This window comes from Podarcis gaigeae (assembly GCF_964106915.1).
Source record: "Podarcis gaigeae genome assembly, chromosome: 1".
Taxonomy (NCBI): domain Eukaryota; kingdom Metazoa; phylum Chordata; class Lepidosauria; order Squamata; family Lacertidae; genus Podarcis; species Podarcis gaigeae.
This window is the reverse complement of record NC_139678.1, coordinates 43,988,141-44,226,886: the sequence shown is the minus strand read 5'-3', so window position 1 is coordinate 44,226,886 and position 238,746 is coordinate 43,988,141. Positions and strand designations below refer to the sequence as shown.

General features: G+C 43.2%; 5 protein-coding genes and 1 long non-coding RNA gene across 30 annotated transcripts; 1 reads left to right on the top strand and 5 right to left on the bottom strand.

Moving 5' to 3' along the window:
• Positions 1–16,186: 16,186 nt before the first annotated feature.
• LOC310848185 (cytosolic phospholipase A2 delta-like) lies at positions 16,187–47,298 on the bottom strand. Of its 6 annotated transcripts, XM_083746916.1 has the most exons (21): positions 47,099–47,298; positions 38,130–38,202; positions 37,739–37,875; positions 37,283–37,414; positions 36,390–36,430; positions 35,507–35,549; positions 32,689–32,752; positions 31,909–32,036; positions 31,235–31,348; positions 30,711–30,748; positions 30,140–30,275; positions 28,792–28,928; positions 27,888–28,110; positions 26,696–26,813; positions 25,719–25,856; positions 24,689–24,784; positions 23,209–23,355; positions 22,551–22,720; positions 21,180–21,366; positions 19,526–19,765; positions 16,187–18,639 (listed from the first exon to the last, which is right to left on the bottom strand). In XM_083746916.1, exons 1-20 carry the CDS (start codon positions 47,117–47,119, stop codon positions 19,536–19,538), a joined length of 2,373 nt encoding a protein of 790 aa, XP_083603042.1. In that variant the 5' UTR covers positions 47,120–47,298; the 3' UTR covers positions 16,187–18,639; positions 19,526–19,535. The 6 variants fall into 6 exon arrangements, with proteins under 6 accessions (XP_083603042.1, XP_083603041.1, XP_083603044.1 ...); XM_083746915.1 differs by lacking the exon at positions 16,187–18,639 and having other exon boundaries at positions 19,315–19,765; XM_083746918.1 differs by lacking the exons at positions 16,187–18,639; positions 47,099–47,298 and adding an exon at positions 46,999–47,064 and having other exon boundaries at positions 19,315–19,765.
• A 1,093-nt stretch (positions 47,299–48,391) lies between these two features.
• Positions 48,392–51,810, bottom strand: LOC310847859 (acyl-coenzyme A thioesterase 1-like). Its single transcript, XM_083745992.1, has 3 exons — positions 51,205–51,810; positions 50,195–50,397; positions 48,392–49,682 (listed from the first exon to the last, which is right to left on the bottom strand). Exons 1-3 carry the CDS (start codon positions 51,665–51,667, stop codon positions 49,083–49,085), a joined length of 1,266 nt encoding a protein of 421 aa, XP_083602118.1. The 5' UTR covers positions 51,668–51,810; the 3' UTR covers positions 48,392–49,082.
• Positions 51,811–52,641: 831 nt separating this feature from the next.
• On the bottom strand, positions 52,642–63,583 carry JMJD7 (jumonji domain containing 7). Of its 4 annotated transcripts, none has more exons than XM_083745089.1 (8): positions 62,876–63,583; positions 60,687–60,840; positions 59,849–60,102; positions 58,822–58,878; positions 58,251–58,346; positions 57,264–57,361; positions 55,650–55,809; positions 52,642–53,550 (listed from the first exon to the last, which is right to left on the bottom strand). In XM_083745089.1, the coding sequence occupies exons 1-8, from the start codon at positions 63,138–63,140 to the stop codon at positions 53,459–53,461; spliced, it is 1,176 nt and encodes a 391-aa protein (XP_083601215.1). In that variant the 5' UTR covers positions 63,141–63,583; the 3' UTR covers positions 52,642–53,458. The 4 variants fall into 4 exon arrangements, with proteins under 4 accessions (XP_083601215.1, XP_083601216.1, XP_083601217.1 ...); XM_083745090.1 differs by having other exon boundaries at positions 57,264–57,340; XM_083745091.1 differs by lacking the exon at positions 58,822–58,878.
• On the top strand, positions 60,847–64,649 carry LOC310847852. Its single transcript, XR_014566056.1, has 2 exons — positions 60,847–62,663; positions 63,581–64,649. It is a non-coding gene; the product is annotated as an uncharacterized lncRNA (long non-coding RNA).
• On the bottom strand, positions 64,091–182,879 carry MAPKBP1 (mitogen-activated protein kinase binding protein 1). Of its 12 annotated transcripts, none has more exons than XM_083744065.1 (32): positions 182,269–182,850; positions 180,932–181,295; positions 139,568–139,659; positions 114,980–115,042; positions 113,578–113,635; positions 110,083–110,253; positions 107,512–107,649; positions 106,557–106,739; positions 105,135–105,152; positions 104,559–104,719; positions 100,850–101,039; positions 98,996–99,142; positions 98,448–98,632; positions 98,265–98,356; positions 97,006–97,131; positions 95,745–95,815; positions 95,308–95,429; positions 93,990–94,065; positions 92,768–92,879; positions 92,037–92,100; positions 91,513–91,638; positions 83,853–84,001; positions 83,186–83,235; positions 81,586–81,822; positions 80,999–81,168; positions 79,406–79,542; positions 77,426–77,605; positions 76,774–76,849; positions 75,313–75,614; positions 73,411–74,475; positions 69,956–70,044; positions 64,091–68,575 (listed from the first exon to the last, which is right to left on the bottom strand). In XM_083744065.1, the coding sequence occupies exons 2-32, from the start codon at positions 181,046–181,048 to the stop codon at positions 68,279–68,281; spliced, it is 5,064 nt and encodes a 1,687-aa protein (XP_083600191.1). In that variant the 5' UTR covers positions 181,049–181,295; positions 182,269–182,850; the 3' UTR covers positions 64,091–68,278. The 12 variants fall into 12 exon arrangements, with proteins under 12 accessions (XP_083600191.1, XP_083600198.1, XP_083600196.1 ...); XM_083744072.1 differs by having other exon boundaries at positions 73,564–74,475; XM_083744070.1 differs by having other exon boundaries at positions 81,643–81,822.
• Positions 182,880–192,845: 9,966 nt separating this feature from the next.
• LOC310846788 (MAX gene-associated protein-like) lies at positions 192,846–234,353 on the bottom strand (the record flags this gene model as incomplete). Of its 6 annotated transcripts, none has more annotated exons than XM_083743888.1 (25): positions 192,846–196,301; positions 197,950–198,102; positions 198,495–198,665; positions 199,110–199,349; positions 199,626–199,737; positions 200,701–200,886; positions 201,868–201,916; positions 202,359–202,483; positions 204,354–206,365; positions 207,142–207,420; positions 208,211–208,750; positions 209,074–209,371; positions 210,874–211,376; positions 212,569–212,623; positions 213,245–213,388; positions 214,102–214,343; positions 214,852–215,203; positions 216,601–217,250; positions 217,850–217,948; positions 218,366–218,497; positions 218,583–218,675; positions 219,588–219,729; positions 220,558–221,509; positions 229,588–230,702; positions 233,314–234,353. In XM_083743888.1, the coding sequence occupies 24 exons, from the start codon at positions 230,637–230,639 to the stop codon at positions 195,082–195,084; spliced, it is 9,801 nt and encodes a 3,266-aa protein (XP_083600014.1). In that variant the 3' UTR covers positions 192,846–195,081. The 6 variants fall into 6 exon arrangements, with proteins under 6 accessions (XP_083600014.1, XP_083600013.1, XP_083600011.1 ...); XM_083743887.1 differs by having other exon boundaries at positions 232,332–233,346; XM_083743885.1 differs by having other exon boundaries at positions 233,212–233,338.
• Between the last annotated feature and the right edge of the window lie 4,393 nt (positions 234,354–238,746).

Below are 238,746 nucleotides of genomic sequence, written 5' to 3'. Positions count from 1 at the left end.
ATTGCAAAATGTGTATTCATTTTCAAATTCTCTATAGCAAGCTGTATGGTGTTTTTCACATGATGAAGTGTTCTTGGCAATGTAACAGATAAAGCGTGTTCTCCAATAAATGAGAGCACGTGTTGCGGTGTGGGCCACCGGGCCAGGCCTCTTGTTGCCAGGCAGGTTAATAGTTGTTGCCTGGCATTGTGATTGGATAATCGGGTTGCTGGGGCAAATTGTATGTTGCAAACCATGTGGAGGACCTTCTCGGTAGTTGCACCCGCCCTGTGGTACGCCCTCCCATCAGATGTCTACTACCAGACTTTTAGAAGACATCTAATGCAGCCCTGTTTAGGGAAGCCTTTAATGTTTGCTGCATTTCTGTATTTAATCTTTTGTTGGAAGCTGCCCAGAGTGGCTGGGGATGTCCAGCCAGATGGGCGGGGTACAAATAGATGATGATGATGATGATGATGATGATTATATTGTGGGAGAGTGGACTAGATGATCCTCAGGGTCCCTTCCACCCCACTATTCTTTAAGTTGCAATTCACTATGGGTATGTTAGATGCAGGGCTGCCATCATCCCCTCAGCTTGCCAGGATCGCAGGGACGGGGACATGTGGACCACTTGCACAGCTCCACATTTCAATTGGAAATTCCCTGAGCCATAGAACCTTAAGCTGGTATGCAGGAAGCTGGCCTGGCAGCAGCTTTGTTGGGACTTTTTAGGGTTTCTGGCCAGCGTTGGCCCTGTAAATTTACACTTCATGGTGGCAACTCAAGGCAGGGCATTCTGCCCACGTGGGGGCTGGGGGCTAGCAAGCAATAACTCAATACCTGCAGTAATTGGCCTACCTGCTGCAGATCGGATGCACTGTTAAATCTACCAGAATTCAGTAAACTGCAATGTCTGCTAGAGTAAAGGTTTAATTTTTCAGAAACCCTTCTAAAAGTGTGTCGTGCGCAGGGTCTCGGAAGGTTGGAAAAGACTCCAGCCTTCACAGGACTGCAGGCAGGAAGCCGGTTAATCTTGACCTATGCAGTATCAGCAACAAGTTAAGACTTGTCTCCTGGTTCTAGATCTAGACGAGACTTCTTTCAGTATTCCATTGTAATTTTGGTGTACTGAGGGTTGGGGAAATTGTGTTGGAGCCAGCACGGAGCTGAGAGTTTGGAGGCTTATTTCCTCAGGATTTTTCCTTATCTGCTTTGGAGCCTGTCATAAGTGTCGGGAGCTCTAAGTCAGACCTAGTGAGCAGGGTTACCATCATCAGGCTTCCAGTCACAGGTAAGGTGAGCCCTTGCCCTGTTATTGGATACCAGAAATATTTGGCTTTTCGTTCCCCTGGGGGGCTGGCTCGATCCTAGAAGTTGCTGGTTCTCGTGGGTTGCTCCTTCGGGATATGCGTTCCCCTTTTGGAGTTGAGACTTGTAGTGCACAACTCCAAAACTGACCAGCTGGGTCGGGGGGAGGTTGTCCGCCTCCCAGCGGCTGGGGAGGTGGGCCCGTGCCCGGTCAAGGATGTAAGGAAGTACTTGGCCTTGAGACCTCCTGGGGACGGCCCCCTACTCATGCATGATAATGGCCACCCTTTGGCGCGACACTAGTTCACAAAAGTCATGCGTAAGGCCATCTCTGCTTGTGGGATCTCGGCCTCTGGTTTCGCCCCTCATTCCTTTCGCATAGGTGCAGCGACTATGGCGGCCCATTGGGGCTTCTAAGCCGCTAGGATCAAGGATTTGGGACATGGAAATCAGATGCTTTCAAGGGTAATGTGTGAAACAAATGCTGAGTTTGGTACTAATGTTTGTTTGTTTCAACCCTTGTAGATCCCACGCTGGTCCGCATCTGGATAGTGGGACACAGCATCGTTCATTGGGCTGGCAGCAGAGCGAGGCAGTCTGCAAGGGGAGCGTGTCTCGGCCTCCCACGGCACGTGCAAGTGTCATGGTTTTCCAGACGCGGAATGTCATGGGGAGAGTTTATGCCACTGATTGGTCGCCGGCTGCTCTCGGACCACCCCACCCTATGGCCATAGTGGTGCAGCTGGGGGGAAATGATGTGGCAGCTATTGATTGCCTTGCTTTGCGCACCTCAATCCAAAAAGGGATTTGGAGGCATTGACAGCCTTATTACCTTCAGTGAGAATAATTTGGTCTCACCTGTTGCAGAGGCAAACTTGGCGCGGTGTTTCCCGCCCAGAGGCTGCTGAAAGGGCCAGGAAGTGCATTAACTCTGCTGTTTGCGGGAAGGTATTGGAGCTGGGTGGTTTGGTGATTTCGCACCCAGACATTAATTTTAAGGCTGAGGCCCTTTACCGGGCAGATGGAGTGCACCTCTCTGATTTGGGGAATGATGTTTGGCTGGATGCGGTGGCTACTAAATTGGGTTCATGGTTGGGTTTGTGAGTGGTTGGCGGCGAGCGTTAGAGCTTGTGTGGCAGTTAGGCATTGGTTATAATATGCTGGTGGTGGAGGGGTCAGGATAGGCTGTGCCTGCCCCTCCTATTGCGCTGAAGGGAATTCCGTTAAAGGAATCCTGGGGCTTGCCACGATTTCGTCCAATCCCTGTCATGGGACCAGGGCCGCCCAATCCCTGTCATGGGAATCCTTGTCATAGGACCAGGGCCGACAAGCTTTCGGGGAGCTGCTGGGGTGAGTGGCGTGGGTCCGACGCTTAGCTCAAATGACCCCCAAGTTTGACTTTCCCTTCTACTGGCTACCGATCGGACCTCGGGATGTCAGTTCTGTCCCAGGCGGGGGGACAGATAGTCATAACCAATGTCTAAACAACCACTCACTGATTTTGTATTTTAATAAAGTTGTGGCCAAAATAGTGCCCAAAAAACCTAAACTAAATTACGTGTTATGTGTGAAGTTATTTGAGGGGTGGCCTGGGGACCTACACACGCAAAGGCGTAATATGTATGTGCTCCAGCAAAACTCCCAGTGAACTCTGTCACGTGGCTGGGTTGTTTCACATTTTCCTTTGGCATCTCTGCTCAACAGAAACATAACGGTTTAGAATACGTCTCTGTGTTATTCTCAGTATCACAGTAAATCGGATTATTTTACAATGATTCCCCTGGTCTACTCTATTAATAACATGCACATGTATCGTTCTTGGAGGCTTTTTTGTCTTCACATTTGGTATATCTCCACCTTTAAAAATAATAATTCTATATGTATCTTAGCTGCCAGTTACCTCAAGCCTTTTCCTGATGTGTATTAGTGAGAACATACTGGGGAGGGGAGAGCAAGTTCCATATGCACATACACACATGGGTCACATGAGAGCCTGATTTGCATGGGCTACGTGATTTGCATAGCTGAGTAGCTGAAGCTGGGCAAAAAAAAGCTCCTTTTGCTTGCATTCTTCTCAGGCCCTCTTTTTCTCTCTTATCCCTGGTATACACCTGAGACTGAGCAATGCCTGCATTCCATTCAGTGTAACCTCCTTCCCCATAGGCCATGTTCCATTTCCCTGTATCCCACACCACTCTCAGTTGCCTTGGCTCACTTCCAAAATCCTCACATTATCCAGGGTGTTCGCAGAAAGACACTTAATACAGTAAGCAGTCCTGAAAGCTTCCATGCATAAGGTGCAGTGATCCCACTGGAAACGCTAGCATGGAAATGCCCACAATTATTTTTCCTTGTTAGGCTTTAAAAAAAAACCTTTTTCTTCTTCAGATATTCACTGTTCTGCAGCATGTATTGTAGTTAAGTTGGCATTTTTGGTCCTTAAATTGGACTTTGCCCCTGGATTTCCATAGAGATCAGCTACTTTTCTTATGTAGTTGTGCCAATTTGCTGTCATTATTAGACATACGTAATTCTTTTGTGAAGAAGACAAGCTTTCTCTGCCTTTGGAGCAAAGTGGACATTTTTCTGGTCCCCAGGCACTTCCACCAATGTTTCTATGTACAGTCATTTCCCCTGCCAAACTTTCCTGGGCGCACCATTTGAATGGCAGTGCCTTTCAACTAGGGGCAGGCCCCTCTAATATTTTATTGGAGGGGCCGGAGGAACCTCAGCCCCTAGGAGCTGGCTCCTATGGAGAGGTTGCAGGAGCAAGGAAGGCAAAGGAAGGAAGGCATTAGGAAGCCAACACAAGGAAAAAGCAAAGACTAGGATGGAAGAGAGAGGCTGTGAGACAGGGAATCATGTGACAAGGAGGAGAGGAAATCAGGAAGTAAAATGCAGAAATAGAGCAGGACTTTAATTGCAGGTCCAGGGCTATAGAAAAGCTGAACCAAGCAAGCAAGCCTGGCTACACTGCAGAGAACATTCCAGAAGGATTATTGCAAACAAGCTGTAAACAGCATTTCCAGTCCTCATTCATCATACAAGTATATCCAAATTGGCTGACTGAAAGCCACCCAAAACAAGCAACACAGGTGAATGGAAAGAGGTTCCACAGAGTCTGCTTTCTAATACATGAACTCTGTTTGTGACTGAGTCATGAAGGAAGAGCCATAGCTCAGGGGTAGAGACCTGCTCTGCCCATGAAAGGTTCTTGGTTCAAGCCCTGGCACCTTCAGCTGAGAAAGCAGAGCCCTGTCTGAAACCCTGGAGAGATGCTACAACCCAATACGGACAGTACTGAGCTAGATGAAGCAATGGTCTGACTCAGTAGAAGGCAGTTTCCTATGTGCCTCTGAGGGTATTGCTCAAGATGAAGATAGGGGAGGGTGCAGTGGTAATTCAGGTTCCTAGCCACATCTGTCACAAGTTTCCTTCCTGGAATAGCACCAACTTTTATAACAACCTGAATTCTAATTAGTAAAGCTCTTAGGTCTGCAGTTAAGGTGTATATTTCATAGTGCAATCTAGGTGAGAATTGTCATCATGTGCTCATTAAGGAATGTTCTTCCACAGAAAATGCAAACATAAAAAGCGCCATTATATCCTTATAACAATTTACATCAATGGAAATATAGTCATACTCAGTGTGGACACACTGAACTTGATGGACTTAAGTCAACTATATGCACTGATTTCAACAAGTCTACCTGGGTATGATTTAGTCAGATACAACTCAGCATGTGTAGTGCTGTGCATTTATTCCTATACTAACTGCAAATTATACACAATCCTATGTAACTGAACTTTAACTGTCCTCACGCCAATCCAGAAAAGGAGAGGATACTTGGAGTGAAAGTGCTTAACTCCCCCCCCCCCCAAAAAAAGTCTGTTGTACACTCCAAATGGCTTACTATTTATACCCCCTTTCCCCTAGTTGGCTTCTTACTCAGTACAGTATGTATTTGGGAGGGAAACTAATGAGTGAAACAGGGTGGAGGAGGGAAATTTGGAGCAGAGAAGTCAACAGGTTAAACACAGAGAGGAGGAGGAGAGAGAGCTGCTGCTTTTCTGTTCCCAGGACCAACCAAGTAATTTTTTGCAGGATATGTCAATTACCCAAGGCCAGCTAATTTATTTTGGGCCTGGAGCAGAAAATCTCATGAGCAGCTCTTCCCTGCATTCTTGACCGTCAAAATACAATAAAAAGCAACAACCTAAACATCTAACAATTTGCTGCCTTCCCAATAAACTCCACATTAGCTCGTTGAGGTAACCACTTCACTTTGCCTAATCTACTTGCTCCTCATTGCCCTACCTTGGCCATAGGGAGGCAACCAGGGGTTCAGTATTCATTTGATTCTGCTGCTTGGACTCCATATCCTATCACACAAATAGCCTCCTTCAAAATCTCAGCTTTATTTTTCAGTTTCATAACTGCAGATGGAAAAAGGAAATGAGAGTGAACGTTACTGCATAGAGTCTGACTTTTGGCACAACATTTGGTTTCCTAAGAATCATGGCTTTTCCCCCTCAGAAAATTTAAATACTTCCAAGTCCCACTGATTTCAAACAAGGAGTTAAGCACATACCTTACTATCTCCAGCTAAGGACTTTAGTTGGATTGTTATGGTTTACTACACTCAAGCACTTGCCATGTGGGTTTCAAGAAAGGTCTGAAAGCATGCCAACAATGTCTGCTAAAATCTCACCCAAGATGGGCTTGAAAAGGGTTTCCTGCAGAAAGGGAAGATTCCCCATTCTCCCCACAGGGCTGTACCATATCTTATCTGTTGCCAGGGCTGTTGCCCAGCCTTACCAATTTCACTATTGTAATTTGAGCAAGAAGGTTATGAACATACAGAACGGATCACAACACAGAATATGTGGCATCTTTGCGTATCAAACCTTGTTTTTTGTGGAGATTCAACCTCCTCTTTTCCTCTGAAAATGCTCTCCCTCCATGCTCTTTTTCCAGATTCTTGTAGGAAGTGCTGGCCTTCGAAGTACAGCGTGCAAAGAGGATTCCAAGGGCCTGTGCTGGAGCAGAACTATCTAGATCCCTAAGGATTTGTTAGGATCCCCTTTTAAATATTTAGTATCAAAAATAGAAATCTAGGTTGCATCTCAGCAGGATATAAAACATTTGGTGATGATTACGTAAAAAATAAAACCAAATGAAATGACTCCTGAAGAAGATCCTAGAAACTGCTGTTTTAAATGTGCATTTAATGCTTTCTTTTTAAATGTTAATATTTGCTATGTTAAATGTGCCTTCTGTACTTGACCTTCTTTGTAATGTTCTATTTTGAAGTCTTTAAGAAATATTTTCATTTCCTGTTAATTATGACGCTTTGAATGTATTTGACTTTCTTCAGCAACATTTTATTCTGGATTGTTTTGTTTGATGTTTTAATGTAGGTTGTAATCCGCTTTGAGACATTTAGTCAGCTGTTGTAGCGGGAATGCTCCATCTTTATTCATGTTTCTTGGATTATGGAATATGATACAACAGGTTCCTTAAGAACATACTGTAATCCAGCAATTATCCTTTTATGCTGTCAAAAGATTGTTAACCTTAATTATCATCAGGAAAAAGCCAGCATTATCTTAGATATTATACAGACACCCTGATTCTAAACACTGTTCAAAGAAATGGGAGGGGGCTCAATTTTCTCAGACTGCTTTGAGAATTAAGACATAAATGCCTGTCAGAGCAATGCTATACTACAGTGATACCTCAGGTTGCATACGCTTCAGGTTACAGACTCTGCCACCCCAGAAATAGTGCTTCAGGTTAAGAACTTTGCTTCAGGATGAGAACAGAAATCGTGCTCCGGCGGCATGGTGGCAGCGGGAGGCCCCATTAGCTAAAGTGGTGCTTCAGGTTAAGAACAGTTTCCGGTTAAGAATCGACCTCCGGAACAAATTAAGTACTTAACGCGAGGTACCCCTGTATATACAAATGCCCAGGCAAGTGAGTATAGAACTGCAGCCTGTAACACTCGGTTCACTCCATGATAAGAAAAAGCATCATGTTACTTTCTGGGGGGAAATACTTCAGCTGTCATTAAGAAGGCAAGTTATCTGAACTGCCAAGCTAATGTTCCCCAAAACTAGTGAGCTTCCAAGTGCAGATGAGGCTGGAATCTGGACAACTGCATGTTCTGGGAGTTATGCACTTTATCACACATTTGTTTTATTTGCGAACTTGAATCAGATCACCGTATTGGGATTTCGTCTTTGCAGAATTTGTGCTATTATGTGGCAGAATCTGAATTTATTTTAACATAGGGGATGCCTGACCCTGCCAGCAGTTCCTGTACTAATTTTAAAATTGTCATTCCTGGAGACATACACTTGTTTTCTCCACAGACTCCTAAAGCTATCACTTTTATTTGACTTTGTTTATTCATTATTAAGCTAATTGGCTGGCGTTCTTTGTGCCAAATGCCTTTCTCCTTCATCTGCTTTCAAATGAAATCTCGCGCTTCATCCTACCACTGTGAAAAATCATCAAAACCAGAACAAGATGATGTCAGAAACAAACAGAAAAGAAAACACATTACTGGGACAAGAAAAACAAATAACCATAATCTTCAAAAACAGTTCAGCCAGTCATAGGGCTGCCATTTTCCCTGATGTTACTGGGATTTCAAAGGCGGAATTGGAATCTGGGGGAATTTCTGAAAGGTGGAGCTTTGTCCTGGATCTTAGGCAAGTCAGTCAAAAAATTGTACGTTTTATGGGTCTTCCTAAAAAAGCTCACAACTTTCTGGGTGTCCTGGTTTTTACTTTTTGAGATATGGCAACCCTAGTCATGTTTTGAGAAGAGTAAGTGTTCAAACACGTATGTCAGACGTACTAATGACTTATAGCTCCCTATTTGATGGCTCAACTAGTATGGAAATATCTTCTGTATTAGAGTTGTCAGCTTATAGCCAGAAGGGATTGGCAAATATTTATGAATGCATGGAACCTGTTGATGCAATTACAGGCAAGACAGCCTAGTATTCCTTTCACTAATTATTGGAACTGGAAGCATCTGGCATATCAGCAGTACTGTATTAAAAAAAAAATGGGTCAAAGGGATTATTACTAAAGATAATTGTCTTGCCAAGGAGGAAGTATGATGCTGGATTTGAGAAACACAACTGGAAGTTATACACATTTCTAGATTCGGTGATGGAATTGCTCTGGCAGAGATGAGTGGCCAGTGTCATGCGTAAGAGAGCAGGAATTAGGAACTCTGCACAAGCAGCACAAGATCCAGTGTGGTGTAGTGGTTAAGAGCGGTAGTCTCGTAATCTGGTGAACCGGGTTCGCTTCCCCGCTCCTCCACATGCAGCTGCTGGGTGACCTTGGGCCAGTCACACTTCTTTGAAGTCTCTCAGCCTCACTCACCTCACAGAGTGTTTGTTGTGGGGGAGGAAGGGAAAGGAGATTGTTAGCCGCTTTGAGACTCCTTCGGGTAGTGATAAAGCGGGATATCAAATCCAAACTCTTCTTCTTCTTCTTCACCCAGTTTGGGGTGACTCCTCTCCTCCCACAGAAACCCTGTAAGAGACAGCCTGCAGTGTTCAGTGAGTCCCCCTGACCCTCTGGAGATGCTTTTCTTTCTTTTATATATAAGATATTTATTAAAGATTTTCTTAATACAATAGAAAAAAAAAACAGACAAAATAACATATAACTTTACAATAGCCATATTTTCTTCGCTTCTTTGGACTTCCTCACATCTCTCGTTCCTGCGTTCCAAGTTTATCAAACTTTACCCAGCAATTTATCACCTTGTTTCAATTCTTATTTTATAATTTTCCAATATTGTGTCCCTAATTTTAGATACTTTTACCCAAACCTTAAAAGCTTAATTTTAGCATAATATTTATCCAAAATTTATCTTTTCTTATATTTTCACTTATCTTCATATTCCTTTCAACTAACTTAATGGTGCCATATTATTTATAATCTTACATCTTTCTTAACACTCATACAATTTACAATATTTTTGTAAATAGTCCTTAAATTTCTTCCAGTCCTCCTCCACAGCCTCTTCTCCCAGGTCTCGGATTCTGCCAGGCATTTCTGCTAGCTCCATATAGTCTATCAGTTGCATCTGCCATTCTTCCAGTGTGGGCAAATCTTGGGTTTTCCAGTATTTAGCGACAAGTATCCTTGCTGCTGGGACGCAGGTGGCGCTGTGGGTTAAAGCCTCAGCGCCTAGGACTTGCCGATTGAAAGGTCGGCGGTTCGAATCCCTGCGGCGGGGTGCGCTCCCGCTGCTCGGTCCCAGCGCCTGCCAACCTAGCAGTTCGAAAGCACCTCCGGGTGCAAGTAGATAAATAGGGACCGCTTACCAGCGGGAAGGTAAACGGCGTTTCCGTGTGCAGCTCTGGCTCGCCAGATGCAGCTTTGTCACGCTGGCCACGTGACCCGGAAGTGTCTCTGGACAGCGCTGGCCCCTGGCCTCTTAAGTGAGATGGGCGCACAACCCCAGAGTCTGTCAAGACTGGCCTGTACGGGCAGGGGTACCTTTACCTTTACCTTTATCCTTGCTGCTGTTGTTGCATACATAAAAAATGTTCGGTCCTTCTTTAACACCCTCTGGCCGACGATGCCCAAAAGAAAGGCCTCTGGTTTCTTAGGGAAGGTATACTTAAATACCTTTTTCAACTCGTTATATATCATTTCCCAGAAAGCCTTAACTCTAGGGCAGGTCCACCAGAGGTGAAAGAACGTTCCTTCAGTTTCCTGGAGATGCTTTTCAGGGAGGTATGAGGGCAACAGTGGAGAGGGATACTTCAGTGTGCAGTTGCAAGTCTTCCACTCGCAGAACTTCGGATACACTCCCATGACAATTAGCAAGCTGATGACTAGAAAGGTATACAAATGTGAAATGGTGCTTGTTGTTGACTGGCTGGTTATTATGAGTTACTTTGAGGTCATTCACATAGAACAATAGGATGAGTTGGCGGGTGTGCTATATGCCTGAGTTCCTCTGAATTCCTGGATCCAGCAAGGATTCAATTGTTGGAATAGCCAGGCCAACTTCTTGCTAGTGGGTTGTTAGGATAACAAAGGAAGTGGTTCTGCACCAGAGGGCAAATGTGTGGGCCCCCTCCCTCCACTGGCTGGTAGTAGTCTGTGAGAGCTATAAGTTGAGGTGTGTGAGCTAGAAGCTAGAAACAGGCTGGGCAGCTGACAGACAGAGTCATGCCTGATTTCTGCTGGGATTCAAGGCTGTGGGCCATGAGAGAAGCAATAACTTAAAGGTAAAGGGACCCCTGACCATTAGGTCCAGTCATGACCGACTCTGGGGTTGCGGCGCTCATCTTGCTTTATTGGCCGAGGGAGCCGGCCTACAGGTTCTGGGTCATGTGGCCAGCATGACTAAGCCGCTTCTGGCAAACCAGAGCAGTGCACAGAAACACCAAAAAAAATTTCTTCCAGTAGCACCTTAAAGACCAACTAAGTTAGTTCTTGGTACGAGCTTTCGTGTGCATGCACACTTCTTCAACACGGCTACCTATCTGTAACTGGAAGCACAGAAACACCGTTTACCTTCCCGCCGGAGCGGTACCTATTTATCTACTTGCACTTTGAGGTGCTTTCAAACTGCTAGGTTGGCAGGAGCAGGGACCGAGCAACAGGAGCTCACCCCGTCGCGGGGATTCAAACCACCAACAAGAAGAAGAAGAGTTTGGATTTGATATCCCGCCTTTCACTCCCTTTAAGGAGTCTCAAAGTGGCTAACAATCTCCTTTCCCTTCCTCCCCCACAACAAACACTCTGTGAGGTGAGTGGGGCTGAGAGACTTCACAGAAGTGTGACTGGCCCAGCAGCTGCATGTGGAGGAGCAGGGACAAGAACCCGGTTCCCCAGATTACGAGACTACTGCTCTTAATCACTACACCACACTGGCTCTCAGCCAACAAGGCAAGTCCTGGGCTCTATGGTTTAACCCACAGCGCCACCCGCGTCCCTAAGCAATAATTTAGTGGGCTGTTAATGCTATGAGCTCCTCCATCATACGCTCAGGTTGCAAATAAACCATATATTATAAAGACACCAGTTTCTACCTTCCTTCATTCCAAGGGAATCGAAGCAGCTGGGACCCCTGGAATCTTGCACCACTCAGAGATTGGGGTGGCGTGTAACAATACTGTAAATAAATAAATGTCATGTAAATAAATAAATGTCATGTGTAAGCACATGCTAATTTATTCAAAGGCATCCCTGGAATTTACTTGTAATAAATGCCAATATGTTTAGTTCTTTCCACATACTGATTATTGTTAGAAATAGCTGAACTAAGTATACATGCAACTAAATATATGCCCAGGGCACCAAACCTCTGTACTTAACGAAACCATAAATATTATTTGAGCCATGTAGATATATCACATTGTAATTATGAGGCATCAAAAACCAATCACAAAAAAATGCTCTTAAAATGGGGATGGGGAACCTGTGGCTCTCCAAACGTTGTTGGACTCCAAACTCCAGCAACCAATGGTCATGGATGATGGGAACTGTAGTCCAACAAGATCTGGAGGACCACAGTTTCCAGTCCAGTCTTAAAATATACTGAGGGGTTGTCTGGGAGGGGTTATATACCGTATTTTTCGCTCTATAAGACGCACCAGACCACAAGACGCACATAGTTTTTGGAGGAGGAAAACAAGAAAAAAAATATTCTGAATCTCAGAAGTCAGAACAGCAAGAGGGATCGCTGCGCAGTGAAAGCAGCAATCCCTCTTGCTGTTCAGGCTTCTGGGATAGCTGTGCAGCCTACATTCGCTCCACAAGACGCACACACATTTCCCCTTACTTTTTAGGAGGGAAAAAGTGAGTCTTATAGAGCAAAAAATACGGTAATTTAACATTGAACATATCCAAGAGCAGGCTTTTAAACCTTGTTGAGAATCTTGCTTTTTCTGAAATCCCTTTGCTCACCTCATCTGAAATGGTGCCCACATGTATCCCTAAGATCTCCCCCAAAGGTTAAATAGAGATTTACCAGACCAGAGGGGCAGAGACAGTCCTCTGTAACTATGGAGCACTGTTGTGCATGCAATGCCAAACTGAAAGGAAGGAGGCTGCCCTTACACTCCCTGAAACAGAGGCTCATCCCAAAATTGCACCATAAACACAGCTGCCTCTTTTTTGCTGTGAGCCCTGATTTGGCATAGTCAGCATTATGTTCCTGTTACCAGACATGCAGCAAAGGTTATATGCTTGTGGAAGACAGAAGCATAAGCAGCTGTCCTTTTTCATCAAACACATCTCTACATGATGCAGCATTCATATATGTCAGTGATGATGTCATCCCTGGATGAACTGAGGTTAAAGGAAACTTATATGGATTCCTCTCCCTTCCACAGATGCACAGCTAAGAATATCTTAACTGCACCCAGGGCTTTGGCTCATTAACTCTCAAAATAACTTACGGCCTGAACCTGTTTCACTTAAAACTTACTCTGAAGGGACGGCCGCCACTAACTGAAAGGCAGCCCAGCCATGCTGTTCAGATTTCAGTCAGAAGCGTCAATGGCTGCTCCGTTTAGCAAAGAAAAATCTATATTCAACAAGCATGGAATTCAGAGGCTGAGAATGAATAAGCTGGTAGAATTTCTGAGGAAGGGGAATAGACTATACCACTTCAGACTTCAGAGGTGTATGCCACATTTCAGAATACATATACTACATTGCAAGTTAAAGAGGAAGGGAGGAAACAACACCTTTATAGCACTTATAGAACCTAGACTGTTACACTGGCCATTCCCATCCTTCCTGCAGACAGAGTAACCCTAGCGGCATAGCAACCCTGCCCTAATTTATTTAGTTTTCCACTACACTCCAAAGCATTCATAATAATTCCAAAATCCCTCCTGAGTGAAGGTTAAGAAGGCATGCAAAGATCAGAAGTCCAGGACAGAGCGATGAAGCAGCCAAAGGCAGATAATAGGGAATCTCCAATTGCATACCTAGTTTTTCATACTGACACGCCTTTACTTACTAAACCACCCAAACCCAATGCTTCTTTCTCCCGCCCACATTCTACTGCCATCCTGCTCTGACCCACCAAGAGTCTGTCAAGCAGCAGCCAGGAAGGCAGTGCCCCACCTCAAAAGCCACAACTGATTAATATACGATTAGGATAATCATTATTTAAATGTTTATTAATATTTGCAGCCTACTGGGGGGAAAACCCCTGTGTTAAGTGGCATAAGAAGCGATACATATTTAATAAATGTCAGATTCCCTTTAATAATATGTAAGTGTCACACTTCCAATTTATCCCAAAGTTTTAAAGTTGGCCCTGTACGGTATATAATGGGGAAACCATCTCTGATGGCAGCAACCAGCCTCTGACTCTTTGTCTATATCCATTTCCCTGTTCTAAAAAAGAATTGGCTCTTCTCCATAACTTTATATGGTAACTTTGCTAATTGAGGCTGGGAGGAGAGATGGACACCACTCTTCCCATTTATGTCCGTGGCCACTGTTTCCTCCTCTGTGTAATATTAGTGTTGGACATATTTTCTACTTGAGTGCCTGCTTACAAGCTCCTGTGGTCACTCTCTAGAATGCTTTTGTCCCATTTGATCAGGCTCTGAAACAGGGTCTCCCTAAGTTCACAGGTCTGCTTGAAGACTTATTTAATTCACCAGAGCTTAATTGGAGCCATGGATTGGTTCTGAAAACTATGTTCAGTGCCAGGACTCAGCCCCAGAACATAACAGTGAAATAATAATGAGAGGAAGAGTTCCATGTAGAATGCCCCCCACTCTCAGATGAATAAATGGCCAATCCACAGGGCTAGAGCCTAGGGGGTGCACCTTTCTAATAAGATTCTAAGCAGCTGGGCTGAAATGGTTGGGAGTGGGACTCCTGATCAAGACCACACACCAGCAAAAAAGCCCACCAGTAACTAAAGCCTCCTGTTCATCTCCATGACTCTTGGACATGCCCACATCAGAGGTCATCATTGCTAGTGATCACGTCACACTTCCTATTGGTCAGTCAATAAGGGCTACAGAGACTGCAAGGAGCAGATAGAACAGGGCAAGCCAGGATGTAGCACTACCTACAAAGTATTCCCGACCTGATGCCTGAGGGGGAAGTGGGCATCCAAGGGGCTAAACTCTGAACCTATAGGAAACCATTTACTCTCAACCTCAAGAGCAATGGAGCAACTTCAGGGAGGGGCAGAGGTGCTCAAGCCAGAGAGGGAAAGCCAAATTCTGAGTCCAGTGTGAGTGTATTTTTAGGCTGGGGTGTAAGTGAAGCTTTTTGCTTCGAAGCTTTTCCTTCATGTTTCTTCTTACCTGCCTAAAGGCATCTGCAGATGCTGTGATTCTTGCATGGCACTGTAACTGCATGAGGCAACCATTGTTGCCACACTGAGAGTTTCTATCATGGGAGGTTTACCCATCACGCAAACTGATAAATCCAGTTGCTGAGAAGCTGATTCATTTCCCAGAAAGACTGTGGAGATAGGACTTTGTACTAGTGTCATAGGTGCTGATGATCCAATGCCATTTTCAGCACCATGTCATTGCAGATTATTATTTTTCCTCCCTCCCATTTTTGCAACACCCCACACCAAGATTAGCCCCATCCTGTGCATGAATAGGTTCTGGATGCAGCATCAGTATCCACTGTTTGTACAGGTGAACTATTTCCTCCTCAACCTCTGGACAAACCCCTGCATTCCTTCTGACCTTGGAGTCCCTATATTATCCCCACTGCCCATCTGAGCTACTCCTAGTCCCTTGGAAGCACAGTTCAACAAACACGGGCCCTCCTTTTGAACATGGAGCTGGAGAGGGGCTGGAGACGGCTCCAAACACTTCTTTGTGTATCAGAAGAGTTTCAGAGGGCCTCAGAATGACAGTGCCACTCTCTCACTCTCTTCCCCCAGCTCCAAAATCAAGAGGACCACTTCCTGCTGTACTTCCAAGGCACCCCATGTATAGCGGACCCTCTAGTTATGTACCGCTCTGAATACGTAACTTCCGGGTTATGAACGTGGCATTTTTGCCATGTGCAAATGCACAGAGGCGCTCTGCCTACAGACTCTTTGGGTTGCGGACGGACCCCCGGAATGTACTTAATTCATATCTGGAGGGTCCACTGTACAATGTCCCCATCCTCGCCATACTTCCAAGCTTGAGAGATAAGCAAGATATTATTACACTGAATTTCAGGGGTGCAAAACATAATGAGGTACAACACTTCCATTGAGAGGATGGACAGAGCCCTGCCACCACAAATTTCTGCTTCATTACCAACAGGCAACCCTGTTTATGGATGTTTTTAATGTTTGATGTTTTATTGTGTTTTTAATATTCTGTTTGGAGCCGCCCAGAGTGGCTGGTGAAACGCAGCCAGATGGGCAGAGTATTATTATTATTATTATTATTATTAATAATAATAATAATAATAATAATAATAATAATTAGTGTGGCACCATCTGCATATGCATCTATTGTGCCACGCATTAGTGGCAGTAAATCATACCTTTGCTTGCACAAGTCACACCCATCCACTATACTGTCAGTGCTGCTAAGCAGGAGAAAAACCACCTGGCACAGTATATGCTAGTAAAACCTGTCCTCTTGCATCCCTGTGGGCCTCTGCCATTCAGATATTATTTATGACCCTGCATTGCCTCACCAAGCCACGTTAGCTAGTCATTTCTTAATGTGGGGTATGGTGCCCTTAAAGGAACTCCAGTAAAATTACATTTGAAGCACTAACTTTGCTTAACTCATGCACCTTCACACCTGAAGCATGCATAAATAGGCTCTGGAAGCAGTATCGATTTCCTCAGTTCCTTTTGACAGTCCAGAGTTGCATACACAATGATTACACCCAGCACTGATGACAGTAAATTACACATATACCTTTTATTTATTTACTACGCTTATATCCTGTTCTTTCTCCCAAAGAATCCCAGGGCAATGAGCAATGATAAAATAATAAAAAACATTTTCAAAACATTTCTAATACATATTTTATATTCATTCATTCACACCCAGATCCATATCTTCCCATTTCCTGATGGCCTAATTTAGAAATAATAATAATAATTTTTATTTATACCCCGCCCTCCCCAGCCAAGACCGGGCTCAGGGCGGCTAACAACCAACAATAAAAACAAGTTGATTAAAATACAATTTAAAAAACAACATTAAAATACAAGATTAAAACATTAAGATGCAGCCTCTTCACAGGAGGAAAAAGGAAAAAGAAAGAGGGGGAGGGAATCAAACTGATTCTAAGCCAAAGGCCAGGTGGAATAACTCTGTCTTACAGGCCCTGCAGAAAGAAATCAGATCCCGCAGGGCCCTAATCTCATGAGACAGAGCGTTCCACCAGGCTGGAGCCAGTGTTGAAAAGGCCCTGGCTCTGGTTGAGGCTAATCTAACTTCCTTAGGGCCCGGGACTTCTAGGGTGTTGCTATTTATGGACCTTAAGGTCCTCCGTGGGGCATACCAGGAGAGGTGGTCCCGTAGGTACAAGGGTACTTCCATTTCCTCTTCTTCCATTATTTTTTCAATAGTGTTGCCAGCGCTTGGTAGCTCTTTCCTCTAAATTCATTCCAAATTGTACACAGTCCTTTCTTTCTCAACTCTGTCTCTGCCAACTCAGAATATTTCTTAATCTCTTGGTCTGTGATTTCATTCCACTCCTCCATCACCATAACTCCACCATTTGGCTTCATTCCTCCAGGTACCTGTATGGAGGTCCTCTCCATTTCATCATCTACTGTCTCCAACTTTACCATTGCACTCTCCTGTTCTGGCAATCCTTCATCAATGCTGTTTTCCAAAGGCTCTATGTCTAGTTCATTTTTATTCACCATTTAATACATCTCAGCTCTTTCAGTTGCTCATCCAGTAGTTACTGCATGATGCCAACAGTCAGTGGGGGTGTTCAACAGTATTTTTGCCATACTGAGTGCCTGAACCCAGACTGAAATGGGTCAAGGTAATCTGTTTCATCCAAGAGTATTTGCAGTTGTGCCACAACCCTCTCAATCACCTTCCCTAAAGAGGTCCAGGTCCATGATGGAGTTTTTCAGGAGTAATTCAACCACTACCTCTTTCAGGGTGGTTGATCATCCCCAGATCCACTCAGTCTTACCCCGCAGAGTAAGCCAAGAGGAACAAGGGTCCAAGAGGCGTATGGCTGACCCATTATTGCAAGAACTTTAAATCTCTAACTGCATTATAAAATAACAGCAACAATAACATCTCATCAGGTGTCTTAGGGTTTAACAAGACATTACCCAGCTGTCCTTCAATGGTTAAAATGAGGTTCTAAGCAGCTGCACGGCAAAGGAAATCAGGTCAGCAAAGCAGTGCCATGGGAGGAAGTGTTTAGCCATTTTCCCAGTCTAATCCCTCCTCAAAACTGCTATTTGCCTGGTGGAGAAAGATATGCAGGTACCATGGTACAATCTAAACTGGATGCTCTTTCATTTCTGAGCTATTTCTGCGCCATAATTCCTCTGGAAAATAACTGCCTGCAAGACGGAGTTGTTCCGCCAGGCCTTTGGTCAGGGCTCACCCTGACTCCCCTTTTCTTTTTGTATTAAAACTTATATGAAAGAGGCCTCCCAGTATTCTCACAGGCCCATATAAGATCAGCATAAACAGTTGGGCCGAAGAGCACTTACTGTTCCTAACCCTGCGGAAAGCCATCTAATTATACTTTAATTTGATTTGGACCTGTTTTAGGAGGTAATTTAATTATTGTTTGATTTTATACTAATATTATATATCTGATGTTAGCCGCCCTGAGCCCGACTTCGGCCAGGGAGGGTGGAATATAAATAAAAGGTGATGGTGTTGATGATGATGATGATGATGATGATGATGATTAGTGGTTTCACTCCAGTCTCTCCTGGTGATCAATCTGCCTTTACTATCAGGATGGAAGGATGGATAAATGACAGGTAGAAGGGGTGATAGGCAGATCACAAGAGGGTGGATATGTAACAAAAACATTACAGGTGCAGAGTCTTCATCTAACATTGCAAGCTGTTATTACTACAAACGTGAAAGCTCTCCAGTACCAAAGATTTTTAAATGATTATGATTTAATTCCTTAATTTATACTGCCATCTTGTGTTCACCAAATGAAAGCCCAGTTGCAAGACGCGGTTCCATGTATGGCTTCATCCACACTTACCTTTTGCCCTGCACTTTCCAGGCACAGGTCTACACTTTAAAGCACTGCGTCCAAGCACTTTTTATTTGCTCAGCAAAATCCCACTATTTAACACTGTATTGGAACAAATGATAATTCGGATTTTCCATGGATTGCTGTTTGCGCCTGTTCAGAGGTAAAGAGCAATTTTACAGGGCACTTTAAAATCCTAGAAACACGGCACAAAAGGAAGTCTGGATGAACCCTGAGCCAGGGGTGAGGAACCTGCGGCCCTCCAAACATCATTGGACTCCAAATCCCACCAGCCACAACCAGCAAAGGCAATAGTCAGGGATGATGGGAGTTGTAGTACATCAAAGCCTCAAAGGTTTAAAGTTTTCCATACTTGATGTAAGTACAGTGGTACCTCAGGTTAAGTACTTAATTCGTTCCGGAGGTCTGCTCTTAACCTGAAACTGTTCTTAACCTGAAGCACCACTTTAGCTAATGGGACCTCCTGCTGCCGCCGCACCGCCGGAGCACAATTTCTGTTCTCATCCTGAAGCAAAGTTCTTAACCCAAGGTACTATTTCTGGGTTAGTGGAGTCTGTAACCTGAAGCGTATGTAACCCGAGGTACCACTGTAACTGGAATACAATATGTTAAGCAAAAACAGTGCAATGACACAGAAAATGTTGTCATTGCAGGAAATTACATTGGCTGGTCCAGCTGACATTCCCTCTTTCTGTGCTGGAGGAACCGACTTCCCCATGCCCTTCACTTAAGGGGAAGCAGACACTTCATCCAAAGACAAGCACGTATGCGTGGAAGTTCAGAATAAGAATAATGAAGCAATTTTAATTTTCTTGCTGTTGTTATTTTAATTTCTTGCCCACCCTTCACCCTGAGATCTCCAGGGCAGATTACAACAATTTGTAATACAATATTAAAAGCAGTTTAAAACTGCTTACAATCACAGAATTAGGGCGGGTCCTGATAATATACATCTCAAAGTGTGAAAGGCCATGGTTCACCTTTCACTGAAAATGGGGACTGAATTGAAAAATCCCACCTGATTTGATTCATGTTGATTGTAGTTGTTTTTGTTTCCTGTTGGCTTTTCTCCTTTCTACTGCTGTCTGCAGAGCTTGCAAAATCAGTTCCCTGTTATTTTGAATGTTATAGTCACTCAGGTTTATAAGTTTGTTGAATTCCTCCTCGGTGTAAGTCAAATTTGTCATTCTGTATGGTGAGTTTAAACTAGTAAAATCCACCTCTCCCTTAGCCGTGTCTGCAGAAGTTCGCCTAATTCCTGCACAAAGGTTGCCAAAAATGGATAGTACGGGGGGGCGCGGGGGGGGGGAGGAAGAGATTGGGTTAACACTGTGTCTGTAAAACAGTATCCCTCTATGACGAGGATGCCCAAATTCTGTATTGTTGAGAGTCACTCTATTCTCCAGGTAGCTGTCTGTCTATTATAGAACAGAACCTGGAGTCTATTACATATGATATATTCAGCACAATCTAGCAATAGAGACTTTGCAGAGCACAAGTTGGCCATATTTTGGACATTCCAAATGCATGACCAAACATGGACTCTCTCTTATGGATGCACACAAAAACATGTTTTTCTATCTTGATTGATATTTCATCAGAGGGGTGGGGTGAAGGATAAAATAGTTTAATGGGCTATATGTGCTTTTGGGTTGTCAGTGACATTATTTATAACAGCAGCAGTGCAATCTATGCATGTTTACTTGGAATTAAGTCTCCCTATAATCCTGTACACACTCACCCAGGCTGTAACACTCTACACACTTACCACAGAGTAAGCCCTATTGAACTCAGTGGGACTTACTTCTGAGTAGACATGCATAGGATTGTGATGCAAGGCTTGCTGCACGTCTTACAGGACTAATTGTTACATGTTTGCACACTGTGGCACATAACCTAATGTATTCTCTTTTTTACATGTGAGAGCCCAGCTTGTTATTTTATTGACTGTCTGATCACACAGTTCAAAACTGACAGACCTGTTTCTTATATATGCTACCTGAAGGTAGATTTGAAAAGGACTATGTGCCAAACAAAAAAGGGACTATAGAATGTTCCCACTTGTAGAGCTATGGTTTAAGTCTGACATGTGAAAAGACACTGGCTGCAATCTAACAGAATGTTTTTAGCATGCTGAACCCCATGGATTTCTGTAGCCTTAAATATACTTAAATTCTCTGTTTGGGCTATCAAATTCTTCCATTTAAAGACCAGTATATTTGTCCTTCTCTTTTCCCTGTTTGTAATATAACAATGGAGACAAGCTGCTAACACTCTGACTTGAAAACAGTTATTGTGGCAAGAATCCTCAATGAAAAGCTGGAGGAACATCAGAGAGGGAAAGCATTGCTTGAAGCTCTTGTATGGTATTGACAGGTATAGGTCTTGTGGGAGGCAGTGATGAATGTCCTGTCCTTTGGAAATACTATTCCTACACCATGTACCAAGAGGGCCTGGGTAGCTCATTTGGTTGGAGCATGGTGCTAACAATGACAAGATTGCAGGTTTGATCCCCATACGAGACACCTGCACATTAATCCCTGCATTGTGGGGGGTTGGACTAGATGATCCTCAGGGTCCCTTCCAACTCTACAATTTTATGATTAGGCAGTGGCTTCTTTGCTACTTGGTCCCCAGTCTCATAGAACGTGACTGAAAAGTTCAATACTAACCAGGTTTTTTATACTCCCTAAAAGAGTTGTTCACTAGTGGGAAGTGAAGTATGATTGGAGCTTCCGGGTTCTCTTTGTCCTCAAAAATGTAGCATTCCTTTGGATTCTCCCTGTCTTCTTCAGTCAGTGCAATTTCAGGAAAAGGAATATCCTGGTCCAAACAGTATTTGCCCATCTGTTCTATAGACTGCAGAACGAAGAGGAAAACTAGAGCTTAAATAGCAAAACTAAGGCCATTTCCCCCCAAACAGTCCTCATCTACTATTGTCAAACCTAACTAAAGCTGTAGAGGAGAAAGTGACTGTTTTGCTGTTCAGGTAAGTTTAGTCATTCAGAGAGAACAAAATGCAGGAAGGAAAACAGACAATTTCTCCCCTTCTCAGTCAGGTACATCTAGGAATCCATGGTGCTGACATGAACTCCCTATGGATGGATGCACATTATATAGGTGCTTATATATTGTAGGTAATTGGCAGAGGATCTGCTTTGCATGCATAAAACTGGGTCAGCTGCAGCAGCGGAGGAAAAGAGGAGGAGCCTCGGCTGCGGCAGGTTTAAATCGCCGAGGCCCCGCCCCCGGGATATGACACGGGCAGGGATTCCCTTAGGTATTGCAGGGGCTGGAGCCAGCCCCGCGAATGTGGGGACGGGGCGTGCCGCCTGCAACCCCACCTCCTTGTTTATTGGCTTTGTAGGTCATTGGCAGAGGATCTGCTTTGCATGCATAAAGTCCCAGATTCCATCCTTGACATCCCTGGGTAGGGCTGGGGGAGATCCCAGTTTGAAAGTCAGTGAAGACAATATTCAGCTAGATCAGGGGTCAGCAAACTTTTTCAGCAGGGGGCCGGTCCACTGTCCCTCAGACCTTTGGGGGGGGGCAGACTATATTTTGGGGGGAAATGAATGAATTCCTATGCCCCACAAAAAACCCAGAGATGCATTTTAAATAAAAGGACACATTCTACTCATGTAAAAACATTCTGATTCCCGGTCCGTCCGCAGGCTGGATTTATAAGGCGATTGGGCCAGATTCGGCCCCCTGGGCCTTAGTTTGCCTACCTATGAGCTAGATGAACCAATGGCCTGACTCAGTATAAGGCAGCTTCCTATGTTTAAACGCAGAAACTGGTTTCATGCAACTCGCATCACCATATACAGAATGAAACTCACTTTATAATTGGATCATAGGAAGACTTCCATGTTTAACTTGGGCTCTACTCTACAGCATGCTTAGCTTGATATTTAATCTAACCCTCTTAGGCTAGCATACAGGAATAAGGATTTCTTTATAAACAATTTGTATGCCCCAAAACATTGCAATAAATGGCAAAGTTATTCTCTAGTCCAAAGATAAAATAAGAATAATCTTACATTAAACCTGGTCTCCAACAGGTTGTAGTCAAGTGATAAGATAACATCCACATTCCTTTCCTTTCTCATCAATGGAGGGCAACTGGTATTGATGAAATATCCAGCATCAACCAAGAATAGCTCTTTTTCCTGAGGTGTAAGAGAGTTGGGGCACTGGTCCAATTTACTGTCTGCAAGGCAAGTATTTCTTGCTATTGTGACATGCTTATCTAATATACACCAATGAAATACTGAAAAAAACAAAACTTATGTTCGTTTTTGATGGGCTGCTTTATGTCTTGTTAGTCTTAGCATTAATCAGAAAACAAGCACCTTCAGTGGTCTATCCAAACTAAACTGTACTGCGTACTGTGTCAAGGCTTTATTTGACTGATTAATCACTAGTACTAATGCTGAGAAAACAAGTATTTCATCTAGCATGACCGTATTTGTACATAATTTGGTTGTAAGTTACTTTGGGTTGCCTTGGGCAAGATAAAGAGACTAAGAAATTTAATAAGTATAATACATACATACATACATACATACATACATACATACGTTTCCTACAAGAGTATTGTAGCAAGGTGGTGACTTGCATGACAAAATCTGGTGAACATCTATAGTGCAGGAAGGGTTTGGCTGGGTTCCTCCCAATTTCATGTGCTGATTTATTTACCTTGCCACATGGAGAATGTTTTATGTTGGTAATAGTCCTTGTGTAGCTGGAGACCTCTCAGAAAGTTAGGTTTCTTTTCTCCTATTGGCCGACTGGTCAGAATTCCATTGAAGATGCTGGATCTGTTCATTGGTGGAATGAAACAAGCTGTGTGACATAGAGAGAGCTGATTTATAGAAGCCCTGTTGCCTTTATCTGGAAGAACAGCAAAAAGCACATACAGTGGTACCTCGGGTTAAGAACTTAATTCATTCCGGAGGTCCGTTCTTAACCTGAAACTGTTCTTAACCTGAGGTACCACTTTAGCTAATGGGGCCTCCCGCTGCCACTGTGCCACCAGAGCACGATTTCTGTTCTCATCCTGAAGCAAAGTTCTTAACCCGAGGTACTATTTCTGGGTTAGCAGTGTCTGTAACCTGAAGCGGCTGTAACCCGAGGTACCACTGTACTATGAAAAATTCTAAACTCTGGTGCTCAAAAACTAACAACAACACTATGTGCACTGGCTGTTTACTGGTCAAAGTAGTCATTTGTGGGGTTTGGACATCTTTTATGTGCAATCAAACATCCCTTCTTTATACTGCCACACAGAACATGGGCAGATGGCATAGTTTCTGAAGAAGGCGGATTCTGAGCTTTAAAATAAATAAATAAATGGTTAGAATAGAAATTATGAGCTCTGTATGCCTTCGTGGTTCTTATCTACTCTTATATCCAATCCAGATAGTCCATTTGTTTGCATTCAATGTATTTCACACTTGCAGCAATGCTTTGTGCATTAGATGTGACATGCACATCTGCACAATCACACTAACACGCACATTTCTATGGATTGCTGCCAAAGACTTTAAATGTAATCAAAACCATTTAAAGTAGCATGTGCTTTCCTAGTAAGTCAGGGAGAGAAATCAGGTATATGTGTGAAAAACAACCCCACAGAGATGGATGGGTAAAACCCACAAATTAGCTACAATGTTCAGATTATGATCATCTGCTTTGCAGATTCTCTGCTGTATCTGCACAATGATGCATTTTATTCTTTAGTTCCTTCTCTGTTGAAAAAATGCCATTGAACTAATAGAAATTACCCAGGCCACTTCTTAAGGTAAAGGTAAAGGTACCCCTGCCCGTTCGGGCCAGTCTTGACAGACTCTGGGGTTGTGCGCCCATCTCACTCAAGAGGCCAGGGGCCAGCGCTGTCCGGAGACACTTCCGGGTCACGTGGCCAGCGTGACATCGCTGCTCTGGCGAGCCAGAGCTGCACACGGAAACGCCGTTTACCTTCCCGCTAGAAAGAGGTCCCTATTTATCTACTTGCACCCGGAGGTGCTTTCGAACTGCTAGGTTGGCAGGCGCTGGGACCGAGCAGCGGGAGCGCACCCCGCCGCAGGGATTCGAACCGCCGACCTTTCGATCGGCAAGTCCTAGGGGCTGAGGCTTTAACCCACAGCGCCACCTGCGTCCCTAGGCCACTTCTTACCTTCATCCTTTTCTTGGTCTGGGAAAGGCCACTGCCAGGATTTGTATAAGTGATGAACATCCTTCAAATTCAAGGAAAATATGTTACTCCAAAGGCCTGTAAATGTAAACATATTCAAAAATGAAGACTTTCAGCACCTCTCTTTGTCATTCTCAATCAATCAACTTGTCCTTTTTGGTGCAGCTAAGGCTTTGCTACGCTGCAATCAGCTGGAAGCAGCATTTACGGTAGCTGAGAAATTAAGGGATTGAGCTTCCAAAGGATCAATTTTTGAAAGGCTGATGATTTTCTGCATCACTCGTAAGTTGGACCAGATGGGCTTTGAGAACTCTTACAATGCTATGATTCTGTGGGACTTTGTAACAGCTAATCTGGAGGTCTCCTGCTTCATTTAGAGCAGAGCTTTCCAAACTTTTCATATTGGTGACACACTTTTTAGACATGCATCATTTCATGACACAGTCATTCAGTTTTACTAGCAAACCAGAGGTTAAACTAATCCCCTTCCAGCTCTGGGAAGAGCATGGGGAGCATTCGCGCAACACAACTACACACTGCAGCCAACACACTAACGTGTTGCGACACACAGTTTGGAAAGCTCTGATTTAGAGGATGGTTCAGGCAGGCAGCTGTCTTGCAGAGGCAGCCCATTAACTGGCAGGAAAAGAATGAAGAAACATCTACTGTCATATATAGACTCTGTGGAGGATGGAGAGCAGGGCTCTCTGTGTGTGTGGTGTGTGTGTGGTGTGGTGTGTGTGTGTGTGTGTGTGTGATTGCCAAACATAGTTAGATAGACATGGAAGGAGAATACAGGGGAGGGTCTGAGGTGTTTTTTCTTCTTGCATGTTTTAGAATTTCCCACATTTGCGGTACTGTATCAGCTCAATGCTCAAGAGAGAGTTACAGATTTTTGATAACAAGCTACACTTACTATGGTAATACCAATATTGAATTTGGCAAAATTGGGACTCAGTTTGGCAATTTTTCTCACCAAAAGATAACTTTCCTCAAATCAAAATTAAGTCACCTTCCAAATAGCAGATCCGAGACTCTGGTCTCTTGTTTATTAGTCGTCCCATGAAGAAATCACTTCCAAAATCCTCTGGACAAATGAAGGCCCCGTACTTAGAAAATCCAACCTCATATGGGGAGAATTCACACCATTCTATAAGCAGAATGAGAGAAGAGAAGTGGAGAAAAATATACCCCAATGCCTAAAATCAGGAGGAAGTTTGAGAGGAGAATGATGAAGACAGAATTGCTCTCTTTGGGTGAAATTCAGGAAAGATTTGTACAGAGCAGAACCATTGAAATGAATGGACCTAACTTAGTCACAATCATTCATTTCAGTGGGCCTACTTTGAGTAAGTCTTGATTTTGGCTGCAGTTCTGAACTACTTACACACTGAAGCCCCCTGACATGGTTTCAAGACTGCAGGTGGTTCTACTAAAAGACACCATACCATTGTCGAGTTGTTGTTGTTTAGTCGTGTCCGACTCTTCGTGACCCCATGGACCAGAGCACGCCAGGCACTCCTGTCTTCCACTGCCTCCCGCACTTTGGTCAAACTCATGCTGGTTGCTTTGAGAACACTGTCCAACCATCTCGTCCTTTGTTGTCCCCTTCTCCTTGTGCCCTCCATCTTTCCCAACATCAGGTTCTTTTCCAGGGAGTCTTCTCTTCTCATGAGGTGGCCTCAGCCAGTATTGGAGCCTCAGCTTCAGGATCTGTCCTTCCAGTGAGCACTCAGGGCTGATTTCCTTAAGAATGGATACATTTGATCTTCTTGCAGTCCATGGGACTCTCAAGAGTCTCCTCCAGCACCATAATTCAAAAGCATCAATTCTTCGGCGATCAGCCTTCTTTATGGTCCAGCTCTCACTTCCATACAGCACTACTGGGAAAACCATGGCTTTAACTATACGGACCTTTTTGGCTGCAGTTCTGAACTACTTACACACTGAAGCCCCCTGACATGGTTTCAAGATTGTTGAGTTACTTACCTTTAAATTCACAAGTGCTCTGGGTGTCGTTCTTGACATTGAGGGCCAGGTAGATAGGCAATGGATTCTGCCCCTGAGTCACAGCCTGTTGCTGACTAGAAAGTTTGCTATCACTTTGCTAAGAGGAAACAAGAAGAAATTCAAAGGCAGAAAATAAATTATGAAGCAACAGATACTTCCAAACCAAGCAGCAGATGGCATGGTTGGGTTGTGGCCCTCACCTGACCTCTGTTGAGTCATGTTGCGGCTGCTTACCGAGCGGTAAAGAGGGAGCGGCCAGGTGGTGGCAAGGTCAACATAGTGCAAATACACCGGCAGGAGTGGTGGATTGGCTCCACTGGTGCATTTGCACCTCAGCAACCACCATAACAACAGCCCCGCTGGATCGGGTCAATGGCCCATCTAGTCCAGCATCCTGTTCTCACAGTGGCCAACCAGATGCCTCTGAGAAACCCACAAGCAGGACCCAAGCACAAGCGCACTCTCCGCTCCTCTGGTTTCTAGCATCTGGTATTCAAAAGCATACTGCCTCTGACTGGGAGCACAGCCTCCTCACCCTCTAGTTCCCAGTAGGAAACAACAACGCAATTAACTGGAGGTCAGGTGAGTGCTGCCACCTCACCAGGCCATCTGCTACTGCCCAAGAGCTAGAATGACCGCTCCCTGCATTAACTGGGGGACGGCTTTTGCGTGGTCGTGCGCAACCCCCTCCAGGGACTACTAGATCCCCAGCAAGGTAGTTGGCTTCGCCGCCCCCCCCCCAAGCTGGATACCTGGAGGTTCCCACCTAGCTTCATCAATCAGCCAATCCTGGCTGGGGGGGGCGTTGCCAAGGGAATTGGCCAGGTAGAGTTAGGACCACCCACACTCACAATAGAGGGCTCTATGCTTGAACAGACATTCTCCAGAGTCAGCCCAATCCCCCCACACTTTGGATAAACCTGATGTTCCCCAGATCCCTGGCTGGGGACTGGGAGGGATAAATGCCCAATGCCTAAGCCAAGGTTTTCCTACAACTGAGAATTTAATAAAGTTGTGGCCAATTTCAATCCTATAACACGTTGTCAGGTGTCATTATACCTCCTGGGGGTTGCCTGGGCCTTGGGGGGTCTCCGTCTGTCTAAGCAATGTCTGGAAGGAAAGATGAAGACACTTAACATCCTTAGGGTAAGAGGGTCTTTGGAACACATACCTCATCGTGGAACATGCGGTCAATTATAAGGGACCATACATCAGTGAAATAAACTGAGTGCCCCTCTCGAGCTCTCTGCCTTAGCTCCACATCATAGCGCTGTAGGGCCTCCAAGGAGAAAGCACTTGACTTGCTCCTAGCAATATATTCCTGTGCTCTGTGGATTGGACCCATCAGGTCCTTTTGAGACCAGTCAGCATCTTCATACAAACTTCTCATTGTCCTACAGAAAAAATAACACCTTCAGAACAAGGCAACACTATAATTTAAACTGCCTTGTAAATTACACTCACAAAAGCTACCCTCATATGTATAGGGCCCAAAAGTATATTGTAGATTACATGAGTGTAGATTACATGTTCGATTTGGAAGGGATGCTTTAAAAAGAAACCGGGGGAGGGCCTAGTCAGGTGCGGGACTATGGCACACAGGGAGAGGGATGAACGCTTTCCCCAACCCTGCACCATGGTGCCTAATACAGGCGTACGTTGGTTCTCAAACGCCTTGGTACTCGGATTTTTTGGCTCCTGAATGCCGCAAACCTGGAAGTGAGCATTCCACTTTGCAAACTTTTTTGGAAGCCAAACATCTGGTGAGGCTTCTGTGGCTTCTGATTGAGTGCAGGAAGCTCCTGCAGCCAATCGGAATCCACAGCTTGCTTTTTGAACTGTTTCAGGAGTGGAACGGACTCCCAGAACGGTTTAAGTTCGAGAACCAAGGTACCACTGTATTGTACAATTGTTTCTCTCCCTGAAGCTGACATTTGCCATCAGACAGAAGTTGTTATTGAAGCTACTGTTGGCGATAAATATTTTTTTTAAAACCCTTCCACATGTGCAGCAACCTCAAATCTGACCGGGCCTCTCCAGCAGCTGCTATTTTTCACAATGCTAATTCACATTACCATGTTGCGCCAGATGCTCCAGAGAGGTATGTCACGCAGTCTAGAAGATTCAGCTTCTGAAGGGCAGAGAGGTGTCCATAAAAAGCTGACATTGCTCTGGCTCCTCCTCCTGTTGCCATGACAGCGATCACTGGGACCTGTGGCACAAACAGGATGGAGTAAACAGGAAGTAACTGCCTAACTTGTTCGGGACTATCAGTCAAATATCTAAATATTAGTAAGTCTAGGGGTAAGCGACCACAGAGCTGTATTGCTAGATAGGCAGGTCCATATCATAGGAATATACAGTCATACCTCAGGTTACAGATGCTTCAGGTTGAGCGTTTTCGGGATACGGACGCACCAAAACCCGGAAGTACCAGAACGGGTATCTTCCGGGTTTTGCTGCTTTGCGCATGCGCAGAAGCACTGAATTGCAACCCGCGCATGCGCAAACACAGTGCTGCAGGCTGCCGATGCTGCGGGTTGCAAACGTGCCTCCCACACGGATCACATTCGCGACCCGAGCATCCACTGTAAATGGTGCAGAGAGAGCTCTGTGTGATGTCATTTCCCCTGTTTCCTGCGATGGGATGAAACAATAGATTTTTAATTCTTTCTCCTTCCTACCGCCTCTCTCTCACTCCCTTCCTCACCTTCGATGCAGATGCATGTCTGTGTGCGCTAATCAACCATATATTTTGAAACCTAGAAGAATTTTGTCCTGCATAGTTTTCCTATTATCGTTGCCGTGATCCAGTGAAAGAATGTCAAGTAAACAGTATATTTTAAGCTTACTTTGTAAGCTGTTTGTTGCCGGTCTCTTCTATAGAGAGGGAAACCAAGGGGAATTGCTCAGAAAAGGAAAGGCTCCTCAACCTTGTTCCAAAGCTTCTATTTTCGTTATGAAGGATGTGATTTTAATGCTCTGCTTAACCCACATGCGTGGGAAACTGGAGAGATAAATTGTAATTAATATTTTCTTTCTTAGCCCTCAATAAGCCCACATAACCTGTATCCAATGTCAGTAGGCTGTAATACTTTCTTTCCGGGGGTGGAGGGGGAGAGAGAATACCAGTTCGAAGAATAAAAGGATATTTATTACAAAAAGTACACATTTGAAGCTTACTGGTTTTTTTTCTCCTCAGGGGATGTCTATCAGAGAAAATGCATTTAAGAGCATCTGATTTTTTGTGCGTCCTTTTTGTCTGTTGACTCTATTTTCCTTCAACAATGCGTTGCTGCAGTTGATTTCTCTCAACAAAGCAGCTTCTCTGCAATACCCACACTAAATAAACTGCTTTAGTTCTATTTATATATTTTTGCACTGGCATGAGTAGCTTTGGGTCACAAAATGAAGCACATGTACCTCATGTCCTTGCAGCTCCTGCTCCAGCAGAAGAACCTTTTTTAGAGCACTGGCAACCACATTCTTGCGCTTAGACAGGAAGTCCTGCTCAGCCCCACAGAGGTCACATCCCAAACGCACATCTAAATCTCCTAAACTGGAATAAAAAGAAAGAAATGCACCTCCCTTTGTCACCTGATATACGGAGGTAGAAAGCAGTGTTGTGCAGCTATGTAATTTGAAACTGAGAACTTAGTGTGGTAGATTTTTGTGTGTGTGTTTTGTCATTGTTGTGAGATTTTAAAACATGAAGGTGGCCTGGTACTAAAATGTGCCAAAAATGAAGGTAAGAAAGGAACAGACTCTGCATCTCTCATCATCATCCTTGGTAGGCTATAACACTGGATAGTCTCTGACAGATGTAGAAGGCGATGATACGAATAGTATTTGTTCCAACTAAATATTGGGCTTTCTTAAAGTGAAGTGCATGAGTATGTGATTTGCTGGACTGAGCTGGACAGAGCCAAGCTGAACAGACAAGAATTTCTTATTTGATTTGATTTTAATATAATAATAAATAATAATTTCTCACCAGTCATTGACCTGGAGCTGCAGCTCCAATTCTGCATCCTGAAAATGAAGATGTTGAGTTTACCTATGTTAAGGTGCTAAGCAAATGCACTGTGTAATGTTCATAAATATAACACAATAGACTGTTTATTACCAATCCCAGGGCTTCATTTTCATAAACATTTCCAAGCATGGCACTTGTGGGTCTCTTAAGAGCAGTGGAAGAGGCATACACCATCCATCCCAAAAAAACAAACAAACAATTAAATCCTGATATGGACACAAGGATAACATTCTTTGAAAGGAACAATGAATTTACAAATCCCCTGTTAAATTTCAGAACTAATGTGTGGTTTTATTGGCAAAGAGCTACTTCCTTCTTCTCTTCTGTGCCAAAAAATTGCTCAGTTGGTAGATTATGAAACTCTTAAACTCAAGGTCGTGGGTTGGGCAAAAGATTTCTGCATTGCAGAGGGTTGAATTAGAGGACTGGTCTCTTCCAACTCTACAATTAAATGATTCTATGATAAAGATGAAGCCACCTACCTTTGATAAAGACAAGGCTACTTTTGTTTCCTCTCCTGCAGGGAGGGATTTCAGCAACACACTTGGACATTCAGTAGCAGCGTCTCCAAGCCATTTCCCCACAAAGGAATTACTCTAAAACAAATCACAAGAATGTAGACACACTCTAGAACACATCGCAAAGGAAAAGGAAGCAAAATGAGACACATTTGAGGCTCTAGATACTGACTGCTTTCAACACTGCTGCCTGTTCTACATATGAATCCCTCACTGTTTGGCCCTTACTATATAGGAGAACAAGAAAAGCACACTGCCAGCAAGGACATTAAAAAAATGTTTTTATTAAAAGATAGTCATGTATAACAAAAGTACATATAACATCTCCATTTCAATTCATAGAGTCCTTTCTACAGGTAAATTACATTCTGTGTGAAACACTGCTGTCATGAGCATTGTGAGGTTGGCGGGGGAGAGAGGAGGAAGAGAAAAGGGGGAGAATAATGATATTTAATTCTTTTGCATAGTGTATGCAGAGTTTTTGAGTCAGCATTATGTGGATAGGTTCTTTATTTATTAAAGCACACCAAGGGTCCAATTTCTCAGCAAGCTACTCTGTAATACTCCTTTAGTGCATTAGTTAATCTGTCCCCCGCAGGTACACTGAGGAAAGCTGTCCTTGGTGAGTAAAGTGTTACCTTTGTACTGGCCTCCAGTTTTGGCTCCCAGTTCTTCACACAGTGAAATGTGAAGCTTTCTGACTCCTGGGTGATCGCCTGTGCTTCTTCAAAGGATTCCTTCACCACAAGTTCAATATTTTTATTGTCTAGGAGAAAGAATTATTTTAGCTAACATATTTCTTTACCTCCTTTCTTCGTTACAAAAGTCTGAATAAAATTATTTATTTACTATTTTACTGTATATTCTTTCCCCCCTATAGCTCAAAGCAGTGTACATGGTTTGCCCCTGCCTGCAACCCCAATTTGTCCTCACAACAAGACTAAGAGATAATGAATGGCACAAGTTCACTCAGTGAGCTTCTTGGCTCAGTGCAGATTTGAACCCTGGTCTCTCAGGTCCTAGTTCGACACTCTTAACTGCTATACCACACTGGCTTTCATATGAAAATAATTTTAAATGATGTAACAAAAAGGTACAAGACAGGCTGAAAACAAATGGTGGAATTCACTGTCATGCTTTTCTAGTAATTTTGTTTTTGAACAAGTGTTCCTGCTTTACAGACAGACAAACTGATACCCTCTGTCCTCCCTCCCTCCCTCCACACACACACACAGCCAGTTGCCCATCCCACTTTTACTGCACTTTGCAGTTGCGTTCAGCATGTCATGGCATTATAAGCAAGAGAGATACAGCAGCAATTGCATTTACAAAAACTACCAGTACAGTCCTGCAATTGAAAAGAGGCCTCAATGGCTCTTTGGCTGCCTACTTAACAAAGTCACAAGAATGGGACTCACTTTTCAAACACTCCTCGTTCTTCCACTTGTCCATCTTAATGTCTAAACGTGAAATCTCACAGGCCTGGGAAGAAAACATAACAATCAAAGAAGGTTGAATTCACTAGGCCTGCTGTAGTCTGAAACTGAGGGGTGGAATCTACACACATATTTAAAAAAACGATATGAAAATGCTTTGTTTTCAAACATTTTGAAAATTACATTGAATTTTGCATAGCTCACTGTCGTCATCTAGTGTCACATGTGTATATTGCACTTTACAACACATCTTTTGTTGGAAGCCACCTGGAGTGGCTGGGGAAACCCAGCCAGATGGGCAGGGTATAAATAATAAATTATTGTTTAAAACGTTTTATTTGCAGCTGTGTAGCTGAGTCCTGGGTGTGTGGGGTGTGCAGAGTTATTTCTGAAGAGGACACAGCTGTGGGCAACCTGAGGAAACTCCATCAGATCTTGGTGCCTGACCATAAACACAAGAGTGCTCAGTGGACCTGCTTTGTTCTGAGAGATTTCAGGGTTCCATTTGTTTGGTCCCTGAGTCAGAGCCAAGGTGGAATTCTGGGTGAGAGCTAAGAGGTGTTCAGGAGGCATGCTAGAAGGAGAAGGGGTTACCATTAGTACTCAGTTTCAGTACTAACATCAGTATATATTTATTGGTGCATTCCATTGGTGACTTTATTGCCTATCTTTGTAATATGCATGGGTTCTTTTAATTGGTTGCATACTGCTTAAACATACCTTATACAGTAATTCCTTTTAAGGGGAGTCTTAAGGAGTAGGTGGCGGATGGAAGGTAGGTAAAAGGTAAAAAGGTATATCTCTAAATGCTTTGCAGCACATAACCAAGGGTTTCTGATTCCCAATCATTTAACAATTACAGCAACGAAAAGGCTTTTCTCCACTTCTAAATTAGGTTGCCAAGATGAATAATGTCCAATAATGATTATTGTGTGACTCGGATGTTTGTGCTCAGTTCTGGTCCTGAAAACAAATTCCTGGGCTGAACCTATGCTCAGGGACAGTTTGTTCCTTAATTCTATGTTGCCTCCCCCCACACACACACGCACCATGTCCACTGTCTTGCACTTGCATCTTGTTAGTAGACCTTAATGTTCTAGTAAAAAACAAAACAGAACTTCAAAACATGGAGTTTGCCATCCAAACGTAACCTATAATGTTCCTTTTGCCTGTTCTGATCCTGGAAGATTACAGTATTTTTCTTTTAAATTTTAACCTAGAATCAAACATGACAGGTTATAAGCAACTACATTGGTTAATGTTTTCCGTATTATTTCTGTTTGGCTCTATTCTGTGTGGCACTGTTCATTAATAATCTCCATGCTCTTTCTGCTTGGCTTACAATGTGAGGCGCACTTAGCAAAACAAAGTCCAAAGTTTCAGGTTTTCCTTTAAAAAAAAAAGCTCAACAAGTTTCTGGTTGTCCTGATTTTTATGGCAACCGTAGAATTCAGGCCGACTCTACTCCATAGCTAGGCCTGCAAATCTTCCTGCTCTTGTTCAAAACTTCCATCATCACCTGCAGTCTGCTCCAAAACCTGCCCTCCCACAGTTTCTTTAAGGTGTACTTTCATTAAAAAATAATCATAAGACTTTATATAAGTCACAGCATTTTTAATGCGCAAAATTCCTTTTCATCACTGAACTTGGAAAAGGTATGTGTCATACATAATTCCTACTTTATAAAGACATGTAATGGAGGTTGAAAAGACTGTGATCTGCCCAGGACTATTTTTTCCTGATCTTCAAAGGCTCTGTTGCTCTGCTAAAGTATTTCTATTTATTCTACAGTGCAGGACCATTTCACAATTAATTATTTGCTTGGAATGACTATCTCAGGATTCAGCTACATTAGTAAAGAAACAATGATTTGAATGCACAATAAACATGCAACACCAGATGGCGCCAGAGAGCAGGAAATTTTAAAACACGGCTTTCCATAGAATTTTTTTTTCCTTTTGTTAAAATGATCTAATTTCTGACTTATTTATAGCGGGTTTTTTGCGCTGTGTTTAGATTCACCCTCAGACATTTGACAAAGACCAGTATATCATACAGATTGTTTCTCTTTTGCAACTACGTTGCTCATATAGGACCCTCCTTATTTCTGTAATTTTAAGTTGTGGTTGTTGGTTGTTGTTGTTGTTGTTGTTGTTTCTATACCACCCTTCATGTGAAGATTACAGGGAAGTTACAAAACACAAAAATACATACCATAATGGCAAATAAAAACAATACAGTTGAGGTATATACAGTAAGCCTTCCACAGCCCATGCCACTGAAGCAACCTGAGTCTCTAGCGACAGCAATGGATCCAAAAGTATCTCTCCCCCCCCCCCCATTACCTGCCCTTTCAGGGACAAATGAAAGATGTAAAGTAAAAGTGGAGCTGTGTGTCATCAGCATACTGCTGACAAAGTACAGTGGTACCTCGGGTTACAGACACTTCGGGTTACAGACTCCGCTAACCTGGAAGTAGTACCCCAGGTTAAGAACTTTACCTCAGGTTGAGAACAGAAATTGTGCTGCCACAGCGCAGCAGCGGTGGGAGGCCCCATTAGCTAAAGTGGTACCTCAGGTTAAGAACGGTTTCAGGTTAAGAACGGACCTCCAGAACGAATTAAGTACTTAACCCGAGGTACCACTGTAATCCAAACCCCACTCAGTGGTTTCATGCTTCAGTTGTTTTATTTGTTGCAACCTGCCCTGGGACCTTGAGGTGAAGGGGCAGGTAATAAATTACAATATTAAGAAGAAGAATATAAAAAAGATGCTGATTGTAGTTAATAATAGGTCTTACTGTAAGGATGCCATTAGTAGCAATGTTCTCAAAGCCACCACATCTGGGGAAAATATAAAAACATTCAGCAACAAAATGCATGTTACATTTTTAACACATAGTGAAATATCCTGAAACCTAATTTTGAATCATCCTTCCAATACATTCATCCGTTGAGTTTTATTCGTCCCTCGGGAGAATCAGCATTTACTGTTTAACGTAATAGACTAGGCCTTCATAACTTGCAATCCAACCAGGCGTACACAACACCTCAGCAAGAACCTAAAAATTATACTTTGTGAGTGGTTTTGACACTGTGACAGAAGCTGAAGAAAAAAATACTGTGTAGACAAGCTGTGTGTGTGTGTGTGTGTGTGTGTGTGTGTGTTGGCAGGTGGAATCGGTATCAGTCCTGGAGAGCCACTGATCTAGCTGGACTTGGTATTAGGTGGCTCCCTGTGTTTCTGCGTTCTAATAGTATGTCAAAATGCAAACACATAGAAATTTATATATATATATATATATATATATATATATATATATATATATATATGCTTTCGTAGATTTTCACGGGTACAGGAATGCAGGTTTTGGTGTCCTCGGGTGTCTTCCCGTGTAAAAGTTGGGGTGTCTAGGCGACGTTTCGACGAGGTCTCACTCGTCATCTTCAGGCTGGTGCTTTCGGCTTCTTGTTACTGGAACAGAGCGGGATCTCAATGTTTGAGTTCCTATAAATACTGTAGAGGGGGTGTGGTGTCTAGCTTATATATATATTACATATATATAATATATATATTGGAAGGGTGGATGAGCCCAGCTATTGATTGATTGATTGATTGATTGATTGTTTCCAATTGTGATGATGTCTATTAACTCCATTTTATAATCAGAACAATTCACTCACATGCTCTCCATCTTGAATTCTACTTCAAGGCTCTCTGGTCCCTATAGGGGAAAGAACAAAAAAGAAACAATGGCATTGTTAGCTCTGAGCCCAGCCCACACAGAGTTTACCACTTGTTACCTGAGGGAACAACTGTTTTAATTGTACGCTAGCCTGAATAAATTATACTTGCTCACTGCATCAGCCCCTTTTTCCCACGGGATGCTTCTGTCTGTCAAATAGGCCAGGTGATACAACCCTCCAAGGCAAACCCTCACAGAAAGCTCCACTTGAACATCTGTTCCCAGAACTAAGGTGGAAGAGTAGCCAAAGACGGCTTTTCAGCAACTCAAAACAAAGCAGCCTGTGAAATGCATTTTTGGAAAGGGAAGAAAATTATCATGATTGACACTAGCTGCATGTGTCATAGCAGTGTCATAAAACTGTACCGTTTTCCTAATTACTGCCCTTTAATTGAGTAAGGAAGGGTTGTAACCCATTTTTTTTGCATGCAAAAGTGAAGATAATGCTGAGCTAGATGGATCTGACTCTGTATAAGGTAGCTTCCTATGTGCCTAGAATAAGCTATCAATTCAGATTAATCTCCCTCACTGCAGGCCACCCACAAAATGAATCAGGTAAATTAAAACGAACAGAAGGATAAAGATGATGCAATTTCAGCTGTCTTCCTAATTAATACAAAAAAAAATTCCTTCCAGTAGCACCTTAAAGACCAACTAAGTCAGTTCTTGGTATGAGCTTTCGTGTGCATGCACACTTCTTCAGATACCTGATTAATATTATTCATACATTGCACTATTTTTTTTATTTTATTTTTACTATTGTGTAACTGGCTCTTTTGGTGATAAAGGCCCCAAATACATAAATAAAGGATATGTTGTGTCAATTCTCACCTGACGGTTCAAAAGTAGGTCTTCACGAATACTTTCCCCGGGTCTCACTTTAGCAATATCGTAGGCAACCATGAAGATGAGATCATCTTTGGTGACCATGTCTTCATCGTAGAGCTTCAGTTCCAGCACATTCTGTGGAAAGGCATGAGAGAAGGCATATAACTCCATTCCACAGCATGCTGTTGAGGATAGGGCAGACTTTCTGATTGTATGTTATTTTAAGGAGTGGCCATTTCTTCCAGAACATGCCAGTCCCACAGAACATAACGGATATCTCTTAAGCCAGAAAGCACATCTCCAGAATGTTCTCCGCTTTTGAAATGCTGCCCTTAAAACCTTAAATGTGTGAGGCCTCAGCACTGAATGCTTGCACTTCCTCTCTGCTTTCCATTTACCACACACTTCAAATTCACAGAAACCAATCACCAAGAGTATTCTAGTTTAATAGCTGCCTACCTTGACCTCAGGTTGGATAAAGAAATGGAAGCTTTCATTCCAAACAGGATTACAGGCGTTTGAGATGACTTTCGTGATCATTTGTTTATTTGAAGCTGATGGCAGCCGAAGGCTCACATAACAATCAGAAGAAGCCCCTAGAGCAAAACAAAACCGCATCAATAATCATTATTTGGTGCTTTATTATCATTAGGTAATAATAGGGCTTTGTAGGCTTTTCTGCAGAGGGCAAAATACAGACTTCCCAGTTTTCTATCCAACACTTTGAAGAACCTTCAAAAGACAACATACTGAAAGAGATGCAGGACAGTGTACATTCTTGTTAAAGAGGTTCTGGACTCCCAAAAAACTCAAGATAAATGCAATGCAACGGATTTAACAACTCACTCACATAGGTCTCTTGAAGGTATGTGTCGAGCCTGGATGACCTTCACAGAGAGCAGGTAGAATGGAGAGGTTTCAACCTTTACAGAAAACAAATGTTGCTGAATTAATAGTGCAACTTGGGTACTTACATCAAAAAACAAAATATTAGTCATTTCAGTAGAAGGATAGATTGACCATTCTCCCTAGTTAAAAATAAAGATATCTGAAATTCCTATCATTGTACAGGGGGGGGAAATACAGAACTATGACTGAGTCTTCCTTACTCTGGTGCAGAAACATTACTATTGTAAAAATATTTGGATACTCCCCCCCCCCCAAGCTGTGATTATTAAAATCACCTATAAAAATATTTAATTACACACTTCTCTCTCATAGCTTCCATTCCCATCTTCCTTTGTCATTTCAATATTAGCTGTTATTGATCATGTTCCTTAATTGAGAATTCTCTTCAAAAGCACTTAATCTAATTAGCATTGAGTTCTTTAAGTCACAGCGATTCCTTCCATCAGTGGCTTTCTTGTGTTGGTCACTAATTATATAGTATGGATTTTGTTATATTCTCCATTGAAGTATTAATTTCAGAACAAGCACCCATGTGACCCGTAACAAATACCTCATTTCTGTCATGCCACTAGACCTGATCACTTTCTCGTCACTGGTTTCAAATTCTTCATCCGTTCTTATTCTTTTGATTTTCTCGAAGGAGCGCCCAGCTCAAGGTTTATCAGATGACATGTGATCCATTTTCAAATGATTTGTAGGCACCTGAACGTGTTTCTGCAAGTTTGCTCATGGTCTGAATACATATACGTGACTCAGGATAGTACTGTGACCAAAGGCAGCAATGGGACAGCGTCTATGAGGCTGAATTGATTTGTAGCTTCCATCATTCCATTGGTTTGGCCTTTATAAAGAGCATTGGTAAGGACTTCCGGGTCGGCGCCATCGCCGAATGGCGGACTCCCTCCGAGCTCCGGAGGGAGCCGGCTTGGCAGGGGCTGGGTCCTACCGCACCGGCGATGCGGGGACCCTTAAAAACCACGGCCAGAGGAGGCCGTGGACATGGAGACTCGGCTGGCACCGTTAGCGCTCTCCCGACTCGTGAAGGAGCCTTTTTAAAGGCTACAGATCGGGTGCCGGGGAGAAGCGTGGTGCTTTGAGTTCTCTGCTATCCCTGCCGAGCGCAGCCGCATGCCATCCGGCGGAGAGCGCTGACTTCTTCTATTGAAAATTCGGCTCTAAAGAAGAACCCGTGAGTAATTGGAATATGGACTGTCAGGGAACTGCCATCGGAGTTAGAGGTGCTGGACAGGCTCCAGCAGAGTAGGAGAGACTCTGCAGCAGAAGCAGGAACCAGCAGGGGGAGTGCAGGAGTTACAGCGGAGGGGAGGCTCTCAGACGCTTCTAGTGAGAATAGTGAAGAGGTAACTAGACCCCCTTTAGGAATTCCCTCCCTTCGCCGGAAACTGTCACGCAGAGAGTCACGAAAGCGCATGTCCGTCAAACAGCTTTTATGTTGGCGTAAGTTCCGTAGACGCCCACTGTCAGATTCTACCAGCGACTGACGGAGTCATGCTTTTGGGGGCTCCGTTAGTGCCTGGGTTTGGATGACCGGCCAAACCCCAGCGGGATCAAGCTTTTACGCACAAGCAGCTCATTATCCCATCACAGCAATCTGACAGTCTCCGAAAGCTGTTTGTGCAAGCAGAGGGCATCATGAGTGAACCAGCAGGAACCGGGGCAGCTGGAGCTGGAGCAGATCCAAGCCTGGAAGAAAGGTACAGGGCGTTGGAGGTCCAGCTCGCACTGCAAACGGCGAGGCTGGAGGAGAGGAGGGCTCAAGATGCAGATAAGGGGAAAACCACCCCACTTGCCAGAAGGGTGCCTGGATTGGTGCAGAAATTTGGGGGGAATCCCAGGAACTATCAAGCCTTTAGAACAGAGATGCAATATGCTCTCAATCTACTGTTTGATGACTTCCCCGATGAGAACTCTAGAGTGGCGTACGTGATTGGCCATCTAGAGGGAGGGGCGAGGGACTGGGTTCGCCCCCTGATGGCAGCCAATAATGAAATCTTAAAGGACACAATGAAGTTTTTTCGCGCCATGGACTTGATGTTTTCCAGCGAGATTGAGCAGGGGATGGTGCGCAGGGAGTTGATGGCTTGTAAACAGGGGAGCCGATCTGTACGTGAGTACTGGACTGAGTTCACCATGCTGATTCATAGACTGGGGTGGAACCTTGCTAGTGAACCTATTCAAATGCTATTTGAAGAAGGTCTCTCTCCGGCAGTGAAAGATGAACTTTCCCGGGCGCCTAGGGCGGAGTCTATGGACCAGCTGACTAAATCAGCGCTGTCCATAGGAGCACGCCAGGAGGCTAGAGCTTTGGAAAAGCGGGAAGGAAAGGGGGAACGTTGGAAGGACTTCCGCATTCCAGAGATTCCGGAGCAGCCTTTCCCGCCAGCAGAGCCGATGGAACTTGGAGCAGCGCGCGCGCGCACAGTTTCAAACACCAGTGAAGGGCGGAAGAAGGAGGGAAAGAGCGGCAAGAGATGCTATCTCTGCCAACAGCCAGGTCACTTTGCCAGAGTCTGTCCGCAAAGGAAGGAATGGCAAGGGATGGCAGGAACTGTTGGGGGGAAGGAGGAGGATGAAATGAAGGAGCAAGTAAAAGCCAACGCCTGGTTGCCAACATCAGGGCACAGCAGCCAGGCCAGGGAGTAGTGAATGTGCCCACGCCGGAACCCCCAAGACCAGCACTTGTGATAGAGGTGTTGCTGGAACTGGCAAACGGACACCCACTAAAGATAAGAGCGCTATTGGACTCAGGTAGCTCATGTAATTTCATGAGTAAGGAGTTTGCAGCTGAGCACCAGATACAGACTATCCCATTAAGTAAGCCTTTGCAGGTTACCACGATTGATGGGAGGGAGCTGTTGGGAGGAGAAGTGAGCCAACAGACTGTACCAATGATAATGAGGGTGGCACGGCACACAGAACTGATAGCGTTTAACGTAGCCACCCTGGGAGGAGCCCCTATTATCTTGGGAATGAGCTGGCTGGCACTACATGATCCGCTAGTAGGCTGGCATCAGCGCGTGGTTTCCTTTGGATCAGCACATTGCCTAGAACACTGCAAGGAGGGAGAGGCCCAGGCAGGCAGCAGGGCCACTCTAGCAGGGGTGGAAGTGATGGACAAGGGGAAGGTGCCACCACAATACGCTGACTTGATTGACGTATTCAGCGAAAAGGAAGCGGATAAATTGCCCCCGCACAGACCCTTTGACTGTCAAATTACCTTACTCCCAGGAGCACAATTGCCAGTGGGGAAGCTGTATGCAATGTCAGACAGTGAGATGCAGGAGTTAAGGGAGTTCATTGACAAGAATCTCAAGAGAGGTTTCATCAGAGAGTCACGAGCGGTGGGGGGCAGTCCAGTGTTCTTTGTGGACAAAAAACACACGGGCAAGCCCAGACTTGTGTGTGATTTCAGGTCCCTGAATGCAGTGTCAGAACCAGTGACTTTCCCTATGCCTAGAATTGATGACATTCTGACACAGGTGAGAAAAGGGAAGATTTTTACCAAGCTGGACCTTAGGGGGGCATATAACTTGATACGTGTGAGGAAGGGGGATGAGTGGAAGACCACTATGTTCACCCCCTTGGGGGCGTTTGAGTACCTCGTTATGCCTTTCGGATTACAAGGAGGCTCCGCCTGTTTTCAATCATTCATGAATCACGTCCTGGGGCCATTGCTCTACAAGAACTGCGTAGCGTTCTTAGATGACGTCCTGGTGTACTCAGAGAATGAGGAGCAGCATGTGCGAGATGTAAGAGAGGTACTGAGCAAACTGCGAGAAAACCGGCTGTGGGTGAAACTGGAGAAGTGTCAGTTTCATACTAGGGAGGTGGAATTCCTGGGGTACCGGTTGTCTGACAAGGGATTGGCCATGGATCCCAGCAAGGTTCAAGCGGTACTGGAATGGAAAACACCAAAGACCAAGAAGGACGTGCAAAGGTTCCTGGGGTTCGGAAACTTCTATAGGAAGTTCATCAAAAACTTTGCCCATTTGACCGCGCCCATCACAGATTGTCTTAGTAGCAAAAAGAAATTTGTTTGGACGGAAGAAGCGCAGCGGGCGTTCGAACGCCTAAAGCAGGCGTTTGCGTCGGAAGAACAGCTTCTGCACGTGGATCTACAACAACCAATGAGAGTGGAGACTGACGCGTCAGACCGAGCAGTGGGGGCCGTGCTTCTCCAGCCGGGAAAGGATACGTCGGAATGGAGACCGTGTGCATTCTTTTCGCGGAAATTGAACAAATCCGAGAGGAACTACACAGTGTACGACAGAGAACTGCTCGCCATTCATGAAGCATTTCGGAAATGGCGGCACTTGCTGATTGGGGCGCAACACAAGGTTCAAGTCCGAACTGACCACAAAAATCTGGAATATTGGAGAACAGCCCGTGTCCTGAACCAGAGACAAGTGCGATGGGCCCAGGAGTTCTCCAAATTCCACTTTGAGATTCGTTACGTGCCAGGTTCAGAGAACGTGAGAGCGGATGCCCTTTCCAGGAAACCTGAGTACTTAGAGGGGGAGGGAGCGCCTGAGGCAAGGCATGTAATCTCCGAAGACCGCTGGGTGTGTGGGGCGGCATTGGTGGGGCAAAGGGAACTGATGGAAGGTACGGAGAACGATGAATACGCCCAAGAGAAACTCAGAGAACTCAGGAGGACAGAAGAGAACACAGGGGGATTTGAAGAAAAGAACGGGGCGTTGTATTACAAAGGGGCACTGTACATACCAGATGGGGAACTGAGGGGCAGAGTACTCAAGCAGTTGCATGACAGCCCCACAGCGGGACATTTTGGACAGCACAAAACCATGTGGTTGGTTACCAGGGAGTTTTGGTGGCCCAAGGTGAGGGAGGACGTGCGGGAATATGTTAGGGGTTGCGACAGGTGTCAGCGAGCAAAAGGAGAGAGGGTGGCGCCAGCGGGGCTATTACAACCCTTACCCACGCCAGAAAGGCCTTGGGAGGCAGTATCCATAGATTTTATGACGGACCTGCCAAAATCCAAAGGCAAAACAGCTGTTATGGTGGTGGTAGATCTATTAACCAAAATGTGTCATTTTATAGCCTGTTCACATGCGGTTACAGCGGAGGAGACCGCCAAGTTGTTTGTAGAGCATATTTTCAGGTTGCATGGCGCCCCCTTGAGGGTGGTCAGTGACAGAGGCAAACAATTTACTTCCAGGTTCTGGAGGAAACTTATGAGCTTACTGCAAGTAGAACTCAATTTCTCCACTGCCCGACACCCAGAAACTAATGGGCAAGCGGAAAGGGCAAACGGCATTTTGCAACAATACCTGAGGTGTTATGTAAAGGACAGAGAAAATGATTGGGTAGATAAGCTACCGCTGGCCGAATTTGCCTACAACAACGCGGAGAATGTGTCCACAGGGATGAGTCCTTTCCTGGCAAACTATGGGTGCCATCCCCGGGCATTCCCAGGAGAGGGGGGGGAGAGATGGAGCGTGCCGGCAGCGGAACATTTTTTTGAAGAGATGGAAGCGATCCACCGTCAGCTTCAACTTAACTTAGAGAGAGCCAAGGAAGAATATAAGAAGCAAGCAGACAGAAATAGGAGGGAAGGTGAAATCATAAGGGTGGGAGACCGAGTGTGGTTGTCCACCCAAGGACTACCGTTCAAGGGTGGGAGTAAGAAATTGAGACCCAAGAAATTGGGACCCTTTGAGGTCATACAGCAGGTCAACCCAGTAGCATTCAAACTCAGACTGCCCAGTCACATGAAATTACACCCAGTATTTCACAGGTCATTACTGTCGCCGTACCGAGAGGGACGTGAGTGGGGGGAGCGTGAGAGAGAGGCCACCCAAACGCTCGTGATAGAAGAGAGAGAGCGCGACATGAACGTGGCAGGAATCATTGATTCCAGGTGGAAGGGGAATCAGGTGGAATATCTGGTAGAATGGGAGGGGGAAGTAGAGTCGGAAAACACTTGGGTGCCAGCAGAGGTAGTGAATGACGAGATCTTAATAGAAACATTTCATCAGCGTTTCCCAAGAAAACCGCAACCCGTGGCACGATTTAGAAGGGAACACTTTGGGACCACCGATGAGGAGGGAGAGTTTGAAGGGTTCCCAGAGTCAGGGGTGGGTGAGGAAGCTGCCTCCGACGAAGAAGAAGAAGACGGGGAGAGAGATGGGACGCCGTGGCTAGAAGTGTTTGAATCCTCTGATGACGAGGATTGCTCTTTCAGGGGCTTTCCGCCCTCACCGCCAGTGGGAGAGGAGGCGGGAGGGGGTGAAGGGGGGCCTGGGGGGGAGGTGGATGTCAGGGAACTGCCATCGGAGTTAGAGGTGCTGGACAGGCTCCAGCAGAGTAGGAGAGACTCTGCAGCAGAAGCAGGAACCAGCAGGGGGAGTGCAGGAGTTACAGCGGAGGGGAGGCTCTCAGACGCTTCTAGTGAGAATAGTGAAGAGGTAACTAGACCCCCTTTAGGAATTCCCTCCCTTCGCCGGAAACTGTCACGCAGAGAGTCACGAAAGCGCATGTCCGTCAAACAGCTTTTATGTTGGCGTAAGTTCCGTAGACGCCCACTGTCAGATTCTACCAGCGACTGACGGAGTCATGCTTTTGGGGGCTCCGTTAGTGCCTGGGTTTGGATGACCGGCCAAACCCCAGCGGGATCAAGCTTTTACGCACAAGCAGCTCATTATCCCATCACATGGACTAAAAAAAAAAAGGGATAAATTTTTAAAATTCGGAGCGAACGGGGGAGGCGGAAAAAAGGAAGTCAGCCCACCCCTAAATTGTAGAAGAGCCAAAACAAAGGACTGGACAACTAAGATCGAGTGTAACCTTATCTTGCCGAATCAGCAACTTCGCGAGGGAAAATTATAAGATTGAGCTGGAGGAGAAAAGTGGAATTGTTTTTTTTTAAAAAAAGCAATCCCCCCCGGAATCCCTGGAGCGATTCGTGAAACTGCCTGGAGAAAAGCGATGGAGGTTTTGACAGCTGTCAAAGAGCTGTCAAAAAGGAAGATTAAAATAGAGATTTTGTTATGAGGACTTTGCCGGTTATATTTGTTATAAATTGAACATAAATTGTTTTAAATATCGGTTAACAAGCTACTTGGACTGGTGGATGTGATTCTGGAAGGGAACTTTGCTACTGTAATCCACCTAGAGGAGCCAAGGGATATTGCATGTGTTTTTGACAGGAAACTTGAACAGTTGAATGGAACTTTTAATCTCCTGGGAAACTGCAGGAATGGAACATTATTTTGTCTACAGAGGTCTACACACTACAGGAAACAATGGAACTATTTGTTGGAAAATGAAAGGAACATGATGCAATGCTTTGCTCCATGAGTAACAAGCCTCTGCAGAGACACTAGAAACTTTTGGAAAAAGAACATTTCTGTGGGAGAACAGAGAAATAAAAAGGAGGAGAATGATTGACAAGAACAAGGAAATAACAAGAACTGGACAGAACTGGGGGAACATTTGGGATATTCAGGTTTGACAAGCTTATGGATACAAAATTGGAGTTTTTACTCCTGGATATAAAAACCTGGATAGAAGAAATGGGCCCCTTTTTTGATAGACTCCTTCTACGATTGGACATCCGTAATCAAAGACTGGCAAAGAACCTGAGGGACATAGTGTAATGTGGGAACTCCAGGAAGATATTAGAAGTAGAGGGATAGGTGAAACGCAAAGGGGAAAGAGGGGAGGGAAAATTGGAATCCAAAGGCTGTAAAATCACTATTCATATTTATCTTATTTCCATCTGTACCATGTTTGAAAGGGGGAAACTCGTGGAAGGGTATAGATCGATCTTAGGGGATGGGAATTTGGATAAATTGGGTTATTGATGATGAGTGTAATTTGGGGATAAGAACTTGTTGAATTTAATTGCTTATTTGGAAGATTTGGAACACAAGAGGGGGTAGGGAGGGGAAGTCCTAGTTATTGGCAAAAAGTTTATAGATTGGATTTAATTTGTTTTGATTTGTCTTAATTTGGAAAACCTTAATAAAAATTATTATAAAAAAAAAAATAAAGAGCATTGGTAAGAAGATTGCCGTCCATATGGTCTTGCTGTTCTACATTTCACTAAATTTGGACTTTTGATCATGAGAAATATTTTGTGACTTCATTAATACTGGGCAGCGTTTGATGGCATTTAGATCAACAATTATATATTCTAATATCACTCTCTTGAAAATATATTTAAATTAATTCATCTCTTCTAAAGTCAGGTGCCCTTACTTGTTTCTGAATCTTCTTTTTCTTTAGTTTTTTATTTATACATTTCATTAGTTTTACAATCCATTTAAAATTTCAAAACTTGACTTCCTTTCCCCTCTTTCTGTGGTTCCTTAATATCTTCTACATATTCAAATTCATTTAACTTTCTCATTTAATTATCTACTGTAAATATATACTCTTATAAAACTGCAGGTTGTTACAATAATCCTGCTAATGTTTTCATCTATTTACAATTTATCTGTAAATATTCAATAAACATTTTCCATTCCTTTATAAAAAGTTTGTTATCTTGATTTCTTATTCTTCCGGCAAGTTTTGCCATTTCTGCATATTCCATAAGTTTTTGTATCCATTCTTCATTTGCTGGGACTTCTGCTTCTTTCCATTTTGGGGCAAGTAACATTCTTGCTGCTGTAGTAGCATACGTAAATAAATTTCCATACAATTTAGGTAGTTCTTTCCCTATAATTCCCAAAAGAAAAGCTTCTGGGGTGGTTTTTTTTTTGGGGGGGGGGTTATACACACCCCTCAATCTGCTACACTAAAAATCTTACATGGCCACTTACGTGTTGTGGAAATTCAGCTTGTCAAGTACTGTGTTTCCTCTGCAGTAAGGAAAATCATGTCCAGCACTAGTAAAGAGTTAAAATATTTGAATAATCTTACCTTAGGCATTAGAATGTCCATTGCACAGATGAGAGGCGGTAGCGATGGGCAGGAATCCAAGTATTCTGCTGTGTTAGTTACCCTCCTAACTTCCTTCTTTTTTTGATTAAAGAAAATGACTGGTGCCAAAGAGCTAGTGAGATATTATATGCACATCCCAAGCTCCACCTTATTTGTGACTCTTCAGAGTAAGAAATGCCATTCTTTTTCTCACATCTTATTTTTTTTGAATGGGTGCTCATTTCCCTTAAGATACATGTATTGACATTAAGGTGTGGTTGACACAAGCAGAGTCCTATGCTGGGAGAGTAGACTGTACCACTACAGTTCTTCAATCTTTTCCCACAAAAGTCTTTATGAATATACAAAATGTAGCACACTATGGAGAAAAATCCATTCTCTGCTTTGCTAGTTTTATACTTGAACAGATTTTAAACACACGCACCCTGTGAACATCCAGCAATTTAACAACTCACTCCTACTGTGTGTTTGGGGCAAGCCTAGATTTTAGCTTAAAATACATGAGAGAACATCAGTTTGCAAGTGGAAGTGTTTTTAGTTCATTCACTTAAGGGAAAGGGCAAATGGCATAAACTGGCCATTTCATACATTGCCACTTCCTTGAACGGCCCAAGCTGATGATCAGTTCAAAACTTTGAGTGGAATGAATGGCCCAGATCTGGTTAAAATACATAGCAGGATCCTCTAAGGATGTTGTACTCATGTCAAAAGCAGGTGCTATGTCAGCTTTTGACATATAAAATGTGTGAGTTTAAAGAGAATAAGAATAATGCACTTTAATACTCCTACATATAACTGGAACAGGAAGGGGGTGTTAGTTTAATAACTGATCCTGATGGTTTTGTTTTAAGCAAGCAAACTTCTTGGCGGAACTCAGTTTCAAGTTAATGTTTAATCTGCAATTTCCCATACGCTTCGGAGGAATCAGAAAAGAAGGGTTCAACATTTATACAGTGTTAAAAACATTCACAGGGGTAATGCATGCTATATATATAAAAAAGCTCTCTGAACATAGTTTTAGATTCTTTATTTATACTCTGTCATTATACACACACCCCAACTCTAGGGGATTTACAAAAATCTTTCAGAAGCAGCAATATCACATTAAACTTCACAAAATACCTGTGGAGACAGCTCTTTCCACTTTTAATTACATATAAAGAAATGTTATCATTACAAATTGCTTAATGAATAGAGCTATACAAAGCAAAGGAAGAACAGTGACATAATTTAAGAGTGCGGCAATTTTCATGTACTACTTGATTGATTGATTGATTGATTGATTAAGGCTGATCTTAAATATAATAAATGTATTAAGATGTAAGGAAAGCAACAGGTGTGTAAATTTAACAGGCTTTCTCAAAATTTTACTAAGTGGTAGGGTTCACAAGAAGGTCTGGCTTGATATGAGTAACGAGATTGATTCCTTTAAAAGACCTTTTGGATGGCATGAGACAGGAGGAAATGAAGTGGCCAGGTGAAGGGAGGATACACCCCTGCAGGTGTGCTAGGTATGACCTTTCTCTGCCACATGACCAGGGCACTAGTGCGCTGGTAAACTTGTCATGCCTTTGTTTGGCTGCAAAATGACATGTTATTTCAAATCTGAGTTCCAAGATGAAGCCGAATAGAGAACACTCATTACACTTATATCCTGACAAAGTGCTCATAGTATCGCTATGTGGTAATGAAGAAGAAAGCACTCCCCCTGCTCTTAAGAGAATCGGAAACTGAAAGGGGCATATAACTGCCACTGTCAGTTTCTGGAAGAGCCATTGAGGGAAATGTGCTTTCACCAATTGCCTTGGCTGAGGTCTGTAGCGCATTACTAGCGTACCTGGTCGTGGCTGAACAGGTAGGCGTCGCACCTGTTCTCGACATCTCAAGTGGGATGCGCACATCAAGTGGGATCGCGTCAAGTGGGATGCGAACCAGCTCCTTCACACATGTACAAAACCACAATCTACAGATTACTTTTAACGGTGGAATCCAGCAGGTGTTGTCTGAAAAAAGCCAGTATCCTCTGCCAGGCATCTTCCTGTGCTTTTGCATGTTCTCTCCATTTTCCTCCCCAGACCACGAGAAATCCCAGTGGCCTGTGAAATGAGGTATAGCACAGAGGCAGATAGGGGGGCTCTAAGAGGTGCCCTGCCCCGGGGTAGCAATAGAACTCCACACGGCGCCCACTCCGCCTGAGGTGTCTAACGGCTTCTAGACAAAACGACTCACTCGGCCAGTTTTTGTCATCCTGCCCTGACAGAAAAAGGAAGTTGGCTAGGGACATCTCCACAGGGATGCGGCAATGCCAGGTAGCTGGGTCTTTGGGATCGGCCATGATTTCTGAGAAATCCACAACTGCGGGATCACCGGTGTTCTTAATCTTCTCCATGTCCCATGGAAAGGCAGGAATAGTGAGCCCCTTCACTCGCAGGGGGGTAAAAGCATTAACACCTGAGCCAGAAATGCTGACTGCCGCTCTGATACCTGGCCAAAACGTAGCTAGAGCAAGGGCAAGATCTGCCCCTTTGGAAAGTCCTAGGACTCCAATCGCTGTAGCTCTCACCTGAAACAACAGTTGGATAAGGACTGCCGTCAGCTCCATGTTTGTCAGTTTTATCCCCCTTTTAAAAAGCCTGCTGGTTAGAAAGATTTAGCGCTACATGGTAATGAAGAAAAAAGCACTCCCCCTGCTCTTAAGAGAATTGGAAACTGAAAGGGGCATATAACTGCCAACCATAATCTAGCCAACCATAATCTAACCATAATCTAGCCAACCATAATCTGCATAGGCAAGCATCTACTGAAGACAGTATATTAAGTGTTGAAATAAATAAATGTGTCGTAAGAACTATAACTTGCGAGAACTTCTGCTTGAGCTGGATTCTACCTCTTCCCTCCTGCTCCCTTTTCCTCATGTGTCTTGTCTTTTTAAATGGTGCACTTGAGGGCATGGAGCCCTCTTAGTACTTGATCTCTTTTAAGCCTCTCTGGGAGCCTTTTGGCATAAATGCATTAAATTAAATAAAACAGGCAGCACACAGCACCAAAGAACTGCGATTCTAGCGAGCCTCTTACCTGCTGCTGTTTCCGCAAGAACTCTACAGCCTCACCAAAATAGTCCACTTCAAAGAACTCTGGGAAAGTTGGCAAATCCTCAAAGTGCATGTAAGCAACAGCCAGTGTAGCAAAACCTCGGCTTGCCAGAAGACTGGCTCTGTATTCCACAAGACCTCCTCCACTTCCATACAAATCAATGAGTCCTGGGAATGGTCCAGGGCCTAAAAAAAGAATTTAATCATCAAAAATGGGCTTATGATCAGAGTATGGTATTGTGCATCTCAAGAATCCCCTCTTCCCAAGGGATCTACTCTCCTCGCTGTCCCACTGCCATTATTAGTGTCACTGGTGGGGGCAATTATTCTTGCCATAACTTGTTTTTAGTGAAGGCTTTTAGACTGCTGCTGTTGACAGCGATGCAATTTTCATGGTGATTTGTTTATGGCACTATTGGTTTGTTCAGCTCCATTTTATTTTTCTGCTGTGAGTTCTTCTTCTTTATAAGCTGCCTTGAACTTATCATAGAGCTGTGGGCTATAAATGCCCAAATAAAATTTAATAAATCTATTGGGTAGAACAGAGATTAGGAACCCTGGAACTTGGCAGTCAGCCAGCTCCCATCACCCCTTTTCCATTGGCTAATGAGACTGGGTCTGATGGGAGTCACCCGGAAGGAGAAAAAGCCCTCCCCACCACCCTCGCAACAACTGGGAAAGAAGTTCAAAGCCACAAGATAGGGTGGCACAGTGGGTTAGTGCATCTGACTGTTAACCAGAAGGTTGTTGGTTCGAGCCCACCTAGAGGCGGCTGTGGGCAGAATTAGTGTATTGCAGGGGGTTGGACTGCATGACCTTTGGGATCCAACTCAACCATCCTATGAACTCCCGAAGCTGGTCGAGGCTCTCTCCGTCGATTATGTATGGGCAGGAAGGGCAGTGCCCGCGCTTCCGAGGTGAGCCATTCAATGCTCATCCGAGGAGCGTGGCAACCTCTTGACCCTGGGGGGGCGGGGGATGAATGAAGCTCACCGGGTGGCAGGAAGAGCGTGGCTCGGAGCCTGCCTTCTCGCACCGGGATCCTCTCCACGCCGTCGGCCAGAAAGCTCCTCTCGCTGCAGCACTCGCCGAGGAGCCGCCCGGAGACTCCGCGCCCGTCGAGCACCTCGTAGGTGACGCGGAAAGGGCTGAGGACGTCCCTCTTGGCCAGGCGCTTGAAGGGCGTCTGGGATGCCAGCGACCACAGCAACCCCATGGGCTCCACTCCGGAGTAGCTGCCGCCCAGCGACGCCGAGCGGCTGAGGTCCAGCTCGCCGCTGCTGCCCGCCCGGTAGTAGGCGAGCGATTGGAAAAGCTCGCAGCTCTCGTCCACCAAGGATGCTCGCAGCGTCACCTCCTGCAGCGGCCCCAGACCCTCGACTTTCACTTGGACCGGCTCGTCCCACAGGCAGCGGGGAGAGGGCAAGACCAGGATCCTCGCCGCCGCCGCCGCCATCGGGTCTGCCTTGTCGGAGGGAGTAGCCTCTTCCCCAACGCGCCGGCAGTTGTCCTTCGAGCAATGCTTTTAGAAAAAGGAAAAACCCGCGCGCCCGGTAACTTTTGCTCCCAGCCTAAAGTCAAGCGGGTCTTTGCAAGCTGCCCACAAAAGGAAGCGGTGTCGCTAGGGCTTCTGGGAAATGTATTTCCTAACTCGCTGGCGGGGGACACACTTTGAGAGGGAGCTGCCCGTCTCCTGAGAACCGATACTGCCTGCCAGCTCCATGTGAAAGAAAACGAGTTTGGGCAGGGGATTAGCCCTTGTTTGCTTGCGAGGTGCTTGAACCTGTTTGCCCTTCCAAATTGTAACGTAATAATTTGTCTTCTTGAGTTCATGGACACAATAGTCGTACCTCAGGTTACAGACTCCGCTGACCCAGAAACAGTACCTCAGGTTAAGAACTTTACTTCAGGATGAGAACAGAAATCGTGCCCCGGCGGCAGGAGGCCCCATTAGCTAAAGTGGTACCTCAGGTTAAGAACAGTTTCAGGGTAAGAACGGACCTCCAGAACGAATGGAGTTCTTAACCCAATGTTCCACTGTAGTGAGCTCTGCAGCTGTCAGAATTTGGCCGAATAGGCGATTCCTTAGCCCAAAGCTTTATATGCCTTGTTAATTAAAGCTAAGGTTTGCTTTTCACATCCTTCACTCACTTCAAGATACAAGGACTAAACATCAGGAAGAATTTCCTGGTGGTAAGAGCTATTCAACAGTGGAGCAGACTTCAGAAGGTGGTGGACTCTCCTTCCTTTGGACGTTTTTAAGCAGAGGTTGGATGGCCATCTGTCATGGATGCTTTAGTTAAGATTCCTGCATTGCAGGGAGTTGGACTAGATGACCCTCAGGGTCCCTTCCAGCTGCATTCTATTTTAGTTGAAGCTTTCAAACAGTTGTAAAGGACAGATTTACACTGAAAACATGGCAGTCGTCGATCCATGAGGTCACCAGTATTTATTTCCGGGAAGGAGTATAGCCAACAGAATCTTGGTTATGTAAGTGATGAGAGGATAAAAACACTCCTGGTGGCTGCTGCAAACAATTGTGACCACAGGAGTTGACCACATCCTTAACAGGCAAAAAAACCCTATTAAATAGCAGCCTGCTATCATAGTTTCGCTCTTGTATTGATTCAACTTCAGGTTATTAATGCCCAACCAGACCACTAATAATAATAATGATTTTATTTGTACCCTGCCCATATAGCATATACAGAAACGGAATAAAACATCAAAAACTTCCCTATACAGGGCTGCCTTCAGATGTCTTCTAAAGGTTGTATAGTTACTTTTCTGCTTGACATCTGATGGGAGGGTGTTCCACAGGGTGGGTGCCACTACCAAGAAGGCCCTCTGCCTGGTTCCCTGTAATATTCCTCCAGAATATTCATACAGATGATCTAATGTACTGAGGACAAGTTAGGGCCCTGTCGATCTCCAGAAATGGACTTTTCACCATAGGAACTACATTATTGTGAAGCCTGACTGAAACAGATCCAGAAAATGTGCTTCATCCATGCAGGTGATATTCATCTCATGTGCTTGATTTCAACGGTTACTTAAGGTAAACCACCATATAAGGTGCCATTTTGTCCACAATGCCATGAACATCCACATGATGTTAAGCTTCAGTGACAGCAAAACAATTGTCAACAGCAAAACAGTTGCCTTTTGTCTTGATTTAATAGGCCATAATTAAATTGTTCACATTCCAGCCGTAGTTCCACATCAGTAGGTTAGCTGTTCCAAGACCTTAAGATTTACGTGCCATAGCTTTTGTGAGAGAATCCAGCAGCTGATAATAAGAGTATTTTAGATCATATTCCATGTCATACCAATAATTCACTGAGGGGGAGAAAAAAGAAAATGACATAATTTATCATCTGTCTTTGGAAAAACTCATTTTGGTAGTTTTCAGCTCAACACAAAAGCTACAAATCTTTCCATTGTTTGCCCCAATCTCAATAAGAAATAGAACTTCAGACCTGATTAATACATTACACAGTAGCAATATGATAGCCATTGGAAAATGAAATTATTCAGCCAATTTTAACTATGTTATTGTGACCAGCTGAAAAACGGGAATTTTTCTGGCATGGCTGAAATCACCTCAATGGCTACTGCACTGCTAGTACAGTGGTACCTCGGGTTACATACGCTTCAGGTTACAGATGCTTCAGGTTACAGACTCCGCTAACCCAGAAATAGTACCTTGGGTTATGAACTCTGCTTCAGGATGAGAACAGATATTGTTCTCCGGCGGTGCAGCAGCAGCAGGAGGCCCCATTAGATAAGGGGGTGCTTCAGGTTAAGAACAGTTTCAGGTTAAGAACGGACCTCCGGAACGAATTAAGTACTTAACCCGAGGTACCACTGTATAACATAGAAATTTATCCTCATAAAGGGTGTTATTCAGGATTAGTCCTACTCACAGTAGGCCCATTGAAGTTAATGGACATGACTTAGGTTTATTCATTTCAATGGGTCTACAGAATACAACCGAAAAGATTTTAAGACATCCAAGGGGCTTGGTAGTAGACATGGATTCAAATCACTGAGCAGCTATGCTGTTGCTGGGTAGCCTTGGGCTATTATTTTAGCCTCAATTTACCATCTGATGACCTTCCACATCGGTGTTCAATTGCATTCCTGGTTGTCCTGGAGCCAAGGTGGAGTGCTGGCTACCTCAAATGAACTGAGTATATGCCCTACAATGTATCCTGAAATCTTCTGTAAATGTGCAGGAGTTGTTAATAAGCAGATTAATGTGTAAAAATCGGCAAAGGATAGGACATTTTAAAAGCCTCTGACCTAACATGTCAGGTTTGTATAACAGACACTTTAAATGCTTTTGCATTTAAAACCCCTTTATAGTAATAAATGAATAAGTAATCCACTTTATTCTCATGTATTTGAATTTTGTTTAGTGGTCCTGGTCTATTAATTAGTGACAGTTACCTTCAGTTGATCAGGGTAAGACTGAACACATTTAACAGTCACTTTGATTTTATTTATTCAGTATCCTAAAAAATATACCTATGGAGGTTTTGGTGAAGTGCAAATTTATGTAATGGCTCTGTTAATAAATTAAAAAGCAGGATAATAATCTTTTTTTTCCCTACATCAACAACTGGCCCTATTAGTACAATTAATTATTGCCGGGATGCTCTTCTCAGCTCAACACCACAAGGTGGTGCTGAGGCTTTTTATAGTAACAATTTTGTAAGGAAACAGAAAGTAAAACAAAGGCACATATTTGATCCACAGTACAGAATCTGCACAAGCCCCATTTGAAATGAATATGCCCTTGTGCAACTTCTACCTGAGTTCACACAAAAGTTGTTGAATTGTGGCCCATGTTGATTAGTAAAAAGAAAAAGGAGGGAGAGATTTGAATTTTCCAGCTGAGGTCCCAAATTATCTTGACACTCTTTAAGTTTCATCTAATCAAACACTACAGCTCGGGTCCCGATTTGCCGTTCCACAAATGCAAAGACTCATTCCATTTGCAGAACAATCTTTGATCCAGATGGGAGGTCTTTCTGATGGGAGGCAATTTTGGCTGACTCTCCTTTCCCCTTGCACCTTCCTGCATCATCTCCTGCATCATGGCAGCCCATGTAGACAGTGCAGTTTTTGCTGATTTTCCATTTTAAAAATTCAGAAACATAATATTTTTTGGCTCAAAAAGAAAAGGGGGGGCTCTGTCCAGATTTTCACTGTTTGAAATATGACACCCTTCCACTAGCAGAAGTGTCCTCTAAGCAGAATTTTGCCCACAAGATCTCCAGATCCAGGCCTACATGTAAAGATAGCAAATTCTGGCTGGAAATGGGATAAATAAATCCAACTGATAGTAGACTGAGGGAACCACAAAACCTATCTTGAAGAAGAAACATGACATGTGAAATATGGTGTGCTTGTGCATGCCACACTCCTCTCACCTGCTATGCAGCCATGTGACTGCTGAACATGATGGAACCAGAGAGAAGGAAGATACAACATCTCTCCAGACTTCACAGTGCACTGCAAAGGCTTTGCCTGGGCATATTCTGGAAATCGTTCTAGATCTGGATTTAAAGGATCCAATGGAATCCAGGGCACCTATGAGTATGAAAGGTCATGGAACAAAAGAAATGCTCTATTTAACAAGAGAAATTGCTGTATTACTTCAGAAATTTCCTTATTTGGTAATAAATACTTGAAAAACATCTAGCAGTGTATTCCCTTCTAACTATTAGGTAACCCAACATTCCATTTTTTTCCATCTCCCTGGAGAGCACCCATCTGTTGCCTAAAGCAAAATTTAAAGATTGGGTGGTGGTGGTGGTGGTGGTGGGTTAGTGACAGGAATACTGGCATGTAAAAATGGATTTGCTAGGGTTGCCATACATCCGGAATTTCCCGGACATATCTGGAATACTGCAGTTGGCAGCAGCGTCCAGGCAGGAATCCCTCAAATGTCCAGGAAAATCTGGACGTATGGCAGCCCATGTAGACAGTGCAGTTTTTGCTGATTTTCCATTTTAAAAATTCAGAAACATAATATTTTTTGGCTCAAAAAGAAAAGGGGGGGCTCTGTCCAGATTTTCACTGTTTGAAATATGACAAACCTAGATTTGCATATGTACTACATATGTTTAAATTACTTTTTTCCCCTTTTTATTTGGGAGAGGAAATTTTGGCTGACTATTGACACACACATTCACTATGCATTAAAACCACCTCCCCTATGATAATAAACCCTGTGATCTTCCCATGTTTGTCAACCTGGGAAGGTAGCCCATCTAGGAAAAGGAAAACTCTGATCCTAAGCCTCTGCTTAGAAGAAAAGGCTAAGGAGTAATCCCTACACAAATCTAGAGTGGAGTCCCTAAGATGGTTGGATGGTGCCTTGTACACCTCCTCCCAGCAATTCCTGCAGCCAAGCTGGTGCGAAACGTATTGTTCTGCTTTCCTTTGGACCACATCAGCAAGGCTGGGGGGGGGGGAGGGTGTCTTGTTGTCTGGGCAGCCCAGATACTGCCCAGGCTTGTGCCTTGGGGAGGTCACTTTGATGCTGCAAACACAGCAGTTTGACTTCACCCTTGGAGGAGCACTCCATTGTCTATCAAGACAGATGATTGCCAACAAGATTGCTATATATTGCTTATTGTTATGAATTCTGTTTATATAACATGTAATGTTTTGTATTGCATGGATATTATGTTATATATTTTTATATATTGTGTATTCTGTGCTGTCCTGTAAACTACCCTGTGGGCCTTTTGACAAGGGATGCATATGAAAAATAGAAAAATAAAATAAACAATTATTTGAACATGAGTGTCTACCCATATTTGCCAACAGCATTCTTACCCTTTTCAACCAGATTTAATAAAGGGGGTAAATAAATATTCAAAAAAATCAAATAGAGGTGTGCTGTGAAGAAGCCCGACCCAAAAAACAAAGCAGGCCTCAACACTTCATTCATTCATTCATTCCTTCATTCATTCATTCATTCATTCATTCCCTCTTAGCAGCTACCCTCAGACAGTACTTAACACAAAAACTATTACCTTCTCTGCAGCTTTGTCATCCACAACTTCAAATGACCCATTTTCTGCTATGTGGTAGGTTGCTGATGGATACAATTCTGAAATGTGAAGCATGAAAACTGTTGGAAGAGGACATAAAACAGAGGCAAAGAGAATGTCAATGTTAAGCATTAAATATAGACTAAAATTATAGGGGTAGAATTTAGTTTAGCCAGGCACTTGTTGGGAACTGGCTTTGAGCATAGTATCTGTTATAAAACCTGAAGACAATCCAGATGTTAACATGACTAGACCTCCTTACGTTTTTACTTTCCTAAAAATGCCCACATATTTGTTGCTGCTACTAGCCACAATGTAGAAAAATTAAACAAGCATTTAAAAAAAAATCCTCCCGTGGTTAGTAGCAACGTCATGGGCAGGGGGTTTAAATGGTGAACTAACCTGAGTGCAAAATATTAGAACCACTTCATCCTGGATGACAGTGATTTTAATTGTTACCCCCACCTCAGCTGCTTTTCAAGAAAGGGGCAAAGGCATGGAATCCTCAGGCCCAGGGACCAAATGTGGCTCTCAGAGCTCTCTATCCGGCCATTGGGACTCTTTAGGCCATGCCCCCTCCCCAGTCAAACTCTCTCTCCTCAGGCCACTTCTTTTACTGGTCTTGCTTCACACCCAGCTTTTTTCCTGGCTGGAATGTGTCCTTGAACTCTGATAATGCCTCTTGCTTGCCGGGATAGTGGATAGAGATTGGTGTGTGAAGAAACTAGCCTACTGTACAAAGTGAAAATTTATATTCATTGCTCTGCCCACTTTTGTTTCTGACCCCATCCTCCACCCACTGTCATGAGCTGCTGGAAGGGGATGCAGTCCTCTCCAGTTATAAAGTAAATCTGACCCCCTGCTGCATATTAAAATGTTGCCTAAATTCATCCTCCTAATTCTAATTTCTCTCAAAATAACAATAGTATGCATCTTACTTCACCACCCTCTGCTTCTCAGAATACGTACCATATGGGATGAAGGGACGATCACTTGGCGGATGCAGCAGAAAATGTTTCTCTCCAGAGATCACACAGTACAAGTTTTCATAATGGTCTTTATGTACTAAGATTGGAGGGGGAAAATGAAAGGTTGGGGGAAAAGAAGGATAGTTTCTTTATCCTTAATATAGTCAGTGCTAAAAATACTCACAGCAGTATGAAAGCTGTAAGAATCTGCATTTATACCAGCACTAGGTGCGATTGCTTTTCTCTACACACTAAGCACCAAATTTTAGGCATTCGATTTTCCAAACTCTGCTTAAAATCTCCCAAATTGACAGATTGGCACTGAAGCTAGTGGTATGAAGCTCCGTGTGGGGAGGAAACATGTGATATGCAGTGATTATAGAGTGCAAAAAGCCCTAGACCTCAGTCTACACTAACTTCAAGGAAAGCCAACTTCAGTATAGCTAGATGTTCAGAAGACACATACAAGTTTTCTAAAGGAATATCTTTGCCCATCCTTGACCTCAAAGCCAATAATAATAATAATAATAATAATAATAATAATAATAATACATTTATTTCATGGTACATACAAGATGTCACTGCAGCAGATTCTCCCAGCCAGAAATTAACAGCGTCAGGCTTCTTTCCTATATGAAAAAGAAAGAAGTAATAAATCTGAGAAAAATAATTTCTGTTGTCTTGTGCTGAAAGATCCCCAGATTAAGACCTTTCTGCTAGATCAGTTTATTATCATCCTTTATTAAGAAACATGGAAGGACAGGCTACTAAAGGCCCACCTACACAATAAAGAACAAGTTTATAATGACAATGAAAGCAGCAGGGGACAATTATATTAATTCAACACTGGCTTCAGTTTTTCCATCCTAGATAGGAAGCTTAGTCTGAAGCAAAGTTCCCATGTATATAGTGATCACCCTTAAAGAGCAGACATTTGTTTTTTTAAAAAAATAATTTAAATGCTCATTTACTTTTATCAGTAAAGAACAGGCCTGAAAATTTTGAGATATTTGTGTTTCCATCCTGATTTTGCATTTCCTTGCCATATGAATATCCCTGTACCCTATCCAAGGATACCCTATTCTTGGATAGGGGTACCCTAACCAAGAATCTGGTATCTACATAAGCAGAAACCTTCTAGTCTTGTCTCAAAAAGGACCCACTGCTCCCAGAGAAATCTTCTTATCTTAAGGAGGATTGCTGTTGCTGTGGTGACAACTGCTGGTGGGGGATGGAAAGTATTCTTCCCTTTGCCTCGTCCTTCCTCCATCCAGCACAAATGATCAGAGACCTCCAAGTCTATTAATCTACAAGTACTGTACATCACAATTTGTACAGCTTAGCATTTGAATGGAAATTGCATGCACAATTACAAAGCCATCAATTCATCTCTCTCTCCAAATTCATGAATTATGCAATGTTTCAGAGTATTTCAAGCCAGAATGTGAATTTTTGCTGCAGCATTCATCTTCTTTTCGGGTGGGCAGGCGGCCAATAACAGCAGAAAAGTGCATAACTTGAAACTGCTGGATCAGTTGTAAGCACTGCATTTAAATGGACCGTGCAACACATAGATAAAATTAAGCTTTTGATATTTACCAACAGCCTCACTCATCCATGGTATGTCAGGCTCCACATCTCCCATAAGTTCAGGGAATTCTTCAGTTAAGTTCGAGCACTGCTTTTGCACATAGAACACCCCTGGAGAAGTTACTTTTTTCTCTACAATGTCCAAGAAAGCACTGAAAGGCATGTGTCGTTCCTCTGGCATAACAAACCAGTCCTGATAAACTGCATCAGCATAACCATTTGGAGTTACTGCCACACTCACCAGCTTGGAGTTCATTATTTCCCTGCACCAAAATACATCAGACGTTCACCACTATGCAATAAATTGCAATCTAAATGCAGACCTCATGGCTACAACATGCAGCCTAATTTTTGGACTTTAATTTTTTGCCCCTCACATCCCGCCTTCAAACCCCTTGCTTTGTGTAACATCAAGTCTAACGAAGAGCTATGTAGAACTTGAAAGCTTGCTCACTCTATTGTGATATTTTGGTTGGTCCTAATGAACACAAGTGTCCAGCTGTAGATTTTGAATTATTTTCTTTTTTTCTTTGCCTTTTATTGGTCATCCTGGTGTCTAATGACTTAATATTGGTGCCCAGAAATTCCCTCAGGTACAACAGCCTCCCCAAGATCCTTCAAGAGGAAGACTAGGATACTAATTCAATAAATAAATAAAAATCATAAATAGTAAAACAGCCACAACGGTTCTGACTAAATTTTCCCCTGTGAAGCTGATGACTTCATGGAAGGATTTGTTTTTGCTGGCAACTCTCTTATTAAGAAACATCACCAATAAATTTATTTCCAGTATTTCCATGTTGTGCACTTTATATTTGAAGCTAGGGCCTGCCAGGCAGATTCCTACCTCAGGTAAGCTAATGTCCACTTCTTCAGAGCTGGCCAATGGTTGACTGCATTCCGAATTATACATGGCTTGTTTGGGCAAATCCATTCCCGATAGAACTCCAAGGGGGATGGAAGGCTATCAAGATATGGCACAGAATCTGTGAAACTCATCTCTGTTCAGGCAAAAGAAAAAAACGCTTCCATGAATGATCGTGTTACCATTTCAAGGACTGGCCTCATTCACATGTCACAGTTAATCTTAACTATGGTTTAAAGGTGAATGCACAACAAGCTGATGCACAGAGCTAAAATTGTGGACACTTCACTCCTCCCCTACTCCTGTTGCTGCCGTGCTGTTGACAGCTAAGCCATGGGTTTGGCTTAAGAGTTACATCTGAATCCAGACTCATGGTTTTGTTTCCTACACAAACAAACCATGAGTCATAAGCCGAAAACAATAACAACAATAATAACAATAAGTTCTTGGTTAGAACTTATTATTTGCTTGGAGCGAAGATCCTGGGCTCTTAAGTTCTCTTAGCCTGCAGCTTATTTTAAGTCACAAAAATGAGACTTTCTCAACAAGCTTCACTTTTCAAAATGTTGGGTTGGGCAAGGTTTGTTGATTATGTCCATGCAGATACCTGTTCAGCTTAGTTTCAGTTTATTTGTTTTGGCAATTAGAGGTAGCATGTGTTTATATGATATATACAGCAATTAGGAACCTGGCATCTAGGACTTACTTAAAATATCGGTACAGACATTCAAAGAACAGATACAAGAATCCGTGGACATGCTTAGCCACAAACTTAAAGGCTGCTGCACATGATACACAATATACAAATTCCATACGGATACACACAACATATCCTGTGGTTTAATGTACTGTGCACACAAGGCCGGCATCAAATACTCGCATCACTGGGCGCTTGCTGAGGTCCGTGCCCCAGTAGGGGACCTACTGCCAATCTCCGATGCCTGCTGTCTGAAGAAGAAGTGGTAGGAGCAAGAATACCTAGCAGTCTCCTTTCTCTGGATGTCTTGTGCAGATCTGAGGAAGAGGCAAGCAGTAGCAATAGCAGCATGCTCAGCCACAAAGCCCCACTGAGGGCATCTTGCCCCAAAGCCAGCCACATTCTGACATGTGTGCATTCAGCAAGGACCTGTGGCTAGTTATTTGAAATTATCCAAGGGGCTGGGGGTTGGGAGAGGAACTTCAAGTTGACATATGTGCTCAGTGCCGGATTTATGTATAAGCTAAACAAGCTATAGTTTAGGGTCCCACTCTCTTGGGGGCTCCCCAATAAATTAAAAGGAAAATAAAACCCTGGATGTACATTTCCAAAACAGAAGATAAAAAGCAAATAAAATAAAACCTACATACAGCAACAGTGTTTTGTGTTGTGTAGGCTCCTATGATGTAAGTAATGGGCCCTCAATCATTTTAAGTTAGAGCTTAATAATTATTTCACTATTAATATACTTCTCCTTAATTGTATTTCAGTTCAACAATTACTTTGATAAAATACAGTACATATTTTGTTATGTGCAAATGGCTTTAGATACCTATTAGGTCCATATAGCATATATTCAACACACAAAAATAGCGACAATTTGTTGTTGACAAAGGACAGCTGGACGTATAATGTTTTAATGTATTATTAATTTCTTGTTATTATCCTTATCATGGGCCCCTATTACCTTCAGTAGCTTAGGGTCTCATAAACCTAACTCCGGCCCTGTATGTGCTCTAACACACGTGCAAAACATGTGCTCGACCACTTATGGTCCTTTCCAGACTACTGAAGGCTTGCCCCTGCAACGGGAAGGGGATGCCCGGGATAAGCTCCCGCTTTCCTCACAATCCCAAAAACGGTAAGAAGAAGGGTGGTCGAGTGGGTGCATTTTTCCGGGTCCAGAATATTTCACTTTTGAGAGCTGGGGTAGGAAAATACAGACACCTCGAAGGGAGCCGTGCGGTTTGAACCTCTGCGAGGTATGGTAAATCAACGCGCTCTCCCCCCCCCCCCGGGCAAACACCTAAACGGCCGCGGATAACCCGATTGCACTCCGAGATAGAAATCCTGTCAGGGAAGCAACATTAATGCTGCCCGCGAGGAGGGCGATTAACCTCGCCCGCACATTTGGCCCTCCCCGCTCTCTCCCTGCGAAGGGCCATTCAAAGGTCCTCCCTTCCGCCTGGCTCACCCCTTGCCTCGGCCGGGAAAGCCTCCAGGCAGCGCCTCACCGCCCGCAGCGCCTCCCCTTCCGCTTCGCCCTGCGCCATGGCGGGAGCTGCTGCTCCTTCAGCAGCAGCGGCTGCGTCTCGCGCCGCCTGAGCCGCGTTTGGGTCCGGCTCGCGTTTGGGTCCGCCCTTCTCCGGCTGCCCAAGGAGAGGGCCGGCCTCGCCGGGCGCGGGAGAAACGAGGCCCGCCTCCCTACGGGCGAGCGAGAGGAGAGCTCCGCCTGCCATGCCAAGATAATAAGCTCTCCTGGTTCGGGTTTATGTCAATTCGCTGCTGTCAGTGGCGGTTCTGGCTCTCTTTTCTCATCTAAATTCTACTATAACAAAACACTTCATTGATGCATGAGGAGATTTAGCTGTTTCTTGTGGGGTGGTGGTCCAAACTTGGCCAGTCAAGATTGAGGCCAAAGTTTTTTTATTTTCAAATTTGGCATGAACCTTGGGACATTTTGGTGCTGAAACACCCAGTCAATTATTATTATTTATTGAATTTATATACTGCCCTATACCCGGGGGTCTCGGGGTGGTTCACAGAATAAAATCAAGATATAAAACACCAAAATACCTAATAAAAATTAAAATAACCCAATAGCCCCCTCAATCCTCAATCTTCAATCACTTATAAAGGAGGAGCAGGTTAATGGAAATATTTTTTTGTTAAATAATAGAGCACCTATTACTACTGGCCACTGTGTGACTAGAATTTGTGTAAACAAAGCAACGAAAACTGGAGAAAATGGTATTTGTGCCTATGCATACTCCTGCCCATGGAAGTTGGTTGTGGTTCAGCATTTGTTCTATAGAAAGGCAAGTAATTTTTGCTCTAAAGGCTCTTATAAACTAGTTGGTAGTGAATGCTGAAAGGTTTGTTTTGGAAATATAGAATCTGGCCAATCCAGCATGGTCCCGCCCCCTGCAAAAAACAACAACCCCATGTTAGCAAAAACTCCAACACAGTGTTTGCTTAGCTGGATCCTGAATGCAGCATCTTACTTGAACACTGCAACATGAATCTGAACAATGCAATGTGTTAAAAGAAATGAAAATGCTATTACTACAAAGGGCAAGGGAGGGAAGGTCAGGAGAAGGAAGGGACAGAATTGTTTTGCTATAAGAACCCTAATAAACTATAAAAATGAAAGAAGGCTATAGCCACTGAGCAACAGCATGAAGACAGCTTAGTAACAAAGGTTCACACCTTTTTTTATTGAAACTACTTAAGACGCAGAGTACAAATGAATACAGAATTAAAAATAGCCCCAGAAAGGTGGCTCACAGTGCAAAACCCCCACAAACATAAAACAATTGTTTCAAATAATTAAAAAAGAAGACATTTTAAAAGTTTTTTCTCCCCTCTTAAAGCCAAGGTAGAAAACACACATTTATAAATAAAAGTTTCAGGGTTGTTATCTCCTTTTAAACAAGCGGAGAATAGGAAGGGAGTGTTGAAATAACACAGGTAAAAGGGATGTTTATCTGGTGCCTAGACTTAACTTAGACATGCTGAGTAGACATGGCTTATTCCTTAAATTGCTGCTCCATGCATCACAGTCTGTGATCTACAGCAGATTAACTCAATATGTAAGCAGCCCAGCTCCAGAATATAATATACAAACAATACAGGATTCTGGATGCTCTAGTTATTATCTATGGAAAGAGCAATCTAGTCACAACAGTACCTGCCTGAAGGTCCACAAGGCAGCTATTCACCCCTCCAACTGATTTATTTATCTATTTTTTAAAAAATAAAATTAAAAATACTGGATGCTACTGGAGGTCCAGTGGCTTAACTTCTGTGATGATATGCAACAACATAGTTTAAAATGCGTACACTGGCCATAACAGTAACTCTTTTTGCAGAAAGAAATGTATTCTGGATCAGTTGAGCAAAAGAGGACGCTAATCCTTTCTAACAGGCCCAACTATTAGAGGTGTCACTGAAAAGGATTGGATTTAAAAGAGGGGAGGGGTTAATAATAAAATGGCCATATATTGTAGCACCAGTTGCATATACCAATAGCTGGTGTAAACACAATTTTGGCTTTCAAATGTCTCCTGTGTTTCTGTAGAAACAACGAGAGGCCATTTTGTCCCATTCAAGTGTACAGGTATTTGTTCTCTTTTCTAAGGATTCTCCTTGAAAAAAGGAAACAGCATACACAAAGAATAAAATGCAAATTGCACTGTACAGAAACATTTCAGAAAGCATGGATATAATATGTCAGCATGGCATCAGTGATGAGTTCATGGTACATACTTTCTCCATTTACCTTAATACATTAATTTGCATGCAAACATTAAAAATCAGTAGAAGTGGGCCAGGTTCAGATACTACATGCATTTCTGTTTCCACAACCCTTAGATTATCTGTTGAAGTTTCCTAATAGGGCCAGCGAACATCTATAATAAAGCCAAATAATTTACATGCAGTTCAAAACTAAAAGTAAAGCAGGCTGACATTTAACTATCAAAGTGTTTTCCTTAAGAGGAAACAGTCTTTCCTCCCATTTCTTCTCAGCAACAAATCCTTGGGACAGAAAACAAGATAGCTAAGAAGCTAACACGCACCAAATGGTTTCAGACAACTGGCTGGCTGAGGATAGTCACTCCTAAAACCTCCCCAATTCATGGATATAATAGTGGAAATGAAGGGCCCATTAAACTACTTCCTTTTTTTAAAAAAAAAAAGGAAACACCTAACAATTATCATCTTTTAATTTACCTAAAATTCATTCTCAGTTCTACTTAACTATGTTCTGCCTCTTTCCTGTAAAAGCACCATTTCAAAGGAACCATACTCTCCGCTTTGAACCAAAAAGATTCCTTTCCCTACTACTACTTTTCTAGAAATCTTGGCCGTTCTATTCCATGTAATATTAAAAACAACAGGCCTGCCCATACATTCTTGCATACCTACTTACTCAAGACCACAGTGCTAGTTCGTTTCTACACCCATTTTCCACCTTGATCCCTGAATACAGACAGTGCTCAAGTAATTTGAAGAAAATTATTTTGCAGAAACGTTTTGACAGTAACATTGAATTTGTTTGATATTGCCTTTCTCCCAAGAGAAACCCAGAAGAATCACCTACTAGGTAACTGTATCAATAAGCATTGAGGTATTTGTCTATCAACATCTTGATTCTGCTGTCACACTAATGCATTTGACAACTTTAGAGGTTAAATCAACACAAATAACTTCAATATCTCCCTTTCTCATACAAGATGTCTGTGTTGTAAGTATGGCTCTTCTACCCTGAGTATATGTGTGTCTCAGAACAGGAAAATTTCCTGAGTATTGAACACTTTTCACAGCCTAATGTGAACAGGGAAATAAAAGTTATTTTGCCTAAGACCTTTCCTGGCATGTACACTCCGAAACCAAAAAAGCCATCTCAGTTTTCATTTAATAGATGTTCAATGAGTATCATGTGACCCATCCTATTCCTTTGCCACAGACATTGCTCTATTTCATGCTCACTCATGGACGGAAAACAGTAGCAGAATATCAGTTCTGATGAATGTATCTTAACTACCATTCAGAAGAGTGTATGAGAGAGCAAGACTGCCAGGAAGTTCTGGGAGGGACATACTAAAAAGCACAAACAACATTCCAGGTCCCTAATCTTGCAATTAATTTATGGATGGTTGGCTGTCCAGCCAGCCAAAAAGAGGGCTGCTCTATAATATATTATGAGAGCCAACCAGTCCCAGAAAAGATGCTACGCTGCAAGGTTCTCAGTCCTACAGTGCAGTGAATGAAAAATCCCACATGAGAAGTGCAAGGGGGAAAGCTGATAAAAAAGACCCAGGTCACCAAAGCAATTTAGTCAGATGATCAGATGGACAATAGTGGATGCAGAACTGATTTTTGACCAGAAAGAATAGCTCAAAAAATTCGGTAGGATAGCCATTTCTGAAATACTTTTATCAACTAGTACTCTGGGAATATGGTTTGATAATTCAGTAAACAGGAAGGGGGATTTTTAATCTGAGAGCACGGTAAATGAAAGAACAACCTTCTAGGATAAGCAATTTGAGAGCCAAAGCCGTGGACTAATGAGTTTGGGAAAATATGGCAAGTTTTCATTGAACACAATAAAACACCATGCAGTCTCATTCCCACCCCACTGACCTGCTTTGTTTTTAATCACAAAAAAGGAAATGAAAATAGTTACATCACAACTGTCTAAATGTTCTGTCCAGTCACATTTAATTGGTAGTTTTCTGGTTTTAGCAATGGAGAGGAGACATAAAATGGGTCTCCCTCTTGGGATGCTAGGTACATCTCATGCTTCACTTGAGCAGTACTTAAAAACGGGTGTCAGGCTCTCTTCACTGACAAATTTCTTTAACTTTATGCTAGAATTAAACTAAAACTTTTTATCTAATAAATGCTATAGCAACCCTGTGTTTCTCCCCCCCCTCCCACCGCCCAAAAACATCATCTGAAGAGCCCAGTATACAACACCAGTTGAACACCACTTCTAATTATAACTTTATAAATAGAATTTAACAATTCTTCAATTTAAAAAAACTCCTTAGTGTAGAGGTCAAGTTTTATATAAAATGTTGTACAGTTCTTGCAAAAGCATTCATGTTTGCAAACAGTCTTGTAACAAATCTCCGTAGCTTGGTCCAAAGGGTGTGCTGTCCTCTGGAAGCAAGTGCAGGTGTAGGTATATAGCATAGGTTTTTCTTTAAAACAGAAGGCAAAACAGGGAGAACAAGACTGTATTTTTTATAGAAAAGAAAAGAAAAAAACCTATGAGTAAAATTCAGCAAGGCAGGCTGCAGCAAAAAGTAGTTCAGAAATTCCGCCTGCCAATCTACTAGTATAGTTATGTTTACTGCAACAAAATGTGTGGGAAAGACATGGAAACAATCACAGCTACAAAATGCATGTGAAAAGTTTAGAGCAATAGTCACAAAAATAAATTAATAAATAAAATTTTAACACTGTACATAGATCGAGACAGCCCTGCAGAGGGAGTGACTGGTGCCATCTCACTATCTTTCCACCAAGTCAGCAATTTCAGGCTGAGCCACAGTCAACTGAGTCTGTAGGAATTTTCGTTTTAAATGTTTTGGCTGGAATAAAGTTTCGAATAAGTTTTTCTTAACACCACCAAAAAAGAAAAGGAAAAGAGAGAGAAGTGGGCACAGAAAGATTAGTACTGTGGCCAGCACATTTCTGGAAGCCATAAAATGACCCCCTCTTAACAGAACTGCATGAGAAAAAACATATTTCACCATTGGATAAAAGTCAACAATAGCAGTCATTCCAGGTTTTCACTATGTTAGTTTTCCCTGTGTTGCTGTCAGTTTCTTCATTAGATGTTTATGCCCCTTAGAACTACTCTTCTTTACAGTTTTTTATCCATTCGTCGTTCAACAGCTTGCAGCAACAGCTCTGAATATTGTTCCAACAAAGCAAGAGTTTGCTCATCTCCAAAATGCCGAGGACTGGATAAGGTGGAACCACTTCCCTCACTGACTGGCATTACAGCTGGGTCGTGTGGCTTCGCCAACACTTCTTTCTCCCTTTGAAGTTCTTTCCCATCCTTCAGGGAATCTAGTTCTTTTTTCATCACAGAGAAGGTATCAGTCAAGAGGCCAGCAATCTCATTTCTATCAGCTGAAGACTCCATGTCAGCAGACACCTGCAAAAAAAGTGGGGGGGGGGAGTGAGCAATATTTTTTCTTTATTTTAGAAACACAGCCTGTTTTGTGTTGAATGCTTCTGGTTGGTAGCAATGAAAACAACAAAGTCCAGTGCTGTGAGATCATCAGTGTAGAGTCTGAGGGTCTCTAACTTCAATCTCTGTAATCCCTCCTCTTTCTCGTATGGGAAAGTACCTGGGAGAAGCATGGACTTCTCACTTCAAGCAGCAGTGACCACAATCATATCAGCTACTCCTCACACCTGACCCATTGCCCCTCCTGTTGCTTTTCTTCCTCCCATTCCACCTACTCTCCTGCAAGAAACTAAAAATATCAACACAAAACTTTCAGCCTTTCAAGTACATTCTCCCAATCAGTCTCAAGCATTGAAAATTGCTAAACATGTTGTCTGCTTGTTTCTCCATTAGATTTATATCCTACACTTCCTACCTGGGCAGCCAACACCAAAATGATAAAAGGTGTGATAAAACAATACATGTTAAATACATATTTAACTGCAATCACATGCCCTCCCAGCAGATAATTTCAGGGCTGCCAGGAACCTTCCAGGCATCAAGCACCTGGGTAAATGATTTTATATTCCCCCTGAATGTTAAAAATGAGGGAGGCAGAGACACCTCACCCGAGAGGGCATTCCACAAATGAGGAACCACTACTGAGAAGGCCGTACCATGTTGAATTAATGCTGTGCACCAAGTGAGTCTGAATTATCATATATTTGTGTATGAAGTGTGCAAAAGGTCTTGTGCCTCATAGGGATTCTCATACATGCATGAGAATACCTTCTTGTCTGGCAACCCCAATCAAAATCAGTTTAAAACAGTAAGATTCAATCATCATCATCACGCTTTTGCTGACTCAGCTATTGAAAGCCAACCATTGAAATCTCTGTCTCTCTTTAACGTCTGAACTGGGAATGGCCATGCTGGGTCAGCATCTCACTTAAGTTTTGCGCTGAGTTTAAACCCTGGCAAGACAAAGGTTCTGCAGGTGTACAATGGGTTGTTTTTACTTATCAGATTTTCTACAAAAATGAAAATATGGATTAAAATGTATAAAGGGCTGGGGGGCGGGGCCTGGCATTTTGGCAACAACGTTGTGTAACCACTGCAAAAAACACCCGTGTGCATGAGAAACACTATTCTACAATAAACTCCCATCTGGAAGCATTCCTTGCCACAGAATGGTGATCCACACAACAACCCAAGGGCTTGTAAGTACACAGGTATCTACTCCGGAACGAAAATTTAGAGGACCTTTGCTTGCAGTCTTAACCATGTTTCCAATTTGTCTAATATAGATAATCACATAAAAGTATTAAGATCCAAGTGACCAGCTGGAATGAAAGTGTGACTTACCATATGGTATAGATGGATGGCCTTGCGCATACTGTCTTGGAGCTCAGACACAACGTGCTTGCATTGCTCAATGCTGACCAAAGAGCCTCCTGTTGGGGGGGGGGGCGGGCGGAGAGACAGAATACAAAGGCACTAAGTAGGACACAAGTACCATTCCAGCCATGCCCACTGTCCTGAGATGGTGGGAAACCCTGCAGAGAATCTAGCCATTTCATACATTGGCCTCCCCCACCCATCTCAATAATTCTTTAAATCCTTGCCTGAGACTGTTCATTATACACTATGCACTTACATGAATAGAGAGCAACTTCTCTCCTAGGAGAAGTTGTTAAGCCTTTCAAGGGAGCAAGTCTTAGTGGTGCTGTGGCCTGCATTGCTGCACCTAGTGGCAACCAGGAAGAGGGCATTCTCTATAGCTCCACCTGAATATCTCTTCCCCCAGAGATATAATGAGCATTTCAGTGGCACATTTTCTCTGGCTTTTAAAAACATGCGCTGTGAGAAATTAGCTTCATAGTTTTAAAGTTCCGGTGAAGCCAAAGCAGCCATCCCAAAGGGAGGCTGCTCACTCCACCATTCACTGTGCTGTTGACCTAGCCTCCTTCCAAATAATCCTCCAATGTTAACAGGAATTTCTGCCACAACTCATATGTGATTAAATCATTCAAACCATTCCATATTTAGAGATACAGATGATTTCCTGCCATCATGAGAGGCTGCACATTGCATTTCTGCTGCCAACCATCACTCCAGACTTGCCTCTTTCCAATCAGGAAACAGATCCCAAGCGTGATACAAGCAGAAAACACATAGTAGATTCCTCTGAGGACGGAAATACTTACTCTCCAAAATTAAACTGAAGTGCAAGTGTAAAAGTCTACCTCCAAATTTAATTAAGAAACCAGTGTGCCAGTGTTATTAGAAGTCTGAGAAATACTTGCCTAAACAAAGAACTTAACTATACATTAGGAAACATAATTCAAACAGGCAACAAAGAAGCATATTTCTTTTATAATCATTCTAAGGGTGAGAAACAACATGGGGTAGAGGGATGATTGAGGGAAGCACATTTCAGCAATACATTGCTATCCTGCCCTTATTTAAAAGGCGGGCAACTTTGTCTGCTTGGTTGCCAACTCATTAACCAAGCAGGGTCAGACATCTGAAGGCATGTAGTGAGACAAAGATGATAGACATACAAGTGGGATACACATACACAGGCATGATTCAACCTTTATTCTGTCCTCCCGCATCATAACTCACATGAGAGCCACTTAAAAATCCTCCTAGTAAATAACAAGTTAAAACAAAAGGTCTGTGGGTTTCTGAATTGGGGGGCGGGGGAAACACACAAGGAGAGGGGTTGGTTCACTAAAGGTTAATGGTGCCAGCTAACGCCTCAGATCCACATGGTCTTCATCTTCTTGTTAATTTACAGTGTGAATACATTGTCTTCCATTATCTTGTCTATTACTCTTGCTAAATCAGAACACGAATTGTTCTCTTCTTATTGTCTGCGGATTTCTCCCATTGATTATTATGCATTTATATTCTGTTGAAATCAAAGAATGTCAACATGTGTGCACAAACACACACAGGCAGGTTGGTAAAATTGTTTAAATAGATGAATGAGAGCTATAAAACTTCTGAAGCAGTGAGAATGAACCTTCAGACATGAATTTCATATGGCTGTTTTATGTAACCATACTTCAAATCCCACAGCATTTTCCTCCATAGATCTCAACGTACTGCTATCAGTGAGAAGTATGTGCACATCCAGCAGATGGGGAAAGACTGAGAGCAGATGTTTAGGTAACTTTGTACCAAAGTTACATGCAAGTTAATAGCAGAACAGAATATTAGAACTCAGTTTACCATCCATCCCTCCTATTGCCCAGAGCCCTGTGTTTTATTCATCTGGTTGCAGCACTTTTTATATTAGCCACAATACAAAATTTATGGAATTGCACAGCATTAACTGCACAGCCTGACACAGGAAAAACAGTCACTCAGGTGGACTTATTAAATGCTGCTTTATGTTGATGATACTTTATGGGAAGGGGTTTGGGGTTTTTTACACTGAGCTTACATTTATCTTCTTTAGGGATGTTGTGATGTTTTATTAATTACTTGATGCCTTTTATGATGTCTTGTAGATTTATTGGTTGTTAGCTGCCTTCATTGCTCTGAGATGGCAGAATATTAACAAAAATCAAACTTCCTTTTAACATACTCTAGTGAGCGTCTCTCTTTTCATGTTTCACATCTCACCCATTTGCAGGGGTGTGCCAGTAAAGAAACATGCTACACCTTAGGAAAACGTTAATTGCCTCTTCCTGTTAAAGTGATTCCATTTCAGGTGATCTTCAATATAGGTAAAGGTAAAGGGACCCCTGACCATTAGGTCCAGTCGTGGCCGACTCTGGGGTTGTGGCGCTCATCTCACTTTAGTGGCCGAGGGAGCCGGGTTGCAGCTTCCGGGTCATGTGGCCAGTATGACAAAGCCGCTTCTGGCGAACCAGAGCAGCGTACAGAAACGCCATTTACCTTCCCGCCGGAGCAGTACCTATTTATCTACTTGCACTCTGACGTGCTTTTGAACTGCTAGGTGGGCAGGAGCAGGGACCAAGCAACGGGAGCTCACCCCGTCACGGGGATTCAAACCGCTGACCTTCTGATTGGCAAGTCCTAGGCTCTGTGGTTTAACCCACAGCACCACCCGCGTCCCCGATCTTCAATATAAACCAAGTCAAAAAACATTCAGAGTGGCTTGTGGTACATGACCATGCATTGTATGGCATACAACCATCAAATGCAACTGAGAAAAGGCCTGTGTTGCTGTTAGCTTACTAACCAAACATGCTGCAGGCATATCTTTCCAAGAGAGAACTGGACTCCAAAACGTCACTCTGGAGCAGCTTGGAAAACCTGAGAACAGTGGGAATTTACTTCCACAAGCTCCAAACATGGTTTTCCCCACACCTCAGCAGCAATGGCTGCACATTTAAAATAAGCAAGGGTACCTTGAATAAAACTTGCCATTTTTAACTCAACTAATATACCCACATAGGATATTAATGGTAGCAAAGCAACTACACATTGGTCAGCTTTGTTTGCCAGCCATGTTCTCTATATATAATAAATGAGTTCCTTCTGTCATTAGTGTCAGTCCAGGATTTCACTTTTTACAAGTGAGCACTGTTGGCAATGATCAATGGAAGATTATGAAACAAATGATAAGTAACCTTACCACTGAAAGTCAGGCAAAGGTTTTCTTTCACCCAGTCTACAGCTTTACTTTAAAACTATATATTCACTCTTGTGCTAGTCCTACCAAGTGGATCATCGCTTGAGCCACAACATTTGCTAGAGCTAACACAGAACACAAGACAAACTGGAAGCAGAAACTGAGGACAGAAAGGGGGGAAAATGAATGCCAGATTGAAATGTCTCACCATTGAAAGGATGGCTTATGGAACGAGACAGGTGCAGACAGGACGAGACAGGCCAGAAGCTGGACGTAAAGAAATGTGATGGAAGTGTGAAGCGATTCACAAAGACAGGAGACAGAAGGGGGAAGAAGATTAGAGATGGGTATCCGTGCACACCTGAGTCCTCTGCCAGGGCTGCCACAGTTGTGGGAGACCTTGGCCTGCTTGCTTCACGTGAGCAAAGTTCAAGCTGATTCTCCGGCACACAACCAGTGCTGCCAATTATCTCTTTGCATCTCAGTGGCCTGTATTCTGGAGATTTTGGGTGCAGACCATCTGAAAACTCTTTCAGTTTGGGGTTAGTAGCCCCCGGTTCAAGCTGGACTTGGACTTGGGTCCTCAACAACGTACGGTTCTCTTTTAGAGTCTCTGTAAAGGGACCTGCTGGGCTACTTTTACCAAGGCTTAGTGGCACAGCTGCTTGGTTTTCCAGCTTGGAGGCCCACCCTTCAGGAAACGAGTGCTTCTTTATACCAGTGCCAGCAGGTGACTGGGGAGATTCCAGAGGTGGTTTTGATTTGGCAGTCGGTGAGAAAGAAGCCAAAGTCGGTCTGTCAGGCAGAGATTTGGGGATGTCAAGGATCAAATGAGCCCGGTTAGAAGCTAGCTTGCTGTGAAAGGATTTGGGTGATGAAGAACTTGTAGCTTGCTGAAGAGGAGGTTTCACGAGGCCATTCTCCTTCACAAGCGGCTTGTTCTTCTCAGTGTCCCCTAAAGGATTCAACTGTGTCTTCTCTGGTACTTGTGGGATGACCTTCACATCAGCCAGGTGTTCTGCAGAGTCGCCAAGGCATAGATTCTCTCCCACAGATACGCTGCGGGACATCTTGGCCATGAAGCTAGTGGTGGGGCTCATGTAGGACTTTGGTTTTGCAGCTTTGCTGTCTTTGGCTTGCAGAGAGCTGGAGCCATCTGTCTTCAATAGAGTTGCAGACAGAACCCGACAGCTATTGGACCTTGGATCTTTCTCACCTACCATTAGGGTCTGAGGACGTTGCCTAGCAGAAGGCATCCCTCCTGGAACCTTATCTGTGGAAATGGAAGAAATAAGTGCACAAAACTGGTCTGGAGACAATCAAAATAGCTCCAGCTTTTAAATGTCATTACTATTTCATTTCAGCTCCTGGATGAAGCACTAGACAAAACAACTATGTTCAGGGAATCATTTTGAGCAACTGCCCCGTGTTCCAGACACCCTGTTGTCTCAATTTCTGACTCAATATGTGACCAGAGATAGCACTGCATGTACTGTTTTAACCTTTGTTCTGTGTGATGGGGATTACTGCAAACGCCACCTTGTATTTGCAAAAAAAATGTGTTTCCTTTACAGCTAAAAGCAGTCAGAGGGCTACGAATGATGGCTTGGGAATCATAGGAGTATTAATAAAAGTAGGTGTGGAATGCTCCTTTGATTGATGCAGAGCATCACACAAAGTAAAAGTAGCCCCAATTATACATGCAAAACCACACTAAGGCTGTAAGTGGGAGAGTTTCACTAGGAGTGTTATCTGCACAAGCTGCACTAAAATAAATGGTGATTCCATGACTTTCGCTTGAGTTCCCATAAAAGAATTTCCAGGTGAACTGCTCCTAGTATCTCTAACACCTTTAAACAATTTGTGCTTTCCAGAGGAAGCAGGTTAAGTCCTCCTCTTGCCATCACCAGTGACAGCAATTTCTGCATTTCTCCAACTCAGGCCACCCGCAAGGCATAGAGGAGGGACCTGTGGTGCTGACAGGGACTATCTCCCCAGCCCACCTCCAAAGCCGGTAGATAATTGGCTCTCATCTCCAATGCTGGGCAGGTTTCTATTTTGGAGGCCTTTAGCTTTTAACGATTTCCACAATAGCCAGCCACTTCCTTACCATTATGAACAAGGTCATGAACTGACTGGGATTTCCTCATCACCCCTGCCCCATCACTATCGGGGAAAGGCCCAGGTGGTCTTCCAGGACCCCTGTTGATCTCTAGCGCAGGTTTCCTCTTTCTCTGCATATAGAGTGATCTAAATGAATTAACATCATTTTGGAAGATGCCATTCTCCAGGGCCATGTTCTGGTGGTCAAGCCCATTTTTCAGCGGATCAGCAGAAACTTGCTTCTGAAAGTCAGGGAACTCAGTGGGCTTCCGATCCAATACCAGATTTGATGAAGAAAGTGACAGTTGCCTATAGAGACAAAGACAGGGCAGGATATATAAAGTCACAATACCATCACCATTTGAAATAAAAATAAAACAGTGCTATGTAGCTAATTTGGGGCTGTGGTTCCTGCATTTAAGGGGGTTGGACTAGATGACCCTAGGGGCCCCTTCCAACCCTACATTTCTATGATTCTACATGGCAACAAGACAAGCTCTTACTGCCAAAATCCTCATACAAACACATTTTCCCCTTGGATGTATGGTGAACATAGACTAATCATAGACAAGACTACTATATAGGAGGGTTAAGTGAAAGGGGGGAAACGGAGAGGTTTCAGCAAGGGAAGATAAGCCATAGTTATAATCAGGGTTAAGGTTTTCTCAGCTCAGCATGCTACTGGATTCAGGCCCTCACTTTAGTCCACTTAAACTCTCTAGAGAAAGAGACCTGTACTCGTGGGATATCTGTGCCTGCTTTTCCATCTCCCCTTCTACCTGAAAAGCAGGATGTTAGCACTAACCTAAAGGCCTCAGCATACAGTTGTACGCAATCAGGATAGACGGCTCTTCTGTTTGCTACTTTAGCAAAAAACCAGAACCATGTGTTCAGTAAACCCTAACATTCATAGACGCCCTTTTCTAATACACAAGATCACAATTTCCCCATCAGATTTAACAGGCTTCCTGAAATAATATTTTTTTAAAAAAAACTAATGCAGTGTCTGGAGCTTAGTCAGCAAAGCAAGGAGTTTGCTAATGGAAGAAAACCAGATTAAAGCTCATTGGTAAAGCAAGACTGAATAAGATTTTTTCACTGTCCAAGCTGAATGAAATGCAAAATCATTTTATAGCGCATAAATGGTGAAGAGTAAACCACGTAGCAAAATTTAGTTCTTATATCAGCTAAAATGGATTCATTGACACAGCTGTGAAGTTCATTGGAAGACTGAAGAAAGAGAAGCAAAGGCAACCCTATGATCGAACATTGGGGTACCCGGGCCTTTCCAAATCACCCTCCCAAAACAGACACAGTCTTTTTATAGAAAAAGAAGACCTGGCTCTTCCTAAGAGCAAGCCTTTTTTGCTAAGGTGCACCAGGAGCAGAACATTCAAGAGATGAGGTTGTCATGTCTGAGCCAAAGCATGGCCGGACTACCCAGCAGTAAGGAAAACTGTGACTGTACCTGAGAGCAGGAGACTGGGACAGAAAGCGAGAAGAAATACTGTTTTCCGTTCTCTCCAGGGTCCTACATGATCCACCTACGAATTAAAAAGGGGGAAATGTATACAAATTAGGAGGTTTTCATTGTACAGTTTTGTTGCTGTAGACTGCTTTGATACATGTTTTTCTGACATAGTGGCATATACATATTTTATGAATGAATGAATGAATTGCAATGGATTCTAGTCCATCAAAGCTTATGCCACAATCAACTGGTTAGTCTTTAAGGTGCCAGATACTCTTGTTCTTACAATTCTACTCTTCATCACAACGTTTAACATGCCAACCTCTACCACTAGGGGCCACTGCATTTCTACTCAATTCCCAGCACAAACAGATGAGTCAAGCCAGTACTGTATTACTTTCCCCATAGGTCAGCACAAAAGAGGAAGCTGCCATTTTGACAAGGCTCCATTCATTGTGCCACCAAAGTTGCAGGAGGTGCTACAGGTTTCTCATTATTTTCTCTATTCTACCAATGGCATTTGCTTCCGCAGTTGTCACAGGAGAGTCACAACAGGTGGGGACACTGATAATCTAAAGTTGATTTAGTAGGAATACATTTGGGAACATCACAAAAAGGTCAAGAGTTTCCACTGGTTTTGAAAATGTACCCTTTTCACCGTTACTGGCCAGGGTCTCAAAATGCTGCTTGAGGAACTTCTCCTGATCTGGAGTCCTGGGGACATCTCCTTCCAACAGACCAGCGCTGACATCCTCCTCATCCTCTTCTCCCACCTGTTCATCCAGATCGGACGTACCATCCACACTGAGAGGTTCTGTACTCTCAGAATCTAAAGTGGAAAACATGACACAAATATAACTTTCACAACAATGTAGATTGCACAGGGGGATCTGCAACAAAATGTTGGGAGTGTTCATACCTGGCGGGGGGGAGGGGGGAGGACAGAACTTTTCTTTTACCCCTTTCCTACTCCTGATGCCTTTACTGCTCTATAGTACTGCAGGGAAAGGGTTCAGGTTTGTGGTTGGCCCTGAACTTGGAGCATTTTATTCCTATGTAGGAATGGTGGGATTTCAGGAATGGTGAAATTTCAGGTGGTTTTCCCCTTTCCTGACTCCTGAGAATTTCTTGTTTAATACAGAGAGTGGGATTATTATTTTTTAACACCCCACCATTTATTTAACCCTGAATTCTGCATGCCACCCTTCTCTGGGGTACTTACAACAAGTTGTTAGATGCTTGAACAAGTCAGTCTCCTCTCCCATAACCCTCCCCAGTTGTCAATCCATACAAGAATCTCAAACCTAAACTGGCCCACCAGGTCTCCTCATTCAGTTTGGCCCAAACCACACCCACCTGCGTCCATCAAATGACACCAGATGTTGGACAGGTAAAGCTGCAATGCCAAATTCGAAAGGAAAAGTCAGGAGTGCACTCTAAGCATGCTCTCAATTCTTCCATTCCAGCAGCTGCTTCCATTTGGTGCCTTTTTCTGTGGCTCTGCCCACTGCACCTGCTATTTGGCATTGAGGAAGGAAAGCTCCCTTTGCCTATTTGGGAATGTGGTTGAGAGTTTTTTTGTGTGAATGGTGTTGTTTAGCTCTAAATGTTTTTTGGGGGGTGGGTGGGGTTCCTGAGAGAAAGGGACAAATCCTGGTTTGGGATTTCGCATATACATATTTTGGGGGTGGGGCAGGGAAAGAAACTTAGGAGATGGTTGTTTGCAGCAGTGGCCATGCACCAGCTGCAAGATGTAGCTCTGGTCCAGGAGAGCCTCTGTATATCAGTTCCCCCAGTAGGGCTAACCTGGAGGTACCACAGAAGAAAGATATTCAGTCACCCACAAAGGTGCAATGAGAATATCAGAGAAAGTCAAATGTCTGCCATTATTTCAAACACGTATCAGAAGCATGCAAAACCTTTTCATCTGGAATGCTATCTGATGGCCAAGATTAAGCTGGCCTGGTGTGGTACTTGTTTTATATATTTCATTTTGACCCCTTCTTGTCCCTGCTAACTGTAGGCAGCATCTTGCTGAGATTTCACCCCTCCCATACCCAAGAATCTCCTGATGATCTCCTGATGATCTCTGCTGACTCTCCAGAGAGGAGGAGGCGTGTCCTGCTATCTACTTATTCTGCCTAAGCACCACATCAATGTGTGTGAGTTAGAGAGTCAGTCAGTCAGTGTATCGGAGAGAGAGAGAGAGTCTAGAGATAAGGTTGCTGCTAAGAGCAGCTGCAGACCCTCAGTGTAGCATTGATTTATGCTTAGAATATTCAGCTCTGTATATAGTTTTGTATCATAGTTGTAGTTACAGAATAAAAGGAAGATATTCTACAGAGCTGCTCTCCGAGTGGTTTATACTCTGCAAGACTCTGCAAAACTCTGCTGCGCAACAACTGTATTATTGAGACAGTGAATCCGGTGCTCTCAGCTCTAAGCTGTGAGTCCACAGCACTGTGACCTGTTCCCGTGAGAAAGGTGGTCACTGGCAGTGCTACCCAGCTCGCCTAGCCCAGTCGGGGTTGAGGTGCATGAGTCCAGTTGGTGCACTGGCTCAAGGGCGATGCTGACAGTTTTGAGAATGGGGGTGGGGCACAAGTCCAAATAGTTAAAAATATCTCACCTTCATTAGGGCTTGAGAGGCGGCTGCTGCTGTAATCCACGGAGCAGGCACTGTCAGGGCTGTGTTTATCTGGGCACCCGTTGCTGTGGTAGCCTCTACCTAGTTTCCCATGGGGAAGTGCTTTTACCTGGAACTCGCTGAGAGAGAAGGGAAGATTCAAGTGTGAGAACCAGCATTGACAACTTTTAAACTATTACACTCTTAAAGACCTTACCTGTGCTACTAACTTCCCGCCATTGCGAAAAATAAGTTTTGTAAAGCCTAACCTTTTCACCATTTATGCACAATTATTTTGCACTTCATAGAGCTTGGACAGTGACATTTGGACTTTCCCCTTCCATTTCCATTTTCTCTCTCTCTCTCTCTCTCTCTCTCTCTCTCTCTCTCGTATTTTCCTCATCAACTAAAAGACACTCAAGAGCCACATCCACAGAAAAATTGAGGCCTAAGCTACCATCTGTGTCTACGCCATATGTGAAAATCCTTACGGATAACCGAGCCAATGAGAGGAAAAACCAGTTTGCATATGGCATTTTAAGAGACTCCACACATCACCATGACAACAACAGCTCTCGGTCCTAACTCCAGCAGTGTGTGTTTAGCTTAACGCAGCTTCTCTTAGCTCCGTGGCTGAAAGAAAAGGCTTTCTGTTTATGGAATACTTGGGAGTTCTTTTATGTTTAAATCCTCCTAGTCACTGCGATTGAACTCAAGCATGAAGGTCACTAATGCTGAGAATATTATTTACACTAACTGTACCGCAGCTTGCAAGTTCTGTGAGTGCCGTGTCCACCAGGCTTCCAAACGCTGCCCAGAATGACCTCCCCCCATTGCCTGACAGCTCCAGGAGTCCACAATCTGCTCTGTTTAAATCTTAGAACTATAACATTAGAAACATAAAGCAGAAGTGGCAGGGTGGGGGGTGAGGTGAGGTGGGAAGAGCACTAATAGTCAGGCTTTTTTATATATAAAAAAGCACCCTTCAGAGTGTAACAGCTTGTGGAGGCACATCCACAGCCCACAATCGTAACACTGTACGTTGGAAGCCGAGGAAATGAAACAGCTACAGAGGGAAGGGAGAGTTAAATGTTATAATTATGGGAGAGATCGCTGGAAGCAGGCCGAAGTCTCTCCGGTTTCTTCCAATATTTTTATTATACCGCATGACTCCTCCAAGTCATGTTAGTGGCATCTCCAAACAACCACTGTTTTAGTTGTTTCAAGAACAAGCTTGGGCATTCTCTTACTAAATTCAAAACCAGGCAAGCGTGAAAGAAGAGGACGGAGAGCAGGAGAGGACAAGAAACTCACAAGACAGTCATCCAAGGAGAAATCTGGCAGCGGTAGTTCATATGTATGACTTGCTCACAAGCGAAGATTATGTTAACAGGCCTCATCTCATTGCGGCCTGCATGCTACAGTCAGGCCGACATTTATAAAACCCATCAGTAACTTTGGAATGTGGTGGACAGCATGGTGCCTCACCCAGATCATCAAATCATGATATATTTTTCCCCCTTTGGGGAGCGGGGGGCGGTCATACAACCTTAAATAGCTAAAAGCAAGGCGCAAAAAAGGAATTTATTTTTTTACCTGCTAACATCTGCAGGGTGAATCTCATCTTGTTCTGGGTAGATGACACATTCCTCACTCTCTGAAGGTTCCAGTTCCTGGGGGAAAATCCCCCCTTCACAGGACACAAGGCGGATAACTTGGGGTCGAACGCAAGGCTGCTTTTCCTGAGGAGCTGCAGAGCCTCCAGCCTAGAATATCAATGCAGAAACAAAGCTAGTTTAGCTTTGGTAAAGCAACATGCAGAAAAACTGGAACTAACATGGCCACTTCAGAGCCAGCTCATTAGCCATATCCACCTGCCTGCCAGTCAGGCTACTGATTCTGTTCTAAGGAACAAAGAAGCAGAATATCTTTTATTCACGGTTTTTATATTCCTACAATTCCCAGCAAACATTGGTCTGGCAGCTGATTGGTCTTGATGGCTGCTCCATCGAAAGCCCAGAGCAGGATCCAATGCGCTAACCCACAATGCACTGCTTTACTACCCATGTAATATTATCGTATTATAGTATTCCCTGGTCAGAAGGTCAGAGACTTCGTTGCAGAACGCCATCCCTCCCACGTGGCAGTTTCTCATCTCTTGCATTAAGAAGGGAAGCTCTTACATTATTGACACACAGAGGGAGATCAGGACGCTCTTCTTGGTCATCCCCATTGCTGACCTGGGAAAGAGAATCTCGGCTGGCAGAGCGGGAGACGGAGAAAGACTCCAGCTGCCGCAAGTCAAGCATGGATTTAACCGTCATCTCTAGGCTGCCTGTGGGTTGCGACCAACGACCACGCTGCCGAGGCGCCTTGCTCATGGTGGCCTCCGAACACTGAATCATTGCCATCTCTTTTGCCTAAAGGAAAATGAAGTAACTTGTAGAAAGCAATGCCAAAGGAGCAGGACTTAACTGTTAATGAATCTGCTCAGAGGAGCAGAATGCCACAGAGTTATCATAGCAAAAAAAAAAAAAAAAAAAAAGTAGATGAAAAGGCAAGGCCAGAATAAGATCTCTTAGAGGACAGTCAGAACAAAATCAGAGAGATAAGGCAACAAGAAAGGACATGTCCTCACTATGTTGTGGTGCCGTTATTTAAACATTACACATATTTTCAGCAGTATCTAGCTTCACCCACCAGTGCAAAACCTTGGGCTATCTGAAAGACCTTGGATTTCAAGAGAACAGACAACTGCTGCTTGATTGGTCCTAGGCAGCTTCTCCATGTTTTTCCTAGAAAAGCACGAGCACCACAGTGCTCAGGCACCCCTCCATCCACACAAGACTCCTGGTCAATTTTTAAAAATTATGTTTTATCTGTTTTGCCTGATTTAGGGGTGGAGTTATGCACATCACCTGTCAAATGGGCATTTTGCGATGCTTGTGATAGCTGTAGATTTCCAAATGTGTCCCTGTCTCCAAAAAGGGTTTGGCTGAGCACAATGACCTCTGATCAGCTGAGAAGATAGGGTGCTCCTACTGCACTTTCGAGTAAAATATTTAATCGGTGTCAGAGGACTAAGAGTTTAGCTTGATATAAACCAGGCTGGGGGGGGGGGGAGGGATGGACATCTTATACCATTCCTGATGGCATTAAGCCTCAAGAGGCACTGGTTGCATTCACGTGTCATGACAAATCATAATTATTGGTTTGCAGAAAACAAGTCAGTTGTGTTCACTTTGGTTCTCCCTGCTAGCACGCAGGATGTAAGTTCTGCTACCTGCATAGCTGACAAGCTGATGAACAAGCTTGTCTTGAAACAGGTGGCAAGGTGTTATTACCTATTCATACATGATCCATTCCATTTTGGGAACACATTCCTATTTGAAGCATCCATGGCACTCTCAGAATATATGCCTCTCAATGATAACCAGCTTTCTAAGAATAAATGAGATCTTCTCAGCAGTCCCCAGCCTGTTTAAGGAGATCTGCAATGGAGAGCCTAACACAACAAAGAGGTACATCTTGTACCTAGCAGGTAACAACCTCCACACAGTCGGTGCACTGGAGAAGCCAAAGCTGCTAGATATACTGGTAATTGAATCTGTGTATGCCTGGGCATTTAGAAACTGGCAGGCTATAGAAAAGGGGTGGTGTGAAGACTACATCAATGTACCATGCATCTTAGGGCAGACTGACTCTGTGAATATCCATCTGCTCTTCAGCTGTTGTTCTTACATTTCAGAGGTGTTTTTTTTTTTAAGTGTATTGAAAACTCACCCTCCTCATTTCCCAGTGGGAAAAGCTTCTTGAAAGAGAAAGATCTGGATCTAGGAGGAGAAAAATACACAAGTCAACGAAGCTGATTTTCTTCCCACCATCACAAAGCTCTTTCACTCACAATCTGTGTGCAACATCTTTGATTATTTTCAGCTCTATGAATATATGCATGCACATATCACTTGTTTTAGAAGGTTAATTAAGTAGTAATCTGCTTAGAATTCTTATGATTCCCAAGTGGAAATAACAGCACCAACTTCCCGTCTCAGCTTAGCAAACTCCTGCATTGTCAGCTGTTGGCACAGATATACATTCAGTTGGACAATCTCATACAGCCATTGTCCCAGATTTTCGTGCAGGGCTCGTTCTGAGTCATTTTCTGCCATACTCTCTCTACATGAATTACTCCAGGGCCACAATTGTTTGGAGAAACACTCTGTAAGAATTGGAAGCACATGCTGGCACAATTGTGAGGAATGGTTGCCAAGTGTGCTTGTGCACTGCTGGTACACAGTACTTTCTCCTTGCAAGGACCATGAGGGCTGTATGAGGAAAACAGCAAGGAACTGTGCAACCCAGCTGTCAGCTTCTCTCCTGGTTCTTTCTTTATTCCCTATCTTTGGTTAAACTTCCTTCCAGAATACTATATGCTCCTCTTCCCATCTACCTGAATCCCTTTCAGTGTTGCCATTAGTCTGCACTTGGAAGGACTGCAGCCCATGTAGCTCATCTTCCTCATTCCCTTCGTCTTCACCATCTTTGTCACTGTCTGATGACAGCACTGGCGCAGATGAGAGGACAGAGACTGACTCGTGCCTAGAAAGGCAGAATGAAGAGAAGCATTGGCATAAGGTATACAGTGTGCATCAACATTATTTATTCAAAACACTCTTGTGCACAGCTCCAGAACGCCACCATTAAGCCACAGCAACTTTAAATGGGAGGATGAAGATGGAAATTAGATGTAAGTCTTTCTGACTTCCAGAAAACGTACCTTAAAAGTGCTACTGGTCCACAGATATGGTGAAAGCATATTAAACAGGCTAGAAACACACATCACCACAAATCCTTAACATAGCACTCTGAGGCACCGTTAAGCAATTTTCAAGTCCCATCGGTTTTAGTGGGAGAGTTGCGTGCACATATAAATCTCTCCCACTAATAATCTAAGGCACTTGAAAGTTATTTATTTGTGCCTTTAGATGTTTCTTCTCATCCTTTCGTGATTTAATTTTATAAAGCACAATATGAACTTTGTTGTGCTGCACAGAGGCAAATTTGATCCCTGCAGGGAAAGGAAGGAAGGTCAAAGAATGCAGTTATGAGAAAAGACAGTTGGCAATGTAAGACCAGCGCACCATAACTCAGTGTTATGTTGCACTGCTACACAATAAAAGAGTGCTTAGAATACCTGGGATGGATCCTTAATCAAAATGGATAAGGCAGGCATTCCTGGTATGAGCTCTGAGCATAAACCTTCCCCAGAGAGACTCCCATTTTTCCCTTTCAGGCAAAGCAAGAACTGAACCAAAGCAGCCAAAACTGCCCATTTCCAAGAAATGTCACATTTAAACCCATTGACATCACACCTGTTCCATGACTCTGCACAAGGAAAGCCATGATTGCCATTAGCAACTGCTATGAGTGCTGCGGGTAGGTGTTTCGAGCTAGGCATTATTCTGGAGACAAAAATAACTTAATCTACCAAATACAGGGCAGCCTGGAGAGGGAATAACTTTCCCTGCAATGTGCAAATTGCCAGCAGTACAGAAATAGGGCTAAGGGGAACCAACATCCTTTCTGCAAATAGAGAATCCTTATTTTTCAAATTAGTACGCTCTTAAAACACTGTCCTGAGACATCTAGAATGACTGCAGGGGGTGGGGGTGGCTTGCTGAGCCTGCCTTTGAGCAGATGGCCTGTTCCAATTGCCTTTGGTCTCCCTCAGTGCTGCACTTCCAAAATATCTTAGGGCTTGGGGGCAAGGTGTCATCCATGCTCTGATGACATCACAGTCGCATCAATCCATTCCATCTGAATAAGCAAAAGCAGAGCAGGTGTTACACCAGTGCCAAGAGACAGTAACGGCTGGTCGAGTGTCAATAGTCAGAAATCCCTGACAATCTACTCAAGACTTCAACTGCCCCAGATCTAAAAACATCCAGAATAGTCTGCTGGATCAGGCCAATGGTCCATCTAGTTCAGTAGCCTGTTCTCCTAGTGGACAACCAGAAGCCCACAGGCATCAAGCAAGATCTGAGCACAATAACACCTTTTCCTGTGATTTCCAGCACAGGAACTGCAGAAGCAGAGCATAGCCATCATGGCTAGTAGCTGTCAATAGCTCGCTCCTCTATGAATCTCTCTCTCCACCCCCCAAAGCTTTTAAAGAGGATTAGACAAATAATCTATGGAGGCAAGGCAGAGATCATGGCTGTCTGGTGAAAGGGAGTATGCATCCACCTATCTGGGGCTGTGGTGATCTCTTTCAAATGGCAGCAACCCCTGAGAGCAGGAAAATACCAGCAGTAGTAAGCAATACAGGCGAGGCTTTTATAAAGTGCTTTGGGTACAGGCCTGCACTTGAAAAGAAGTGAGGAAAACAACAGCAGGCCATGCCTTGAAGGAGATGCCTCCCATGTAGTTGTTAGGTGTGCTCCCACATGCATCAACTGCAATAACATTTCCACAGCTTTTGCTGGTTGCATGTGCATCACCAATATGACTGGAGAATTTTCCATAAAGAGGGGAAAAACTTATAAACATAGGGTGTAACTTGTTTTCTTAGGCACTAAGAATGCTAGCTTATTTTTTAAAGCTTTTTAGATGGCATGCGTACGTATATTTAAAGAAATTAAATGACATGCCTTGTTACAATGATATTTATCCTCTTTCTCCAGGCTATGGTCAGCACTGCCTTGATTCAGTGCCATGCACTACTCAATGTGTATCAGTTTGCTTTACCGCTTCCACAAATAATCCCACCAGCTCAGTTCTTCCACCTGTCAGGTGGGCATCATTGCCATTCTAAGAGAATGAGGGCAGTGTCCTTGGTGAGTTCTGGCACCTCTTTTTCTAGAAAAGTAGCACTGAGTACAAGCAATCTACCTTCAGCACAGAAGTGCTCATCAAAGCCAACATTAATTCTCTATTGACATGTACACTTCATCCAAAATGTACACCAGGAAAAAAAGCAGAGAAAGCTATAATCATGATCTTGGTTTCACAGCTTATGTTTAGATAATATAAAATATTTCTTGTTGAGAGGGTGGGGGAAGCTTTCAAAAAGATAATTGGACAAGGGAGGGGAACAACAACAAGAAAGCAAAATATGTTTTTAAACTGTATAAATCAACCTGTTGTCCTCCACATGTTATTGAGCTACATATCCCATCATCCCTGACCATAGGCCATGCTGGGAGTTGGGGAGTCCAACAACATCTGGAGGGCTATACATTCCCTACCCCTGGTATAAACATTGTCGTGAAAATCTTCTCCCACCCCTCTCTACAAGTAAAACAACAACACAGCATTATTTGCCAGCAGGTCCCAGGGCAGGCAGGTCGAAACAATTTAAAATTAAAATTAAAAACAGTTATAACAGAATACAGTAACAGGAAATCACCATCAGGAAAAAAGGAATCCAGGGAAAAAAATCCCTGTCCTTAGAATCTGAAACTTGAATAAAGCATAAACAAAAGAATGTTTTAAGATGTACCACAAATTAATTTATTATTATGTAAATAGATGAAGGGATCCATGTGAGTCTCAGTGATTATCAGATGTGCATTCCATCACAGTGGGACATATATCAGGAACACAATCTTCAAAAAAACCAAAACAACCACCATGGCTGAGAAAATGTGCAGTGGGCTCCCATCTTCTCTCCTCCTCACACTCCCCCCACCCTGTTGCGTTTCATTTTCTCATTTTCTTAGTATGCTCTAACTATAGTTTGCTGCAACATCCAAATCTGTAACCACAATTAGTGCCACTTCCAGTGTATGGTTTGCAACCAACTTCAGCCCAAACCAGGCTTTCAAATCGTGATTTGGAGGGAAAGTACTGTCCATAATTTTCTGAGTCACGGCAAACCATGATTTGAAATACATCAGAAGCAGAGGAGGGAGCACATGTGGCCAATGGCACATTCCTAAACCTCCAAACTGTGCTTTGTAAGAACAGGTCCATATTATATCTGCTAAGAGGACAGAGAACATGACATTTCAAACTGAAGCATTTCCATTCTCCCGCTTGCCACATCAGCAGAACATAATTCTCAGAACATTCCACAAGGTTTCTGCTCATTCATTTTGTGGTGCTCTCAGTAACACTACCAAAGGCACTAGCTGGCTTCCAAATGCATCTTACATCCATCACCTCCTTTCTTATACCAAGTTTAAACAATGGAGCTAGAAAGGTGAGCTAAAAATATCACAGAGCAATTAAAAGATTTCTGCAGAACTTTTCCCTAGCTACACACGAACCAACATCCTTACAAACATCAAGCAGCAACAAAATCGATGTAACCTCAATCCAATCTAAAATAAATGAATACCCATTTTTTTAAAAAAAGTTTCTTACACAACTTCCCCAGCTTTTAAGCTCCTTACAGTGAAGTGAAGCTTACATCCTTCCGACATTCATCAAGCAGTGCTCCTCAGGTCTCTCTACTCATATCCAACAACTAGGGCCAGTGCAGGAAACAATCCTTTTAAATGCTGACCAGACAGACAGCACCCAGCTTAATCAAAGAGGTCACCAAACGTGTTTTCCAACAAGCTGCAGGGCTTGGTATGTGGCAGACTCAACCTTTCCCAGCAAGAGCATGTGAGAAGCAAGCTTTATAATATTGACTGAAACCGGCAGTGCCTGACACAGGCTGCCCCTCAAAAAAGGCAAAGGCTGTGTGTGCAGCTGCTGGAATGGCAAAGAGTTTGCTATAAAAAGAACACTGCTCCACAGCTCCAGCATTTTTGGCTTGAAAAGGCTTCTCCACAGCAAACTGCTGAGGCATAGCAGGGAAGGATATTACAGTACTGAGGCACCAGCAGGATTTAATGTCAGCAGTGACTCAGCAGGGATTAGAACTTTGCAATACCAGAGCAAATAGAAGAGAGCACTTTTGAGCACATGCAAAATGCTTTCCTCCTCATCTACCTCCCCTTTTCTGACAACAAAATACTATATACTGTTGGACTCCAACTCCAGCCCCAGAAGACATAGCCAATGGGCAGGAATGGGAGTTGTAGTTCAGCAACATCTCGAGTGTTACCTGTTTCCCCATCCCATCCCAGCTAGACAGGTTTGTTCATAGCTATGGAATCTGAATATTGCTACCACATACAGTCAAACCTCGGTTGTTGAACATAATCTGTTCCAGAAGCCCGTTCAGCTTCTGAAATGTTCGACAACCAAGGAGTGGCTTCCGACTGGCTGCGGAAGCAGAAGTCAAGCGTAAGCTGCGTCAGATGTTTGGCTTCCAAAAAACATTTGAAAACCGGAGCATTTGCTTCTGGGTTTTTGCCATTCAGGAGCCAAAATGTTCCAAAACGAAGGCATTTGGGGACCAACGTTTGACTGTGCTGTATGTTCCTTTGTACTGACACCCAGACATCTGGCTAACACCACTCACGTGATCTTCCTCTGCTCAGAATAGAATTCTATGCTTGAGCAAAGGCTTTCTGAGAAACATGCTGGATAATGGTAGATATTTTTAGACTAAACTAAATAAAGCACATACCTAAGGGACAGCGTGGACGAGAAAAGAAAGTAAAACGAAGCCCGCACAACCCTCCTCAGGCCTTACCCTCAGGCCATTCTGGTGAGGATCTGCTCTGTGCCCCCTTCTTTATTATTATTATTATTATTATTATTATTATTATTATTATTATTATTATTATTTTTAACACACCCTTCATCCAAAGATCACAGAGCAGTTTACAGCATAAAAACACAAAACTATATAGCATAATAACAAGCAAAAACAAAAGCCCTCCCACACTTGAGAGCAGTACATGTGAAAAGGATCTAGGAGTCTTGGTTGACCACAAACATGACATGAGCCAACAGTGTGACGCAGCAGCTAAAAAAGCCAATGCAATTCTGGGCTGCATCAATAGGAGTATAGCATCTAGATCAAGGGAAGTAATAGTGCCACTGTATTCTGCTCTGGTCAGACCTCACCTGGAGTACTGTGTCCAGTTCTGGGCACCACAGTTCAAGAAGGACACTGACAAACTGGAACGTGTCCAGAGGAGGGCAACCAAAATGGTCAAAGGCCTGGAAACGATGCCTTATGAGGAACGGCTAAGGGAGCTGGGCATGTTAGTCTGGAGAAGAGGAGGTTAAGGGGTGATATGATAGCCATGTTCAAATATATAAAAGGATGTCACATAGAGGAGGGAGAAAGGTTGTTTTCTGCTGCTCCAGAGAAGCGGACACGGAGCAATGGATCCAAACTACAAGAAAGAAGATTCCACCTAAACATTAGGAAGAACTTCCTGACAGTAAGAGCTGTTCGACAGTGGAATTTGCTGCCAAGGAGTGTGGTGGAGTCTCCTTCTTTGGAGGTCTTTAAGCAGAGGCTTGACAACCATATGTCAGGAGTGCTCTGATGGTGTTTCCTGCTTGGCAGGGGGTTGGACTCGATGGCCCTTGTGGTCTCTTCCAACTCTATGATTCTATGACACACAGTTTAAAATGCCACAGTTTAATGAGCCAAAGGCCTGGGAGAAGAAGAATGTTTTTGCTCGGTGCCTACAGATACGTGACGAAGGCTCCAAGAAAGCCTCTCTGAGGTGAGCATTCCAAGAGCAGAGCGCCACCACAGAAAAGGCCTGTTCTTATGTTGGCACCTTCCAGACCTCATGTTGAGGAGGCATATGAAGAAGGGCCTCAGATGATGAACCAGGTCGGTTCATATGAGGAAAGGCGGTTCTTGAGGTATTGAGGCTTTATTGATCAAAACCAGCACTTTTATTTGGACCCGGAAAATAACTGGCAGGCAGTGCAGTCGGATCTGTGTAATATGCTCAAACCATCTTGCTCCAGTGAGCAACCTGGCTGCTGAATTCTGCGCCAGCTGAAGTTTCCGAACAGTCTTCAGAGGCAGCCCTACATACAACACATTGCAGTAATCTGATGTAGAGGTTACCGAAACATAGACCACAGAAGTTAGGCTATCCCTGTCCAGATAGGGGTGCAGCTGAACCACCAGCCAAAGCTGATGGAAGGCACTCCACATGGTTGAGGCCACTTGAGCCTCAAGTGACAGCAAAGGATGCAGAAGTGCCCCAAGTTATGTACCATCTCTTTCAGAGGTAGTGTAACCCCATGAAGAGCAGGCAACCTCCCATAATGTTACCAGAAGAACATAAGGTATGACAGTGGTATAGATTAGAGAGCCCATAGTTGTTTAATGAAAACCCCTTCGTACAGATGCAGAACTATCACACAAGTTCATAGTCTCCTATCATCAACAAATGCAAAGTAAAACATGGGGTGGAATAGTGATCTTCAGCTAATGGAAGAAGTTAGCCATTGAAAAGCTCAGCAATTTCCCCAGTATTACCCCACACCCTCCAAAAATTTACTCCAGTGGGTTGGGGGACCCTCTGGAGCAGACATAGGGGGGAAATCACTGAACATAGCTCACCCCCTCACTATTCTGCTGACTGACTCTTTCCATTAACAAAGGAATGAGGAATCTGCGGCCCTCTTGAAGTTGCTGTACTACAGCACCCATCATCCCTGACCACTGGCCAAGATGGCTGGGGCTCATGGGTGTTGAAGTCCAACAACATCTGAAGGGCCACAGTTCTCCAACCCTGCATTAGAAGATGGCAACATCTGAAAAAAAAAACGTAACGGTAAAGGACCCCTGGACAGTTAAGTCCAGTCAAAGGTGACTATGGGGTTGCGGCGCTCATTTCGCTTTCAGGCCGAGGGAGCGGGCGTTTGTCCACAGACAGCTTTCCGGGTCATGTGGCCAGCATGACTAAACTGCTTCTGGTGCAACAGAACACTATGACGGAAGCCAGAGTGCACAGAAACGCCATTTACCTTCCCACCGCAGCGGTACCTATTTATCTACTTGCACTGGCGTGCTTTCGAACTGCTAGGTTGGCAGGAGCTGGGACAGAGCAACAGGAGCTCATCCTGTCACGGGGATTCAAACCACCAACCTTCTGATTGGCAAGCCCAAGAGGCTCACTGGTTTAGACCACAGCACCACCTGAGTCCCTCCACATCTGAATTTCCACTTGATTATGCAGCCAGTAAACACCTCTTATTACTGAAAACTGTCCGCAATGGCTTCCTCCTACCTGGCAAGCCCAGCTGGTTTGCCTGGCTGTGCTTTCTCCGCTTGCTTCCCTCTCTGCTTCATGTCTGCCAGGCGCTGCCGCATGTTGATGGTCATCTCCGAACTCAGACGCCAGATGAAAATGCAGCTGTAAGCAGGAAACACAGAAACAAGTCTTGTCTTACTCAAGAACCCCAATTCTACCCAGATACACGTTCCTGTAGAAGATTCGTTCTCCTGCAAGTTTCTATATCCTCCTCAATACCTGTGGCTAGAAGCTCAGTGCCGTCTCCTCAGTGTACTTGCCTGGTGCCCACTGCTTCCCACCTTCATACTGACACTTCAGAAAGCCCAGGATGCACCTCTTTCCTCATAATTCTTCAAATATTATCACACCTCACAGTGGGAGGCCTATGTTAATACTCTTTTAATGCACAGAGTCAAGGCCATTTGCCCATCCACCCCATTTTTTTTTTAAAGTAACTTTTAAGCATCCATACCCACCGATGAAAGGAAGATCTAAGGCAGAAATATCCCTTTGCTTACCTGTCACCAGAGACCGAGATCAAGTGTTTGCAGTCATTGCTGAACATCATCCCAGTTACAATCTCTGTAAATGTCAGAAGGACAAAGAGAACAGATCTTGAAGCACTGTCATGTGCAATGACTTCAAATGAACACCTTGGAGTTCTATGACCATAAGCCCTGCAGGATCCGTTGCCTAACCTGACCGATTGCGTCAGCTTCACATGTAATACCAAAACAAACCTGAAGGATTACAGAGGGCAGGAGGCAAAGACAAAGCAGCAGGTGGACTGATCCTTCACCAGAGGACCCACTACTACCAACTGTCCTGTGTGGAAGGGAAGAGGGCAGGTAGGCAAAGACAATGCCAGGTACCAACTCCTGATGAAGCCAGGCTAGTTCTTTTCTAAGTACGTGGTTTTTAATGTATCAATAGTGTTTTTAAAAAATTATGAGCCACTTCCGAGGCCACCAGTCAAAAATCATATGAAACCATTCAACAAACCCACTATATGGATTAATTAAAATAAAACATACCACTGCTGAAACACCTAAAGGGCACCTCATTTGCAATTGCACCAGCTCAACATAGAGAAAAGTATTATTTCTATGAAAATATGTTTTATCAAATGTGGTACTACCAAATATGGTACTATAACATGCTCCCTTCATTTAAAAAAAACAACCATGGAATGTAAGTCACTAAGAATTTTCAAGCAACATTCACCATCAACAAAGGCTCAGTGATTTACCTGAATGCCCATACATTGTGGCCACACACTCGCCTGAGTAGAAATCAAAGATAGAAAGGTTCTTGTCAGAGCAGCTTGTAGCAATATAGAGACCAGAGGGATCTGTTTGCACCTGAAACAAATGACACAGAAAAAAAGAATAACAATAAAATATATCTGTGCTATGGTCTCTTGGCTTTAGAAAGTCTAGTTTGCAGGATTTTGCTAAGTGCACACAACCAGGTGGGTATGTTTCTGGGTATGAGCATTATTCAGGCCAGCAGATAATAATGCATATTTTGTAATCACATGCTAACGAAGTTAACTAAAATGCAGATGAGGCTTTGGATCCAAACTCTCCTATTCTCCCCCCAAAAAAACCTTGAAGGGGGGTAGAGTTCACCAGCCATGTAACTGGTATATACATATTAGACATTAGACATTAGAGGTTAGGATCCCCTCAGAAGAATAGGATGTTAGCATTGTTCTAGATTCTCAGATCTCTCCACCCTGGCAATATTGTCATCTTCTGTGTCACAGATTTCTAGCAATCTGCTTTGCTGAAAAAATCTGGAAAGCAAACAAGCTGATCTGGCTAGGAGAGGCTCTTCCTGAATCAAGGCTAAGAGAGCTGAGAAACAATAAACAAAACTGTTTTGGAGACTGAATGCAAAGTTATTGTGTATGTTTCCACAACACAGCAAGCAAGAATCATCAAAAGGGAATAGAGGAAGTGCCCCAGGATAATGCATGACGTGCACAATGGGGAGAATGTACCATATTCAAATATGCTTATTCAGCACCACCGGATTTCTTGTCCATATGGATCAGTTTAGAGTAGCAGCAGATAAATTATCCACAGATGCCACTTTAAAACACAGCATTTTTATTGAGAAACCCGAAGCCAATACTTATTTATTCATCCCCGTTTTTAGCGCAGAGTGATTCTTATGGATTTTAACTACTTATTTTCTGGAGTAATGGTAGTAATTTTATCCACATCTTTATAATGTTATCTTTCATTTATACCCAGAATATATTGAGGAGAGATCATCCATTCTGCAATTTGCACAAACATACACCAGCAACAAATGACATATTCCCAAACGTAAGGTCTTCACATTACATGGAATTAAGTTGAAATCTAGCCCCTCAATCAGAGCACCAAATCAAGCTGCACATAATAAAAAGCACACACAAGGAAAAATGGAGCCGTGGGAGGCAAAACCGATAAAGGCCTTACTTTAATGAGGGTGCCATCTTCACTTTGGGATCCCTTGTATAGCTTTTTTTGCTTCCCACTGCTAATGTTGAAAATCCTGAGAGGTAAACAAGACATTATCATTAATAAGGCCCTGCTATAGCAGAACAAGAATTGCATCTCAGGACTGTAATACCTCAAAGCACTGCCTCTCATATAAACCGACCCAGACTCTGCATTCATCCTCTGAGGCCCTTCTTCATGTGCCTCCTCCACGTGTGGTCCGAAGGGTGTCAACATGAGAACAGGCCTTTTCTGCAGTGGCTCCCCATCTGCCGAATGCTCTCCCAAGGGAGGTTCAGCTGGTACCTTCATTACATATTTTTAGGAGCCAGGCAAAAATGTTCCTCTTCAACCATTTGGCTGATTAATATCCTACGACCTTTTTAATGTGTTTGTGGGAGGGGTATTGTTGCTTTCTTGCTTCATCTTGTATTTTTATCTTTTGAACCGTCCTGAGAAAGCTAATAAAATATAAAATAAATAAAATCTAGTTCAAACAGTGAGTGGCCAGCCAAATATCTCTGGGAAGCTCACCAGACAGACTTCTAGCATTCGGGGCCTCTTGTCTGGTGGGTCTTGAACATGTGACAGTTTCATTTAGCCCTGCATAGTTATTAGCTGTAAAGATCCACCTCCCTTTCAAAAGAGATATCTAACCTAGTGGCCACTCCACCTACCCATCCGACACATGAGTGCTCCTGCCACTCTTCTCTTGGGATCATAGCATCAGAAGGGGCCTCCAAATGACACCTACCCTAACCCCTGGCCAGTGCAAGAAATCCTCTGTCAATAGATTTCTGCATACTGTCTTTGCATTAGGTGTGACTGAATAGTGAGAAGAAGCTAGTCCCAGGCATTGGTTCTTTGAATAGTGAAGTTGGAACAAGTCAGGCACTCACAGGATGGTTTTCTGATTAGTAGTGCCTTCACCCACCTCCCCCAACCTGGTGCTCTCCATATGCTGTTGGACTACAACTCTTTGTAACCAACCCTAGGATCTTACAGTACAAGGCAAGGGAGGAAATCTAATTGATTGATTGATTGATTGATTGATTGATAATAATTTTAAAAACCTCCCACCATCCCTGATCATTGACCTTGATGGCTGGGGCTGATGCAAGCTGCAGCCCAAAAATCTAGACGGCACCAGGGTGGGGAAGGTTGGGAAGGAAATTTTAAACCTTGATTTGACTCCATTGGTCATGTTTATTAAGAAATGACACACTGAGTTCAATGGAACTTGTTCTCAAGTCTAAGCTAAGGAATAAAATGTTTAGATCCCAACTAGTGAACCAACCTGATATTACGGTCCTGGCATCCAATAGCAGCATACTTCCAGTTAGGGTCCACATCCATGTCGTACAGAGTGGTCTTCCTAACAACATGGTGCGTACGAGTAAAGAGAACCCCATCAGCTGTCTGTACAAGAAAAAAAACAGCAGCAATGAAGACCGGGGCGCTTCAATGAAGACCAGGGTATTCTTTCCAAGCAAGAGATAAAAGCGCCCTCCTTCGAAACAGTTACACAAAGAGGCTGAAATTATACAGTGGCTGAATGACTCCATTACTAGCAGGCCTCCTGCAACATAGTTTCTTACATATATATATATTTTTAATTAAGATGGGAAAGAAACAAGGCCTTGACCACCATCCAAAGCCTTTCCTCTCATCTTCGCTCTTAAAATAGCTCTACTCCAGAAGTTACACAAAGATAGAATACTCTAATGGAATTACCTTCTGTGCAGTGCGGAAATAGATACTCTTATCTGCTCCACAGCTGATCATTTTCACCTTTCCATCATTGGCTAGAGAAGGAGAGAAACAGGTAGGCCCATGAGCAAGCAGACATGCAATACAAAACTTAAATTTCTTCAGTTTATTTGTGCCTTACAGTCCTTCCTGTATATGGCATATTACTATTCCTGCCAGTCTGTGTTTTAAAGCAGCCTTCTCAAACATTGTGTTTTAGAGTACAGGCTCCATCACCATGACTGGGGTTGACTGGACTTGCAGGCCAGAACATCTGGAGAGCACCAGGGTTTGGAGATGATAGGTTGTTTTGTTTTTGTTTTTTTAAAAAAAGCAATGCACTTTTCCACCCTAGCAAACCAGGCTCTGTTCCATTTGAAGGAGCACAAGGGTGAAAAATTGCAAACAGGCCCCTTTTCTGTTTGATTCTCACAACCATCCTGTGAGGTAGGCCAGGCTGAGAAAGCATGGCTGGTCAAAGTTTACCCAGTGAGCTTCTTGGCTCAGTAAGCATCTGCACAGAGGTTTCAAATCCAAGTTATGTATTGCTACGCCACACTTAATTAACCCATACAATCTCCGCCCCCCCCCCAACAAACCACTTTAGAGGTTTTACAGTATTTACAATTAGGCGATATACAAATTTTGCTAACGAAAAGTCTGAACCGTGAATAGAGAGTAAGTGTACCACATCTGCAAATAGCTCCACATCACCCATGCAAAAGAGCCAAACCACACGTGACAGGAGAACACAAACCAAGGTCAATTTGGCAGGGGAAAGGGGTGAAGATAACTTTCTGATAATGTGTGAACATAGCAGCCTTATTCAGACCATTGGCGCATCTAGCCTAGCACTGTGTACGATGACTGGGAGGGGCTCTCCAGAGTTTCAGACAAGAGTCTCCCCACTCCTACCTGGAGATGCCAATGATGAAATCTGGGACTTTTTGGATGCAAAGCAGATGCTCTCCCACTGAGCAGTGGCCCTTCCCCAACTGAACACTGAATATGAGCAAATGAATGTTTTGTTGCATGATGTCTGCTGCACTAACCAGTTGTCTTTCCTCTACTTGGAAAGTTTGCAGTATTCCAGAGGCAGAAAGGAAAGGAACCAGGATGTTATGGGAAGTGGGTACCCAAATGCAGCAATCAGCTAGGAAAACTGTCAAATGTCTATCAGCTACTTGTAACTGCAATGAGGAACATTTGTCGAGTTAACAAAGGCAGTTGCACTTGACCCCGTTACCTGCAAACTTCACGGCTGTGATAGAGGACGAATGCTCATCCAGTGTCTGTTGCAAGCTATAATCCTTCCCTGCATCCAAAACATGAATCAGTCTGTCTCGACTGGCTGATGCTAGAAGCTTCAACCCTGTCATAAAGATATGAAATGAGAAAATCCTTTAGTTGCTAGTGCATTTCCTCAAGCTGGACTTCAAAAGGACTGCAGTATGTTGTGATACAATGGTGCTTCCCTCATGTTGGAGGATGGTTGGTGGTTAATGGACTGAGGTTGAATCCCAACAAGACGGAAGTACTGCTTCTGGGGAACAGGGAGGTGGACATATGTGGGGGACTCCATGCTCCTGAATGGGGTAACTGTGCCCCTGAAGGACCAGGTGCACAGACTGGGAGTCATTTTGGACTCACAGCTGTCCATGGAGACACAGGTTAATTTTGTGTCCAGGGCAACTCTCTACCAGCTCCATCTGGCATGCTGGCTGAGACCTACCTGCCTTCAGACTGTCTAGTTATCTCCCACTTGGACTACTGCAATGCGCTCTACGTGGGACTACCTTTCAAGGTGACTCGGAAACTACAACTAATCCAGAATGCGGCAGCTAGACTGATGACTGGGAGTGGCAGCCGGGACCATATAACACCAGTCCTAAAAGATCTGCATTGGCTCCTGGTACATTTCCCAGCCCAATTCAAAGTTTTGGTGCTGACTTTTAAAGTCCTAAATGACCTTGGCCCCGTATACCAGAAGTACTGTCTCCATCCCTGACTGAGGTCCAGGGGCCTTTTGGAGGTTCCCTCAATGTGAGAAGTGAAGTTACAGGGAACCAAGCAGAGGGCCTTCTGTTAGTGGCACCCACCCTGTGGAATGTCCTCCCATCAGATGTCAAGGAAATAAACAACAATGAGACTTTTAGAAGACATCTGAAGGCAACCCTGTATAGGGAAATTTTTAATGTGTTTTGTTTGGAGCCACCCAGAGTGGCTGGGGCAATCCAGTCAGAAGGGCAACATACAACAACAGTAACAGCAACAACAACAGCAGCAATAACGTTTCATTCTGTGATTAATTTTTAAAAGAAGCAATGGCCTATATGTGCCTGTGACTTTAGTAATAGAATATTTCGCCTCCTTCAAATTTTGTATCTAGAATTGCATGATCTCTGCTAACAGAGCTAAAGAGCCTAATTTTGATAAAATAGAGTATAATCAGTTAAACTCAGAATGCCAACAAATAAGCCAGAGTTGGGGTTGAGCTAATCTTACCTGTCTCAGGTCTGGAGTACTCAAGGCAGAGGATTTCAGAATCATGAGCTTCCACCTTCAGCATTTCTCTCAGGGATTTCAGCTCATAGATCCTGAGAAGAGCACAGTCAGAGGGTCAGAAAGGACCTTTCAGTATTGCTACAGAGGTTTAGCCTTCTTTAATAATAATTTTAAAAAACTTACCTGAGGGTACCTATCCTGTCACCTGATGCCAGGTGCTCCCCAGTAGGGCTCACACATACTGTACGAATCCCCACTTTTGCATCTAGGGCCTGCGTGTCAGCCTTGTCGGCACCCCCACCAGTGTTATATTCTGTGTCCAGGAGGGTCTGAGTGTTTTCATCTACATATATAATTTTCATCAAGTCCTGATGAGAAAAAGAACAAGACGTTCCTTATGTTATGGCTTTATCTATAACCTGCTACACAGCCCAAAAGCTACCCCAAAGTGGTGAACAGCAGGAGTGTTTGATTATACTGGTTAAGGCACTTTGGGCGCTGGTTCTTACATAACACAGTAAAAACGTGGAACACAAACACGATCCATACAGGCTAAAACTTGCAAACAAACTCCAAGGCTGCTCTCACAAGCAAAACTTAACTTGGTTACTGCATTTCAGAGCAACATTGCCTAGATTGCACATTTGGTATAAAGCTGGCTGCTCAGCTCCTTTTGTCCTGCATTAAGAACAATCCCATGTGATGAGTTCCAGACCAAAATATGTTCTTACATTGCTCAGAATGTTCCGATGCAGAGCCGCCCCATGGATGTTTGAGCTCTCTGTGTTCCAGAGGCGGATGGTATTATCAGAAGAGCAGGTGATGAAAGAGTTGGGGGGCAAGCAAGACTGGTTGCTATCCTTCACCTCAGGGTACACCTGAAGACAGGCAAACAAAGCAAAGTAAGAAAGGTATCATCTGTATTTGACAATAAAAACGAAAAAAGAGGAAATGCATTTGCACCAAACTGAGGATGGCGAAATTCAGGAGAGAACAGGGCTCCTTGCTGCTAAACAGATGTGTTGGAGAGGTGATTTTGATAGGTACAGCCTTTTTACACCCTGCAAACCAAGCCGCTTCTGCCAAAATTCCTTGTTCTACATAATTATTAAAGAGCATGAGGCCTGCCCTGTCCACATTTGAAAGTGGTCTTCCTAGGCAAATTAAACCTTCATTTCCATTTATATAAAATAACCTGGCCAGAACATGATGGCAATTTGTCCATTAAATAGGAGCCCTGCTGTTACATGATAACACTCCAAATGCTCATTACCAATGCAAGTAGAAAGGAGGAAATATCTTTAAACACTCTTGCGCACACCACCAGGGAGCAGCACTCTGCTATTGCTATGATCCTTTGACACTCTGGCATAACTGAAACCAGTACTGTACTGAGAAAAGGAGGTGATCAGAAATGCCTACTTAGTTCCCTTTGTTCCTTTTCCGACTAACCCCCTAAGAGAAAGTTTCTGGACACACAAAGCAGCAGCCCTGTTGGGATAGGTGCTCAGTACACGTCCACATGAGGGAGTTTTCAAGTTCCAGGCTGATTTCAGAAGATGGTGACAGAAAAAGAAAGCACTGATCAGAGAGATCTGCAACATTTCCTTTCCTAAAGTTAGAAGCAAGGAAGCCAAATGTTCTCGAGTTGCAGGCTGTGGTCATAGCACATTTTCTTCCTGCACCTTTAGGTATAGAAAATGGAAGAGCAAAAGAAACCAAGTCTTTGTAACTACATGGCCTGTTCTTAGAGGCTAAAGACCAGGGCAGGGGTAGCTGGATGAGACCACTGGCCATGCTGGCTGGAGCTTGATGCAAGCCTTACTTTATCTACAGCTGGAGGGCACCATGCTGGCCATCCCTGCATCAGGGAAACATCAGGTTCATATCTTTCCAAGGACACCTTCACTTTAAGGTGGAATATTTTAAATCGATAGAAAATGCCTCAGCCTGGGCCCTGTCCTCAATATGTGCATTAAATTTTCAGTTGCATGAGTAGGAAGGGTAATTCTCCTCCTCCTCCTCCTCCTCTTCTTCCTCCTCCCCCCTGTACAATTAGTCTCCATCCCTATGGATTCAGGCAGTTCATTCCTGCAGTTGCAAAATACAGTTGTACCTTGGAAGTTGAACAGAATCTGTTCTGAAAGTCCGTTCGACTTCCAAAACGTTCTGAAACCAAAGTGCAGATTCTGATTGGCTGCAGGAAGTTCCTGCAGCCAATTGGAAGCCACATCAGATGTTCGGCTTCCAAAAATAGTTCGCAAACCAGAACAGTCACTTCTGGGTTTGCAGCATTTGGGAACCGAAATGTTCGAGAACTAAACTGTTCAAAAATCAAGGTATGACTGTATTGCTTCTACCTACTGCCTGAACCCAAGCAAGCAGGGAAAACCCATTAACAAAAGCGGAGGGAAGATTATTTCGGGATTCTTGCTACAATGAGAATTACCATCTTAATTTTAATCTCACTTCAGTTTTGCAACCAGCCAACAAGGAGAGAGAGAAACCCTCTTATTGCCATTGCACAAACAACTGCTCCCCTCAACTCCCCTCACCACATGGCAACCTTCTTAATCCTTGCTTACCTCAACGTTCCAAACACAAGAGGAGTGGTACAATGCCGAATAAACCTTGCCCACTTTCTTGGGATCCTTGACATCCCACACATACAGGCTGTGATCATTGTAAACGCAGGAGAGCCATTGGTTATTGGGGTCAAAAGTCAAGGCAATGGTGTCTGGATACTTGGCATCGGTCACATTAGAGAAGAGCCGGCTGTGAACAAAGAGAGGACAATGGTGAATTGTTGGAAGAACAGGGAGGGTGGAAAGAGAAGGCACAAAGTATAACGAAGCTTGGGCAAGGTGGTTGCTTGTTTTGGTGGCTACCACCCTCTATTTCGGCCTTTCCCAACCTGGTGTGCTCCATGGGTTTTGGGATTACAAGTCCCATCAGCCCCAGCATAGCCAGGACGGATCCAGGTGGGGAAAGGCTGACCTAGTTAATTCTACATTCATATAGTTACATTTTATGATATAATTACCTTGCCCATTTATAGAATTCTTTCCAACGTTCAGAAATGCTTCATGCATAATTATCTTGTTTTAAATGTTATTAAGACCCCTGTAACCCAGGTCAGGATTGTAATCATATTTCAAATGGAGTGGGCAACTGAGAGAGATTGTCTGGTCTAAGGGTAGATATTGCACTTGTGGCAGAGCCGATTCAGTAAGCCCGCAACTTACATGGGGGTTATGTTCCAAGGACTGTGCCTAAAGCCAAAATCACACGTAGTCAAAACCCATTAGGGGAGACAAAAAAACATGAGCCACAAGGAAGGAACCCAGTCAAAGGAAAAGTTGATGCACAGTGCCTGCTTCTTGTGTCTCCAAACCAGAAGAAGGCAAGCAGCAATTCACAAGCAAAAAAAAAAAAAAAAAACGGTTCTGTGAGGCCCTCTCATGAAAACAGCTCTACCCCCCTCCAGGTGCAGAAATGCATCTTGGATTTGAGTGTTGCCTATGCTTACAGTATACATAGGCATTCTCACTCTCCTAATGCTATGGATTGTCTTCCATCTCAAACTGCACAGACTGATGGGAAAACTTTATCTTAAAAATATTCCTTTAACTTGAAGCAGTCTGAAGGGGGCACCCCCCCTCCCGTTTTTGTTTGTTTGCTTGTATATGTGTGTGTGTACACATGTACATGTGCACACAAGTGAGCAAGAAACAGAGTGCTTACAAATAAATCTAGGAAAGGTATTAGGGTACGAAAATGTTTACTAGCCCACACATACCTACATCAGTCCTTGTTTCTAGACCGTCAGGCTAGAATTCAATTTCGGCATTTGCCCAGCCCGAAAAGTCGCCTACATCAGTCATTTGTGACACATCAAACACCCTTTAAAAAAACCCAGACCCTTCTCTTTCTAAGTCACAGAAACCTCTCCAGCTAATCCTCTGGAATCTGCCACCACCATTCTTACTCCACGGACATGGCTGTTTACAAGGTGTCCACATTTGAATATATTCTCCTATGACTCTTGCCTCTTCCCTTTTTCTCCTCCCTCCACCAACAGTCCATTAGCAACATTTAGTTTGTAAGTTCCTCAGGGCAGGGACTTGACTCAAGTTACCCTGTAAAAAGTGTCACCTTATGGTGATGCCCCTATATTCACACATGCAAACAGGTTGAGTGGGAAAACAGGAAAAATAGCAGACCAGGAAAACTGAGGGGTAGAAACCTTCAAGCTCTAAATAAGTTACCAATCTACACTGATTGCTTAGTGCTATTATTCATTGTATGGTCCCTATCTCAGAATCTCATCAGATTTTGAAGAAACTGCTGCATGTACATTTTCCTAGGGGGTGGGGATAGAGCAGCAACAGACCCTTATAGTAGCATTCACACATCTAGAACAGCAACTGAAATGCAGAGAATATCAAATAAATAATATGATGTTGGTTTTTCAAAAAAAGATAAACGGCGCTAGAGCAACTGAAAGGGTCAGATTTTGAGAACTAGCAGACCAAAGAATGTAACAGAGATTGTACTGAACGCCAAGTAATTAATGAAGCGTGGGCTGTCAGAAGGGCTCAAGACAAGCATCCTACAAAGAACCTATTGCATGAAATGGTTTTAATGATGTCTGCGGCTTTCAGCTTCCTTTCAAATGAAAAAAAAAAATGCATGCATCTATGTTTGTGATCAGCTCCCAAGCTCCATACTTTTAGGAGCCACGTAATTTTGGCTGCTCGGAGAGAAATTATAGGCATGGGACTGGCAGAAATTGCTTCTGGAGGAAAAAAAGAGCCAGCACAGTGTATCGCTGGCCGAGTGCTCCAACAACACGAGGCTTTCAGAAACAGAAAAAACAGACTCCGCGTCTGATGCCCAGCTTCCCATTTCAAATCATTGCAGTTTTAGGATGCAGCTCTCATTAGCTGCTCAAGGCTGCATTCTGAGCAGAAGTTTGGCTCAGCAAGGCAAAACTGCAATCCAAACACGTGAACTATTATTGTGGCCAAGAGATGGGAGTGTGCACAGTCATGGCTTTCTCGGCTGCAGCTGGACAGGCCGTATCACTTTTTAATCTGCAGAGTAGTTGGTCTTTTCAGACCCAAGAGCCAGTGCATTGAAAAGGCACTTGCCTTGCGCATTTGTATTTTTTTCTGTCTTTCTGGGCTATTCTAGAGAACCAGTTTATTGAGCACTCAACCTGATTTGCTTGCCCAGAGCTTACACAGATGTTAGATCGTATCTGGTCTTCATTGAGAATTTCTTCTCATTCATTTTACTACAAATCAACAGTCTTCCTGCATTCATCCCAATTTCCTTGTGGGATGTTTACACATTTCCCTGTTAATAATTCATTCATCCTACACTTTTCAATGCATTTCACTATTAGTCCCCTAACTGCAAAAAGTCAGGTTTTTTTTAGTTTGGATTTGTTGTGCTAGGGCGACAGAACACTTTACAGTAATTCAATTGAATTGTGCAAACCCAGATTTCCTGGTATGTGCTTGAATCTCTCCTGCAAAATGCAGACAATCAAGGGACCCTCTGGCTAACAGGGCAGCAACATGCTAATGGTCTAGCAATTCCAGCTAGCAAGATATTAAAAGATGCTGCACACAGGCATGGAGAGGCTGAACAAGGAATGCTTCTTTGCATCAAGTTTGTTTTCTAGAGAAATGCATATTTAATTAAAATACTTGGAAGGGCAACAAAAGAATGCTTTGTTGTGTGTGCATACCAATGCATAGCTCCAAATATCCAATGATAAAGAGTCCAAGACAAGCACATTCTGCCTACTTAAACTCCCCAAAGCCTACTAGGACGATGGCAGATTGAGACTGGGGAGGAGGAAGGGAGAGAATACTACAAGACAAGATTTGGGTGTAAAGGCACAGAAGGAACTGCTTTAGAAGGAAGATGGGAGAAGTCAAATTTGTAGGTCACAGGAAACATGTACAGCTTCTTAGTCATATTAATGCACAAAACTACCTTGTACCTGGTCAGACTATTTGCCTGCCTATCCCAGGACTATGAATGCACTTGAGCAGCACCTTTCTAAAGCAGGGAACTCTGCAGATGCCACATATCAAACCTGCATCCTTCTACATGCAATGCATGTGTCCTACTGCTGAGCTATGGGCCCACCTTCACTTTCATTACAGACTGAAAAGCTGCAACACCAAGCAGGCGCTCTTGCCATGACTTTGAGACATCGTACAAGATCACAGATTTTGTTATGTCAAAAGAGGCTCATGGGCCTCTCCCTTTTCCTACCTGGCTTCCGTGACGCTGGCAATATCCGTCCCCAGGAAGTGCGGCTTGGGGAGCGTAGTCACAAAGTGAAGGTTCAAAGGGTTAAAAATCCGCACCGTGCCATCCGCACAGCCACAGAAGATGTAATCGTGGTTCACAGAGATGCAGTTTGCCACAGTGGTCTGAGGACACAAGACACCCACATGAGCAGCACATTCCTTTAAAAAGCACCACATTAAAAGCATGACAAGGTAGAAGGAAATCAGGGTGGTGGGGACAAAGAGGGAAGAAAGTGAAGAAAGTGAGTAATATGAGATGAAGCCACCAAATGAAAAGAAAGGTTCTTGAAAGCGAATGTCCTTTCCTAGCAGTTCCTTTCCCTCCTGCAAGTCACACAACAATTATTTACGCAATATTCCCCTGCATCAGGAGAGGAAACGAACCCTGCCAAAACACACTTTCTGTCTTAGACTTTGTCCTATCCCACTAAATATTCCCCCCGCTATTACGATTTGCACCATCGCAAAAATATGACAACAAATGGGAGGCATGATGTGGAAGTGGGGTGCTGGAGGCAACGATGCCATTCTGACTTACTGTGAAGCTGTCTGTGTTCTAAGTAAAAGAGAAAAGGTGATTTCAGTGCAGAAAGGAAGGAAAGGAGGAGAGAGAAAGAGAGACATTCAACTTGGAGAGTGAGGCTCCTGTTTAAAAAAAGTAATCACACACACATGCAAACCTTTGTGTTTTACCAAATTACAATGGAGAGCAAGTTTTCAGTGCGGTTCAGCGACAACGCTACACCAGGTGTCTATTCATCACAGATCTAGTTATTACCTCTTTGTAGGTAGAAAAGGCATCTTGCACAATTACAACCATACAATTCCATGATTCTGTTATTCTAATTCAGTTTGTAATGCAGATCAGTCATAACTAATAGGGCTTCTGCAAACCAGCATTTTTCAGATTCAGTTACCCATCTGAACTGTAGCACTAATGTGAGGCTGCATGGAATAAATATTCTAAAATCACTTTTACTTAAAGTCCTTAAATGTGTAGCTTTTGCTAGAGAAGGAAATGCAGTAATGAGCTGCTAAAAATGCTGTTCAAGACAATTCTCATGCAATATTCACAGAGTCTCCCCAGACGGCACAGTTGGGGTCTTATTTTAGGACACCACCATGCCTGGGTGACAGAGGCTTTCATGTGGCTCTCTGCAGAAAACAATTGTCCAAATGCTAAATATATAGATACATCCAAACACTTCATGAATATATCTCAGTCCCAAACTACAGACGACTTTCAAAATGGACCGATAAAAAGTGCACTTTACTGGGAGGTGTAAAGGAACCCTCTGACAACAAACTTGAAATCCTGGTGGTGCCCTATTTGTTTGAAGCATAGAAGGTAGAGGTACAATAAATCCCTAAAAACTGTAGAAGGGCCAAAGGGCAGGTGCGTGGAGAAGAGACACTGAACCCTCCCCTAAGTACTGGCTTTCCCCCAAGTGTGTTTTTTTCCCCCAGCTAGGCTCACTCCTATCTGAGCCCAGGTAGGAGAAATCTGGGAAAGGTGGGCTGCAGTAGTATGGGAGGCAAGGAGAAAGGGAGTTTCCGCACCCATGTCCACATACCACTTTCAACTGCACCTATCCCTTTTCCATGCAAATAGGGCAAGTGTCATTTTGGACCCCATTGGTCATTTGCAGGGTTTGTTTGTTTTTTTACATACTACTACTACTAATAATTTTATTATTTGTATCCCGTCCATCTGGCTGGGTTTCTCCAGCCATTCTGGGTGGCTATAACATATCTAGAAACATAATAAAAACATCCTTTCTTCCATATATAAGGCTCCCAGGCAGACTCCTTCCAGGCCAAACCTAGACCTGGTTAACTTCATCAAGGTTGCTGCATAGCATGCCTTCAGACCAAGCGTGCCCCAGCTCCCAGGACAACGGCTTGTGGGCTTAGTGCATTCCCATCATCATCAACCAAGAGTTCCAGGTTCTGAACTTACTCTCAGCTCCACCCACTTGTCCAGCAGCCTCTTCTCGTTGAATTCACACAGGAGACCTGAGGAAGTGATACAGAAAGTGCTGTCTGCTTTTTTGCCCCTGCCGCATGCCACATCTGTGAAGAAGTTGTTCCTTAGTTCCCCAAGCAAACCGGAACGTCCGAGCAAGGGAACTGTAGCATTCACCTGGTACAAAAGAGAAAAATATGTTAGAAGATTGCTGTACGTTGGTGAGCATAAATGCTTCGAACAGGGCATGTGCTACAAAACAATCCACCAGTTGTACTATTGGGATATATTCTAAAATCATGTTTTGCTAGAAGACAGGGCAATGATAACACACTTTCTGATAGCAGCCTATGTGGCAATCAGTTCCAAGTCAGGAGGAAATCAACACCCCAACATTACAAGACTGAATTTTGAGAATATGGGACGCTGTCCAAATGATAAAACTAACAAAAACATAGTAAGAGTGAGAGAAGGAAGGCAGATTTATCAATTTATAGAGAAGATATCAATTTATAGAGAAGAGGGTCCCACTGGTTATGAACTGGTGTAATAAAATGTGGGAAAATGTTGAACAACACGTTTTATTGAGAAAATTGAAAGAATGAAGATAGCCTCTGTTTTTAAAATGAACATATTTACAAAATAGCTGAACACTGCTTTTGTAAATCTACTATGTTGCTTCTCATAAAAAAGAAATAATTAAAAATGTTCTGAAGAGAACTTCTCAGATGTACTCAGTGAATATTATAGAATAAAGCATTTTATTTTTCCATAGCCAATATCATCAATAAAATGAACAGATTATCTGTATTTCCAAAATTGTTTAGGGCATGGCAAGCCATCAGCCAAGCAAAGCAAAACCTTCTGTAGAAAATGCATCCTCTCTCCCTGTCTCAACAGTTCCTTCCCATTACCTGCATATATGCAGTTTCTCATTTGTGCCTCTCACCTTTGAGGTTTTGCTGTCATCCAGGTACCAAAATTTGATGTGCCGGTTTCCAGCTGTGACAAAGTAGCTGCAATCCTCAGAGAATGACACTGCTGTCACTTTGCTTGAGACCTTATTGGCTGCTACAACAATGTTTTTCTGGAAAGAAAATGTTCAAGCAAATCAAATCTCTTGCTGACCAAAGAGGATCTACTTGCAAATGTAAGTCATGAGTGACAAATCACAGATTTGTACTTCACTTGCAGAAATGGGGTGCGAAGACAGAAGGACAGAGGGGCAGAAACAACTATCTTCACATTCCCCTTCATGTGCTCAGTGTACTGCCAGCAAAGAGCCCACAAGCAACTCCTTTTTGTTGCAGAGTTCCCCTTTGGACACATAGGGCTGCATCTGACTGAATTATAATCAAAAGTAAACCCACTGAAATCAATAGAGACGGCTAAGAAAAATCCATTGATTTCAGTGGTTCTACACATGAGTATGACTTAGTTGGCTACATCCCTAATATGCACATTTATGTGTCTATAAGGTATGCAGGCAGACATAGGTTGTGCCCTTCCACCCCCACCTCATCCCTAAGCATAAAATGACACATTTAAACAGCAAGAGTTCTGTAGCCTGAATCATCAGTACATACTCATCCCTATCTTGGGATACCATACATTTAGACTAAGGGACACCACCATTCTTCCTTTCTAAGATACTCCTGCACATGGCTACATTTAAAAATACCCAGGTGTGTATTTTAACACAAATATAACAAATAGTATCTTCCCGACACACACGATAGAAAATGTCCAGGTCGCTGCAACATCTAGTAACTGACAAAGCCTCTATGGTTCTATGATTCTAAGACATAAAATTTATAGCATCTTTGGTTGGCTCCAAGCCTTGCTTATAACACTGCTACTTCAGCTTTCACATAATAAAACTGTAGTAATATGTGTTTTAAGCTCAGTATGCACTCTGTCTGGGCACACTTTCCTTCAAACCATGATAAACGTAGATAGAAGGATTTTACAGAAACCAATTTCAAAATGATAAAGCTGACAGCATTCTCAATCTCCCCTTTTCTGGAAGGGGAAGAAATGTGCGCATTAGACTCCCACTTGATTTGATATCTTCATTGAGCATCTGCAAGTAACTAAGTTACCAAGGGAAGGGTTTTGCCTAGTTCATCACCACACACAAACATAAACTCTCACTAGCCCAGGCAAAAAAAAAATCTGATTAGGACCTTAAATAGATATAACCAGGAGATGTATTCACATGCCTGGTTATCAAAATTCATGGTGGGGGGCGGGATTTGCTTATGACTAAATCTGACCTATCAGAATAAAATGTTTTGAAACAAGTGGATTAACGTGGATAGGTAAGACATAGTGAAACATCTTACATGGCAAAATAGCCCATAATCAAATCCTTGAACATGGGTAACATAACATGCTGAACAGCAGGCTATACACATAAAAACTAAATAAGCAGGTTATTGCCCCTCGCCTCTCAAACAGTCTAGTTTGTATTAGCTTGGCACAAAAAAGGCATTCTCATCTTCCATGTGTTAAACATCTTATGCATGAATTCCCACATGTAAACAAGAAAGCTGAATACATATCAACTTTTGCAGGAAATAAAGAACACTCTTGTTTAAACAACAAATGCCAGTTTATTTGTTCATCTGATCAAAGGATTCTCTCTCCCTGGAGAAGCAACTTTTGCCAACAGCAATAACAATTGTAAAAAAGCGTTTCTGGATATCACAGGGAGCAAAAAAAAATTAAAGACCTTGTGAGGACACAAACACCACTTTGCTACCAAAGAACCAGAATGAGTATCACCTTTTGAAAAATAAAATAGGTATCTGACAAAGATATTAATGCACTGGTTCTTGTTTGCCAGTGTGTGTGTGTGTGTGTGTGTGTGTGTGTGTGTGTACAAAATTCAATAAAACTATTTGCAAACAAAGGAAATAAAATACCGTAGTTATCTAAAACATAGTAAACATGCTCTTTCATCGTATGAAAGAAGTACCCAGGCTCAATGGTAGAGCATCTGCTTTGTGTGAAGACAGTCCTAAATTCAATCCTTGATATGCCCAAATAGAGCTGAGAATGTCCCAGTCTGAAACCCTGGGGAGCTGCTGCTAGTCAGATGGAACTATTCTGTGACTTGGTATAAGCCAGATCACTGGTCCATCTATGTTCCAGTCTAAAGTATGGAAAAGGAAGAATTGCCTGCTGTGATATTCCATTAGATCAGTGTTTCCCAACCTTGTGCCTCCAGATGTTTTTGGCCTACAACTCCCATCATCCCTGACCACTGGTCTTGCTAGCTAGGGATGATGGGAGTTGTAGGCCAAAAACATCTGGAGGCACAAGGTTGGGAAACACTGCATTAGATAAAAAGGAGAGGAAGTAGTGAAGATAGGTAGGCCATTTTCTTTCCAATGAGGCTGCTACCAGATTTTAGCATGCTTATTCCAAAAGTTAATTTAAACCCCACCACCACCACTACCCACAGATTCCACTTTTGCTAATGTGAATACTAAAAAGAATCTTCTTATAGTTTTACCTTCCATGACCATACATTGACTATCATGTCATGTTGGTAACCCACAGACACAATGTACTTGGAGCTCGGGGAGAACGCCACACACGCCACACCATATTTATGTTCGTGAAGTTCGGCCACCTGGGTCCGTTCAGCAACATCCCATACTCGAACAGCAGGCATGTGCCCACTCTGGAAACGAGAAACAACAATGGCAATGAACAGAGGCACTTAATACAAACCTTAAAGCCAGTGGCGATGCATCCACCTACATATAAATTAAATACACTTTGCAGTGTGCACTACAAGTCATATCTGCATTTCTGCGCAGAAATCTTCAGCTAAAAATATGATTTATTTATTTTTTACTCTATAAATGATGATTTGCAGCGCTAAAAACACCAGTTCTTATGAAGGAATACAGAGGGGATCCTGGAAATTACAGTGTGGTTAGCTTAACGTCTGTTCTGGGAAAACTAGTAGGAAGTATTATTAAGAGTATAATTCCCAAGCATATAGAAGAAGAGTCAGCATAGCTTCTGCAAGGTTAAGTCCTGTAACACTAACCTTTTTGAGTTATTTGAGACTGTTAGCAAGAATATAGATAAGAAGATATAGATAGAGACTTTTATTCTTTCACAACCCTTTAGGAGAGGGGACACTCCTGAAAACTCCCAAATGAGGGAGAAATTTATGCTAACTGCAGCAGTCTGTAAAGAAAACTAAGAAATAATATGAAGAACATAGTTAAATTAGCCCCATAAGTGACCATATTATTTTGGTAAAGAATGAATGATGAACAGGAATGGGCTTTGCTGTTGTTGCTTTTTTAAAAGAACCCTTCTTTTGTTCCATTAACACCTTTCTCTAGTACTGCAAGCAAAATGAAGCACTTTATTTTAAAGTGAAAAATAGAGAAGTACAAGCCCGACAGGCAACTCCTACTCAACAGCTTCCTCGTGATTTCACAAAAGCCTGCAAAAAGGTGGCCTTCTAGGTGACATCACCATGGCAACCAAAGAGGAGCCTTTTTCTAGCCAGGGTTAACTGAGCCTCTTGATAATGTGCAGGTAAGGGGAAGTCTCAGGTGCAGAGAGCGGTCGAAGAATAAAATGCCTGCATCTTTATATATACATATATTAAAAAACCAAACAAACATTGTACCTGGCACAATGGCCTAGCTTCTCCATTAAATAACAACCTGCCTATCACATTTCAAGCTATCTTCACGCACACTGGCAACACGTCATTCCTCTGCCAAGAGAGCTGCACTGTTTGCCAGTTGCTACTGGGTCAGCTTCAAGGTTCTTGTGTTCTAAACAACTTGGGGCCAAAGTACCTTAAGGACAACACGATATCTTATGCTCCATCTTGATCATTGAAATTCTTTGATGGGGCACTTACTGTGGTTCCCCATGACCCTGAGGTTCGGTCATAATTTACATGGGACCGATTCTTTAGTGCGGCAGGCCCTGGCCTGTGAAACTTCCTGCCAGCAGAGCTCTGGCACGAATTATCCCTGCCTTCTTTTAGACATCACCAAAAAACAGTGTAATTTAGACAGGCCTTTGAAATGTGAATTTACCTTTAGCCACTAGTATTAATGGATGTTTTTATTGGTGTTTTGTTGATGATTTATTGTTGTAATTTTTGCATGGGGTAGACCGCCTTCTTGCATTTTTAGGAAATTGTGGTTTATAAATATTTATATATAGTAAAATAAAGCTGAGATTTCTACACACACACACACACACACACACACACACACACGTTCTTCCCACCAGATGTAGGAAATATCTCTCATGTCTCACATTTTATTTTCACGTACAGGTGCAGACAGGCCAGACTACCACCAGCAGAACAGTGCATTGGGGGAGGAGGGCTGAGATTGTTCCATTTGGCGAGCAGAAATGCTTGCTCTAACATAACTTTTGTATTACTGAAGCACTGATTTCCACCTATAGTTATTATTACAAAGGAGGTTTCTAACATTATGAACATCAATGGAGAAAGTTGGTAGAGATGGTTCCTGCTTTGGAGAGGTTCAGCAGAAGAAGAGGGAGAAAGGACATTTCACTAATTATTTCATTAATTATTACTTGTCTTTTTGCAGTGTGGGGAGGTAATCATCTCTTAAATTTGATATTTAAAGTCCAAGGCATCTGGGGTAATAATAAAAAAGAAATGTTTGTGTGCAGGGCCCAATGGGAATCCGCCTCAGAAGACATCTCTGGCAGCCGTCCAACATGGACAAGAAGAGGACAGTCAACATTTTTGTGGGCTTCCAGCATTCATCAATTCAGGCTTCATTACACTTACAGTATGAGCATTGTGTATCTGGTCTGCATTAGAAACTGAATGCAGTCATCTTTGTCCTCCTTTTATGCATCTCTCAAAGGGAAAAACTTTCTGCCAGCAACTAAACCCAGCCAAAGCCACAGGCACCAGGATCTTTGTCACTATTCTCAAGGCTTCCTTCCAAATGTGCTTTCCTTTCCTCTCTTAAAAAAATTAAGTAAGACTGTTAACGTTGTTCTCTTTGTATCCTGAGGGGTGAAATCCAAGGAGGAAAGCAGCAACAGGGACCTTTGGTCGACTTCCTCTACTTTCTCCCTTGAACGAATAAGGGGTGGGGAGAGGCATGTTTAGGGCCCTCAGCTAACTCCCACCCTGCAAATCCAATCTGTGCTTTCGTTTGTCCAAATGTCTGATCCTCGCTCCCTAGAAAATAGTTTTAAAAGCAAACCTACTGAGACCAGATAAGCAACTGAGCTCATGCGGGTTTCCTCTTTAAATGCTTTGGCCAAATCGTAACACGCTGGCAAATTAAGAGTTCCCTTATGGATCTTTTAATCAGATAATCATACATTCACAATGTGAAACACCCCTCCTATTCCCCACTCTTGGGAGAGAGGGGGATACTTATCCCTTTTTTATCTAAACACATGGACATATTTTCCTAATAAGATAAGGAGCCGCCTTATACTGAGTCAAATTAACAGGACATCTGGGTCAAAATACGATTCTAGGGAACAGTAGATCTCCAGCATCGGAGAGGTCTTTTCCAGGGTTTCCATCTAAGATCCTATAATCTTATTCTGTAAGACAGAACCTCCTATAGGTGAAAAATATGATCTGCCACTAAACAATGGCTCTTCCCAGATCCCAGCCACACATTATGGATGCTCACACAGCTCCTCCAACTCTAGAATCTTCCAGCATTTACTGGGAGAGAAGCAGTTTGCTCTCAAAATGCAAATCTTCCCTGTTCTGAAAGATTTAGAAAGCACCCATCCATACTAGCTATTCCCCACGCAACCCTCACTCCCATCAGGCAACTCTTTAATGGAGCCAGGGCCCTCTTCTTCATTCTGGGAGGACAGGAAAATGCCTCACTCAAATCCAGCCTTTTTAGTCTGTTGGGATAGTTGTGAGAAGGAGGCATTTGTATCTCTGGACCATGAGGCCTATCAGCTTCCTATATGAGCATTCAGGCCATCAGTTGCCATCACTTACCTCTCCAGTAACAAGGTATTTTCCATCAGGAGAAAAAGCAAGGGCTGTAATAGTTTTTCTGTGTAGAGAGAGGAGAGCTTATTGTGAAACAGTACTGACACTGGGTGAAGAGTTGATGAATTTTCAACTCCCACATAAACATGTAAGTGGGTTTGTGTGAATGAAAACATAGCCAAGACAATCTTTGCCAGGTGAGCTTAACAGTGTTAAGTAATTCCAAACGTTGCGCTCTGAATCAGTGAGATGCTGAAGAGATACGACATACTAGAACAAATTGTGGCTTTTAAAGCTTTTCATGCATTACGGTTTGGCTGCAGGTATGGGTGTGCAAAATAAACACGGAAGAATTCCTTATGCATCCATGTGAAGCCGATGGTCTCTCTCTCTCTCCTGGATACTTTGCCAACTAACTTTATTTGAGCCGTTAATCTGATAAGGAGCCATGCCCAGAGGAAAGAGGGGTTCTATCCAGAACAACAGCCTGGATAATTTCATAACACATTATGACAGAAACAGCAGCATAGCTTGGACATGTAAGATTTTTTGGTGCTGTTCTTAACACCTATACCTTGAGGAACCTTGAACAATTTAAAACTATTGGCATCAGGTAAGAAGTCATTTAAACTTCTCTTTACTGTTTTGAGGGATAGGGAGTAGGTAGGTGTGGGGGACTCCCTGGTCCTGAATGGGGTAACTGTGCACCTGAAGGGCCAGGTGCACAGTCATTTTGGACTCACAACTGTTTGTGGAGGCACAGGTCAATTCTGTATCCAGGGGAGCTGTCTACCAGCTCCATCTGTTACGCCGGCCAAGACCCTACCTGCCTGCGCACTGTCTCACCAGAGTGGCACATGCGCTGGTTATCTTCCTCTTGGACTACTGCAATGTACTCTGCATGGGGCTGCCTTTGAAGGGGACTCAGAAACTATAACTAATCCAGAAGTGCTGGTGCTGCCCTTTAAAGCCCTACACAGCTTTGGCTCTGTATACCTTAAGAAGTTTCTCCACCCCCTGCATTCAGCCCAGACACTGAGATCCAGCGCTGAGGGCCTTCTGGCGTTTCCCTCACTGTGAGAAGTGAAGTTACAGGGAAGCAGGCAGAGGGCCTTCTCTGCAGTCATGCCTACCGTGTAGAACGCCCTTCCATCAAATGTCAAGGAAATAAACAGTTACCTGACTTTTAAAAGACATCTGAAGCCCAGGGAAGTTTTTTATGTTTGAGGTTTTTTGTGTTTTATTACTTTGTTGGAAGTCAACCAGAGTGTCTGGGGCAACCCAGTCAGATGGGTAGCATATAAATAATAAAATTATTGATTATTATTTGTTGTTGTTCAAGGGGCTCTTGCATTTTCCTTCCAAAAAAATGGACAAACCACCACTCAGAGTTCTGGGTTTCACTTACCTGGAACTATTCAGAATATGATGTTGCTTATTTTTCCTGGGGTTGAACAGCACGACAACACACCTAGAAAATAAGAATTTTCAAAATTGAGAAAATGTACACAATAGCTTTGTGACTGCAGCTGCCCCCCCAGTCAATAAAATTCAATAAAAAGATATAGCAAACTGAGGTACTGCCCCCACAACAAAAATTCTGGGTACGTCCATGATTGCAAAGCCAGCTATAGGATTACTTTTTAAGGGAAAGAAAGCAGATGTGAGATCCCCCAATATATTCTTCAATCACCAGTCGCACAGCAATTCCCAGAAGCTCTCAGAAAGCAAAGAAATGGGGACACCTCAGAATTCTCTGCCAAGGAATGTTCTAGATTAGCCACTGTGGCTGTACAAAGACACCAACAGAAACAGCAGCAGGTGCATGCATTCTAGGTCCTTTCTTCCAAGGAGGGCATACATGGTTCCCTGCTGAAGCATTTGTTCAAGGGAGCCCCCACAGTGCAGTTTATTGGGGGCTTGTTGCTTTCCAATAGATGCAGATTTTTCTTAGCATCCACCACATCAAAATGTTACACACACACCCTCTGATTCTCATGTTGTTTCTACTTATCCAATTTTCTACAGAAAAGGTGGCTTGTATCCAAAGAGGCACTAAGTCTGTCAGTGTGAAGATTTACTCTTGTGCAATGGGGCTCCCCCACCTCCCCACACCCACCTGCCAAATCTGTTCTGGGGATTTCACCAACCCTCCAGAGAAGATTTGGGAAGGGTGTGGGGTGCACACGTGGGAGTTCTGTTGTGCAAATGTTAATCCTTGTGCTAATGGAACAAGGACACTGGATACTGCCTAGCAAGTGTGGATCAAATAGGGAAATAATACGGAATGGCTTTTTTATGAGGACAACTCTGTGTGGCTGCATGTGCAGCCCCAAGACCACAATAAAATGTGGAAACCCCTGATTATTTTATACATTTCCCCCCAGTTTATTATGGTTGGTTGGTTGGTTGGTTGGTTGGTTGGTTAGTTGGTCCGTACCCCACCCATTTTCCCATCAGGGACTCAAAGCTGCTTACAGGTAAAATAAAACAGCTTGATAGAAAAAGAAAGAAAAATAATTAAATATCCATTTAACATGCTCTGAGGAAGGGCAGGAGTGGCTCTGTGACTGACACAAAGGCCAGCCAACCAGAATTGCACAAATTATGCTTCTGTCACAAAATTGGGGTGGGGGTGGGGGTAGAGGGACACGTTTCCTTTACACCCAGTGAGTGTATATATTTGCTTGAAAGGAAGTGAGTGTACTTTCATCATGGGTTCCCATCTGAAATAATGTATGACTGTACACAACCCACTGTATAGTGTGTGTGTGAGAGAGGGGGGGGGTGGAGGGGGAGCGGGAGGAAGATAAAGGTGGGATATGGGAGCTCCCCCAAATAACACAAAGCCAAAACATCAGCTCTGGAAAGAATGAAAGGAGGGGAAGGTTGTGTTTTCTCATTAAAGTTAAATATAGGAACGGAACGGTAAGGAATGAGACGTCAGAATCACAGTTACATGGGATGTGACTCATTCAATAATAGCAGCTCTTTGCACCTCTCCCCACCACACTTTCTCCTTCTCTCACTTTCTGCAAATCATGTGGTTTTCTAGGTTTTAGCCCTACTTTCTGATTTGCTCTCTCCCTTGCTAGGCCTGCTTCTCTGTCTTGGTTCAAGTCATCTCTCCCTATAAACCTCCTTCCCCCCAAGTTCTCCCTCAACAGCTTACTACTGCGACCAAGTTTCTTCTCTCCCACTCTGCTGACACCTCTCTCTTTTTTCCTTGCTATGCCACTACCGATCCTCAGGAGGGGGTGGAGTTGCGGGCTCACGACCCCTCCCACACTCCCGCGGGGCTGAGGTCAGCCTCGCGGGGTTACAGGGTTTCCCCAGTCACCCCCCACGTTCCGGCGAGGCTGAGGACAGCCTCGCGCGATTCAGGGATTCCCCAGTCACACCCCCGCGTGCCAGCCAACCGGCTGGCGGCAGGGGCGGGCCTCCTAGAGGCCACATAAGGTCGGGGCAGCCACCGGCTCGCCCCTTTTCTCCCTGGCAGCGAGCGCCTAGGGATACGCATCTCAGGTAGCTCCCCCTGTTGGTGTTTAACCCTTCCCGGTTAGACCGGATAGTCGGTTAGGGGCCAATGCCTAAAGCCAATACCTCTCTTACCTGTAATCAATAAAGTTGTGGCCATTTTCGCCCATTAACTTAAATTCTTGTGTCCTGTGTCTTTATTCTTTACACCTGTGGGGGGGGAGGGAATAGCCACGCAATGTTCCCAAGTGGGGCAAGCAGAAATATTATTGGTGAAGTTTTCCCCATTTTTGTCCTTGGAAATGCTTCACCTGTAGAATGTATCGCTTGGCAGCTTTTAAAAAATTATTGCTATATGTGTTCGGGCCCCAGAGTTTGTGGGTGCAGGGGCACCCATAATTCCTGGAATTAGTAAAATGTGGAATCAATCAAGGTTTGAGTAAAACTGTGCTCCACACTGTGGGGATAAGTTCGGGAATAACAAGCCAGCCGGGTGCAACATAGCTGGCTGGGGATAGGCCATTCAGAAACAAAGGCTGAAATGGCCAGTAATTAACCCACCAACAGAAGCAATTCACAAGGCAGAAGACTCTGCCAGGGACCATGGTGTAGCCAGGATTTATGTTGGGGAGCAGGCTTCGTGTTAGGGGGCAGAACATCAGTTAAGTATTTTTATTGATTTACTTGATGGGGGGCACCATGCCAGGGACAGAGGGGAAGGTTGCCAGGATTATAGTGGGCAATGATATAAGCGGAAAGGGAAGTCACATTTGGCAAGGGTTTGTGAGAAAAAGAAGAAGCAATGGGGCAGAAGCCATTCAGGCTGGGGCAAAGAGACACAGAGATGGCTGCCTGGCTGCCTTTGAATCCAATGCTGCGCTTCCGTAGGAAGCAAGCACCTCTTGAGATGTGAATGCTGGAAATCCCGGCTCCACCCGACTCAGGCTGTATTTATATGTAAATAAAACCATATATCATAAAGACAGCATGGCCTCCGCTGTGTGTCTCATTCTAAAGGGAATGCAAACCCTGGTGAAGTGCCAAGATCCTTGGAAGCACACACGCTCAGAGACTTGGGTGGCCCGTAACATCATGCATGATGTTGAGAGGGAGAACTTTTTATATCAGACCTAAGGGGTCACCCAATGAAACTGAAGTAAGGAGCAGGACAGGCAAAAGGAAGTCCTTCCCACCCGGTCTCCGATTGGGCATGGTGAGAAATGGGCCCGTCTCACATGCTCAGAAGCACGGACATGGCTGGCTCACCCATGAGGTGGACTGAGGCAGGGGTGGTGTCTCCATGTGTGCCCCACCTCCCCCACAATGGAGAAGTCAAGTGTCCGCGGCTTCCGTCAAGATCTCATGACAGCGCTGCGAAATCTCACAACAATCACATCACATGTGAAAGGCACTGCAAATATTGAGTTATACACAAAGTTTTTCAAAATGCGTTAAATTGCCCCTGCTGACCCTGAGCATTTCATTCACTGCAAGCGTGTCACACATCATCCGCAGCTGGAGCCTAGGAACACTTGAAAAGGGATATGGGTTGATATCCAATGCCCAAGGCTCATTCTCGTAACTCTAAGCCAGGGGCAGCTTAGCATTCTGTGCAAATGAGCACAACACAAGCATAGCACAATACCAAAGGATCATATGGTCTTCTGTTATTTTTTAAAGCATCTGTGTCTACAAATTAATCACAGATAATACAACTTCAGCACATGCACTGGGGATAAGGCTTATTATTATTATTATTATTATTATTATTATTATTATTATTATATTATTATTATTATTTCTTTATTATTTGCTGAATGTGTTGATCGCTATATCTTGTCCAGGGCAACCCAAAGTGACTTACCACCAAACAGACAAACAAAAACCACACATAGATACATTAAAACCAAGAGAGGGGAAGCAAAAACATCCCACCACCACTTCTTAAAGGCCACAGACAATTAAAGGCCAAAGCCCTGGTTACGGAGGAAAGTTTTTGCCTGGCCCCTGAAGATATGTAATGAGGGAACCAAAAAATGCACCTATTAGGATGGTCCTCCCTTGGAGGCTGATGGATCCAATGGGCTTCCAGGTGGCCTGGGGGGATTTTTCAGCTGCTATGACTAATGCTCCTGTCGAAGCCCAGATGGAGAAGGTCCCAGATTCAACCCCGGTGTCTCCAGTTAAAAGGATGTCAGAAGGGGCTGAGAAAGTTCTTGTCTAAGACTCTGAGGAGGCATGGCCATGGAGCAGACAGTACTGAGGTAGATGAACTAATAGCCTGACTTGTATGAGACAATTCTATGTGAAGGGCATTCAAGACACTTACCTACAGCCAATAAAGCAAACAGACAGAAATAAGTGTGATGATCAACGCTTCATTAACCTTAAAAATCCCCCATATGTACACAAGGACACGTATTTATCTAATAAAAGCAGCATCTGCCATAATTTTCTGAAAAACCTAGTAAAGAATTGAGATTCCTACCCCGCCGCCCCCCGCAATAAAGCAAAACTCTGCTCAGTTAAAATGCTGTGCTAAAATCTCTAATCATCAGCCTCCTTGTGGTGTGTGGACATGCATGTCATACCTATATTCACCAGTTTTTCAGCCACAGTCAAGCAAGGATAGAGCATGCAGATTCCCCCCCCCCCAATACCAAAGGGTATAATCAAAACTTGTAAAGGCAGGAGAAAATTTACCCAACTGAGGGCATTTAAGATGCTGCTTTAACAAGCTTGCAAAAAGTGGCTAGTCTTCTCACTTACCACCCTCCTCCATACACTTCTCATTTACTTTCTTGGCCCTGTCCAAAATTACCCAATTGAAAAGGGCTTTCCCTTCAGAGCAACACAATGCAGCAGCAATGAAACCAGGGGCTATTGCAGGGAAAAGGAGGTAGCTACTACATCATGGAGCTCATTTATCCACAGAACCGCTTCAGATATTTTGTGTAGGATAAGGAGTATGCAAAATGCAGATAAGTCACCATGTGCAACTAGGATTGCATCCATTTTGCTGCTTCTGTGTCTCAACAAAACAGGCACATATGAATCATCATGTGCTTTGCAGGTGGGTACACAGCCTTACAGGTTTATCCTAACACATGGGAAGCAGCCCTCAAAGTGGTGAACATTCTACACCAGCCCCCCTCTGATGTTCCAATAGCAGCTCTGCTGCTGCATCTCTGCTTATGGCAGAACTACATATTACTCCTGTTACAGGAAACAAACATTGGGACTGTGCCATTATCTGCAGCCATCACATCAGGTGGGAATTAAAATACGTATGGTTAAGCATCCATGTCCATGCCTCTGGAAAACCTGACTGGTCAGGGACTCCCAAACAGCACATGCATGGGGTGTTGTAAGCATGCAAATACATGCACTACATTGTGCATCTGCTGTAGAACACGTCCGTGTAGCCACAACGTTTTCCGCAACAGCTTTTATTTGCTTTCCCTTAATGACAGCTTGCACAAAAGCTTCAGCTCATCACTACAGCGTCAAATCTGTAAGAAACCCCACAGGACTTTGTCAGGAGGTACCTGTCAAGCACAGCTTCGGGGTTTCATCTGCTGAAGATGCATATCTAAAACAGATGTGATGTTCCAACATTTGCTATGACCTCAATATGGAAAGCCAGAAAAATATTGGCGAGTATGTAATAATGCTGAAGACGCTTCTGAACCTATCAAAATATTCAGAGAACCAGATTGTCAAATCATTTCGAACCCAAACGTTTTCTTAATTCCATAATACTCATTTTCTGCAGATTTCCCAGACTGTTGAAAGAATCTATCTTCTGCTCCAGCTGAACCACCTCAGCAAAACCGGCACCTGGCCCTATCTAATGCACTATCAGAAGTTATTGAACTGTAGTGCATAAGCTCCATTCAGCAGGGTCTGTGAAAAAGCTGCAGAACAGTCAAGACTATCTGTACCTAGCTATGCACTTGCTTTGCGTTTTTGACAGTTGAGACAGAGGCCATTTTTGCCCATGGCTAGATTATCAAATAGACTAATAATGTCCTATCCTTATTATGACCCTGATGCCTTCTACAAATGTATGCACTTTGATTTGTAGGGGGGGAAACACTTAGTTTCTCAAGTGGTCCACCAAGAAACCCCTAGCATTTTTCAAGCAGTCCACAGGAAAACATTTGAGAACTTACGAGAAGTAGCAACACCAAAAAAATAAAAAAATTAAAATCCTTCCAGTAGCACCTTAGAGACCAACTAAGTTTGTTATTGATATGAGCTTTTGTGTGCATGCACACGAAAGCTCATACCAATAACAAACTTAGTTGGTCTCTAAGGTGCTATTTTTTTATTTTGTTTCAACTACCGCAGACCAACACAGCCACCTACCTGTACCAACAAAATAGTGGAATTAACATGCACAAAGAAAAACAGGTGATACCTGAGAAGAGGACATAAATTTTGTAGCTTCATTACATTACCCAGATCATGAGATAAACCCACACCCATTAATCTCTGGAGCAGGAGGCAGGGATCTCACTGATAAAGCACGCACTAGCTTATGAAAACATGTTTTAGCAATAACAATTTTCCCACAAGTGGCTTGTTTGTTTTTAAAACGGTCTTATGGTAGCATCTGTACCAAATACACACACAGGACCTCTAGCAATCGACCAACAGAAGTAAAGGCTGAGGCAACAAAATACAAGAATCAACATGAATTGTGTGTTTGGAAAGCTAGAAAGAAATTAAAGGCACTTATTGTGGACATTATGATGCCACATTGTAACTGATGATATTACAAGAGATATGAGATTGATGACTATGGATTTATTTTTTAATCTGTCCTGCATTCCAAAGTCGCGGAGGGGGCAACTATATTAAAATCCATTAGTAAAACACTAAAACACACAAAGCATAGTTGTAAAAAACGCCTTAGAAAAACCCTGCTCATTCATATTCAAATGTTTTTCTTACTTATGAGATTCCTTATCACTACGGGTAAAAGGCTCCAAATCTTTTATCGGATCTCTGGAGAAGCAAGAGGAGGAGGGAGAGAAACAAACAATGACTCTCAACAATCCTTGTTCAAATTTCCAGCATAGAGGCAGTTGCTGGCTGACAATAAGAATGCATGCTCCTCACTTGCACTCAAGGTGTGAGAAAAATTACAGTCCATGCAAACCCATCAGGTTCATGCTGTGGTTGCAAAGGGTAAATAACATTTATTTAGTAATATTTAGTATGTTACTCTAATTCAGTCTTGCAAATTAAGAGTAAATGAAAATGTGATAAATGTGATCACACAATGAGTGTGATCTATTGGAATGCCTGCAAAAGTCTTCCACGAAATAAATTCAGTTGCCAACTCCACAAAAAGAAGGCAATGGTTCAGTTGGTGTGGAAATGGGAACATTTCCCACTGCAGAGTGAGGGCAAAGAAGTGGGCAAAATTATCTAGATCCGTTTCAGGCAGGATTTATAGGCCTAGTTTTCACACAGAAACCACGGTATCCTTCTGAAGTGGATGTTCAAGTTAAGGGTGGGTGGCACCGCTTTATGGTGGTTCTGGTCCTACTTGGATGGAGTTTCCAGAGGGTAATGCTTGGGAGTGTTCTTTGGCTCCATGGACCTTTCAGTGTGGGGTTCCCTCAGGGTACCATTTTATCCACCATGCTGTTTAACATTTGCATCAAACCACTGAGTGGAGTTATCCGGTGCAATACGCTGATGACTCACAGCTCTATTTCTACTTTACATCTGCAGGTGAGGCAGTGGATATGCCAGACCATAGTCTTGCCTCAATAATGGACTGGATGAGAGCCAATAAATTGAAGCTTAATCCAGATAAGGATGTTAGTGGGTGGTTCCCTAGTCTAGATGGATGGGAGGTTAGCTGCTCTTGATGGGATTACACTCCCTCTTAAGGAGCAGGTACTCCTGAAACCTTTGCTGTCGCTTGAGGCTCAGGTGACCTCAGTGGTGTAGAGTGCCTTCCATCAGCTCTGGTTGGTGGTTTGGCTGCACCCCTATCTGGGACAGGGATAGCCTAACTTCTGTTGTCTATGCTTTGGTAACCTTTAGGTTAGATTACTGCAATGTGTTATATAACATTAGCTAGTAGCAGAGGATTCAGCAGCCAGATTGCTCACTGGAGCAAGACAGTTTGAGCATATACAGTGGTACCTCGGGTTAAGAACTTAATTTGTTCTGGAGGTCTGTTCTTAATCTGAATGTTCTTAACCTGAAGCACCAATTTAGCTAATGGGGCCTCCTGCTGCTGCTGCCACACCACCACCACACGATTTCTGTTCTCTTTCTGAAGCAAAGTTCTTAACCTGAGGTAATATTTCTGGGTTAGCGGAGTCTGTAACCTGAAGCGTATGTAACCCGAGGTACCACTGTAATGCCAATCCTGGCCCAACTGCACTGGCTGTCAAATACTTTCTACACTACACATCATATTAGCCAAAAGGCCGAGAAGAGGGCCCAACTCAAAGTGCTGGTTTTGACTTATAAAACCTTTAATGGTTCAGGAATACTTTAAAGACAACCTCTCCCCTTATGAACCGACTCGGACACTGCAGTCATAATCTGAGCCCCTTCTTCGTGTGCCTTCTCCGCAAGCGAACTGGAGGGTGACAATACAAGAATGGGCTTATTCTGTGGTAGCTCCCCACATGGGGAATGTTCTTCTCAGGGAGGCTTACCTGGCGCCTTCATTACCTTTGGTGCCAGGCAGAAACATTCCTTTTCTCCTTTGAGTAACTGGTGCCTTTGACTAATTCAACAATCTAAGGCCTTTTTAAACTTTTGTGTTTTTATTCTGTAAACCACCCTATGATCCTCGGATGAAGGGTAGCATAAAATTTAATAAATAATAACAACAACACACAATGATCTCTGATTGACTGAGATCATTGTCATAGAAGAGAGAGAGAGAGAGAGAGAGAGAGAGAGAGAGAGAGAGAGAGAGAGAAGCTCTATCCAGTTCCAGTTAAAGAACCAGTCTGGGGAAATGGCAGGTGGTAACAGGTGCAAAAAAAAATGAAGGTATGCATTTTTAAGAGAACCTCTCCCAGCAAAGGGGACATTTTACACCCTGAATTTACTTGGGAGAATGTGGCACAGCCTCAGTTCTCAGCATTAACAACACCACCTGCCTAAAAACAACCAGCATAACTCTTATTTGTTCAAGTATCAAATAGACAGATCCACAACTCATCCAAAAGTCATTGCATAAACAGGAATGGTTCCATGTTCTTTCTTTCTTTCTTTCTTTCTTTCTTTCTTTCTTTCTAGATGAGCTGCTTAGGCTAAGAAGAAACAGCCATCTCATCAATAATAGCTTATCACAAGAAAGCAGCACACAATAGCTATCGAGACAGGCAATACATTAAATGATTTAACTCTCTAGGCTTTTATTCAATTAATTAACCCACAGGGGAAATCGTACAGAGCAAGTAAACGGTACAGTACGGAGCATGTGCCCTGCCTGCTTTTCCATCCCTTTCAGCCTACAGTAAGCACTTACACACATACACAGTCACTCTGAGAAGTTTATCTATCACCTGTAGCAGATAAAATAAGAATCCGGTAAGCGCAAAACTTACATGCATTAAACTTGTGTGCATTCAGCTTTACAGGCTTGGCAAATATATATACATATAATTTAAAAGGTGGGCGAAAAGGGGGCAGGCATCTGAGGAAAAAAGACTTTGGCAATCCCACCCACCATTGCACCCAAAGTGTTTTGACTATATGCGACTCTGGTTTTAGGCATGATCCCTGGAACATAGACCCCCATGCAGGTTTGTGGGGTTACTCTAATTCTCCCACTATGATGGATTTGGTGCTTTGCTTTCTTTTGACCCCCTGCCCTGTCTAAACACTGGAACTGGTTATTCAAAAATGTGCTGCCTCTGCAGAAAACAAGAGCCATTACTTTCTTATGTGGTGGTCATGTCTCTCAGGATAAAAATATTGGAAAATGATTACAAAATTAATATCTTAAATATAACAGTACGAACGTGGTGCTGGATCCATTATTTATGTTGCTAAACTTCACATATTGAATTAACCCCCTATATGATTGTGGCAGAAAGCATGATATATAGTCAAACTTGGAGAACCCAGAAGCTACCTTTGTGCGGTGACTGAATTAATAAGCTCTGGGAATTAGTCTAATGCCAAGTTAACATATTATTTACGATATGTGGAAAACAGGGTATAAGGAGAATAAATTTGTAGAAATATGGTCTCACTTTATAATATATTGACAGAGAAATATGCTCTAAACAAACAAACAAACTGTGTTTCTAACACCAAGAATCATATCAGCTGTTTACAAAAAGTACGAAGACAATCCAATGAGAAGTCCAAAATATGACTAAGCTATGAAAATAGCTTTATTGAACACCAGTATAATTTACAATTTATCCACTTATTTTCTTCTGTATAGTACCAGAAGTACTATACTTCTTACTGGTTTGTTTGTTTTGTAATGTAATCAAGGCATTCAGACATATTATGAAATTCTTGACAATTTTTTTTTTAAATTAAGATTAAAAAGAGAGAGAGACCACGGAAATCTGTTCCTATAAAGTGGAGAAGGCTGCCTTCTGACTAAGAAAAGGGCCACAAAACCAAGAACCAAAAATCCTGCTCTGCCAGAATGGGAAAGAGAGATCACAAATGCAGGTCTATCAGCACTGTACAAATTAAATTTCATTCTAAACTATTAGAGCAGATTCCTTCACATACAGATATATTCATACAAAATCCTTGGAAGACGTCTGTATGTGTGCCTGCATCGGATTTGAAATGTGGGAAATTCCACATTGAATGTGCCCCTAAAATGATGCAAATCAGTCTTCCCCTTTCTTCCTGCTATCGCACTGACATATTGTCTACATTTCTGAAAACACCGTTTAACACACATACCTACTGCAAACATGTAAACCTTTCAATATTACCAACCACATCAAAGTCACCCAGAAGAAAAAGAAAATGACCATTTTTTTCATTACAGGCCAGTCCTAGTTTCTAAGAAGTGTGTGTGTGTGTGTGTGTGTGTGTGTGTTTGTGTGTGTGTGTGCCTAAAAGGTTCCTGGGAGGCACCTTTAGCAAAGGCCATATGCCAGTCATGCACATGGAATTCAAGTTCTCTCCCCATCCCAGCCAGTATTTTTCCTCTCCTTGGTCTTATGCAAGCTCAAAACTTGGCTCTAAAAACAAATCACGTTGCTACATGGCATAACTGTTCCTAAGGATGCCAAGTTCTTCTCAGGTAAGGGAGAGGAGAGAACAGGTCTTTATTATTGCCTGTACAAGCACAGTGCTTCCAGCTTTCATAGAATATTCTGACTGTTCCCCCCTTGTTTCACAAGCACCAAGGAAACCTTAAACTATCCCTTATTCTAGAGCATCATAAACATGGCCGGTCCTAACATACCATGTTGTAATGCACTCCAGATTCAGAGAATTCTGCAAAACAGAAGAAGCAGGCTGGTTATTTCCCCCCACCTAGCAAGTGTACTGCGATGGCCTCACTTCCAGCTGTCTGTGGCAGACAATTGTCACCTGCTTCGGAGAAAAGTATGAAGATGTAACAATACTGGATAAGATTTGACCAGCTCTTTCATCAAATAATAAGGTCATGGAGTGAAGGCATGGTTTTCATAGATAGCCCAGTACAGTGGTACCTCAGGTTAAGAACTTAATTCGTTCTGGAGGTCTGTTCTTAACCTGAAGCACCACTTTAGCTAATGGGGCCTCCCGCTGCCACTGCGCCACCGCTGCATGATTTCTGTTCTCATACTGAAGCAAAGTTCTTAACCCAAGGTAATATTTCTGGGTTAGCAGAGTCTGTAACCTGAAGCGGATGTAAACTGAAGCGTATGTAACCCAAGGTACCACTGTATAAGCTTTGCTCTTAGTGGCTTTTGCAGAAAGACTTTTGGAGTTTCTTCAGCAGCACACAGTGCTGTGTGCAGGGAACCACGGTTTGTGTGCAAAATTGCGTGCAAGGAACTAACCCCAACAGCGGCATTTCAACAAGATCTCTCTCCCACCTCACCACCAAGATTTTAAAATATAAGAACAAAGAACTAGCTCTTTCTTAGCATCTTTCCGCCCAAAGAATGTTCAAATGATGAAGTAAATAAGGGATAAATCAAGGGGTACTCGACCCACTCAGGTCTTTGTTGTTACATAAAGTGCAGTAGCATACTTACTGGCAAGGCTTGGTCCCTGGTATCTCCAGTCAAAAGAATCTCAGGTAGCTGGTGCTGCAAAAAGACCCCCACTTGAACCAGCAGGCTTAGAAAGCCATTGTCAGTTAGAAAACACAATACTGGGTCAGGTGGATTAATGACAGCTTCATATATTGTTTTTAATGTAAACTTTTTCCAATAACTACTTCAGGATGTTACTGGACCTCCTGGGAACACACAACACCAGGTGACCCCTTCCTCAGAGCCTGAGACACACCAGACATGCCACCTTGCCCCCACGATAGTGGGTGCACGGGAGTGTGCTGGCATCACTGCGGTGTGCAGGCGTCACTTGCACACGTCGCGGGGGGGGTGCCAACGCCACACACACATGGTATGGGGCATGCTGACATGACACCAAGTGGAATCGGGGGGGGGGCAGCTCCCTCCTTTTTTACAATTGTGGGTGCCCGGGCACCCAGGGCCCCGCATAGTTGCCACCTATGAGATCCACTATGCTACTATTTCCAATAGTCTGGAATCAAGCTTAGCAAACCAGATGATTCTTGAAAGGGTAAAAATCATACCTGGATTGTTAAGTCGTCTTTAAGCTGCCCAGAGTGACTGGGGCAACCCAGTCAGCTGGGCAGGGCATGAATAATAAATAGAATCATAGAATCTTAGACCCCCTGTAATGCAGGAATCTCAGCTAAAGCATCCATGACAGATTAAAATAAAATCTTATTTTTATTCTAATATTAAAATAAAATTAAAACACCCAAGCCACCACCATGAAGTCACTTAGCAATATCTGAAATGCAAGCTTAAAGAAAAGCAATACCAAGACACTGGTGTCTGCAGAGAGTTCTAAGCAACTATTTCAGGTGAGAGGTTAGAAGTTGCACTTATTAAAGCCCTGGATTTATTAGTTTAGGATCTAGTTTATGGCCCCTGATGTATCACTATATCAGATGTAATTTCATTTGTATCAAGGCATGCAAGGATCAATTAGCGTTATAGTAACAGGAAGTTTTCCATGAAGGTCTGCCTGATAATCATGAAGTTTACCCAATTACATTAGGAAAATGAAGGGTATTTTCTTTTATGAAGCCACCCACAACTTTTATAGGAAGTTTTCTTTCCACATTCAAATTTAGCAGAGGCAGAAGGAAATAAGACTCCACCTCGCTACCAATGGGCGCATTTTATTTGCAGTTGGTTGGTGGCTACTGTCCCTCCCTGCTGTGGTCCAAATTAGAACACTGGGTAACTTGTGTGGCTTCTCTTTGGCACAGGGCAAAACCGAGCCCAGCTGCAGGAAAAGTTATTCCAATCACCGCATTCATGCGATGAATGAAAGGGCTGCTATTGCCACCTTTTAGAGAAGATAAATCCTGCCTGTCTCTGGCTCTACTTGGATATTCCCACATCATCAACACTGTAGTCCAGTGTAAATACTGGAGTACTGGAGTGCCACTGGGAACAAGATCTGCTGGTTCAGGGCAAAGACCTACCCAGTCCAACATTCTGGCCTGGCCAACCAGATGCCTATGGGAAGCCTGTAAGCAGAATCTGAGCACAAAAGCACTCTCCTCAGAATTCAGAAGCAGCACATAGCCATCACAAGAAGAAAATTAAAACTTGATTAGTAATTGGCAATGAAGGGAGTCCATAGGGAGAGCATGGCCAAAGGGACAGCCTTCCTCAGACACTGGGTTGTATCCGACTGTGGCTGCATCCAGACAGCACTTCATTTCATTTTCATTATGTTTCTTTACCTGATAATTTCCACATTATGTATGGTCTTTCACAAGACGTAAAAGCAAAATCCAGTGGAAGTTTGGTGCTAATTTCTGTGTTATTTGCTCCCAGGAAAAAAATAATCTGATTGCAACACCATTAACCCAGAAAATCGCAATAATTTTCCACTGCAGTTTCACATGACCAAATTTCGAGTGGCATCTTGGCATACAGTTCTTTGCCACCATTTAAAATTTAGCATGGCATGGCAGTATATTGATCAAAAAGCTGCAGTTGCACAACGCAACAAGTAATGCAGTGTAGAATCTGAGATAGGATTGCTAGCATTATAATAAGGAAAACTAATGCAATAATCCCCACATATGAATGTACCCTAAGCCTCCAATTACTTTAAGGTAAAGGTAAAGGTACCCCTGCCCGTACGGGCCAGTCTTGCCAGACTCTGGGGTTCTGCGCCCATCTCACTCAAGAGGCCAGGGGCCAGCGCTGTCCGGAGACACTTCCGGGTCACGTGGCCAGTATGACATCGCTGCTCTGGCGAGCCAGAGCTGCACACGGAAATGCCGTTTACCTTCCCGCTAGAAAGCGGTCCCTATTTATCTACTTGCACCCGAGGGTGCTTTCGAACTGCTAGGTTGGCAGGCGCTGGGACCGAGCAACGGGAGCGCACCCCGCCGCGGGGATTCGAACCGCCGACCTTTCGATCGGCAAGCCCTAGGCGCTGAGGCTTTTACCCACAGCGCCACCCGCGTCCCCCCAATTACTTTAGACAATGATAAAGATTGTTGTCTGACAGACCAATCCAGAGTTGCCCCACTTTTGCCATCCACCCCATCATGGGTTGATACGTAACCACATATCAACCCATAGTAACCACAATTCAACGTGAGGAATTCAATCAACATGAGGGATCACAAGTTGTGTTCTTTTTTATTCATGAGAACACATCCAGATTTTAAAACAAGTGTTTTGAAGACCCTTGTTTTTAAACTTTAGAAATGATGTGTGCTGAAATAAAACTAAGTGCAATCAGTTATCTCCCAGTTTGTGACACGGGACCCTCACACAGGCAAAAAAGGCTATGGCTACTTGTGTTTCAGCCAAGCAAAGTATTTCTTTCCTGCAGTATTAGCAGTGACACAAAGTCCTCACAAGCCTTTTCAGACTATTCTTATCTAAGAACGTGATGTGTGCATCTTACAACTTGTCCAAGAAGTTGATTTTCCATTTATCTAATCCTTCGTGTCTTGCCCATTATGCAATTACCTACATACCAGGAAAAGCTGACAACAGAGGGGTTCTTTAAAAAGGAGGACCATGGAAATATATATATATATATATACACACACACATGCAGCTCAAAAGGATTTGTGAACAAACCAATGGCCACAGCTGGGAGGAAGAAAAAAACAACACACAACTCTCCACCATTCAGCTTACAATGAGATTTACTGCTCAGTCTACTAAGACTTCATCTCTACATGTGCTAAGCAGATTTCTGGCTGGAGAAACAGTGAGTGGTATCCACTTCTCCACCCCACCCCCTGCCTTGGCTGTGACACAGATGGCTGTCATTTTCCGGCTGACTTGGGTTATGACTGACCTACTATGCACCTCCCAAGCTCAGAAACTGCAGGTCCTGGAAGTCCATGACTCAGGAGAAAAGAGCTGCCCAAGTTCAGGAGGTTTATGCTAAGCAGCACAAAACTAAGTTATTATAGAAGTGAAGGTTGGGCGAGGGATGGGGGAGAGAGAGAGAAAAAAGTGGGAGGAAGAGATCACATGACACTTTGCACTCTGCTCCGTGATTCTGCAGCTCGTGCTGGTATCAGAACTTATCAAGAAGAGGAAGATCTTGCCCCTTCCAAGTCCAATGTGCACACTGCAGACATTTGTTCCAGCGTTGCACATGATTTGTGCCCTGACATGACCCATCTTCAAGGGCTAGATTTCTCCTGCAGCTCTGTCTAAAGATCCAAGCTAGAAACAACGATAGAAAATTTCAATACTGACCTGCCTACTCATAGAGACAGGTGAAGTCTAGTTGGAGTGGAGTGATGTCACACGTGTAAAGAATGATTTGTGGTGGTATTTTTGGTTGCCTGCTTCTTTGGGGGTGCATTGCCTGCTTTCCATTGTCTGTGGGGGGTTTTCTTGGGGAGGGGGTGTAGATATTGCTGCCTGCTACTTGGTGTGAGTCGGTGGGGATAGCATCACCAGTTCTTTCTTATGCCAAATGGTTATTTTTGTGGTGCCCATGACAGTTTCTTAAATTTCCAGGTATGTCCTTGGCCCAAGAAGGTGGGGACTCCTGCTCTATGACATAATCCTTCATGACACAGTTCTGTTTTGTTTTTGGCCAAAGCTGAGCAAGCACCCTAAAAACATGCCTTCTGTACCAGCTGTTCCACCACTATCCACCAAGCCACCTCTATCTCTTAAGAAGTATCTTCTCAAAAGTCTTCAATGAAAGTCTGTCCTGGATCATTTCATTCCAGTCTCCCCTCACCTGCTCCTATGCTGTCATCTTACAGATATTATTGAAGTCTTTGTGTGTACAGCTATATGCACAAAGGTTGTCTTGTTACAGAAGCTTGCACAGCACACTTGGAGCAGAGGAACATGCAACCTCAAGGTCATGGCTTCTCTGTGGGGCCCCACACCTTGCTCCCATGGTGAGTGACATGGGATCAAAGAACATCAGAGTAGGGTTAATGTGTTAGCAACACCCACTTATAGGAAGAGGCCATGGAAGTTACCTTCCATGTAGTATTTAAGAGACACAATCATTTGGGATCCATGGGTACATTTGCAAGCTGGAGAAACACAGGCACAACACACACAGCACAACCAAGTACACACAGCAGCCTACTGTATTGCCTACAATAGAATGATTCTTCCAAGCCTAATTTCAGGGACCAAGGGAATCTTCTGTGGCTGCATGTCTGCCCACAGAAGACATGTTGCCAATGCCCTGTTTAAACAGTATACAAAGCAGCATTATGTTCTCCTAGGGCTCATCCGCACTTCCTCTTGCCCTGCTCCTTTCCCCCATGGGCAAACAACTCTTTTCCATTCAATTGGAGCAAATGGCAATTCAGGTTTTCTTTGGATTGACATTTGCTCCAATCTATCACTAAAGAACAGGTTTTCCATGGGAAAGGAGCAGAGCTCGGACCCATGGTTTCTGGGCATGGGACAAGCAAAAGTGTGGAAAGGTCCCAGCTGTTGGAATACAACTCAGGCCTATGTGGGTAACTTACAAATTGCCAGATAAAGCAAGTAAAACATCACATAAATGGAAAAGAGACCTATTACATATATATCCTCCTTTGCCTCCATGCTCCCCCCTCAAAAATTATTTTTCCAACCTCTGTATACGATAGATCAGACTGAGAGATGGTTAACTAGTCCTGCATCATGGCTGAGTGGGGATCTGAACCCCGGTTTCCCAGACCCTAGTCTGCCACACTTAAATACTACACCATGCTGGCTAATGATCAGTGTAGGAAAAGGGGGTTGGGGTCAATGGAATGAGAGGATTTGTTTCCATAATAAAAAGAAAAGAGTCAAATAAAACCATGGTGTATGAACCCCCCCATCTGGCTTGGCATTACTGCTACACTTTTTCTTTTTTTTTGTATTTTTCTGCAGCAATCTCAGAGGGTTTCTTAGTTTTGTTTTACTTCTTGTTTCTAGGATACAGAATCTCAGCAGCGATGTCAACAAAACACACACACGACACAAGTGCATGCATGAGGCAGAACAGGGGTGCGGGGGGGAGAAGAATTAGAGAACTGCAATCAAGCTAAAATTATTATTTTAAAAAAGAGAAGCAACTTAGGAACATAACAAGAGCCCTGCTGGGTCATCCTCCATCTCAGGGGGAGCCAGCATGCTGGCTTCAAGATGGCCTTGGTCTCCAACTCCCAGCAGTCCCAGCCACCATGCGATAATTGGATAATGGAAGCTGTATTCCAACATGTGGAGAGCACCAACTGCACTGTTTAATAAAATAGGCAAGCAAAGACAGTTCCTACTTTTCCAAGTTTCACTCAGCACCAGTACTAATCTTTCACCAGTATCAACTTTTGGTAGCACACCAGATCAGGCAGGCTTGCTTGCACCTTGTTCTGGATTTAAAAAATCTGAAGACATTAGCATTTGGAAGTAAAATTTTGTATATGGCAATATATGTGTCCTGAATTGCTGCACAAAAATGAGCAAATGCAGCTTCAGTGATACTAGGAATAATATTTTGAAGTTCAAAATATTTTTGGCAGCATATAGCTAGGAGGTACTATAAATAAGGTATTTTAGGGTTAAGAGATTTTAAAGAGCAGGCATAGGCAAACTCGGCCCTCCAGATGTTCTGAGACTACAATTCCCATCAACCATGACCACTGGTCCTGTTAGCTAGGGGTGATGGGAGTTGTAGTCCCAAAACATCTCAAGGGCCGAGTTTGCTTATGCCTGTTATAGAGGGGGAAGGATTAAGATTCACAACAAGTTTTAAAGGCCTGTTCTTGGATACATTTTTTTAACAGTTGTGTTTTTAAAAGGGGATTGCTCTTAAAACCTACTGGTCTCAGCATTCCTGAGATCCCACTGGCATTTCCTATGCACAGGAAGGTGGAGCCAGAAGGGTGTGGGCATCACATTGGCACCAGAGGAGGAGGGACCTAGGATCGTAATAATCTGGGCTATTAAGATCCCAGAGACAGCAGGTGCCAGAGGTGCTGAAAGGATTTACAGGCTCCAAAACATATGTGAGTAAATGAGTTCAGCCTTTGGCATCCACCAGAGTCCACAGAAGAACTGACACAATATTCCAGGGATGGGGAACTGTCTAAAAGGCATTTGTCACTTGTGTATAATTAAGACACACACATGCCATACTGATGTGCCTCATTATTAATACAAACCCAACCACAAGAATGCAAAGAGCTTAAGTACAGGGAACTAACAGAAGTCATGGGAAGCCAATCACTTCTCTAATTTTTCAAAACAGGCACATAAAAGAGGAGAGGAAAAGAGAAGAGAAAACTGTGTGTTGGGCACAGAAGAATTAAGCCTGCATGCAGATCTTGAGAAATAACTTAATGCTTTCAGGGGGCTGAGAGAAAAGCACTTATAGGACTGCAGAGAAATCCCCAGAGGCTCTGAACCAAACGCACAGCAAAATCTGGGAACCAAAAGGTGTGGTGCATGGTGGGTCAGCTTCTGGCACCAGGATTCTCGATGCCGTCTCCTCACCCTCAGAATTTAGTCCTTTACCTGGAGACTCTGAAGTAGGGCTCAATAAGAGGCCACTCACTAGGGCTGCCATACATCCGAAATTTCCCAGACGTATCCGAAACACTGCAGTCGGCAGCAGTGCCTGGGCAGTAATCAGGCAAATGTCTGGGAAAATCCAGATACATGCCAGCTCAGCAACTTTTCTGTCCGGATTTTCACTGTTTGAAATTTTGCAACCCTAACTCACACATCACCAAAAGAGAAGAAATGCAACACACACACACACACACACACACAGAGAGAGAGAGAGAGAGAGAGAGAGAGAGAGAGAGAGATGAGAGGGCAGATTTGCATAAAAGTCTGTATGTGCTAATTTATATGTATAGTTGCACATTTGGAAATATTTACTGTAATTTAGAACAGAAATACATCAATATAGAGGGGAAGACTGTGATAAAGTGACCTCTGTGCCTCCTCTGTCCACTGTCCTGCTGATGGGCAAATTCAAGGATCATGATCTCCCTTCTTAAGGAGTCTGTATTTTTAATATGGGCTTGAACGGGACAATCCTTCAAACAGAGGACTGTCTTTTGTAAGTAATGCACATGAACACTCTGTGGCTCAAGTTCGAGTCTAATAGTTAGGAGGGCCAGATCCCAAAGAAGGTCAGAGGTGGCAAATATTGGGGGGGGACTGCAGTTTCCCCAGCAGATGCTGTTACTGAACCCAGAAACCTCAATATCGCCCACCTGACAATTAACAGCTGTGTGTAAAACAAATATAGCTTGCAAATCTAGTTTTATTAGGATTTGCGCTTTTATTCAGCAGAAGCCAGTACAGAATTCAAGTGTAAAACAAATATAGCTTGCAAATCTAGTTTTATTAGGATTTGCACTTTTATTCAGCAGAAGCCAGTACAGAATTCAAGTGTAATGCAGCTGACATACATTTAAAGAAAACGAGAAAACAGAAATAAATCTAACAGCAAAATAGCATTACTTTGGTGGTAATTTCATGAGATTTTAGACTTTTGAAGGATCGATCCATGTTAACAGTTAAATAAAAATTGGTGCTTTCAAACACAGTAAAAAATAAAGCACTGTTACATAATTTAGCCCTCTGGCTAGAGCAGCAAGGGAGTTGAATCTGGAGACTGCCCTGTGATTTAAATTAATGTTGAGTCAACTAGCAGGGTATCTGGAGACGAACAGATCAGAACTGAAGCATATGCTAAGAGCTATATGGCAGGCACCCATGCAGGGCCAAGGACACTGTACTCTGGCTCAGGACAGCAAAATGCACATCAAGAAGAATGAGTGTTCTGCTTCCCATTGCCAGAGAGAGAGAGAGAGAGAGAGAGAGAGAGAGAGAGAGAGAGTTAGAGTTTAAAGGAAGCCTCAGAATGAACACTCAAGAGAAGCCAGTGACAGAAGCCAATGCCGTTTCCCCCCTTTTTCTTTCCCCCCTGCATACTGCCAAGAAGGTATAAATCCTTTGAGAACAAGATAATAAAACAAACTGACCTTGCAACCCAATTAGGTCTGCAAACTGTTTCTCTTGTGTGTTTTGGGCCAATACAACTGCAGAGGATAAACTGAACACAAAGCGTTGTCTTGACAGTGGCAAACTTTATCAGCATCACAAAGCAGCTAGGCATAGCATGGAAGCAGGCGGCTGTTCAGCCAAGGCACAGAAGGGCTAGGCTTCAGACAGGAATCCTATGCAATGGGCCATGGGGGAAAGATACCACCTTGATTCCATTAAGCAGGATCATTTAACCACATAACTTCCCCAAATCATTTCAAACAGAGTCAAAATTCATGTTTTGGCACTACTTATTAGGCTCAGACTTGGCATACGTTCTTCCTGATGATGGAAATTGCCAGCAAATTAGTTTTTGTTTAATAGATATGCAACTTCACAGGAAATGCCTCAGAGAAACTTCACAGGAAATTCCTCTTACCAGTTTCACACTTCTGAAAAAGCCAAAAGCTGCAGCAGAATTTTGCAGTTTCCCCACGCTTTGTTAAAGTGCCATTAGCTTGAATTTTTAAGACAATACAAAGGAAGGACACGCACCTGCAACACATGCTTGCTTATCAAATGGAAAACAAAGAATTCCTGCCATTCTACTGCAACCTAAATATTACTGTGTAGGGGAAGGAAGCTGCATACATGCTCACTGAGAGAGAATCAAAAAGAAACATTGACTTGAAGCAAAACTGCGCCACAGCTCAAAGCAGTAAAGCAACCACCTCTCCAGCATTTAAAACATCCGTATTTCAAAAATCTACTGTGAGCAGATACTCACAGGCTAAGAATCATCACACTTTTATAACAGCAAATGCATAATATTCTAAGCGAAACCAGTTTATGGGAATGAAAAGAGTGCTGTTATGCTCAGATGCTACTTTTGCAGGCTTTCCATAGGCATCTGGCTGGCCATTGTGAGAAGCACAAAATGCTGGACTAGATGAGCCTTTGGCCTGATCCAGCAGTGCTCTTTCTATGCCTTCAACAACACGTAGTCAAAAGCCATTCATAAATAATTGGGAAAACAGCAAGGCATTCTGGATGACTGCAATAATGATGGCAGGGAATACTCCACCTTATTGCTATTGACAATCCACCTAAATAAAAAACCCCATGTTTGCAGCAGAAGCAAGACATGCCAGAGCCATCATCTCTCCAAAAGGCAAGAACAAGGGATATCAGACATGGCTTCAAAGCAAGCACAAAATTTTGATTCCTGCACACTTCCTTTGGGGTGGGGAGATGGAAGATTCCAGTACGCTTGGCCTTGCCTCATTTAGATTTGCTACAGGGCTCTCTTTCATCTCCTCCATGCTCTAACAGTGGGCTGTTTTTATCTTGTGATCTTATCAGCATTCCTCTAGCTTCCCTCAAACATCCAAAGTGAGGACACCTCCAGTTCCACCTCAAATTTAACATTTTCAGCATTTAGATGGCAACTCTCGTGTAAAGGGTTTACAGAACTTTAAAAGAGCAGCAGAGAAATGCCATGGGTAGATGTTTTGGCTTGGACCTGGAATATCTTGGTGGCTTTTAATTTTTAAGCACTTGTAGACGACAGAAGTACTCGTACCAAGCCCTTTGCTTACACCCATACCTCAGATTCCACAGCCGCATCCTAGGAACCAGGGTTTTTTTTGGGGGGGGGGGCAGCATGTGAGCAAATTGTACAGTAGCTCGTTTAAATGCATGCAAATTAAATATCGCTAAGCACTGACTGTAAGCTTAAAAACCACACAGGGTGACAAAAGCTCCTCTCAACGGCAGTCACATGGCAAGCCTAGCTATGACAAAAATGATTGCTGTGCTACCCGCATTAATAGACATATTGTTGCCAAACCGGCAGCTTTCTAAGATTGGCCTCGATTTCTTCTCTTCCCACTCCAAACTAATTATAGGCACCCAGATGCATTAGCAAAACTAAATGCCAAAACAAACTAAATATCTATCAAGCCCTAGAATCACTGTTCGGCACTCAGCATCACCTTTGTCAGCTTTTCCAGCTCCTGTTCCCTTATGCACATGATAAAAATACAAGGAAGCCGTATTCAGGCATTCCTGAAGATCCCAGAGATCTGCCTCCAACATGGACTTACGTACTTCACCCCTCTTAAACTCTCGATTCCCCACTTATGGAGCAAAAAGCATCAGGTCTCTCAGGGGAAGAGGGAGTTTGCCACCTGTCCTCATTTGTGTCTGACTGTCCAAAGCATCACTCTGCCAAGGATGACAAGGTTCAACAGCACCAGAGACAGTTGTTCAGTTCCATGGTTATACCCCAGCATGTTTGCAGGACCAGGCATCAGATTTCCCATACCCCAACCCAAATAATAAGAGATAAAGGAGACTGGTTTTCGGTCAGAACAGGCCCCAACTTTATTGAATAGTTGAAAGAGGTTTGGGCATGGGGCAATCTAAATACTTCTGGTTCGCCCGCGGAAGTGATGCGTGGTCAATCCAGATATAAGTCTTAAGACTTATATCAAATAGGGTGACCCCCGCAGGGACCACTGCTTGGGGGAGTGCCTTCAGCCCTGGCCCCACCTGAGCGTGCGGACATGACCACTACCGCCAGATCCCTTTAAGGGGATACCCCAGCGTTTGGAGGGGCAGGCGGAGTCTACAGCTCCCCCTCCATCTAAAGCAAAGGATTGCCCCAATGCCCAACCAGTTGTGACGATTGCTATGTGGTAGGCAGAACCACCAGGTCGGTGCCAATTAGCCCAATGGGCAATTTCCTACCCAGCACCTTAAAGGATGGCGACCACCATAGCCACAGCTATAAGCTTAAACCAAGGGTGGCTGGGCAGGAAACCTCGGTGCAGGAACAAACAGGCTGAGCCCCAGGTGCTGGCTGCTTAAATGAGCAAGGGGCGGATCCGAGGGAAGCCCACTGTCGGCTCCATTGGCTTCGCCACCAGCACAGCCCAAGCCCCGGCCTGCATCCCAATTTGCCAAAACAGGGAGCAGGCAAAGATACAGTTCCTTATAAGAAGGGCACAGCCAGTTTGAATTCCCTCAAAGAGGTGAGTGAGCTTGTTGTCCTTAGGAGCTTGGAAGGGAAAAGGCAGGTGGGAAGAGCCTTGCCTCTGCTTCAGAGGCCTGTGGGACCCAGGGCTATTCCAGTTCCCTCTCATGTACATAAATCTTAACAGAAGATTCACTCAGAAAGGGCAAACAAAAGCAGCACTGCACAGTCACCACTGGAAGCTTTTGCCACTGCATCAAACCCTTACTGAGAACAAGCCAACCCAAGATACATACTAGTGCTTATCTCTACATTATTATTGAGATAATAAGAATCGTTTGGACCCACTTAAATAAAAGCTGGAAAGAACAGTGGAAGCTCCAGAATCAAAAGAGTGGCCAGGTTCTCTCTCTCTGCATGATCAAAGGAACCACTTCCCGTGAAACTTCACATATCACAAAACTACCCAGCAGCCTTATGGAGCATCTTCTGATTGAACAGGAGGCCAGAATCCATCTAATTTTCTAATTTTCATCATGTCCATGTTCAGCATAGTACCAAATCCAATTATTATTATATTTAAAAAATTAACACTTAGTTAAGAGCTAGAGGAGGAAACCTAGAGAATAATTTAATTAGTTATGATAGGTAAAGAGTCTTCCTTGCAGCAATTTAAACCTACCCTGCTGATGTTCCTCATAATTGGAGGGAGTTTTATGAGGCTCTTATAAAATGCATCACTCTGCTACATGACAGATTTGGCATAAGCTGTACCTTTAGGCTGACAACATGCATTCATTGTGTAACACCCTCAATGACTCACCCAGCTGGATAAGCAACGAGACCACTCTTTGGATCACAGGCCAATCCTCTGCCTCCAGAGACGGTGATTCCCAGCACTTTCTCCAAGGTCACCTAGTCAAAAAGAAAGAGAGAGAGAAAAAAATGAGATTCATGCAGATTGAATTCAACTTCATGTAACCACAAGCTTCAATTTGTGTGCATGTGTGTGAATATATATTGCTTCAGCGGAGACTGGAAGATGCACATAATCAGCAAAGATGCCATCAAGTGTCAAGAGCTGTTCTCTTGATGCAGATGACAGACATATTTAGTAGGTTCTGTGTAGAACAAAACAACAACAACAACAACAACAACAACAACAACAACAACAACAAGCTGGTCCGTAGTCAGTGTTTTGAGAAGGAGATTTATAGAACTATCACAGTAACTGAAACCAACAGACAAGCATGGGAAATACTGGGAGGGAGGTTAGATAAAAAAGAAAACTACCAAGCAATGGACCACGCTGGTCCCACCCAAATCCCTTTTGCGTGTCTGATGTAGCTTCCCCAAGAGATATGTAAAAACATTCAGATTCAAAGGCGACTATGGGCTTTCAGGCCAAGGCAGCCAGCATTTGTCCACAGACAGCTTTCCGGGTCATGTGACCAGCATGACTAAACTGCTTCTGGCACAACGGAACACCGTGACGGAAACCAGAACATATGGAAATGCTGTTTACCTTCCCACCACAACAGTACCTATTTATCTACTTGCACTGGCATGCTTTCGAACTGCTAGGTTGGAAGCTGGGACAGAGCAACGGGAGCTCACTTCATCGTGAGGATTTGAACCACCAACCTTCTGATCAGCAAGCCCAAGAGGCTCAGTGGTTTAGACCACAGCACAACCTGCATCCCTCCTTTAAGTTTATAGGACTCATACGTCCTTTGCCTGAAGCCTCTGAATCCAATATTCCCAGCCAGGTAAGAGTTATTTCTAAACATATTACCAGCAGATTTTTAAAAAATCACTTCATTGCAATCACACAATTGCAATTAGAGACTGGATAAAATAGCTTAACTAAGCCCAGCCAATTAGCTTTATACATGAAGAACAAAAATATGAACCCAAGACTTGTACACCCAGACCTAATAACCTGCCCATTGCATCACACACATTCATGTACTGCCAATCTGGGTCTTGAATCCTGCCTGCCAAACAGTGGCAAAGTAGCCAAATACATGAGGGAGCAATTCATGTAGGCTTGGGTCAGAAGAACAGTGAATGGCAGAAAATATATTAATAAATGCTAGCAAAAGGCTTCCTATAGAGTTGCGCCACGATGTTGTCAATGCTCCTTTCCCCTGTGCTTTAGCAAAGTGGTGTTTGGCTTTTATTTATGGTGCACATACATTATTCCTCCAACAACATTATTTGCAAGATTTTACTAGACTGAATGTTGACTCTTCTGTTTTTAGTTACAATAGTTGGGTTATATCTTTTGTCACATTTCCAAAAAGCCTGTAGGGGATGGGTGACACAGTTATTTATCTTCGCGGTTATTAAAAGCTGTCCTCTAGGGACTCCAGCCTTCCAAAATAAGGAAAGTCTCCCACACTTAGCCTTGCTATCCAGCTTCAAGGAACACCTAAAGATGCCCATGAGAGCCAATTGCCCAGATTTACCCAAGAAGGTGCCTGGTTACAACATTTCTTTTCACAAGATCATTTCCCAGTCCAATAGAATTTCCTAAGTCCTTTCTTCATATGTTAATAGCATAGATAGCTTGGATTCAAACTAGTGGCCTAAAGGGAAAAGGGTGTCAAAACCTGCTGCCAATCTTTTCCTTCTCTCCACCCCTGTGTCATAGGGTTCATATTCTCTTGTGCCGGATGCCTTGCAGCAAGAAAGAAAAAGCCAAGAAGAAGATAAAGATCCCACCCTGTTGCAAAATGAGCATATCTTTTGAAATGAGATTTTCAGAAAATTAAACACAAGCATTGTTCTTTCTGCCAGTATGTATTTCTGAAGGATGTATTCATACAGCCATGCAAGCAAGGGCTAAGAGGTAACTGTGGATCCTCTTGTGGTTAGGTACGAATAAAGGGATAGTTCTTCAAATGGAAGGGTGTAGAAATTAGAGTCCTCCAACACTGCTGCAAGGTGTGCACAAGACAATTCTATACCTTCTTGTTGCTTTCAGATACCAACCCTGCCACAACATACAGTGTTGCCAGATTCTGCACAGCAGCACTCAAAATTCATCAGACAATGACCTGTGCCACAAACTAGATTTAATGAGCACTCCTATCAGAGTGCTCTGTAGATTGATAGCTATAGTCTTATATATATTAACCTCTTATGATTTGCCACTCCTGTCTAATGTTCCTAACCCTTCTTTTAGACTTTCCTAGCTTCCTTTAAATTTTTATAGACTTTTAATTCTTTTTAGTTTTACAAATCATTTTTTCAGATTTTAAATGATTGTACCCTTATGCTGATCTATGGCTGTAATAAAGATTTGATTGATTGAGATTCCTCCAAGGATCAGTATTGAGATCTGTGCATTTTAACTTCTTCATTAAAGTTCTTCATTAAACTTCTTGACTAAACAATCACAGGTGAACAGTGAGGTGGCCAAGTTTGCTAATGATACTAAATTGTTCAGAGTTATTAAAACAAAAAGAGATTGTGAAGAGCTCCAAAAGGACCTCTGCAAACTATGAATGGGCAGGAAAATGGCAAATGCAATTTTAATGTAGGCAGGTGTAAAGTGATGCATGTTGGAACAAAATAATAATAATCTTAATTTCACATATACGCTCATGGGGTCTGAACTTCTACTAACTGAGCAGGACTGAGATCTTGGGAGTCATAGTGGAGCTTGGGGAAGATGTTGTCACAGTATGAGGCAGCTGTGAAAAAGGTAAATTCCATGCTAGCAATCATTAGGAAAGGAACTGAAAATAAAACTGCCAGTGTCAGAATGTCATTATGTAAATGTATGGCACCACTGCATTTGGAATGCTGTGCATAGCTCAACTCAACTCACCTCAACATATATATTCTCAAATAGGAAAAGGTTGAGAAATCACCTCAAGAGTTCCTTATTCTATATAATGCTACAGAGACAGCTCACTTGAAATGAATGGCCGCCTTCTCCCTGAGAAATCCGAAGCTAGTAATACTGCTGGCCTCCCACATACTAGGTAAAAGCAGAAAATCACAAACTCTCGCAGGCACCCTGCACCATCAAATTACTTCATGCAATGAGATACATGGGCATATGAAAAAGATGTTAGATGAACCAGGCTGTTCTCGCATGGGGGAACCAGCTGCCATTTTCAGAATTGTTTTTGCATTTTCATTAAACTAGCCCATAGTCACTCCCCTCCCTTCACCACCTACTCCAGAGATAGGCAATATCCAACAGGCTTTACAACACACAAATATTCCTGGCAAATCCCAACCATATACACCAAGATTTGTAGCTGTAACACACATGCCTCCAGGTCGAATAATTTAATGCAATCAATAATTTCATTCCTTAACTCAGTAAGAAAAGACCGTGTTCACTGTAATCAACAGATATGCCTCTCAAATGCACCAAATAAGTTATGCATACATCAGTAACATATGGGCAAATTACTTTTTGCATGTGCAACTCATGAAGTGCTTAGCCATCCTGGAAGGGAATGTGATTACTTCATTTTCAGTGCTTGATTTTAACAAGGTCTGTGAGACATTAGGAGACATCTTTCTAGCAGTCAGGCATTTCTGTCATTTCACTCAAAATGACAGGTCACTCAACTACCTCTGGACCCTCAAAACCCCACAAAATCTATTTGACCAGAGACTACACTGGGATACAAAAAATGAACATGTACTCCCACAGGCTACTCTGTCATATTCCCTTCCAATCTTTGATGAGCTGTGCACAGCCTTACACAAACTAGTGGTTTGGTCAATTAACGGCCCTGACTGCACAGCCTGAAATACCTGTGGAATTGCCATGCCCTGCAGGATGGGTGAAAAGTGAGCAGAGAAGAAGCACAGGCACTTGGCAGTTTATATGAATCAGCCATGCTGCAGACACACTACAAGCAGTCCCTCAAACACACTCTAGATCAGGGCGGCCCAACTTTTCATACCGAGTGGGCTGAAAGAGTACTTTGACATGTAACCTGCAGACCATACAATGCCTTGTTGCACGGGTACAAGGCAGCACAAGACCAAAATGTGAAAGCCCCATGCCCTAAAGCCCTCATGCTGCCTTCCAAAAGCCAGCTAGGTCCTAGAGCCCTCCTACCTTCTTCCCAAAGCTGGTTCAGAGCAAGTCCTAACTAGACTTTGGGGAGGAAGCCAGAGGACTCTTAAGGCCTTGTCAGAGCCCGCACACCTCCCTCCCAAAGGACAGACTTTGCTTACCCAGCTTTGAGAAGGCAGCTTAAGGTATGTGTGTCAAATGCTGCAGAGGGCTGTCAAAAAGGACCTTGAGGGGCACATGTGGCCCCCAGGCTGCATGCTGGACTGCCCTGCTCTAGAAACAAGACCTGCCAGGCTGCCCTACAGTTTCAATTACAAGCTGCTACAGATGAATTAGGGACGCGGGTGGCCACAGAGCCTAGGACTTGCCGATCAGAAGGTCGGCGGTTCGAATCCTCGCGACAGGGTGAGCTCCCATTGCTTGGTCCCTGCTCCTGCCAACCTAGCAGTTCAAAAGCACGTCAAAGTGCAAGTAGATAAATAGGCACCGCTCCGGCGGGAAGGTAAATGGCGTTTCCGTGCACTGCTCTGGTTCGCCAGAAGCGGCTTAGTCATGCTGGCTACATGACCCGGAAGCTGTACGCCGGCTCCCTCGGCCAATAAAGCGGGATGAGCGCCACAATCCCAGAGTCGGTCACGACTGGACCTAATGGTCAGGGGCCCCTTTACCTTACAGATGAATTGGACAGAAAAAGGTGTGCGCTTGCTCACCCTTCCTCCATTGCAAGTGGTAACAGTTAGATCTGTGGAAGAATAGCAGCACACGCAACGTTCCACAGAGTGCAATTTACTGTCAGAATGCGCATCCTAATACAGCTGTACAACAAAAAGCGTGCGCTGTTACATTTAGCACTGCTGGGCTTCATTTGGCACATTCACCGAAGAACGCTAATTACAGTGTGCTGTTCCGCTTAGGGGGCTGTCAGCATTTCCACTGCAAAGCCTTCATTTTGGGATCTTACAACACATCTGTAATGTATTCACTTGGAGCTAAAGCTGGATGCTAAAAGGGCTGGCACTCAACCAGGTTTCTCTGCTTGTTTAGGATGTGTGCGTGTGTATTTGTTTTATAGGGTTTGGTGTTTTCCATTTTCATCACAAAGATCTGAGAAGGAAATTAAACGTGCAGACCAAGTTATACGTTACTCAAGTTAGGGAAGAAGAAGAAAATAAGCAGCTTCAGCTTCCATCCTGAATGCACATCCAAACATGCACACCCTTCTGTTTGGTATTTTCCAATTCAAAATAGCTTGGTGTTTTGTTTTGCTTTTGCAACATCGCAAGAGGATCTTTCGATTTTTCCTCTTTCCCACCTGCAGTCCCATTTGCTCTCTTAGGAGTTGGGCAAACATATTCCAACCACCCTTTTATAAGACTTGGACGAGACTATAATTAAAAGAGGAACAAAGCAAGCCTATAGCAAGGCTGGAGACAGGCTGGAAAAGCCAGAAGTCTTATCAGAGCCATTGTTGCCCGTGGCATGAACACATTTCTTTTGATGCTGCTATCACTTCTGATCAAGTTTTGCAGGCCTTTGAAGCACAACTAAAGACAGAGACAAGACGGACAAAAATTGCCTCCATCACCTAAGAAGGTGCCTTAAGGACAGAACATTTGCCCCTCTAGCCCAGTATTGTCTAGTCTGAAAGGAACCGTCTCTCAGGCAGTGGTCTCTCACATCACCTGCTACCCTATAACTTTTAGACTATGTCTCCTCTTACTTACATTTTCTCAAAACTAAAAAGGCTCAGCTACTGCAACCTTTGCCCATAGATGAGTTGCTCCACCCCCTTGAACATTTTGGCTGCCCCTTTCTGAACCTTTGCCTACTTGACAATATCCTTTTTAAGCCGAGGTGACCAGATCTGCACACAGTATTCCAAATGCAGTCATACAACAAATTTGTATAATGTTCTTATGATTTTGGCAGTTTTATTTTCAATTCCTCTCCTAATGAACCCTAGGTATGGAATTTGCCTTTCCCCCCACAACTGATTTGTCTAGGTCAGTAGTGCCTCCTCTGGCTGGTACTTCAACACCATTCTCCTCCAACAGGGGACAGGTGGTGTTTCCTTCCCAATGCACATCTTGCTGCTCTTCAATCCCATAATAATGGCTTTTCAATCAAACTTGATTAGATCATGGCTACTTAAGATAAATCTGCTATAATTTGGAAGGTGGCAAAGTAGGAACCCCGGGGCATGTCAAGGCAAAGGGTGCCTAAGCTAGTGGGGAAACCAGTGTTAAACATGTTAATCAGAAAGAGGGTTTTTATACTCATCCCCCAACAACACCTGCGGTAAAGAAAGAGAAGGAGAAAAAACACAGGGCCGTATACGATGCTGCCATCCCGCTTATGCAGCAAGCATCTGCTTGTCCAATTGAACTTCTTCCTTGTCTTCACTCCCCTTCAGTGCCCCCCCCCCATGTAGGAGGGACCCTCAGGAACAGAATTTGAAGGTGGCATGGAGAGAGGAGAGGAAATCGCATTCTCTGTGTGCTGCATCATCATCATCATTATTATTATTATTATTATTTTCCCATTTAATACTGGCTTAACGTTTTCATGGAAAATCCAATAAATTAAGGGGGGGGGGAGACAAGGAAACCTTAACACTGGATTAAATTGGGGAGTGGGTTGAGGAATATGGTATTTTGAAGAAGACGGTGCCTTGTAGACACTGCTCAAACACTGCATACATGCAGTGCATGCACTGCATACATACATACATGCACTGCATACATGCACTGCTCAAACACTGCATACATGCATACATGGCATGGAGAGAGGAGAGGAAGTCCCATTCTCTGTGTGCTGCATTATTATTATTTTCCCATTTAAAACTGGCTTAACGTTTTCATGGAAAATCCAGTAAATTAGGGGGGGGGGGAGAGACAAGGAAACCTTACCATTGGATTAAATTGGGGAGTGGGTTGAGGAATATGGTATTTTGAAGAAGACGGTGCCTTGTAGACACTGCTCAAACACTGCATACATGAGAACATCGTTTCCACAATAAACTGCCTTGTGAAGGAATCCTCAAAAGGAAAGACTTTGGAGTAAACATATAGAGGATTACAATGCAAATAAGCAAATTTCCTCAACTGAGGCCTGTGGATAACCCTTCTCCAGATAATAATATCTGAAAATTCTATGTTTCTCAAGCAACCCTCAAGAAGATGGGATTTAGCAGCCAGCTTGTCTAAGAAGTGATCCAGGCTTTTGATTTTTTACATTATTTCATGCATGGAACCCAATCAACCATGGACTAAATCAACATCTCAGACCAGGTTCAAAGCATTTCAAGTGCAAATTCTTACCTGACTGTTATGCTTTGCATCACAATGGGTTTTTCTTTCTCTCCCCCCCTCCCCCACCTTTTCTTTCTCTGTCACGCAGACACAAGTAGTTGTAAAGGCTCCTTTCCTTTTAGATTTCAAGGTGCAGCTCTCCCACATCAAAAGTCCACACAACCAACCCACTGCATTAGAGTGTGCTGTGAAGTTGCTGGAGGATATCACTCATTTATGCTGCATAAAGCCAATAGGCCCTTATGTATTATGAATCTCTTGCATACACGAAAAGCAGGGGTGGCAGTGAAAGAGGGGGGTGTAATACAAAATGCTGACAGCTTCTATTCCAATCACTCTGCCAGCTGACACTAATGTGTGCGTGGGTGTGCCTGCCAATTTATCACCAATTTGAGGCAGCTAAAACATTGCAAAAGTTTGCCTGAAGAATGGAGAGCAGAGAAGGACACATTTGAGAGAAAATGTGTTCCTTGGCCCACCTTTTTCCACTGTGCCCTCACAATGTTTAACCTCGACTCTCACCACTCCAGTCTCACAGAGCATGGCTGTTCTCCACCTCTCATTCCCATTATACTACATTTCTGATCAATTAGCCAAGGGATGAAGGAGCCTGTGGTCCTTGTGGCATTGCTGGGCCTCCCACTCCCATCAGCCCATGCAGGCATGGCCAATGGGTCAGAGATGGTGGGCAACATCCAGCAACGTCAAGGGAACAGGCTCCTCCTCCAATTGCACAAATTCTGTGTGCTGAATCTGTATACAGTGGTACCTCAAGGTTACATACTGTCAGAGCTGCCTCTAGGTCCCAGCTCACAGAGGACCAACGCTAGGCTGTCGTAATGTACAAAAGTCTTTATTGAAGTTCAGTTTCCATTTCAAAGCCGTAGCGCGCAGCCCTACGTCTTAAACCCTAGATCGGCGAAGTCCCGTCTGAGTCTCCTTCCCTCTGACACCAGTTTAAGATCCTAGCCCTGCTCCACCTCTTGCGCTGCTCTCTCCTCCTCTGGGTCCTTCTGCCCGCTGGGGCATTGCCCTTTCTGGACTCTTCCGACGCTGAGTCGCTTAGCTCCTCCCCCTGCCTCCGGCGGGCTTTAGGACCCGGTTCCCAATCCTCATTCTCTGCTGTCCCGCGCTCCTGTACATTTGAACTTGCCTCTCGCGCCAACCCAGTGACCTTTCTCCTAACCGTCACACTACTTGTGTCACTGCTTCCCCCTTCCGGGACGCTGGCCGGATCTGACCTCCCCCCCGTTGTCTGACTCTCCGATGGAGGCGTGGTCAGCCCTGTCTCGTCTTCTCTTCCTGGTGGGGAATGCACTGGCCCCGATGCTTGGGACTCTTCCCCCCCACTCCGCTCTGGTGGGGAAGCTGGTCCTGATTTCCAACTACTGCTCTGGGAGTCCCTGCTGCTGCCTTGCTCCTGGGGCGTTCCCCTTGGGAACCCCCTACCCCTGGCCACCGGCGCCCCCTTCTGTGAATCTTCCGATTCACTGGAGAGGCTCATGGAATCCCTCTGACCACTGTCATCTCCTACGCTCCCCTCGGATTCCTCCCCCTCGCTCTCCATCTCCTCTCTCCCCTGTGCCTCTGCTCCTGAACCCCTGACACATACGCTTCAGGTTACAGACTCCGCTAACCCAGAAATAGTGCTTCAGGTTAAGAACTTTGCTTCAGGATGAGAACAGAAATCGTGCTGCAGCGGCGCAGCAGCAGCAGGAGGCCCCATTAGTTAAAGTGGTGCTTCAGGTTAAGAACAGTTTCAGGTTAAGTACGGACCTCCGGAAAGAATTACCTGAGGTACCACTGTACCTGGAGTATAAAAGCCCACAGAGAAACAAAAGCAGAAATGGGTGTAGTGGGGGGTGGGGGCAGCTGCAACTGATAGTAACTGAAGTGATAGCAACTGAAGCCTGCCCACACTCACAACGCATCCCCCTGTAGCATCCTCCTCCCCTGCCCCGTTGACCTACAAAGCACTTCTCCTCCAAACGGTTCACCTCTGGGTATCAGAGACCAGCTAGGAGCAAAGTGATATCAGGAAAAAGGCCTCATTACCTATCAACACACCCTGGTTCCTCATCCCCTGGTTAGCTTATACATCATTGTCTACATGTTATCTGACCCAAACATTCCCTGCCCACTCATGGTGCCAATGACAACTTCTGCTTAATGGTGGAACATCACATTCATGGAAGGGGCTTTCCACTTCAGACAGCAGCACAGAAGGGAAGAATTAGACCTGGCCAACACCCTGTGGTCCAAAACCTGACTTGCCCTCCTTCACTCTGCAGCCACTATTTTAAGAGGAAAGCACAGGTGTGTGAAATATAGTCACACCCTCCATATTTAATCTGCTTGGCCTTATGAGTGAAGCAAAGCAAAGGTGGCATGTAGCCAACAGGATCAGATTCTTCCCAACCAGGTGCCCTCCACATGTTTTAGACTAACGCTCCCATCTGCTGCCGTCAGGAAGAATGCTAGAGGGTACTTGTTTGGGGAAGGCTGTTCTCGATTATCAGACTAGCAAATAAGCCTGGCCTACAAAAGCCTGACATAGGGAAAGTGATTAAGATAGAGAGGGTTTCATATAACCATCTATAGACAAGCCCCAGCCAGATAGGCCCAGAAGCCACACCTCTCCCCATACTGTCCATATATTTAATCCACACATTCAAGACCCACTGCAGGGCTTGGATCTAAGCTCTAGATGCAGTAACAGAAATACACCCAGGTTTTCAAATTAAAAATATCCAGAGCAAACAGAAACAGCTTGGGCTGGGTTCCCTGGACTTCCAGATGTTGCTGAACTACAACTCCCATGATCATTTTCCATTGGCTATGGGAGATCTAATCCCACAACATCTAATGCATGGGTAGGCAAACTAAGGCCTGGGGGCCGGATCCGGCCCACATACTGTACAGGAATCAGCGTGTTTTTACATGAGCAGAATGTGTCCTTTTATTTAAAATGCATCTCTGGGTTATTTGTGGGGCACAGGAATTCGTTCTTCTTTTTTTCAAAATATAGTCTGTCCCCCCACAAGGGCTGAGGGACAGTGGATTGGCCTCCTGCTGAAAAGGTTTGCTGACCCCTGATCTAGAGGACCAAAGTCTCCCCATTCCTGCTCTACACATATGTTTCTACGTCAAAAGTACCTGGCCTTCCTGCAGATCAACCAAATTTCTATTTATCCACCACTACAAAAATAAAATAGGAATCTATGAACAAGAAAGGAAAATTTACATGCAGCAAAGCAGGCACAAATCAAAGCTTTGGAATAAAAATCAAGAAAAATGAAGCATCTGGTGGAGTTAGAAAAAAGTCTAAAGCACAGTTCCTATAAGTAATGTTCAGTAGTTTTAAAAGACCGTTGGAGTCATTTCTGCAAGAGCAATGAAGAGGCTACGATTTATGACTGTTAGTCACCCCTTGATTATGAAAGCTGCCTTTCCCTCTGCTGATTATTTCTGTTTCATACCAGAATATCAGTGCTCATAACTAGAAATGAACAGTCAAGGAACATCTAAATAGAAAATGGGACAAGATCCACCAGAACTGTGCTAGGTTAATGCAGCTTTCCTATGGAAAGGAATTTCACCTGCCAAGCAGATTGTCCAGTTGGTTGCTTTGTTACATTAATAAATAAACACTGTCTTCAGTTTGTTTGTTTATTTAGATAAATTTATAGCTGCTCTTTAGTAAAATCTTCCAGAGGGAGATACAGCATAAAAATATATAATACTTAATACAACAAAACATATTGAAAACTCAGCTCACAACAACAGCAGCTCAAATTTGCATCACAGCATTGCAAATTGAAGTGTTGTGGTTGTGGGGGAAACAGCTGTAGTATCAAACTGCCTCATTTCACAAAAACAAATATAATAAATAGTGTGATTCTACAGTAATTCCTTAAGTAGAAGCTCTTCACTGAAAAGACTATATACAGTGGTGCCCCGCAAGACGAACGCCTCGCAAGACGAAAAACCCGCTAGACGAAAGAGTTTTTCTGTTTTGGAGGCGCTTCGCAAAACGAATTTCCCTATGGGGTTGCTTCACAAGACGAAAAAATCTTGCGTCCCCCAGCGGTTTTTTTTTTTTTTGCTTTTTTTGCCCTTTTCCTAAGCCGCTAAGCCGCTTATCAGCTCTTCCGCTGATAAGCCGCTTAACAGCTGATCGCTGGAAGCCGCTTGACAGCTCTAGCACTAATCCGCTAAGCTGTCAATGGGCTTGCTTCGCAAGACGAAAAAACCGCTAGACGAAGAGAATCGCGGAACGGATTAATTTCGTCTAGCGAGGCACCACTGTAAAAGAGTGAGTAATAGCACCATTATCCTGTTCAGTCCTAAAAGGGACTTTTGAAAGCTATTTCCCTTTAACTATGGCTATTTTCAGCTGATGTTTCCAGTTCATTGGAACTCAGCATCACTACATTAAAGACAGTTATCTCAGGCAGCTGTATGACCGACACTAGCATAGCCCATGCTTTGTGCACATAAGTGTGGTACTGTCTGTTGAGTGTAGGGGGCTTATACCTTAGTTTATTGGACCATAGATAGTCTCCATGGCTTTAAATATATACAGACCTGCCCTTGTGTGATGCTCAGGCATACAGTTGTTTTGCTGAGAGCACACAACACACCCCATTTCAGAACAGCACTAAGTTAGGTAATAGTTTTTATACAACAGACTGTGCACCCTTTCTTCCAACCTGGAATATTTATCCACAGAGAGAAAAATATCTTGCCTGAAGTGGCCTTTAAAGAAGATATTTGACACAGTACGTTGACTGAAGAAGGGTGTGGTGGTGAATACATCAGCTTCCTAAGGGTTTGCAATGCTATAATAATATTTTAATTTTTTTTTAAGAATCTGAGAAAGGTGGATGAATGGATAGAATCAGCTAATATGGATCTCAAAAGGTGCTGCGGCTCACCTTGTTAGCTCAACCAATCCTGCCTTTTTAACACTGATCCTTTTAGATCTCTTTCAATGTACTTCCTTTAATCACTCTCGCACAAGCCCTGCATCAATCTCCCTCTCAGCTGCAAGCAATTTCCTCCGTCTTTCCTCCCTGTTGAATAAAGCTTCTTATAAAGGAGAGGACATTATCGCCAAGTGCCCTTCCAACATCTGAGACTTAAGCCCCTCCCCACATCTGTTGTTCAGCATAAATGCTGACCGTGCTACATGTACAGCTGGTTGGAGGGGGTGGGGGGCGAGGAGAGAATGCACAATCCTCAAAGATACCGAATCCCTTCTAAAACAGAAAAAAAACAGGAGCCAAAGACTAGTGGCACATCACAACCAGCCTCTTTGCTTTTGCTTAGTGTACAGTCAGTCAGCTTAGCAGTGAAATGCTTAAGAGAGTCATTGTATTTGCTGCCATCCAGCTCCATGCAGTAACACAGAGAAGGGGATATAATCACAGCAGTAGAGCACAGACTTTGAAAATAAATGGATTCCTTGCCATTTCAGCACCGCTTCACATATTAGAGAAATTATGTACTTACGTACTACTGGTTTTCCTCTTAACATGGAAGCTAGGAAGTCAGTCCATTGCACCATCTAACTCAGTGTCATCTCTGACTGGCAAGTGCTCCCCAGGTTTTCACAGACAGGTCTCTCCTAGTCCTTCCTAGCCGGGATTGAACCTGAAACCTTCTGCATGCAAAGCAGACGCTCTACCACTGACCTATCACCGGATGAGAAATTCCCAAGCCCAGTCTTAAACCACCACCAGCATCCCTCCACTTCCTAACTGAATCTGGGAATATCTACATACTGGAATTAAGAAATTCACTTAGAACAGCCAGAGTTTTGTTAGAAAATATGCTTTGATAAATCATCTCTGACATATAAGAACCATTTTTGATGTGAAAACTGAAGTTAGTATACAAAGGACCCACAGGGCCTTAAGGTATTATTATCATGCCGCTTCTCTCACTCCAGTCAGCACAAGTTGTGCCACAGTTAAATGCAAGCAAGCATGGTAAGGATCTCTAAAATTGACTTTGGGATATGGCAGGGTTTGAATGTTCTGTCCAAAACAATAAAATGTCCCGTAGATGTGTGTCACATGCCCATCTTAGCATCTGTCATTTTGATTTCCAGACTGCACCCATTTTAATATTGTACACGATTTTACTTGTCATGTCACTGCTAAACAGAAAGCCCCACAGGCAAGTAATACTGAACAATGGATAGATTGTTTTACTTACATACACCGCACAAATCTCCTCCTGGTCAGTATTTCAGCAACGTCTGCAAGGAGCTTTCTGTCTCTTGTAAGAAAACGAAAAGGGGGGGGGGGTCCTCACCTTGGAGAGTTTGCACAAAATTCAACTCTAAATGCATGCCAAAATCATTCTAAAGCTTCATGGGAAATGCTCAGCAACAGGTGGCTTCCCTGAAGAGAGTTCCTGTGCTAAGCAACCAGCACGAATCATCTTTCAGTAGTGCATTAGCATTGACCACCTGGACGCTCATTAGTGAATAAAAACGTCCATTTGCTTGCAATATGGGAGGCAAAGATTCCACTATAGTGTGTGCAGTAGCTTTCCACCTTCTTCTTCTTCTTCTTCTTCTTCTTCTTCTTCTTCTTCTTCTTCTTCTTCTTCTTCTTTGAATTTCTATACCGCCCTATACCCAGAGGTCTCAGGGCGGTTCACAGATCATTCATCAAAACTGATAGCATTGCAAATAAGCTGGTGCCACTTTGAATCATGCATTCAATAAATCAAGCAAACAAAATGAGTTTGCATAGGCAATTTGCATGCATTTCATGCAGAGGGGAAGAAGGCAATGAGAGAGAAGAATCAAGAATGACTTAATTCCTGTAGATGGATGGTACCACGCAACTGCTCAGAATTTGAAGTCGTCAGAAACATAGTATCAAAAGATTCAGCAATGTTAAAGGCTTTGGCTTTAAAAATAAGGATGTCAGCTTACCCTCCTCACCCTTTATACAAATGGCTATGAAGCCCCCAGAGCGCCAACTTCAGGTTCAATTTGTAAACTTTCAAATCATCTCACACCCTATGTGTCATCTCACACCCTATGTTTTAAGCCACCACACACTAAAAAAAAATGTAAAGGATGAATGTGTACTGAACAGGTACACTGAGAGCACTGTAACCGGCTTGCCTATTATTATGTGTGAAATGGCCCTATGCAGTTCAGGTACTGCAAGGAAGAATTTGCCTGATCATAGAAGATTGCTTTCTCCTAACTAAGCAGAAGCACACCCTCTGTGTCTTTAACAATGAGCAGCTATGAATCAATGGATTCGCACTGTAGAAATGAGGAAGTTAACTTTGCAACCTGAATAACCATTCCTAACTACTTGAATAGTTACTTGTTCTGTGCTATCAAGCCCACACACGTTTTGCATCTAAAGTGGACACAATCACTTCCATTCATTAAACAAACAAAAAACTGGTTCACCCTGTTAAGGATTGCAAGAACAGTGGAATGATTTTGCATGGCCCGGTTTGTATGTTGCATTAAACCATAGTTAAACAATGGTTTCCTGTGAACAAGCACCAAGCTAGCGCACACTGCTCAAGAGTTGCCACAGCACTATATGGAAGCAAGCCAGAGTCTGACTTACAGTGAGGGAGGGATGCTGGAAACGAATAAACCACAAGCCCCAATTCAGATGACATGTCAAGCCAAACTTTCTGGCATGCAACTGGACCTATGTTTCCACCTTTTCATAAGGGCCCTGAGAAGTAGATCATGGTTATTTCCACATTAGCATGGAGACTAGTGGCTGAGATAAATAGTGACTAGTTGAAGGCCACTGGCCGAGATAAAAACGGAACATAGGCCTCAAAAATCCAAGACTAGCACTGGCTTGTACCAATTTAGTACAGTCTGTAAAAATGGTTACTCTTCATGTTTGCCCCCCGGCCTCTTTTTTTTTTTTAACACAGGGGTTTCTGGTCCTCTTCCCAAGTTCCAAGCAGAACATAATAGAGCCCGTTACAGCACAGCCATGCCACCAGAGGCTTTATAGGTCAGCTTGAAAAGGCTCCTACTTAATTTAGCTCTCAAGGTCATTAGTTCAATCTGGAGCACAGCAGCAGGAACCACCACATAAGCTACGAAGTAAACTGTGTTTGCACATTTAAGCAAACAAATATAACAAGCTACACACCCTGAATTTGTACATCTGGTTCAAGTGAAGGCAAGGGACGGCCACCAAGACGAAACCCTTTGCAGCTGCAATTGGAAAGATGGGAGGTGAAGGGAATAGGAAACAGGCCTGCTCAGTGTAACTTATGTTTGAAGGGGCAGCAGAGGCCTGGAGTGGGGGTAAAGGCAGTAAGATCCAACTATTTCCACTACTTTCAGTAAGATTTGAAGCTGGCATGTACCAAGCCAGACCACTGGACTATGTACCTCAGCCTTTTCTGGTTGCAAGTGCTCTCCAGGCAGGAGTCTCTCCCAGTTTATCACCTGGAGATGATGGGGACTTTTTGCAATGCAGCCCAACAGCAATGGACAGTAAAACCACCAGGGGAGAGGGTCCATCAAGCATAGGAACATAGGTACATTGTCAGATCATTGGGTGGTTAGTCCATCTAGTCCATTATTACCTACACTGACTGACAGTGGCTGTCCAGGGTTTCAGGTAGGGTTCTCTTCCAGGCCTACCTGGAATGAACAGACAGTACTCCAGGTGCAGGCTGCTCAAATGGGCAAGGGTCGGATCCAAGGGAAGCCCATCGTCAGCTCCCTGGCACAGCCCAAGTCCCAGCCTGCATCCCTGTTTGCCAAAGCACAGTGCAAGCTAGGATCCAGTTCTTGATAGGCAGTGAAGGGCACTGAAGTTCAAGCTCCCTTGTCGGGGCACCAGTGAAGCCTCTGCTGTCCCGCAACACTGCTGTACCAAGGGGGTGAGCGGATTTCTGCATACAAAGCAGCACCTCTGCCCAGAGAAGGCTGGGGAGGGAGCTGAGCAGCAACCAGCACGCAAGAACACCTAAGCTCTCACCACACTCAGCAGGAGCCAGGGTGCTCGTCAGTGTTGCAAATTGGCTCCTGCCACCCTCCAGCAACCAGTGCACAGGAACCCCCTGGCTCTTGCCAAACATGGAGGAAGCCAGGGCACATCTCAGAGTGTTGCTGCTCTTTCGGCTTCTCCACCCGGGGTGAGGGAAGATGACTGGCAACATGGCACATTGAAAGGCCTCCCTCTCAGCAGCAGAAGTTGTGGGGCGAGCAAAGTGCTGCCTCTTGGACTTCCGCTGCCTGAGGAGGGCACTTCAACCAGCTCTGGCTTTAGCACTAAGGTATACCCCTTCCCTGAGAGTGATAACCTCTCATTTCTTTTAGCTTGATGCAACTGCAAAACAAAACAAAGAAGGAGGCTGACAAGTACAGTTGTAGCTCGGAAGTCGAACGGAATCCATTCCAGAAGCCCGTTCGACTTCCAAAACGTTCGGAAACCAAGGTGCAGCTTCCCAATTGGCTGCAGGAAGCTCCCGCAGCTAATCGGAAGCCACAGAAACCATGACGGATGTTCGGGTTCCAAAGAATGTTCGAAAACCAGAACTCTCACTTCCAGGTTTGCGGTGTTCAGGAGCCAAAACATTCGAGTCGCAAGGCGCTTGTCAACCAAGGTATCTAGCAGATCACAATATTCTACTGCAAGTCTGTGCTTTGATTTGGTGTCCCATAAGTTGCAGAGTAGCATCAGCTTAAAAGAAAGCACACACTCAATAACAGCTCTGGACACATGGAGAGGCAGCTGTTTCATTTGTGCCCTCTGGCTTTGTGGTGAATCAAATGGCGCATGTGTGCACACACAAATGAGAGATACTTGTGGGGAATGAGGTTTTGCTAATCCAACTGCAGAGCCAGAAGCTGCTCATCTCCCATTGTCTACATGATCAGGTGACACTATTCTTAACAAAAGGGGTTTCAATACTGCATGCACAACGCATGCGCCACTAGCACTCTGGCCTCACATTTCTTCTGCCACAAAGATAACCAGGAATTCATGAGGATGGCATGTCATTTCAAGAACAGGAATGAGAAGGTGTTATGGTGGGGCAGTTCATTAGGCCCACAATGCATGGTACTTATTGAGGAAGAAGAACCATAAACCATAATGGTGGGAAATGGTACGAAAGTGCTTTCCAGTCAGTGTTAGAAACTCAAGATATATAAGCTAGGCGCCAAATGGCTCCTTAAACCAGGGTTACGGTCAGCAAAATGGAATGCCTAGCTGCCATTTGGGGGCCAGACAGCTTGCAAGTCATATCTTTCAATACAATTTTTTGTGTCTGAAATTCATTCTGACTGTATAGATAAAACCCTCCCAGCTCAGTAATGGAGCAATGCTGCCTATAAAGTTCAAATGGAGGTGCTATTTCCAGGGAACCATACCATTTCTAGATTTACTTTTTAAAAAGGACACCTCCTTGGGGTTTGATTATATCCTGTTGAAAAAATAGAGGTTACTTCATAAAAGACAACTAGGGAAGTGAACAGCCCTGCCTCCTTTACACTTCAGAGAGAGCAAAGGGGCCCATATTATTGGTACATACACTGCTGAAACACAGCTATTGTTAATGGTTAAAGAAACAAAGAGGCCCCAGAGTTTATTTCCAGACAGATGTAATCCAACACTGGAGCACATACATTCAGACCACAGTGGTTGGAAATAGCTTCATGTAAATGCCCTTACTTCTGCGGCTCAGCTAGAAAACGGCTTCGCTGCCTCCCTTCGCAGGAGCAACACACCAAGGAGCTAAACAAGTTGCTTGGCAGCTGCACGTCCCTGACAGATCTCTGCTCTGATCCCAAAACAGCTTTACACACATTCATTTTCCTAACAGTCAGCTTTTTGCCATTTGCAAAATATCGCTGAGGAAGCTTTGATCAAACACACACACAACATTGGAAGAATCCATGAGACACGGGGGGGCGGGGGAGAGAGAATGTGGCCATCGTAAGTTTTGAATTAACTTCCGAAAATGTAAAAAACATATGCAAGCTGAAACCAGTTAGCTCCTGAAGCCGTGGTTCAGCTGGATTTAATGATAGTTCTCACGCTAATCTCCATGAAGATAGGATGTGATCTGGGTCAACAGATACATATTTCCACACCAAAGAGAAATTGTACATCAGGGTGACATTTTTCAGATTCTTTTTCAAACAAAGCCAACAGACCTCCTTCATTCCAGTTCAAGAGAACAGGAGTGTCCCTGCTGGATCAGACCAAAGCCCCATCTAGTCTAGCATCCCATTTCCCAAAGTAGCCAACCAGATGCATGTGGGAAGCCCACCTTTTCTGTTGCTGTTTTCGGTATTCAGTATGGTGCCTCTGATCTTGGAGGTAGCATCTAGCTATCAGGACTCTTAGTCATTGGCTGCGTACACATTGCATGCTTACAACACAACTAGGTCATTCTTTTCTCAATTTGGATCAAGGTGGCTTGGGGGGGAATGCATCAAAACCTAGTATTTCATAAGAACTGACAAGATAGATATGGACTGTGGCTAATGTCATGTGCATGCATCCCAAACTAGCGGTGGGAGCACACACTGTATGCAGAGTAAACTGGAGTGTGTACAGAGCTGTTGATCTTTTATTTGCTTGGAAGCGCAGGTATTTGGCACCTCTCCCAAATAAAACCCACAGCCATTCCTAAAAAGAAATCATGTTGTAATCTGGCTCCCACAGACTCCTGATGTTGCGCCGCAGATGGCCAATCCAGACACACAGAAGGGAAAAATCTGCCACTGTATGGGAAGGATTCCCCACTGCTTCCTCCAACACACACACACACACACACACACACACACACACACACACAGTCCAAAGCTTTGGAGCATGACTGCAAGGCTGCACCCAAACCAGAAGACTAGAAGAAGTCTTGAGGTTTGTTGGCTGGGGTAAATAGAAAGTACATGCCTGATGTGGGAGGAACTTAACACTGATATGGAACCTTGAATTGGGCAGCTCAGTGGTAGAGAAACTGACTTGAATGCAGAAGGTCACAGGTCCCAGCCCCGGGTCTGGGAGAGATCCCCTGGAGAGCCGCTACCAGTGTTGACAATACTGAGCAAGAGGGACCGTTGATCTGACTCTGTATAAAGCAGCTTCCTACATTCCTAGAAGAGCACTCTGGCTCCACTTTTGCTTCCATCTGCTATGCAGATGGGAAGGAAACCAGCATGGAATGAAACAACGGTGGCAGCCGTTTCCTGAAGGAACCCCATGCTGCCATTGCCCCCAGATGGAATGTCAAAAGGCCAACCGCTTTCCAAAAGAAAAACACACATACAGAACAAAAGCTAAGGCAGAGCTTGAGCTGGTTTCATTATTTTGAAGTTGGACCTTATAGACAAGCACACCCTCCTTTCACTAAGATATGAAAAGTTACACAGGAGGAAATGAGCTCCACCAGCCTATTCCTTATATAGGTCATGAATCTCAGCTTATAGGGTTCTCATAAAATGCAATAAAACTATTATATAGCCCTTACAGCCAGAGAAAGTCACTGCTTGATCTAGGAAGAGGAGGCATCCCATTTTGGGGTCTGGTGGGATGATGTAGACACACTGCATTAGAACCTTGGATTTCTCCATGGATTTCTACGGACAGCGTTCACCTTCCTCCTTGGGGACATGTCAAAACAGCTTTTGAGTGTGAAAATCCATACATAATCTAACCTTTTTATAGCAATGCAGGTGCTTCCAGATGACCTGTTTCTTGAGCATTTGTCATGATTTGTTTGTGGCGAGATAGGACGATGTTGCCTCAATGCAAGTTATTCCACACTTTCCATTGTATTGTCCCATCACTTTCTTTACTGTAAAAATACACATATTCAGGCGAAGCAGGTTTGTTAAGCAACCTGAATTCACCAGAGTGTGACTGAATCCTACCCAAAAATGGCAACAATCTAAGAAGTCACCTTCTCCTTTTTTCAGCCACCCATTGCATTCTCCCTCCCTCCCATCTGGATGTCAGAATTTTTTATCCAAGTCAGTCAACATTCCAAGGCCATGTTGGTTTGGGTTGGGGGGGGCTCCTCTTTGGTAAATTTCCCCCTAAAGTTATTAGTATCATGGCCAACCTTGGGGTTGTTCTTGAATCTGCTGATACATCTTTCTTGGGCTATTTCACCTAAATTTGTTCAAGCACAGGAAGGCTTGAAATGGAAATAGAGGTTCCAGTTTGAAGTATTTCATGCTTTGGGTTATTTGTCAACAGCTCTGCTACACTTTATTGAAAGAGAGATGACACACAGCCTGCCCAAACCAGGTGTCAATCATCAGTAATTGCGAAATAAGATTAAAGGCCTGTGTCCTCATGGTTTGATCCCTTGCCACTTTTAAAAAGTCCAATTATCTGGACTCTGCAGGATGTTCGGCATCATGTGGTCAGTCACATTAACATCATGCTCCCCTCACCCAAGTGATCCAGCTACGCAAACATTACTAGAGCTGTGCATGATCCAAGAGACCAGCAACCACAGCCTAGCCAATATGGTGCCCTCCAGATTCTGTTCACCTACAGTTTCCATTGGCCACAGCCAGCATGGCTAATGGTTAGGAATGGTGACAGTTGCAGTCCAGTAACATCTGGAGGTTGCCACATTGGCTACCCTGACTTAACATAAAAAATTAGGCTCAAGTTTCACTTGATCACCTTCAACTCAAAACACAAGGGTTCTGTTTACAGTTTATCTGATCTAGGGCCGCTGCTTGCACTTTTCAGCTCTTTCCTTTGGGGGAAAGCTGCTAAAGCCATCTTAAGTTAAAGAAGAGAGCGTGGCAGTGAGAGGGAACATACACAAACCAGGCCTGGAAATACATAGCACAGTAGAGGGAAAAGGAGAGGGCTGCATTTTGTTGTGGATGCATTTTCCAGTACTCATTCTGCAAGGTCTCCTTGCATATTCTGATTTCCAGAGAATAGGTACTTCCTAGGCAAAAGAAACGCATCCACCTCCTTGACATTTTATAAACAGATTCCATTCATAAATCTTTCCTCCTCTCCTAACTGCTTCTGAACACTGAACACCAGAGTAATGGGATCTGCTCTTCTCCCAGTGCAAAAGTGCCCAGGCGCAAAATATCCCCCCTCCCCCAGAGCTAAGCACTTCAAAAATAACATGCTCCAGCCCTCTGGGCTCTCCCTCCCCCCCCCCCCGCCCCCAAACCCCATGCAGCTCTGTCCTAGGAAGTCTGGAAATTTACAACAGTGTTTACACTTCACTTGCCTGCACCAAGGAGCATCAGGTTGCTCCTCTCAACAAACCAAGGCCCTGGGAGCCAAAATAAAGCCAGCTCAAAAGAGAAGCACACCCAACGGTTGCCAACAAACCTTAAGGCAACAACAGGTGATGGCACACACCAGGGAGTTTCCCTCGTTCTTTTAAACCTCCTAGAAACAGTAACCAGTAAAGCAAGCAAACCCAGAAGCCTCTGGTCCTGCAGCTCCAAAGTGTTTTTCATCCAGAGGAAACACATGGAAGAATATGTACTGGATTTTTCCATGTGGTATTCCTTCATAGAAGAACCTCACTAAGCTCAAATGGACTATTGTCCCAGAAGAAATTTTGAAGCCAAACCTGTGGAGCTCACATATCTCCTTTGTGGCTGACGGTGACCACCCAAGTCTTACTTTTGGAGATTATGCCAAAGACAAGTATAGGAACAGTAAGAGTCACTTGTGTGTCTTTCCACACTTCACAGACACAAGTTACTTGTCAGCCTTGCCATGAAGGTTGGGGCAGGGGGAAACAGCATATAAACCTACTTCAAATAGAGTAAGACTCTTGGTCCAACAAGCTCGGAACTGTCTACCTCAGAGTCTCCCAAGGTCTTCCAGATATTGTGAAGTCTTAATTCCCATTAGGCCCAGCTAGCACTTGGGCAAGATCAGAGATGTAGTCCATCATCATCAGAGGTTAGCCCCTCTGGTCCACAGTGACCAGACAAGAATCTTTTCCAGGACTACCTCCAAGTTCTGCCAGGGTCTGAACCTGGGACCTCCTCTATGTGCAAAGCACAGACCTCTGAGGGACAACCTTGTTCCTCTGCCTTACTTTTCCATGTTTAAACTTACTCTGTGAACTGCTTGCAATGAATTTTTGCAAAAACAACCCACTGCTCTGAAACAAGGTCTGAACAAAATTTATGAATCATAGCTTCCTTTACTTTTGAATTGTTCACCTGAATCCAAGGCCTCAGATATTTCAGTGCATGTACTTTTGCACACCACAAGATTCAGAGTTGTTGTTTTTTATCTTCATTCCTACACACATACCGTATATGCCTCATTATTCTCACAAGTGTTTGGAGCAGGATTTCTGAAGGTAGTTTTACACACAAACAAGGTTAAAATAGTATGAGAATGCAAATATTACAAGGTACATGGCATTGTGATTTCTTTTTTGAAGTGTGATACAAATAAGTTATCACAACAATAGTGGCTCATCGGCAAAATATTTGGGAGCAGAACTCAGCAATGGCAAATCAAGAAGGATCACAATTAATTCCAGGTTTAAAGTAATTTGGCAACAAACCTTATTATAAGAAACATCATGATCTTGGCTGTTTCTTAGTCGGGCCCAGTTCACTGAGCCTAAGCTTCCACAACTGCTCAGCATGAACCACCATTGACAGGACTGGCAGCAATGGCAGCAGATACCTTCTATGCTTATGATAATATATTATTCTCTTGCTAATTATGCTGTTTTAAATGTGCATTTTATATTTGACTTCCTTTATTAAAGTTTTCTTATGAAATGCATAAGGAACCTCTTGTTAACTTTGTTGTATTAAATATGCATTTTGTAGTTGACCTCCTTTTGTAACGTTTTATTTTGAAAACTTTAAGATAATATTTTGGTTTCCGCTAATTATGTTGCTCTGAATGTATACTTTATATTTGACTTTCTTCAGCAATGTTTTATTCTGGATTGTTTTATTTGATGTTTTAATGTAGGTTATAATATTTTTCTTAAAAATAGAAAGCGGTATAGAAATGAAATGAATAAACAATAGTTACTTTTGAAAGCACCAAGGGTGCTTTCAGGCAACTGTTTATTGAGCATTCATCCTGATTTGTTTGCAAGAAGATTAGACAATCTTGGCTATTTATTGAACATTCATTCCAACTTGTTTGAGTGGCGGTTAGAGATGATGTTGCATCAAAGGAAGTGCTATCCCAAACTTTCAAGTGCATTTCCCCTTCACTTACCAAAGTCTGAGCTTTTGTGAAAGTGGGTCTGTTGTGAAAGCCTTCACAATCAACTATACTTACACAACCTTAATTTGAATCCCACCTGAAAATAGTTACAGTCTGAAAGTGCACAAAGAGTCAAGAAATTTAAAGACTATCTACAGAAACATTGCAAAATTAATGAATGTTAGAATGATGTCGGATAGAAATTAAGTGGTTTCCAGCTGTAATGCTTTAAGAGAATATTGGGGGGGGGAAGGTTTAGAAATAGGTTAAAATTTATTGATAAGGATTTACTGAGCTAACAATTTGAATTGGAATACAAAAAAGGGAGGTATGAGGAGGTCTGGGAAATAAGGTAATGAAAAATAAGTAATGGAAACTTTATGTGTTTTTAATTATTTTTATTTCTGCATTTTTGTTATTCTTTTTTCTTTTTGTTTTTTATTGTATTATTATTGAAAACTTTAATAAATATTATTGGGGGGGAGAAAGTGCACAAAGAGTCTAACAATCTACAAAAACATTACGAGTAGGCTGGGGACATTCTAATTATATATGTTTTAGAAAGGAACTTTTAGTAAAAATAAGATCTTTAATTAAAAAGGCAATTAACTAGAAGAGCAATCCCTAAAGATAGTCCGTTTGAACTAATCTGAGATTATGAGGCATGCCACTTTCAAGTCTACACTTGTCTATTGTTTTAGATCCCACATGCAAACACAGGAAAGAAACCTATCCCAACTTTTCTTTAAAATTACATACTTGAAGATATTCAGTAGCTATTAGACTCCACATGGGAGGACTGACTGCTGTCATTTTACTACAGGTACTCGTTCAGAAGAGACAGTTTTATTGGGGGCAGCTTCTCTCATCCTTTTTGCAATGGTGTGTAGTGTTGCATTTAACAAAATGTTCCCTGCTTCACAGCTATTTAAGGCACAAGGATCAGTACTGTATAGTATTGCATCTGGCAGCCTCACTTCAATAGTTATGATGCACAAGAAGACTGTATAAACCACCTTTCAACAAACATTATCAAAGCAAAGCACAATAAAAAAGTCATAAACAGAGAATCAAAATTTATCAAGTAACTGGGACAACAGAAATAAGTGACATGATTCAGGGAACAACATCATACATGTTTACCTGGGAGTAATTCTCATTGATTGATTTAACAGGGTTTATTTTTTAGTAGATTGCATTGTCTCTTAAAAGCAAGCGCCTGTTCGAACAGCCAAAGGCATACAGGACTACCACAAGCATTATACTGTAATAAATTACATTCATTCTGACAGTCAAACCAGATCTTGACTGGGACCTTTCCCTCCATGCTATAAGTCAGCCCTGCTCACAGCCGATATTTTCTCCTAGGAGTAAAACTTAATAGCACACATGGCTCAATCCACAACCTCACTAATAAAAGAAAAAAGACCCCAAGTATTCCAATCACAGAACTCATGTCACTTTAAAGTACAGTGGTACCTTGGTTCTCAAACGCCTTGGTACTCCAACGCCTTGGTTCCCAAACTCTGAAAACCCGGATGCAAGTGTTCTGGTTTTCGAACGTTTTTCGGAAACGGTTGTCGGCTATTGTTTCCGGGGCACCTGCACCAATCAGAAGCTGCGCCTTTGTTTTTGAACATTTCGGAAGTCAAATGGACTTCCGGAACAGATTAAGTTTGGCACTCTTGTTTTTGCTATTTATTTTGCATTTTTGTTTTTGAGGCTTTTTCGGTTAATTCGTTTTTGTGATTGTGTGAAACCCAGTTCAGCTACTGATTGTTTGATTGTGTGACTGCGGAAATGGATAAAAACTTCCCATCCAAACAATGACTATCATCAGTGCAGGTAAGAAAAAAATTAATTTTAATTTTATCATCTACAATACTGTCTTATTTATTTTATAGTACAGTACATTCATTATTGCTTTCATTTTATGGATCAATGGTCTCGTTAGATAGTAAAATTCATGTTAAATTGCTGTTTTAGGGGTTGTCTTTAAAAGTCTGGAACGGATTATTCCATTTTGCGTTACTTTCTATGAGAAAGCGCACCTTGGTTTTGGAATGGAGTTTTGGAACGGATTAAGTTTGAGAACCAAGGTACCACTGTATGGAGCCATTGGCTCACAATGCCTGTAGAGGCTATGGGTTCAGAAACTGACTAACAAACCCATAGCATTGAAAGGTATAGTGACTGGAATGATAGCTGAAACTTTCCTTTCCTTTCCTTTTTTTTTTTTTTTTTTGCATAATTTAAGTATGGTGAGTGTTGGACTACAATATAAATGCATTTAGGTAAAGGGACCCCTGACCATTAGGTCCAGTCATGTGGACCGGGTCATGTGGCCAGGATGACTAAGCTGCTTCTGACAAACCAGAGCAGCGCACGGAAACGCCGTTTACCTTTCCGCTGGAGCGGTACCTATTTATCTACTTGCACTTTGATGTGCTTTCGAACTGCTAGGTTGGCAGGAGCAGGGATCGAGCAACGGGAGCTCACCCCATCGCGGGGATTCGAACCGCCGACCTTCTCATCGGCAAGTCCTAGGCTCTGTGGTTTAACCCTAAATATATATATATTCCAATAAAACTAAAAGATTGGGCGCAGATAGTTTTGCAGGGTTTCTGCCCCAAGTGTCTACCAATAAAATATGAAACTGAAATATATGGCCAGTTTTATGGGGCATTTTTCTACCCCAAAACCAATTCAAATGTGTCTCAGGCTGGCAAAACACCCCAAAATAACACCACGTGCCTTCTGTCAGTCTGCTTCCTTGGGTTGGTTTTTGCTTGAGAACTACATGGATGGGATGGGGCTACTTTTTTTACCCCAACAGGCAAATTGTAAATGGTAAGTGGCTGAAATAAGAGAATATTACTTAATGCTGTGTAAATGACAACAGGTCCACTTCTGTGTAAATTCTGCAATGAAAAGTAGTAACCTCCAGGGTAGATTTCAACCTCATTTTCTTGGAAGGTGGTTGGACTATTTCTAGCCCTCTTTCCATAACAAAAACAAGTCTCAAAGGTATGTTGTTATCACAATTATTAAAACCTTGCACATATGAATCAACAAAAATAAAACACCAGAAAAACAATACATAAAAAGCAATTAATAGAATAGTTGTGGCACAATGTCTTGGAGCAAGTTAGGTGTTTCATAATCTAAACTAGAATTTTTAGGTAGTTCCCTGCCCTTTAAAAAAAAAAAAAAACGACTGGCAAGCCATTTGTGGAAAACAGCCCAGAGCAAATGTCAAATAGTAAAAAAGACACACCCTGGCAAACAGGACGTTTTCAGAAGGGATACAACAAGATCATGCTCTTGCATAAGTTCTTGCTTCACAGAATACATCCCACATCAAGACACCAGTACGGGGGGGGGGGGGGGGATGGAACACTGAAGCAGATCACCACACACTTTGCTTTTATAAAAAAAGTGACTGCAGCCAAATTCTGTGTCTTTGCGATTAGTTGGTACACACACACACACACACACACACACAGAGAGAGAGAGAGAGAGAGAGAGAGAGAGAGAACAGTATTCAAACAACACTTAAAAAAAATAATACACTTAATAACAACTAATATTCTGCTTCACTAAATTAATAAAGATCCCAAAGTATTCCCAACAAAACATAGCTCTGAGATTAGTTTTGAAGTATCTGGCATGGGAGGGGGGGAAAGGTCTCCAGCAGTAGATTAATAAAAAATCACCTAATGCTTTGCAATGCTGCCTACCTAGAATGGACAGTTAATTCAATAAAATGTTTGAATGCTGCATTTGCAGACAGCAGTCAGGAAGGGAGAGAACACAACAGGATGCCAAAACTTCACTCACTGAACCCTCAATTTTTATGGGATTCTTTGAGTTTTTTAATGGGCCGGAGATCTGGAATAGAACCAGAGTAGAAGGCCCTTTTCCAAAGTGGAAAGCCTTCCTCCTGCCTTTATGCTTCACCCCTGCCAGCTGCCTCCAGCCCTTTTCTTCACCCTCCCAAAGGCCGTCTACAAAGTGCATCTCTACGGCTTACCGCCAACAGGGACAAACAGCACAGTAAAGGGATTATCGGTGAGAGATTATCCCCGCCTCCCAGTGCTGGAAGAAGATGGAAGCCGACATCCAGGCTGAGAAGCAGCTCAGGGTTTTAGGAAATGTCTTGTCTTGTGGCAATTTGGAGTTGCTTATAAGAATTATAAAGGAGCAGAATACTTGCAATTGTAATGGATTACTTTGTAATACGATGGCCTGGTAGGCTTTTGTTGATTAGAGCTTATAGGAGCAAACAGTTATACCAAGAAAGGTCCATATAGCTCAGCCTCATCTACACTGACTGGAAGGCACTACAGGGTTTCAGGCAGGAGTCTTTTTCACCCCAGAGAGCTGCCCGGAGGACTCCCAAGGAGAGGGGAGAGGAGACCGAGGGAACACTCCACAAGGGAGGGGGTTCGAAATAGGGTGAGAAACTGATAACTTTGCAGCCAAGAGGTGACCTAACTGGGCTCCTGAGCCCCTCAGGGGTGCCACAAAAAGAATGTAGTTGGTCAAGGGAGCTGTGGACTCAGAAAGGTTGAAAACCTCTGGAATAATATATACCAGTATTTCCATTTCCCTAATACCACAGGCAAAAAATCTTAGCGCCAAACAGACCTATACACCACAAAAGAACCCCACAAGATTCCCTCAAAGATGCAAAACGTGAGAAAACCTAGTCGTTGTCATCATTTTATATTTGGGCTGCAGCGCAACTCTGTGACCACTACAACCATTGTAATTTGGGGGTCATCAAACTAGTTGCCAGTTAAGGAAGGCCTAGTATTTTAAGTGCACAACTCGCACCTGCAACAAATGTTTGCAGTGTGGAATGCCCCTGCTCAGTGTTCCAGATAATGGGCACTGGACTAATTATATACAAAGATAAAGCTTTTAGAAAAAGAAACGCATTGAGAACATAGGGTTACAGGCAACCCCCGTCTCTGCTGAGCGGTAGCATGTGTCCAGGGGTCTTGGCAGTTAACCAGGGTTTGTGTTCCTTAGGAAGGAGGCACAGTGTAGATGAGTGTCCCACTAGTGTTCCATATGGCTCCTTTCATAGCTACAGCAAGCTGGGGTCCAAAGCAGTAGCACATCATGGCCCCTGGTCTCTCAGTGCAGCCTCTTCCATCCAGTGCGCATGGATTTCTGCCCACTTCCTGCTCCTTCTTCCCAGAACCCCCTGCTCCTAAAACCTCAGTTGTAAAAGGACACCCTCCTTTCCTGTGGTGACATCACACACCCTATTACCCAGGCAACCTCCCCTCTCTCAATTCTTCTGTTTCTCTCCACTTCTCAGCTGAGGTAAGGACAGCATCTTCAAGGTCAATTGTTCTTAATGGCCCTGTACTTACGGTAGTTCTCCTTAGGTTCTTAACAGCATCACTATCAGCATCTCCTGAACAGGAGAACTGGTTCAGTCAGTATTTTTCACTGGCCTGGCAACTTCCCTTCATATTCTGAAAATCGACTAAATTCTACCTCTTTACTAAATTTAGGATTATGGGGAGTCTGCCCTCCACCACAAATTCATAACCATATACTGTATCAGGTTTGAAAGGCAGGAAATCCCACAGGGTGCCATTCATCTTCATAAGATGTCAATTTCTTCCACACCTGAGTGCTAACACCATCAAAGTGAAGCGACTCCATCTTTCACAGCACCTCTAGGTACTGATTTTATGATTCCCTTTCACAGATAAATCCCACCCCCTAACATTGAAGACAAGGAGGTAACACTAATAACCCCCCCCCACCAGTGACCACTAGTTTAGTCAGTGACAGTGGACATGATTTGTGGCTTAGTGACTTGAGGAACTGTCTTGTAAACTAAAAAAACATAGTTTTAACCTCACCGTTGGCGAGATATTTCAGCTCTCTTTTCAGCTCTGGCTCCTGTCTGGCTCATAATATTTATAGCAGTGTGGTGCAGGAATTATTTGTTAGTACACTGTTACTTTTACAACCCCTCTTCTTCAGTCCAGCCTGCATTTTCACACTGCTTGGTCTGCGACACAGGTGAAGACTCACAGTATTTAGTAATCTCTAACATTTTTTAATCCTAGAAATTATGGGTGCCTTTGAACCCACAAATCCTTGAACCTTAAACCAGTATTAATATTTTCATACTTTATCTGTTTCAGTCATTAGGACACCTCTTCTATTAGAATTCAGCTACATTACATAAACAGCTGCCTTATAACATGAGATGGTGACCACTACCTGTATTTCATAAAACCCAGAACTGTCTATCCAAACCAGCAGTGAATCCACAAGGTCTTCTGTAGATGCCTCTCATAGCTCTGCTACCCAAGATCTCTTTTTAAAATAATGATGGTAGGGAGTGTACTTTATGCTTGCAGGCATGTGCTCTATGTAAGAGTCCTGCTGATCATCTGGTTGAACATCCTGCTTCCCACAATGGAAACAGGAAGGTGTGTGTGTGGGAAGTCCATAAGCAGGCCATGAACTCAATAGCACTCTCCACTTCGCAATCCCCTACAACTGGTAATCAGCAACATGGCATCTCTGATCCTGTCAATAATGCAGTCATAATCATGACTTCGAGCCATTGATACACCTGTCCGCCTTGAAAGCTACTCAAATTGATGGGCATCCCCACCATCTTTCAGCTTTTTGGCATTTTCCTTATCCTCTTTAGCACACTTTTAATTCCTTTCTTATCTATTGGTCTAGCCACTTCCCTAGCTGGTTTCTTGCTTCTGGTGCCATCAAATATTTTTAATTGTTGGTCTCAAATGTTTTTAGAGACATGCTTCTCAAACTCCACTACTGAGCTGCAGCCTCCTCTCTACTGGATCAAGGAAATCAAGGAAACAACTTGTACCCATCATGCTTTTTTATTCTCTCACACCCATCACTGGGCTTTGGAAGGAAAAACAGTAGTTAAGGCATTTCTACCAGGCAGCCCAAATTCCACATGATAGCAGTCAGAAAAGGAGAATTATACAAAGCCAGTCTAGGTCACTGAGGTACATACCATATACTTAAAGTACACTCCCCCATCTAAAGTAAACCTGGGAACTGTAGTTTGATAAGTGTGCTAGGAATTGTACCTCTTTAGGAGGCAAACTACAGTTCAGGGGATTCTTTGAGGTGTAAGGAGGGCGTGCTTCAAATGTATGGTGTGTGCATGCAACCAAGGCCTACAGAAAATGGAAGCAAAGTAATTTAAATTTTAATACTGCAATTGCATCACTTCTAAGCCTTAGTAAAGACAGGGTGCCAGGTTTATTGTTACAAACCCCGCAACCCAACACATTGAAGACCACTGGGAGGGCAGTGAAACCATAAACAAAGCACAAACAACATAACCTACCAACAAGCACCAGGGGCATGTTCATTACTTCTACTGCCATGCACTTCTAAGAACAATATGTGCATGGACGAAAGTAAAAACCATATCGTATAAGACTAAAGTGACTAAAGTATAAGACTAAAGTGAATACCCAAATATGCAATCCAAGCACATAGTCACCCCTAGCCAATAACAATCACTAAAACTCCCATGGCAGATGACCCAGTCTGGGTGCATTATTCATGGTCTCTGCATCCAAGCTGTTAGTGAACATCACCGTCCTCCTTGCTTGGCATGAAGATTTTGTGGGTTTGACTGATTTTCCCCTCCCCATAATAGCTGATAGACCTTTGTGGAAAGCATCAGTCAAATAACATTCTGTACATAGATTTAAGGCACTAAACCCCAATACCTCCTATACATGAAGATAAACCGTAATCATTGTAGAGTCTTGAGATGATGGCTGCATGTCTTTTTAACTTTCCTATGGCAGATTAAAGTTTTTGACTACTCTCACATGGCTATGCAAGCTCAGTTTTCACAGGGTGGATATTTACTTGGAGACACCCCCGACTCATCCTGCGCAGAAAGCTCAGAGAGAATGTCAGATCCTTCCCCCAACGAATTCAAATGAACTTTTGATCATAGGAAGGACTCTAACTTTTGAGAGAGCCCAGGTATACAGATTTAGGAACAAAAGCAGTATTCCTCTACTATAAATATTTCCTGATGACTCAAGGAAAGCAAAGACAATGAGGAAGGCCTTTTCATATCAAAAAGCATAAACAAAATTCAGGTTTTGGATACAAGGGGTGTACAGACACATTGTTATTACAGTCATTTAGTTTTGGAAAGCACTCTATTATATGCACATTCAAGAGATCTTTTGTGAATTTACTTCCTCCAGGTCCTCATTCAAGAATTGTCTTCAATCCAGGACTGTTTCTTTCTCCTTTCCACTAACAGGTTGTCTGCTCCACAGGGTAGCCAATTTATCTCACCCCACTTTTCTGTTCTTTAAAAGATTAACCCATTAATCTCTGACAAGGATGCTGGATGGAATAGCAAAGCTTTTCAAGGTACTTACATATGTATGTGGCTGGCTTAGCCCAGCCTATTTTAGAGTAAGGTGAATTTGTCAGATCATAGATCATAGAATCATAGAGTTGGAAGGAATCCTGAGTATCATATAGTCCAACCCCCTGCTATGCAGAAATATGCAGCTTTGGCGTCATCAGCCCTGTGCTCTAACCAACTAAGCTATCCCTTGGTTTCTTTCAGTTTTTCATTTTTCCAATCTTAAATTCAGTTCTCCACATTTCCACAACAGTTTATGATTTATTTTATGAATTTCTCATGTAAATTCAACAGATAATTCATCATCACACACATTTCTATATGCAAATATGCCTAATCTATACATTTTCCCAAGCGCCCTTCACTAACATAACACATTTTGTATGCTGCTTTCATAAATGTATGCATTCTATGGACACTTTACCCAAGTATATTATTATTATTATTAAGCTTTGTATATGCATGTTAGTACACGTCACTTGGCTGGAGAACCAAATTGCAAAATTCAGAAAATGGCATATTACAAAGGATGTCTTTGGTTTGGTTCATGTATTGTCACAGAAAGTGTGGATTTGGTAGGCTTGTCTTTAAATGCAAAGTGAACAGAATTTCCTCCCCATCCCTTACCCTACTATGACTTTTTGAAACAGCCTAGTGACAGATCCCTGGACTAACAGTCCATGATCTAAACTGTACAGTGGTACCTCGGGTTACAGATGATTTAGGTTAGATGCTTTAGGTTAGACGCTTCAGGTTAGACGCTTTTGGTTACAGACTCTGCTAACCCAGAAATAGTACCTCGGGTTAAGAACTTTGCTTCAGGATGAGAACAGAAATTGCACAGCAGCGGTGCAGCAGCAGCAGGAGGCCCCATTAGCTAAAGTGGTACCTCAGGTTAAGAACAGTTTCAGGTTAAGAATGGACCTCCAGAACAAATTAAGTTCTTAACCCGAGGTACCACTGTGCCTCATATGGAGAGGCCACGGCACTACACTCACTTATAACCACCCCTCCTCTGTTCTGACTCCTTGGTCTGGAAAGAACCATCACCTCAGCCCAACATCTTCACATATTCCATAAGTCATTACACACCTGGAGAATTATGAACTTGTCCTCCTCATCTACATACACAAGATTACTGGCTATGCAGCCAATGAATGAGCCATTGGGATAGGCACAGGGGTGGATCTTGGTGATGTGATGCCCTGTGTGAAGCCAAAATTTGATGCTCTCTCCAGCCCTGGCCTTCCCTTCCCAAAGCCAAGTAAGAGGCATGAGGCTTTGGGAAGCAGTGAGGAGGGCTCTAGGACCCTGTCAGTTGTATCTGAAGAAGTGTGCATGCACACGAAAGCTCATACCAAGAACTGACTTAGTTGGTCTTTAAGGTGCTACTGGAAGGATTTTTTTTTTGTTTTGACTATGGCAGACCAACACGGCTACCTATCTGTAACCTGTCAGTTGGGTAAGCAATTATCTGGCTATGAGAAGGCTTCGTGCCCAGTGCTGGCGAACTGGTGGCACTGCCCTAAAAACGCCTCTGGTGGGCATCCTTTCTTCTGCTAAATGCCACATCCCCACATGTAAGCACAATCCTATTCATGTCTACTCAGTAGCATCCAGGAAAAGAATGGCACAGGCTAGACCCTCTCTGTTTCACTATTTTTTCACTTAAAGCAAATCATTCAAAAATTGCACAATCCACTTGCCACCTCAGTGTCAGGGTCCATTCTCCCACTTCATATTGCTCCCACCTCATTCAGCTGCATGCACAGACCAGGTCACAAACAACCTGAGTTAAGAGAATCAGAATAATCAAGGCTGGGACTTTTAAGAACATTCTACTGTCCTAATCATTTCCACTATAGGGCTTAGGAAGGCTGAACTCAAAGCTTTCTAGCTGACATTATAACATTTGGCTCTGTCCAAGAGATTTCATTTTAATCACATTAAGTCAAAACTTACTGAAGCTGCACTTTGAGGAGTTGGGCTTCTTAACAGGAACATTCAAGGAATTGCTTGAACACAAATCAGCCTGCCACCTATAATCTTAATTCTTGAATCACTGAATTGCACTCCATTTTCTCTTTCAACTATTCAGACTTCACTGCTGGGAGAAGTCATGGGCCTTCCATTAGCAACTAGCATCACCAAATATATTGTGTACAGAACGGGCCTATGTCCAACGGCACAAATTCATTAACAACTTCAAAGAAGTCAAAGGGGCATGGCAACTGCTTGATCTGCATTGATAACATTGCTATCTAGGAGAAAGAAAACTCTGATCCTAAACCTCCACAGCCTTGCAGGATATCTATGGGAGAAGAAAAGGATAAGGAGTAAAGCTGATGCAAATCCGGAGTAGAGTCCCTAAAATGACCAAACGGTGCCATGTACACCTCCTTCCAGCAACTCCTGCAGCCAAGCTGGTGTCAAACATATTGCTCTGCTTCCCTTTGGACCACATCAGTGAGGGGGGCGTGGTCTTGTCATTTGGGCAGCCCAGGACCTCCACACGCACTGCCTAGGCTTGTGCCCGGGGAGATCACTTCAGTGCTGCTAATGCAGCAGTCTGACTTCATCCCCAAAGGTGCACTCCATTGTCTCTAGAAGACAGACAGGTGCCAACATTAGTTATCCTGGGGCATAAAGAAAAATAACCTAACAAAAGTTCTCAATACCCACTACTTTTTTGCTGTGATATTTTGACATAGTCAAGAGTAGGCCTTGGCACCTTCCTACCCAACTCACAGTAAAGTTTGAAATCATACAGCAGTGTAAGCTATGACTTCAAACAATTTGTCTCTGCTGGGTCCAATCCAGTAATTCTGTGGTAGTTTAAGAAACATTAAGGTCCAAGACCTGGCTTTGTGGGGGGAATACTTTTGCAGGCTTTTGTACATATGCCTAGAGGTCAGTGCAACCAACACCCGTTTCTTACATTTGTCCGAGTAGGAGACACATATGTTATTTATATACACCGCCTGCAAAATTATTGTTTTCACCTAAATCATAAGAGTCCTGCTTAAGTTAACCCATCCGCTTCTCTTCTAAAGATACTGTGGAAGGGAGCCAGTTGACCAAAATACAGCTCTTCATCTTCCTTCCCTGTCTCCTTCAGACCCACAAACAGGTTTCTCTAATCATCTTCCAAAAAACCTCTTGAAGACAAAGAAGGTACCACGCTGACTGGGAAGTTCGCCACCGCAGACCCAGTCATTAATTAGGAAACATCCTTCTCTAAACAAGCTGCAGCGCTTGGACACCGGGAGATGAAACACACACAAACTCAGTTACCAGGTCGAAAACTGAGTAAATCAAGATCAATCAAGCCTGAAGGGTATCCTTCAGGCCTGAAAGAAACATGCCACATTCTTGATCTTTGAAAGCTGACTTAGCCAGTACACTAATTCAGATAGTCAGCTGCCCCGTTTTACGGAACTAAGACAATCTGAGAAGTTATTGTGATTAAAGAGAAGACCTTTTTCAATTGGTTTGCCAGACCAGGACACAGTCTGGCAGTGGCGTAGCGTGGGTTGTCAGCACCCGGGGCAAGGCAAGTAATTTGCGCCCCCTAACCCGTGGATTTGCGCCCCCTAACCCGCGGATTTGCGCCCCCAAACCCTAACCCCCAGATGTTGCGCCCGGTGCGACCGGCCCCCCCTGCACCCCCCACGCTACGCCACTGAGTCTGGACCTTTGATAGCATTAAGATTAAGATAAATTTGTGGAGAATAAGCCTATCAATGGCTGCTAGTCATGATGACTGTATACTACCTACATGATCAGAGGCAATGTGCCTCTGAAGATTGGTAACAGCAGCAGGAGAGGGCTATTACCTTTATATTACTTACCACGTAGGGTGTTTTTTTTCTGACAATAAGGAAGGATATACATTTTGTTAAATGAAGTGGTATTAAATACTAGTTTTGCTCCAAGTAGACTCACTGACATTAATGGGCTAACTGACATTAATAGACTAACTGACATTAATTAATCGTGTATCTGAAGATGTGTGCATGCACACGAAAGCTCATACCAAGAACTGACTTAGTTGGTCTTTAAGGTGCTACTGGAAGGATTTTTTTTTGACTATGGCAGACCAACACGGCTACCTATCTATTAATGGGCATGACTAACTTAAGTTCATTAATTTCATTAGGTCTATTCAAGTAGGGCTAGTGCTGAATACAACCCTAAATAAATAAATAAATGCCCTTAGCCACTGTCGAAACAGGATGCTGGCTTAGATAGGCCTTTGGCTCTTATTTCCCACAAAAGAGTTGGGGAACTTGTGGCTCTCCAGATGTTCCTGGACTACAACTACAACATTGGTAACACCAGCAGGAGCAGGCAGGAGTTGGAGTCCAGCAACATCTGGAGGAGCAGATGCTCCTCTGGGGCTCATTGCCTCCACCATTGGCTGAAGCAAGTGAGATGTCTCTTTTGCCCTCATCAGGCTATGGAGAAGGACAAACAGCAAGACCCAGGAAGAAGCAGTTCAGGAGTGGTAACTTCACTATGTCAAATCAGTTCTGTTCAAGCTGAGATTTCCAACTTGTGACCTTGCAACTCTCCTTTTCAAATGGTTTTCATGTTTGCCCAGCTGACAGCATCCGCAGCGTTAACCAATATACAAGAAAAGGTAGTGTGTTAAGGAAAATCACTTGAATTATCAGGCATGCTGACGATCCTGTTCCATGAACTGATAATCTCTTAACATTACTGTTCTTCAAGGAAGTAAACCAGGCTGTAAAAAACATAAAACGCCACATATTTTTTAAAAAACTAGGATATTGGGGAGAAATGTCCTTACATTTGTTTTACTACGTGTACACAGTTGTGTTTATTATTTTTTATGTGATTATCATTTGTTTTTGTTTGGAGGAGCAGTCAATACCTCAGCCTTTTCCTGTAGTCTGAAGTATAGCCAAGACACAAGTTTTCCACCTCAGTGAGAATTAGGCTTTTCAAACAGCAATTTCCCAGGTGGAACCAATAGCAATGATTAATATACCTGTTACTCCCACTGAAATATGACACTGCGCTTCAGAGAGGCAAAACTGGAAGGAATTCCAAGGTTACATTTGTACAAGATGGTCCTGTCCCATCACCTTCCTTGAGCAAATCATTTTCACAAAGTAGAGGTTACAGATTGCCAGCATTTGCCCATTATTCTACAGGATTCAGCTGTGGGACTGGGATTCTGTAGTAATCAGTTACCAAGTAGTAATCTACAACAGTGCACCTAAAGGTAAAAAGGTATCCCTGGAAGGTTCAGTCCTGTCAAATTTGACTATAGGGTGCAGCGCTCATCTCGCGTCAGGTTGAGGGAGCCGGCATTTGTCCACAGACAGCTTTCCAGGTCATGTGGCCACCATGAATAAACAGATTCTGGCACAATGGGACACTGTCACAGAAGCCAGAGTGCACAGAAACACCGTTTACCTTCCCGCCACAGTGATACCTATTTATCTACTTGCATTGGTATGCTTTCGAAATGCTAGGCTGGCAGACGTTGGGACAGAGCAATGGGAGCGAACCCCATTGTGCAGATTTGAACCACCAACCTTTCAATCAGCAAGCCTAAGAGGCTCAGTGGTTTAGACCACAGTGCCACCCCCATCCCTAATAGTCCACCTATCACAACTTGGTTACACAGTCATCTGCACTGTCCAGCCAGCTGGTGAAGAGAATGTTACCAGACTTTTGCGCTTAATTAGACATCTGGGAAGCAGGGGACAGGTAAAATTTACTATTGCAATAAGTCATGGGAGCGGCAACAGCAAAGGGCGGAATATACATTTCTAAATGCATTTCTCATCATTTGACGGGGCCATTCAAGAAGTTTACCACGCTCCTCTTGTTAAATTACGTCTTGATAAAACAGGAGGCATTCGTCCCATAAAATCTGAGTATCCTAACCTCTTCCTTTTTTAGAAAGAGCACATTTTTTACCATCATGGTTACAGAGATAAGAGGTGGCCAGGACTCTAGCAACCGGGGGACGCTATATTTCATAGCTTTCCTCATTTTGTCCCATCTACAAGATAGCTCCGTTCCTATGGTATCCCATCATACCTGTCTTTTACAATAATCACAGGTGGTATGTGTTGCTCAGAAGGAACTATGTGGAGGGGGGGATCAATTCATAGCCCTCATGTGCTGTGTGCTTCTGTATACAATTAACTTTTACATCTTGTTGCTAGCCCATCTCAAGTTCTCATCATTAATTATTATTATTATTATTTGAATTTCTATACTGCCCTATACCCGGAGGTCTCAGGGAGGTTCACAGAACAATAATCAAAACTGATAGCACTGCAAATACCACTTCTAATCATGCATTCAATAAATCAAGCAAACAAAATGAGTTTGCATAGGCAATTTGCATGCATTTCTTGGTTTCCTTCACAGGGAGGAGAACTGTAACATAACTTCAGATGCATCCACATCCTAGTTACCATCTCACAGACAACTGCAGAGTAAGAAAGAATGAGCCAAGAAGTTACCGCACTTCCACATAATCAGGAAAAAAAGGAAGAAGAGGAGAACAAACAGGACGAGGCAACTCCCACTAGCCAAAACAGTAACACTAATACAGTATATTAGAAAGGTGTATGCCTCACTAAAGAGCGTTTTCGAAACCCTGCATGTCTTGAAAACACATGGGCTTGGACTACTGCAATGCGCTCTACGTGGGGCTACCTTTGAAGGTGACTCGGAAACTACAACTAATCCAGAACGCGGCAGCTAGACTGGTGACTGGGGGCGGCCGCCGAGACCATATAACACCGGTCTTGAAAGACCTACATTGGCTCCCAGTACGTTTCCAAGCACAATTCAAAGTGTTGGTGCTGACCTTTAAAGCCCTAAACGGCCTCGGTCCAGTATACCTGAAGGAGCGTCTCCTCCCCCATCGTTCTGCCCGGACACTGATGTCCAGCTCCGAGGGCCTTCTGGCAGTTCCCTCATTGTAAGAAGCAAAGCTACAGGGAACCAGGCAGAGGGCCTTCTCGGTAGTGGCACCCACCCTGTGGAACGCCCTTCCAGCAGATGTCAAAGCGATAAACAACTACCTGACATTCAGAAGACATCTTAAGGCAGCCCTGTTCAGGGAAGTTTTTAATGTGTGATATTTTAGTGTATTTTTGGTTTCTATGGAAGCCGCCCAGAGTGGCTGGGGAGGCCCAGCCAGATGGGCAGGGTATAAATAAATTATTATTATTATTATTATTATTATTATTATTATTATGGGCACATTAAGCAGAGTCTGGATACTTTTAAATTTTGCAAAACTGGATTTTGGTGACTGTAGGTGTTTCCAGGCTGTTTTTTTGAGGGTGGGATTTAATCGCATTCCAGCAAATTCAGGTGGCACAATGAAAATGGACCTATGCAACATACCCACTTCCAAAATAAATAAAAGCAAGCCATTCTTTTTGCGATAAGGAAAGTGACAAGATAATGCACTGGAAAGTGTGGGACAACAGTTGATTATGTAACATCACATCAACCTCCCCACAAACAAATCAGAACGATTGTTCAAAAAACATTTTGTCTGGAAGCTACTTTCAGTTGAAATCCTATATGCTTATCTTTTGAGCAGACATGCAGAAGATTGTACTGTGGAGCTTACACCTCCTGAGTAGGGAGGAGGGCTTGAAGAATGATTTTTTTGCACCAAGTAGACCAAAGATCAGTTGGCTACAAAAGGAGGCCCTTCCACAAAACGTTGAGAAATAAACCCCATTTATTTATATGGAGCAGAGGGTGGGAAAACAAGCCTTATCATTAGATCACTATTCAAGTAACAACATCGGAAGAGGAAACACAGCTTTCATAACAATTTCAAGCTGTACCTCTGAAATAAGAGTATGCTTACTTCAGCTTTCATTTTATACTCTCCTATGGGTACTGGGAAAGCTTCTTATAATACAGCAACAAACATGCACAAATCCACCTATTGGAATTTATTATTCTGAGAAAACATGCAGAGTGTCAGCTCCAAAATTATTAAATACAGAAAGTACCTTGCATGACATGCCAAAAACTGTCCAAGAAGTATAAGGTGCTTTAAGCAAGCATTCATCACTAATTAGTTATAATTAGGAGCAATTACATTCATTTTACAGATGGGAAAACTGAGGCACTGTTTCGTGTGCACGTTTTTCCTTAATGCAATACAATTAGTCAATGACAAAGCATCCAGGAATTTGGGATCCCAGCCCCCAGTTTTAATTATTATTCACTATGTGGCCAAGCTGGTTGTTCCTATTTTACTGTCCACACAAATTAAAACAAGCTTATCCTCTGAAGGAGAACAGAGTCCACGGCTCTTTCTGCCCTACATTAATCTCAGGACAGCAAACTGAAGAATGTGCCATAAAACCTTTGCTAGAAAGAGCAAGTAGGAAAGAGAGAGAGAGACAGAGAGCACACGTACCACTATGGCAGCTATATCTCAAGGATGCACTGCCTTAACACAGGCTTAGTTCCTTGACACTTTTAATCCTCTTCATTAAACTTAATCAGTCATGTGTCAAGTAACACCATAAGCTTCAATAACAAAGGCTACATCTCTATACTTGAAAAACATTAGGGTAGCAACTTAAAGACCAACTAAGTTAGTTCTTGGTATGAGCTTTCGTGTGCATGCACACTTCTTCAGATACACTCAATTTTTTTTAATTTTTTTTTGTTTTGACTATGGCAGACCAACACGGCTACCTATCTGTAATTAGGGTAGCATACACACTTGTTGCTTTTGAGAGGTGCCCCCAAAAGGCATAAGAAAGGTTTGTTTTAACCAAACAATCATTTGTTCCACACTTCCTTGTGTGAGAAGAGCCAAAGGTGTTACATCCTCTCTTCCCTTCCAATTGCCTGGGGGCCTTACAACACCTATCTATGTGCAGCACATCCTGAAGTGCCTGCATCGCCTTGCAATACCTACCCATGTGCAGCACATCATAAAGTACCTTCTTGCACATACAGCTTGGGAAAGCAACCTTTAGGCACACCCAGACAAAGACCATCATTGTCTTGCCGGCTGTGCTACGCACAGGTCAGGAAGACAGGCGAAACCACCACTATTCCATTATATTTAAGGGCCACCCTATATGACATCCCCCAAGGTGAGGCTTTCAGGAGGATGCAAAACAGTTTGAACGCTCACCTTCGTACTGATGTCTTCCCGCTTGCTCCCTGGCTTGCTCCTTCGCAGCTTGATAGAAGGAGATCGAAGCAAGTTCTTGATGCGGCTTGTTATTGTGGAGCCTTCAACCGACATCATAGCCTTCGTGGAGAGGTAGCCCTGCCCCCCTTGTCAAGCACTTTCCTCCTCCACCACCCAGTCAGGGGTTAACACACCAGAGGAGTTAAGGGGGCCATTTCTGTCCAGAGACTCTGGATTGCGGGCACTCCCCTTTTTCACTTCATCATAAGGCTCCCGCTTCAGGGCACAATTGCTGACAGCTTTTGTATTACTACTATTCCAGATACTTCCTTTGTCAGTTCAAAAGACTCGGATCAATATGGACCTTTGGGGGAAGAAAAGAGGGGAAGAGACAGCAAAGCTAACATAAGCCAGCAACACATCTTCAAGTGCATCTTGGCTTTTTCTAATAGGCTGAATGGCAGAAGCCATGCATCAAAGGTCACTGAATTTCATCAGGATTTGTGGGAAATCCTTTCCCCACCAGCTTCGCCATATGTAAGGAAGCACACTTTAAAGAGCCAGACAGCTTTAAAGGGGTGGGGGAGACCACTGTAATAACCAGTTCACTACAGATGTCAGGATTTAAAGTTAGAGCATGGACCCAGTCCTCCCCCCACCCCACCCCCAAAGCAATCTTAATAGTTAGTCCCCCACAACTGAAGCAGCCCTTGAAGAGATCCGTGCAAGTAAATAGCATAGCAGGATCAGGACCACATCTCCAAGAGAGGCTCTTTCTCTCCCAGCCCCCTTGCACTACCCGTTGTTGCAGTATTCACGATTTTAAAATAATGTTGAGGAATGGGCATCAGATGCTGCATATGCATTGGGCAAATACGAAACTTGCTGCCATTAGATCAAACGTTTTTAGCCTAGATTTTAAATATAACGGATATCTTCCATGTCTAAAATAGCCGACTGTTTCGAACACCCCCGCCCCCTTACTTATCAAGAAGAGAATCTCGACCAGCCAAGATTGTCAGGCCCAAAAAACCTTCCGCACCTCAGGCTGATGAGAGCCTCGGGACGGGGAGGCAAATCTACCCAGATTTTTCGGCAGAAGTTTGCGGTAATTTTGTTCCTCCCCACCTTCCTGCCCGCAAATGCGCGAAGACGAAAAATACCCGACCATCGCATAAAGCCTTTCCCAGCTCATTCTGAACCACCGTTATTCAGGGGGCAAATTCAAACCTTCAGGACAATTCTTTTCTTCTTCTTAACAATAAGCCAACGACACAAACCGTTTTGTTGGTGTGTTTTTTTAAAAGAAAACCACTACATGGCTCAACCTTTGTTACCTTGGCGAAGAGGCAGCGGCGCTTTGCGGAGCAACGAGAACGAGAGGAGATTAAATGGGATTTCTCTGCCCGCCGCCCGTCCATGCAGCCGATTTTTCCTTTTTAGAAAAAGCCACGGTGGGATTTAAAACGCACGCGAAGCGCCCTCCTCCTCCTCTGAACTCCTTCTCTCGCCTCTCGCTTCGCAGGGATCCAGACCGCACGCAGGCGGGGGAGCGGGAGGCAGCCAGCGGGTTCGAAAACTACGAGGAAGGTCGGGAGTTCCTCTTGCAGATTTTTATTTTAAAGGGGGGAGGGAAAAAATTGCTAGCGGAGCGCGGGGAGGAGAGACTCGGAAAGGGGGCCGGGCTCTGAGCTGCTCAGCTTCCCCACCGCCTTCTAGTTGACAGCCGAGAGGCTGGAAGTGGCCGGGGCGCCCGTGCAGGGGAGGCTGCCAGGCTCTCCTTCAGCCGGACCCTCCCAGAGCCTGCCTGCCGTGTCACGGCTCTCCTCCTTCTCGCTCAGCTGTCTCCTCTCGCCAGGTTCCGGGCTGGCGACCTCTCTTCTCGCTTCCACGCTCCAGCCCCTCCGCCCGCTGCGCTTGTTGTATCCCTTCTGGCGCAGGACTCACGCTGACAGATCCCAGCCAGCCAGATTCCGCGGCGGCGGCGACGGTGGCCTAGGCAGGCCAAACCGCGAAGCGGAAAAGGAGGACGGAGGAGAGAAGAACCTCGAGACCGGGCGGATTAAGGATTCGACCTCAGCGCCCCTGTAGGGAGGAGGAGGCGGCGGCGGCGGTTACCTTCCTTTCCAACAGAGACAGACCGACCTTGCTTCACCCTCCCCGCCAAGTCACCTCTTCGCAAGCAAAAAGGAGCCGGTTTGGCCAAGCCCAACCCAGCCCTGGCTCCTCTGCCAGCTTCCTTCGCAAGCGGGCACGTTTTAACTTGCCCCCGGGGGCTAAACCGGAGGCACTGCTTAGTGGGTTACTAAAGAGCACGCCGTTAAATCGGGTGGCTGACTCTTTTCCACGCCCCCCCCCCCGCGCGGCAGGACCCCTGTGCCTTTAACAGCTGCTTGGAATGCAGAAGGAGAACTGTTTCCATTACCCCAGGGAAGAAGAGGTCTGAACTATGGGGTCATCTCCTGCCCAGGCCGAACTGCTACACCTATAGCATTGCCATTAGCTAGTCTAAACCAGGCTTCCTCAACCTCGGCCCTCCAGATGTTTTTTGAGACTACAATTCCCAGCATCTCTGACCACTGGTCCTGCTAGCTAGCTAGGGATCATGGGAGCTGTAGGCCAAAAACATCTGGAGGGCCGAGGTTGAGGAAGCCTGCTCTAAACTCTCAGGGGTTCTTTTTTCCAAGCTTGCTTGGCTCCTGGCTGGATTTTCCAGTGGTATTGTTATTTTATTATTTATTAAATTTATATACTGCCCTACTTCTGAAGATCTCAGGGCTGTTCACAAGATAAAAATGCAGGACAGAATGCAGGCATTTCCACTTTTATCTAATTACACCATTTTTGTAGCATCCCTTCAATCAAGACCTAGTTCCCCTGAATTTCAGATTTTAAAAATGCCGCTCCGCTCCAGTGTGTTCTCATGCATAATAAACGCAAAATTAGTAGTGATCATGACTCTAGAGAGAATGATTCCCTATGTGGTGTGAACTGCCCATTTCTTGCAGTAATAAATATGATACCTGGAATTATATCTGATATTAGTCTGCATCCTTTAAAAAATGCACACAGTCAGATCCGATTAAAGTTTGCTTGAGAACATCCCATACTGTTCAGTAGGATTTACTTCCTGAAGAAAGCCCATGAACATGAAGGATGTTTGTAATCCCTGCATAGTCTCACACTGCAAGTGCCTGCATTGGTTTCCATATTCTAACACAGAGTAAACCTTACAGAAGTAAGGCTGCTGTAAACACCTGGGAGTAAGCAACACTGAACACAGTGGGGCTTAGTTTCAAGTAAACATTTAGGAATTATGCTGCGGAGGGATGTTTCACTCAAAATTCTGTAATCTGGGCTACCACTTTGTTCCAAAATTTAACAAAATTAAGCCAACAGTTTTTAGCAGATACAGTGCTTGCCGTTTTTCTCTGTGTGCCCCTTCTTTCACTGTTTTGTGCTTCAGAACTTTGGTGAACATTTTAATATATGCAATATACTTTGTTTCTGAGCCCAATTAAAAGAGGTTGGGTTGGCAAGAAGGTGGGATGGCACTATTTATTTGGCATTTAATTAGTCTGTTTATGGAATGGTTCCCTTTCCTTCCCTCTCACCTCTTGTGCTAGGTTTGGCTCTTAATTTTTGGCTCATTATCTGATCCTAGCTGCGTATCCTTGTTTATCTACTGCCATTAAGCCAGACTTCTCTGGTTCACACACAGTGGGGAACTCTGGCTTAATACAATGCAGTCCTGTTTCCATAAAACATAGTTTATGATACTAAGAAAGATTTTTGAACCTAGATTAATAGGTTCAATGCAATTTCACATTTTCAAAATACAGACATTGATTCATCACCTCTGTACTCCTGTTTCTGGGTAGCAATGACTTCCAGGGAAATATTATACATTCCAGGTAGATGGCCATTCAGACTGGTTAAGGTGACTCTTCTGTAGCTAATTGCCCATTAGTCAACTTGAAAGGGTCAGCCCTGTCATTAGGCATAGAACAGCAAACTGCTTATATTATAATTTGTATTTTTAGTGTCCAGGAATGAGAGAGGCACATGTTGTAATTTTCTGCTTCGGGTGCGGAAAAAACTTGACCAACCTTAGGTAATGCACACCTTGACTTGGAGCATTATTTGCTGCTCTATGTCAGACAGCAAATGTTTTGTTTTGGCTCTGAACTTTGATTATATCCTTAACCCACCAGACTCAGGTTGCAACCTTATTCTGGTTCGCAGGAAGCGGCTTAGTCATGCTGGCCACATGATCCGGAAGCTGTACGCCGGCTCCCTCAGCCAGTAAAGCGAGATGAGCGCCGCAACCCCAGAGTCATCTGCAACTGGACCTAACGGTCCTTTGCCTGCAAACAAGATGCACTGAAATCTGCAATACATATTTCTGAATAGACACCCTTTACTGTTTAAACCTATTGCTGTATAGACCAGGCCTGTTAGTTTGGCTTCTGAATTTTGTCCAGGATCAGGCTGCTTCTTTTATCTTTTAATTGCTACTCCCAAAGGATGGGTGGGAAGAGAGGGCAATGACTCATCCCCCTATTTCTAACTAGCTGGGTTGGGTCCTTGGATAAGGGAACATGCACCTGGAAGCCCAGGGGAGAAACAGTTGTAATTCCCAAGTGAGGCCTGCGGCTGAAAAGCTTCACAAAGGATGGGAACATACTGATCCACACCTTTGTAATCAACGGAACCTGTTAGTTTGTTTGTGATAGGGGTGCAGGTTGGCTTGTTCGTTTTAATGCTTCAGGCCAAGGCCTGACAAAGGTTCTAATCCCAGCGCTGGCTTTTTTTGGAAGAAGGTTCCACTGAACTTGGCGAGGCTTCCTCCTTTTACCGACTTTGGCTGCTATTACAGCTGTGGCTTTCCCTTAGACTGGGATGGCTTAACTGCAGGAGTCCAGGCTTTGATAATTTTAATATTGGATTGCTGCAATGTACTCTATTTTGGCCTTTCCTTATGGTTGGTCCAGAAACTAAATAAAAAAAGGTAAATGAAGAGAAAGCACACATGTCCCACTTTTCAAATGCTTGCTCTACATTCATTCATTCATCTGAATACAAGGAATTAGTACCCAAATCTCACTTATACACACCACAAATTCAGATATCCGAATAGCCGGAGTTTGCCTGCTTCCTTATTTGCTTGTGCTTTCCTGGTAGGTGGCAGCCATTTGGGGGCAGAAACCAGGGAGAGAAGGAGATTGAACAAATCAGTTTTTCCTTTTTCTCTTTTGTTGGTTGGCTGTAGCCATGTCAGGAAGCACTAGAGAGAGGAGAGATTGGACCACTCGCAGATTTAAAATGTTCCCATGGGACATAATCGAAATTGTCAGCTTGTGATACAAAACTCTCAGCTACCAAACAATTTCATGGGAACCCACGGTGTTCAGAAAGCAGGACCTGCATGTACGGTACTTCTTTGCACAGCGCCGAGTTAAACTGTGGAACTTGCTCCCAAGGTAGTTATAGCTGCCAATTTATTATGGCTTTGGAAGAGGATTGATAAATAAATTCATGGAGGAGGCATGGTTGGAGGCAGCAACTGAATACCAGTACAGTAGCTGGAAACTACAGGAGGGGAGAGTATTCCTGTGCTTGAATTCTGCTTGCGGGTTTTCCAGAGGCATCTGACTGGCTTCTGTGGGAACGGGATGCCGGAGGGGATGGACCAGTGCCCTGATCCACCAGGATTTTTTTGTCACTACACAATGTTGCAGCACAGTTGCTGACAGGAATGAAATATTACACCTCTGCCCAAAGATTTGGCTGCAAATTTCATTGCCGAGCCAAATTCAATGTGATACTTTTTAGCGTATTTATTGTTTTATTTATTCGATTTCTGCCCCACACCTTATTTCAAAGGTGGCAAACATAACAATACTCATACAATTTAAACTTCTTTTAAAAACAGTTTAAACCTCTTGGGGCTCCAACTCCCATCACCCCCATTTTAGGCAATGGTCAGGGGTTATAAGAGTTGTAATCCAACATCTGGGCACTCAAGTTTGAAGAACACTTTGCTATGACATGCAGCTGCATGAAAATTGTGGAATGGGTGAGATATGGGTGAGCCACACCTACAGATAAGCCAAAGCCAGGCACTTGGAAAACATCTCATACTGTCTATTATGTAGACCGTTTGGTTGAACCCCTTGAGCCAAAATTCCTATATATGCAACTATCCCTTAAAACACTCCCTAGTCCATTTTGCTAGACCTCTTATAAATTCAGGGACTCTTTTGTACATGAACACAGCAAAACACATGGCACCTTGTTGTGACTAAAAGCTGTAATTTTATTTTTTAAAAGCTAAACCAGCATCCACCCCCTGAAGTATTCCTGTGAATGCTGTCACACTGGCTACACTTCATTAAATGGACACACTGCAGAAATTCACACTTCAGCCTGTGAGTCACATCATGCCTAAGGCCAAAGGATATCCGGCAGCACACACCTTTGGCTTATTATGGCTTAGTGTAAAAGAAGAAATGAAAGAGATGAAGCCATGCGTGTTGTCACCTCTGCTAACCATAAGAGGCAGTTTACAGTCTTCTCATTGCGTGTGTATGTATAATTGCATGTTCTCTTCTATCCCTTAAATATTTTGAAGTCACAACCTGTATGGTACTCACAGGTGGATATTATGCTCCAAATTCACGTTTCTTTTTAAAAAGGGGGGGGGGGTTAGAATCGTGACCATCATGAAATGTCTTGTGTTACAGTGTTAGTTTTTGGGTTTGTTACAACAATAATAAATATAATTGCCTACTTACTCTTTGGGACCAATCAAACCATATACAATGGTACCTCGGTTTAAGAACAGGCCTGTTTACGAACTATTCGGTATAAGAACTCCGCAAAAACGGAATTAGTGTTCCGGTTAGCGAACTTTACCTCGGTCTATGAATGGAAGCCAAACAGTGGAAGGGCACCGGCAGTGGGAAACCTCATTAGGGAAAGCGCGCCTCAGTTTAAGAACGGCTTTGGATTAAGAACAGACTTCCGGAAGGGATTAAGTTCATAAACCGAGGTACCACTGTATTTCTACTACACAAGCAAAGACAAAGGAATAGAATCTGCCTGCTCATATGATGCTGTTGTGAAATTCTCCAAAGTAGGCAATGCAAGAATCTGTAGAATGATTCTTAGCTCATCCAAAGAAATTTTCTGGATGCCAGGGAGCTGAACCAGCTATAATATCTTAAACAGATAGTGATAACATTCAACAAGGCAGAACAGCCCAAAGTAACATTTCTTCAAGCCATGAGAACAGGAAAAAATGGTTCATTTGACAGATGAAAAGAATTACAGTAGAAGGCAACCCTAGAATATAAATGGACATGAGGAACTGCTTTTTTTTTAAGCGTGTGGGGAGGAGATAAAGACCAGATATAAATATGAGAACACACTGACCTTATGCAATATTTCTTTTTGTTGTTACAGAAATAAAGCCATAAAAGCAAATATTATGTCAGAAGAATAATGATTCCAAGAGAGTTTTGCATACAAGCCAATGAGGATTGTCAGCTAATATCCATTTAGAATGACCTTGTTTATCTCTTTGTTGTAGGCCAGCCTTCTCCAAGCTGTTATGGGCTACAATTTCCATCAGCCCCAGCATGGTCAATGGTCAGGGAGGATGGGAGTATTAGTCCAAAACATCTGAGGTTACCAGCCGGGGGAAAGCTACTGTATGCTTATTTATTTGTAAACCGCAGGCACCCAAGACAACTCTCACAGTCCTTATTAAAAGGTAAAGGACCCCTGACTATGGGGTGCAGGCTCATTTCCGCTTTCAGGCCAAGGGAGCAGGTGTTTGTCCACAGACAGCTTTTCCTGGTCATGTTGCTAGCATGACTAAACAGCTTCTGACACACAGAACACCATGATGAGTGCTAGAGCGCACAGAAACATCATTTACCTTCCTGCCACAGTGGTACCTATTTATCTACTTGCACTGGTATGCTTTCAAACTGCTAGGTTGGCGGGAGCTGGGACAAATCAACGGGATCTCACCCTAGATTCAAACTGCTGATCTTATGACTGGCAAACCCAAGAGGCTCAGTGGTTTAGACCACAGCGCCACCCGTGTCCCCTCAGCAAATAAATGACAGAGCTTCTGTGACTGCTGGATAGTTCTTGGTTGTATGCCACCCCAGTCTTTCAAAGGTGAGAGATTCCAGGCACTTACCCAGGGTTCAGTTTCCTTGGAATGAGGGCCAGTGGAGACTGTGGTCTCTTTAGGATGTATGGTTTATTTACACATATATACAACCTGAGTGTAAGGCAGAGGGGTTCACGGTGGGAGATTAGCAGCCAAACCTACCAAATGCATATTCTTGCTTGTTTGCATGAGAAGCGGCTAATGCCATGGAGCTGTATTGCTGATAATCAAATACTCATACCATAGAAATACAATTGGTAGAGAGGGCTCTGTGTGATGTCATATTCCCCTCCTCTCCTGGAGAGTAAGAAGCACATAGTACCTCCTGTTATTCTCTCTTCTGTTGATCAGAGTTGGATGCAGACATGCCTCTGCTTGCTCAAGCTTTAGACACATACCTGAAGCTGGTTATACTGTAAATAAATCATTTTGGATAATAAAGTAAGTATATCTTAAAGTTGTTGCCTGATTCTTTGTTAAGTGGGGTAAGAAGGAGGAAGCCAGCTTACTTTACAGCTGGACTTCCTCAAAAACAGGGGTTTACAGCCTCATTCCTATGCTTTTAAATTGGCTGCTGCTGCTGGGATTTTGAAACTCTGTTCTACCTACACACATGTGGGGCCTGGAGGGATAAACTGAATTACTATATCCTCTCCTGTTCATTAAAACCCATCCCACATTAACACCCCAACAGACCTTGCTTCTCCACTAGCCACAGCCTTGGGTTCCAGAGCAAATCAAGCACGGGTCTGTATTCAGCTGCTCAGCCTGCTTTATTACTGCTCAGCTCTCTCACACAACTCTGACCACTGTCTTTCTAGCCACCAGCCAGGCGAGAGGAAAATCCCACCCATTTGCCCTATGGTACACAGCAACTTTGTTGGTTATGCTAATCATGGTGTTTAAGTGGCCAGCTAAGACCACTGTATTGCAACTGCCTAAAGGGACTAGTTGCGACAGCTTGCTCTCATACCTCTATCCCCAGAGATAGTAAAGATAAAAGGGCCCCTGAACGTTAGGTCCAGTCACAGACGACTCTGGGGTTGCGGCGCTCATCTCGCTTTATTGGCCGAGGGAGCCGGCGTACAGCTTCCGGGTCATGTGGCCAGCATGACTAAGCCGCTTCTGGCGAATCAGAGCAGCGCACAGAAACGCTGTTTACCTTCCCGCCGGAGCGGTACCTGTTTATCTACTTGCACTTTGACGTGCTTTTGAACTGCTAGGTTGGCAGGAGCAGGGACCGAGCAACGGGAGCTCACCCTGTTGCAGGGAGTCGAACTGCCGACCTTCTGATCGGCAAGTCCTAGGCTCTGTGGTTTAACCCACAGCGCCACCCGTGTCCCCCCACAGAGCCACCCGTGTCCCATCCCCAGAGATACAGGAACCCAATAATTAGAAGGGCATGATGCAGACTGACCCAAACCAGCAACAATATATAACTGATGCACATTTCAGCTTCTTTTACTGCTTCAACGGTAGAATGTGATAAACTGGATCTGCCACAATTCTGCATTCTGGGAAGTAGGTTGAAGCTCATTTTGTTCATGATGAAGCAGTAGCTTAAGTATTTCACTACAAGCCCATATTGTGAGTCAGTACATCAACCTTCAAAAAGTGGGTTGACTGATAGCATGCTGCCTTACAAGCTGTGTTTATGATGCAGAAGCTCTCTGTTCCCTCCTTCATCTTCCTGCAAGCAAAACAGCAACCCAGATGAATCATTTCAGTGAAATCCCTAGCCTGACTGGCCTACAGGTCACATTCTAGCTCACACCAATGAACAGAGTAACTGATTCCTAGAGACACTTCATGTTACCTCAGGAGAAAGCTGTGTCCATACAAAAGCACTTGAAACCAAACCCATGATAGCCCTTAATCCATTATACATCCTTCACCACACATGAGATTCAGCTTTCAGACCATGATGGGAAATGTCAGAGAAATAGTGCTTCCCAATATTATTTCTTACAAAACTATTGATCACTCTTTCAATCCTACTTTGATCCCCCTGTCTTCTGTCCTGCCAGTCCCAATGGGCACCAGTCACGACTGGTGTTAGGACTGCAGCCACACAGGTTGAGCTGCATTATAGTTAAAGGGCTTGGAATTAAGCCAGAATTATATGAATAGGACCTGCAAAACTGAAATCCCTATAAAATGAGCAGATCCCTTGCAAACTCTGTGGCGGCCCAATGGCATCTGTATGCAGAGGGGATTAGACTAGTTGATCTGTATGTCTCATTTACAAACATTTAATGCCCAAAGCTGTGTGCGTTGAGCGACGGAGAACAGATATAGTGCGTTGATATGGATTGCACGCCAATCTAAAGCAATTGGCATCACCTGGTGGCAGACTTTGAGAACAATGTGGACAATTTTCAGCCCTTGCAACCCTCACTCCAGCAGAGGTTTATGTTATGACGCTCACTGGGTCACCTTGGGTCAGTTATTATCTCATCACCAATCCACATGGCTGTTGTGAGAATAAAGCAGGGAAGGGAATCATGTATGCTGCCCAAGGTTCATGGGAGGTAGATTGGGGTAAAGATTAGATGTTCATGGTTGTTAGTCAACTGCATCTTTCTAATGCTGCTAATAAATATATTTATAGAATCATGTCTAAATAATAAATAGCAAAACTAAGGGGCTTTCTCTTAAATTGAAAATGTAAGTCAAGCTGGCAATCACTGATTATACAAAAACAAGGGTGACTTCAGAAACTGGCTCCTTCCAGAAACTGGACACTCTTCCAGCAGCACAACCACTCCAAGTTGTCTTACAGCAGTGGTGGCCAAACTTAGCCCTCCAGCTGTTTTGGGACTACAATTCCCATCATCCCTGACCACAGGTCCTGTTAGCTAGGGATGATGGGAGTTGTAGTCCAAAAACAGCTGGATGGCCAAGTTTGGCCACCACTGTATTAGAGGTTCCATGCTGCAGTCATTGCCTTGTTAAGTTCTGTATAAGTAAGGCTATCAACCAGCACTCTCATGCAAACGCAAGCTCCAGGTATTTTGAGCTCTTAATAAGAAGGAAGCAGTACCCACGGTGCAAATTAAGTCATGGCAGTGGGTACTACATAAGAACGCCAAAAAAGATGGGAGTTGACAGTTGCTGGTCAAAGTTGCTCTATGGGAGTGTTAGCACTTCCATTACGATGGGGACTTGATTTTTTGTTTCTCCCAAAGGTATCCATTACTGATAGGACACAATTCTACCTTATTCTTGCTACGTGAAAGTTGGAAAATGCAGAGTCAAGGCAGAGTTCCAGTCTCCCACCAGATTCTTCCCCACCAAGACCCCAGCATGGTCTTGGAAGTCCACATTCTCAGGGAGTCCCATCCATGAACTACGGTATTTAGCAAGGGAAAAGGTACAGTTCTGCCAAAGAGGGTGGTGTGTATCATAACAACCTCCCTCTTCTAGAACTTTTACCGATTTGCAGCCACTTCACTAGGCTACAGTAGAGACAACATGGTCCCAAATGAGTCAGCGGAGTGCCTAACTGCTATTTAGCTCCTCCTCTTCCAGAACTATCTTCCCTGGTCATTAAACATTTATGTAACTCATTAATGCCTATTTCCTTTTCAGACTGCTTCCTTCCTACTCAACAGAGCAAGACTTTCATTTTGTAACCATTACTACAAGGAATGTGTGATGTAACTTGTGCCCAATAAAACATTTTTCATATGCCTTCTTTCAGAGAAATAATGGTTCATGGCCAGGTTTTAGGTGAAGACTATTTATTTTAATATTACAGATTCTCCATTTTATAGTTACTGAGATAGGCTCTGTGGTTAAATGTTTACAAAAATACCAGTTTTGGGGAAAATTCAGAAAAAGAGAGAATGTACAGTAAAAATGAAATCTGGCATTTCTTTATACTTTTTTTAAAAAAACATTTCAGCCTATTTACAGATGTATTAAAAGTCAAATATCCAGAAATCTTGGACAAATGAAAATGTGCCCATTTCATTTCAGGGTTTCAGTTGTCCTCTCGATTACAAAACACTCTCTATAAAATTCATAATCTTGAAATATTATTTACAAAAATCCCCATACATAATTTTTCCAGACTATATTTGAAACAAAACTCATAGAACTGTTTTAGGATGTACTTGGATTTGCCTTGGGGCCAAACACATATATGGAGGATGAGGGGAAAGAGATAATTATAAGAAAGGTATTCAGTACTTTGAAGATCCTTGCTGATTACTTATGCAGAGTTTCCCCTCTAATTCTTCGATGCCTATTGTTAAATTATAATGCATACGTACAGTCCCTCCAAACCAGCCGTTTTGTCAAAAAGTAAGGTGTCTTTAGTGGTATATTTTTCTGTCAGACCCCTATCTGGATTTTTTAAATAGCTTGATACAAATAGATGGTAGCCAAAAAAGGGCTGAGGGAAGAAGCAGAAAAATTGATGAAAAAGTGCCCCAATGAGAAATGGAGTTCCTAGCATACTGGTGGTGTCAGTGCAGACAAAATGGGAAATTAGCCAACTGAACTAATTTTGATCTCTAAACACAGAAGTGCTGGATTAGATTTTAACCAAGCAGGTTAGGATTACCATGCTAAGTTCCCTTCCAAATCCTAAGGCACTGAATGAACACCATGAAGCATGCAAGAAATGAGAATTTATAAAGGACTGAAGAAGATACTGAATTGCTTCCTCCATTACTCTGACAAGATCCTGCATCCCCATCAAGAACTTTTACTTTGTAGAATTACAAATCAAATCAAATTTAAAGCACATTGCTAAGGCTACATTTCGAAGTGAAGCTCTGGCATGGAGGGAGAGCATGTCTTAACCATTTCTCGTTTTGTATCCTCTATCTTACCCCATTAAGAAAAATATATTAATATCTGTATCTTTTCCTAGTGCAGGTAAAAGCATTTGGCTGCAATTTTCTGTGAAAAACTGAACCAGGCAAGAGAATAAATCCTAGTTTCCCTGTGCTGTGTTTTTTACTTTAAATTGGGAATTTCAGTGGCTACACAGTACATTTAATCAACATCATGAGAAATGATAATGAAACTACCCATCATGTGCAAGTCCACCCCAATACACCTAACCTACACACAGATGGAGAGTGGGAGGGGCTTAATGTATAATGCAGGACACTTTCCTGTATGAGCAAACTGGACCTTGTGTACTACTTTCAGCATGTATGCAGAAGACTGCCTATCGCCAGCTGGTTGAGCCTGCAGATAGGAGCTTCAAATATGAGTAAATCACAACAGGGAGTGGGAAGCCTTAATACTTTCTGCCAGGATAGATGGAACACAGATCTACATTGCTTTGTACAATTATGCAAGACAAGAAAAATGCAGCAATTTTCAGATTTAACAGTGATTGACCTGCTCAGAGCACTCAGATGCCATGTTAGTTCTCAAATTTCTTATTTACAATCATTAGAAATAATATTAACTTTTTGATATATATGAAATGTCATTATTTTATGTATTTACAAAAAAAGCCTGTGTACAAAAATAGACGATCATTTTATAGTAAGAAATCCTTTCACATTCACTAGGTTAAAAGCGAAGCCCCCAAACTATTCAATTTATAGATATTAGAAGAAAAAATACATCTTGTGCCTCAAATGCTTGCATGAGGCCCTTGAGTAATATGTTAAGATATATGTATATAAGCTATTCACAGTCCTGAATAATTTTTCTGAAATGCTAAAAATGTTTGAAAATATCTCTAATGGATGCTTTCTGTGACTGTCAGAAAAGGGCATAATTTATCTGACTAGTCTCTTACTCTTTATTGAATGTCATCTTTTACCAATCAAGTTCAAATTATCTAGCCTCATATATTACATGCACACTGGCACATGCAATCTAAGAATCTAGATGTTGGAGATGTGTCATAATTGAAGTTCTGATTAACTAGGAAAGCCTCTGAAAAATCAAACATTATTACCAAAAAGCACCTGAAGCTAAAGCCACAATACTATTTTGATTCTGCAGCCGCAGGTGCTAAAGTGAGTGTTTCATTACCGTCCTGACTTGGACTAGTCACTGGCTGTGCAGTTTTTATCTCTTTTGAAGCAACAGGTGCCAATGAAGGCATCACCTTAGTATTCTGTCCCTCTGATTCTAATGGAAAGTTAGCAGCTTTTAATCCAAGTGGTGCCAGTTTGGGCATAGGCCTCCATGCCATGTCAGCTTTGCCAGCTTCCAGGTTAGTTTTCATCTGCAGAATGGGAGGTGACACACTTCTTGTCTTTGCCGCAGATTGCTCAGTTTTTCCACTTCCACAACTATTTGCCGCTGAGTGATCAGGATTTGGGTCCTTTACTTCAGATCCTAACATGATTTTTAAAGCATCAGAATCAGACGAAGGATCTCCCGAGTTCTTGTTACCATCAGGTAGATCATCATCATCCAAGTGAAGCAGAAGAGGAGTTATGGAATCACTGCTCTCTTGAACTACTGAAAGGTCCTTAAAGCTCCCACTCATGGCATCAAACGGAAAGGGAGAGCCTTCTGCAGTAGTTGATTGCCTGCGACTTTCCATATCTCCTAGAGAAAAGCCAGAGCTCAGGGAGTTGGGGAGCTCTGATATGTCTGAAGCATCGTCATTCAACTGCTGATTGAGAAATGCAATTTCATTCAGCAGAGAGGTGAGGGTTTCATCTGTGTCATCAGTCTCCTCTATGCCCATTAAGTCATTTGCATCCAGTGCTGGCTCATGTATTGCAGAGGCTACTTTTTGCAGCTCCATTTCTATCCTGGAGTCATTGGGTTCATTAATTTGCAGCTTTTGAAATGAAGACTCTTTTGATTTTTGTCCATCACTTCCCTTGTTCATCTGTTTTAACCTTGCCTGATTTCCGGCTAACTCTTCAGGTTTTGTTGCAAGTGGTTCTGGGGATGCCTTCAAACTAGAGACATTTGTTATTTGTGGGAAATTCTCTTTTCGCTTAAGAGAATCATGTACTGCTCCAGTAGTGCCTCTCCCTTTTACAGAAGAAGGTTCTGCTTCTTCTGGTGACCGAAGACCAGTAGTTTTATGTGATACTACCTGCAAGGAAGACTCAGGTGTCTGGGAATCAGTATCCAAGGTTACATCAGGATTTTTATTTGCAGCCAGGTTTAAATTTGTATCTTCTTCAGTAGCCAGTGATGTCACATTTACTATTCTTGGCATCATGAATGAGTCTTCAGTTTCTGTAAGCCAGAACAAAGAAAGGCCTGTTAGAATACTGGAGACAGGATCTGTCCTAAACGGCTTCTCCAAATGTAAACCACTTAGCACTTCAACAGATCTCCTTCCTTGTTAGCCTCTGTCCGTTCAGGCCTTATAAACATACCCTGAAGGTTTTTTTTTGGGGGGGAGGGAAATTGCCCCAATCTGCATCACTTCACAGTTATTTATAATAAACCTCATTTTCCATTTTGTTGACATTTGAGAAACGGGGTCAGCAGTACTTAGCTAATTGGGAACCACTGCTCTAGATTATTTATGAAGTTAAAAAACACCAAAGTATTACTTGGGGGATCCCAAGATTTCCCTTCTCCGTAAAAACTATCCATTTATTTCTACTCTATGCTGCCTGCTCTTTAAGCAGTTACTGATTCAGAAGAGGACCACCCTCTTTCCATAACCCTGATAACCAATACTCTTGAAGAACTCCAACAGCTGGGCGAGGCAGGACTTCCTTTTGCAGAAGTAATAAAAAACATTCTCCTTCAGCAGGAGTGGCAAGCCACATTTGGCCTGAGGGTCATTTTCACCTCTGGCCACCCACTGCCCTCGAATGCAAAACTCATGTATGTGCACAGTGTACACATACAGTACACACAGTGTACCCTCTTCCTCAGCTGATGAATTCAAACTGTCGCCTCAAAAGTGCGGTTTGCATCCCTTTCAGGGTAAGGGGCTGGGTGTGTGTCTACTTTATTTCTCTTTTTTCTTTTTACAGTCCCAATCAGTGGACTGGCATGTGGACAAAAAGTGGAGTGGGGGGGACGACAAATTAGGACCCTGGACTGGGATAAGGAAGTCCTGTAAAAAAAGGTATTTAATAATAATTTCCACTATTTTAAGCTGAGCAGATGTTAAGCTAACTGGTCTGTCATTTCACAGATTCTTCACTGAACCCATTTAAAAAGCTGTGTTACATCAGCTACTTTCTAATTCTCTGGTGCAGAGGTCAATTTTAGGGACAATCTTCTGATGCCTGTATCATTTCTGGGGCAATTCACACTATGGCCACTGACAACAACTACTCATAGGTCCAGGCATACATGCCTTATCCTCAGAGGTGCTGGATGCCAGTTGTTCATGAGGTAATCTTTATACTGCCAAATACACCCCTACCCCAGCACTGTACATGTGAATATAATGAAGTTTTTGTTACTGCAGCCACATTTTAAAGCAGCACAGGCCACATTTGCATGGGAACACCTGTGAGACTTGAGACATACACTATGAACTTCTTTAACTATAGTGATCACATATGTTGCGAGTTCTAACACAAATCATTTGTGGGCAGTGCTGGAAAGTCTGCACTGTACATTTTTGGCAACAAAGGACTGTTGAGGTGAGACAGTAATATTTATTACATCCTGACAGGCTTATGTAGTTGTTTACATTTCCTTGAGTAGCCAGTCATTTTTGTGATCATTCTATGCTTCTTTTAAAGGTTTTTTATGTTGCTGTACACCGCCCTGATCTTTTGCAAGAGGGTAGTAGATAAGTATTTCTATAAATCAATTAAATACAATAGGGAGAAAGAGGAAGCATGTAAGTTATTGCAGTTAGAATTCATTTTTTCAGTGCCAGAAATTTAGTAAGGAACTAATGCAAGTTTACCTGAAGTGAGCTCTGGAGCTGTTTCTGCAACTGGAGTGAGTGAGTTACTGGTTACAGCAGACAAGGTAATGGGAACTGTGGAGTTCGGAAGGATACCTTTCACTTCCACTGGTACTGCTGAGCCTGGCAACTGAATCATCACAGAAGCAATACCTTATATTAAGCGAGAAACAGTGAGTTAACTTTCACACATACTGTCAAGGAAAAAAATATTAAGCAGATTAGCTATTATGGTAAACACATGGTTTCAGAGGAACATTTTGTTTCATCTTATCTAGTAACAGGTACCATCCACAAGATTCCTTGTACTATTTGTATATCAATATCTCCTTGATATTCCTTCAGCAAAAATCAATTATCTACTTCTCTAAGGCATAGATACAGAAATAAGTATTGCATTTTTTAAATATCAAGACTGGAAACTGGAAGAGACAACCTAAGAGAAATATTTTTCACTTTTTATGAAGAATGCTTGCTTTTAAAAGTTCCATTCAGAAATAGTCACGCATCCAGCTTTGATTTTTCAGTCATTTTGTGACCTTTACCTGGCTGTCCTGTCCCATTACTGCTGTCAGCCTCTGATTTGAGTTCAGTTTGCAGGAGTGTGGAAGGGAAGGCAGCAACTTGTCCTGGCACCAAGGGACTCTTGAATGCAAGCACCTGGCCATTTGCTGTCATTACTAGGCTAGCATTTGTTAATGTCATGGGTATGTCCCCTACAAGGAAGTCAAAAGAAAGATGTGTGAAGATAAGAGTGTAAAAAGTGAAGCAGCGTCATATATATCAATATTAACTTCGCCAATCAACCTCGTAGCATTCAAAAATGTAACCCACTGTTACCAATACTAACAAATTTAACACCACACAGCAAGTTTTAAGCAGCAAATGTGAAAACAAATCAATTTTGCAAAAAATATTAAAATAAGATGGCAGTAACAAAGTACTGTCTTACACAGGCTGAACTATATACTAGAGGTATGTGAGAATTACATGTTTTCTATTGGTAAGTCTCCTTACTTTTGTTTTAATTTAAAAAAATGTGCACTATGCATAATATAGCAGGCTATGTGAGACTTGCAAGTACAATGCTTCCAAGAATACCCTTTTGCTTAGATTCCCATTTGTGTGATATTCAACTAATCCATGTTCACTTAGCCTACCTGTGGCACAGCTTCCTTTCCTGGAAAGTATCAATGGTTTTGTATGCTTGCTGGACAAGGTTGCTGGTTTCATCTCTTTAAAGAGAGAAGAGGGGCTGTTTTCCACTGAGGGCTTAGCAGTCTCCAGAGTTTCAACCACATCCATAGGTTCTGCTTGCTGCTGCTTCTTTTGTGCTTCTACCGCTTTCTGTTTTGCATAAATGTATTCTAGCTTCTTCAAGACGACTTCCTGTGTCTTGCCTACAGAGGAAAGGAGTAGTCAAGTTCTCCCTCATATCTAGCGTACTTCCCGAAACTTAAACACGCAGTGTTTCATAGAACAAAACTTACACAACATTACTTGACATACCTAGACAACTTTACAGGTCTTGGGGTTTAATTTCCATGGAGTAAAAAACTTCAGCAACTTAGTACCTTTCATGTATTTGAAATAGTAGCTCTTGGGGCAATCCCTGGATCCCCATATCCCAGAGGCTCTCTTCAGGTTTTACGGCTTTCTCTTTAATGTCAACTCACCTGAAAGGGCAGATACTTTACGGATCAAGGTGTCCTGCTTGCGCATCAACAAGTTTTTCTGACCCAAGAGTTTGTCTGCTTGATCCGTTAGCCCCTGTATCTCTTCCAAGGCCTGAAAAAGGACCAAGGACTCACTTTTAGATTCCAGTAGAATATACCTAAAAGTAAATAAAGGCAGCTTCTCTTTCTTCCTACTTATGTGGAAGAGAGATTTGTGAAAAGTTAAACAAAAAAACTGCAAACTGCTTCTGCTACATTCTGAAGATAGATCTCCTGAGAGCGTTTTAGAGGAAAAAGCAGCACTCTACAAAGAAGGCAAGCCAAATACCTGGCAAAAACAGAGTGTGAATGATAAACTGCAGTTGTTTTGCTTTTGTTTTTACCAAAGGTGCTATGAAAAAGAATTGATGAGACACAAAATAGGCACTTAAGAGGTTTTCAATTGCTATTCACATGTCTTTTGAGTTTCCAGTATGTAATGCGGAGATGAAATGCTCAGTTGATCAATCCATTGGATTAATCAATTAAAACCTTTTCATAATAATAATAATAATAATTTATTATTTGTACCCTGCCCATCTGGCTGGGTTTCCCCAGCCACTCTGGGCGGCTTCCATAGAAACAAAAAATACACTAAAATATCACACATTAAAAACTTAAGATGTCTTCTGAATAAATTAAAAATGTGTCTCTACTTAATTGGGAAGATCTTTTGAAAAGTAATAGTTAGTTTGACAAGCAATTCTTAAATATCCCTGTGAGCTGCCCTCTTAGAAAAGGGACCACTCCCTTCCCTCACACAGAGAATGGGATGCCTTTTTTAATATAGTTCCTTCCATGAGACATACAAGCATTAAAAATCCAAACAAAGCATTTTCTCTTTGGAGTGACTGTTCTTGCTCAAAAATCCAATTTATGCTGATTCATACCACTAACAAATCAATCAATCAATCAATCAATCAATCAATCAAAGATTCTATAGTCAGGTGAATAGTAACTGCAGAAATGTCCATCTCTTTTTCTGTCAACATGCAACTTTGTCCTGCTGCCTCCCTCCAAGATATAAAATACCAACCTGTTTCAGGATGAAACATTTGGAAACCTTGGGGACCATCTGCAATCCTAAAGTAACCTTCAGTTTTTCAAAGAGTCTCCTCATTTCCTTACGACGGCGACGTTCATTTGCTGTGTGTGTTTCGCGGTAATTTGAAAAGGTTTCTTCCTCATTCTTTGGCTTTTTGTTTGGCAATTCAGGTTGTTGCTGAAAAGCAAAAACACAGCTCTTCTTGCGAACTGTTCAAAACATATAGACATGCAGCCCAAACAGTGACTCGTACATGTATAACTTTAAGTTCTGGTCCAGCATTTCAACAAAACTGAATGGAACTTTTAAAAGGTGGAGCTTAAGGAGGTATCTGACTCTGGAGATGCTGCATGGGAAATGAGTGAGCCATGAATGAACCGGAGCAAAAGCTATTGATTCTCAGTTAGAACAATGAGTGTTACAAAATCTAGGCACAACTACATGTGCGAGGAATGCCCTCAGCAGTGGTGGTCACAAGTAAAGTCCAAAGTATATAGCAAATTAATTCTGCAGAAAACATTAAAATAAGATGGCAGGAACAAAGTACTGTCTTAGACAGGCTGAACTATGAGCAACCCACCTGAGCCAATGATTCACTAAAACTATTAAAATTGGGACATAAACACCAGCAAGCAAAAAAAACCCCCAAAATAAAGGAAAAATCTCCAGGTGTTAGAAATGAAATACATTTTTAAATATTGAATTTCTTGCACTTGGATTTCCCCTTTTTCCTACTGACCCAGGGAACAGCAATGTGTGCAAAGGAGAAGGACATAGCAATGCAGACTCTTCTGCAATAGCCAGTCCTTGGAACCTTCATTTTCTTGTTCTGGATATCTCATAGCCAAGCTGGCCCCCTATCGCTTGAGAGTAGAACCAGATGCTGTTAACAATGGCACCCCCATACAGAGCTCTCCTGTTTTTCCCTGCTTTTCAACATTCATATACTCTGTCTCACTGGAGGAAAAACACTGGTAAGTCTTACTAAATATTATGGAGGTGGAGCGGGGCATGATACGGGATTTGCATATTAGGTACTAAACAGCGGCACATCTTGCTCCACCCTTAGAAACACTAAAAAATAAACTGGTGCATCTTTGGGACTGGCAACATGTATTACAGAGAAGAAGAAAAACAAGTAAACAGACATGTATCTACCTTGGGAGTCTTGGCAATCTTCTGACTAGAATGGTCATGCACAGAGTTCCTGCAAGAGAAAAATGGATGTCATTTTGGTTGTGCGGGTTTCCAGTCGGGTTTATCTTAAGACACATGGATGCCCCTGTCCCTCAGAGGAGCAATTCTTTGTCACAAAGGAGTAACTGCTTGTCCTGCGTCCCTAATAAGGATCATCTTTTTCCCCCTTCAGAATGGCACCCAAAACCCTCATTCTCCATGGCAGTGTGGTGCAGCTATAATGTCTCTGAAGGTCTCCAGGTCAACTACCTTGGCCTCAAGGAAACAATCTTGTTCCCTGAAGCACAATGTCTTCTGTGGCAGTGGGGTGCTACATGGGGCCTCAAGCCTCTTCCTCCAAAGAGGTCTCATTAGCGCCTAGGTCAAGTGGGATCATTACATTTTTAATGATCTAGAACTACATAATTGATGGTAAAAATATTACAATTATTATTATTATTTTAAATGCTTACAGTTGTTTGGACAATATGACATGGGCAGCTGTAGCTTTCAGCCGAGCAATGTTAATTTGCTCTGTAAGTTCCTCCACAGTCTCAATGTCCACATTCTCCTCTGATCCGTTAGATTCACTTTCACTCTGAAACAAGATTTAAAAGACAATGATCAACTTACAGACAATTAACAGCAAGACATGCTAGTTCTTTTAAAAAAATAAGTATGTAAGAAAAAACTACATCTTTAAGAAGTGATGATATAATTCACAGCAATTTTTCTATGCAACAACTGCATTGATAAAATTAAGTATTTTTAACACTAAAGCAGATATAACATTGATATAAAAACAAGTATTGAATCACTGAGGAAGTATAGCAGAATTCATAAACGTAAAAGTATAAGCAAACAATAATCAGTTTAATCTGAAACTTTGTATCATAACAACTGAAAACATGATAGTTTGTCCATGCAGTGTCAGGCACAATCTTTTGTTACTACTCTCATGTAACTGCGGAATGCATTTACATTCTGTAGATATAACAGAAATGTTCCATGTTGTAAAAGAAACAGGCAGAAAAAAGAAAACAACTTCATTCTAAATTGCAAGTATTTTCTTTTTAAACTGTTAATAAAAATTAAACATACAAATCATACGAAAATAAACAAGTTATCCTGAAGCAAAGAAAAGTTAGCAATGGGGGAAGAAGTATGCTGAATCTTGATACCAATTAAAAACCCACATATGTTCAAGGTGTAATAGAAAAATGGTGCATGGGAAAATGGATACAAGTCAGTAGTTTTTTTTACAGGTACTATGTAACTTACATAGTTACACATTTTGAATACGTTTTGTTTCATCATGTACATGGAAGCTCAATACTGTATATCTTATGATCTACATCCTAGATATTACCTTGAGAAGCCAGCATCACTACTCTTGCAGGTTAGTTCTTTTAAATGGACAATTTGCCCAGACTTGAAACTTAAGATTAGAACCAATGTCAGTACCCAACTAACTTGTTCCACCAGCACAAGGCTTTCTGACTGTGCAACATAATTTCCCCCTTCACTCACACATGCCCTGTGCCCTCTCTAAATCCACTCTGAAGGACTAAGTGAAAACCCAGAACATTATTTTTTTTTTGCGGGGGGGAGTTCCATTGTGCAAGCATGAATATTTGCACTGACAAGAAGAGTTTCTTAGCGCTAAAGGATATCAAGATCAACATACAATGGTGCCCCGCAAGACGAATGCCCCGCAAGACGGAAAACTCGCTAGACGAAAGTTTTCCGTTTTGGAGGTGCTTTGCAAAACGAATTTCCTATGGGCTTGCTTCACAAGACGAAAATGTCTTGCGAGTTCCTGCGGGTTTTTTCCCCTCCCCACCCCTTTTTCTAAGCCGCTAAGCCGCTTATCCGCTAAGCTGATAAGCCGCTAAAAGCCACTAAAAGCCGCTAATAGCGCTAATCCGCTAAGCCGTCAATGGGCTTGCTTCGCAAGACGAAAAAACCGCTAGACGAAGAGTCTCGCAGAACGGATTGCTCTTCTATTTAAACTACTCACTTTGGAAAACAACCCATTATTTTTTGTATAATTGGCCAAGAATTCAGTTTTGAAGTATTTAAATAGTTTCCTCCTTTATAAGGCAGTGATTTATAACCCTAAGTCCACCCCTGCCTTGCAGTTCTTCGTTGTTCTTCCTTCCCACTACCTGCTCTGTCCTCATCACAGTTCTTAATGTCTTACCTATTACTTCTTTTTACCTACTTAATGTCTGTGGCTTTCAAACTTTTACTTACCTGAAAACCAATACATACATCTGATCACAAACTAATAATCAGGAATAGTACAAAATCATAGGATGCAGGCACAAACCAAGGGCTGAGTGAACATAAAAGTCTTTGGCACTATCATTGGAGGGAAAGAAAGAAATGACAGCATGCAAAATCCATATAAAACCAGCAAAACAATTTTACAATGACTTGTGCTTCCAATTTAAAGATGTACTCACCAGTGTTTCTACATTCACTATATCTTCACTTTGATAGCCAGATGCTTCGTCGGCCATCTCATCTGCAGAATCATCTGTTTTTTCATCTTTTTCTGTATTATCCGTGGTAATATTAATAATGGCAGGCAGAGAATCCTTTCTGTGATAGCTGGTTTTCAGTATATTCTGTTGTTTCTCACATTTAGGAAATTTCTTTACAAACTCATCAGCACCATTCTTATTTTTGTTTTCCAAAGCATCTGAAGGCCTCGATGTTTTGCTCCAAGTTTTGCCAACTTGAACAAGGCCATCTTTAACAGTCAAGTTATCTTTCTGAACACCAGTATCTCTTTTATATGACAATTCTAGTGCATTATTTACATATTTGCTTCCCAAGGTGGTATTTTGACCATTTGCACTAGTAACCTTATGCTTCCTTCTGACCTCGCCTCTATCCCTCTGTGCTGCCACAGAATGACCCTTTTCCTTCATGTTTTGCCCTAGTAGTTCCTGGTCTTCATTTCCCCGTGGACTCAGATATGATTTCGTTTTTTTCTCCAGTTTTTCTGCACAATTCGTTTGTACCTTGCACTCATCCCAAGGCTTCTGAGATGGTTCAATAATCATTTCCTCATCTGTTTCTAACTGTTTCTGTTCAGCTCCTTCTGAATCAGTTGCTGTGCTTTGTGTTTGCTCAGAGTGCGCTTCTTCCTCATTTGAGTTCTTTAGTTGTGCTACTTTCTGCTTGTTTAATGCATCATGTGCAAGGACTGCAGTTTGACTGCAACTCTCAGTAACACTCTCAGAACTACATGAAACTTCATTTGGGGTGTCTTCAGGATGTTTAACATTAGCCATCACTTTATTTCCCCCAGACTTTATTTCCTGGCTGATGTAGGAGTTGTCCAATGATGCAATCTCAGGTTCAAGGATAGGATCATAACTTGCTAATTCTTCCAAAATTTCTGCATCCTTCTCGGCTGTCTCTGAGGTTATAGCATTCCTGTCACACATGAGCTTTTCACAAGAGGGCTCTAAATGGTTTTCTGGCAACTTATTTTCTTCCTGTATGGAATCTGACATTGTGACTTCTGACCCCATAGCCTCCACCTCTTGTAAGCATCTTGTCTTTCCTTCTGGCTTAACTGAACTCAACTCATCTTTCTGAGATGTGCTATTTACCTCAACTTGTTTCAAAATGGAAGTTGGAACTTTCTTCTGCCCTGGAACCTGAAGCAAGGCAAAACTGCCTGACTGAAGAGCTATTAGATGATCTGTACTATCTGGTGTGCTGCTGGTGTCGTATGTTATTTTAGAATCTGAAGTTGTCTGACTAACCCCCAAAGGAGAAATCCTCATAGTCAAAGTGCCAGCCTGTGAGACAGGAGAAATGACCGGTTCTGACTGAGCAGCTGAAATAGGAAGTGTGGGCCCAGATCCAATGGCCTGCGATGTCTGGTCTGTAGGTGGGGCCATGGTTGAAGCAGAAGGAGCTTCAGCAGCACAGGACACGGCTGAAGCAGGAGACATGGATAACCCTGAAGGAGCTTCAGTGGCAGAAGATATGGGTGAAGCAGTAGGGAGCACAGGTAACATTAATGGGGTCTCAGTGGTAGGGGTTCTGGGTAATACAGAAGCTTCTGTGGTACTAAGGGGCATGGTCAAAGCAGGAGGGTCCTCAGCAGCAGTGGGCACAGGCAAAACTGAAGGAGTTTCAGCAGCAGGGGGCATAGGCGTAATGGAAGGGGCAACAGACGACCCCAAAGGAACCCCAGCAGTAGGGGGCACAGATAACATCAAAGGGGCAGAGATGGTTTGGATTCCAGATAATATAGAAGCAGCTGCAGTGGTTGCCGTCTCGGGCAAAACAGACATGGCCTTTGTTGTTGGAGAAACAGACAATACAGGAGGCGTTGCAGACAGAACCGAAGCAGCCAGGGTGGTTGGGATCACTGATGAAACCACAGAGGACTGACACACAGATACCTCAGGAAGCTTAGAAGGGCTTGGCAACCGGATTTCTACAACAGATCCTGTAATGAATTGAGAAATGCTATTAGTAATTCTTGCCACCTGATAACTCATTTTTGTTTGATGAAAGCAAACTGTGCAAGGATAGTTTTGAAAGGGGGAAAAATTTGTTTTGTTTTTGGCTCACTGCTCATGGTTTCTCTCAAAACAAACCATGAGACTGGGTTCGAAAACATATGACAATGCTCTTTGGGGAGGAAGGGTGGGGTATAAATTTAATAAGTAATAAACTCCGGCTTGTTTCTGGCAGTGCAGCAGCCAGAAATGCATTAGCTATGAGCACCTGCACGTCTTCAATTGGGTTATACCAAAGTTTAGTTTCAACTATGGTTCAACATTTTGTACAAACCAGGCTACAGAAGTCATTGGAAGACTTCCTTTGGGCAGTCCTCTTGCCCCCTGTGGACTTAGATGCAACTAGCTACCTTGGTGGTGGGTGATGGCCCTATTATCAGAATACTCTTCTGAGGGAGGCTTGCGTGACACCTACTCTGATGCCTTCAACCGTAGTACTTAATTTTCCTAAGACTTTTATTTTATGCTGCTCTGATTTTACAACTATTGCCGCTGCGATGTATATTTATATCATATTTGAGACCTGGCCTGGAAGCATTTTATATTAAAAGGCAGCATATGAATTACAATAAATTTTTAAAACTAACTTTAGGCACTGAACAAAAATAGATGCACAATTATAGGAAACTATGCTTTCCCTCCCCCAGTATTTAACTGCTCTCTCTCAGAAAATAAAATAAATAAGATTTGCAGCATTCTGTACCTGGATTACGTAACATTACGGGTGATAAACTAGGTTGGGGTCCTGCAGGTTGGAACTGATGCAGCGGAACAAGCTGGATAATCTGCCCATTGGGGTGTCGGTAGAGATTCACACCAGCAGGATTCCTTAGAGGCTGCAAAATCATTCTCTTCCCCTGAGCAACTTGCGTGTTTTGTTGAGGTCGCAATGTAGGAGAACTCTGAGGTACTGGAATCAAAAGCAGCTGTGGTCCCATGCGTTTCTCTGCTCCAGGAGACAATCCTGGAGGGCTTGTAGTACCTGCCATATTAGGAAATAACACTCTTCTTAACAAAGTCCCATTTATACAGCAAGATTTACAGAGCATTTTTAAAAAAACAACAACAAAGAAGAATCTATGTGACCAAAGTTCCATCAGTTCCTACATTCTGCTTCCAGCAGGTATCAGACAGATCATTATGAGGAACATGTAACAATAATATGAAAGCAACAGCTTCTGCTGTTTGTTCTAGCAACTAGTATTTAATTCCCCAACTGGAAGCAATTTCCCAAGAGCAAAAGTGGGCTTGAAAGAATACAAACCCATTTCAAACAGTTCTTACCAATTTCCCCCAGGACATCTCTACACACCAATTCATGCCAATTCACTAAAGTCCCTTTTATTCTAAACCAGATATTCTCATACTTTCTACCCACAAGGAAGTCTTTTTGTATCAACTTTGCTGTGCAGAAGTTATTTGGCGGACAAGTATTGAACCACTGCACACAGCAAAGGAGAGATATGAAGGTTCTGGGGGAAGAGGGGAACAAAACAAGGAAAAGTTTGGAAAAGAAACTGCCATCATCTCCCCCCCCCCCCCCCGGAGGTCCTTTTGTTATTATTTTTTGCAGCTGAAAAATCTGACATTTTGATCAACACTGAGAAAACTCATGCGAAGTATTTTCTCATTTGAAATGAGTGAAATGCATTTTAAGACAAGGCTTTATTAACTCAAAAAGTCTGCCAAGCACTTCAGTCTCTCATAACAGACAGACAAAGCGACAGGTGTGTGGACCAGCAAGAACTGGTCCACCAGTACGGGTACCTTACCTGCTTTTTGATTCGATAAAGGACTTTTGTTAATTCCTGAGAGTCCAGGAGCAATACAGCTAACTGGCGAAGTTGGTGTGGGCACCGAGGTCACAGATGCAGTTGTGGTTAAGATTGTAGATAGAGATGCTGCAGAAACTGGAATACCAACGGTTGATGGGCCTATTCCAGGCAAAGCTACAGTCGCAACTGGCGTAGCAATTCCAGGTGATTTTGCTATTTTAACAGGAGCCCTAGTAGCTGTGGTTGATACAGTCCTGTTTTCAGGTTTTCCAACAGCATTTGCTTTGGCGGTGCCAGAAGAGCAGGGAGCTTTGTTACAGGGTGCAGGGCTAGCAGTAGTTCCAGCAAGTGATGGCACAGTAATAGCAGGAGGAGTAACTGTAGTTGCCCCAGGGGAGAGCGGCATAGATTTGATATTAAATTTCTGTGGTCCCGTCAGAGGTTGGGTTATTCTAGTTCCAGGAACCTTCTGGTGTAGTGCCCCAACGGCGCTTATAACCAACTGAGATGCCACATTGTGTAGTAAAGGCCGAGCAGCTGAAAAGAAAGGTTTTCAAAATCAAAACTATTAGCAGTTTTCATCTTTCCATTCCGCAAACTATAACAGCACTCAACCTAGTTTTATGCTAAGGCCTCACTTTCCCAATTAACACTTACTGGTTACAATGCCTCATTTTCAACATATCACACCTAATCATGTGTATAATGTTGCTGCATGTGGCAAAAAAAAGTCTCAAAGCAGCTTGATGAAGGATATTACAGTATATAAATAAATATGAATACTATACTCTAACCTTCCATGCTTTTTATGCTTTACAATTCAGACAATTTATAATACAGAAAATAAGGTTTTGACTTACCTATCTGCTTCTGTGTTGAGGCTTGAGCATTTGGTGATGTTACAGTGGAAGTGGATGTAGTGTTACTGGAAAATGGTGTTTTGGAAATTTCTGTTGTGGGCACTTCAGCTGCCTGTGGCTCAGAAGAAGCAAGCTTAGCATCGGACTCTGCCTTGGAGATTGCAGTACTGAGTGTTGATAGGTCAAGCATTGTTGGTCGCAGCCTGCCTGTGATATAAGCAGCAAGTCGATTGGCTGGATGCAATGCTCCCATCTGTCCTAGAAGCAGTTTGGCTTGAGGGTATTTTTTACCATTAACCTGCAATAAAAAGAGAAATATACAAACAGTTGCTAAGCCTGTCTTTTTTTCTTTTCTTTTTAACAATGCCTGGGATCCAAAGCACTAATTAGGCTCACACAAGGAGCTCTAGCCCAGTTCAGTTCCTTATTCCTCCACCTTAGATAGTTGACTGCCAATGCCACGATATGTTTGAAATTTCATTCCGTCTTAAAAGGTCACCCAGTAAGCTTCATGGCTGATGAAGATTTAAACTTGGGTTTTCCCAGTCCAGGTCCAACACTCAGTCTAGCCATTACATAGACACAGAATACAAATTCTATTTACATGTACAAGCAAAGACAACCTAATTTTATGCAAGTTTGCAATCTGTTCAACGGAGCTTACTCCCAATAAAGTAGGAACAGGATTGTAGCCTTGGTCTCCAAAACCCTGAAGTGCTAGATTTCCAAAGAGAGTGGGCTAAAAGGTTCCCAGCTGACCACTCCTCTATCCAGCAGATCAGGAGAATCCAGTGTAATATGACTATCACATACCACAGGGTATTTATTTTATACTGAGAGAGACTACTGGCCAATGCCAATGAATGTTATCTAACCAAGTCATACATTACATCCACTAAAATCAATGGGCTTACATAATTTAAGTCCATCGATCTGAATGGGTTTACTCTGCATATGACTAACCGTGGTTATCACCCGGTATCACTGTAGATAATAATTGGTTTAATTCAGACACCGGTCCAGTTTGCACATACTGTTAAGCCAAACCATGGCTAAGTGAGAAAGCACTGAGCATATGGGTACTCACAGGAAAGATTGTGGTTGCTTTCCTCCACCTCTGGTACTGCTATTCAGAGCTATGTCATGGTTTAAATTAGCATTATGTCTGAACCTGGGCCCATAGGTTGCCTCCCAGAGATAAACTATGAGCAGTAAGGCAAAGAAAAAAACTATATCTACAGCTTGTAGTTTATCTGGAACTAAATGAACCTCAAGCCTCAGTTCAGACTTAATGCCAAGTCAAGCCACGGCTTAGCTCTGGGTACCGGGGCAGCAGCAGGCTTCACGAGGAGCAACACTGGGCTGCCAGAGACTGGGGCAGGAAAGAATTTGTCAGAGGGTTTTGTGCAATTCCATGACATATCTCAGTTTCACCCTCTCCAACATCCTACAACCGGAACTGAAATATTTTCAAACCTGTGCCTATCTCAAACGTGGACCCAACCTTTTACTGCACACTGGGGATATGCGAGAATGACAAGATACTCTGGACAGCTGGCCTTGGGGTTCTGTTGCCGCCTTCTGGCCAGGGAGTCAAGGCATTGGGGCTTAGAGCCTCCTCTTTCTCCTCCAGTTAGAAGATTGGGAGGAGACTGCCCTCCTGGCCCCACAGGAAAGGCCTATGCCATGCTAGCTGTATTTCTCCACTCAATGAGCAAAAGATACACGAGAAAAAAAACTGGCTGGTGCCCTAAAAATAACACATTAAAAAATCATCAAAGCATAAGAAATGCAACCCACCTGAATCAAAGATGAGGAATTCAAATCAGATTTGCATGTGTAAGCAATCAGCTTTCCAGCAGGAGAAAGCCCAGCATAAAAAGGTAATCCTTTCTTCCTCCTCTCCCGTAACATGCCAGCTGTTAAGAATGTGATTTTTTCTGTCTTTTTGCATGGTGACAATCTATTATCAGAAGCCTCCAAAACAGAAATATGAGCCTTTTCATCCTTGTTTTGACTGGATAGCATGGAGATTTTCACCCGGGAAGAATAGACAGGAGTGTTCTTCTCATCCCACGTTTTGGTTTCAGATTCTAGATCAATAACAAAATTTCCTACTTTAAGGGACTTGGGCATCTTACTCTTGACATGCTGTGACAGGAGGTTCAAGATCTCATTGCGATCTTCCTCCCAGTTGCAATCAGAAACAATCTCAATTAGTTTGGTCGTTCCATCTCGTGTAGTATGATGTACATATGAAGTTGATGGATCCCCAGCACTACAGGAAAACCACCAGGTTTTATCTGGGGAAAAAAATGGAAACAGGTTTCTTTAGTGTTGCAGCAGCAGAGGAAACCAAGCAAATTAAAGACTTGGGCAACATTTCCTAATTAACAATGCCTAATTAGTCCCCATGTCTAAGAAGTGGGCCCTGTTCTCCACCCCTTGTTCTCAATGAAATACCGTATTTCTATCTGCCAGAAAGGTACAGTGGTTACATTATCATTTCTTACCAAGTTGCAACACTATCAGTTTTAAAGGTAGGATGGCCAAAAATGTATCAAAGGGCTGGGGAACCTTTTGCAGTCTGGGGGCCACATTCCAGTCATGAGCAATGCCAGAGGCAAAAGTGGGCTGAGCAATGGATGTGACTCAAAACCTTTGCACACTAGGCTACATTTTAGCTATGCAAGTCACAGATTTCTACGTATATCTTTCCAATCTCGGCAAGCAAGAGACATCACCACAGTTCAAGGATACGTGGGGGGCGGGGAGGGAAGGATGTTTCTGTATGTCTCTGTGTGTGTAACTGCAATTAATCAAGAGTGCTTGGGTCAATCTCCTGAGATGTAGCACAACCAGTAGCATTTTTACATAGGCAAAACAAACAACTAAGCCCATCTTTCTCAAACAATAGGAACTTGAGCTACTCTTCTGAACTCACTTAGGTACACCCCTCCACCACGAGCTGTCCTGGGAACACCAATAGGTGTTAAAGTACAGAAAATGAATTATACAAGCATGCAGAGCCCCTGAGCATAATTAATTATAAGCATTCCACTGCTGTGAAAAAAAAAATCTATGGCCATAATCTAACAATGACATTAGAAAAGAATGTGATAGCCTAAAACAGCACACAGGGAAACATTCAAAGACAGCAGCAGCTCTTCTCTGCTTCCCTTCTTCCCAGGTTAATGGGAATGCGGTCATTCCCTTATAACATTATGGATAAATTGGGGTAGGTGAGTTAACCACCCAGTTCCCGTACTGGAACACTTTCCATCCCTCTGTTGTCCCACTGCAAGGCTGCCATGCCTGTTTATTTGAAAAAGCAGAGGTAGGTTCAATTGTCAATTGGCCAAAAGGAAGGCTTAATGTATCTCATTGTCACCTCCCTCCCCAAAATGTCTAGGAGTCCCACACTCATCACCTATCCCGAAAGACCTACTCCAGAATTTGGGAATCTGGGGACAAAGTTCATGTTTTTAATTTTACCTCCGGGCTCTTTATCATCTTCCAAATCAAGTGGCTGGGGCTCAGGATCATGCTCCTGGGAAAAAGATTTAAAAGAAGAGGAAAAGATAAGACGGGGGGATGGGGAATCACATTTCCAATAATAATATATATTTAAATACAGAGTTCAAACCCTGGAAACAAATAATGAGAAATATGGCAGTTGTGCAAAGCTTTTCATCATATAATAGTTCACAAAGGGCAGAATACCAGGCATGGCTGGACCCCATTTTTTGCTATATGATTACGATATATGGATACCTGGGAGTACGGGCAGAGAATGTTATAATGTTTCTTGCCAGCTAAACTCTAAAAAAAAAAAACCCACCCCAACCCCTCCCATCCCCTTGTGGCTGATAATAGCTCCAGAGGGTAATCTCCCTATATATTGCCCTTCCTACCCAAGGAGCTCAGGGCAACAACCAAATCTGTGATAAAATATTTACACATATTTAAAACATTCAAAGCATCTAAAAACTTTAAAAATAATAAACCCAGTGAAACATTTACAGATTTAAGAACAGAACACGGGTCTGGTTAGGCTTTAAACAGAAAAGGTTTTCTGTAGGGGTCTAAAAACAGTATAATGAAGGTGTTTGTCTGATGTCATTATTTTTTACTCAGAGTGGAAAGGAAAAATGAGGGCACAACATTTTACCTTTTCAATGTGTTTTTCAGAATTCCAAGGGCACCTCTGTTGCTGCTTTTTCTCCTGTTTTTTACGATCATATATCCGAACACGAGCACAAGTCATCATGCTTTCAAAATATATATAGACAGGGTCCTTATCCTCTTCTCGAATCTATAAACCAACATAAATGGATTTCCAAGTTAGAAGTGCATCCACGGAAAAGCCTCACTGTTCCACCATTCCCTTTCTCCACTTTTATCACCAAATAACCTAGACAAAATGCCAAAGGGAGCACCTAGGTAAAGATTATGGCAGAATCCAGCTGGTCCTCTTAGTGATGTTGCTTCAGCAGATGTCCAATAACAAAAGGGTAGAGGTGATTTCCTAATTCCTCCTCCCACTGTAGCTCCTAATGCCCCCCAACAACTGTTCTGGGGGGCTGCAGGGAGGAAATAAGTAAAACCTGCCTCCCTTTGTCCATTAGCAGATGCCTCCAGCTGTTCAAAACCTGTTGCACAAGGGTACTAAGTGGATACAACCATATAATGCTTCTGAGAAAATGTTTCCTCTGTGCAATGAATTTAACTTCTAGGACAGACAGTTAAGTATATTTCACATACTTTATCTGCTGGATAAAAAGGGTTCTCTCTAGAGCTCTCTTGGGTCTCCAGTTGCTTTTGGGCTACAACTCTCATCATCCCTAGCTAGCAGGATACCGTTAATTCTTCACTTTCCATCCCCCCATGTTACCAGTTTGGTACACTCCCAATATGTTGGTTCACGTTCCCATATTAGAATTAAAGAACAAATGTCTTGGGTTGCCTTTGCCATAAACAAGTGGAATACTCCTGATTCGGCTTCAAAATCTCGTTTCTTTTGCTTACCACTGGATTGGGTCTAGGCGCATAAACTCGTGCTGATTTGACTCCACTGGTAGCAGGTTTGCCTTCACCAGCTGCAGGTTTGCCATCGGATGTTAAGACCTCTGGGACAGGTGGCAGAGATTTTGTTGGTTCAATAGTTGATGGTGTTGGGATGTAAACTGGTTCTGGATCCATTTCTCCATCTACTTTAACCCACAGTGGAAAGTTCTTAACAGGCTTTTCTGGCTCTGTACCACATATAGCTAGTAGAAAGATTTAATAATTTATTTAATAATTTATTGTCTACTCTAATATAAAAATATCACACAAGCATTATCCAATGACAAAGATGACCTATTTTTTATATTATGGAGAAAGAGCTCCAACCTTGAGTAATTTATATACCGCTGGGTGAAAGGGAAGTTTAGGGCAGAGACAGAGAGGTACACACAAAACCTCCTGGTCCTATGCATGTTATCGCAGATGCAAGCCCCCTTGTGCTAAATAGGTCTTACTCCCAGGTAAGTATGTAAAGGATGGCAGCCTGTCCCATTAAGGCCAAATGAGTCCGCTGATTAACATGCTCCACTAGTTTCAATAAAATTAAGTTGCAATTAGCTTTAGATGAACTGAAACCCATGTATACTGATATTTTAAATGTCTTATGGACAAGTTTTATTTCCAAATTCTCATTTGGTACTTAATTCAGAAACACACATAATTACAAACACCTACCAAAAGAAGTAGCTGCTTGCTATTGATTATACTTACTATATTCCACCTTTTTCTTCTTCTTCTTATCTTTAAATTTCAGTTTCTCTTTCTTCTCCTCTTTTTCCATCACCTCTTCCTGTTGTTTCACTTCACTTTCGCAATACAATCTATTCCTTCCACACAGAGACTCCTCCAGGATCTTCTTTTCCTTTGAACTTCCTTTAACTAGGACTACCTTTCTTTTTAGGCAAGCACAGCCAAACATACAGTCTGGCTTGCGGCAATGCGTAGGCTGACGTTTCTCAAGAGCTAAGCTAGAACAGATGCACCCAAGCCGGCAAAAGTCATTGTTGCATGGTGGTGCTCGCCTTTTGATTATTTGGTGGATAGGTTTGTTTTTTAGTGAAGCCTGAAAAATGTAGATACATAACTCTTCTCAAATCTCCAGATAAGTATCTGCATACATAATTACCACAATGTAGATTCCTGAATTACATGATACACAATTATGTATCTTAATAAGCTACAATTCAGATCCAGAGGGAAGCTGTATTCAGTCAATTGCAACAAAAACAACAGCTTTTAAGGTGCTGCAAGATGCCATTGTTTTTGCTGAAATAGACTATCTGCAATACATAATTCCAGCAATAATGTAGCCAATAGAATGGAGATGTGCATTTGACCAATGTAAATATCACTGTATTTTTAATCAGAAGTGCATCTTATAATTATAGTCATTAATCCAGAATCCAATATATGCAAGTGTAAGTCTGCTTTAAAACAGCTGCACTAGTTTCCAGTTATGGGGTGTTAGAGGAGGGGTAGTACCTCTGGTGGGGAATGTCATGCTCCTTCTGGGGTAGTTTGTCCACCTGCGCTCAGCTTTCACCTGTGGGTCCTAAAACCTGTCAGCATGCGACAGCGGCCACATCCCAGGAATGGCTTCAATTGGCCAGCTTAATCAGGTGACGGTAGCCAATGGGTCTCATACCCTTGATGAATTAGGGGCTTCCCTCACATGCAATTTGCCATTGCTCTGGCAAATAGAGCAGATGAGACCAATAATGGGTCCCATGATCAAGGTGGGTTCTGCACATGCTGTAGAGGAGTAAGGCTCATCAACCTGGGAAGGTAGCCCATTTAGGAGAAGGAAAACTCTGATCCTAAACCTGCACTGCCTTATGGGATATCTTTGGAAGGAGAAAAGGCTAAGGACTAAACCCTACACAAATCTGGAGTGGAGTCCCTAAGATGGTTGGATGGCACCTCGTACGCCTCTTTCAGGCAACTCCTGTAGCTAAGCTGGTACCAAACGTATTGTTCTGCTTTCCTTTGGACCACATCAGCGAAGCCAAGAGGGGGGTTTTGTCGTCTGGGCTGTCTAGGAACTCCATACACACTACTCAGGCTTGTGCCCTGGAAAGTCACTTCGGTAAGCCTAATGCAGCGATTTGACTTTGCTCCCAGAGGCACACCCCACTGTCTCGAGACAGACAGAGGCCAACATGTAGTTGCCAGCTCCTGGACCCAATTCACTGGTGTTTAAGACCCTAAACAACTCAAGTCTTTCAGGTATTTGAAGCCTATCTCCATCCCAACAGACGCTCTTGTGTATTAAGATGTTTATAGTTTCGTCACCCTTAAGAGTGCAGGGAATGATAACCCCAGGGATGACTATCTCTTTGGCTACCCCTAAATTGTAGAAATCCCTCACCATAGTGGTATGTCTATTAACACCATTATTCAGAAATGGAAAATATGTTGAAGGCAAGTCATCGTTAAACTTTCATGAACAGAGTAACTCACCTGAGCAGTGAGTAAAGTAGACAGAGATAGGTCTGCTCGTTCTTCAGTAATGTAAGTCCGTGGTTTACCATCCCACAATGCGCAAACCTCCAAATCCATCAGCTTCAACTGAGTCTTTGATAAACTTGGCAAGCGATTACTCTGTTGCTGCTGCTGTGCCTGACGCTGTTTCCCCTGTACATTTTCTTCTGTGCCTGATGCCATGAGAGCATCTATCTCACTAACTGCTTGACTACTTGGCTGAGACTTAGTGACTTTCTCTTCCAAAGCTGTCAAGTTGCGTTTCTGCTTTGTTACAACAGGCAAACCTATTGTAGCCTTCTGGGGTGACTTTTCTTTGCCTCTAGAACCTGCTTGCTTTTTATTCTTAATTTTCTCTCTCTTCTTTCTAGAGACAGAAGGCACAGAAAGAGGCTTGAAAGTATAAGAGCTAGTAGTAGTAACACTGGATTGCTTTTTCAGAACACTATCTAGTGTCCGTACATAACTGGTGCTTTTAGTTGGAAGCTGGTAAACCACAGGACAACTGGATGTACTAGGAGAGAATTCCATGCTTGTTTCCATTAACTTTCCTTCATTTTCCAAATATTCATCAAGCTTGTCACTGCAGAAGGCAGATCGATTCTTCAAGGAGCCTTCTAAAATGCTACCTGAATAATCACATAAATCAATTTTCAATTGAGTATTGTCAACTTCATTATGATGTGTTTGCATAGATTACATTGGTAAAAGCTTTAGAAACTGATGTACAGAGTAGCTGTGGTAAGAAACATTGTCCACTATAGAAGCAGAAAGGTGGTTTGGGTGGGGGGGTTAGTGCTGTTTCTGGAAGTCTTCCAGCTCTCAGAAACAGAAGTAAACAAAAGGGGGAGGCATGTTGTACACAAAAGCAAACTATTTCTCAATAAATGTCAAACTTTATTGGTGATTGTAATTTGGAGAGGATCCTTTCCTTCTTCAGGGGCTGATATAAACAATCATATCAACTCTATACATTGGCCCAGTTCATACAGAGCTCTAAGCCAAATCAAGGCTAAACACAAAGCAGCAAATATGTAGGTTTAGACAATAATTCTACCAGGTTACAGCTACTGATTAACAGTGTACTTAGGGGTTTTGTAGATGGAATAACCAGACAGCCAACTAATCCATTATGTTAAGTGACTCTGGGGTGCAGGTGTCTGGAGAGTTCATTTCCCCATTTCATTTGGCTCAGAGAAAGTAGCAGGAAACACATCCTAAATCTTACCTTCATTTTTTGAAGAACTATGTAACTTCCCTCGCCATCCTTTTATCTTTGTGAAGTCATTCGTCTTTCCAGTCCTGGAAACAAAGGGAAGCCCAGTATCTGGTGGGAAAGACAGTCAGGCTAGTTTTATGTGCTGCTAGGTAACAATTTAACAGATTATGCTCTTACAGTATATTTTTACATAAAGAGCCTTCAGAACCATTACCTTTAAGCACTGCCCAATCCTATGCAGAGTAAGGTGTTTCTAACTCAACTAAGATTAGTATGGTAAAGGTGTGCTGAACTGTACATAAATATTTAGCCTCAGTTTACCCTGCCATATGGGACCAAACAATTAATCGTAAATGCATCTATTGAACAGCAGATCTTTTAGGCAAAGTCAAAATTTCAGTGCTAACATAACAGTGAAGTGTTCCTGATTTGTTCTACCAAAACAGAAATGCTTCTTCTAAAGACATAAAGCTATCCTGTAACTCAAACTTGAAGCTTCATTGTAGTATTAAGATGGTGGCTTACCATAAGAACTGGAATTGGTCCTTACGTTTTTCCACAATGTGTATTCATCAGAATAACTTAGTGGTAGCTGCACACCCAAATATTTTAAATCAATGCTCATTGTTGGGTCCACTAAGTTCAGCTTTAGTCCCACTACAAGAAGAAAATGCCATATAAAAATTCTATACAGCATTCGTAAATGCAAAGCTTGTACATACTTCACAGTGCTTACACTTACCTTCCCGAAGACTAGGATGTATCACCTGCTTGTACTTATAAGATTTCAACTCTTCCAACAATTCTGTTTCCAGCTGTAGTATTCTCTGACTGTCTGTGAAATACATATTTAAATTGCTTAAATATCTTTACCATTTCTAATTCACTTGACTAAGCATCATTTACTTTCTACCCCAATCCCATAACACACTCAATACTCTTCCCCCAACAACTCCTAAAAGAGAGAGAGAGGAACTGGATGAGGGCAACTGCACTGTCTCTCAACAGTACAGGGTCAATGCCAATTTTTTCTCATCTCTCACCTCACTTAGTATTTTAAAGTCTTGGAGAGAGAGAGAACCTCAGAGGCTGGACCACATGCTTAGCATTTCTATGAAACTTGCAAACCTCTTGCAGCAGAAACAGTGGACTTAGGGACAGTTGAGTATTAATGTTAAAAATGCATTATAAAAATGTGACACCAAAGGGCGCTGTAGAGCAGTGATCTTTTGCCTATGGGAAATTGCATTGGGAGCTAATTTTTAGTGTGTGTGTGTGTGTGTGTGTGTGTGTTTTAAATAGCGTTTTCCAGATCAGTGTAGATTCAGCCAGGGACAAAATGCCAAAAAGAACTGGTCAGGGCTCATCCAGACTTCCTTTTGTGCCATGGAAAACCTGATTGCTATTTGCTCTAAATCAGCGGTAAAACGTGGTTTTCCCAGTGAAAGTGCTGGGACTAAAAGAGAGATGTTTGGACACGAAGCTTTAAAGTCCAAACCTGTGCCCAGAAATGTGGCAAATAAGGAAGTCAGGATGAACCTTCAGCTCTGCTGCATTTGCTCGGCTTGGCAAACTTGAACATTAGACCACTTAGGGAGAAAGAGGGCCAAACTAGCTGAGAGTTAAATGATTCTCTGCATCTAACATGTAAGGTTTTCTGTTTTGTTTCTAAAGTAGACTGCACCAGCTGGGAAACTGCACACCTGATTTGGCCCTTAATAGGCCATTTTAATACTCCCATTATTACCTGGATTAATACATGCATCCAGTGAAGAAGTATGTATATTCTGCAATTCTTCTTTTTCACATGTAGTCAGAGAAGAAGTCTGAATATTCTGAATTTTTTCTTTTTCTTCCACTCTATCAACATTGTGGATATCCAGGGCTTCCTAAATGTAAAAAGAATGAAATATATGCATTGACAAAACACTATTCTAGGTTTATTCCAGAGACAATCAAAAGCTCCAGGTGGTGGGGAAATTGATGGTAGAGCAACTACTACATCCAGAGCACTGCTGGCTACATGTGGTCAGGTCAGGAGCAGGGGACCCAATTCCCCACACTTGCCCCCTCCTTTTGTTTCTTTATTTTCCTTTTTCCAATGAATACAATTGTAAGGAAATTCACTATACTAGCACTAGGGCTGTTGTTTCAGGATTGGTTTGGGGTAATGTTGGTTGAATGGGGTGTCTTAGAATGTTGCAGATCTACATACCACCACCGCCCCCAAATGTTCCCCAAACACCACATTTTGGTCCCCTACTAGCAGTCCATGGAAGTTTCCATATGTGTACCAGATTGCCTCTGGCAAAATGTATGTCACCCCACATGTGGATCTATTCTTCCTCTCTTCCACCCTGAAGACCCCTCTAAACTTTCTATCTGCTCCAAAGGTTTGGGGGACCCTCTGAAGCAGATTTTTGGGGACTGTAGAGGTGACGAAGATGAAGTCCTGCTGGGTGAAAACTCCACTCATATACCACCCCTTGATAAACAGTGTTGCATACCACCCCAAGCCTCGGAGTCCAAATCATTACATTTGGAGCTAATAATCAAGAGTTTTATAATATAGAAAGCCACAATGCAAAGCTTAAGCAAACTCCAAGATCCCATGGTTCAATGTCAATTAAGAAATACATCTGCAGATTTTTAACTTAATGGCTTTTATAATGTGACTTAGTACTTCTAACAACTTTAAATTTCAGAAATAGAATTACCTTGGATGCAAATGATACAAAGAGTACTCCGTCCACATCCTCAAGGTCGGGTTTAACATCCAAATGGATATTGCCAGGTCCAAAGGAGGCATAATTACTTGTAGTAATTGACTTTCTAGTATATTTAGGTGGTCTTCCAACTTCAGAAAACCTTATTTTCCGTGGTCTTCCTCTTTTACGTGGGCCAGGCAACCTAACCTTTTGGTTACCAACAATACTCTTGCGGGAAATATGGTTCTTGAATGCGTTTGTCTTCCCTCCCACTAAGTTAGCTAAAGAAGGGCCACGGTATGCAGTGGCCTTGAGACCACAGCTAGATACTTTCTTTGTTATGGTAAGACTGTTACAGGTTTCAGTATTTTTCCATCGCACATCTCTTGCCGTAGGTGATTTGTGTGGCACATTATTTTCAGATACCTGTTTTCTAGTTAGCATTTCCTCTGTTTCCGAAGCTGTAAAGGGGCTGGAGACACTGTTATTTTCAAAACAAGTAGGCAAATAATCCAATGGGTGACTCAAAGGTGATTCTGCGCTCTTAGAAAGAGACAATATGGCCTGTGAAAGAGCAGAGACCTTTACTGTATTCTTGGTAACTGAACAAGGTGCTAGATAGACTACAGGCAACTTTCCACTATCCAGTTTCAACATCTTTGCTTTGGCAACACCCAGCTGGTTGGTCTGTGGTCGCTTACGGGATTCAAATTCCATTTCCTTCTTGCCTACTTCCCTGTGATTCTTTTGCCGCTTCTCCAGGATGGAGTCAACTCTATTTGAATATTCTTCTGCCATGTTACGCGCTTCTTCCTGCTTCACATCTACTTCTTCCATACATACACTTGGCCCATAATCATAGTCATCTGCAGGTTCCTCTTTAACAACAACATTGATGCCTCCATTTGAGTTCAAAGGGGATACCACATGAGAGCGACTCTGACAGGGACTTGCTATTGGACTAGACAAGAAAGGGGGAAAAAAACAATTGCGAAGTAGTAAAAACAAACAATAAAAACCTGAACAAGCAATATATCACCTTTTTTCTTTAAGACAAATTCATACCATACAAAAATTAATATCTACATTTCAGACTATCAACAAAACACTAGCACCAAGGTGAGCTCTAACAAACTTTGCCTAACAGATATATCTACATTTAGGTCACATCCTCATTTAAATGTTTTCATTTTCATTATTTATTTAAGGAAACTTTAACATACAATCTCTAAAGGTGGATAATCTTGAGAATACTCTAAGCACTAATTTGCACACATACACAAAATATGTCTCCTTTAAAAAAATCTATTATTCACATGAACCAACAAGCAACTGTCACTTCGCATTTGAGAGATTGCTGGACCACATTAAATCACAATAGAGTAAGAACAGCTGACAGTCAGAAACACAGCTAAGCTACAGCAGACTGTAAGTTAACTGTGTTAACAAATAACTAACAGTAACTCTTACAACTGTATGTACGCATTCAATTACAAAGGCTTTCACTCCCCTCAGGTCAACTAAACCTACTTAGGGGATCTAGGAGTTCATGTCCTGAGGATAGTGGGCCTCGTATCTTTCTTCATGCACTAATTTTCCAGTAATTAATTGTTATTGTTATAACAATATACTGTACATATTGGGTCTTTGCTACAGAGCACTCAACAGCATGGCACAGTTAATTTTCAACTGTGTTTTCATCCAGACCTTCCTAAGTTTTGTTCCCCATGCGCTTTCTCTTCTCAACCCACATTCACTTTTGTAAAGACTAGTTTTAAACTTCTTTTAATCGTATTATGCAAGTAATTTTTTAATACCAACTTACTGAATAGGTGGCATGCAAATATGTTTTAACAGAATATCATTTCCAAATAGTCACTAACATCCTGCTTTCTGCCTCTGTATTCACAACTGGGATGGTGCAATTACTTTGAATTCAGTGCAACAGCATATTGCTTAAAACATAAGCTTTAGAAAACTCTTTTGTAGCTTTTACCAAATGCATAGGCTTGTTTCATTTATTTATTTTAATAATAATAATAGTTTTATTTCAATGCTTGTTTTAACAAGAGCTTTTTCTATGTTTTTAGCATTTGTCATTTTAAAATTTATCCACTTTCAATCCTGTTGGGGGAAAAGGTTAATTATTATTATTTATTCAAAATATTTATTATTACTGGTGAGAAAGCAGTAAGAAAAGTCTACAGTAAATCTGCTTTTGTGCTGTTCTCAATTTAACAATCCGTTCCAAATGAGGCAAAGTGTTATTTCCATACACTGCCCTTGAATTTTTTTAAAAAAATTTTTTGCCTCATATTATGTGTTCTGCTCCTAGCCCCAATCCATGGTTTGCTTGAGCTTACACTATCAATCATGGGGCAAATTCCCAAAGGAATAAGTCTTTCTGTAACTTAACCATTCTTCACTGACCATGACCAAAGAAACCATTCTTCACTGACCACCGCCAAAGAAAGAGAAACTTAGGGGTGTATTCATCGAAGTGAAACTAGAAAAATAGACTGCACTAGAGACAAAGAAGAGACAGGACTGTGGTACTGGCCCCAGGTAACTGGCTGTAGAATAAACATCAGAGTCCTGCGGTGTTGATGGCACCAGCGGGAGTTCTATCACTACTGCTAATTTTAAAGTCGAAGAGGGAAATTCAGAGTAAAGGCAATTAATTGGTACAGCATGTTTCCTTCAGCAGCTCATTCAATATAGGTTTTAATGAGTCAGCCCAAACCCAACACAGTCTTTTCATGGGCCATACTGTTTTCTTCCTTGGCTCAAATGCATGTAAGAGCCACTTTACTTTTTGTCCTTTGCAGCAGCAAATCAACAATACCAGAGAAGGGCTGTAAGACAGCTCAAGGTTATCTGTTACGCACTTGCCATGTACTGAGTGCAACAATCACACTTGGTACCCAGAGCCACTCCCAGTTCTACAGCCCTGAATTATTTCTCCTTGGTGCTTAAATGTTTTGAAATGTTTCTACAATGCTGCTGCTGAATATAGGGAATAGGCAGAATTTGGCTCCCACCACCTAAACTTGCCTGAGCTACTTGATTGTTTAGCAAGAGATTGCACACCCACATGTATTCCAACTGCTTTGGCTCAGAAGATGTTGATCAATCTGAGTACTTTTATAGCATACCCTTCATCAAATGTTCCCAGAGCAAGGCACATACAACACACTAAAAACAATTCAATTTAGAAATTAAAAAGAGAAAGGGAAAAAATAGCACATCCTTAAAATGAGAAAAACCCATGGGGAAACACACACAGGCATCTTTACTTAACATACCACACTAATACTGAATATTGAGCAAAAGCCCAGACAAGAAGATCCTTACCTGGCACAAACATGACAAAAATGTCCACATACTCATCCTGTGTCCCCACATAATCTAACTCTCCCAGAGCAGGACAACAAGAAGGGCTTCCTGCCTTGATCTAAGGAAATGATGACAAGCTGACATAGGATGAGGCATTCATTCATATATTTGGGTCCCAAGTTATTTAAGGCTTCACAGTCAACACCAGTACCTTGACTATAGGCACCCAAGGCAGACCTCTTAGAATCAGTGTTGCATTATTTCAGTTCTGAACATTCTGGCAGCTGCAATCTTCAATGGTTGCAGCTTCTAGACCATCTTCAAGGACAACTCCAAATAAAGCATATTAAAATAATCAAAACAGGAAGTTACTAGAGAACGGGTAACTGTGGCTTTTTCTCCAGTAACTGGGAAAAGGCACTCAGCACCACTGAACTCACTTTAGCCTCCAGTGACATTGCTGGATTAAGGAATACGCCTGGAGTAGACTATGCATCTGTTCTTTCTTGGAGAGTCTGATCTCCTCAAGAATAGGCTGTCTATTCAATTCCTGAACCCCATGTCACCCACAAGGCTCAGCTCTCTTTATTCAACTCATTAATAATGTGAGGAACCATTCCAACATTACACAGCCTTGATTGATTCTGATGATGAGAAATAGAGCTGGGTATCTTGTTGACACTTTGCTCCCAATCCCCTGGTGACCTTCCACAGCACAACTGCCATTTCGCCAAGTAGAAGTTCCCAACTGCTACTTTCTGAGATCAGCTCTGCAGGTGGGACTGCAATTTCCCTGCCTCCAGCTTCCAAACCACAGAGCTGGTCCAACAAGATACTATGGCTAGTGCTAGCAAAAGCTACTGAGCGGTCTTGCAACAAAGGCCATTTTGGTGCCAAAACTAGACTTCCATCCAGACTGAAATAGGTGTCATCACCTTTCTAAATCACCTTACCCCCAAATTATAGATTTTTTGTGTGACTAGGAAGTAGTTATCACAAACTGCTAGATCTAGGGAGTTTCTTAAAGAGTGCCTGCACCACTGCCTTTCAAGACAGTGGGCACTCCCCTCTAGCTGTAAAGAGGAATTTATCGCCTCCTTGATCCACCCAGTCAATCCCCTCTGGCTATTAGATAGATAGATAGATAGATAGATAGATTCTTTATTGTCATTACACAAGTGCAACATTGCACAAGTGCAACGAAATTGGATGCCATCCCTTAAAAACAACAAAAGCAACACAACAACAACAACCAAACAAACCACATTCCAGCCACACCCACACCCACACCCATCAAACTCCCAGGTCACACTATCGAGTTACTGCATTTAAGAAGGCCACAGCTCTTGGATAGAAACTATTTTTCAGTCTATTTGTCCTTGACTTGATGTTTCTGTATCTCCTGCCAGAAGGCAGTAGTACAAACAGACTGTGTCCCGGGTGAGATGCATCCTGCAGGATATTGTTTGCTTTCATAAGACAACGGGAACCGTACAGTTCTTCCAAAGATGGGAGGGGATGACCAATAATCCTTTGGGCTGTGGTTATGACCTTCTGGAGCACCTTCCTCTTCCTAGCTGTACAGCTGGAGAACCAGGCACAAATACAGTATGTGAGAATGCTCTCTATGGAGCCTCGGTAGAAGGACACCAGCAGTCTCTCACTCAGATTGTTCTTCTTTAAAAGTCTGAGGAAATAAATTCTCTGCTGGGCCTTCTTCACCAGAGCAGTGGTATTTGCGCTCCAAGTCATGCCCTGATCGATAGTCACTCCCAAAAACCTGAATTCCGCCACCCTCTCCACCCGTTCCCCGTTGATATACAAGGGCTGAATGTCCGCCTTTTTTTCCCTGTAATCCACCACCAATTCCTTGGTCTTAGTCGTATTAAGAGCCAGATTGTTCTCTCCACACCAAGCACAAAGCCGCTCCACCTCGTCCCGATAGGCGGACTCATCCCCTCCTGAAATGAGCCCCACCACCGTAGTGTCATCAGCAAACTTGATGATTTTGTTGCTGGAATAAATGGCTGTACAATCATACGTATAGAGAGTATAGAGCAGGGGACTCAACACACAACCCTGTGGTGAGCCGGTGTTAAGGCTAAGGGCTGTGGACATATGTGACCCTACTCTAACCCTCTGAGAACGTTCTGACAAAAAGTCCAAAACCCAGAGACAGGTGGAGTTGGAGAGTCCAATCGCCTCTAGCTTGGACACCAGTCTATGGGGGAGGATAGTGTTAAAAGCAGAGCTAAAATCCACAAACAGCAGCCTCACATAACTCCCCGGCTGCTCCAGATGGAACAGAGCAGCATGGAGAGTGGTAGTGATAGCGTCTTCCGTGGATCTATTTGCCCTGTATGCAAACTGGTAGTTGTCAAAAGTTGATGGAAGACAGGAAATAATGTGACGGCGCACCAGTTTCTCAAAACACTTCATGATGATTGGAGTCAGTGCAACTGGTCTGTAGTCGTTCAGACTACTGATTGTGGATTTTTTAGGCAGAGGAACAATAGTTGACGACTTCAGGCAGGGTGGGACAATAGACTGGTGTAAGGACTTGTTGAAGATCTTAGTAAAGACCCTCGCCAGCTGATCCGCACAGCCCTTCAACACCTTTCCCGTGATGCCATCAGGTCCAGCAGCCTTCCTCGGATTCACCATCCTCAATACCTGTCTCACCTCATGCTCCTCTACAGTGAATGAGGGGCCCCTATGGGCTGGTGGCTGTAATACCGGCGTCTCAGGTGGCTCCTTCTCGAAGCGAGCAAAGAAGAAGTTAAGCTCCTCCGCCAGCAAAGGGTCACCGTCGACAGCACCAAGGTTAGGTTTGTAGTTGGTAATATGCTGAATCCCCTGCCACATCTGTCTTGTGTTGTTACTCCTTAAATTATCCTCAATCCTCTGCCTATAGACCAGTTTTGCCCGTCGAATACCCCTCTTCAAGTTTGCTCTTGCCACACTGTAAAGCTGCACCTCGCCCGACCTAAAAGCCCTGTTCCTTTCCCGCAACAGGCACTGGACCTCTCTATTCATCCAGGGTTTCTGATTGGGGTAAAACCGGATGGATTTATTTACTGTGACAGTGTCTGTGCAGTGATTGATATAGCACAGAACTGCCGCCGTGTGCTCCTCCAGGTCTGAACGATCGAAAATGTCCCAATTGGTTCTCTCAAAACAGTCCTGCAGCTGATGGATAGCACCTTCAGGCCAGATTTTAACAGTCCTTGATATTGTGGGAGCCCGTTTCCTGAGTGGGATATATGCTGGTACCAGGAACAGAGACATATGGTCGGACTGGCCCAAATGTGGCAGCTGTAAAGCCCTATAGCCGTGATTTACATTCGAATAAACTTTGTCCAGTGTCTTGTCCCCTCTTGTGGGACATTTCACATGCTGATAGAGCGTTGGGAGCACTTTTTTAAGTTCAACATGATTAAAGTCTCCCGCAATGATGTGCACAGCTTCAGGATGCTTGTCTTGCTGGCTGCTGATAAGGCTCTGCAGGCATCCCAGCGCCAAGTTGGCATTGGCATCTGGTGGCACGTACACACCAGTTAGCATAACAGCTGTAAACTCCCTAGGGAGATAGGCTGGTCTACATTTAACAGCCACATATTCCAAATCCGGTGAACAGTAACTGCCAACGGTCTTAGAATTATTGGACCAGCATTTGTTCACATATACACACAGCCCCCCTCCTCTGGTTTTTCCGAAGTCCATGCCTCGGTCATGACGATGTACCACACAGCCTTCCAACTGAATAGCCGTGTCTGGTATGGACGGTTGAAGCCATGTCTCAATGACAAATAAAACGCAGCAATCTTTTACAAGACTGTTCTTTGCCGCCAGCAGCCTCAATTCATCCATCTTGTTGGCAAGAGATCTCACATTAGCAAGAAATATGCTAGGGAGTGGTGGTTTAGATGGACTCCTCTGCAATCTTACCAGGACGCCGGCCCGACAACCCCGCCTTTGCCTCCTGTCTCTACGCCGCCTTCGCCTCCTCCCTGGCGGCATAGTAATCCATGGAGAACCCGGTGGCCTGGCTACTCCCACAGGAGCGTTATCTAGGCGAAAATAATCAGCTCTCACACTGTAACCCGACCTTCAGGAGTTCCTGCCTGCTATAAATCTTTCTTGCCCGGCCAAACATACTCAGAACAAGTAAAAATAAAAAACAAAGAACAAGTAAAAATAAAAAACAAAAGGAGAGCACTGAGCCGCAGCGTCTCTGCGCGCCGCCATCTTAGATTCATCTTAGCTATTAAAAGGAAAGGGTAAAAAAAAAACAGGTATCATTAGCTGAAACTGATCCCCAACAACCTGACTAGATTAATGATGCAAGTTAATGCTCTATAATCTACTTTCACTGGATTTGCAGTAATGCCAGCATCAAATTCAGCACAAATATAAGTGACTTCACCATCAATGTGCCTCACAAAGGCTCCAATAACATCACCTGTGGGCAAGATTTCAACAGCTCTTTAAACTCAAAATAGCTTCGTTGGATGGCTACTTGAAGGTATGGTAAATGCCTTGGGAAAGTGGCAAAATACAGGTATTCAGCAAGCTTCACTTTTGCGGTTTGATACATGATACCATGTTATGATGAAGGCAAGTTGAACTTTTACTGCACAACTGTAAGGATGCTTTCTCAGACTTAAGGCCCACTGTGTTCCAAGATTTACTCCTAAGTAAGCAAAGGAATGCAGCCTTTGATTGGCTAAAAATAATCCCAGCCTTATATTCTACCCATTTAGAAAGACCTTTACTCAATAAGCTCAGGGGCAGAGGGCAACACATTGGACACAGCCAGGTCAATACTTCCTAAAATATAAGCAAGAAGGATGTTTAAGTCAAGTAATATCCAGGAATATCTACAAAAAAACTTCAATGTGTTTGCTTATGCACAGTTCTTCCTCCAGAGAGTGCAATGGTATATATATATATATATATATATTTGCTTTCGTAGATTTTCACGGGTACAGGAATGCAGGTTTTGGTGTCCTCGGGTGTCTTCCCGTGTAAAAGTTGGGGTGTCTAGGCGACGTTCCACTAGCCTGGGAACTTCCTCTCTGCCCAGAACATTGGAGGCTAGACACCACACCCCCTCTACAGTATTTATAGGAACTCAAACATTGAGATCCCGCTCTGTTCCAGTAACAAGAAGCCAAAAGCACCAGCCTGAAGATGACGAGTGAGACCTCGTCGAAACGTCGCCTAGACACCCCAACTTTTACACGGGAAGACACCCGAGGACACCAAAACCTGCATATATATATATATATATATAATAGATCTGCTTTGAGTACTTGAAGGGATTTCTCCATAAAATAACCTCAATATGAGGTCAATATAAATACATTGTTTAACTGATGAGTGTACAGGAAAACATTCATATGGATCACACACTTGAACATTTCCAATTTATAAGGGAACTCCTCCTACCACATGTAGGAATAAGTGCATAAGCAATACAGGGGAACAAATTAAGAAATGTTCATTGTAGCTTAATACTGCCTACTGCTGCAGAATGCTGCTTATTCTGCAAAACTTGATTTGCCTTCCTTTTCTAACTACTGTATGGGCAGATATCTATAAAATATTTTTTATCAAAAGTATAATTTGTACCCAGCATGGTTAGGAGCAGAATATTTATCCAAATATTGATCACATTTTAAAAAGAAACTTTGAGCCTACCTTTCAGGTGCTTCTTGTTTTAATATCGGACTATCACACGTATCTGTTTCCATAAAACCCAGAAAGTCATGATATGGACTGATAGATTCTCTATCCAAATCTGTGTTACACATTGCACTAAGTGATGTCTCTAAATCCCTCTGCTCTGGATCAAAAATTTCACCTTCAGTGAGATGTCTGTGATGGCTTGGAGAACTATTAACGCTACCTCCTTCCTGGTCTGAGCTACCATTTTGCTTCATATCACGCTGAAATCTACTGCTCAGGCCATCATCCCTGAACCCTTTAGCAAATGGGTTGTAGTCTATTTTCAGTTGTGTAATTTGTATGTTTTGATAGGCAGTCACAGCAAAGAACTCTGTCTGTGGGAAAAAGAAGGTATGGACATCAGGACCATTTAGCTGAATAACTTCTGTGGCTTTGTCAGCAGGCACCAAGTGTAGCCGAGGTAGATAGCGGTGCATAGAGTGCAGAATGATATGCCCTTCCTGGTCCAAGGTATTGTTAGTAAGTTTGAGTTTGTAGAAAGAGACTGGTTGGTGCATCCAGTAACGGCCAGTAGAAGGCGATTCAGGGTGAATGAATACTCTTCCCAGCACATGGGGTTCTGCTTTCCCACTGGGCTCCCAACTATGGCCATTCCATTTATAGCGTAAGTTGTCAACAGGAGAAATATCCACAACCAAGATATACTTCAGCTTGGAGTCTAAGCCTGTTATCCAGTATCGACAGTATGGAAACATCCGCCTTCCCTGCTTAGTCAGAATCATTTCTGTGCCGCGATAGTAGAACTCATTCCACATATTGTTGTTGTCTAAGGTAACAGTAATGCTTCCTGAGGTGCAATCTGCTGGAAGGCAGGTCTTCACTTTCGATTTTACAGGTGTTGCTATACTGCTAGCAAGGCCATTGTCCTCTTGATGTGAAACTAAGTCTCCTTGGTCAGCTTTTCCAGTAATCTGCGGCTGTTTCACAAGAACATAAAGAGCAGGTGCTGCATTGGGTGATGTTCCACCATCCTGGTTCCCCAACACAACTGGCCGATTCTCCATTATGGACTGAAATTTCTCCAAAGATTTCACAATACAGGCAAATTTTTCTTCATGTTCTTCATTCTGGAGGGGGAGGTCAATAAAATATGTAACATCCGTGTAATGTGAGCAAGACATTATACATGATAAATCATCCCCTCAGAAGTTATCACAGTGAGAGTCATTACACGTAAAACAATACATTGCTACTGTCAGCTTCCACAATGATTTCGACAAAATTTCGCCACTTGGCAAATGTAGATTCATGTCAGAGGTAAGAATTTTATCTGAGATTTTCATTTCAACTTATGGGGCAATTAATTCAAAGGTCAACAAACAACACAATAACAAAAAAATATTTCGAAGTAACCACAGAAGCAAAAATAGTGGCTGGTGTCTAATTGTAGTGTCCTACTTGTGCAATGGACTTCTGCTTGTACAAACTGGGATTTCTCTTCTTTTCCTACCCAACCCCCAGTACAGCAAAAATTACACCAGGGATGCTCCAAAGCAGCAGAAAAACATGAGTTATTTGAGGAAAGATGGGATAACATAACAGAGTTGTGCTGCTGCCTAAACAATAGCAGCACTTGCATCTGAAAATGTGTGTACAGTATAACCTAGCCATCCGTTTCACCTGAATTGTACCACAAAATATGATTTTTACTCTGGCACTGTAGAACTTTAGAGCAGCATTACTATTAAATCACATAACTGGTATTCTAAATGCATTAAATTAATATTAAGGCACAAGATACTGATCACAACCTTAAATTTGCTTTAAAGATTAAGTTATAAAGAACAATGTAACATACATTCTAAGGAATTATTCTGAGCTAGCTTGGAAAGTATCTATGATCTACTTAGTACAAGAAAATGTAATAGTGTAGCAATTTTCTATTTGTTGAAATTTGTTAGTACATCGACACTAATATAAACCAAAATATTTACTCTAGAGCAAATCCATTCAACTCAACCGATTGTATTCCAGAGAAAAATGGCTCTGGGATGTATTTACTGCCACTATCAGAGCTTTGTCGCACACTACTGCAGAATCCACCAACCCTAAAGTACTTGTTATATTGTTTCCAACCTGGAAAACTGGTGTTCCACCATGAAGCTCACTGGGTGACCTTGGGCCAGTCACTACGTCTCAGCCTAACCCACCTCATAGGGTTGTTGTGAGAGTAACACGGAGAAGGTGAAATAATGTACACCACCTTGAGTGCCTTAAAAGAAAGGTGGGATAAAAATGTTATATTAATAAATTCTAAAATGCTGGGGTGGGAGACTGTACATTAGATCTATACAAAAATGTATAGATTTTATCTGTTTTATAAACATTGGTAAAATTAGCTTAAAATACAGCATGTCAAGCGCTGTACACAACACATAACCAAACCACTGTGATGGAGTTTGCAAACACAGTCACAAGGCTTAAACAACGTTGCTAAAGTTTATTCATATTTTTAATTCCTACACTGGGGTTGTCGGGGATTAATACTGGCTTGCTGATAAATAATAACATTATCCACACTTTGAATCTTTCCTCTCCTCCATTAAGCAATAATGAATGGCGGGGAGAGGAGAGAATTGGAGAATGTTTTGCCTTTCAGAAATGACGTATGAGCCAGAATATAACTTCCATGCCAGCATTTCACACCTGTCAAAATGAACCTAAACGCGATTGGCTTGGAAGTAAGCGTTACTTACTTCCTAGTAAAGGGCTGCGGTGTTACGGAGGTTTGCACAGGACTCGCCAACATCATCAAGTCTGTGCGAAAGCGCAATCGAGGTCCTTGCCCGTGTTTGTTGACATTTCAACCTGAAAGCTCCCGGGCAGTCACGTGCTCCCGTAGGAAGCAACCGGCAGGAATCCCGGCAGGATCGCCCTCCGAGGCGAAGCCCCGTCTCCGCTTCCCCACTCTGCCCTAAGCGCAGCTTCGCAAGCCGCCAGCCGAAGGAACATATGCTACCAACATGGACGGCGAAACCGCCATAACGCTGCCGAGTGCGAGGGGCGGGGGAGGAAAGAGAAAGAGAGGGAAAGCGGCGGAGGCAGCGAGCGGGGCGAAAGTCAGAAAGGCCCCGAAGCTTCCCAAACTGGGCGGCCTACTCGGGAGCTCGGCATGCACGTGCCCGACCCGAAGAGCAAGGGGTGCAGCGCCCCACCGGCCCCCGGCGCGGCTGGACGCGAGCCGAAGCCTCCCGTCCCGAAGCCGCCCGGGATCCGCCTCGCCCTCGCCTTCTGCCTCGGCGCAGCCGCTTACCCGGGAACAGCGCAGCCGCAGCGCAGCTTCACACGGCACGCGGAGGCGCCTCGAACTCCCAGCCCCCGCGTGGCGCCGAGGAGCCTCCCTGACACGCGAGGAGCCGCGCGCCGCCTCAGAGTTCCCGCCCCTCCTCCTCCTCCGAGGCTTCGATCCCGCCCGCTCACTCGCTCACGGCCTCCCGCGAAGGGGTGTCGATTTTCTCAGCTGGCAGGTGGTGTGCGGGACACGCGGAAAACTGCGCTCGAGTCACTTCTGGGGCACGCGCGCGAGCGAGCGCGCGGGTAAATAAGAGCGAGGCGTTCCCCTTCCCCGCCAGTTACCGTGAGATTGTGAGCAGGGCGGGTAGAAACCCCTCACCCCTCCTCCTCCTGTGTTCACAGTCAAAAATCGTGTTACCCGACGGACAGAACGTGCGCACGCACCCATGTGACGTCGCCGGCGCGCCTCGAGCGGCGCACGCGCCGTGCGGGCCCGCGCACCTCCGCCTCCTACTCGCCTGCAGGCTGTCACGTGCCCGCGGCTCGCCTCTGCCCCCTCCCTTCCGTCCTGTTCCCTTTCGCGCTTGCCCGGTGAAGCTGCGCCTGAGGTAGCTCGCGGCTACGTGAATGAACTTCCGCGCCTTTTTCCCCACTCCTCCCCCTCAACTGTCGTCCCAAAAACGCACACGCTCCCTGACGAGCGGAGGTCGGTTGTTTTACGCTGCTCGTGCTTCCGAGGCCCTCCCTGGAGCCCTGCCCCCCCCCACCCCGGACGTTCACTCGAGGCTCTTGGGAGCACAGCGTACCCGGCCCGCCGCTGCCCACGACGCAGGGCTCGGCCCTTCCTGCCCTCCGCTCCAGCAGAGGGTTGGCACTATGGCGGGCGCCCTCGGGCCTTGTGCCAGCCTCTCACGGGTCGTCGTGGGAAGGCGCGCGTGTCGGGCTCCCTCGGAAGAATCTGAGGAGGGACGCCGAGCTGAGGCCAGTCAGTCGCGGCGGACGAACCGCCCCGCATTTCTGGCTGCGCGCTTCCTGCTCCTCTTGCTAAGGCAGGGCTGCTCTTTGTTCAGGGCGCGTGAAAGCCACGCGAGGATTTCCCTTGCCCTCCCGCCAAGGCGCTCGTGCTCTGAATGAAGGGCGCCTCGTCGTGCCCACGCAAGTCCTGCATCTCTGAAGGATCTCCTCGAACCGGTTCAGATGCTGCCTTCCTTCCTTGTTATTTATTTATTCCGTTTCTTACCCGCCCTTCACGATAACGCCTCAGGGCGGGTTGCAGCACCCACGGACTTGAACGAGCTCTTTTGTCCATAATGTTCCAGTTCTTCGATATCCAGAAACGAAAACCTCTTTGCAATCCCGTTATCTGCTTCGGCTCAGAGCATAAAGGGCACCCAGATATTAGCCAGGAAACAATGAATGTTAAAGAGAAGAGGCATTACATGTTCCTTGCACTATTTATTTATTTAAAATAAACCTTCCCTAGTTTTTTTAATGGTGTGATGATTTTATTATTGTTTGCTTTTATTATTGTTTGCTTTTTTTTGCGGTAGTCAAGATTTTAGACCTCTTTCCAGGAAGCTGGTATATCAGCCAAAATTGATAGAATGTACTCCTGACTTGCCTTAGCATGGCCATCTAGGAGAGGGCCTTGATTTGGGGAAGTGTGACCCCCACCCAATGTAGGGCAACCAAAATGATCAAGGGACTAGGAACCAAGCCTTATAAGGAAGAGTTGAAGGAGCTGGATATGTTAAGCCTGGAGAAGAGGATACTGAGAGGAGATAGCCATCTTCATCTCAAAGGCTGTCACATGGAAAAGGAAACAAACTGGTTTTCTCCTGCTTTGTAGGGTAGGACTTAAACCAATGGCTTCAAGTTATAAGAAAGGAGAGTCCAACAAAACATCAGGAAGATGACAGTAAGAGCTGTTTGACAGTGAAACAGTCTCCCTTGGGAGGTGTGGACTATCCTTCCTTGGAGGTTTTTTACAGAAGGTTGGATAGCCATCTGTCATGTGTGCTTTCTATAGCTGAGATTCCTGCACTGCAGCGGGGTGGACTAGATGACTCTCAGGGTTCCTTCCAACCCTACAATTCTGTGATTCTAAGTGTCATAGCTAAGGGGTCATGGGTATGAAGAATGTGTAGTCAGATCCAGGCGACGGTTCTAGAAGATCTGCAGAAGAGTGTTTGACCCCCCAGTGACTCTAGACCCCCTTTTCAGATTGCTTCAGAGTATCTGGTGTATCCCCACTTGATTCTTCAGAATTGCAAAAAGAACAAAACAGAAACCTCTGCACAAGCAAACCACATTAAAAAAAATTTTAAATGTGGTTTGCTTGTGCAGTTCTCTGGTTTTGGGCAAATCTCAGGCATCTATCTTTTAGGATTGCTCAGGAAAATGTTACAAACATGGATGGAAATACAGTGGTACTTCGGGTTACATACGCTTCAGGTTACAGACTCCGCTAACCCAGAAATAGTGCTTCAGGTTAAGAACTTTGTTTCAGGATGAGAACAGAAAGCGTGCTCCAGTGGCGCAGCAGCAGCAGGAGGCCCCATTAGCTAAAGTGGTGCTTCAGGTTAAGAACAGTTTCAGGTTAAGTACGGACCTCGGGAATGAATTAAGTACTTAACCCGAGGTACCACTGTAAACTGAAAACACTGAGGAAGCTGGGTGGGGAAAGAGGAATAACCAAAGGTACAATTGTACCCACCCCAAAATACTAAAATAAATCATCTGTGTCCCCAAGTGGGGTGACCTGGAGCCCAGTTTATTGAATTATCCTTGCATTGGCTAAACTTGGAATTCACAGGAAGCATCAGGATAGTGTTGTTTGAGGGTGGCATGTGGATTATGCAAATTAAATGGGAATGCAAATCCTCCTAATTGAGCTACCACCTAAACCCAAGGCATCTTCCCCTGAGGATGGAGTTGGATACCTAGGTCATGACAAACTGTCTTGAAAAAGTGTCCAGGAGATAGATTTTGAATCTGAAACGCACAATTGTATCTTGAACATGCACTCCAATATTCATTCCATTATCTGATTTGCATTGTGTTTTGCACACTTGCTGGTTTAAAAATGGAAGGTATGGATCAAGTTGAATGTTTCCTGAGCAGGCATGCCACCTTCCATTATCATGTTTCACTCATCAAGAGATCTATCACGTTGCTGTTATATGAGAACAAGTAAGGATGTTCATAGGGATGCGGGTGGCGCTGTGGGTTAAACCACAGAGCCTAGGACTGGCCGATCAGAAGGTTGGCGGTTCGAATCTCCGTGACAGGGTGAGCTCCCGTTGCTCGGTCCCTGCTCCTGCCAACCTAGCAGTTCGAAAGCATGTGAAAGTGCAAGTAGATAAATAGGTACTGCTCCTGTGGGAAGGTAAACAGCGTTTCTGTGTGCTGCTCTGGTTTGCCAGAAGCAGCTTAGTCATGCTGGCCACATGACCCAGAAGCTGTACGCCGGCTCCCTCGGCCAATAAAGCAAGATGAGCGCTGCAATCCCAGAGTCAGTCACAACTGGACCTAATGGTCAGGGGTCCCTTTACCTTTAAGGATGTTCAGTTTTCTAGCAACTATAGCTTCCCAAATTAATTTTGTGAACTTAAGGAAGCCTCTAATCCTGGAATCTTGGGCACTTTGAAATCTGGTTTACATACATTAATCATGGAAATCTACAATTTTTATGCTGAATCTAAAAAAGTTTTTGAGTTGCAATCCTTGAATAAATCCCTTTGAGCACAGTGAAACTTAACAACATGCATAAAATTGTGCATATATAGACTTTTCCATTTCAGGAATAAAAGTCAGGATAAAACCATTTTGAATACTTAATTCACATCCAAATTAAGCATATAGAATGTAACAGTGGTTTTTAAACTCTTCCACACATTTCTTATCCTAGATCATGTACTTGTTTACAGTGTGTGTTAATATGAATCTTCCCTTAGGTGGCTTACACTTCACCTTATCCTATCCTCAGGATTTAAAACGTATCACATTGCTCTCCTAAAATTAATCTCGCTGTATAAATATATTTTTTAATAAAAAAAAATCATTTCAGTGCTTAGATTCATCCAAACATCAACAGTATGTAACTTTTAGTCAAGGTGTTTACTTTTTCTTCTCACCTTTGTGATTTCTAAAACTCATGAAATTCCATGTCTGTACCCTTTTTAAGCTCTATTAGAGTTCTAAATCAAGACTTTAAAGAGTGTTTCAGCCTTTTTAAGCGACTCTTAAATGTGCACAATATCTCTTTCAATATCTATGCAGTTTTCCCTCATTTTATTCAATTGTAAATACCTTTGACATATTAAAGTAACTTTAAGATAGCCATATTCACAATTACAGCACTGTCTACCCCCCAGAACTTTAAAAGTTGCTTTCAGTACTTTTTAAATTGAATTAGCAATGTAGTTCCAGTGCCGTACAAGTAGAGTTCCTTTTTTTAATAAAGGACTGGTTAGTCCAAAACGTTCTCAGGTGCCCATTTTTTAATAAAAAATCTGAACACCTGACTCATTCACAGAGAGCCTGCAACTGTGTCCATCTAAGTTAGTACACTGGATCAATAGTAGTTGATAAAAATACTACTATTTTACTAAAATACATACATTTCACTTCCAGGACTCTCTTTACTGTATGTCCCATGGTCACTAATGCTAATGTATACCATGTATGTAAACTCCTCCCCTACAGTATCTAGACAACGTGATGCCTGCGACTTTTGCACTAGGCAGGCAACATGCCTATCACCAACCCCTTATGAAGTTTCACACCTCTCAAAGGCATATGTGGTTATTCAATCATCAGGAATCCAAACAGAATGTTTAACAGTAAAGACAACAGAATGAGACCCAAGCTATATGTTATGCTAAGTAGTATGTTCTTCGCAAGGTGTCCTTACATTTGGACTGGCAGCTGAGGCTTGAGGCTAGCAGTGGCTTCCCCCACATAAATAATAATAATAATAATAATAATAATAATAATAATAATAATAATTTATTTGTACCCCGCCCATCTGGCTGGGTTTCCCCAGCCACTCTGGGCGGCTTCCAACAAAGATGAAAAATACACTAAAATGTCACATATTAAAAACTTCCCTGAACAGGGCTGCCTTCAGATGTCTTCTGAATGTCAGGTAGTTGTTTATCGCTTTGACATCTGATGGGAGGGCGTTCCACAGGGCGGGTGCCACTACCGAGAAGGCCCTCTGCCTGTTTCCCTGTAACTTGGCCTCTCGCAGTGAGGGAACTGCCAGAAGGCCCTCGGAGCTAGACCTCAGTGTCCGGGCAGAACAATGGGGGAGGAGACGCTCCTTCAGATATACTGGACCGAGGCCGTTTAGGGCTTTAAAGGTCAGCACCAACACTTTGAATTGTGCTTGGAAACGTACTGGGAGCCAAAGTAGGTCTTTCAAGACCGGTGTTATATGGTCTCGGCGGCCGCCCCCAGTCACCAGTCTAGCTGCCGCGTTCTGGATTAGTTGTAGTTTCCGGGTCACCTTCAAAGGTAGCCCCACGTAGAGCGCATTGCAGTAGTCCAAGCGGGAGATAACCAGAGCATGCACCACTCTGGCAAGACAGTCTGCAGGCAGATAGGGTCTCAGCCTACGTACCAGATGGAGCTGGTAAACAGCTGCCCTGGATACAGATTTGACTTGTGCCTCCATGGACAGCTGTGAGTCCAAAATGACTCCCAGGATGCGCACCTGGTCCTTCAGGGGCACAGTTACCCCATTCAGGACCAGGGAATCCTCCACACCTGCCCGCCTCCTGTCCCCCAAAAACAGTACTTCTGTCTTGTCAGGATTCAATCTCAATCTGTTGGCCGCCATCCATCCTCCAACCGCCTCCAGGCACTCACACA

Excerpts from the sequence above, each read along its gene's own strand:
- LOC310848185 (XM_083746914.1), bottom strand. The coding sequence starts at position 38,277 with ATGACTAATATTTTGTTTTTTGATGTAAGTACCCAAGTTGCACTATTA. Across the intron at positions 37,415-37,738 it reads TTATCCAACCTGAGGTCAAG|AATGTGCTGGAACTGAAGCT; the intron begins GTAGGCAGCTAT and ends GCCTTTCCACAG. Across the intron at positions 23,356-24,688 it reads AGACCAAGAAAAGGATGAAG|CTTGTTTCATTCCACCAATG; the intron begins GTAAGAAGTGGC and ends TATGTCACACAG.
- LOC310847859 (XM_083745992.1), bottom strand. The coding sequence starts at position 51,667 with ATGGCGGCGGCGGCGGCGAGGATCCTGGTCTTGCCCTCTCCCCGCTGC. Across the intron at positions 50,398-51,204 it reads CACGCTCTTCCTGCCACCCG|GCCCTGGACCATTCCCAGGA; the intron begins GTGAGCTTCATT and ends TTCTTTTTTTAG. Across the intron at positions 49,683-50,194 it reads TCTTGCGGAAACAGCAGCAG|GTGAGAGCTACAGCGATTGG; the intron begins GTAAGAGGCTCG and ends CTGTTGTTTCAG.
- MAPKBP1 (XM_083744065.1), bottom strand. The coding sequence starts at position 181,048 with ATGATGTCGGTTGAAGGCTCCACAATAACAAGCCGCATCAAGAACTTG. Across the intron at positions 115,043-139,567 it reads CTCGTTGCTTATCCAGCTGG|GTGTGTTGTCGTGCTGTTCA; the intron begins GTGAGTCATTGA and ends CTTATTTTCTAG. Across the intron at positions 83,236-83,852 it reads CAACACTGAAAGGGATTCAG|ATCCAGATCTTTCTCTTTCA; the intron begins GTAGATGGGAAG and ends TTCTCCTCCTAG.
- JMJD7 (XM_083745089.1), bottom strand. The coding sequence starts at position 63,140 with ATGGCAGGCGGAGCTCTCCTCTCGCTCGCCCGTAGGGAGGCGGGCCTC. Across the intron at positions 58,347-58,821 it reads ATCTGCTGCAGTGACATCTT|TACATAAAGACCATTATGAA; the intron begins GTATGTACCATG and ends CTCCAATCTTAG. Across the intron at positions 53,551-55,649 it reads GTCACATGGCTGCATAGCAG|TGAATTATTGGTATGACATG; the intron begins GTGAGAGGAGTG and ends TCTCCCCCTCAG.